The sequence below is a fragment of the Pristis pectinata genome, chromosome 39 (genome assembly GCF_009764475.1).
Source record: "Pristis pectinata isolate sPriPec2 chromosome 39, sPriPec2.1.pri, whole genome shotgun sequence".
Taxonomy (NCBI): domain Eukaryota; kingdom Metazoa; phylum Chordata; class Chondrichthyes; order Rhinopristiformes; family Pristidae; genus Pristis; species Pristis pectinata.
This window is the reverse complement of record NC_067442.1, coordinates 449988-738345: the sequence shown is the minus strand read 5'-3', so window position 1 is coordinate 738345 and position 288358 is coordinate 449988. Positions and strand designations below refer to the sequence as shown.

General features: G+C 46.0%; 6 protein-coding genes and 2 long non-coding RNA genes across 9 annotated transcripts; 3 read left to right on the top strand and 5 right to left on the bottom strand.

The window, feature by feature from the left end:
* Positions 1–35785: 35785 nt before the first annotated feature.
* Positions 35786–49118, bottom strand: LOC127587149 (carcinoembryonic antigen-related cell adhesion molecule 6-like). Its single transcript, XM_052045342.1, has 9 exons — positions 49055–49118; positions 48567–48875; positions 42357–42632; positions 42027–42284; positions 39574–39682; positions 37956–38011; positions 37473–37537; positions 36687–36728; positions 35786–35969 (listed from the first exon to the last, which is right to left on the bottom strand). The coding sequence occupies exons 1-9, from the start codon at positions 49104–49106 to the stop codon at positions 35934–35936; spliced, it is 1203 nt and encodes a 400-aa protein (XP_051901302.1). The 5' UTR covers positions 49107–49118; the 3' UTR covers positions 35786–35933.
* A 22455-nt stretch (positions 49119–71573) lies between these two features.
* On the top strand, positions 71574–125762 carry LOC127587148 (uncharacterized). Its single transcript, XM_052045341.1, has 7 exons — positions 71574–71658; positions 73124–73438; positions 107572–107672; positions 109057–109195; positions 109307–109519; positions 109673–109990; positions 125493–125762. Exons 1-7 carry the CDS (start codon positions 71574–71576, stop codon positions 125759–125761), a joined length of 1440 nt encoding a protein of 479 aa, XP_051901301.1. The 3' UTR covers position 125762.
* Positions 125763–128163: 2401 nt separating this feature from the next.
* On the top strand, positions 128164–147491 carry LOC127587147 (carcinoembryonic antigen-related cell adhesion molecule 5-like). The gene is made up of 5 exons (XM_052045340.1): positions 128164–128255; positions 139414–139688; positions 141219–141482; positions 145858–145971; positions 146983–147491. Exons 1-4 carry the CDS (start codon positions 128164–128166, stop codon positions 145968–145970), a joined length of 744 nt encoding a protein of 247 aa, XP_051901300.1. The 3' UTR covers position 145971; positions 146983–147491.
* A 6971-nt stretch (positions 147492–154462) lies between these two features.
* Positions 154463–169421, bottom strand: LOC127587216 (uncharacterized). Of its 2 annotated transcripts, XM_052045421.1 has the most exons (9): positions 169269–169419; positions 166884–167002; positions 165774–166091; positions 162877–163155; positions 161727–161855; positions 159291–159373; positions 157717–157758; positions 157588–157631; positions 154463–155302 (listed from the first exon to the last, which is right to left on the bottom strand). In XM_052045421.1, the coding sequence occupies exons 2-9, from the start codon at positions 166933–166935 to the stop codon at positions 155281–155283; spliced, it is 969 nt and encodes a 322-aa protein (XP_051901381.1). In that variant the 5' UTR covers positions 166936–167002; positions 169269–169419; the 3' UTR covers positions 154463–155280. The 2 variants fall into 2 exon arrangements, with proteins under 2 accessions (XP_051901381.1, XP_051901382.1); XM_052045422.1 differs by lacking the exon at positions 165774–166091 and having other exon boundaries at positions 169269–169421.
* Positions 169422–175509: 6088 nt separating this feature from the next.
* LOC127587215 (uncharacterized) lies at positions 175510–197552 on the bottom strand. The gene is made up of 4 exons (XR_007958756.1): positions 197406–197552; positions 190867–190938; positions 188015–188109; positions 175510–177288 (listed from the first exon to the last, which is right to left on the bottom strand). It is a non-coding gene; the product is annotated as an uncharacterized LOC127587215 (long non-coding RNA).
* LOC127587214 (uncharacterized) lies at positions 197320–222140 on the top strand. Its single transcript, XR_007958755.1, has 4 exons — positions 197320–197489; positions 199431–199654; positions 201238–201374; positions 221734–222140. It is a non-coding gene; the product is annotated as an uncharacterized LOC127587214 (long non-coding RNA).
* A 38195-nt stretch (positions 222141–260335) lies between these two features.
* LOC127587146 (probable G-protein coupled receptor 139) lies at positions 260336–266386 on the bottom strand. The gene is made up of 3 exons (XM_052045339.1): positions 266250–266386; positions 262459–262556; positions 260336–261237 (listed from the first exon to the last, which is right to left on the bottom strand). The coding sequence occupies exons 1-3, from the start codon at positions 266384–266386 to the stop codon at positions 260336–260338; spliced, it is 1137 nt and encodes a 378-aa protein (XP_051901299.1).
* A 2419-nt stretch (positions 266387–268805) lies between these two features.
* Positions 268806–285899, bottom strand: LOC127587145 (carcinoembryonic antigen-related cell adhesion molecule 1-like). Its single transcript, XM_052045337.1, has 8 exons — positions 285745–285899; positions 278392–278706; positions 276742–277011; positions 274618–274740; positions 274464–274505; positions 270379–270413; positions 269465–269552; positions 268806–268906 (listed from the first exon to the last, which is right to left on the bottom strand). Exons 1-8 carry the CDS (start codon positions 285809–285811, stop codon positions 268806–268808), a joined length of 1041 nt encoding a protein of 346 aa, XP_051901297.1. The 5' UTR covers positions 285812–285899.
* Between the last annotated feature and the right edge of the window lie 2459 nt (positions 285900–288358).

Genomic DNA, 288358 nt, shown 5'->3' with positions numbered 1-288358 from the left:
CTCAATAACGAACTCCAGAATTTCGACACAGAGGAATTCTGATGTCAAGGGTACACACCTGACATGTCAATTCCCTTTGTCTCTCTACGAAGATTTATTTACAGAATTGCATTTCTTTTGTGCAATGAATCAAATGGTTTAACATAGAAAGTAGATCATTGAAGAATACTGCACAGGACAAGCCCTCGACCCACCATGTAGGTGCTGGCCATGATGACAAATTTGCCTGCACATCTTCATTATTCATCCGTTTATGTTCATTGTACCGTTGGAATGTTCCTCTAAAAGGACACTGTCGCATCTGCTCTGCCCCACCATCACCCATGCATCCTCTCCAGTTAACCCCCACCCACTCTCTCTGTGAACAACTTTCCTCGCACATGTCCTTTCAAGTTTCCCCTTCTCACCTGAAATCTCTGTCCTGCAGCATTTGCCATTCCTGGCTGGCTAAGGAAGGATAAGTATCTTATCTATTCCTTTTAGAGATTCGTGCAGCAAAGAGTTGCTGAGAAAGTATCACGTGGACTGTGATACCGTGTGGGAAGACGCGCGACGGGCCTGATGGTCTTATCCTTCTTTCGCGTCTCAAGTCCCTCGTTATTTGCCCTCGCCGCAGGCAGACAGCAGCCGCTTCTGACGACCCACTGCAGTGATTTGTCTGGAGACCAGGAAGCGCGGCTCAGTCTCCGAGTCAAACAGACGCTGGCGCTGCTCTCTCGGAATGGCGGGTCTCTCGCTCACCGCCATCGCTCTCTGGCTCTTCACGTCTGTGGCTGAGCGTCAGTCCCTCGGACAGAAGGTCATTGAGAATCAACACAGCAGCGGATGTTTGTAGAAAAGCAGATAAGCTGGAAAGAATGGGTTTAATTACTGAACAAATTACAGATGCCTCTGTCTATCCGCTTATTTCTCTGTTCCCTCATTCGAATTTCTCTTCTTCAGGTGAGTCTCAGGTATTTTCAATCGAAGTAGAACACAGTCAGATCAATGTGACCGTCGGGGGAAATGCGTTCTTTTCAGTTCGGCCGTCGACCGAGATCACTGGTGGAAGCTGGGCTTTCGCTGCGAAAACAGTCGCACGCTGGATCTCTCAAACCGTGTCTTATGACAATGGGTACAGATCACGGGCTGAGTTATTCACCTCCAACGGCTCGCTCCTGCTGAGTTCGGTGAACATGTCGGACAGCGGGGAGTACCGTGTGACGATGGTTCCAAAGAGCGGATCTCCAGCTTCAGCGACCATCACTCTGCGGGTCCTTGGTGAGTGGGACGTTGGTCCTGTTGAGTGCGTTCTCCCCGGACTATTTTTTTTTATTTTAATCCAGCAGTGATTGAGTACAATTTGTCCTTTGATGCCAAACTCAATTGTTGGCCGACGTATTCTTTCCGAATGGGTATTTATATCTCATGGATAGGGTAGATCCGTTTTCGCTTCAGTTTGGTGTCCCTCCCGGAGAGGCATCGGCCGTCCTGTCAGATTCAGGGAGAGCTTGCATGTGGGTGCAGCAGCCGGAAATTTGGGATCCCAGACGATCCCTCTTCTGATACGGCTCTCTGTGGCTGTGTAAATTACAAGCATCAGAGCAGACACTTATCTCTTCAGGGAGATCTCCTTGATAACGTGGTGGCAGGAGCACCCGCAGGTAGGTCTGGTGGGTCGCTGTAACCACAGCCAGTACCCAATTAACGGAAGAAACCTCGTTTCGCAAATAATCTACTACCGCCTCTTTTGCAGCCGCCGAGGCTCAATAATAAACTCCAGAAATTCCGGCCAGAGCAGTTCTGATGTCAGGTACAACACCTGCAATGTCAATTCAGTTTGTCCTACTCCAAAGATTGATATATAGAATTACATTTTTTTAGGGCAACACACCCGCAATGTCAATGCAGATTATCCTTCAAGGCAGTTACCTTCAGGGAGATCTCCCTGATATTATGCCGTGTTGGAGGACGGGCGAGGGGCCTAATGGTTTTATCCTTCTTCCGCGTTTTCCCTTCCTTGCTTATCTGACCTCGCCGCAGTCGGACAGCCAAGCGTTGAATCAGCGCTGCCGCTTCTGTCGAGTGACTGCAGTGATTTGGCCTGGAAACCAGGAGGACGCGGCTCAGTCTGCGAGTCTAACAGACACAGGCGCTGTCTCACCCAATGGCGGGGCTGCAGTTCACAGCGCTGGCTCTTTGTCTCTTCATAGCTGCGGGTGAGGGTCAGTCTCTCGGACCGAAAGTCATCGGAGAATCAACACAGCAGCGGATGTTTGTAGAAAAAGCAGATTAGCAGTCAGGAATCGGTTAAATTATTCAACTAATTACAGATTCCCGAGTTTATCCGCTTATTTCTCTTTTCCCTCATTCGAATTTCTCTTCCTCAGGTGAGACGCAGGTATTTACCATCGAAGTAGAACACAGTCGGATCAATGTGAACGTCGGGGGAAATGCGTTCTTCGCAGTTCGGCCATCGACCGAGGTCACGGGTGGAAGCTGGACTTTCGGTGGGAAAACAGTCGCCCGTTGGATCGATGATACCGTGTCTTATGGCAATGGGTATAGTTCACGGGCTGAGTTATTCACCTCCAACGGCTCGCTCCTGCTGATGTCAGTGAACACCTTGGACAGCGGGCAGTACAGTGTGACCATGGTTCCAAAGAGCGGATCTGCAGCCTCAGCGACCATCACTCTGCAGGTCCTTGGTGAGTGGGACGTCGGTCCTGTTCAGTTCGTTCTCCGCGGACAATTAATTTTTATTTTATTCTTGCAGTGAATGAGTACAAGTTGTCCTTTGCTGCCAGACTCAGTTGTTGGATGACGTATTCTTTGCGATCAGGAAATTAAATATCACGGGTAGTGTAGATCCATATTCAGTTCAGTTTGGTGTCCATCGCGGACATTCACCGGCCGTCCTGAGAGATTCAGGGAGAGCGTGCGTGTGGGTGCAGCAGCCGGAGGCTTGTGGTCGCCCCCAATCCCTCTTTTCAGACTGCTCACTGTGGCTGTATTAAACACAAGCATCAGAGAAGACAGTTACCTTTCAGGGAGATCTCCTTGATAACATTCCGGCAGGAATGCCCGCAGCGAGGTCTGAATGTTGCCGTTAACCACAGCCAGTACCCAATTAACAGAAGCAACCGCCTTTGGCACCTCATTACCTACCGCCTCTTTTGCAGCCGCCGAGGCTCAATAACGAACTCCAGAATTTCGACACAGAGGAATTCTGATGTCAAGGGTACACACCTGAAATGTCAATTCCCTTTGTCTCTCTACAAAGATTTATTTACAGAATTGCATTTCTTTTGTGCAATGAATCAAATGGTTTAACATAGAAAGTAGATCATTGAAGAATACTGCACAGGACAAGCCCTCGACCCACCATGTAGGTGCTGGCCATGATGACAAATTTGCCTGCACATCTTCATTATTCATCCGTTTATGTTCATTGTACCGTTGGAATGTTCCTCTAAAAGGACACTGTCGCATCTGCTCTGCCCCACCATCACCCATGCATCCTCTCCAGTTAACCCCCACCCACTCTCTCTGTGAACAACTTTCCTCGCACATGTCCTTTCAAGTTTCCCCTTCTCGCCTGAAATCTCTGTCCTGCAGCATTTGCCATTCCCGGCTGGCTAAGGGAGGATAAGTATCTTATCTATTCCTTTTAGAGATTCGTGCAGCAAAGAGTTGCTGAGAAAGTATCACGTGGACTGTGATACCGTGTTGGAAGACGCGCGAGGGGCCTGATGGTCTTATCCCTCTTTCGCGTCTCAAGTCCCTCGTTATTTGCCCTCGCCGCAGGCAGACAGCAGCCGCTTCTGACGACCCACTGCAGTGATTTGTCTGGAGACCAGGAAGCGCGGCTCAGTCTCCGAGTCAAACAGACGCTGGCGCTGCTCTCTCGGAATGGCGGGTCTCTCGCTCACCGCCATCGCTCTCTGGCTCTTCATAGGCTGCGGCTGAGGGTCAGTCCCTCGGACAGACGGTCATTGAGAATCAACACAGCAGCGGATGTTTGTGGAAAAGCAGATAAGCTGGCAAGAATGGGTTTAATTACTGAACAAATTACAGATGCCTCTGTCTATCCGCTTATTTATCTGTTCCCTCATTCGAATTTCTCTTCTTCAGGTGAGTCTCAGGTATTTTCCATCGAAGTAGAACACAGTCAGATCAATGTGACCGTCGGGGGAAATGCCTTCTTTTCAGTTCGGCCGTCGACCGAAATCACTGGTGGAAGCTGGGCTTTCGCTGCGAAAACAGTCGCACGCTGGATCGCTCAAACCGTGTCTTACGCCAATGGGTACAGATCACGGGCTGAGTTAATCACCTCCAACGGTTCGCTCCTGCTGAGTTCGGTGAACATGTCGGACAGCGGGGAGTACAGTGTGACGATGGTTCCAAAGAGCGGATCTCCAGCTTCAGCCACCATCACTCTGCGGGTCCTTGGTGAGTGGGACGTGGGTCCTCTTCAGTTCGTTCTCCCCGGACTATTTTTTTTTATTTTATTCCAGCAGTGATTGAGTACAATTTGTCCTTTGATGCCAAACTCAATTGTTGGCCGACGTATTCTTTCCGAATGGGTATTTATATCTCATGGATAGGGTAGATCCGTATTCGCTTCAGTTTGGTGTCCCTCCCGGAGAGGCATCGGCCGTCCTGTCAGATTCAGGGAGAGCTTGCATGTGGGTGCAGCAGCCGGAAATTTGTGATGCCAGCCGATCCCTCTTCTCATACTGCTCTTTGTGGCTGTGTTAAACACGAGCATCCGAGCAGACACTTATCTCTTCGGGGAGATCTCCTTGATGAAATTCTGGCCGGAACTCCCGCAGGTCGGTCTGGTCTGTCGCCGTTACCACAGCCAGTTCCCAATTAACCGAAGCAACCTCGTGTCGTACATGATCTCCTAACGCTGCTTTTGTAGCCGCCGAGGTCAATAATGAACTCCAGAATATCCGGGCAGAGCAGGTCTGATGTCATGGTACAACACCTGCCATGTCAATTCAGATTATTCTACTCCAAAGATTGATTTATAGAATTAAATTTTTTTAGTCGAATGAACCACATGGTGAAACGTCGAACTTAGAACAATGAAGAATACTGTCCAGGAACAAGACCTTCGGCCCACCATATCGGTGGTTGCCTTGATAAAAATTCTTCATTTCTCATTGGCATGTGCATGGTCTGCATCCGTATATTCGTATGCATCTTCCCGTCGGAATGTGCCTCTTAAAAGATCATGTCGCATCTGCTCCCCCCACCATCACATATATATCGTGCTATAGTTACCTCCCACCCACTCTCTCTCTGAACAAATTTCCCTGCACATGTCCTTTAAAGTTTCCCCTTCTCACCTTAAATATCTCTCCTGCAGCATTTGCCATTCCCGGCTGTGTAAAGGAGGATACGTATCTTATTTATTGCTTTTAAATAATCGTGCAACAAAGTGGTGCTGAGAAAGCGTCACGTGGGATGGTTTACCGTGTTGGAAGACGCGCGAGAGGCCTTATGGTTTGATATTTCTTCCGCATTTTATGTCCTTCGTTATTTACCCTCGTAGCAGGCGGACTGCAGCCGCTCCACTCAATGCTGCTGCATCTGATGACTGAATCCAGTGATTTGGCTGGAAACAATGAAGCACGGATTAGTCTCCGATTGAAACAGACACAGGCGCTGCTCTTTCGGAAGGGCGGGGTTCCTGGTCACGGCGCTCGCTGTTTGTCTCCTCATACCTGCGTGTGAGGGTCAGTCTCTCGGACAGAACGTCATTGGACAATCAACACTGCAGCGGACGGATGTAGAAAAGCAGATTAGCTGACAGCAATCGGTTTAATCATTCAACAAATTACAGATTCCCGAATCTATCCGCTTGATACTCTTTTCCCTCATCCGAATTTCTCTTCCTCAGGTGAGACTCAGATATTTACCATCGAAGTAGAACACTGTCAGATCAATGTGACCGTCGGGGAAAATGCGTTCTTTTCAGTTCGGCCGTCGACCGAGGTCACGGGTGGAAGCTGGACTTTCGGTGGGAAAACAGTCGCTCGTTGGATCGATGATACTGTGTCTTACGGCAATGGGTATAGTTCACGGGCTGAGTTATTCACCTTCAACGGCTCGCTCCTGCTGAGATCGGTGAACACCTTGGACAGCGGGGTGTACCGTGTGACCATGGTTCCAGACAGCGGATCTCCAGCTTCAGCGACCATCACTCTGCGGGTCCTTGGTGAGTGGGACGTTTGTCCTGTTCAGTTCGTTCTCCGCGGACAATTAATTTTTATTTTATACTAATAGTGAATGAGTAAATGTTGTCTTTTGTTGACAAACTCTATTGTTGGACGACGTATTCTTTCCGATCAGGAAATTACATCTCATGGATAGGGTAGATCCGTATTCAGTTCACTATGGTGTCCATCGCGGACAGACACCGGCCGACCGGACAGATTCAGGGAGAGCGTGCGTGTGGGTGCAGCAGCCGGAGGCTTGTGATCCCTGCCAATCCCTATTTTCAGACTGCTCACTGTGGCTGTATTAAACACAAGCATCAGAGACGACACCTCCCTTTCAGGGAGGTCTCCGTGATAACATTCTGGCAGGGGTGCCCGCAGGGATGTCTGGAACGTCTCCGTTAACCACAGCCAGTACCCAATCAATAGAAACAACCTCCGGTCGCACCTCATTTCCTACCACCGCTTTTGCAGCCGCTGAGGCTCAATAATGAACTCCAGAAGTTCGGGGCAGAGCAGCTCTGATATCAGGGGAACACACCTGAACTGTCAATTCAGTTTGTCTCTTTCCAAAGATTTATTTACAGAATTACATTTCTTTTGTGCAATGAATCAAATGGTTTAACATAGAACGTAGATCATTGAAGAATACTGCACAGGACAAGCCCTTCGACCCACCATGTAGGTGCTGGCCATGATGACAAATTGAACAAATCTCATTTGCCTGCACATCGTCTGTAGTCATCCATTCATGTTCATTTTACAGTTAGAATGTTCCTCTGAAAACCCACTGTCGCATCTGCTCGCTCGCACCATCAACAAATGCATCCTATCCAGTTAACCCGCACCCACTCTCTCTGTGAACAACTTTCCTCGCACATGTCCTTTTAAGTTTCCCCTACTCACCTTAAATCTCTGTCCTGCAGCATTTGCCATTCCGGCTGGGTAAAGGAGGATAGTATCTTATCTATTCCTTTTAGAGAATCGTGCAGAAAAGAGTTGCTGAGAAAGTGTCACGTGGGACGTGATGCAGTGTTGGAAGACGTGCGAGTGGCCTCATGGTCTTATCCTTCCTTCGCGTTTTAAGTCCCCTGTTATTTGCCCTCGCCGCAGGCAGACAGCAGCCGCTCCAATCAGCGCTGCTGCTTCTGACGACCGACTGCAGTGATTCGTCTGGAGACCAGGAAGCGCAGTTCAGTCTCCGAGTGAAACAGACACAGGCGCTGCTCTCTCGGAATGGCGGGGCTCCCGCTCACCGCCATTACTCTCTGGCTCTTCATACCTGCGGGTGAGGGTCAGTCTCTCAGACATAAAGTTATCAAAGAATCAACACAGCAGCGGATGTTTGTGGAAAAGCAGATTAGCTGGCAAGAACCGGGTTAATTATTGAACAAATTACAGATTCCCGAGTCTATAGGCTTTTTACTTTTTTTCCCTAATCCGAATGTCTCTTCCTCAGGTGAGACTCAGGTATTTACCATCGAAGTAGAACACAGTCGGATCAATGTGACCGTCGGGGGAAATGCGTTCTTTTCAGTTCGGCCATCGACCGAGGTCACTGGTGGAAGCTGGATTTTCGGTGGAAAAACAGTCGCCCGTTGGATCGATGATACCGTGTCTTATGGCAATGAGTATAGTTCACGGGCAGAGTTATTCACCTCCAACGGCTCGCTCCTGCTGAGTTCGGTGAACAGCTTGGACAGCGGGGAGTACCGTGTGACCATGATTTCAGAGAGCGGATCTCCAGCTTCAGCTACCATCACTCTGCAGGCGTTTGGTGAGTGGGACGTTGGTCCTGTTCAGTTCTTTCTCCGTGGACAATTAATTTTTATTTTCATCCAGCAGTGAATCAGTAGAAGGTGTCCTTTGCTGACAAACTCAATTGTTGGACTATGCATCCTTTCCGATCAGGAAAGTAAAAGAAATGGATAGGGTAGATCCATATTCTGTTCAGTTTGGTGTCCATCCCGGACAGGCACCGGCCGACCTGACAGATTCAGGGATAGCGTGCGTGTGGTTGCAGCAGCGGCAGGCTAGTGTTCCCAGCCAATCCGTCCTTTTAGACTGCTCTCTGTGGCTGTGTTAAACACAACCATCAGAGCAGACACTTCAGGCCGATCTCCGTGTTAACATTCTGGCCGCAGCGACCGCAGGTAGGTCTGGTATGTCGCCTTTACCACAGCCAGTGCCCAATTAACGGAAGCAACCTCGTGTCGCACATATTCACCTACCGCTGCTTTTGCAGCCGCCGACGCTCAAAAATGAACTCCATAATATCCGGGCAGAGCAGTTCTGATGTCAGGGTACAAACACCTGCTATATCAATTCAGTTGTGCTCCTCCAAATATTGATTTATAGGATTAAAATTTTTTAGTGTATGAAACACATGGTGAATCATCGAACGTAGAACAGTGAAGAATACTGCACAGGGACCAAGCCCCTCAGCCCACCATGTCGGCGCTTGCCATGATAACAAACTCAACACATCTAATTGGCATGCACATGGTCTGTATCCATCCATTGATGTTCACCTTCCCGTCGGAATGTGCCTCTTAAAATCTACTGTCGCATCTGCTCCCCCCATCATCAAACATATATCGTGTTGCAGTTAACCCCCACACACTCATTCTGTGAACAAACTCCCTCGCACATGTCCTTCAATGTTTCCCCTTCTCACCTTAAATCTCTGTCCTGCAGAATTTTCCATTCCCGGCTGGGTAAAGGAGGATACGTATCTTATCTATTGCTTTTAGATAATGGTGCAACAAAGTGCTGCTGAGAAAGCGTCACGTGGGATGGTTTACCGTGTTGGAAGACGCGCGAGAGGCCTTACGGTTTGGTACTTCTTCCGCGTTTTATGTCGTTCGTTATTTACCCTCGCAGCAGGCGGACTGCAGCCGCTCCACTCAGTGCTGCTGCATCTGATGACTGAATCCACTGGTTTGGCTGGAGACCAGGAAGCGCGGATTAGTCTCCGATTGAAACAGACACAGGCGCTGCTCTCTCGGAATGGCGGGGTTGCTGGTCACGCGCTCGCTATTTGTCTTCTTATACCTCTGGTTGAGGGTCAGCCTCTCTGACAGACAGTCATTGGACAATCAACACAGCAGCGGACGGATGTAGAAAAGCAGATTGGCTGACAAGAATCGGTTGAATTATTCAACAAATTGCAGATTCCCGAGTCTATCCGCTTGGTACTCTTTTCCCTCATCCGAATTTCTCTTCCTCAGGTGAGTCTCCGGTATTTACCATCGAAGTAGAACACAGTCAGATCAATTTGATCGTCGGGGGAAATGCGTTCTTTTCAGTTCGGCCGTCGAGCGAGGTCATGGGTGGAAGCTGGGCTTTCGGTGCGAAAACAGTCGCCCGTTGGATCGATGATACCGTGTGTTATGCCAATGGGTACAGTTCACGGGCTGAGTTATTCACCTCCAACGGCTCGCTCCTGTTGAGGTCGGTGAACATGTCGGACAGCGGGGAGTACCGTGTGACCATGGTACCAGAGAGCGGATCTCCAGCTTCAGCGACCATCACTCTACGGGTCCTTTGTGAGTGGGACGTCGGTCCTGTTCAGTTCGTTCTTCCCGGACTATTATTTTATATTTCATTCCTGCAGTGATTGATTCCAAGTTGTCCTTTGCGGCCAAACTCTATTTATGGACGACGTTTTCATTCCGATCGGGCACTTACATCTCATGGATAGGGTAGATCCGTATTCGATTCAGTTTGGTGTCCCTCCCAGAGAGGCACCGGCCGGCCTGTCAGATTCAGGGAGAGCTTGCATGTGGGTGCAGCAGCCGGAGCCTTGTGATCCCAGCCGATCCCTCTTCTCATATTGCTCTCTGCGGATGTGTAAAACACAAGCATCAGAGCAGACACTTATCTCTTCAGGGAGATCTCCTTGATAACATTGTGGCGGGAGCACCCGCAGGTAGGTCTGGTGCTCGCTGTTAACCACAGTCAGTACCCAATTTTCGGAAGCAACCTCCTGTCGCACATCATCTCCTACCGCCGCTTTTGCAGTCGCCGAGGCTCAATAATGAACTCCAGAATATCCGGGCAGAGCAGTTCTGATGTCAGGGTACAACACCTGCAATGTCAATTCAGTTTGTCCTACTCCAATATTGATTTATAGAATTAATTTTTTTAAGGGAACACACCTGCAATGCCAATTCATATTGTCCTTCAAGACAGTTACCTTCAGGGAGATATCCCTGATGATATGCCGTGTTGGAGGACGCGCGAGGGGCCTAATGGTTTTATCCTTCTTTCGCGTTTTCCCTTCATGGTTATCTGACCTCGCCGCAGTCGCACAGCCGAGCGTCGAATCAGCGCTGCCGCGGCTGTCGACTGACTGCAGTGATTTGGCCTGGAGACCAGGAAGCGCGGCTCAGTCACCGAGTGAAACAGACACAGGCGCTGCTCTCTCGGAATGGCGGGGTTGCTGGTCACGGCGCTCGCTATTTGTCTTTTCATACCTGTGGCTGAGGGTCGGTCTCTCTGACAGAAAGTCATCGGAGAATCAACACATCAGCGGAAGGATGTAGAAAAGCAGATTAGCTGACAAGAATCGGTTTAATTATTCAACAAATTACTGATTCCCGAGTCTATCCGCTTTTTACTCTTTTCCCTCATTCGAATTTCTCTTCCTCAGGTGAGACTCCGGTATTTTCCATCGAAGTGGAACACAGTGAGATCAATGTGACCGTCGGGGGAAATGCGTTCTTTTCAGTTCGGCCGTCGAGCGAGGTCATTGGTGGAAGCTGGGCTTTTGGTGCGAAAACAGTTGCCCGTTGGATCGATGATACCGTGTGTTATGCCAATGGGTACAGTTCACACGCTGAGTTATTCAGCTCCAACGGCTCTCTCCTGCTGAGGTCAGTGAACATCTTGGACAGCGGGGAGTACCGTGTGACAATGGTTCCAGAGAGCGGATCTCCAGCTTCAGCGACCATTACTCTGCGGGTCCTTGGTGAGTGGGACGTTGGTCCTGTTGAGTTCGTTCTCCCCGGACTATTATTGTTTTATTTTATTCCAGCAGTGATTGAGTACAAGTTGTCTTTTGCTGCTAAACTCAATTATTGGACGACGTTTTTATTCCGATCGGGTATTTATATCTCATGGATAGAGTAGATGCGTATTCGATTCAGCTTGGTGACCCTACCGGAGAGGCACCGGCCGGCATGTCAGATTCAGCGAGCGCTTGCATGTGGGTGCAGCAGCCGGAACCTTGTGATCCCAGACGATCCCTCTTGTCATACTGTTCTCTGTGGCTGTGTAAATTACAAGCATCAGAGCAGACACTTATCTCTTCAGGGAGATCTCCTTGATAACATTCTGGCATGAGCACCCGCAGGTAGGTCTGGTGCTCGCTGTTAACCACAGTCAGTACCCAATTAACGGAAGCAACCTCGTGTCGCACATCATCTCCTACCGCCGCTTTTGCAGTCGCCGAGGCTCAATAATGAACTCCAGAATATCCGGGCTGAGCAGTTCTGATGTCAGGGTACAACATCTGCAATGTCAATTCAGTTTGTCCTATTACAAAATTTGATTTATAGAATTAATTTTTTTAAGGGAACACACCTGCAATGCTAATTCATATTGTCCTTTAAGACAGTTAACTTCAGGGATATCTCCCTGATGATATGCCGTATTGGAGGACGCGCGAGGAGCCTAATGGTTTTGTCCTTCTACCGCGTTTTCCCTTTATTCGTTATCTGTCCTCGCCGCAGTCGGACAGCAGAGGGTCGAATTATCGCTGCCACGTCTGACGACTGACTGCAGTGATTTGGCCTGGAGACCAGGAGGACGCGGCTCAGTCTGCGAGTCTAACAGACACAGGCGCTGCTCTCGCGGAATGGCGGGGTTGCTGGTCACGGCGCTCGCCATTTGTCTCTTTAACCTGTGGGTGAGAGTCGGTCTCTCTGACAGAGAGTCATCGGAGAATCAACACATCAGCGGACGGATGTAGAAAAGCAGATTAGCTGTCAAGAATCGGTTTAATTATTCAACAAATTACAGATTCCCGAGTCTATCCGCTTTTTACTCTTTTCCCTCATTCGAATTTCTCTTCCTCAGTTGAGACTCCGGTATTTTCCATCGAAGTAGAACACAGTCAGATCAATGTGACCGTCGGGGGAAATGCGTTCTTTTCAGTTCGGCCGTCGAGCGAGGTCATGGGTGGAAGCTGGGCGTCCGGTGCGAAAACAGTTGCCCGTTGGATCGATGATACCGTGTGTTATGCCAATGGGTACAGTTCACACGCTGAGTTATTCACCTCGAACGGCTCGCTCCTGCTGAGGTCGGTGAACATCTTGGACAGCGGGGAGTACCGTGTGACAATGGTTCCAGAGAGCGGATCTCCAGCTTTAGCGACCATTACTCTGCGGGTCCTTGGTGAGTGGTACGTTGGTCCTGTTGAGTTCGTTCTTCCCGGACTATTATTTTTTTATTTTAATCTTGCAGTGATTGAGTACGTTGTCCTTTGCTGCTAAACTCAATTATTGGACGACGTTTTTACTCCGATCGGTTATTTATATCTCATGGATAGGGTAGATGCGTATTAGATTCAGCTTGGTGACCCTACCGGAGAGGCACCGGCCGGCATGTCAGATTCAGCGATAGCTTGCATGTGGGTGCAGCAGCCGGAACCTTGTGATCCCAGACAATCCCTCTTCTCATACTGCTCTCTGTGGCTGTGTAAATTACAAGCATCAGAGCAGACACTTATCTCTTCAGGGAGATCTCCTTGATAACGTTGTGGCAGGAGAACCCGCAGGTAGGTCTGTTGGGTCGCTGTAACCACAGCCAGTACCATATTAACGGAAGCAATCTCCTGACGCACATCATCTCCTACCCCTGCTTTTACAGTCGCCGAGGCTCAATAATGAACTCCAGAATATCCGGCCAGAGCAGTTCTGATGTCAGGGTACAACTCCTGCCATGTCAATTCAGTTTCTCCTGCTCCAAAGATTGATTTATAGAATTAATTGTTTTAGGGCAACACACCTGCAATGCCAATTCAGATTATCCTTCAAGACAGTTCCCTGATGATATGCCGTGTTGGAGGACGCGCGAGGGGCCTAATGGATTGATACTTCTTCCGCGTTTTCCCTTCCTTCGTTCTCTGCCTTCACCGGAGGAGACAGCAGAGGGTCGAATCAGCGCTGCCGCTTCTGATGACTGACTGGTGTGATTTGTGTCTGGAAAGCAGGAAGCGCGGCTCAGTCTCCGAGTGTAACAGACACAGGCGCTGCTCTCTTGGAATGGGGTGGGGGTTCCCGGTCACCGGGCTTGCTCTTTGTCTCTTCATATCTGCGGGTGAGTCAGTCTGTCGGACAGAAAGTCATCGGAGAATCAACACAGCAGCGGACGGATGTAGAAAAGCAGATAGGCTGGAGAAGAATCGGTTGTATTATTCAACAAATTACAGATTCCCGAGTCTATCGGCTTTTTGCTCTTTTCCCTCATCCGAATTTCTCTTCCTCAGGTGAAACTCTGGTATTTACCATCGAAGTCGAACACAGTCGTATCAATGTGACCGTCGGGGGAGATGCGTTCTTTTCAGTTCGGCCGTCGACCGAGATCATGGGTGGAAGTTTTTCTTTCGGTGGGAAAACAGTCGCCCGTTGGATCGATGATACCGTATCTTATGGCAATGGGTATAGTTCACGGGCCGAGTTATTCACCTCCAACGGCTCGCTCCTGCTGAGGTCGGTGAACACTTTCGACAGCGGAGAGTACCGTGTGACCATGGTACCAGAGAGCGGATCTCCTGCTTCAGCGACCATCACTCTGCGGGTCCTTGGTGAGTGGGACGTTGGTCCTATTCAGTTCTTTCTCCGCGGACAATTAATTCTTATTTTTATCCTGCAGTGAACCAGTACAAGTTGTCTTTTGCTGACAAACTCAATTGTTGGACGACGTATTCTCTCCGATCGGGAAATTACATCTCATGGAAGGCTTGATCCGTATTTGATTCAGTTTGGCGTCCCTCGCAGACGGGTACCGGCCAGCCGGTCAGATTCAGGGATAGCGTGCATGTGGTTGCAGCAGCCGCAGCCTTGTGACCTCAGCCGATCGCTCTTTTCAGACCGCTGTCTGTGGCTGTGTTAAACACAAGCATCAGAACAGACACTTATCCCTTCAGGGCGATCTCCGTGATAACATGCTGGCAGGAGCGCTCGCAGGTAGGTCTGGTGGGTCTCCGTTAATCACAGCCAGTACCCAATTAACAGAAGCAAACCGCTTCTCACCTCATCTGCTACCGCCGCCTTTGCAGCCGCCGAGGCTCAATAATGACCTCCAGAATATCCGGGCAGAGCAGTTCTGATGTCAGGGTACAACACCTGCATGTCAATTCAGTTTATCCTACTGCAAAGATTTATTTATAGAATCAAATTTTTTTTAGTGCAATGAATCTCATGGTGAAACATCGAACGTAGAACACTGAAGACTACTGCATAGGAACAAGCCCTTCGGCCCACCATGTCGGTGCTTGCCCTGATAACAAATTGAACAAATATCATTGGCATGCACATGGTCTGTATCCATCCATTCATGTTCATCTGTCCGTCGGAATGTGCCTCTTAAAGGCGACTGCCGCATCTACTCCCACTACCATCAGCCATACATCCTATTCCAGATAACCCCCACCCACTCTCTCTGTGAACAACCTTCCTCGCACATGTCCTTTAAAGTTTTCCCCTCTCACATTAAATCTCTGTCCTGCTGCATTTGCCATTCCCGTCTGGGTAAAGGAAGATACGTATCTTATCCATTCCTTTTAGAGATTCATGCAACAAAGTGGTGGTGAGAGAGCGTCACGTGGGATGGAGTACGCGCGAGGGGCCTAATTGTTTTATCCTTTTTTCTGCGTTTTCCGTTCGTTCGTTCTCTGCCCTCGCCGCAGGCGGACAGCAGCCTGTCCAATCAGCGCTGCCGCTTCTGACGACTGACTGCAGTGATTTGGTCTGTAGACCAGGAAGCGCGCTCAGTCTCCGTGTGTAACAGACACAGGCTCTGCTCCCTCGGAATGGCGGAGCTCCCGGTCTCCGCGCTCGCTCTTTGTCTCTTCATACCTGCGGGTGAGGGTCATTCTCTGGCACAGAATGTCATCGGAGAATCAACGCAGCGTCGGAGGGTTGTAGAGAAAACATATTAGCTGACAAGAATCGATTTAATTTTTGAACAAATTGCAGATTCCCGAGTCTATCCGCTTCTTTCTCTTTTCCCTCATCCGAATTTCTCTTCCTCAGGTGAGTCTCATGTATTTACCATCGTAGCAGAACACAGTCGAATCAATATGACCGTCGGGGGAGACACCTTCTTTTCAGTTCGGCCGTCGTCCGAGGTCACGGGTGGATGCTGGTCTTTCGGTGGGAAAACAGTCGCCCGTTGGATCGCTGAAACCGTGTCTTATGGCAATGGGTACAGTTCACGGGCTGAGTTATTCACCTCCAACGGGTCGCTCCTGCTGAGGTCGCTGAACACCTCGGACAGCGGGGAGTACCGTGTGACCATGATTGCAACGAGCGGCCGTCCAGCTTCAGCGACCATCTTTCTGCGGGTCCTTGCTGATTGAGAATTGGTCTGGTTGAGTTCTTTCTTCCCGGACTATTATTTTCATTTTATTCCTGTGATGAATTAGTTATTGTATTTCTTTTCTGGTGAACTCAATTGCTGAATGAAGTTTTCTTTCCGATAAAGTGATGATATCTGAATTATGGTGTCGATTCTTTTTGATTCAGTTTGGGATCCCTCCCGGACAGGCATCGTTCCTCCGATCAGATTCGGGGAGAGTGTGCCTGCCGGTGTGGATCCCGGAGCCGCGTGAACCAGGCCGATCCCGCTTTGAAGACCGCATATCTCTCTGCTCTCTGTGACTGTGCCATTGTTAAAAACATACTGTGGGGAATTGCAGCGGGTGATACCTGGTCCAACGCTCTCCGTTTCCCTCATTTGCGTGTGATTTAGGACGTATTCCCGATGGGATTTAGCGGCCGTCTATACGACGTCGCATTGGTGAATCACCAATGCATATCCGCGGTGAGAATTCAACCTTATTGGGTTGAAAATTGAAAAAGACGGTGAGGTTCTAGGATTTACTGAAACCGTGCAATCTGAGGCCGCTCTCTCAAACTTGGTCCAGAGATCTGTGATCTACTCACCCCGTGCATCATTAGAGACGAGCATTCATAGCTCTTCCGAGTGAGGTCCGGGTCACGGTCCGGATCGTGTCCTGATCTCTGTATCATTCCAGGATGCTGAAGTGTTGTCTGCCACAACTCACAGCGTCTGCTTCACATTGCAGCGTTAGATTATCGAGAGCAGCTGAACCCCACTTTCAAGGTCAGGTGACTTCAACCACTTTTTGAGCAGGGAGAAGTCGACAGTTGTGCACTGGGAGTTGTCCGGCTTCCTCCAATATACCGCCATCATAGAAAACACTCATCACTTTAGGGAGATCTCCCTGGCAGCTCACTAGCAGTAGCGCCCGGTGACCGGCCTGGTGAGTGTCAACCACACCTAATACCCAACAAAACAGGAGAATCCCTCTCTAGTACTGCACCTCCCACCTAGGCTCTTTGCAGCTCACAGACCCCAATAGCAAATTCAATAACGTCATATAAACAACTTGCTTTTTGTGTTAGGACAGGACAGTACTCATGTGAGCCGTACATACCTGCAATATTAATTCATTTTCTCTTTCCCCACAAATTATTTACAGAATTCCTTATTTATTGAGCGCTTCCAGGAACTGCTCTCTCGACATCACATGTTTATGGCCCTCTCTCTGTGCTACCTCATAAATTTTCCTCCCATGACTCTCCCCCAGACAGATCAGTCGTGTTAGAAACCGTTCATCGCCCTCTCTGAGGCGGCACCAAACGTTTTGTGTTACCCAGGCAACCGTGACCTCCGCCCTATCGTTTCCACCCCTCCTCTCTCGACGTGAGGCATGCTTCTGACTTTCTGGTTGTGATGAAGGCGCAGAAACCTGTAACCTCTCCCTGCAGACGCTGCCTGATCGGTTGAGTATTGCCTGCATTTTCTGTTCGTATTTCATATTCCTAGTATATGCCTTATGTTTCCTTTCTCTCTCCTTCTGGGCATTGCTCTTTATCAGCCCGTCCATGTTCCCCGGGACCACCTTCCCACCCGTCTCTGCAGCATCCATTCACTCAATGGCCGCGTTTGCCAGTTACTGCAGTGGTCTGACTGTATTGTGCGGAATCCCGTTCAGAGACGAGCAGTGTCTGTCTTAACCGTAAAACCGTGCAACCCAACTATACTGTCCAGTGAAATAGCTGTTGATGTTTTCGTTCTGTATTCAACCACAGACAATGTCAACTGCACGTTGCTTATCGCCGGAAATAACAGCGTGATACAATTTTTCGATCATCCAGTTCTTTGTTTTCACCGTGACGTCGTCCGTATTACCCAGAACTCATCACTGCTATGTGTTTCCTGTTAACTGGAGAGGAACCGAAGGGAACATAATGGATGTCAATAGATCACTAAAGGCAGGTCGGAAGGTGGATGAACTGGTTGTGTAAGCATACTGGAGATTTGGCCCGAACGTGGCCTTTTTCTGTATAACTTCAGAGCTCTGTAACATGGAATATGTGAGTGGGGAAATCACACTAGACCTGTATAAAACATCACTTCACACACAGGTAGAGCAGAGTGTACTGTTCTGGCCCCCATGGAGCAAGAAGGATGTGACAACACTGGATGTTGCAAAAAAGAATTAGGAGAAAATGCAGAAGTTTCACAGTGAAAAAAGATTGGAAAATTAGTGTTGTTTTCCTTCGAACAGGAAGGGCCGTGGTGGTGGTAGAAACATTTTGTTCTATTTGTGGATAATTCAGGTCGAAGAATAATTAAGGCAGGAGTTTTGCGGAGGCAGACTATTATGAGCCAGAGTCATGGAGGCATACATCATGGCTCTCTGACTCCATGAGTGACCGTGTGCCCCCGCATAGTCAGCCTTTGTCTGTTCCCACCATCAAGCACCAATTTCCATTCATCTCATTTTATTCTCCCTACATTCCCATCAGCACTCTCCGAAGAACCTACCACTCACCTACACATTCGGGTGAATTTACATCGCTAATTAACCTTCCGATCGACACGTCTTTTTGATGAATGTTTGAGGATACTTCACTCAGTTCAGGTGCTGAGACAGGAACTCAGGGCCGACAAGGGCTCGTAGGATGTGAACTGGGAAATGTAACGAGCCTGAGGAGTTCTTCGTCATCTGGAATGGAGATGATTTGATGAATGGATATCCGGTCAGGCTTCTGACTTTTACGTCACAGCGGAACTCACTGCATGGTTGGACCAGAATATCCTTCTATTCGACAGTTCTTCACTTCTGCTTTTCACTTGTCTCAGCTTTGTGATTGAAAGAATATCGGCTCACTAGGTGCACAGGGATGCCTGGATCTGGGTTTAAATTGTCATTTTCCCCCTTTCATGCTCCTGTAGGCCGTGATGGGCCATAGAACTGCCAGAATGTTACCGATGCCATCATAAGTCATTGACAACGGTAGTGTAAAAAGAGAAAGAGAATAAAACAAGCACCATACCTTGGACGTTGAGACCTGATGGAGGCCGGGGTAGTAATCTGTTGATCAAGGAGGTGAATGTAATGTCATATTCTATACATCGCATGTACTGTAACAGCCCCAGGCCACAAATATTTATTAATTGTTTCCAAACCTAAGGACAGGACTGGAAGTGAAGTCGTTCAGTTTCCTTGTTTTCTGATTGAGAAATCTGAACCGAACATTTCAAACCGTGCATGATATCTTGGTTACATTTTAAAATGTACATGTCAAAAGAGTGTCGATTTGATTCAACCCTGGAGAGTTGATGGACAGCGCCATTATCCAGGATCGTTTTTTTTTGGTTTTCTGTCAACCACTGACAGATCATGTGCTTCCTGGATCACCGATTGCTAGAAATGGCTGAGGGAATTTGGACCCGTGGTAAGTCACTATCTCCATGGAATTACCCACAACATTACTTGTTCCCAATTAATTAGCCAATAACAACACCACGTACAATGAAAACCCTGCCATAAATGTATCTGACCAGGAGGCTTCATGTTGGATGGTTTGATTTGCACGCAGTCTGTGGACTTTGGGTTTGCTTGCATGTCTGAGGCTAGTTTCTTGAGCATTCCGAACTGTAGGAACTGTAAACTGTAAAAGTCGGCTGGTGATTTATATTTTCAAAGCTAACAGCAAACCACAATACCGTCTAGTGACAACAATGGTGATGGTCAGATTGCGAGATTTGGGGTTCTTCTGTGTTCACTGTGGAGAACTTTAGTTTTACCAGCGAGATTATTAACTGAGACTGTAAAGTAATTGTGTTACAGTGCCCCGACTTGCACGTCTGCTCACACTTGTCTCTCGAGCATTTAATGGCATCTTATCATAGTCTTCAAGCACACAGTAATAAGCATATTTGCTTTATTTTACACGGAGTTAACTAAAATGGACCGTTCCTACAAGTGGCAGCCTATGTTCAGATTTTAATCGGCCACCTGAAAGTATATCCGTGTTTCTCTCTCCACCGCCGCTGACTGGTTCATTGAATATTTGGAGCATTCTCTGTTTTCAATTCTGATTTCAGGCATCTGCAATGTTTTGTTTATATAGGGTATTCATTCTTTGGGGGATATCCGTCCTGCACATTACGTTACACGTAATTCATGATATGCTCTGTCTTCACAAAGCCGGTTATCACCTCCAATGTCACCAACCCAGGAGAACAGAATGACACAATTAGTTTGACGTGCACCGTTCGAGGGATGGATGTTTTGTATCTGTGGTTTAAGAACAATAAGACAGTTGGCGCTGGCTGGAGGATGACCATGAGTATGAACTGCAGTTGCTTGACTATATCTGGAGTGCTGAGACCAGACGACGAATTCACCTGTTATGCGGGAACATGTTAAATGGAAACACCAGCTGTCCACCACTAAACGTTAGCTGTAAGTGCCACCCCGCTGGCCTGTGTGATCTAACTTAGGTGTAGCATTTCAGTGTGTGAAACATTGAATGACATCTCTGCGATTGTACTGGGTTTCGCTGGCATTAGGTTCGATTGAATAATTTTAAATAATAATTCCATTGGTAGATGGGAAGAGGAAGTAAATTCTGTTGTCCGTTTTTCAAGCTATTTTAAATATAATATGGACCAAATCCAACCTCACAGCCTTAGGGTTAGCCTCTGATTTGAGATGGCAATTATCTGTGAGCCACACTGTTTGGTCTGGAGTCACGGATGGATCCTGATTGGTTCATGCAGCAGATTTGATTTATGTAAGGATATAAGTGAGCTAAACAGGTTTCTAAATAAATCCTGTAGTTTCATAATTGTTGTTGTTGGGCCTAATTTTGTTGGAAAGGATCAAAGATTTTGTCAGACAAGAATTTGCAAACAACTCGACACCAGTAAATATAAACGAATGCAATACAAGTTCGGTGCTAACTTTATATACCTTGCTGGGTCGGGAACCATCCAGGAATGGTGCGAAAACAAGCAAGAGAAAGAACGGCTCTTTATTTTTATTTTTATGCACGACTCACGGGGTAGTTTGTAATCCTGGCTGGCAATCGGAAGCTTCTGTCAAAAGCAAACGTTGCACCACCTTCCTTCCGAGCAGAGCCCCCCCAACAGTTGATTTTTCATCATGATGACAGCTGCCTCCCTGAGGACAAAGTTTGTACCGGCCACTGTCCTCCAGAACTTGCTGACGTCACAGAAAGTCTAATGTCCAGACAACTCTGAACTTGTCTGGCAGAGCAGATTGCATCAGGGTTTGTGCAAGTGGCCATCACCTACTGAAAGTAGATATTCCCATACCGATTTCTTCTGTTCTGAGGTGTGATCAGTTGGAAACGGCTAGCCTTAGTGTGCAATTGCTTCTCTGTGTTCAGGCGGATGTAGTTGCCTGGTGACGGGATGGAGATCTGCTTTAGAGTCCTGGATGAAATTCTGCAAACCGACTGTGCAATTGTTTTGGATGGACCAGAAAATCTAACCATATCAGTCAGCCTAGAACTTGCTGCATACAGTACGGAGTCAAACGCGATTTTTTTCTGTTCGGCTGTTTCGAACCCCGCATCTGAAGTTAAGTGGTATTTCAATGGTTCATCTCTTCAGCAAAGTGGACAGCACCCAATCCTTGTTGACTTATCCCTGAATAACACAGGCAGTTACACTTGTGAGGCATTTAACAATGTCACTAAAACATCGCGTGTAACAGTACTAAACTTTATTGTCCTGGGTATGTACTATATCGAGAGGTGGTGGTAGTGTCGAAGTTGTGTATGCAAAAATAGAGACATTGTATTTGTTGATGCAATATCAGAATGTGGTATGGTATAGTCTGGTGTTGAGTAAGTCATCCTTGAGGTATGCACTGTTGAGCTTGCAATGCACGTTCATAAGATAATACCCAACATGTGTTTGTTTGGTATGTGAGATAACAACTTTAATTGGCCTACTAACATCGAAACTAACACTGTACTTTACTTCATTGTCTGTAAAGAAAGGTTACATTGATTTTTTGAAACTTGTGCGTGCGTCAGCAATTCTCTTCTGTGCTGACCGCTGTTTATCCATCATAATTCACATTGCCAAGTGACCCTTAGCTGAATTGAATTGCTCAGTACTTCCCGTGTTCTGCTGAACTCCATTTCGTTGACATTCCTTCCAGCTTGTTTTTGAAGCGCGGGACTTGAAAGCCCTTGCTTTCCATAATCCACAGCAGCCGGGTCAGTGGCACTTTGGCCGGCTCTGATGCTCAGCGGGGAGAGGTGAAGTTAGGAAGGGCAATAGTGAGAGGAGTTTCGATCGTTAGGGGGACAGACGGAAGATTCTGTGTCAGGAAATGAAGCACCAGGATGGTGTGTTGCCTCTCGTATGCCAGTGTCGATGATGTCTGGCAGTGGGTTAGAACATTCTCAAAGGAGATAGTGATCAGCCAGAGAATGTCGTGCACATTGGCACTAGCAACGTAAGTCGAAATAGGGATGAGGTCCTTTTGCGTGAGTATAAGGAGTTAGGAAAGAAGGTGAAAAGTAGGACCTCTAAGGTAGTAATCTCTGGACTGCTGCCATTGCCAGCTGATAGTCAGGGCAGGAATAAAACAGATGAATGTTTAGCTGAAGTACTGGTGCACGGAGTAGGGTGTCAGGTTCTTGGACATTTGGCACCTCTTTAGGGGCAAGGACTCCGTACAAAATGGATCGTTTGAAGCTTAACTGGAGGGAACCAATATCCTGACGCGGAGTTTTGCTGGTGCTTGGTCGGCATGGACGAGTTTTGCCGAAGGGCCTGCTTGCTTGCTGTAGGAAGCATATTCTACACAGGAGCGTTGATCAACATAAGCTCGCTGCCGAAACTGGTATGAGTTTAGGTTAGGGCTAAGCAGAAATAGTGTCGCCCAGGGCGGTCACAATGAAGTGACACCGTCTGGAGAAATAATCAGGCTAAGGGCGGAGAAAGAGAGTGGGGAAGGGGATGACTGGGTCATTCTACTCGGGACTGACCACAGCATTGTAACTGCTTTGTGACTCTGCACTTTTTCCTGGTACCTTAACATTTGGAACTTGCTGGATGAGTCCATTCACCACTGACAGTCCCGCATCCGACTGCTCAAAATCAGATGCTCACAGCAGAGAGGTTTGTCAGTTTTCGCAGGAGCAGGTGGGGCGATTCGGTGTCAAGCACCACTTCTGGTCCCCGGGGTGCGCCGTCTCTGCCGACGTGCCATAGGCGCCCTGCTCTCCCAACGCCGCTCTCTTTTCCCTCGGGACGATATCTGGGGTCCCTTCCGCCCCCGAGTTCGTGTCCTGTTCATCCCGCCGCAGCGTTTGAGAAAACAAATGCTCGTTCTCATTTGTCACTCGCTGTTGGAACCTCCAAACAAATCCAAAGAATCCCGAGTTTCCTCCTCATCATCTTCCCAATCCAAGACATCGATCCTTATATCCTGGCACTAAACTCCATCCTCCATCACCTGGTAGATTTCTCTCGTGTTCCTATGAGATTACCCCTCATTCTTCTAAACTACCGCGGCTGTCGATCCGTCTTCCTCACTCTCTTCCCATGGGACGCCTCTGATGCCCTGCACTCACTCCAATGGTAAATCCATTGCTCCTAAGGTACAGGTAGCAGAACGGCGCCATGAACTCGGGCTTTTGTCCTCGGGGACACACTTTCCTGCACAAGGTGGGCACTCCCGCCGTATTCGACACAACAGTTTCCTTTCCGCTCCCTCTGCTTCCAAAGGTGATTTCTTCTATTGCGACTTAATGCCCACGTGGGACCGAAGAGACAATTATTTCACAATCCACACTGGTAAAGTCCACAAGAGCGAGTGTGAGGACAGATGAGTATTGTCAGTTGGTGATTATTTAACTGGACAGATGAAGCCTGGGTCGTTGACACAGAGAGTGGAGTCCGAATCCCACACGGTCGTTGATGGATTATAACACAATTAAGTAAACTGATCGGGAAGTAATCCGTCGCCGTGACGGTAACCACGAAATTACCGGATTCACAAGCCGAACAATGAAGAAAATCTTCCATTCTTACCCAGTCTGGGCTACAGCTGACTCCAAACACACTGCTGACCCCTGTCTGCCTACCAGGTTCTGGGGGTAGTTAGGCGTGGGCAATAGACTGTGGGATAGTCAGTGAGGTCAGCAGACGATGAGTGAAGGACGAAGCCTCTTCTCTCCAGCGCGGTACCGAAATCTCAACACTTGCATCAACAGAGATTATCTGGAATATTTTCAATCTTTTATCCGTTCTTATTCTACAGAATACCACATCGCTGCTCTGATGCATCGTTATTGAAACCGAATCTTTTTTATCCTCCAGACTTCCTTTTTAAATTCTTGTGCACTAATCTACACCCTGTGTTTTCAAAAGAACCTGTTTCCGAACCCAATATTACAGCCAATGCAACCAGCCTTATAGAGTACAATGACACCGTGAAACTAACATGCTCCGCAACAGGCACGGCGGTCTCTTATCTGTGGCTTGAAGACAATAGCACGATAATTCCTGGCGGCCGGTTTGAATTGGGTGCCGATAACAGCACACTCACTATTTCTGAAGTGTTACGAATAGATGGACCGTTCACCTGCCTCGCATACAACTGGATTAGTGAAAAGACAAGCAACCCGTTTTATCTTAATGTTTACTGTAATTATCCCGAGGTCAGTGGTTGCACCGTTTATTACCAGTCCTGCTGGGCACCAGGTTCTAGGAGATGGATACTGCACTTGGGGGTGGTAGGACAGTGGTGACCTCATTAGATTAACAGTCAAAGTACTGGACAGTCGGATGGGAGACGTGTTCGACCCTTACAGCGGCAGCTGGGGAATTTAAATTTAAACCTTGAAATCAATATAAAAGACCAGTCTCAGTAACGGTGACCAGTAAACTATCACATTGTGGGAAAAACATCTGGTTCACTCATGTACTTCAGGGAAAGGAGATGTGTCGGATAACCCCGTCTGTTCTCTATGTGACTCCAAGCCCAAACATCAGGCTGACTCCTTGCCGACCCCTCAGTTCAGAGGCAATTGGTTATATACACTAAGTGTTGGCACTGCCGGTGACGGCCACCTCCTGTGAACCAATGAGATAAGAAGTTTCTGGGTGAGATTCCTGAAAAATGAGGTCAGGCGGAGCCCCCGCCCCGTACACCAGGGACAAGTTGTACGGCTAACGAGGACCGAAAGGGCTTCACTTGTAATAAGTCCAGAGCAGGACTTGTAATAACATTCGCATTAACTGGTGTGGGTAAAGCTGTGTCGCGTCTTCCTTTTCATTTTGCTCCCTAAGTTATGAGCTCCTTTCAACGCCATCCAATCAAATACAGATTCATCTCTTCAAATATCTAATTTTGCATTGATTCTGTTTCAACACTAAGAATTGTGACCCTTCTATGGAGCGATAAGTTCACGGATGCTTTTGCAGATGAGCTGTTGGAGGGAGTCATTGAAATTCCTGCCCAGTGCAGAATCAGCCAGTAACTCTGAACATAATTCCACTCCCAGGGAGTTGGAGGACAGTTTCAGGACGAGTGCCAGAGCTAGTGGGGGCCTGTCACCCTCCTAACGGAGGTCTTGCGGAACCAGAAGCGAGAAATAGCCAGAGATCCATCACTTCACTGTGGATATGAGGGGAAAGTTACTACCTCCCCGATCGATGTGGAAACCACAATCCCCAGTGGCTTTAACCTGAGTGGTCTAAATTTACTTCCTAACGTACAAGTTGTTGCACACTGGGTTTGGGACCGGGACTGAGCCCCACCTACGCACTAGGACTGGGATTAAAAAAAATGAAATTTGAAAGCATTTGCACGCCCACATAGCACTGGGTCTAAGGTCGTCCAAGTTTTGATGGGCTGAGTGGCCTCATTCTGATGGGGGAATTTTCCACGATTCTGTCCTCTAACCCACACAGATGCCGCCAACCCCAGGAAGTTACAAGGCGAGATGATTGTCACTGACTTGCGCTGTGGAGCTCTTTATTCCAGGTTGGGGGTGGAGACAGGTTTGGGGATGTGAGGCATCTGTTCAATTTGCAGGGGAATGTGACTTTTAGCATGTGGTTTATAGACCACTCCGCACTCCCGTGTGTAGCAAAGGTGTTGGTGTGCACTCTCTGTAGTGTTTAGCTGCTCTCCCTCTCCCGCTCTGCTTCGCTGCTGTTTTTGCTATTCGTGTAATTTACTGCAATCCGTTTTGTGCGTTTGATTTAGACGGACCGGATCGTCCAAATATCACTACGAACCCTGACTCCCCTCCTTACATTGCTGGAAGCACCGTCACTTTAATATGTTCCGCAGAGTCCAGGCCAGCCGCTAACCTGGATTGGTATCTGAACGGTGCCTTTCTACGAACTGGGTAGCAACTTATCCTTGACAATATTTCTGTGAGCAAAACGGGAAATTACACTTGTCAGGCCTTTAACAATTTCACAGAAAAGTACAGTGCCTCAACCCTAGAAATAACTGAGCTCGGTATGTAATACATTTCTCCTTTTTCTGCCGACGAGAACACAACGGTGATGGTAAGTACTCGCTTGTTGAACTAAGTGGTTGAAATTGATCCTAATATCTATTTATAATATTGATTTTGCATGTTGAGCATAAGGGTATTGGTGAAGGTACATCGGACTGTTTAATTGTGAAATTGGTACAAATGTCGAAAGTTTAATCACAAAACAATGCATCAACCGAGTAAACAGCAGGATTTTATTTTTCAGTTGACTTCTTTGCTGAGAAACACGCTCCCCTTTAAAATAGAATTAGTTATGTAAGCTCACGACACGTTTGCTACTTAACGACTCTGGTACTTGCGTTGATTTCATGTATTTAGTGGCAACTCCAGTACTTGTTCTGTAGCACAAACTGGCCTTCCGAACGTGGCTGTCAGCTGTTTTCTTGAACCACTGAATCTCTTTCTGCTCCTCTAAGAAAGAAATAACAGGTTCCACGCGGTGAATGGTTGTTGAACCCCTGCCACTGACCTAAACACATCCAGTGGAAAACATTTTTCAAGACGTGTACTGTGCTTGTAAGAGCACGTGCGACGCTGGGTGACTCTCCTTCAAACACGCCAAATATCTCCGCAATCTACCAGCCAGAAGTCAGCAATGTGATGGGACACTCTGCGCTTGCCTGGGTGGGTGCGGTTCCAGTAACACACGAAAAACTCCACACCACCCAGGGCCAATAAGCCCTTTCAATCAGAGCCCCACATTCCTCTGGACCTTCAATCCCGCCACCACCGGCACAGAGTGTCTGTAGTGTGCACTATCAACACATTATGCTGCAGTTATCCGCCCAGGCTACACTGAATAGCTCCTGCCCAAAAATGCTAGCTCATCCACCACGAATGACAATGTCAACGAGTACAGGGGTACACCACCACCTGCAGGTTCCCCAAACTTGGAAAAACATTGCTGTCACTGCTACTTCACGGGGTCAAAAACAGATTCCGTAGATTCTCACCAGCACCTTCACAGGATCGTGAGGGGGGGGGGGGGGAGTGGAATGGAGCTGACGCAACCAACAAATCAGTCATGATCTTACGAAAAGGTTTAACAGGTTAGAAGGGCCGAATGGTCGACTCCTGCTCCTGTTACAGAAGTTCTAACGAGGCAATAATTGAAACGAGGTAAAACCTATCATGGAATTTACACCTCCAACAACCATATTTTCTCACTGAACTCTCATTATCTTATCTAAAAGTTGTCATTGCAGTCTGACCTTTGCTTAGAATTAAATATTAACTTCAGATGTTTCTAATATTCACCACTGGTATTTCAAGTGAAATGTAGGTCATCCTTCGTATGTGTTCTCCCTATCAATGGGTAACCAGTGGATTAATATCTAATCTGTGTCACCTTCACTATGGTTTGCAATTTGTTTGTTTTGGTCTTATCACTTAAAACACCACCACCAGTAAATTTTCGGGTTAATCCGTGTCTATAACCAGAGTCCAAAGGTTTAAGGGAAGGACTTGGAGGTATGGAGGGGAATGAGGGGGATATCTCTTCACCCAGAGATGTTCGTGGAGAGGATGGTGTGCACTCTAATTTCACAGCATTTCGCAAATACTTAGCTGAGCATTTGAAATTCCAATGCCCGTGGACATGGGCCTGGAAATTGGGATTACTATCAAGTAATTTGGACTACTAATAAGTAATTGATTTCCAGCCTCTGTGATTCTGCAGCTCTGTGTCTGATCTGATGCAGATTTGTGGTTGTTATCACAATGGACTTCAACGTGTGCGTTATATATGTTTTAATTCCCCCCTCCATGAAAAAAAGCAGACACGGAAGGTCTGCTTTCTTATATATAACAGCAAAGGTGGTGAACAGCAAATTCTCAGTCAGAAACCTTCAACGAAGGTTGTCGCCTTTGGAGAGGGTGTGGAGAAGAGTTAAGAGAGTGAATCCAGAGATGAGGAACTGCAATGATGTGGAAACTCTGGGATTGTTCACTTTGGAGTCAGGAAGTTGTGAGGGGTTTAACATCAGGAAAGGTGTAAACAGATTGTTGAGAGAGAGAGAGAGAGAGATAGGAGGTAGAGAGGAGAGAGAGAGGGGAGAGAGAGGAGAGAGAGGTTGTTTACTCTGACGGAGCGGGAAACGGAGCTACCACACAGACAGGAGCAAAATTAATGTTGTAATTTTAACCAAAGACATCTCTTAAAACCGGATTCTATTGCTGCTTTTGTTCTGTGCATCCACGGCTGTCTTTGCTGTTCTTAGAAATAACTGATCCATCATAAGATTACAAAAGTGTACATTTAACCAATACAATGTTGGCTTTCTTGATCACGGATTTTACCTTTCCCAGAGGTCAAACATTGCTTTGTCAATAAATCGCAAGCACATCAGCAACAGGTGGAGTAGTCTGCCGTTCGGCCCCTCGAGCACCCGCTGCTATTCAATGACGTCATCGCTGCTCCGTGTTCCTCAGAACCCTTGACTCCCCGATCGCCGAATGCCGTCTATGCCGGTTTTGAACACACAGTGTCTCATCCCCTACAGCTATCCCACCTCCGGTTGAAACTGGCCATCCCATAATTCTGAACCTTGGTCCCCTGCTATACAATTTCCCCAGAAGGGGAAATATCGTCTCGACAGCTGTATTACTCTGGTGTGTTTGATGTTAGATCAAACTGAAATTAAAAGTTATAATGCCAACACAAGACCATCAGAAAAATAGGAGAACGTGCAGGCTACTCGGCCTCTCTAAACCGCCCAGCCATCTGAATTATCGTCGCTGATCAATGTTGGCCTCAGCTCCGCTTCTGTGCCACTTCGCCACAACCTCTACTCCTCGATATTTATCAATCTCCACCATAAATATATCCAATGATCCGGCATCCGCCACGCTCGGAGACAGAGCATTCAAGAGCTTCTCCGCACTCTGAGAAAAGGTATTTCCTCTTGCCGACATTTTAAATGACCAGGCCTTTATTTTGTAACTGTGTCGGCTTGTTCATGACACGGAAAAGTATCGTCTGGTATTTTTGAACAATGTTCACAGAACTCAAACCGTTCCTCAGTTTTTAGCTTTCACAAATCTCGTTTCCAAGCGCAAATGTCTCGATAACACGCAAGAAAACAATTAGTATCATGATTGTCAAGTTCAAATTACTTCAACGTTTCCAAATGAATAATAAATATAACTATCAATCGGCTCTAATAATTTGTTTCTCTGCGCATCCAAACTGATAGAACTTGGCATCCGCTGGTGTTGGAATTCAGGCCATTCGACGGGCTCTCAAGTGGATGTGAATCCCTCTTTCCCCCACTCCGCTTGTCAAACGTCATACCACTTCATTTTGAGTTTAAGTCATGTCATAGGACAATGACATGAAAATGCGATTGTCTTTGCCGAAAGATTTGACGGACGACAAACGGTGAGATTGGTGAAGTCCTGTCCAAGTGTCCTGGAGGACCTCTGCTAAGCTTTCGTGTTCCACACCTCGGGATTTCAGTGACTTACAGTTGGTAATTGACACATTAAGTAGCTTTTGACGCAAACATGAACGTGGTTGACTTATATAAACTGATTCGTGAGTGGGGAAAACATCAGCTGAAGAGTCAAGCGCCCTGCAGCCTCTTTAGAAGGAGGATCTAAAGCGGCCCTGAGCTGAAGACTGATTCCATGGAATCTGGTTCCACTTCTCCCTTCAAATCCTTTTCCCAAAGTGACGCATTGCGCTAAATCCCAGTGGAACTGTAGAATATGATGATATAAGAAATAGAATCACGATTTAGCCATGTTGCCCCTTATGGCTGTTCCACTATTTAATGAGCCCGTGACTGATACTTTAACGGTGCTAGTTTCGGTCAGCCCAAGTGTGGACGAGGAGACCACTTTGCCGAGCACCTGCGCTGTATCCGCCGCGACCATCTGGATCTCCCGGTTGCAAGCCATTTCAACACCCCGCCCCACCCTCCCGATTTCCACACCGACTTGTCTGTCCTCTGCCTCCTCCACTTCCAGGATTATTTCAAATGCAACTCGAGGAACAGCACCTCATATGCCGCCTCAGTGGTTTACAGACCGACGGTATGAACATTGAATTCACCAATATCAGGTAACCTCTCTCTCTCTTTCTCTCTTATTCTGATATACCCAGGTCCTCCTACACACACCCAATTCCCCAACACCCAATAACACAGTTCAATTCCCCTCCCTAAGCCTGCTCCATCTGCCTATCACCCACATCCTTCTTTTTCTGGCTTTCCTGCCCTCACCGTCCCTATCTGCCAACCCCACCTCCCTCATTTCGTTCCATACTCCATCCTCCTTTTCTGTGATATCCCATTACCTGCAGCCATTTGTTGCCTCAACATATCACCTCGGAGCCTCTTTCACTATCTCCACCCTTCTCTCTCCTACATGACTCCCATCTACCAATCATACTTTCTTCACTGGATCCACATGTCACTTGCCAGTTCCTGCCTCACCCCTCCTCCTCACCTCATTACCCCTCTACACTTGCAGTCCAGATGGTGTCTCGACCAAAAAAGATCGACTGTTCATTTCCCTCCACAGACGCTGCCTGAGCCGCTGAGTTCTTCCAACAGTCTTTTGTGCCAATATCCTGTTGTAATTTCCTCTGGGTGGCGTTCGGAAATATTCAAGCATGTATCAGTCTATCTGTATTGAATATCCTCAGAGTTTGAATCTCCACTGCTTCTGTAATCTTGAATCCAAGAGATTAATCACTTTCTGGGCAAAGAACTGGATTCTTCTCTCCATCTGGAATAGCCGACACCTTAACTTCTGTCCGTGAATCCTGGTTTTGGCAGAGCAGTGAGCGGCAGTAGTATCCCTGCCCCTAACTTGCGAAGTCGTTGACATGTTTTCCCGGTTGCATTGAGGTCACTAACATTAATTGAGAACAGGAGTGGCCGATCTGCTCCTCACGCCTGCTTCACCATTTACTGATGTCAGTTGTGATCTGAATGCAAGGTCAACTCCGCATCCATGTCTTCACGGTACGCTTGTCCGCAACAGTTCTAGAAGTTACCATAGTCCCTTTCAAAGAATACCCAGGGCATAAAAAAGAGGCAGCGGTCAGTAATATGTCCGCTCGACCCTGTTCCGCTATTCAAAAAATAATGTCTGATATTGTCCCCCGAAATTACTTTCCCGCTCAATCCACAGTTCCCTGCGGATGTGTCACTTGGAAGATGAGCTCTTATAGTAGACTGGGCAATGTTTCCAGGGAAATTTGTGGACGGTCCACTCTACAACCATTATGTGCCGGTGGTGGAATGACGTAGTGTTCAATGTGGCGCACGGGCTACCATGGGTATCAGAGCCGGTGTCACTCTCAGCTTCCCTGCGCCCAGCATCATTCCGATCTGTTGCTGTGATACCAGCCACCTCTAAAACTTTGCTCCTAACTCACAACTGCATTACCTTCTGGCGATCGCTTGCACTTCCTGTGCACGGAGAGCTGGGTACCTCTTCCAAACGCGCCGCTTAAATGTCGCAATGATTTGCCTAATCATAGAATTCTCCAAATGTGTCCGCACTGAGAAGCCTTCACTCCCCAGAGAGAGACTTCCCTGGAAACTTCTTGCACCTGGTGTCGGCCCAGAGCGTCTCCGTGTAAACATGTCCTCCTCTTATGCCGGCAAAGACTTGCGTTTTAGCGGTTGGAGTCTCCTCTCTTTGAACCTGAAGTTCAGCTACTGGTCAGGATGTAGTGGACAGCAAACTGTGAGATGTGGCTGCGGTCAAAGGCAGCAGTATGAAATGGTCTGGGATCAGGAAGTTGACATACACCATGACTCCGATCTCCACGGCAGCCCACCCACCACACTAAATGCCCACTCCCTGCACCACCGGCTGCAGATTGCACCAAGCACAGAATGCACCACACCCATTCTCCAAGGCTCGTCCAGCAGCGCCTCCCAAACGCGCGACCTCCACCATCAAGGACAAGGCTAGTGGGTGCACCGGAACACCACCACATGTGGTTGACACACCAGCCGCGGGAAATTGTGAAATGGGCAGGAAAGTGGTAGCGGCCGATTATCCATCTCCATGTGGAAGAGCGGACAGACTCGAGAGGCCAGATGACCGAATTCCACAAGTATTATTTATGTCCTGTAGCATCTTTGAGAGGGTTCCGGTAGCCTTTTCTGCCACCGATATTTTGAGACCAATATTAACCCACAGTTGCCTATAGTGTCTTACACTGGAGTGAAATCAGCTCATCTTTTTTTTTCACAGCTAAGGGCGGCGGAACAAGATGATAATTTACGAACATAGACGGGGAGGAGGAGTTAATGCTACAATCAGATCGGCCTCGACCTCCTTAAAGCAGGCTCGATGGGCCGATTGTCCGCCTACTCTAGTTCGCATTTCGAATATTCGTACGTTAAGTTAAATAATTCTCCCAATGTTCTTTGTGGATCAAATTACCTTAATGAGGAAAATGCAACCCGGGATTTTTGTTTTGTTGGTCAACTTACAAATGAGTTTTTTTTGTGAGCTGCAGGTATCATTTAGCAACTGAGGCGGTATCTGAATGAAGCCCGTGGGATCCCAATGGGGCCTTGGTTGAGTGGGTGCAGAGATGCTAATTCCCCTGACTGGGCTACAGCAAGGGGTCATGGTCTCAATATGAGGGGTCAGCCAGAGAGAAAGAGCAAGTGTTTTACCCAGAATGTGATCGATCCTTTTGATGCTCAACCAAGAGATTGTAGAAATGAAACTTTGGGAATATTCAAGAGAGAGAGACTGGTATTTGTCTGGATATTGAGGAAACCCAGGCGAAGGGAGTAAGAACATGACATTGGCGCTGCTGGGAGATCAGCCACGACCCTGTTGAATGGTTGAGTAGTCAGGGGGCGGGGACGGAATGACCAGCTGCAGTTTCTATTTCTTACTATCTCACTTTGGTCTCTTCCACCTGGACTAAGCGCATTGTTCCTCTTGGAATAAGCAGCTGACAGTAGATTCCAGAGAATCATTCAGCAGCCCACTGCCGCTTAACATCCACTCAGGTCCCGGGAGAGTGGCTGAACCCACCTGGACTCTTTAGCTGACGCCTTCCCCTCACGGGGATCCGCTGACTGAGAGAGAACCGCCTTAATGTTCGCATTAAAGCTGTAAATGCTTTAGTTACCATCTGACGGTGACTTTGGTCTCCAGTTTTCGAGCAGGACAGCTCATTAGGTGTCCTTCTAGAATCTTTCGTCGAGACATAGAACGTAGAACGGTAGAGCCCAGGAACTGGCCCTTCGGCCCATAATGTCTGTGCCGATAATGATGCCAAATTAAACTAAACCGATCTAAATCTTTAACTTCTTTGGTTTTGCCGGTGGTCCATTTTCCCGTCAAAGAAAATCCCATCTTCTTGTCATTGTCATGTGACTGACTGGAATTCAAAGCGAGGTATTTTGGACTTCCTCGTAAGGAAACGAAGGAATCCATATGAAATGGGAGAAGAGCTGATTGAATGATCTGAATTCCAACACCGACAGGTGCCATTCATTCATTTGGAATATGGTGGAAAACAGGTTATTGCAGCCCACTGATAAACGTTGATGTTTATTATCCAGATAAATCACAATAAAGTAAGAAGAAGCACAGACAGGGTCGACAATCAGTGTCTTCTTCCCAAGGTGGAAGGGTCAAATATTAGAGGGTTCAGATTTAACATCAGTGCAGGGAAAGTTTAAAGTACGTTCAATAGTGGTGAATAGCAACGTTTAAGAGGCATTTAGACAGCAAATAAACAGGCAGGAAATGGAGTGATGTAGGTGTTGCTTTAAGTTGGCATCATGGCACAGAGTTCGTGGGACGAAGGGCCTGTTCCTGTACAGTAATTTCCTACTTTATACTCAGATGATGTGTGTGGAAGCAATAGCACTCGGACAACACGCTGGAACCCGAAACAAGAAAAAAATCATTATTTTACAGTGAAACATTGATGAATGGGAGACGCGCATTTACAAAATATACAAAGTGAACGGAGACATGGGAATTGTCAGCATTCTGCAAAAATAAGTTATATCATATTTTTAGGAAATATGTTGCAGAAGGAACTGTGTCACCTTCTCGGAAAGGAGAACCATTCATTGAGCCAATTACTTGGGCGATCAGGAACCGAAACTGGTGACAAGTGTTGAGTTGGATGTGTTGAAAGGAGTTTGAAATGAAACGGGTAATGCAGAAAATAGTCAAAATATCAGACAGTAACTAGGGAGGGAGAACGAGATAACTATTTGGGTCGATGTGTTTTTATCAAGACCCCGGTGACATGTCCATGTACCAACCACTTACAATCCATAAGAATAACTGAGTTGAAGAGACACATGCACCATAACAAAGGAAGTCGCCTTGTGCAACTCCACCGCCAACAGCCCTCCTGTTTATTCAAACGTCTGTCGATTATTTCACTTCGCCATGCTGCACTGAGCCAACTTTAAATCCAACGTCAGTATTACAGTCTTCTCTGAAACCTGTAACCATAGCATTAATGTTCTATTCCTGTGCATCTTTCGTCCTTATTTTAGTCTAGGGCATGGTTAGATAATGCCATATTGTCCCCTCAGTACATTCTCTTTCTTTCATAGACTCAGAGCATTGACAAATGAAGCATGAATTACCACCGAGAATATTCGGTGTCTTTATCTTTACCAAACCCTAATGCGAACTCTTCACTTCCGGGCCATTGCAAAGTCGCGCTTCTGCCCTCCCGGCCTGTTGACCCGCCACTCCTTCCACATCCGCTTTTGCCTTCCTGCCACAGGCTGAGGGCGGGAAGGAAGGTTGTTAGACAAGCATATGGAGGAATTTAAAATAGAGGGATATGTGGGAGGAAGGAGTTAGATAGTCTTAGGTGCGGTTTGAAGGTCGGCACAACATGGTGGGCTGAAGGTCGTGTATTGTGCGGTATTGTTCTATGGTTCTATAGAGAGTGATAACTCTCACATTTCGAAAGGGGTGGCGGGACGACAGAAGGGAGGCTCCTGGCAGATGCTGGTTCTGTGGTTCAGGTGACAGGCACTGTGGTTGTCATTTGCACCCTAAATGATCCCAAAACCTCTGTCAGCGGGAGATGCGTCTGGATTTCGCCCGGAAAAATCTGCTGACAGGTTGTGCAACAACATTACATCACGCAGTACTCAGTGAGTGAAGACTTCTGCTTTAGCCAAAGGAGGGCAGGGGACGGCAAGGCGAAGATTATTGGGGCATGAAAAGGGGAAGTCAGGGTCACCGGACGGCCTGAACAGATAATCGAATCCAAGCTGACGGTTTGAGAGAGATACTGCAATGGTTCGGGGACTGAGGGTTGGACATAGTCAGAGACGGACCAGTCCATGCTCTGGGTCAGAAGTTACACAGATCACATCGCACATGGCAACGTTGAGAGGTGAAATGAGGGTGATAGCGGGAAGAGTGTGCATCAGTTTTGCATGGGATGGAGGAGAGTGGGCTGAGGTGAGGGAAACAAGGCGAGATGACACCAGCAACTCAATCCTCAGGGATGTCTCCGTTGTGAGGATGTGACACTCGGGAGGCATCTGGGGGGAGGGGACATGGAAAACAGTTGTAAAAGAAATGTGAGAGACGTATTTCACAGTGGCATCTTCCTCGATCGGTTGACTTCTGCCGTCGCCATTCAGGAAACAACCATCTTAGTCACCAGTGACGTCATCTGTGGAAACGACATATAGTTCATGTTGACTCCAGCAGGCAACCGTAAGGAGGTAAAGTTAATAGGGTCACACAGGGGCAATTTTGTTTGAATCTGAGATATCCTGATAATACGTCGTTCCAGACACTATCTGTTTTGAAAGGCCACGGGTTCACGAAAATTGATTCTGTGAAAATCATTGACTCCCTGCCTGTTCCCGCCTGACTGCAGTCCGACACCGTTACATGTCTGACATCTGATAATCAGAAGGCGACATGAGAGACGGCAGAACCCCGGCCCTTCGCCCTTTACACGATTCCCAGACATGGAAAATAATGGATACTTTTCCTTTTTAAGTAACATTTTGGATTGCTTGTCGAATATTTTGTCCATATACCTCTTTAGATCACTGTAAACGGATCGATCTTCCCGCTTCAGTCCCTGTTAAACGTGAAGAAATCGTTATGATTCGCAACATATAGTAACAGAAGTAGTCAGTGTCAAATGAGAATTGGAAGAACATAGACAATGTCTTGTGTGTATTTAACACTTGGACACTGAAAGGAATCGATGAACACGAGGTTCAGGATGGAAAGCGCATCTGAGACACACAGTTGCGACGGTATTGAATGGCGGAGGATGCTCGAGGGGCCGAATGCCTGACTCTTGGTTTTGTTTCTTAGTAGGTGAAATTGAAGAATTTACTTCAAAAAGGAATGTACACAATAATTATCTTACCATATAAATGGAGTTTCCATCTGGCGCACTCGAACTTACATTCTGGATGGAGAAAATAACATGAATTATCTTTACGCAATGGAACATGGAATTCTACTATCTCTCCCCGCACATGAACTCCGGGAAGATTAATGTCCACAGTTATTTCTGCTTGGAAAAAAATTGCACCGTTCGCCCATTGTGCGCACCGCCTGACTTTGATTCAGTGTGAGAATGAAATATTCTCCCTGTCATCAGGAACAATTCTGAATGTCATGACACCATTCGTGAGGTTACAGTAATACAGTGGCGTGGTGGTTGGTACTTGACGAGCAGCTCGCCTTCATAATCGTTCCTCATGTGGCATACGTTTACAGCTGGAAGTGTAAGTGGGGGATTCAATTTTAAGAATCACCTGAGATACGTGTTAAAATCTGTGGTCTCAGTGATGGTAATCAGAAACTGCTGCTTGTCACAAACAGTTACTTGGATCAGAACTGATCACAGACAGAAATCTGCCATCGTTACCCAGCCTTCCCCACCTGTGTGACTCCAGACCCTAAATGCGTGGACATGAAACTGATTCTTCAGATCATGGTCAACCAGAGGCGCACAACAACTACGGGCGTTGTCATCAACGTCCCTATGCCGGGAATTAAGAGGTTTAAGATGTCCGACACTCAGCAAAGAAGTCCGATGCCCCCAATTCACAGTTGCCAAATGCAAAGTTACTATCATGCCTGCAATGTATCATTTTCTCTACTTAAAACAAAATCTGTGATCATGAATACAAGACCAGATACCAACCTGTTCATCACTTGGAAAATTTTCATACGTCTGCAATGCGTTCGCGGCGTTTGCAGCCAAGGCGCCTATGGGAAGAAAACATATTTAGTCACAACAGCAAAAAACATTACGAGAAGTTAGTCACCACAGAGCAAATCTATCCCGTCCCATTCCACAGTACCAGCTATCACATTAGTTACATTCACTCCCCTGGCCATGATCAGATGATTCCATGAATAGGTATGATCAAAATAATTTGAAATTTAGTTTACATAAACTACCGTTCCCTTTCAGCACTCACATTGTAGTCTTGAGTTGAAAAGTTCAACTTACTTAACCAGCAAAATGAGCGGCATTACTGATCTTTCAATAAGATGGAAAAATTCAGCTTCGGTAGCTCTGTGATACACAGGTCATCAAATCAATTCCCAGAGCTACATTAACAGGGACTGTTTAAACTTCCATGAACACAGTAACAGAGTAGTTGAAAAGGAGTTCACTCACTCTTTCCTCCTGAAGTGATGCTCATGTCATATTTCGCCTGTGGTGGACCTTTCACCCTAAATAAACAAATAGGTCAAAAGGTGAATTCTGCAGGAAGTTATTTCCTTGGACTGCTACACTGAGTGACAACTGATTCTGGTCCAATTTCATGGGTGTCCAGTTATTCCATCAGGAACACAAAAAACGAGTCAGGCAGCACCTACGGAGGGAAATGGACAGCGGACGTTTCGAGTCCAGACCCTTTATCGAGACCCTCCATCTGTCGTCTCCACCGGAAACCTCTACTCTCCATTTCCCTCAATAGATGCTTTCTGACCGACTGTGTTCCTCCAGCGTTTTATGCCTTGCTCCAGATTCCAGCAAGTGTCTTGTGTCTCCAGTTATTCTTTGAAACTGTTTCAGTTATCGGGTGTCCTATTTCATTACTGCTCCGTATCAACATCATAGGTTATGGCCGTGAAGCAGTGCAAGATATTTTGGTCTGGCTCTAGCTCCACCCCCTGACATATCTCCGTCCCCTCACAAGTATTTCTCCACCATATATCTATCCAGCTACCTCTGAATGGCGACATTGGGCCTGTATTTAAGGCATCTGCAGGTAGGGCGTTCGATGTTCCAACAATGCTCTGTGCGAAATAAGCCTTTCTTCGTCTCTTTTAAAACCCGCCCCCTTTACTTTGTTCCTGTGATCTTTAATCCTTCACTATATCACCAAGGAAACCAACCTCCCGCTTTCCACATGGTCCACCCTCCACATTAGTTTATGTGCTTCAGTCAAATCTCCACTCAACCATTCTCTTTACCAAAAATAAACAAGTCTCAGTCCGTCCAATGCATCTCTGATCCCAGGACCCACTGTCGTACATCTGTTTTGGAGTACACCTCTCTCTGAAGTCCTGGCCTGCTTCTTATAAAGTGGTGACCAGAAATGACAAAAATAAATTGCTGTTTAGTATGCAAGTTTTTAATGTGTTGCGTAACTCCCTTCCTCTAATATTTCCCGCTTCTATGGATAAAGCCCAGACTTGTCCGTGCCTTATTGACCGTTTTGTCGTCCTGCCTCGCCACTTTCCATGATCAGTGCACAGAAGCACTGTCGTCCCACTGCTTCTGCGTCCCGTTACAACAGTGGCCTTCATTCTGTACCGCTTCTCCTCGTTCTTCCTACCTAACAAACTTCACTCGAGATTTATCCGCAAGAAATTTCATCTGTCAAGCGTCCGCCCGTTCCATCCTCATGTTTAAATGCTGCTTCAATATATCACTGTCCGCTACGCCGATCACAACATTGCCAAGTGTGGTGTCGTCAGAAAATGTAGAAATTATGCCTAGGACCCACAAGTCTTGGTTATGAATAATCACTGAACATTGCAATGCCCACAACACTGACCCCAGTATAATGGTTTCGTTCCTACAATGATAACTTCCTCCATTCACCTTTCTTCGAAAATTTGCTTTTAACGTCCTTTTAAAGCCACGTGTTTCATTTTTCTTCTTTCTGATAAGCCTGTTACGTGGGTGGCACTGGCTTTTGTGCCTGTAACTTAAAGATCAATTGTGCAAAAGTGTTCTCACAAATATCAGATGCAAAAGTGACACTCGCAGAAATCTATTTTACCTGTCTGTGTTTCTTGCAATCAACCAAACACTGATGCCGCAGAACAGACCCAAAAGTAAACGAACCACTATTCCTGCGATGGCGCCAGGGTTTAAGGTATTACTGACATCTGCAAAAGTGTGGAAACAATGTTTCCCGGAAACAAATGCGTTACAGTAGCAATTTGATTAAGATGACGAATACATTTAAAAAAAAATAAAGTGTTGTTATAGAGTGGTTGATGTACCAGATCGAGAGTGACGAACCGCTGGAGAAATGATGACAGACCAAGACGCTAAACTGTTCACATTGCAATGAAAATAATAAGGTATAAAAACTGTGCTCAACGTTCTCTGAACAGACGGATATCACTCGTCCGCATATTAGTCAAAAAAACTTTAGATTCAAACCAGAAAAAAGACACGTTAATAGCCGATTTTCTGAGAACGTTGAACACACAAAGAGCCAGAAAGTATAAAATACTCAAGAATTCCAGTCACATATTGAGAAAATGACGTATTTAGAGGAAGGCAAATATTATGACGTGAAAATCTATAAGGAACAATATGCAGGGTAAAGGTAATAGACAAGATGGGACTGACGTGTTGAAGTATGTTTATTTCAGTGCTCCGATTATTAAGAGTAAGGCAGATGAACTTAGAGCATGGATCAAGTACATGGGACAATGATGTCGTGGCCGTTACAGAGACGTGGTTGAGATAGGGGCAGGACTAGATGCTTAACGTTCCAGGGTTTCGATGGTTCAGAAACGATAGAGGGGGAGGTAGAAGATGGGGTGGTAATTGCACTATTAATCAGAGACAGCGTCACAGCTGCACTCAAGAGGGGACATGATGGAGGGCTCATTCACCGAGTCTATATGGGGAGAACTCAAAAATAAGAAGGGTGCAATCACTCTGATGGTTTTATCAAACTTGCCCCAAATAGAACCCGGGACATGAAGAAAAACAGGGTTGCTGTCCTGAGTACGATGTACCACTATCGACTGGGACGTCCTTATCGCAAGAGGTTTAGACGGGGCAGCATTTGTTACATACATCCAAGAGGGTTTCTTAAATCAGTGTCCGGTTGACCGGCTAGACGACGGGCCATACTGGACCTGAAATTTGGAAAGGAGCTTGGCCATCTTACAGACCTTTCAGTGGGAGAACATTAAGGAAATAGTGATCACAACTCCATAAGTTTTAAGATAGCTTTATGGATAGCATGCACTTTTCAGGAGATTATAAAATTGGAACAGGGAAAATTACGAGAGTGTTTGCAGAAAATGGGGAGAGTTATTTGGGAACAGATGTTTTTTTGAGCAGTCCACATCTGTCAAGTGGAGGGTTTTTAAGGACGAACTGCACAGAGTACAGGGCAGGGATGTTCCAGTAAGAAGAGAGGACAAGGATGGCAAGGTGAGGGAACCTTGGATTACAAGAGAGGTGGTGAATTTAGTCAAGAAGAAAACTGAAGAGTATCCAAGGTTTATGAAGCGAAAATCAAACAGGGCACTTTAGGATTATAAAGAAGCCAGGAAATAGCTCAGGATAGGAACTGGTAGAGCCAGGAGGGGCCATGGATGTCCTTGGTGGAGTCCTGTTAGAGAGAATATCAAGGTATTCGGCACCTAAATTAAGGACAAGAGGAAATCAAGGCAGAGGTTATTAAACTGGAAAGAGTGTAGAAAAAGAATTACAAGAGTGCTTCCAGGATTTGAGGGACTGAGTAATTGGGAGAGGTTGGACAGGCGAGGACCTTTATCCTTGGAGCGTTGGAGACTGAGAGGTGATCTTACAGAGTTGTATAAAATCATGAGGAATATAGATGGGGTAAATGTACTCAATGTTTTTCCCAGGATTGTGGAATCAAGAACTGGAGGGCACAGGTTTAAGATGAGAGCAGAAATATTTAATAGGAACCTGAGCGGCAACTTGTTTTAAACAAAGGATGGTATGTGGTATGTGGAATGGTCTGCCAGAGGAAGTGGTTGAGGCTGGTACAATAACAACATTTAAAAGACAGTTGGACAGATATATGGATATATGGGGTTTAGAGGGATGTGGACCAAACGCTGGCAAAATTGATTATCTTGGATGGGGCATCTTGGTCGCCATGGACCGGCTGAGCTGAAGGGCCTGTTTCCCTGTGGGGTGATAGTTTGACTCTTTGGTAAATAGGCAATTCACTTTGCATTCCCTGTGATGTCGATTCGCGCGAGAAGATTCAATTTTCTGGACAACACAGAGAAGCTTCATGGCGATGTTCTTTTTCCTGATTAGCAGTCGGAACGAAGAGGAGAGAGAGAGAGAGAGAGAGAGAGGAGAGATGAGAGAGAGAGAGAGAGAGAGAGAGAGAGAGAGAGAGAGAGAGAGAGAGAGAGAGAGAGAGAAGGAGTTGTTCGGGAAATGGAAAGGTTTGATCATTATGCAGCTGATTTGACTGGAGCCATGAGAGAACCATTCACTCACCTTGCGTGGTAACATGGACAGTGAGATTACTGCTCCTTTTGGTTACGCTGTTGATAACCTGACATGTATAATTCCCACTGTCAACTGAGCTTACTGACTCGATGGTATACTGCTGCCCAGTTTGTAGCTTATTGCTCCCGTTGTACCATGCATAATCACCTCTTGGAAAGGACAGTGCAAAGCAAGTTAATGTCAGATTCGACCCAGGAATTGCCACAAATGGAGCCTGCGGCAGAATTCTTATCTTCTCTGGTCCATCTATAAACGGAGAAACTATGTCATTTCTGCACTTCAGTGCAAACTAATTTTGTTGTTTACCTGCTTACGTACAGTAAACTTGCACGTAGATCTCTCCAGCGGGGCTGTTGAAATCCTCATTAACGACGCACTTGTATGTCCCTGAGTCATTTCTGTTAAGACTGGTTATAGTCAGTGTGGCTTTGCCTGGAGATGTAAATATTCTACCATTTTCCGGGATTGTCTGGTTATTCTTCAACCATGTCCGTGTCTGCACAGTGCCTCGAGCGTGACAAGTCAGTTCAATGGTATCGCCGTTTTCTACTGGAGTTGAATTGTTGGTCGACACCGTGACTTCGGACGCCCTCTCTGTAAATAAATGTCAAATGAAAATGGTCCATGTATGCAACAAACAGTAAGTGCCCCAGCATCTATTACTGTGACAGACCACTGGTCACAGGCTGCAAATCACAAAGGCAATGTTCTACCAAACCCCATTCCTCATCACTAAGTCATTGTTGTATGTTTTGACAAAAACAAAACACTTGAAACATGTTTCCATGTCCTGTGAGTGCTGCTGGTACTTCTGGAGGTAACGATATATAATGGAAAAACAATTCAGGCAGCAGGCTGGAGTAAGTTTCTACAAACTTCAGTTATATAGGAAAGATAACTAAATTCAAAGCTGGAGGGGGATGAGATCAAGAAAACATTGGTTTAAGTTGCAAAAGAGTTGACTGAATTCACTGAACAACAAGTTGCAGCAACAATGCTGACATCAGATCAGACAGGCCATCCAGAGTAACTACCCGCTGCTTTCGGAAACGTTGACAACAGGGTGGAGTTAATGCTAGTTACAGGGTCAAACCAGGGCAGACCATCTCTTACTTCTAGTCAACGGCATTTGGCTCCTAATTACCACATCACATCCTCATAAAGGCAAGGTTAGGATCCATATCTGCTCTACCAATGTAGCAAACTGCATCACAACCTTTATCTGGCGTCGATGTGAACGCCCGCGCTTCCTCGAAAGTCTCATCAATCCCCGTCCAAATTTCTTTTGCAACGCTGGACTCCAATTTCCTCATCCGCATCTTCAACTACCAATCAAATGCACCAACCTGCGGAAATGTTCTCAATTTCTCACCAGCATTTGGGTGACGGTTACTTTTTCTGAACTCCCCATTGGAATCATGGTGGTTGTGCTGTTGACCGTGTCTAGTTTCCTGTACCAAGAGGGTGAAACATTCATTCTACGTCCACTCCGTCAAAACCTTCTGTTGTGTGAAGTATGACGTTATCTTCCTGGAACACTGAGCGCTTCTCTCTGAACAGACACTCACTGACCCGCTGTGTTTCCTGTTATTGTGCAATAATTTAAATACTAACCTTCAGTCTGATTTTCCCATGAGAAAAGAGACCGAGTGTGCATAAATACGCGAATTGTACTGTCAATGCATTCAACGCAGCAAACCAAACCGAAGAGCTGTATGCATCCTTTCCTTGGAGACGACAGCAGGCTGTTTGATCAAATCTATTCCCTGGATAAAGCAACATGACAGAACTGAAGAGAGTAATGTTTGGCGTTGAAGGCAAAATTACAAACTGGATTAAATGTTTACGTGCCTTCATTGGTGGGATAATCAGAGATTTTCATCTGACGATGATAGTGCAAGAAAAAGAATGACAGTGAGGGCGAAAACTCCCTGATATTTTCATTATGAAACATCAGTTGGAAAATCTTAACTGCAACAAACAAGAAAGTCGTATGCTAAAAGCAAAGGTTTATCAGCAAAATGAAAACATCGCATTTTCTTAATCAATGCTCAAAGTTTTGCATGCAAAATGAATATTTTTAATCGATATCCTGTTAAAGTTGAACCGGTTAGTTCAATTAACAAATGCACTCCACCGCTATTGTACTACACGACGACATTTCACCTTCTTGTGGAAGAGTGGAAAGACCTGACAAGTGTAATATCCCGCGTCCTTCACAGATATATCAGCCAGGATAAATTGCTGTCCAGTTTCAAAAGAAGCACAGTTGAGACGTGTTTCCAGTGAATGGGCTGGACTCTATGGAACATGTCAAAGTGATGTTGCTTCCAGCAGTGTAAGTAGGGGTGTCAGGGTTAGTGGCGATATTTGGACGATCCGGTCCGTCTAAAACAAACGCACCGAATGTATTACAGTAAGGTACACGAAAAGGAAAAGCAGCAGAGAAGTAGAGGGGGAGAGGTATAGCAGCTAAACACCAGAGAAAGTTCACATCAACACGTTCCCTGCACCCCGGTAAATGTATTGGTCTATAAAAGAGACGCGGTAATTTGGAGGACTGACAGAGATCGTCAAGTCATCCACGCTGGAGCCATCTTAATTTAATAACATTTTTCACTGATAGCTAACAACTAGAAACCTGACTCTGCCCCCTGCCTGGAGCACAGAGCTACGCCAGTAAAAATTAGTTCATCTTGGCAGTTGTTGTATAGTTCGCGCGACAGAATCCACGAAAACCTCCAAAACAGAAGGCCAATGTGCGGTTGAAAATTGCAACGAGCAGATGCAATCGATGCCATCGTAAGTTTTCGGGCCCGTGTGCAATATAATGGCAAGTCCCAGTCCCTTCATGTGAACCTCGTCCCAGTCCAAGTTTCAGTGTGCAAGGATGTAGTCCTCCTCGTCCAAGGAAAAGCGACGCGTGTCTGGCAATTTCTGGACTCCATCCTTGCTGTGAGGTTAGTCAACTTTGCGGTACATACTTTATGGACGCAGTTTAAATGTGTACGGACGGGGATGAATCCCAGTTTCATTCTGCAACATACCGGACCAATTTCAGTCTCAGTATTACGGTGGGGCCTAGTCTGAGTTTCAGTGTGCACTCAGTGTCCTCTTAGGATACACCTACTGGAGATTGTGGCTTCCATACCGATCGGGGAAGGAGTCACTGCACCCTCTCATCCACGGAATAGCGACGTATCTCTACCAATTTCTGGATAATAGTTTTGCTGTGATACTGGGGGCGTGTGGTGTGGTCTGTGGGGATGTCTTCATGGTGAAAAGTTAGCTGGTTGCAGAAACACAGTTCGGAATGAAGCAGGGGATTATGTTTTCTTTGTCAAAGCCTAGCAGTCTCCTCTCTTGTTTCCTTCAATATTGTGGGATATGTGCCATCTGGCCTTGGGGACCTATCAACCGAAATGCTTTTCAGAAGATCCACTATTACTTCCTCCTTGATCTCAAAATGTCCCAGCACATCAGCATGCCCCACTCTGGTTTCACTGTCCTCCAAATCCTTCTCCTGGGTAAATACCGACGCAAATTACTCATCCAGTTGCTCTGACTGTAAGCACAAATTCCCTCCTTTATACTTGAGTGAACCTACCCTCTCCTTCTTTATACTCTTTTTCTTACTATAATGCGCCTTGGGATTATCTTTGACCCTGTTCTCCCGAGGTAATTCAATGGCCACTTTTGGCCTTCCAAATCGCCTGCAAGACCTCTTTCCTGTATCTATATATTCCACAAAGGTCCAGTATGAATTTAGCTTCCGAAACCTTATGCATGGTTCCTCTTTTTTGCTCAGTAAATTTAGGAACTCTGCGGTTAACCAAGGTTCCCTAAACTTGCCATCCTTGTCCTTACCCCTTAGCAGAACATACCGATCTTGAACCCTGATCAGCTGATCTTTAAACAACTCCCACATGTCAGACGTGGACTTGTCCGACAGCAGTTGCTGCTGATCAACACCTCGTAGCTCTTGTCTTATCCTGTGGTAATTTCCCCTCCCGCAATTGTATTATGGAATTTCAAATCAATACTGGGGAAGTTAAAGTCCCCCACTCTGACAACCCTGTTGTTTCTGCACCTTTTCATAATCGGTCTACATACTGTATCTGTTCCTGTACCTCTGGTTATCTATTGGGGATCCTGCAGAATAATCCCATCAGCGTAATTGCACCTTTCCTATTTATGAGCTCCACCCAAATTTCATCTGTGGATGAGCCCTTCAGTATGTCCTGTGTGAGCTCTGCTGTGACATTTTCCCTTATCAGTAGTTCGACCCTTCCACCTATTACACTCATTCCCCTCTTGTACCACGTATAAAACCACGAAACCCACGGACGTTAAACTGCCAGTCCTGTCCCTCACGCAACGAGGTTTCTGCTATGGCAACAACGTCGCAATTCCATGTACTGATTCAGGCTCTGCCTTCATCTTCTTTAACCATAATACTCAGAGCGTTGAAATAAACACATTTCAGTCCATCCAGTCCCAGCATGTTTCTTAGCCTGAAACTTGCTCTCCTTCCTTTCAGTATTACTTGTCATACCATCTTTCTTGCCCTCAACCTTACCATCAATTGTTCTGCTGCAGTGGTTCCCATCTCACACTAGTATAAACCCTCCCGAGTAGCACTAGCGAACCCCCCGGCGAGAATACTGGTTCTTCTTCAATTCAAGTGTAAACCGTTTTGTTCGTTCAGGTCCTAACTGCCCTGGAAGAGAGCTCAATGATCTATAAATCTAAAGCTCTCCTTCCTGCACCAGCTCCTTAGCCATTTATTGAACTCCAGTATGTATCGATTTCTCACTTCACTGGCACATAGCACCGGTAGAAATCCTGAGATTACAACGTTGGAAGTCCTGCTTTTTTAACTTTCTACTTAGTCCCTAAAATTCCTTTGCAGGACCTCTTTCCTTCTCCTACTTAATTTATTGATACCGATATGGACAACGACCTCTGGCTGCAAACCCTCCCCTCTCAGCATATTCCGTATCGCTGAGAGACATCTTTGACCCTGGCACCAAGGAGGCAACACACCATCCTGGATTCTCGATTGCGGCCGCAGAAACGCCTATCTGTGCCATTTACTATCGAGTCCCCTATTACTACCGCTCTGCCTAACTTCTTTGACTCAGAGCTGGGCACGATACCACTAACCAGGCTGCTGCTTCTGTCCTCTGAAGGGTCATTCCCCTAGCAGTATACCTGTTAGTGAGGGTAATGACCACAGGGGAAAGCTGCACTGTTTGCCTCCTCCTGGTGGGCATCCATTTATCTGTACCTGCACCTGAGTGTGACCTCCTCACTAAGACTCTCATCTATGACATTCTCAGCCTCCTGGATAATCCTGATTACATCCAACTACACTTACAGTTCCATGACCTGCTCTGTCAGGAGCTGCAGCTGGGTGCACTTCCCACAGATGTATTCGTTAGGGAGGCCATGAAGTTCCCTGACTTCCCACATTTACAGAAGGAGCTTTCCGCTGCCCTGACTGTCTTATTAACACCCCAAACAATTTGACAACCTCGGCTAAACACCATTCCCCGGTATTCAACCCTGTACAGTATTACTGCATCTTTCTTCGTTATTGGATACAAACAGTCCGTGTAATATCCTTTGATTCCCATCGCATGGGATGTCTAAACATTTTTTTCACCCAGAGTTCTGCTGAAATGCTGTTGATCTGGAAGATCAACTTTCCTTGTCTGCTCACATCTGCCGCCTGCCTGGTGAGTATCTCCAATAATATCGTTTTATACATTAACTCCATGTCCTCTATCTATTGCCCTTTCTTAACAGTAAATAGCAGCACTTTCTTTTTAATATTCCAATGTGTTCAACGATAATGTTCAACAATAATGTTTGATCACAGACCTCAGTGAGGATAAAGGTTTGAGTGCGGGTCCCTTCAAAATGCACGGGTTCAGTTGAAGTGAAGTCAGTAAGACCAGTATCCTCGCCTATTCAAGCAGAACTTCAAACTTTCAGCTCACTAAGACTGAAACTCACAGTGGACAAATACTCGGTTTTCACTGCAGTGACGTCATTTGTCCTGACACTAAATTTAGCCGTGATTTCCCTGAATCCTCGCGCCAGAAATCAAATGGAGATGATGAAAACTTGGGACTTTGTACGAAGTATAACTGATTGTAATTCCCTGTAACTTCTGTAACATGGGCGCAACCAGAGGAGAACGGTCGGAAAAGAGGGATCGGCTGGTCACACGGCGCCTAGTTCCACACCCACATATAATCTCTTCCTGTATTTGGCCAGCAGACCCATCCCTGTCGGGGGGGTGGGGAAATTCCAAACTTAATCGAAAATAGATTATTTCCAATGGTCCGTTTTATTTTCCATACCGGAAAATAAAACGTTCTCCAATCAAGATAGTATGTTACATTGTAAACTAGAAGTGAATTAGACAGTGAAGCTCAATTCATATTCATTCTTCACAGGCAGAGAATGACCATAACAGTCTGAAAATAATTCATTGAACAAGATCAATGTCTCACTCACCAGATACCCACAAAGTGATTGTCGTTGTTCTTTGAGAGCCAAAGAGTGGAATCATGGTCACACGGTAAACCCCGCTGTCTGTAACTTGCACAGACTTCAGGCGGAGCGACCCGTTGGGGAGTAACTTAGCCCGTGACCGGTACGCATTATGGAAATCCGTCAATCTACCGATCCACGTGGCGATAGTCTTCCCTCCAAAAGCCCAGTTCCCAGACTTAAGCGCAGCTGACGGCCGCACTGAAAATAAAGCGTCGCCGCCGACGGTGGCATTGATCCGGCTGTGCTCTGTGTGGATGTTAAAATTCTGCCCTGTGAGGAAAAAAAAGCTCATGTTACAGAAAGCGTGGAAGAAGTGGGCATACTTGACAGAATTTGTACTTGGCTCAATTAATTCGATCGTTTCCTGCACTCTGCAACAAACTTTTCTCCAACAATCGGCCGCAGGGTTGATTCTCTGATAACTATCTCTCCAAGAGAGTGATCCTCACCTGTAGATATGAAGAGACAAAGAGCCAGGGCGGTGAGCGGCAGCCCCTCCATCCCAACAGAACAGCTTCTGTCTCTGTTACACTCGGAGACTTAGCCGCTCTTCCTGGTCTCCGGGCCTGATCACTGGAGTCAGTCGTTAGAAGCGGCAGCGCTGATTGGACCGGCTACTGTCTGCCTGACGCGGGGCGGAGGAAATGAGATCGTAAAAAGCAGAAGTATGGAAATGTCCTTCGGGCCGTCACGGCTCTACCAGAATTCAAGTCTTCCTCGTTTGACCTTGTAACTCAACATCACTGTTAAGCAATATTTTCTTATCCCTTGATTCCTCTATATCCGAACAATTGCTATGTTGTTAAATGCACTCCGGGACTCAGTTTAAGTCGCTATCTTGGGGAGTGTTTCAAATATTCTCTGCCCTCCGCACTGTTTACAGTTTCCCAATTCCAAAATTCCTTTTCTGTGATTCGTCTGGACTGTTGCATTCGTTTTCCCAGGCCAGGATGTGACACCCCATTCCAATGCGTTGATTGTGAGCGATAACCTGTGTGGCACCTCATCAAAGAACAGTTATAAATTCAAGTGCTCCCTAAACTCTGCTTCAAATATAAGTATGCTGCCAATTGTAATGTAAAAACCATGCATCATATTTGTCAAGCATGAATTCATTTTGCTTCTGATCAATCCTATCGTTGTTTTCCAAGTGTTCTGTGACCATTTCTTTAATAAGAAAACCTTGCAAGTAGCCTAATATTGACGCCATACCGGACGCTTTTGTTTATCCTTTTCTCTTTCTTCCTCATTTCTGAAGCAGTGGAACTACCTTACCTACGGTCCAGTCCCTGCGAAACCTGTTGAAATAATTTTAGAACAGGACAATCAATGTATCCGCTAATTCCACTGTCAGCTCTTTCCCAACACCCGGCTAAAGGTCAACAGATCCTGGCAATGAACTAACTTTCCGTTCATTTATTGGACTTTTTCACTGTTAATGATTTCTTCCTGATCATGTTGTCACTCTAAAACTGTTCTCCAACACTTCAGCACGGTTTTTTTGTTCCTTCCTCCCCAGAAGATAAGCAAATATATTTTATTACTTCCTCTGCCAGTTCCACATTGCCTGCAAGATTTATCGTGCCTCTGTCTGTAATACGTCGATGGTTAACTCTTGCCCATCTTTTCATTTCCGTCTTCGTATTGACGTATTTGACAGGACTATGGGGTAAGTGCCTATAATGCCATTTGGAAATGTGCAGAACAAAAGTTGGAGGGGAATTTTGTGATTTCAGTGTGATGCCTCTCAAAGCGGGACAGGGGATCACTCGAAATAAATGAGTTCAGGTTCAGCTTCACGTCGACCCTCTCAGGTTTCCGTGACACCTGCCCTTTCACTTCATCATTTCCCGCCATTTCTGAACCTATATTTGGAGAATCGGAAATTTGCTTACACTTCTTTCAGTTCTGCCGACAGAGGGCGTCGCTTCATGAGGTTGCCCCACTGGAATTTGGAGGAGAAAGGTTGATTAAGTGTTTTTTGTTTAGAAGCAGACCTTCAATCCAGAAGATTGACCCTGATCTTCCATCCTCCCTGACTTCTCGACCCTGATATTCCACTCATTTAAAGACAGGGTTCCGGAAGACAGAGCCCGTACGGAGGCAGTTTCCCCACGTCGCTCGTGTGAAGCCGGGAAGGCTGCTTCAGGATAAATTGTCGTTCAGTGAAGACTTCAGAAGAACATAGAACATAAAATATAGAACAGTACAGCACAGGAACAGGTCCATCGGCCAGTCATGTCTGTGCCGAACATTATGCCAAATGGAACTAAACCTACCCGCCTGCACGTGGCCGTATCCATCCATTCCTTCATATTCATGTGTCTCAATGCCTGTTGAATGCCACCACCGTGTCCACTGCCACCACCTCCCCTGGCAGCGCTTTACGGGCACCTGCCACTCTCTGTTTGGACAAAATTGCTTCGCACACCCCCCTTAAATATCAGCCCTCTTCACTTACTGTTCTCCAGTATTTAACATTTCTATCCCAGGAACCAGACTCTAACTCTCTAGTCTGTGCCTTTTATAATTTTATCAACTGCTATCAGGACTCCCCTCAATCTCCGACGCTCCCGTGAAGACAGCCCAAGTCAGGCTAACCTCTCCTGAGAACTAACACTCTCTACTCCAGGCAGCATTCCGGTGAAACTTGTCTAACCGCTCTCCAAACTCTCCACGTCCTTCCAATAGTCTGGCGATCAATACTCTAAATGCGGCGTAATAGAAGTTTTATACCACGGAAGATGAGAATTTGCTTATCAGAGGAATGTGAATCTTGGCCGTTCTCTCTTGGACGGCAGCAGATATTCACTCTCAAGGTAAACTCAAATTCTAGATGGTTTGTTTGTGGACACCACGGAATTCTGGAGATCTCGGGTGACGTATGGAATCAGCCTCACTCCGTATGCAAGTTGGAAACGGCTCGAGGATTCATGTGGTCAGTACTTCCCCTAAAAATCCCACCTTTGCATCCCCCAATCCATCCTCCTGTGAAAACCACGTTTTGCCTGTGTTCTCTCAACCACCATTGCTCATTCAATCTCTCCATTATAACCAACGCTATTATCGGTAATCGACAGTAGTTAACACGTGTCGTTATATCCCTCCGAACAGTGAAGCTGACCGGCATATATAAATATGGAAGTTAATATAGATTTTAAAGGTATGTAAGTGGCTCCGAATCATCATTACCAGATGATCTCAATGACTTTTAATTAAGCTTTGACAGGGAGAACTATTACACACACACACACGAGCCCCGACATCTCCAGATGACCCTGTAATCTCTGAAGCCGATGTTTGGGCATCCTTCAAGAGGGTGAACCAACGAAAGACGTCTGGTCCAGACCACATACCTGGCCGAGTACTAAATATCTGTGTTGACCACCTGGCTGGAGATTTTAAGGACATATTCAGCCTCTCTCTTCTGCGGTCTGAAGTTCCCAGATGCTTCAAAAAATGCATCGATTGTGCCAGTGCCCAAGAAGAGAGTGGTGACCTCAATCAATGCCTTCCTTACGTTAGCGCGTACCGCCACCGAAATGAAGTGCTTCGAGACGTTGGTTTTGGCGCGAATCAACTCCTCCCTCAGAGATTAAATGGATCGCCAAAGTTTGCCTACTGCCACAACAGGTCAACAGCAGATGCAATTTCTTTGGCTCTTCACTTTGCTCTGAACCATATGGACAAAAGAAACACATAATAGAGACCGCTGTTCATCGACTACAGCTCGGCGCTCAACACTATCATCTGAACTAAATTTATTATCAAGCTTCAAGACTTCGGCATCTGAACCTCCTCCTGCAAGTGGATCCTCGACTTTCTCTTAAGCAGACCTCAATCCGTGAAGATTGGTAACAACATCTCCTCCTCGCTGATCAACACCAGTGCACATCAGGGCTGTGCGCTGATCCTTCTGCTCAAATCCCTAAACACTCATGGCTGTGTGGCTAAGCACCGTTCCAATGCCGTGTACAAAGTCGCCGACGACACCACTGTTGTTGGACGAATCAGTGCTGATGAGTCGGCGTATCGGAACCAGATTGGACACCTGGTTGAGCTGTTCCACAACAACAACGTATCCCTCAACGTCAAAACTGAAGTACTGGTTGTTTACTGCAGGACAGAGAAACAGGGATAACATGCACCAGTCTGTATTGGCGGTTGTGGGGCTTTAGATTCCTGGGAATTAACATCTTGGATAACTTGTCCTGGGCCCAGCACAGAGATGCAAGCAAACGGAAGGAGCGCCTATGTTTTTGCTTTCTTCTGAGTTTAAGAAGTTTCGGTTTGTCACCGAACACTCTCACAAACCTCTACAGATGTACTGTTGAAAGTATCCTGACTGAATGCATCATGGTCTGGTGCGTAATTCGATTGCGCACGAATATAAGAATCTGCAGAGAGTTGTGGACTCTGTTCAACATATCACGGGCACATCCCTCCCAACCATCGGTAGTATCAACAGGAGGCGCTGCCTCAAGAAGGGAACATCCATCATCAAAGATCCCCACCACCCAGGCCATGCAATTTTCATGCAGCTACCATACGGCAGGAAGTACAGAAGCCTGAATTCCCACACCACCAGGTTGAAGAACTATTGAACAGTTCCTTAGTACGATAAGATGGACTGTTGACCTCAAAATCTACCTCGTTATGAGCTTGAACATTATTGTCTACCTGCACTGCACTTTCTCTGTAACTGTAACACTTTATTCTGTACTCTGTTTCTCTTTTACCTTCTACGACATCAATGCACTGTTGTATTGAGTTGGTCTGTGTGATCAGTGTGCAAGGCACGTTGTTCGCTGTACCTCTGCACATGTGACAATAGTAAACCAATTTACCAATTTACCCTCTCTATCCATGTACATCTCTCTAGTTTGGCGGTGAGTACATAAAATTCAATGACTCTCGTCCACAGCTCTCTGGGGAAAGATTTCCATAGGTTCCCCACACTCTCTTCAGTACAAACACCTCCTCACCTGCACCTCAAATGCATAATAGCTTACTCTGCCCTGCTTCTAGATACGCTCGCGAGGAGAAATTGTCTCTCAGCACTAATCACGTCAATCCATGCATGGAATCACACAATTCAAATAAATCCAAACCAGCAGTTTGAAACAAGAAGGTTGTCGATCAGGCCGGTTTGAACGTGGAACTCGCAAACGCAAGCGGCAGATGGAGACAGAGATGGAGTTAAGCGAAGGTGGACAAACACCTCGGGGGTGGAAAACCTGAAGTTTGACGTTGATGAGGATGTGTCTATCGTGAGGAGGATCCTGAAGAAACAGCGGCAGGGAGTGAGCTGCTGAAACGACCTTTCACTGCGCTGTAAATCATTTGCAAACGATTTGGTTTGCTGGAAATATTTCGCCATGAGGCAGAGAACAGCCGGTGCAAACAGCTCTACCGTTATTCACAACTGACTCCAGTGATCTGCCCGGAGACAAGGAAGAGCGGCTCAAGTCTTCGAGCGTAAGAAAGACAGGCACTGCTCTCTTGAGATGGTGGGGCTGCCGCTCACAACCCTCGTTCTTTGTCTCTTCATACCTGCGGGTGAGGATACTCTCCCGGATCAGAGCAAAAAAAAAACGGTGGATGGTTATAGAACAGCGTATTGGTGCCTGATTAATTGAGCAAAATATTGTTGTTGTTGGTTTTGTCCGCTTCTTTCACCTTTTTCCTCATGCGTGTTTCTGTTCCACAGCTCAATTGCTGAAGTTTACCATCCACGTGGAACGCAGCCAGATAAATGTAGCCGTCGGGGACGATGCGTTACTTTCTGTGCGGCCGTCGGCGACGGTCAGTAGTGGGAACTGGTACTTCGGGGAACAAACTGTCGTCAGTTGGATTGATAGCAACTATTCTTATGCCAATGAGTACGAGTCACGGTCAAGATTATTCCCGAATGGGTCCCTCCTGCTGAAATCGGTGAAAGTTTCAGACAGCGGGAAGTACTGTGTGGAAATGAATCCAAACGATGGCCCTCAAAGAACGGTGAACGTCAGTCTGGAGGTCTCTGGTGAGTGGGCGTTTGTTCTACTCATTTATTCTCTGACTATTAATGTCATTCTCTTCCTGTGGCGAATGAATACAATTTAATTTTCGCCGCCTAACTCACTTCCAATTTACAGTGTCGTCCACAAACCTGTTTCGAAAACGTATTTCTTTCCGGTTGGGAAAGTAAAAAGAACCAACAGGACTGATCTGCCTTCGATTCAGTTTGGGATTCGGGACAGACAGCCATCGCCGAACTGGACAGATTCAGGCAGAGCGTGCGTGTGAGGACTTAACTTGTCACCGTGTGGCCCGGCCAATGTCCCCTTCCACATTCCTCACCTCCCTCGTCTCTAGTTAGCTTCAAAATATGTGTGTGGCATTGTTTAAAAAGAGGGAACTAATCTCTGGTACAGTATTGAGCTCAACGTTTTCTAATTTTCCAACATTTCCATTCGATTTTTCACCCTAAAACCGGATGAAATTACAAGAATGACGAGGGGATTTACCCGCAGACGCGAGATGTCACAAAAACTAACCATGACTTTCCACCCTATTAGTGCAATTTCCGGCGGATAAACGACAACTTAAAATTTGGGAAAATTTGATGGAAAGAAATTCAAAGGTAGAAGCTAAACCTTGCGGGAAAGTAAAATGCAATGGGAAGTGAATACTGGTAATGGATGCGTCTTGTTTAAGCGAAAACGTGAAAAGTAAATTTTAGCTCATTAATTATTTAAATCGAAAATAGTTTCCGTTGCTTCCCGCAGGGGTAAAGTTAATTTTCTCTTCATTCTACCCGTGAAGGATGCCTATTGGCTGGTAGTTCTATCGAGGTTATGGAGAAATCCCTCAGCTACGTCCGCATTTACTGACAGTTATTCAAACAAATAAAAATCTCAGCTTGCAGCTGCTGATGTGCCGTAAGAGCTGCAACACAGCCAAGTTCTACTCCTCCACTTCCCATAAATAGCGGTGAAAATGACCACATATTGTCCTGTCATTGAAAAGCAAAACTGCTAGAAATCTGAAATATAAAAAAGCAGACTTCTGGAAACATTAGCAGGCCAAGCAGAGGTAAAACGAAATACAATAAGGCCTCAGGTCAATGACATTTCATTATATGATGACTTGAGGGATGTAGTCTCCACCATCAGGCCAGGAGAACTGCTGCTGACTTGGTCAGGTGCTCTCGGATCCTCCTGTACGGGAAGATATAGACTTTGTTACAACATATTATTCAAACAGCTGTACTTCCAGCATTTCGCCACAAAACAATGTAGAATTCCTCTGAAGTCTCTTGTCTGGAAATAGAAGTTATTATTGATCACACAGAGAGTACAGTTTCTGAGTCCCTAGGTGCAGGGGCAGGAACTCTGAAGGCTTACAAGGGTTTGTCAGAAATTCTGTAACCTTTGCCAGTGGCACGTACAGGTGAAATAACTTAGCAGGGGACAATACTTTTAGATTCTTGTCGCCGTAATTCTTAAAGGATATTTCTTTGGACTTGGAACGCCGATGTGAAATTTAGGATTCAGGGACAACAAAATCACTGCTAACCCCAAGGACGACGGTAGTGACTTGGTTTTGCATTTGCTTTGTCGATCTCGCATTCTCTTACGTCTGCTCACTTTATTAATGGTAGATGTTAAGCATGACATGCAGACGACACCATATTTGATAACTCTACAGGAAAGTTATTTGTGTTTCAGCGTCACACCTCATTTCTATTCTCTAATACAGACTGGTGTTCGGAAATTACGTTGCAATTCAGGGTTTATTGTTTTGGGATAAATATTGGTAATCAAGCAAGTCTATCTATTCGGTCCACTTTTCTGAGTTATTTTCTTCTTTACAGTATTTTTCTTTAGAATATTTTTATTAAATCTATGGAAAAAAATACAGAGTACATGCATCAACAAAGAGAATAAAAATACCACTGAATACATTGTCTTAAATCGTATTTAGTATTACAATATCTAAATCAATAATCACATATAGTGGTTAGCTAATAAAGGAAGAAAAAAATTGAAATATTTTATTACAAAAAAAAATCTACCCCACTACTAAAACCCGAAGCTGTTGGATAGAAGAAACAACAAGGAAAAACCTTAAAAAACGTAACCGTGTCAGCCAATATCTGTGTTTTAGTCCCCAAATCTGAGATTTTGAAAATAATTCAAAAAGGGCCCCCACAAGGTTTGAACGTCTAGGTTAGATTCAAAATCTGAACAGCGAATCTTCTCTAGATTCAAATATGACAAAACATCCCGTAACCATTGAACATTGCGAGGCGGAGTAGCTTCCTCAATTTCAGCAATACTGCTCTCCTGGCTATAAGAGAAATAAAAGCCAGAATATGTAGATCAGAAGCCTTCAAAGTTATATCTTTTTCTCCAACAATCCCAAATAGTGCTGTCAAAGGATTAAGTTTAAAATTTATTTTAAGAAGTACAGAAAAAGTATGAATGTCCAATATTTTTTAAGACTCTGGCACGTCCAAAATATGTGAATTAAGGAAGCCACACCGTTATTGTATTTATCACAGTAAGGAGATATATCAGAATAAAAACCGGATAGTTTATCTTTAGACAAGTGAGCTCTATGGACCACTTTAAATGGAAGGCGAGGATGACGAGCACATAATGATGAAGTATTAACCAACTTGAAAATTTCACTCAGGTTTCCTCTGCAAATCTTGTTCCCAAGCGTTTTTAATTTTTATTTTCCAAAAACACGCAATTTCGCATAATACGGATAGAGTCACGCAGAATGGAAAGAGGTCCTTGGGTCCATCCGTTCTGTGCCCACCATCAAGAACAGATTTTTTTAAAAATCCGACCTTAATCCCATTTTATTCTCTCCAGGATCCCGTCGGCCCTCTCCGGATTCTGTTATTCATCTACACCCAAGGAAAAATTGCAATGGCAATTCGCCAACCAATCTTCACTTTGCAGTTATGTCATTTAGTGATAAGGCCGTCCATAACACAGCTGTGAGGAAAATCGTTGATTGACTGGAGAGAGGGAGGCGGGATTCATTCCACCTCTTTCGTCAAAGCAGGTGGAAATCTGGCAACCTCATTTCCTCAATGAGGATGTCTTAGACGAGACGAGAAATCGCGCTGCTGATAGTTCAAACCTTCCAGAAACCCTAAAACAATGAGATACTTTAAAGTAAGTCTTTGTTTGTAGTGTGTTTCCTCACTCTTGAATGAAATAGTGAAAAAATTCAGAGAACTGAAAAGAAATCAGAACGGTATTGACACGACTGTGCACTAAGTTAAGTCCTTGGCATGTTACTTTAATTCATAGTGCATTTTCGTAGTATTTGGAAAGTTTTTCTCAGGATCACAAGAGCAGATGCGTTCACTTCTACCCGGCTGCAATGTTCATGCCGAAGACCAATCAGTTTCTGTGTTACCTGATTCTTTTAATCTGTGGATCGCTGATGAGTGTCCTTGCCCAACCTGTGAGGTACCAGAGGTGTGCAATCATTATGATTATGCAAGTGAATTAGCACGACAGGACTAGATGGTGGATCTAGATCCCACCACAATATCCTCAGAGTTGAATCTGCGAATTCAAAACAAAAGCAAGGATTTGTAACTGCTGGAATGTTGCAAATCTTCCAAACTGACTTCAGACTTCCGGAAAGGATAAGTTTTACTTTTAAGCCCCTCTGGCCTACATGTGACTCTAAAACACATTATCGAGCATGGCACTTTCCCACGCCTGCGCACTAAACTGGGTGGGCACAAATGTTGATCCAGAGCGAGGTGACCATCCGTCTCGGGCGCCCAAAGTCCTAAATGTCCTGATTTGTTTTTGTTAAGAGAACTTGAATTATACACACTAGGACTGTGATACTGCACCCAAGAACTAGCCATCCGTCTCGGGCGCCCAAAGTCCTAGAAGTCCTGATTTTGTTTTGTACGAATTTGAATTACACCCTAGGGGTGGATACTGCACCCGAGAACTAGACATTGTGTAAAATAGGCCTGGAAAAAGAGTAAGAGGATATTTAGAAGGAGTATGAGCCAGTATTGTATTCGAAGGCGGAATGGAAATTTTTATGACCTATTTCTGTATTTCTCCTGTGTTTCACCCAAACAAACACATGACATTCTGCTTGCAGACGGCGAATCTCTGCTGCAGAAAATTGTGTCGTCTGGATCTTCGATTGCGTTTTAAAAAGAAGTAGAAAACGTTTTGTAATGCTGCAGAATGGATGGTTCTGGGGAACTGGCAGTGAAGAAGAGCTGAGGCCTGAGGCATATAGGCAACTATTTTATGAAATGGCGGGATAGGTTCGAGGGACAGAATTACCTCAAGGGAGATTACTGCTCCAGTTCTCTTGTGTTCTTAAATATTGATGCAGAATTATTCAGCGTTTCCGGAAAGGATCTGGACAGCAAGTGTGCTGGTTGAAGGCCTACAAGAAACACTCTATCAGAATGTTGCCCAGGAGAGATTGAGCCAGGTTTTTTCTGCTCTCAATTTGCCGGGCAAAGGGGTAATGACTTTCCACTTTGCAATACATCTGCGTCGTGCCCCAGATATGGCTCGAAAACACTCGAGGCTCCAATATTGCGAAGCTGCGGCTGCAGCTTTCGGAGAATCGAGGGGAAAGGGCAGCTTGTTACAAAAGCAAGAATGGGGCGTTTTTATAACGGTTCAGAGATTGGTGCTGGTGTGCAGCGCGAACATGGTGTCCGTGAGCACGAATCAATGAAAGTCATTGCACATGTTGTCCAAACAGTAGAAAGTCAATTATTAAGCTCGGCGGTAAATCACACAACATACAAATCCCTTGACCTTTATATCATCAGGTTCTGCGTGTCAAAGTGGAGATGCTCCTATTTTATAGAGCCCTGATGAGACTGCACTTGGCATATTGAGACCTAAGAAATGATGCATATGAAATAGATGGGGAATAAGGGGATAATAAAATAGGATTAGTGTAAGGGTTGGACTCGGTGGGCCGAAGGGCCTGTTTGTCTTCAATGTGACTTAACGATAATGAGTGTCTAAGATTGATGGCAATCGAAGTCCACGACTTTCAGTCAGTTGGTGGCGGGCTGATCGCATGTGAAGAAAGTAAGCAAACGAGATCAGTACTCTCCTGCCTTTCGAGGATCTGACCTTGTCATCCTTGTCCTTCCTTCTGACGGGAAGATACCTGTCCTGTACTCTGTGCAGTTGGTTTTTAAGAATCCGGCGCATGTCTGATGTGGAGTTGTCTATAAACTGTTGTTCAGAATTAACTCTTCCTCTTTCCTGCCTAATAAGAAATCTGCCCTCGTCCAATTTAATACTTTCCCACAAGTCCTATTCTTCTCCTTGTTCATAGCTGTATTAATACTTGGGGAATTGTGATCACTCTTTCCCAAATGTTCGCTCACGGACAGGTTGATCACCAGGCCAGCCGCATTTCCAAAGACAGGGTCCACATGCTGTTTTAGAAAACTGCATGGAACTATCAAATTCTACCCCTCAAGAATCTTGCACGAAGGAGGCCCCATTTCCTTGCTTTCCCCAGTCTGCCTGCATATCTGTTGCTTAATGTCCCGGTGGCTACTGGACGCATAATCCTGTCAGAGTGATTGCCCTTTTCTTATTTTTGGGTTCTACCCATATAGATGAAGATGGCATGGAGTAGAAGGATATAGGCATAAGAGGCCGATAGATGGGATTAGTTTAGATTGGAATCATGGTGGGCACGGTCATTGTTGGCCGAAGGGCCTGATCCTCTGCTCCGATCTTCTGTGTCATATGCGAGGCACTTCCCAACATGCAGCATCGTCGGGACTTGAGGACTGAGGTCTAAGTGAAAGCGGCTGACCCACGGCATTGCAGCACTTGGCGAAAGGCAACACCCAGGAAGAAACTAGGGACCAAAGAACTCAAAAAATGAATTTCAGAGACAATGTATCAATTCTGGAATTTCACAGCAGGAGTTGCTTGGAGGCCGAAATGCCCAGCTTTACTCTCTCCTTCCCCGAGATGTCACGGCATTGAGTAAAGCAGTTGGGACATTATGTTGCGGTTGTACAAGGCGTTGGTGAGGCCGCATTTGGAGTACTAGGCACAGTTTTGGTCACTCTGTTGCAGGAAAGTCGTCGCTAAAGTAGAAAGAGTGCATAGAGCATTTACAAGAATATTGCCAGGACGAGAGAGCCTGAGTTGTAGGCAGTGGTTTGCCAGGCTAGGACTTTATTCATTGTAACGGAAGAGAATGAGGGGCGACATTTTACAAGCCCTCAATACTATGAGAGGTATCGATAATGTAGATGGTCAAAATGTTTGGCACCATTAATGAATGACTTTGAAGAAGCACTTTACAATTAAGTTCAATTCAAACGTCTTTTTTAAACATAAGCATTAAAGTTTAGCGATTTACAAGACTTGAAATAATAATAGGAATATAAATTATTCATCTGATTGAAATTAATTCCGATTAAAATTCAGAAAATACTTTCCATTTCTCCTTGACGTGGAGATCTCAGCCCTGTGCCGAAACCGCGGACTCGGATGCCCAGTGAATCCGGCAGAATAGATCTTGTTGATCAGATAATGTCGCTCGATTTGAGCTGGATATAGAGGTCGGATGCGGTTGCCTCTTATCAACGCGTTCCAGACTTCTGTAACCCCAAATGCAAGCAGGCCGAAGTCATAACCGCCTGGAGCTGCAGGAAGTACATCACCAATCCTCTGTTTCAAATCGCCCCTCAAAGGATACATGTTTCCGACCAATGTTTTGACAGGCATGTTAAGAATTTACCGAGCTTTCTGTATTAAATTGCATCAGCTTTGAGCGGTGAAATCTACAATGTCAAGGAAGTTCATATAACGTCAGGTGTATGAACATCCCTGTCTCTGGCCTCTGCAGCTATTGACATGTATCACCAGTGAATGCAACAATTTTTCGGCTACAATGAAAGATTCTCTTCTTTAACATCTGTTGGTCGAACATTGCCAGAGGAGGTGGTTGAGGCAGGTAGAATAGTATTATTTAAGAAGCAATTGGATAGGTACATGGAGAGTCGAGGCTCTGAGGGATATAGGCCAAATGCAGGAAGTTGGGACAAACTGGGCGGGCACCGTGGTCGGCATGGACTGGTTGGGAAGAGGGGCCTGTATCTGTGCTCTATTGTTCTATGGCTTTCAATTACTCTATAACTTCACCTAAACCAGCAAAGAAACAATTTCCATTTCAGCCTCAAGTCTTCGAGCAAACGAAACACGAATTACGCTGCATGGAATCTGTCACCGCACCCCCTCTAAAAAAGCAAAATAAATTACATCGTTAAATTAACCTTTCAAATTCACCAAAATATTGACGTCGCATACTTGGAAATGATTGAAGGGCAAGTACACTGCCGTATCTTCGCTAAAGTAAAGATATGGTAATGGTGTCCACTATTGTTTTTCTGAAGTCCAATTGTTGTAAATGGACAGAGTATTTCCTCGTGTTAATGCCTACCAGAGTAGTCTTCATTGGTAGTAACCAAAAAGGTCCTTGGTTGCTCTGATGAGAAAACAACTTTAATCGCTGAATAACTATTCTTCGTTTTATTGTTGGCAAAGACAGGTTTTTTAATCGGTTGGTAATTCGTGTGTGCGTTAACATTTCTGATCATCCACATTTTCATCCAAGTCATTTATATATATCACAAACAGCAGAGGCCCCAGTGCGGGTTCCTGTGGTACACTACTGGTCACGGATTTCTGGCCAGAATAAGTCGCATGTACCACTACCTTCTGTCATCCATGGGCCAGCCAATTCTGAATCCAAAAGTTCAATTCACCGTAGATCACATCCATCTTAATCTTCTGGATAACCCTCCCACTAAGGACCTTGTCAAACACTACAATCCCTGTAGACAACATCCACAGCTCTTCCCTCTTCAATCACACTCTTCATCTTCTTAACCAACACAGATCAAGTTAGTAAAGATAACCTGCCCCGCACAATTCAATGCTGACTTTGTCTAATTAAGCCATGGTTTTCCAAATACTCATAAATCCTATCATTAAATATCCTTGAATTTTTTGATTCATTCTGATCTTTATTTCCATGTATTACTCGAGAAAATGTCCAAAGTCAGGTCATTTTATGTGAGGCAAAAGCCAAGAAAATACAAGTGCATTGAAGCTAGAAACAACAACAATTCCAGAACATTTCCAGCCCATTAAATCTTGGTAATATTGTAATATATCACCCCTTTTCCTTTGTGTCCTCTTTCTGCTGCATTTTAACCTTCCTGGCCACTGAGTGTGCGTCCCATAAACAAGTGGTGTGAACAGCATGCGCATTCTGGAGTGAATACCAGACTTCTTAAAATTATCAGCAAAGGTAATAGAACATTTGCGTTTTGTCCATTCCCTGAGTTGCATTATTAATTTAAAAGTAGCATTTTTTGTCCAAATAGACAAGCTGTCAATTATTTTCTGTGATTTGTATTTGGAAAATAAAAAGAATCAAACGCCACGTAGCTAAAGTAATCAAATTAGAACGAAAATTGAATCTGTTTCATTCATGTTGTTGTATTTCACTGGATTTCATCTCATTACTTCCTCACCTTCATTTTCAGAAAGTCAACCACCTTCTGGAACTGGTTTTAGTCATGGAGCGAAAGTCGGGATTGCGGTTGGCGCTGTAGCTGGCGTGATGCTTTTTCTTGGCGTTTTAACTGGAGTGGCGATGTAGCTGGAGATGTCTATGCTACTCGGTCAATCAAGGCAAAAGCAAACACGTAAATACACTTCATTCAAACGTTAGCTGCATGTAGGTTATACTCTGCAAGTCCTGATGTCCTAAAGTAATCACGATTATTTGAAGAATAATTTGCGTTTCCCCTGCTTGGTTGGGGCTGTTGGGTCGGAGGTTCTACAGTACCTTTCACATGTTGCTCAATGTACAAGTTATGTTTCAACTCTATTCCGCTTTTTGTCTGCCCGCCATTCATTGTAGCTACTGGCGAGTAGCAATCAATGTGCTTCTCATATTTTATACGGTCATGGATTCAAAAACGCCGAAGCGGGCCCTTCAGCCCAACTAGTCCATGCCAACCAAAATGCCCATCTAAGCTAGTCCATTGGCCCGCGTTTGGGCCAAACCCCTCTGAACCTTCCTTATCCATGTACCTGTCCAAGTATATCTTCAATGTCGTTAACGTACGTCCAGCAACTACTTCCTCTGGCAGCTCATTTCATATATTGAATGCCCTCTGTATGAAAAAGTTGCCCCCGAGGTTCTTAGTAAATTTCTCCTCTTTCACTTAAACCGATGCCTTCCAGTTCCTGATTCCCAAGGCTTGGGAAAAGTGTGCATTTTCACCCTTTTTATGCCTGCCATGATTTTATACACTACTATAGGATCATCCCTCATTCTCCTACGCTCCATTGAAAAAAAGAAGTCTCAACTTGCTCAACCTCTCTCTATAACTCAGTCCCTCGAGTGCAGGCAAACCCCTCGGAAATCTCATTTGCACATTTTCCAGCTAAAGGACATCTTTCCTATGGTGCGGCGACCAAAATTGAACACAATATTCCAAACGTGGCCTCACCAACGTCTTGCAGAACTGCAACATAACATCCAACTTCGATACTCACTGCCTTGACTGATAAAGGCCAGTGTGACACAGGCCATCTTCGCCACCCTTTCTACTTCCGACGCCACTTTTAGGGAACCACGTACTTATACTTCTTGGTCTCTATGTTCGGCAGCAGTCCACAAGACACTACCATTCACTGTAAACATCCTACCCGCAATTGTCTTCCAAAAATGCAACACCTCGCACTTATCCGAAATAAACCCCATTGGCCATTCCTCGGCCCACTCAGCTAATGATGATCCCTCTGTAAATCTTGATAACCACGTTCACTGTCAGCGATACTGCCTATTTTCTTTTATTCTGCAAACTTACTAAACATGCCTTTACATTCTCGTCCATATCATTGATATAGACCACGTTGACCAGGTTGCACTGAAATGGACTTCGTTCTTTCTGTCCTAATTGCGTTTTCTTGTAAAAACAATGTGTATAATTTATGTTTAATATCTGTTTTTCTTGTGAATCATGCTTATATGATGCCATGTGCATATGTTGCTGCTTACTTGTACACTAGGGCACACTTGTACGTGTGCATAAGACCATCACCTCTATTTTGATGGATGACAGATGGCAATGGGCCTAGCATCGAGTCCTGGAGATCGCAACGAGTCACGGGCCTGCAGTCCAATGAACAACCTTCCATCATCACCCTCTGCTAGCGACCACTAAGTCAACAGTGTGTTCAATTAGTCAGCTTCACCTAGATCCCATGTGATCTAACTTTCCATAGCAACCTACTACATGGAACCTTATCAAAGGCCGTACTGCTCAATATAGACCACCTCTGCCGCCTGATTATTTATTCAGAAAACAGAAATCAAATTCGTGTGATTCTTATCTCCCCACGTACAAAGCTGTGCTGATTATCCCAAATCAACCCCTGCCTTAATGCATGAATGTCTTATCCCTCAGAATTCGCTCGAGTAACTTACGTACCACCGATGTTACCCTCAGTGGTCTCTTATTCCCAAGATTTTATTTGCAGCCCTTCTTGAATAAAGGCACAGCATTTGTCACCCTCGAGTCTTCTGGCACTTAACTCGTCGCTAACACGATACATGTACCTCATCCATGGCTCCCACAGTTGATTCTCCAGCTTCCCACTGTGCTCTTTGATATGACTGCTCATGTCAGAGATATTTATCTCCCTTCAAAATTCTTAAGACATCCAATTCCTCCTCTGCTCAACGCGTTGTATCCCACGAATGTCCCCATTAACTTCCCCTAGTTCCGAGGCCTGATGCCTTCTGTACAGTAAAAACAGAGAGGGAGTATTCATTGAGGACTCTCCCATCTCCTGCATCTATGTATTTTCCTTTGCAGGATATCATCACTCACGTGCCTGTTACTACCCACGGAATTTTCCTGCTAACTTCCTGCACTTGGTGAGCTTCAGAGCGGCCGATTGACCCTCCAGCCTCGCGCAAACTTGTGATGTGTGAGGAACTCTGAGCTCGTATCACTGGAGAATGTGCAAAAACCCACACATGCAACATAGGGGAAGAGGGCGTCATCGAGCACAGGTCGAAGGATTTGCGCGTCAGCATTGACTGCTGCTCCTCTGTGCTGCCCGTGTCCTATGGAGAGGCCTGTATTACTATCCTGGCGTCTTTCGTTGAAATCCCTCCATCCGAACGTGAGAAACAGAAGATGGAGAGGGCCGCTCAGTCCCTTCAGCCTATCACGCCCTTCAACAAGATAGTGGATCACCTGATATTGGCCTCAGTTCCACTTTCCTCCCCTGCCCAGTAACCCTTGAAACCCTTCACCAATAATGCACCTATCATCTGTCCAGGTTCAATGACTCCACCCAGTTATCTGTGGAGAGAATTCCAAAGATTCACCACTCTCTGCGAAACGAAAACTGTCCTCATTTCCTTCTGGCCTTATTCTGAAATTATGCCCCTAGGTTCCAGATAACGCTGTCGGGGATACTTCATCACACCTTGTCAATTCCCCCTCAGAAATACGCTTCAGTTTCAGAGCAGGTGAGGGCTAACTTCAGGAAATCAAATCAATCTCTCCTATGACGATGAACCACGAACAACCAGATAAATCTAAACCTGAAACCAATTCATTAATATCCCTCTGGAACAGAAATCCGCTGTACTTGTCCGGTCTTGGCTCCGGATAACCCCAGGAGAAAGAAGCGTTTCAAGCAGAGGTCCTAGCTTCATGCAAATGATGTGTGGCGCTTTGTGCTGGTAATATGATTGATATCACTGTGGATAGGCCAACGTATTAATTCCCTGCTGTCACGGAACAGCAGTTATGAAATGTAGTGACTGTTACTGATATATAACTAGAACATCGATGAATTGTTTTCCGATGAAATTTGCACTCACTGAATCAGTCTACTCAAGTAGCCTTCTTCAGCATTAACATTTCGGCCTATTTCTGTTCACATAGAAATTTCGACTCGTGCGGGAATCTGACACATACAACTGAAGAAAACATTGCGTGAAATCATGTTGCACCGTCGTGTTACTGGTCGCAGAGAAATAGTAACGATTCCTTCAGCTCTTGGAATTGACAAAGTCTATATTCACACGGGTAATTAAGCTGTAATTTGCATATGCATAACGGTTAATTAAAGTCGTTACTTCTTCTTTCGGTTTTGTCAATTAAACAAATGAATTTTTGTGTTCATGCAACCTTTCAACAAAGCAACCTAACGATTAAAGTATTTTCAACGCAAAGAATTGTGAAAGCTGATTATTTCCTACGAAATATGAAACTTGCTTTATTTTTATAACATTAATTTTCGGTTCCTGTTTCAACCTTCATGGAATGGTCTTGTCATCCCTGATCTCTTTGTAAAACCAGTTCATGTCAATAACTTGCATCTGAACAAGTCGAAAAGGCAATATGAACCCTTGTCATAGAAATTGGAGTGATCAATTCGTTTTATATATTTTCTGCTTTATCTGGAGAATAGTAAGCTTTGTTTTCAACATCACCTTTTATTTCTCCTTACCACGCTGTACTTGGAGTATGGTGTACAGTTTCAGTCACCCTGTTACAGGAAATATGCTATTAAACTGGGAAGAGTGCGGATAAAATACCAGGATGTTGCCTGGACTTGGGGGCCCAAGTCACAAGGGGAGGTTGTCTAGACTAGAACGTTGGAGATCGAGCAGTGACCTGAAAGAGGTACATAAGGTCATGGGGGCATAGACAGACTGAAAGCACATAGTATTTTTCCCAGGGAGAGGGTGTTAACAACAAGCGGGCACAAGTTTATGATCAGGACATCAGGGGGCAGCTTCTTCGAGCAGAGGGTTGTGAGCTTTTAGAATAAACTGCCAAAAGTAGTGGTAGAGGCGGCACATTGGCAACGTTGAAATGCCATCTAGATAAGTGTATTGATCGGAGAGGTTTATAGAGCTGTGGATCAAACGCGGGCAGATGGGACAAGCGCGTTGGGCAACACGGTCGGAGTGGACGAGTTGAGCCGAAGGACCGGTCTCCTTGCAGTTAGACTCAATGACTCTATTACATCCCATTTTCCCAGACACTCCCACTGTTGACCCACCTGCTGTCAATATGCCATCTCGCTGTTAAACTGAACTGACGATGACTCCAGATTTAATTTAAAGTAAAGTTAATCTACCCATAACCCTGCATCACAAAAAATGCAAAGACCTGGGGCTAATAAGACCTGCCTTATTAAGACACCAAATAATCTGACAACCTCGGATAAACATCCTTCCTCGGCATTCAACCCTATATTACTGCATCTCTCCTCGTTATTGGATACAAACAGTCCGTGTAATATCCTTTGATTCCTATGGCATGGGACTAATAAACTCCTTTTCACCAAGAGTTCTGCCGAAATGCTGTTGATCTGGAAGATCAACTTTCCTTGTCTGCTCACATCTGCCGCCTGCCTGTTGAGTATCTCCAATAATATCGTTTTATACATTAACTCCATGTCCTCTAGCTTTTGCCCTTACTGTTAAGAAATAATAGTACTTACTTTTTAATCTTCCAATCTGTTCAACAATAATGTTAGATCACAGACCTCAGTGAGGACAAAGGTTTGAGTGCACGTCCCTTAAAAATGCGCGTGTTCAGTTGAAGTGAAGTCAGTAAAACCCGTATCCTTGCCGAGTCAGACAGAACTGTCAACTTTCAGCCCACTCAGACTGAAACCCGCAGTGGACAAAATCTTGGTTTTCACTGCAGTGACGTCATTTATCCTGATACTAAATTCCAACGTGATTTCATCGCGTCCTCCCACATGAAATCAAATGGAGTTGATGCAAACTTGGGGACTTTCTACCAAGTATAACTGATTGTAATTCCCTGTAACTTCTGTAACAATGGCGCAACAGAGGCGAACGGTCGGAAAAGAGGGATCGGCTGGTCACACGGCGCCTGGTTCCACACCCACATACAACCTCTTCCTGTATTTGGCCAGCTGACCCAGCCCTGTCGGGGTGGTGGTGGGAAAATTCCAACGTGAATCGAAAACAGTTCATACCTAATCGTCCGTTTTATTTTCTATACCGGCAAATAAAACGTACTCCAATCAAGTTATTATGTTACATTGTAAACTACAAATGAATTAGGCAGTGAAGCTCAACTTACATTCATCCTTCATATTTGTTAAACGTGAGTTCATTTTGATCCTGACCAATTCTGTTTTCCAAGTGTTTTGTTACCATTTCCTTAATAAGAAAACCTTGCAAGTAGCCTAATATTGACGCCATACCGGACGCTTTTGTTTATCCTTTTCTCTTTCTTCCTCATTTCTGAAGCAGTGGAACTACCTTCCCTACGGTCCAGTCCCTGCGAAACCTGTTGAAATAATTTTAGAACAGGACAATCAATGCATCCGCTAATTCCATTGTCAGCTCTTTCCCAACACCCGGCTAAAGGTCAACAGATCCTGGCAATGAATTAACTTTCCGTTCATTTATTGGACTTTTTCACTGTTAATGATTTCTTCCTGATCATGTTGTCACTCTAAAACTGTTCTTCAACACTTCAGCATGGTTTTTTGTTCCTTCTTCCCAAAAGACAGGCAAATTTATTTGTTTACTTCCTCTGCCAGTTCCACATTGTCTGCAAGATTTATCGTGCCTTTGTCTGTAATACGTCGATGGTTAACTCTTGCTGATCTTTTCACTTTTGTCTTTGTATTGACGTATTTGACAGGACTCAGGGGTAAATGCCTATAATGCCATTTGGAAATGTACAGAACAAAACTTGGAGGAGAATTTTGTGTTTTCAGCGTAGTGCCTCTCAAAGCGGGACAGGGGATCACTCGAAATAAATGAGTTCAGGTTCACTTCTCCAACTTCACTTCGACCTTCTCCAGTTTCCGTGACACCTGGCCTTTCACCTCCTTATTTCACGCCATTTCTGAACCTATATTTGGAGAATCGTAAATTTGCTTTCACTTCTTTCAGTTCTGCCATCATAGGGCGTCCCTTCATGAGGTTGCCCCATTGGAATTGGGAGAAGAAAGGTTGATCAAGTGCTTTTTTGGAAGCATACCTTCAATCTCGAAGATTGATCCTGATTTTCAAACCTCCCTGCCCTCTCGACCCTGACATTCCACTTATTTAGATACGAGATTCCGTAAGAATTTATCAAGAGCCCGTATGGAGGCACTTTCCCCACGTCGCTCGTGTGAATCCAGGAAGGCTGCTTCAGGATAAATTGCCGTTCATTGAAGACTTACTTCAGAAGAACATATAAGACAAAATATAGAACAGTACCGCACAGGAACAGGTGTTTCGGCCAATCATGTGTTTGCCGAACATTATGTCAAATGAAACTAAACCTATCTGCCTGTACGTGATCCGCATCTCTCCATCCCTTCATATTCATGTGTCTGTCTCAATGCCTGTTGAATGCCACCACCGTGTCCACTGCCACCACTTCCCCTGGCAGCGCGTTCCAGGCACCCACTCTCTGTGTGGACAAAATTGCTTCGCACTTCCCCCTTAAATATCAGACCTCTCACTTTCTGTTCTCTAGCTTTTAACATTTCTATACCAGGAAACGGACTCTAATTCTCTAGTCTGTGCCTTTTACAATTTCATCAACTGCTATCAGGAGTCCCCTCAGCCTCCGACGCTCCCGTGAAGACAGCCCAAGTCTGGTAAAACTCTCCTGAGATCTAATACTGTCTACACCTGGCAGCATTCCAGCGAAAATTATCTAGCCCCTCTCTAAACCCTCCACATCCTTCCAATAGTCTGCGATCAGATCTACACATAATAATCAAAATGCGACGGAATCAAAGTCTTATATCGCTGAAGATGAGAATTTGTTTATCAGAGGAATGTGAATCGTGGCCGTTCTCTCTTGGACGGCAGCAGCTGTTCACTCTCAAGGTAAATTCAAATTCAAGGTAGAAAAGTGGCTCCGAAACATCACTCCCAGGTGAAATCAATGACTTTTAATCACGCTTTGACAGGGAGAACTATGACGCACGCACACGCGCCCCGACATCTCCAGATGACTCTGTAAACTCAGTCACTGAAGTCGACGTCTGGGTATCCTTCAAGAGGGTCAACCCATGAAAGGTGTCTGGTACAGACCGCATACCTGACCGGGTAGTAAATATCTGTGTTTACAAATTGGCTGGAGATTTTAAGGACATATTTAGCCTCTCCCTTCTGTGGTCTGAGGTTCCCAACTGTTTCAAATGAGGCATCGATTGTGCACGTGCCCAAGAAGAGTGTGGTGACCTCCTCAACGCCTTCCTTCCGCTAGCGCGTACCGCCACCGAAATGAAGTGCTTCGAGAGGTTGGTTTTGGTGCGAATCAATTCCAGCCTCAGAGATGTAGCAGATCATCTCAATTTGCCTTCCGCCACGACAGTTAATAACAGATGCAATTTCTTTGGCTCTTCACTCTTCCCTGGACCAGCTGGACAACAGGAACACATAGAAAGCCTGCTGTTCATCGACTACAGCTCGGCGGTCTACACTATCATGTGATCTAAATTTATTATCAAGATTCAGGACCTCAGCCTTTGAAACCCCTCTGCAAGTGAATCCTCGACATTCTCTAAAGCAGACTTCAATCAGTGAGGATTGGTAACAACATCTCCTCCTCGCTGATCAACATGAGTACACCTCAGGGATGTGTGCTTATCCTTCTGCTCAAATCCCTAAACACACATGGTTGTGTGGCTAAGCACCGTTCCAATGCCGTGTACAAAGTCTCCGACAACACCACTGTTGTTGGACGAATCACAGGCTCTGATGAGCCAGCGAATCGGAGCTAGATGGGACACCTGGTTGAGCGGTTCCACAACAAAAACCTCTCTCTCTCCGTCAACATCGAAGTACTGGTTGTTGACTTCAGGACAGCAAAGTAGGGCGAACATGCGCCAGTCTGGATTGGCGGTTGAGGAGCTTCAAATCCTGGGAGTTAACATCTTGGATGACCTGCCCTGGGCCCAACACAGAGGTGCAATCAAACGGAAGGCGCTCCGATGTCTTTGCTTTCATAGGAGGTTAAGGAGGTTTGGTTTATCACCGAACACTTTCACAAACTGCCACAAATGTACTGTTGAAAGTATCCTGACTGATTGCATCATGGTCTGGTGCGGAATTCGAATGCGCAGGGATGTAAGAATCTGCAGAGAGTTGTTGACTCTGCCCAGTACATCACGGCAACATCCCTCCCCACAATCAGTAGTATCGACAGGAAGCGTTGCCTCCAGAAAGCGGCATCCATCATCAAAGATCCCCACCATCCAGACGATGCATTTTTCGCGCAGCTACAGTACGGCAGGAGGTACAGAAGCCTGAAGTCCCACACCACTAGGTTAAAAAAACTATTGAACGTTTCCCTAGTACGATGAGATGGACTCTTAACCTCAAAATCTAACTCGTTATGAGTTTGAACCTTATTGTCTGCCTGTGCTGCATTTTCTCTGTAACTGTAACACTTTATTCTGTACTCTGTTTCTTCTTTTACCTTCTACGACAATGCACTTTTGTAGTGAGTTGGTCTGTATGATCAGTGTGCAAGGCACGTTGCTCGCTGTACCTCGGTACATGTCATAATAATAAACCAATTTACCTTCTCTTACCGTGTACATTTCTTTAGTTTGGCGGTTAGTACAGTATATTCAATGAGTCTCATCCACAGCTCTCTGGGGAGAGATTTCCAAAGGTTCTCCACACTGTCTTCAATACCTACTCATCTGCACCTCAAATGCATCATCGCTTCTTCGGCCCTGGTTCCAGAAACGGTCGCTAGAGAAATTGTCTCTCCGTACCAACCACGTGAATCCATGCAGGGAATTACACAATTCAAATAAAACCAAACCAGCAGTTTGAAACATGAAAATTGTCGATCAGGCTGGTTTGAACTTGGAAGTCGCGAACGCAAGCGGCAGATGGAGACAGAGATGCAGTTAAGCATATGTGGACAAACAGCTAGGGGCCGAGTGCATGAGGTTTAATGTTGATGAGGATGTGCAGGATCCTGCAGAAACAGCGCCAGAGGGTGAGCGGCTGAAATGACCTGTCATTGTGCTGTAGATCATTTTCAAACGATTTGTTTTGCTGGAAATATTTCGCCATGAGGCGGACCACAGCCGGTCAAATCAGCTCTACCTCTTTTCACAACTGACTCCAATGATCGGGCCGGGAGACAAGGTAGAACGACTCAAGTCTCCGAGTGTAAGAGACATAAGCGGTGCTCTCCAGGGAAGGTGGGGCTGCCGTTCACAGCTCTTGTCTCTGTCTCTTCCTACCTGCGGGTGAGGGTCACTCTCCCGGTGCATTAGTGATCAGAGCGTCAAAAACAAAGGTCGATGGTAATGGAATAGCCTATTTGTGCCTGACTAATCGAGCAAAATATTGATATTGTTGGTTTTGTCCGCTTCTTTCACCTTTCCCTCATGCGAGTTTCTGTTCCACAGCTCGATTGCCGGAGTTTACCATCCACGTGGAACGCAGCCAGATAAATGTCGCCGTCGGGGATGATGCGTTACTTTCCGTGCGGCCGTCGGCAAAAGTCAGGAGTGGTTACTGGCACTTCGGGGAACAAGCTATTGCCGTTTGGAATGCTGATGGGAATGATTATGTCAATGGGTATCAATCACAGTCAAGATTATTCCCCAACGGGTCCCTCCTGCTGAATTCGGTGAAGGTTTCTGACAGCGGGACGTACCGTGTGCACATGAATCCAAGCGATGGCTCTCAAACAATGGTGAACATCATTCTGGAGGTCTCTGGTGAGTGGGGCGTTGGTTCTGCTCATTTATTTTCTGACCATTATTGTCATACATTTTCTGTGGCGAATGAATACAATTTAATTTTCGCCGTCTATCTCACTTCGAGCCTACGATATCTTCAATTAACTTGTTCGGAGAAAGGATTTCTTTCCAGTTGTGAAATTAAAACGATCCAACAGGACTGATCTGCCTTCGATTCATTTTGGGATTCTGGCCAGACAGACACCGCAGAACTGGACAGGTTCAGGCAGAGCATGCGTGTGAGGGCTTAACTGGACAACGTGTGGTCCGGGCAATGACTCCTTTTGCATTACTCGCCTCCATCGTCTCTGGTTAGCTTCAAAATTATAGTACGCCACTGTTTAAAAAGAGTGAACTAATCTCTGTACTGTATTGAGTTCAACGTTTTCTAATTTTCCAATATTTCCAATTGATTTTCTACCCGAAAGCAGATTGAAATGACAAAAATGAAGGGGGGGGTTTACCCGCAGACGGGAGATGTCACGAAAACGACCCACGACCAACCCCACCCCCGCCCCACGTGCAATTACCGGCGGATAAACAACAATTTAAAATTTGGGAAAATTTGATGGAAAAAAGTTCAAAGGTATAAGCTAAACCTTGCGGGAAAGTAATATGTTAAATAATACAATGGGAAGCGAATACTGGTAATGGATGCATCTTGTTTCAGTGAAAACATGAAAAAGTAAATATTAACATTAATTATTTAAATCGAAAATGGTTTCCGTTGCTTCCCGCAAGAACAAAGTTAATTTTCTCTTCATTCTAACGGTGAAGGATGCCTATTGGCTGGCAGTTCTGTAGAGTTTATGGAGAAACCCCTCAGCCACGTCCGCATTTACCGACAGTGATTCAAACAAATAAAAATCTCGGCTTGCAGCTGCTGATGTGCCGTCCGAACTGCTACACAGCCAAGTTCCCATAAATAGCGGCGAAAATGATTAGATATTGTCCTGTCATTGAAAAGCAAAACTGCTGGAAATCTGAAATATAAAAACAAAGACTACTGGAAACATTAGCAGGCCAAGCAGAGGTAAAACGAAACACATTAAGGCCTCAGGTCAATGATATTTCAGTATATGATTACCTGAGGGATGTGTTCTCCCCCATCAGGCCTGGAGAACTCCTCCTGACTTGGTCAGGTACTCTCTGATCCTCCTGAATGGGAAGATATAGGCTTTGTTACAACATGTCATTCAAACTGCGGTACTTCCAGCATTTCACCACCAAACAATGTAGATTTCCCCTGAAGTCTCTTGTCTGGAAATAGAAGTTATTATTGAGCACAAAGAGAGTGCAGCTTTTGAGTCACCAGGGGCAGGGTCAGGAACCATGGAGACTTACAAGGGTTTGTCAAAAATTCTGTAACCTTTGCTAGTGGCATGTACAGGTGAAATAACTCAGTAGCGGACAATACTTTTATATTCATGTAGCCGTAATTCTTAAAGGATATTTCTTTGGACTTGGAAAAACGATGTGAAATTCAGGATTCAGGTGCTTATCAAAATCATTGCTAACCCCAAGGACGACGGTAGTGACTTGTTTTGGCATTTGCTTTGCCGATCTCGCATTCTCTTACGTCTGCTCAGTTTATTAATGGTAGATGTTAAGCATGACATTGCAGTCGACACTATTTTTGATAACTCTACAGGAAAGTTCTTTGTGCTTCAGCGTCACTGCTCATTTCTATTCTCCAATACAGACTGGTGTTCGGAAATTACCTTACAATTCGTGTTTATTGTTTTGGGATAAATACTGGAAATCAAGCAAGGCTCTCTATTCGGACCACTTTTCTGAGTTATCTTTATTTTCCAAAAACATGCAATTTCGCAGAAGACTGATAGACTCACGCAGCATGGAAGGAGGTCATTCGGTCCATCGATTCCGTGCCCACCATCAAGAACCCACTTTAAAAAATGTTACGTTAATCCCATTTTATTTTCTCCAGAATCCCATCGGCTCTCTCCGGATTATGTTATTCATCTGCACCCAAGGAAAAATTTCATGTGTAATTCACCAACTAATCTTCACTTTGCAGTTATGTCATTTGGTGATAAGGCCGTCTATAACCCAGCAACGAAAAAGGTTTCTGTTTGATTGGGGAGGGTGTGGGGGGATTTATGCCAGCTCTTTCGTCAAAGCAGCTGGAAATATGGCTTCCTAATTATCTCGATGAGGATTTCTCAAGCGAGATGATAAATCGCTCTGCAGACAGTTAAAACCCTCCAGAAACTCTAAAACAATGAGATACGTTAAAGGACGTATTTGTTTATAGTGCGTTTCCTCATTCTTGAATGAAATGGTGAACAAATTAGAACCATAGAACCATAGAACACTACAGCACAGAAAACAGCCATTCGTCCCTTCTAGTCTGTGCCGAATCTTTATTCCACTATTCCCATTTACCTGCACCCAGTCCATATCCCTCCAGACCTCTCCCATCCATGTATCTATAAAATTTATTCTTAGAACTTATGAGTGAGCCCGCATTTACTACATCAGATGGCAGCCGTTCCACACACCCACCACTCTTTGTGAAGAACCTCCCCCTAATGACCCCCTAAACCTTTCCCCTTTCACCCTAAAGCCATTTCCTCTCGTACTTATCTCTCCTAATCTAGGTGGAAAGAGCCTACTCGCATTCTATGTCTATGCCCCTCATAATTTTGTAAACCTCGATCAAGTCTCCCCTCATTCTTCTGCTCTACAAGGAATAAAGTCCTAACCTGTTCAATCTTCCCCTGTAACTCAACTCGTGAAGACCATGCAACATTCTAGTAAATCTCCTCTGCACTCTTTCAATCTTAGTGATATCCTTCCTATAGCTAGGTGACCAGAACTGCACACAGTACTCCAAATTTGGCCTCACCAATGTCTTCTACAACCTCACCATAATTCCCTAACTCCTATACTCAATACTTTGAATTATGAATGCCAGGATGCCAAAGGATTGTTTACAACCCTGTCTGCCTGTGACTCCACTTTCAGAGTATTATGTGTCTGAATTCCTATATCCCTTTTTTTCTCCGGACTCCTTAGTGTCCTACCATTTACTGTGTATGTCCTGCCTTGATTTGTCCTTCCAAAATGCAACACCTCACACTTGTCTGCATTAAATTCCATCTGCTTTTTTCTAGACCATTTTTCCAGTTGGTTCAGATACCTTTGCAAGCTTTGAAAGCCTTCCTCTCTGTCCACTACGCCTCCAATCTTAGTGTCATCAGCAAATTTGCTGATCCAATTGATCACATTATCATCGCGATCATTGATATAGACAACAAGCAACAATGGTTCCAGCGTTGATCACTGAGGCACACCACTAGTCACAGGCCTCCAGTCTGAGAAGCAATCAACCATTACCACTTTCTGTCTTTTCCCACACAACCAATTTCTAATACAGTCTACAAATGTTCCATGGAGAGCTAGTGACTGAACCTTCTGAACTAATCTCCCATGTGGGACCTTGCCAAAGGCCTTACTAAATTCCACGTAGAGAACATCCACAGAATTTCCTTCATCTACTTTCTTGGTAACCTCAAAAAGCTCTACAAGATTCGTTAAACACGAACTACCATGCACAAAGCCATGTTGAAGATCCTTAATCAGCCCTTGGATGTCCAAATACTTGTATATCCGATCTCTCGGAACACCTTCCAATAATTTACCTACAATTGATGTCAGGCTAACCGGCCTGTAATTACCTCGTTTACTTTTAGAGCCTTTTTTAACCAACGGAACAACATGAGCTACCCTCCAGTCCTCCTGCAACGCACCGTGGCTAAGGACATTTTAAATAGATCTGCCAGGGCCCCTGCAATTTCTAACTAGGTCCGAGGAAACATCTTGTCAGGCCCGGGGGATTTATCTACCTCTATTCGCTGTAATGCAGCAAGCATCTCCTCCTGTTTAATCTCTAGATATTCCATGACACTACTGCTTTGATTGCCTTCCTTCCATATACATTGTGCCAGTTTTCTGAGTTAATACCGATGTAAAAAAAGTGTTTAAGATCTCCACCATCTCCTGAGGCTCCAGACATAGACAACCACTCTGATCTTCTAGGGGACGAATTTTGTCCCTTACTATCCTTTTAATATACCTGTAGACACCCTTTGGGTTTACCTTGACATTATCTGCCAAAACAACCTCGTGTCTTCATTTTGCCCTCCTGATTTCCTTCTTTAGTATTTTCTTACATTTTCTATGCTCTTCAAGTACCTCGTTTGTTCCCAGTTGCTTATACCTGCTATGCACCTCTTTCTTAACCAGATCATCAATATCCCTTGAAAACCAAAGTTCCCTATGCTTGTTAAATTTGCCTTTAATCCCGGAAGGAACATGAAAACTCTGCACTCTCAAAATTTCGTCTTTGAAGGCCTTCTACTTACGGAACACATACTTTACAGAAAACAACTTGTCCCAATCCACTCTTCCTAGATCCATTCTCATTTCCACAAAATTGGCCTTTCTCCAATTTAGAACCTCAACCCGAGGACCAGACCTATCCTTATCCATAATTAACCTGAAACTAATGACATTATGGTCACTGGACCCAAAATGCTCACCTACACATACTTCTGTCACCTGACCTGTCTGGTTCCCTAATAGGAGATCAAGTATTGCATTCTCTCTCGTTGGTACCTCTGTATATTGATTTAGAAAACTTTCCTAAACACATTTGACAAATTCCAAGCCATCCAGTCCTTTCACAGTGTGGGCGTCCCAGTCAATATGTGGAAAGTTAAAATCCCCTACTATTACAACTTTCTGTTTCGTACATCGGTCTGCTATCTCACTACAGATTTGCTCCTCCAATTCTCTCTGATTACTGGGTGGTCTATAATACAACCCTATTAGTGTGGCCACACCTTTCCTGTTCCTCAGCTCCACCCATATGGCTTCTGTAGACGAGCCCTCCGGGCTGTCCTGTCTACGCAGAGCTGTGATATTTTCCCTGATTAGTAATGCCACTCAACCCCCTTTCATTACTCCCCCACTATCACGTCTGAAATAACGGAAACCTGGAACATTTAAGCTGCCAGTCCTGCCGCTCCTGCAACCAAGTCTCACTAATAACAGTAATGTCGTAATCCCACATGCCAATATGATCCCTGAACTCACCTGCCTTACCTACAACACTCCTTGCATTGAAATAGATGCAGCTGAGAACATTTATATCACATACAAACCTTTAATTTCTGTCCATACCTGCAGTCCTCGCATGACCTTTTTCCTCCTCCACCTTACTGTCTGCTCTAACACTTTGGTTCTCCTATCCGTGCAAATCTAGTTTAAACCAACCCCCCGGAGCAGTACTTGCAAACCTACGCTCAAGTATGTTAGTCCTCCTCCAGTTCAGGTGCAAAACGTCCCTTCGGAACAGGTCCAACCTTCCCTAGAATAAAGCCCAATTGTCCAGATAACATGAGACGCTCCCTCCTGTATCATCTCCTTAGCCACGTACTTAGCTGCCTGGTCCTCCTATTTCTAGCCTCACTAGCACGTGGCACTGGTAGCAACCCTGAGATTGCAACCTTGGATGCCCTGACTTTCATTTTTTCACCTAAATCTCTAAACTCTTTTTGCAGGATCTCTGATTTAAATTCAGATAACTGAAAATAAATCAGAACAGTATTGACACTACTGTGCACTAAGTTAAGTCCTTGGCATGTTACTTTAATTCAGGGTGCATTTTCATTGTATTTGGGAAGTTTTGCTCATGATCACAAGAGCAGATGCGTTCACTTCTACCCGGCTGCAATGTTGATGCCGAAGACCAATGAGTTTCTGTGTTACCTGGCTTCTGCTAGAATCTGTGGATCACCGATGAGTGTGCTTGCTCAAACTGTGAGATACCAGGGGTGTGCAACATTATGATTATACAAGTGAACTAGTACTACAGGCCTAGATGGTAGATCTAGATCCCACCACAACATCCTCAGAGTTGAAGACGGGAATTTAAAAAAACAAGGATTTGTAAAAATGGTTCTTAAACTGCCGGAATGTTGCAAATCTTCCAACTTATTAAGATTTTCGGAAAGGATATGTTTACTTTTAAGCCCTTCTGGCCTACATGTGACTCTAAAACACATCATCGAGCATGGCGCTTGATCACCTCCCCCACTAAAATGGGTGGGTAACAAATGTTGATTCAGAGCGAGGTGGTCATCCGTCTCGGGCGCCCAATGTCCTAGAAATACAGTTCTTTTTGGTTGTTATAATAACTTGAATCATACACCGTAGAACTGTTTTGTCCGAACTTGAATTATACCCTTGGGGTTGATACTGCACCTGAGAACTAGACATTGCGTAAAATGGGTCTGGAAAAAGAAGAGTAAGATGATATTTAGAAGGAGTATGAGCCAGTATTGTATTCGAAGGCGGAATGGAGTTTTTTTATCACCTAATTCTCTATTTTCTCTCTGTGTTTCATTCAACCTTAAGCAAATGGCATTCTGATCGCAGACGGTGGACCTCTGCTGCAGACGGTTGTGTCGGCTGGATCTTCGATTGCATTTTAAAAGGAAGTTGAAAACGTTTTGAAATGCTGCAAAATGCTGAAGATCTGAAGCCTGAGGCAGATCGGCATTTTATGAAATGTCGGGCCAGCTTCGAGGGACAGAAATACCTCGAGGGAGAGTTACTGCTCCAATTTTCTTGTGTTCTTAAATATTGAGACAGTGTTATTCAGCGTTTCCAGAAATTATATGGACAGCAAGGGTGCTGGTTGAAAGCCCACAAGAAACACTCTATCGGAATGTTGCCCAGGAGATGTTGAGCGAGGTTCTCCCTGCTCTCAATTTGCCGGGAAAATTGATAGTGACTTTCCACTTCACAATACCTCTGCGTCGTGTCCCAGATACGGCTTGAAAACACTAGAGGGGCCGATATTGTGAAGCTGCAGCTGCATATCTCGGGGAATGGAGGGGAAAGGGCACCTTGTTACAAAAACAAGAATGGGGTGTTTTTATAACGGTTCAGAGATTGGTGCTGGTGTGCAGCGCGAATATGGTGTCCGTGAGCACTGATCAGTGAAAGTCATTGCACAGGTTGTCCAAACAGTAGAAAGTCAATTATTAAGCTCGGCGGTAAATTACACAACATACAAATCCCCTGACCTTTATATCAGTAGGTTCTGAGTGTCAAAGTGGAGATGTTCCAATTGAATAGAGCCCTGATGAGACTGCATTTGGAATATTAAGACCCAAGTAATGATGCATCTGGGATAGATAGGGAATAAGAGGATAATAAAATAGGATTACTGTAAGGCGTGGACTCGGAAGCCAGAGCGCCTACTTCTCTTCAATGCGACTTAACGATAATGAGTGTCTATGATCGATGGCAATGGAAGTCCACGACTTTCGGTCAATTGGTGGCGGCTGGTCGTATGTGAAGAAAGTAATCAAACGAGATCTGTACTTTCTAGACTTTAGAGGATCTAACCTTGTCATCTTTGTCCTTACTTCTGACTGGAACATACCTGCCCTGTACTCTGTGCAGTTAGTCTTTAAAAACCCTCCGCATGTCTGATGTGGACTTATCTATAAACAGTTGTTCAGAATTAACTCTTCTCATACGGAATCTGCCCTCGCCCAATTTAATACCTCCCACAAGTCCTATTCTTCTCCTTGTTTATAGCTGTATTAATACTTGGGGAATTGTGATCACTCTTTCCCAAATGTTCGCCCACTGACAGGTTAATCAACAGGCCAGCCTCATTTCCAAAGACAAGGACCAGTACCGCCCCTTCTCTAGTTGGTCTATCCACATACTGTTTTAGAAAACTGGACATACCTAACAAATTCTACCCCTCTAGCATCTTGCACGAAGGAGGTCCCATTCTATATTGCTTTCACCAATCTGCCTGCATATCTGTTGCCTCATGTCCCGGTGGCTACTGGGGACTCTGTGGTATAATCCCATCAGAGTGATTGCCCCTTTCTTATTTCTAGGTTCTAGGCATATAGATCAAGATGGCAGGGAATAAAGGGACACAGGCAGAGATGCCGATAGATGGGATTAGTTTAGATTGGAATCATGGTGGGCAAGGTCATTGTCGGCCGCAGGGCCTGTTCGTCTGCTGCGCTCTTCTGTGTTCTATGCCAGGCACTTCCCAACATGCAGCATCGTCGGGTCTTGAGGACTGAGGTCCAAGTGAGAGCGGCTGACCCACGGCATTGCAGCACTTGGTGAAAGGCAACAACCAGAAAGTCGGGAGAAAGTGGGGACCAAAAAACTCAGAAAAAAATGAATTTCAGCGACAATGTATCAGTTCTGGCATTTCACAGCAGGAGTTCCTTGGAGGCCGAAATGCCCAACTTTACTCTCTCCTTCTCGTAGATGTCACGGCATCGAGTAAAGCAGTTGGGACATTATGTTGCGGTTGTACAAGGCGTTGGTGAGGCCTCATTTAAAGTAATATCACAGTTTTGGTCAATCTGTTGCAGGAAAGTCGTCGCTAAAGTTGAAAGAGTGCATAGAGCATTTGCAAGACTGTTGCCAGGACGAGAGAGCCTGAGTTGTAAGGAGAGGTTCGCCAGGCTATGTCTTTATTCCTTGCAACGGAAGAGAATGAGGGACGACTTTTTAGAATCGCTCAATATTATGAGAGGCATCGATAATGTAGATGGGCAAAGTCTTTCGCACCATGAATGAATGACTTTCCAGAGGCACTTTACAAATAAATACAATTCAAACTTTTTTTAAAAAAACATCAGCTTTAATGTTTAGCAATTTACAAGACCTGAAATAACAATAGTAATATAAATTATTCATCTGATTGAAATTAATTCCCATCAAAATTCAGAAAATACTTTCCATTTTTCATTGACATGGAGATCTCAGCCCTGTGCCGAAACCCCGGACTCGGATTCCAAGTGAATCCGGCAGAACAGTTCTTGTTGATCCTAAAACGTCTCTGGATTTGAGCTGGACCCAGAGATCGGATGCACTCGCCTCCTATCAACGCGTTCCAGACTTCTGTGAACCCCAATGCAAGCAGACCTAAGTCACAACCGCCTGGAGCTGCAGGAAGTACATCACCAATCCTCCGTGGCTAATCGCCCCTCAAGGGATGCATGTTTCCGACCAATGTTTTGACAGGCATGTTAAAAATTTACCGAGCTTTCTGTATTAAATTCATCGGCTTTGAGCGGTGAAATCTACAATGCCGAGGAAATTCATAAAACGTCAGGTGTATGAACATCCCTGTCTCTGGCCTCTGCAGCCATGGACATGTTTCACCAGTGAATGCAACAATTTTGCGGCTACAATGAAAGATTCTCTCACTTTCTTTAACATCCGTTGGTGCAACATTGCCAGAGGAAGTGGTTGAGGCAGGTACAATAATATAATTTAAGAAGCAATTGGATAGGTACATGGAGGGTCGAGGCTCTGAGGGATATAGGCCAAATGCAGGTAGTTGGGACTAGCTGGATTGTCACCGTGGTTGGCATGGACTGGTTGGGCAGATGGGGCCTGTATCGGTGCTCTATTTCTCTATGGCTTTCTATTACTCGTTCACTCACCTAAATCAGTAATGAAACAATTTCGATTTCAGCCTCAAGTCTTCCAGCAACCGAAACACGAATTATGCTGCATGGAATCTGTCACCGCACCCCCTCTAAAAAAACAAAAACAATTATATATTAAAATTAACCTTTCAAATTCATCAAGATATTGACGTCTCATACTTGGAAATGATTGAAGAGCAAGTACACTGTTGTATCCTCGTTAAATTAAAGATATGGGGATGGTGTCCACTATTGTCGCCCTCAAGTCCAATTGTTGTCAAGGGAGAGAGTATTTCCTCGTGTTAATGCCTACCAAAGTAATCTTCATTGGTAGTACCCATAAATGTCCTTGCTTGCTCTAGTGAGAAAAGAACTGTATTCGCTGAATAACTATCCTTTGTTTTATTGTTGACAAAGAAAGGCTATTTTAATCGGTTGGTAATTCGTGTGGCGTTAGCTTTTCTGATCATCCACATTTTCATCCAAGTCATTTATACATACCACAAACAGCAGAGGTCCCAGAGCGGATTCCTGTGGAACACGACTAGTCACGGATTTCCAGCCATAATAAGTCCCATGGACCAGTACCTTCTGCCATCCATGGGCCAGCCAATTCTGAATCCAAAAGATCAATTCACCGTAGATCACATCCATCTTATTCTTCTGGATAACCCTCCCATGAGGGACCTTGTCAAACACTACAACCCCTGTAGAGAAGATCCACAGCTCTGCCCTCTTCAATCACACTCCTCATCTTCTTAACAAACAGAAATCAAGTGAGTAAGGATAACCTGCCCCGCACAATTCAATGCTGACTTTGTCTAATTAAGCCATGGTTTTCCAAATGCTCATAAATCCTATCATTAAATATCCTTGAATTTTTTGATTCATTCTGATGTTTATTTCCTTTAAGTACTCGAGAAAATGTCCAACGTCAGGTCATTTTATGTAACGCACAACCACGAAAATACAAATGCATTGAAGCTGGAGACAGCAACAATTACGGAACATTTCCAGCACATTAATTCATTAACACGCCTTCTCGGTTGTAATATATCACCCCTTTTCATTTGTGTTCTCTTTATGCCCCATTTTAACCTTCCTGGCCACGGAGCCATGCGTCCCACAAACAAGTGGTGTGAACAGCACGCGCATTCTGGAGTGAAAACCTGACCTTCTTAAATCACCGGCTAACACCAATGAAAATATACGTACTTAACGTCCATTCCCTGAGTTTCGTTGTTAATTTAAAAGTAGCAATTTTTGTCCAAATAGACCAGCTGTCATTTATTTTCTGTGATTTGAAATTGGAAAACTAAAATAAAAAGAATAAAAGCCCGGGTAGCAACACCAATCAAATTAGAACGAATATTGTATCAGTTTCATTCATATTGTTGTATTTCACTGGATTTCATCTCATTACTTCCTCACCTTCATTTTCAGAAAGTCAACCAGCTTCTGGAACTGGTTTGAGTGATGGAGCGAAAGCCGGGATTGCGGTTGGCGCTGTAGCTGGAGTGATGCTTGTGCTTGGCGCTTTAGCTGGTGTGGCGATGTAGCTGGAGTTGTCTATGCACTCGGTAAATCAAAGCAAAAGGAAACTCGTAAATATGTTTCATTCAAACGTTCGCTGCATGTAGGTTGTACCCTCCAAGTCCTGATGTTCTAAAGTAATCACGATTAGTTGAAGAATAATTTGCGTTTCCCCTGTTGGGTGGGGCTGTTGGGTCGGAGGTTCTACAGTACATTTCATATATTGCTCAATGTACAAGTTCTGTTTTAACTCTATTCCGCTTTTTGTCTGCCCGCCATTCATTGTAGCTACTGGCGAGTAACAATCAATGTACTTCTCATATTTTATACAGTCATAGATTCAAAACCGCCGAAGTGGGCCTTTCAGCCCAAGTAGTCCATGCCGACCAAGATTCCCATCTAAGCTAGTCCATTCGACCACGTTTGGTCCAAATCCCTCTTAACCTTCCCTATCCATGTACCTGTCAAAGTATATTTTAAATGCGTTAACGTACATCCAGCAACTACTTCCTCTGTCATCTCATTCCATATGTTGAATGCCCTCTGCATGAAAAAGTTGCCCCTGAGTTTCTTATTATATTTCTCCTCTTTCACCTTAAACCGATGCCTTCTAGTTACTGATTCCCCAAGGTGGGAATAAGGCTGTGCATTTTCACTGTGTATCTGCCTCTAAAGATATTATGCAGAGCTATAAAATCATTCCTCATTCCTCTACGCTCCATTGAAAAAAAATGAAGCGTAGGGGAATGAGAGATGATATTCCTCAACCTGCCCAACCTCTCTCTATAACTCAGTCCCTCGAGTCCAGGCAAACTCTTCGGAAATCTCAACTGCACACTTTCCAGCTCAAGGACATCTTTCCTATGGTGCGGAGACCAAAATTGAACACACTATTCCAAACGCAGCCTCACCAACGTCTTGCAGAACTGCAACATAACATCCAACTTCGATACTCACTGCCTTGACTGATAAAGGCCAGCGTGCCAAAGGCCATCTTCGCCACCCTTTCTACTTCCGACGCCACTTTCAGGGAACAAGGTACTTGTACTTCTTGGTCTCTCTGTTCGGCAGCAGTCCACAAGACACTACCATTCACTGTAAACATCCTACCCGCAATTGTCTTCCAAAAATGCAACAATTAGCACTTATCCGAATTAAACTCCATTGGCCATTACTGGGTCTACTTACCCACCTAATAATGATCCCTCTGTAAATCTTGATAACCGTGTTCACTGTCAACGATACTGCCTATTTTCCTTTCATCTGTAAACTTACTAAACATGCCTTTACATTCTCGTCCATATCATTGATATAGACGACTTTGACCACTTTGCACTGAAATGGACTTCGTTCTTTTTGTCCTAATTGCGTTTTCTTGTGAAAAAAGTGTATAATTTATGTTTAATATCTGTTTTTCTTGTGAATGCTGCTTATATGATGCCATATGCATATGTTGCTGCTCACTTGTACACCAGGGCACACTTGTACGTGTGCATAAGACCATCACCTCTATTTTGATGGATGACAAATGGTAATGGGCCTAGCATCGAGTCCTGGGGATCGCAACGAGTCACGGGCCTGCAGTCCAATGAGCAACCTTCCACCATCACCCTCTGCTAGCGACCACCAAGCCAACAGTGTGTCCAATTAGTCAGCTACACCTGGATCCCATGCGATCTAACTCTCCATAGCAACCTACCACATGGAACCTTATCAAAGGCCGTACTGCTCAAAATAGACCACCTCTGCCGCCTGATTATTTATTCAGAAAACGCAAATCAAATTCGTGTGACACTATCTCCCCACGTACAAAGCTGTGCTGATTATCCCAAATCAACCCCCGCCTTAATGCATGAATGTCTTATCCCTCAGAATTCGCTCGAGTAACTTACGTACCACGGACATTACCCTCAGTGGTGTCTTATTCTCAAGATTTTATTTGCAGCCCTTCTTGAATAAAGGAACAGCATTCGTCACCCTCGAGTCTTCTGGCACTTAACTCGTCGCTAACACGATACATGTACCTCATCCATGGCTCCCACAGTTGATTCTCCAGCTTCCCACGGTGCTCTTTGATATGACTGCTCATGTCAGAGATATTTTTCTTCCTTCAAAATTCTTAAGACATCCAATTCCTCCTCTGCTCAACGCGTTGTATCCCACGAATGTCCCCATTAACTTCCCCTAGTTCCGAGGCCTCATGCCTTCTCTACAGTAAAAACAGAGAGGGAGTATTCATTGAGGACCCGCACATCTCCTGCGGCTTCAGGACCTAGAAAGGAGGGGGGAGCTACTGCCTATCACCTGTCTCTTTAATTTCCTTTATATTGTATCATCCCTCACGTGCCCATTAACACCCACGGATTTTTCTTGCCCACCTCCTGCACTCGGTGAGCTTCAGAGTGGCCGATTGACTTTCCAACCCAGCAGGGACTTTGGATGTGGGAGGAGCTCTGAGCTCGTATCACTGGAGAATGTGCAAACCCCACACATACAACATGGAGGAGGGGTGAGGCTTCGACCACAGTTCGAAGGATCTGCGCGTCAGCACTTACCGTTGCTCCTCTGTGCTGCCTTTGTCCTATGGAGAGGCCTGTATTATTATCCTGGCGTCTTTCGTTGAAATCCCTCCGTCCGAACGTGCGAAACAGAAGCTGGATAGGACCGCTCATCCCCTTCAGCCTATCGCGCCCTTCATCAAGGTAGTGGATCACCTGATATTGGCCTCAGTTCCACTTTCCTCCCATGCCCAATAACCCTTGAAACTCTTTACTCTGAATGCACGAATCATCTGTCCAGGTTCAATGATTCGCCCCAGTTATCTGTGGAGAGAATTCCAAAGACGCACCACCCTCTGCGAAACGAAAACTGTCCTAATTTCTTTCTGCCCTTATTCTAAATTTATGCCCCCAAGTTCCAGATACCGCGCTCGGAGATACTGCATCACATGTTGTCAATTCCACCTCAGAAATACGCTTCAGTTTCAGAGCAGGTGAGGGCTAACTTCAGAGATTTGAATCAATCTCTCCTATGACAATCGACAACGAACAAACAGATTATTCTAAAACTGAAACCAATTCACTAATATCCTTCTGGAAAGGAAATCCGCTATCATTGTCTGGTCTTGACCACGCATAAGCTCAGGAACCATTTATGGAGAAAGAAGCATTTCAAGCAGACGTCCTTTCATCAGAAGTTCGGTATTTGTCTATAATAGACAGAGTAATGCAAATGACGTGTGGCGTGTTGTGCTGGTGATCTGATTGATATCGCTGTGGATAGACCAGCTTATTAATTCCCTGCTGTCACGGAACAGAAGTTATGAAATGTGGTGTCTGGTTGCTGATATATAACTAGAATGTCGATAAATTGTTTTTCGATGAAATTTGCACTCACTGAATCAGTCTACTCAAATAACCTTCTTCAGAATTAACATTTCAGCCTATTTCTGTTTATATAGAAAGTTCGACTCGTGCGGGAATCTGACACAGACAACTGGAGAAAACATTGCGTGAAATCATTTTGCACCATCGTGTTACTGGTCCCAGAGAAATCGTAACGATTCCTGCAGCTCTTGGAATTGATCTGACAAAGACTATGTCAAACAGTTAATTAAGCTTTAATTTACATCTGAATAACGAGTAATTAAAGCAGTTACTTCTCTTGGTTTTGTCAATTAAACAACTGAATTATTCATGCAACCTTCCAACAAAGCAACCTAACGATTAAAGCATTTTCAACACAAAAAAGAAATGTGAAAGCAGATTGTTTCCTATGAAATGTGAAATTCGCTTTACTTTTGTGACAGTAATTCTCGGTTCCTGGTTCAACGTTCATGGAATCGTCTTGTCATGCCTGATCTCTTTATCAAACCAGTTAATGTCAATAGCTTCCATACAAACAAGTAGAAAAGGCAATATTAACCCTTGTCATAGAAAATGGGAGGCAGCAATGTGTTTAATATATTTTCGGCTTTATCCGGAGAATCGTAAGATTTGTTTCCAACAACACCTTTCATTTCTCCTTACCGCACTCTCTTTGGAGTATAGCGTACTGTTTCAGTCACCCTGTTCCAGGAAATATGTTATTAAACTGGACAGTGTGCCGACAAGATACCAGGATGTTGCCTGGACTTGAGGGCCCAAGTCACAAGGAGAGGTTGCCTGGACTAGTACTTTATTCCCTGGATCGTTGGAGATTGAGCAGTGACCTGATAGAGGTATATAAGATCATGGGAGGGCGTAGACAAGGTGAAAGCACACAGCCTTTTTCCCAGGGAGGGGGAGTTAACAATAAGTGGGCATAAGTTTATGATCGGGCCATCAGGGGGCAGCTTCTTCTTGCAGAGGGTTGTGCGCTTTTAGAATAAACTGCCAGAAGTCGTGGTCGAGGCAGCATATTAGCAACATTGAAAAGCCTTCTTGATAAGTGCATTGATCGGAGACCTTTAGGGGGCTGTGGCCAAACGCGGGCAGGTGGGGCCAGCTGTCTGGGGAACACGGTTGGAGTGGACGAGTTGGGCCGAAAGGCCTGTCTCCTTGCAGATAGACTCGATGACTCTATGACATCCCATTTTCCCAGACTGTCCCACTGCTGACCCCCCTGCTGCCAATATGCTATCCCCCCGTTAAACTGAACTGATGATGACTCCAGCTTTAATTTAAAGTAAATCTACACAGAACCCTGCACGACAAGGAATGCAAAGACCTGCAGCTATGGTTTAAAATGAAAATCAATTTTAGGTCCGTTATTAGTGGCAACTGAAATGGCTGGAGATTTATAGAATGTCTTGAAGACTGGATAGGTTAGACTGTTTTGCCTGAAACGAAAAAGGCTGACGTGACACTTATCGAGCTATATAGAACCATAAGGGCCACAGATATGGTGAACAGTCAGAACCATTCCCAGTGTAGGCAAGTCTAAAACGAGAGGTAATAATTTTAAGGTGGGGGGGGGGGAGATTTAGAGGGGACCCGAAGTGCAAGATTTTCATCCAGAGGGTGTTGGGTATGAGCTGCCTGAGGAAGTAGTAAAGGACATGTGGACGTGTGTATATATCGGAAGGGACAGAGGGATAAGGGTCAAATACAGTAAACTGGACAAGCATGGATAAGTACCTTGGTCGGCGTGGGTGAGTAGTGCCGAAGGTCTGTTTCCCAGCAGCGTAACACTCTGTGACACTATGATACATCCGCACCCACTTCACTCTTCCCCGCTGAATGTGCGTGAGTTGGAGCACAATCCACACGTAGTGACGTTCCCCTGCGCCTGCTGCCCTTGTCCTTGTTCATGGTGGAGTTCGCTGGTGGAGTAGCCTGGTCGAATAACAGTTGTGCATTACGTGCCTGGCAGGCACTGCAGCCACGATGTGTCGGTGGCTCAGGGAGTGCGCATTTAGGGAGGTAGATGCAATGTCCCGGAGATCAGAGTCATGGTCTCTGCCGGCTTCCTGATGTCAGAACCATTTCATTCTTCTGCATTCCACCACGGTCGCATCTTACTGTATGTTGCTCGCCACTGTATTACATTTCAGTGATCACCTGCAGTCTTTGAGCGGAGAGTTCACCTAGCTTCCGTTTAGTTCACAACATACAAGGAGTTACCTGATTACAGAATTCCCCAAATGTGTTGGCACTGAGAAACAACTTTCACTTCCTACGGGAAAACTATTTCGGCCACGGTCTCCGCCTGAGCAAGCCTGGAGCATCTTCATTCATCAGTCCCCCACCTCCTAATCACCACGAAGAAACCTCCTCCGGGTCTGCTCTTCAGCACATTTTGGTGCCTTATGTGAAACCCCTCCCCAATCCCTCCTGTCATCAGAGCATCCCTTCGTTCATTCTCACACCTCTTAAGCGGCAGGAGGAAATTTGTTTTTATTCTAGCCACTCGTCCATGAGTTGGCAGGAGAGAGATCGCTGTAAAATTCGCAGTTGCTCCATTCCTGTGAGCCAAATGTGAGGAAGTCACACATCTACAGTCAAGTCTGTTCTCAGTGCAGCATCCCACTACACTCTGCAGTTGAGAATTGAAATTTCCGCTCTTTTCGCGACTTTAAGAAGTAGCATTCAGGCTGAACCATAGAAACGTTTTAACACCAACGACAAACAAACGACACAACTGAGATTCTTCTCATTACATCCTTCTCCCAGAGCCCTGTCCACAATAAGCGAGTCTATCTCTGCTCAGTATTGATGAATATATGCCTGTATATACTGTACTGATTCACGGAGACGTTCCAGCAGCAGCAAGTGACCAGGGCAATGTCTTATAGTGAATAAAGGTTGTCGCTCTATGCGAGCACTTTGGAGGTTTTCTGCAATGCAGGAAAATCCTTGCGCTTGGTCAGCTGAACGTCAGGTGGATAAATAAATAAATCCTCTTGATCATAAGGTGCAAGTGATCACCAGAACGTAATGGAGTAGTGAGCAACAAACTATGACAAGGGTTATTGAGTCAGCTGCACCAGTCTGGAATGATTCTGAGACAGGATGCGGACAGCAACCACAACTCTAATCTTCATGGCACCTCATCCACATCGCTGAACATTCTCTCTGTCTACCACAGGCGCACAGTAGTTGCAATGTGTCCCAACTACAAAAAGCACTGCGCTCACTTCTACGGGCTGCTCGAACTCCTTTTCAACTGCTCTGTTACTGTTTAGGCAGTTCCTGTAGATCTAGGAATTGATTTGATGACCCTTATGTCACCCGGTACATGAGCTGGATATTTTCAACTTAAAGAAGGCTCACTATTGTTGCTAATTGTGGTGTTAGTTTTGCCAGGTAAATAAGCTGAACTTTTAAACTCAAGACTACAATGTGAGTGGGCAAAGAGAATGGTAGTTTATGCAAAGTGAACCTCCCTTTATTTTGATCATAAGTTGGTTTCATTTACTGTTCCACTATTCATGGGATGAGCTGATCAAGGACAGGGATAGATTTCCTCTGTGCTGAATAACTTGTCCTGATGCTCTTCGCTGTTAATGACTAGATGGGTTTTATTCCCACGGGCACCTTGGCTAAAACACTATGAACGCATTGGAGACATATGAAAATTCCCCAAGGAATGAACAGGTTGGTATCTGGTATTACATTCATGATCTCAGTGTTGATTTCAAAAAGAGAAAATTTATATTGCAGCCATGAGAGTAATTTTGTATTTGGCTCTGAATCGGGGCGATCAGACTTCCTTGCCTGAGTCCTGCGTCGGACTTCCTAAACTTCTTAATTCCCGGGACAAGGTCGTTGATGACAACGTCCGCAGTTGTTGTCTGCCCCCGATTGACCTTGACCTCAAGAATCTGTTGAATGTCAACAACATTGGTGGGTTTGGAGTCACACAGGGAGGGAAGGTTGGATAAGGACGACAGATTTCCGTCTGTAATCTCCATCTGATTTTTAGTAATTTCCGTCTGAGCCAGGTGAGATGTTACCGTCACTGAGGCCACTATTTCAATGCCTGTTTCAGTTCATTCTTAAAATTGAATCCCCCACGCTCGGATCTGAACTTATGCCTCCGGAGGAATTGTTATTAAGACCAGTACTGTACTGCTGTGGCCTCAGTAATGGTCTAATGGCATTCAGAGATGTTCCTGATGTCAGGGAGAATATTTCCCTTTCATACTGAATCAAAGTCTGGTGTGTGAAGTACGAACGAACGGTGCAACATTACTCCAAGCAGAAGTCAGTGTGAACGCTGATTATCACGGTGTTCATTTGTGGGAAGAGATAGTAATGGAATTCTTTGTGTGATTGCTTAAAGTGTTGTTGTCTTTTCCGTATCCAGAATGTAGGTACGAATGCGCCAGATGGAAACTCGACTTTTAATGTAAGAAAATTATTTTATTCATTGTTTTTTTAAACTAATTCCTTCCAATACATCCACTGAGAAACAGAATCTAGAGACGAATGTCGACCATTCCTTCCCGTTTCAATAACTGTTTGTCTCAGATCCGCCTTCCCTCTGGTCCCCATGTCCCTCCATGTCATTCAGTGCCCAAGTGTCACATACACACAAGACATTTTCCGTGTTACTTCAATTTTCGTTTGTCATTAACTGCTTCTTTTGCTATTTGTTGCGACGTATAACGATGTCTTCATGTTTAACAAGGACTGAAGCTGTATGTTCGATCCGTTCACAGTGATCTGAAGAGGTATGGGGGCCAAACATCATTCCCCATGTCGCTCTCGAGGGGGCAGCCGGACACAAGAAATAGAGCGGCAGTCGGTCATCCGGCCTGTCGACCTTGCTCCGCTGTTCAACAGGATGAGGGCTGATACTGTCTCCAAACACCACTTTTCCTGAAGTGATTTTCGTGACATCTTTAGTCTGGGGTGGACCTTTCACCCTGAATAAACATAAACGGGTCAAAATATGAATTCTGCGTGACGTTATTTCCTTGGACTGATACACTGAGTGAGAACTTCTTCTGAAATCCCAGTTAATTGTTCTCCAGTTATTCCTTGAAGCCGTCTCAACTATCCGATGCCCTATTCCATCACTGCTCCATCTCAGCAGCACTGACTGTGACGGTGAAGCGGGAAAGATTAAGTAATTTGGTCTGGCTATATGGCCGCCAGTACGCTTATTACCAGTTATAAAGCATCACATTTACATCGTTTTCCGCCACACGCTTTTCTCCAAACGCCAGAATTTAGGATAAAAAACGCGTCGACCTGAAAACTTAACTCTGCTTCTATCTGCACAGATGATCCCTGATCTGTAGTCGATTTCCAGCATGTTTAATCCATTCAAGGGTCCTTAGGGAAACGCGAGTTGAAGCTGGTGGAGTCCAGGCGCCCCCTGTCCTACTTGATAACGAGACGGGAGATGCAAATTAAACAACAGCTCCATTGTAACTCGGGTATGGATTAACTAACGCATGATGTGTGGACAGACGTTGGTTGTTATCGTCAGGGTAACAGTGAGTCATTAAACTCCAGGAAAGGGACATCAGTGCTAGCGCCGGATGTCTGCCACTGCACGGCTCTATTTCCAGTCCATTACTTCCACTTGCATATGTCCCCCCTATATATTTATCCAGCTCCCTCTTAATGGGCACATTGGACCCAACTTCAAAGCATCTGCAAGCCATCCGATGCCGTATTTTATCACTACTCCATCACAATAGCAGTGACCATGACAGAGAGGCAGGGAAAATTGAATAATTTTGTACGGCCGTTTGGCCATTAGCTTACCAGTATAAAGCATCACATTTACATCGTTTTCCTCCACCCGGTTTTAGCCAAATGCACAATTTTCAAATAGAAGGGCGTCTCTCTTTTATCAGAAAAACTACAGGTCATGGGTTTAAGGTGAGAGGTGCAAGATTTGAAAGAGACCTGACGGACAACCCGGAGGGTGGTGGGTATTTGGAATGAGCTGGCAGAGGAAGTAGTAGAGGCGGGTACAATATGGACATTTCAAAGGCATTTGGATACGTACATGGATATGGACCAAACACGGCCAAATGGGACGAGTTTAGGTTGGCACCTTGGTCAGCACGGGCGACTTGGGGTGGGGGGGGGGGCAAGGCCTGATGGCATGTTGTATATTGCATACTTTGTGACTATGAGTGAATACATTTTATTCTTAACCGACTCCGTGAGACAGCACAAAGCAGCAACAACTATCACTCTGCGATTAGCTGGGAAGTGAGAGTGTTTGAGGAGACGGGGTTCTCCATTAGCTTCTTTAATTCCGCTTAATACCCAGCTTCAGAACAAAGAGTATATGAAAGGAAACCCGTACGTCATTCATATGCTGGTGAACTTTCCGTTGTTAATCGGTTGATTGGGAGATTATGATGAAAATAATGATGCCACGCAGATTCCTCTTCTGAATTGTCACTGAATCTGGAACGAAATTAAATCCTGGCCGCTGCCGATCCATGAAAACTTTTCAGGAAGAAAATTGGGCCAGACAGAAAGAATAGTCTATGTTAAAAATGGATTCATTAACAGACAATCAGACTCGACAAATCTGATAGACTACTTAAGGGCGAACCAGATGATCTTCAGAATTTGGACGCTGAAACACGTTCTGTCAGATGCTAGCAAGAAGGAATTATGTCATATTTGAGCGTTCGGATGGGTTGTAATATTCTGACGTGTGTGGAACAGTGGAATATATTGGTTAACTGACCAAAAATGCCAGAGACTAAGACATGGAGACACATGTCCTGATGAAGGGTCTCGAGCCGAAACGTCGACTGTCCATTTCCCTCCACAAATGCTGCCTGACCTGCTGTGTTCCTCCAGCTCATGTTCTGTGTTGCTAGAGAGTTAGAATGGTAAGACACTATGATGCTGGGGACCTCGGCATACCTGCTGAATCTCTCCAGTATCATAGTGTTTTTCATCTTGATATTCCAGAATCTGTAGCCCTTTGTTTCTCTTAGAAATAATGATTCCAATTATCACCTTCCTTACAGCAGATTCCAAGACTGGCAACCCGTGTTCTTGCTTATCACCCTCCTAGTTGTCTCCAACTTCACCCTCCCTTTCTTCATCCGTCTCTATCTGCCTTTTGTCTTGTTTCATATATCATCCAACCCTAGCCCTACCTCTCCTCTATCTGGCTCGAACTCCACATCATCCTTCTTCCCTTCCCTTGGTCCACTATTCACATCTGACCCCTGTCTCGTCACTTCCACTCCCTCAGTACCGGCCATTTTCCCTCTCCACTCTTCGTACTGATGCAGAAATTTGACCAGAAACGTCGATAAATTCTCACCACCCCCATAGATACTGCTCGACCTGCTGAGCTCCTCCAGCGGATTGTTTGTCCTTGCAGTCAGACATAAATGTCATTTTCGGATTGTCAGGTTGCAGCTCGTGTGGAGATGGGAAGAAACAGTTGGGATTCTCTACCAAGCGAGGTGCGGACGTCAGTCCCTTAGTGTATTCAAGTGGAGGTAGATTTCTGGGATAAAAGATGAGGGTAGGAAAGTGGCGTTGAGGTGAACGGTCCGATAGAGTATTACTAAATGATGGGTGAGGTCCAAGGGGCCGAAGTGTCGACTGCTTTCATTCTCATTTGTTCCTCCACGCGTGAAGCTGCGGCTAAGGGGGGTGCTTGGGGCATTGAAACCAATCGCTTTAAACAAGGTAACAAATCCGCGTGCGAATTCTTTTCCTTGCACTAATAAAGTTGCCAGCAAAAGTAAGTGGTCTCCAGTTGACTGAAGATGCTCTCATTTCCCATTGCTGAAGTTCAGAACTCCAAGGGAAGGAAGGAAAGTACCGGGGAACTTTAGCGGGGAAATTCAATCCGATTATATTGACTCGAATTGACCAAAAAAAAAATTCAAGCGTTGTTATGTGGTGCATTGTCAACTGAATGGTACAAGACGGAATTGAAAAAAATATTTTATTACCTATGGAGCTTCGTCGAGCAACTTCTTTCCGTCTACCGTACCAGCCGGGATCTTCCGGTGGCCATCCAGTTTAACTCCCTCTCTGTCTCTTTCTGCCTCTCCGTCTCTCTCCCTCCCTCCCTCTCTTTCTCTCCCTCCCTCTCTGTGTCTCTCTCCCTGTCTCCATTTCTGTCTGTCTGTCTCTTTCTTTCTCCTGCATACACAAGCACCCATCTCATCCAATGTCCTCATTCGCAATGTTAAGATCTCATGAGCCTACTCTCCTGTTCCAGGACCCCCAGCCATGTTGATATCCTGATATGAGACCCAGAGAACAGCTGAATACAGGCCCATTCCCATACCCATACGTGCGTGGAGCCAGAATATACAGGTGAGATCCGAAATGAATATTTTCCGTCGATATCCTCAAAGGAAAGGGACTCGGTAATTGGAGAGTTCAGCAAAGAGGAAGATGAATTCCCACTTCAATTCTTCATAAATAAAGAGTAGGCACTAGACACCTTAGCGAGCATTCAGGTGGATTAACCCCCAGGGCGAGATGAGATTTGTTCCTGGCTGCAGTTAGAGGCAAGGGAAGTGATTGCTGCGGTTGTGGATGAGGTTGTTTCATATCTCGCTGGAAACAAATAAGTTACCAGATGATCGACAATTATGGTTCCTATGTTCAAGACATGCAGCAGGGAAAAGCTTGGTAATTACAGAGCGGCGAGTCTAAAATCAGTAGAAGGGATATTAATGGTAAGAAGGCCGAGGGACGAGATAAATGACCATTTGAAAGACAGGGCTTGACAAGAACTAGCCAGCATGACTCTGTCAAGGGCAGATCTTGTCTGACCAATCTGATTGATTTTCTGTGGAGGTAACCTTGTTGCTTCCTGAGCACATGAGATAACCTTTCTATTTATATTACAGCAGTTAGGGTTGATGTTGGGGTTTGATGTAGGTCGTCACCACGACACAGCTCGCTTCAGATCCGCCAAACCACAATGTAAGCAAGGAGGAGGTAAAGACTGAAAGCTGGAAAATCCCAGCAACATGTTGGTCTGTAGCCCGGAGGTTTAAAAGAGTCAGAGGTGGGGATAATGGGTACTCTGGTTGCATCCATTATCTCATGTGGCCTCAGCGGATTCCCTGCTCGCCGCCTTCGCGCGCCCATTTTAACCGGGGTGAATGGAATAGACCAAACAAGTTGATTTCTGTCTCCTAACAGGGTCTCCCCAAAGCGGAACGAGACGTCGGCATTTGAGTGCAATATCCCTGAAGACCTTTTTCCCGTAACTCCTTGGCAGACTTTGAGAAGAGGCTAGATTTCGGGCGAATGCCAAATCCTTCCAACAGGTCTAACAGTTTCTCATAGAGCAATTTATCAAGAGTTAAGGCTGATTTAACTAATTGAAAATGAACCAATATATTCAAAAATAGATGAGAAACAGAAAATAATTAATTACACGTCAAACCCTAAATGTAAAAATAAACAAAACAAAATTAATAAAGTACATATAACATAATTGATTAGTAGGGAAGTTATGTTGCAGCTTTATAAAACTCTATTTGGCCGCATCTGAAGTATTGCGTTCAGCTCTGGTCTCCCCAGTACAGGATGTGGAGACTTTGAAGAGGGTACAGAAGAGGTTTATTAGGAAGCTGCCTGGAATGGAGGGCACGCCCTACAAGGAGAGGTTGGACAAAACCGGGTTGTTTTCTCTGGAGCGGCCGAGGCTATGATTCAGTTTTATAAGATTATGAGAGGCACAGATAGATGAGACAGCCCGTATCTTTTTCCCAGGGTCGAAATAAATTTAAGATGAGAGGGGGTAAGTTCAAAGGAGATGTACGGGGAAAGTTTTATGCCCAACGAGTGGTGGGTGCCAGGAATGCGCTTTCAGGGGTGGTGGTGGAGGTAGATAAGATGGAGGGGTTTAACAGACTCTCAGATAAGCACATGGATGTGCACAGAGTGGAGGTATATTGGCTATTCGGAGACAGAAGGGAGTATTTTAGTTTAATTAGTTCAGCACAGCATCTTTGGCCGAAAGGTCTGTTCCTCTGATATTCCATGTTCCATATATTCGTCTTCGTTTCCCATCTTCATGCAAATCAATGAGCGTTTGATACAGTATCAGATCGGTCTGTAGGTGGATCAGAGAGGCGGATTCCCAGCGAAACGCTGGGAAATTCTTACATCGTCAGGTCCTGTGGTTGGATTCTACGTTTCTCCAGCAATGGGCAAGGACCAATAATGCACCCGAGGCCAACACAGTGAGCATCCTTAGTATTCAATGTTAACATCCTGTTTGTTTTAACTATGTTGACTGCAGCTGTCTGAAGTTTTTGTTTGTGTGCTATTGCGAGATCAAAATGACTGACTCATAATTATTCTGTGAAAGATGGGGGGATAGAGGGCTGTGGGGGATTGGCACAGAAGGGGAGAAGAGGCCTTCGGCAGGTCGGCCCTGATCAAATACGGATGGCGCCCGCTGGTCGGTGTAGACGGTGTTTCCATGCGTCTGATTCTGTGACCCTGTGACTCCATATTGAATGGCAGAACAGATTTGGGGAGATGAGTGGCCTAGCCCTGGTTCTATTCTGTGTGTTCTTGTGTCTTCGACTGAAAGCAGGAGGTATAAATGTGGGGAACATAATTAGTATTCTCCTGGTAGAATGTCTGATCTCTGGTGTTAAAGGAGAGTCGAATATTGTGGTTGTTGTTTGTTGAATGTTCAAAGGCAAATCCGCAGTAAACTCACCGACTAGTGAGACCAAAAAGGGAAAACATGTTTTTTTTGTGTGGCGTCGTCTGGGTTGCATTAACTTTCACAACAACAAAAAACAACTCCAGAAAAGAGTATAGACAACTCGGAGGGATACAAGTCTCTTCCGGCAATCGAGAAGACGCTCATAATTCCTATTTAACTGCTTTATCTTGTATCCCATCCTCAACTCCTTTCGTACATGGAGATCAATGTCCCAAGGAATCAATGAATTATTTGAAATAAGAGTGCCAAGAACATATTTAAATTCATGCACCTGAAAACATTTGCTTTGAGCGCAGTGAAACTGATTCTTTAAACGTGTGTCTTGAGTTTTGTTATCACACTTTTCTTCGCTATATTTACCTGGAACGTGACTGTCAAACCTGTCGATCAATGATTGCAAACTCCAAGCATCTCCAGCAGGATAACGTTGCTTTTTCTGGCACTATTTATTTATGGTACTTTTATGTCTTTGCACTGTGTTGCTGCCACAAAACAACGAATTTCATGTCATTTAAGTTAGTGATAATAAATCTGATTCTGAACCCTTCGCACAGCAAGTTCGTCACTTCTGACGTAACTCATTTACCTTCAGAGTACAGAAAAGTGTAACATATTTCTCTATTCAGGGAGATAATTTATGATATAGCGTGGGGAAAATATTGCAAGAGCAATTAAGTAATCCATTTACTTACGATTTGGTGTGCACTCGAAAATATTTTCAAGTGCATTGATAGTAACCTCAACTATTCCTCGACCACTTTTGCGATATTGAATTCCTCCAGTTTTCACAGGGGAGCAGATCAAAGCCTTTCGTTTCCTTTCATGTCATTTTGAGGAGAAGTATTCCGAGGTATCTGGGATGATAGACGCGGTGCTGTTGCTTTTCTCTGTCTGTGGACTCTCGATGTAGGGGACACAGTCTGACGGTAAGGGATTAGCCATTTACGACTGGGAGGAGGAGGGAAATACTCGAGTGTTGTAGATGCTCCCTTGGTTAAGACCAATGGGAGACTGAGTAATATAAGGACTGTGAAGGAAAGTGGTCGAGGTGGAGGTCATGTTCTCATTGAAAGGCGGAATAGGTTCGATGTCAAATCTTGCACCATTTTAAACCGTGACCATTAGATATAGGAGCAGAATTTGGCTATTCGCCCCTTCGAGTCTGCTCCATCATTAAATTATGGCTGATATTTTTTTCAACCCCATTCTCCTGCCTTCTACCCGTAACCCTTAACGCCCTTTACCGATCAAGAACCTATCAACCTCTTTCTTAAGCACACCCAATGACGTGGCCTCCATCGCCCTCTGTGGTAACGGATTCTGCAGATTCACCACACTCTCGCTGAAGAAATTCGTCCTCATCTGAGTTCTAAAGGGACTTGTCTTTATTGTGAGGTTGTGCCCTCGGATCCCGGACTCTCCCACAGATGGAATCATCCTCTCGACGTCCACTCTAACCAAGCCTTTCAGTATCCGTGGGTTTCAATGAGATCCCCCCCCCTCATCCTTCTGAACTCCATTGAGTACAGGTCCGGAGCCATCAAACGTTCTTCATCTGTTGAGATTTTAATTCCCGATACCATTCTTGTGAAGCCCCTCTGGACCCTCTCCTTTCCTTAGATACGGAGCACAAAATTGCAAGAGATATTCTAAACGCGGTCTGACCAACGCGCAATACAGCCTTAGCTTGTGCATCCTTTGTCATGTTCTTCCACAGCCTCTGCGCCATCGTTGACACGTGGACCGACACAGTGTAGAACCCGGTTCCTCGGCCCACTCCAGCCACCGACCGCCCACTTACACTAATTCTTGTTCTCCCCACATTCCACCACCTTCCCACACACTAGGGGCGATTTGCAGTGGCCAACTAACCTATCAATTCACACATTTTTCGACATGCAGGAGCACCCTGGGTAAACCCACGCGGTGACAGGGAGAAGGGGCAAACAACACACACCCGACACCGGAGGTCAGGGCTCCAGACGGTCTCTGGTACAATGAGGTAGCAGATCTACGTATTCCCCCATGCGTTCTAGCATATTTCTTCGCACCGTAGATGCAGTCCTTTGTTTACTCTAATTATCACTTCACGGCCTCCGTTGCTATTTCCACCCTTCCCTCCCCAACCTGACTCCATCTGCCAATCAACCCCTCCACACCTGGATCCACCCATCGCTTGCCAGCTCTTGATCCACCGTCCTCCTCACATCTTGATGTCGCCTGTCTCCCCACCCAACTTTCAGTCCAGAGGAACGGTCTCAACCAGAAACTTCAACTGTCAATTTCCCTTCACAGATGGTGCCTGGCCCATTGAGTTACTCCAGATTCTAGCATCTACAAGCTCTTGTGTCTACGTTCAAAGTATCCCAACGCTTGGTAATTGGTTTATTACTTTCACATGTACCAAGGTACAGTGACGAACTTTACATACAGAACATCTCATCACATCAGTACATCGATGGAGTACAAGGAAAAGTAATAACAGAAAGCGGAATATAGTGTTACAGTTACAGAGAAAGTGCAGTGCAGGCAGACAATAAGGTGCAAGGGCAATAACGAGGTAGATTCCGAGGTCCATCTTATCACACAAGAGGTCCTTTAAATATTCTAATAACAGCGGGATAAAAACTGTCTAGTTTGGTGATACGTACTTCCAGGCTTTTGTATTTTTTGTCCGATGGGAGGTGGGAGAGGAGAGAACGTCCGTGGTAGGAGGGCTGTTTGATTATGCTGGCCGCTTTACTGAGGCAGCGAGAAGTGTGGACAGAATTCATGGAGGGGAGACTGGTTTCGGGGTGTCCTTAGTTGTGTCCACAACTCTCTGCAATTTATTGCGGTATCGGGCAGAGCAGTTGCTGCACCAAGCCGTGATGCATCCGGATAGGATGCTTTCTGTGGTGCATCGATAAAAGATGATGAGGGACAAAGGGAACGTGCCGAATTTATTTCGTCTCCTAAGGAAGTAGAGGCTCTGTTGAGCTTCCTTGGCCATGGCGTCTACGTAGTTGAACCCGGACAGGTGATTGGTGATGTTCCCTTCCAGGAAATTGAAGCTTTCAACCCTCTCGACCTCAGCACCGTTGACGTTAACAGGAGCGTGTGCATTGTCCTACTTCCTGAAATCAAGGACCAGCTCTTTTGTTTGAACTTTAATACGATCCTTCACATGCCCCCACGGTCCATAATTGTAGACAACCAGCTATCCCGTTAACACGCTGTGGTATTTTTTGTCCAGATTATTCAACTTTTTAATGAAACCTTTGCTAAGTCTGAAAGACGACACTACTTGGCCCAATGTTTTCCACATCGCCACGAACCTTGTACCAATATTCAATCTGTTATAGCTGTTTTAGAACATAGAACATAGAAAGTTACAGTACAGGAGCAGGTCTTTCGGCATTTTAAGAGACTTTTGGATAGGTCCATAGAGCTTAGAAAATAGAGTACTATGGGTAAGCCTAGTAATCTCTAAGGTAGGGACATGTTCGGCACAGTTTTGTGGGCCGAAGGGCCTAAATTGTGCTGTAGGTTTTCTATGTTTCTATGAAATAATTAAATTAGTGATCATTTGCCCCACTAAACTAATCCTCCCTGCCTATACAATGTCAATATCCTGACATTTTTTGCACAATCACGTGCCTACGAGCCTCTTCAACGCCTGTATCGTATTTGCCTCCACCATCACTCAGCGCATTCCAGGCACACACCGGTCTCTGAGTAAAAAACTTGCCCAGGACATGTCCTTTGAACTTACCCCTTATCGCTTTAAGTGCATGCCCTCTAGTATGCCCCGTGTCCCACGTTCGTTGTCCCGAATCCCAGAAGAACCTCTAAAACAATTTTCCAGTGCAGATGTCCACCACCAACAACAAAAGTAAATGATCGCTTTGATGTTCTGGTATAAAGGCCCTCAAGAATACAGGGCACTTCTCATCCCTTACGCCATGGTCCTTAAAGTGTGTGAACAGATGAGTGGAAATCAAATAATATTGGTGAAATTTCTAAAGTAGAGCATGGAGACTGACAAAATATTATTTATATCCACAGTCGGGTAAAAGCTCAAGAGTCGACTTTGCAAGAATACTGGCAAATACGGTCAGAGAGATAAGAACATCTATTCCTCAAAATACCTGGTTGTAATAAAGTGAAGGGGAGGTACAGCAGAAAATGTGTGCAACACACACAGAATGCTGGACGAACTCAGCAGGTCAGGCAGCGTCTATGGAGGGAAATAAACAGTCGACGTTTCGGGTTGATGACCTTCATCAGGACAGGAAAGGAAGAGGGCAGAAGCCAGAATAAGAAGGCCGGGGAGCGGAGGAGCACAACTGGCTGGTGATAGGTGAATCAAGGTGAAAAGGGGAGGGTAGGTAGGTGGGAGAGGGGGTATGTTCCATGTTCCAAGTCCATCTTCCTAGCCTACATCTGTTACGCTCCCCAACATTGACGACTGCATTGGGGCCGCTTCCTGCACCCACGCTGAGCTCCTGAGTTTCATCAACTTGCCTGCAACTTCCACCCTGCCCTAAATTTACGGTCCATCGCTGACGCCTCTCTCCCTTTTCTTTCTCTCTCTCTCGCTCTCTTTCTCTCTCTCTCTTCATCTCCGTAGACGGATAAACCACAGACATCTTTTTCAAACCTATTTACTCCCACAGTTACCTTGACTACACCTCTTCCCACCCTGTCACTTACAAGGATGCTATTCCTTTACTCAGTTGCTCTGTCTCAGCCGCATCTGTTCCAATGATGGGGCTTTCCTTTCCAGGACATCTGAGATGTCCTCTGTTTTCAATAAACGGGGTTTCCCTTCGACATCAATGCAGCCCTCACCCGCATCTTCTCCATTTCACGTACGTCTGCCCTCACTCCACCACCCCCCCCCCACCCACAACATAAGAGGGAAAGGGTTGCCCTTGTCCTCACCTACCACCCCACGAGCCTCCGCATCCAACGATTCATTCTCCGCAACTTCCGCCATTACATCTCCTCCCTCATCATCATTCAGGGCCCTAGACAATCTTTCCAAGTGAAGCAGCGCCTCACTTGTTAATCTGAGCGTGTCATGTATTGCATCCGGTGCTCCCGTGTGGCCTCCTCTACATCGGTGAGACCCGATACAGATTATGTGACCGCTTGGTCAAGCACCTTCGATCCGTCCGTCGCAACAGCCAGGACCTCCCGGTTGCCACTCACTTCAACTACACATCGCACTCCCATACTGACATGTCTACCCATGGCCTCCTCTACTGCCACGTTGAGGCCAGATTGGAGGAACTATACCTCATATTCCGCCTTTGTCGTCTCCAACCTGGCAGCCTCAACATCGATTTCTCTAAGTTCGGGTAACCCCTCCCTTCTTCCCTCCACCTTCCCCTCTGTCTTCCTTCATTCCTGCGGCCCCTCATCCCTTCCCTTTCCCATCCCCCGCCCTCACGGCATGTCCATCTATTCCCCACCTTTCTCCAACCGGATTATTTCTAATTCTGCCTTTTCCACCTGTCTACTTCTTCCATTTCTCCCTTTCATCATCCCCTCCCACACACCTACTTTGCCCCTCTCACCTGGACTCACCAGCCTGTGCTCCTCCAGCCTTCTTATTCTGTCTTCTGCCTTCTTTCCTTCCAGTCCTGATAAAGGGTATCGACCCGAAACGTCGACTGTTTATTTCCCTCCAAAGATCTTGCCTGACCTGCAGAGTTCCTCCAACATTTTGTGTGTGTTGCTCCATATTCTAGCATCTAGAGATTATCTTTTGTCTCATCTTCACGTTACTACTATCGGGGAGGAGGTATAGGAGCCTGAAACCCCGCTCTCAACGTTTCAGGAACAGCTTCTTCCCCTCCACCATTAAATTTCTGAACACTCCATGAACCCATGAACACCACCTCGTTATTCCACTTTTGCACCGTTTATTTTTGTAACTTATGGTACTTTTTATGTCTTTATGCCTTGCACTGTACTTCTGCCAAAAAAAAACCCAACAAATTTCTTGACTTCTGTCAGTGATAATTAACTGGATTCTGATTCTGAACATGCATGCAGCTGATCTCAGAGCCAGTTATACATTGCCGGAACAGACCAGCAGAGGTCCCCATCCTAGATGGTCTCGGTAAGTCAATCCTGGGATGTTTCTAGTACCGGATCCTTCGACTTTAACTATTTTATGCGTTAATTGTTTGTCTAAGGGAATAAATTGCGATCTTCTATCGAATAGGTTTTTGAAACGCATTTCTACTCCATTATCTTGAAAAAAAAATATTGAAGAAATTACTGGGAAGGTAATGGACAAGGCAAACTCTTGGCCCTGCCTTGAACACTTTGTTTTATCTAAAAAAAAGTGGATGTCATCTGTATTCCACGCGCCACAGTTATCTTCTGAGGTCAAGGGTGAAATTCCAGGAAAAATATAACAAGCAAAAGACATATCAACATTTTTGCAATCCGAGGCAGGATAGCAAATACCCACAGCAGATCCTGTCTCCACTAGACTTCTTGATCCTGTCTGTCTAATATTTACAAAATGATCATGTTGGGAAAGATAAACAGATGATGTAGCGATCACAAGTTTGCACTGGCCTGGTTGTATTTCGGATTATCTACGTGAATACAGAGCATCGGACAAGATTAGGCAAATAAGCATCCTTCAAATTAAACATGCAAATGTATTCATGGAGAAGACTCGATGCGCCGAAGAGCCTACTTCTGCTCCTTTGTCTTGTGATCTTGTGATATCATTCCAATTGGTATGGGAATTCGATTTTCAGACAGGACAGGCACATTTTTTTTCTTCCACGCACCAGATCCCAGAATTGTGTTGAAGGGATAGAGACGCTGAAGAGTGGTGTCTTTATCACGTTATTTTTTTTTTGTTGCAGTTGGGAGCGAAACTTCATGGAGCATTGAAGAGTCCAGCACAGGAACAGGTCCTTCGGCCCGCGATGTCTGTTCCGGCCATGATGCCAATCTAACTAATCCCATCTGCCTGCACATTGTCCGCATCCGTCCATTCCCTGCCTGCTCACGTATCTCTCTAAGAGCCTCTTAAAACATCTCTCAGTTAGTCAGTTGAGACAGGTTAACACTATCACGTCACACCTTCGATCGTCAACAGTACCTGTGAAGTAGTCCGGGCAAGCTTTTGAGGAATATCCTGTTGACCCATCGCATCACTCGGAATCTCGTCTCGGTAACGACGGCCGCATAGGTCATTTTGAACGGGCAGGTTATTTTATGAGGAGAGATTCAGCAGTCTGGGCTTGTGTGCAGACGGATGTATATCGAGATGGAAATGTGTAATATCCTGAGGGATCCTGAGAAGGTAGATATTTTCTCTGTCGAGCAAGTTGAGAATTTACATTGAAGGAGTCGCTCAGGGATTACACAGATCTTTCTTATTTTCTCTCAGAGGGCGGAGACTATTTGTAATTCAGTTCCTCGTAGGGCGGTGGAAGCAGAGACTTTGAGCAATGTTAAGACAGAGGTAGAAAGCCCGTTGAGAAGTGAGGAGGTGTCATATTGGGGCAGGTAATCGCGAATGCGGGAGTTGAGGGTATCTTCTCATTGAATGGGGTTGATGGACTACTCCTGCTTCGAATTTGCACATTCATGTGATTGGTTCACTACTGTAATTGAGGAGAAGACATCTGGCGTCTGTACCTGGTCTGGATTTTATGTGACTCCTGATCCATTCTATGGGAATTGACTCTTCGAAGAAGCCCAGCAAGCGATGTAGATTTTCTCGCCGTCTCAGGGGCTAATTAAGAATAGGGAATAACTGCTGACCTTGGCAGTGATACTGCAATAAGGAGAGCATTTAAATTCGTGCACGGTAAATTCAAAGCAGACAGAGAGAAACCTGGCGTCGGTGGAGTGGTCAAGATCTGGGAGACAGGACGAAGCTGATTGCAAACGAACCGAAAGTAATATGATTTTTTTTCTTTAATGAGCTGTGTGGTTGGAAAGCACTTCAGGGGTAATAATGGAGGCAGATTTGATTACGACATTCAAAATGCAATCGGATACGATTTGAAAGGAAATAACCTGCAGGGGTGCTGGTGGGCAGGGAGGGTTGGGGCGGGTTGTATTGCATTTACTTCGAGCTAGTATGTACACAATACCTCCCTCCTCTGACCTTAACCTGATTTTCTCTGATATTTGCCATTGCGGCCCTGGGCAAAATGTGCTGGCTGTCCACTCTGTCCACTTTATATGTGCCCCTCATATTCAAATCGCCTCTCATTCTACGTCGCTCCAGGAAAGCCATAGCTCGCTCAACCTTTCCTCGTAAGACATTTTCTCTAATCTAGGCAGGGTCTTGGTAAATCTCCTCTGCACCGTCTCTGAAGCTTCCACATCCTTCCTATAATGAGGCGACCAGAACTGAACACAATAGTCCCAAGTGTGGTCTAACCAGAGTTTTAGAGAACTGCATCTTTACCTCGCGGCTCTTGATCTCAATCCCCGGACTAATGAAGACCGGCACACCATCCGCCTTCTTACCCACCCTATCAACGCGTGGCTTTGAGGGATCTGTGAACTTGGACTCCAAGAATCCTCTGTTCCTCCACACTGCTAAGAATCCTTCCATTGATCCTGCATTCCGCCTTCAAGTTTATTCTTCCAAAGTGTATCACTCACACTTCACAGATTGAACTCCATCGGCAACTTCTCCACCCAACTCCATCTTGTCTATATCCCGTTGTAACCTGCGACAACCTGCTACACGATCCACTACACCTCTAATTTTCGTGTCCTCTGCAAACTTACTAACCTGTTCCTCGACTTCTGAAGAAGGTCCTGAAGAAGGTTCCTGACCCGAAACGTTGACCACTTTTCTCCATGGATGCTGCCTGGCCGCTGAGTTCCTCCAGCATCATCGTGTTTTCATCCAGATTCTGTCATCTGCATTTCTTTGTTTCTCCATTCCAGCTACCAGCACAACAACGCTCCGAACTGTTGTGACGCAGATAGTAGAGCTGCATCGCTTGACCTCGGGGTACCGGGTTCGATCCCGACCCCCGATGCTGTTGGTGTGGGGTTTGCACGTTTCCCTGCGACCGCCCCTGGGGGCTTCTGTTTCCTTCTTCATACCACAGAAGTGCGTGGTCGGTGGTTTAATCGACCGCTTTACATTGCCCCACCACTGTGTGGGCGAGGGGTAGAATCTGGGGGTATTTGATCAGAAAGTGGGGAGGGTGGGTTAAATGTAAAATAATTTGGGGAATATTGTACTGTTTTATGTGCCGAGATTGACTCGATGGGCCGAATGGAAATGTGGAAAACTTCTTTGTATCCCTGTAGCGTATTCGCCTCACATGCTCACCATATCTCTTTTGATTCTTCCGCCTTACTTACTTACATACTGGGGGTGGGGGGGGGGTGTGAAATTTACTGAGGCAAATTAACCCACCGACCTCCCTCCTCCACGTCGTTGTTGGGAAGTAGGAGGAAACCGGAGCACCCGGGGGAAGCTCGCGTGGTCACAGGAGGATCATGGAAATTACACAGACACACATACACACACACACATACACACACACACGCACACGCACATACGCACGCACGCACACACACACACACACAGAGAAGATGCAAACTCTACACACACACACACAGAGAAGATGCAAACTCTACACACACACACAAACACATTCACACACACACACACACACACACACACACACACACACACACACACACACACACATACACACAGAGCGCGCTGGGGCTCGGGATCGAACCGGGGTCTCTTGGACTGGAAGGAAGCAACCTGCCGTTAAACCACGAAGTCCTTGGCAAGTTTCCTGAAACGCAGTTCTCAGAACTGGGGGCATTGCTCTGTTTAAACATTAACCCTGCACTGAACGTTAACAGTTTGAATGCACCCAGATATAAACTGAAAAGGCCGAGGTGGCACATGTTCCTTGCATAAATAAAGATTATTTCGGACATTTATATGAAAGCACTGAAAGTATGAGTTTCATCTGAGAACAGTCAGATTTAGATCCCAACCGTCACGATGTAAACACAGGGGTGGAGGATATTTGGGATGGGGAGAGTTGGTTATTGGTGGGGGATGAGCGGAATGGTAACAGAGCCGTGGTCTGAGCGGTCTTCTGTTCCCAGTGGGCGCTGAATTTAGCAACAGGTCGAGGGGAGTAACCGCCCTTTGATATCCTCTCTTGCTTTCAATTAACTGTGGGACAGCCAAATAAAAAAAAATGTCTCATGGACAGGGCAGCCTGCGGACTGCCAAAACAAACTGGAAACACTTATGACAGAAACTTTCCATGAACGGCTGCCGCCAAATATTTTCTGTGCTTTTTTCTTAACTATTTGAAATGTCTGGCCGACTCTGATTGTGAAATATCTCGGCAGAGCTTTTCTTTCTTTAAATGTTTTCATGTATCTCAGGGAAGAACTGCCATTTGTGCATTTCGGTTTGAGTCATTGCGATTGTGTTTACGGGACAATCCCTTCCCTCTTCGCCGGCTGCAGATTGAGGTGGCGGAGGAAGGGGTGCGATGTGGGGCGGCGTGCGAGTGGGAGAGAGGTTTAGTCACACAGCGCTGTTTCTATGTCACGGCCAGAGCAAACAATTGAAGCTTGTGAAAGGAAGTTCCGAAGGAGTGTAATTGCTCAGAGCTTCCTGCCTTTTTGGGAGTTGTTTTGACTGTTTCGGGGGGGTGTTTCAGCGCAGATAAGAGCGAGCGTTGGAAGCGGGCCACCGGCGCATTCCGGCGATGTGACTCACTCGCTGAGCTCTGTAGAGAGGCGGCTGCAGCGAAGAGGCCGGCAGCAAAGGACGAATGCTGCTACGCTGAAATGCAAAAGCACGGGTTCCCTCTGCTCCTCTGCACTTTGTGCATCGCCGCTGGTGAGATAATCCCCTTATGTCTCAAAAACCCGTGGATCCGCGACGAGAGCTGCAGCTGAAAACCTGAGATGGGGGTTGGGGGGGGGGAATCGTGGGGAGTTCGTTTTCCAAGTTACTCTCGCGTTGCTAATTCGGGGCCATTTCTGTTTGCAGTCAAGCCGGAGCCGTCCGAGTTGGAGGTCGAAAGGCACTTGATCTACGCGGCGGTGGGGGCACCTATAGCCCTTCAGGCAAACATATCCTCCGGCTCCAGGAGCGGCACATGGCGGTTCAGTTGCAGGGACATAGCCGTGTGGATAGGCAACATGACAGATATCAACAACGACTACTCGGACCGAGCCGAGTTGCTGAGTAACGGATCCCTGACACTCAGATCCCTGGCAGTGAATGACAGCGGAGAATATGTTGTTACAGCGAACCCGCCGTTCTCCAACTTCTCATTCACATCCCGCATCGAACTGAATGTAGTGGGTAAGCAGCGAGAGGTCGTGCATTGTCCGAGTTGATTGTCAGGGAAATTGCTGTAAAACAGCGTAACTCAGTGGAAGGGAGTCAGGGGAGATGGAAGTTCACGAGGAGGAGAGAAACAGAATGCGGTTAGTGTAGATGGCTGCTTGATGGTCGGCACGGGTGCAATGGACTGAAGGGCCTGTCTCAGTATAGGTCGCTCTGTCGGATAAATCATTGCTGCCGTCTCATTTTATCATAGCTATGTGCCTTTAAATCTTCACGCGGCGGTGGTCAGAAGGCTTCAATTAAACTGAGCGCCAGGGAATTGATATCAGGTTACAATTAGACAAACGCGGCCAGTTTTCGATGTAATTACTGCACCGCTATGTAAGTGGCTCAGTAAACGACTTTGGCGATGGTGTCTGCAGCTTGTGGGTCCCCAATCACCCCTTGTCTCTCCCACCTGCACCATTTCTCTCTCTCTCTCTCTCTCACTCACTCACTCACTCACTCACACACACACACACACACACACACACACACACACAGAGCATATATCTCCCTGTCTCCATGTCTGTTTCTCTGCCTTTCTCTCTGTCTGTATATCTATCGCTGCCTGACTGTCTGTCTGCTTCCCTATCTCTCTCTCTCTCTCTCTCTTTCTGCTTCTCTGTCTGTCTTTCTCTTCATCGCTCTGTCAGTCGGTCGGTCTGCTTGTCTGTCTGTCTTTTGTCTGTCTCTCTCTTCCTAGCCCCTGTCTCTCTGTGGTCTCTCTATCTCTCCCTCTCCCTCCATCCCCCCTCTCTCTTGTATCGCCCTCTCTCCCTCCCTCTTTTTCACAGAGCATATGACTGTCTTCTGATGCTCTGTCTTTTGTCTCTGTGTCAAGTTTTTGCTGAATCGCTTCAGGGCAACTTTTCAACCATAGAACCATAGAACCATACAGCACAAAACAGGCCCTTCGGCCCACCATGTTGTGCCGTCCATCAAACCACCCTCACACTACCTAACCCCTTCCTCCCGCATATCCCCCCATCCCACACTCCTCCATATGCCTATCCAACAAGCTCTTGAACCTGTCCAATGTATTTGCCTCCACCACCACCCCAGGCAGTGCATTCCATGCACCAACCACTCTCTGGGTGAAAAACCTCCCCCTGACATCTCCCCTGAACCTCCCACTCATAACCTTAAAGCCATGCCCTCTCGTCTTGAGCATTGGTGCCCTGGGAAGGAGGCGCTGACTGTCTACTCCCAACAGTTTAATATTTAACTCTGCGTGGAAAGGAATTTTTGGAGGAGATAAGGGGACATCATGTCCAGGCCGGCTCCTCCCTACCCCTTCCCATCTTTTCTCTCACACTCTCTCTTTCGGTCTCTCTCTCTCTCCTCTCTCTCCCTGTCCCTCTATCTTTCTCTCCCTTCCCCCTTCTCTTTTGAACTTCTGTTTCTATTTTTAAAAGTTCAACAAATCAACTTCACAGCCCTCCGCACTGAAGGTACACGCCCTGCTATGGAAACCAGTAACAGAAGACGCTGTGATGTTCAGCAGGTCAGACAGCATCCGAGGGAAGATAAGGTCGATGTCTCGGGTCACGGCCTCTTCTTTGGAAAGGGAGAAAAGAGTAATGTTTTGAACTGGAAATAAGGGGATAAGTTGACAGAATGCAGGCAAAAGTTCTGAACATATCTGGGGCATCGTCGTTGTCCTTTTAATAACATGGAATTTAACTATTTCAGCTGACCAGGCTCCTCTTCCCCTCTCATTATACTATTCTCCCTATTTCCCTTTCTCTTCCTCTCCCCCCCCCCCTCTGTCCCTTCTCTGCCACTCTCTCTTAATGCATGGACTTGTCAACCTGTCTGTTACAAATTGTTTCCTTCCCCTCTTTCTTTTCTGTCCCAACTGATGTTTTTATTTAAACATATGAGTCACCTTGACAACATTGGTCTGCACCCTATCACAGACGTTCCTCTGTTCTCGTCACCACTGCTCATCCCCCGAGGAATTAAATCACTTCTTCTCAATGTTCCAGTGCCTTTGAAGCTCCTTGAGCTGAAATGTTGATTTATTTTCCCTTCCACTGATCCGCCTGCCTCGCTGAGTGTTTTTTGTATCTTTTTTTTTATCTCATTACGGCATTCTGACTAAAAATCAACGTTGATGAGGGTTACTTCATACACTGTCTTGCAGGCAGTAAGTTCAAATCACCACCACCTTTTGTTACTCAAACTCCCTGTAGTCCTTAATGCAATTACTTAACTGTATGCATTCCGATTTCGACCGCATTGTGAAGGAATGTGTATTCTTCCAAGTTACCCTATCTGGGCCACTCAGGTTCTACATCCTGTGATTAAGTTTAGTCAGCCTCCGCAACTGGAAGGTAAACGATCTAGCCTCGACAATCTTACATTGTTGTTTTCTTTTGTTCTAGCCCTGACCACATCCTGTGCATCTCCTCTGCACCGTCTCTAACATTACCTCGTATTTTCTGTAATACAGACAAAACAGAATTGGAGAAGGTACTCTTTCCTCTGGCCGAACTAATGTTTGTAATGTGTGAAGGACCTCCCCTCCCTTAAGATCTATGTCGTTGACAAGGAAACAATCTGAAAAACTTCATACGATGTGATGTTGTATAGCCTGATGAAGCTGCCACAAAAGAGCCCAAAGATATACATGCTTTGCATTGTCTATTTATCCGCTACTCTCAATTCCACCTATTTTCCTTTATCTTCTATGGATAACATCCATTGAACGGTTGTGCATGGTAGGGATGGCCTGCCAATGAGAGTGGAGTATGCAGCACTAAGACTGACGTTGTTTGTTGCGACAGTAATGTGGTAACGGTATTCGAGTTTAGATCCCTGATTGGCAAATCACTAACAGAGCACAGAAGCTGTCGGTTACTTTGAAGTGGAACAAAGGCTGCCAAATAGGGCCAGATAAAATTAGTCCCCACGGTGCACAGTAGATCATAAGGGAAAGTAAAATAATATTTTCAGACAGTTATTGAACCATATCGAAAGGATACAGGAACGCAAGAGCAACAAACAGTCCTGATGCAGGGTTTCGGCCTAAAACGTCAACAATTCCTTTCGTCCCACAGATGCTGCTCGACCCGCGAAGGTCCTCCAGCAGATTGTTTGTTGCTCCATATTCCAGCTTCTGTCGTCTCTTCAGTATTCATGCAGGAATGAAGGAAAGGGAGAAAGTTTTGAATTGCAAAGTGCAGGATAGTAAGTCTTATCGCCAATAACAATCACACACAGTGTAACGTCTTGTCTGATGGAAGTAAAAGAGAGAGGCATAACAGAACTGAATTCAGTTCATGATGGTCAAAGTTAAATTTCTGTTGATGGAAGGGGTGAATTAGTAAAACTCGCCATAAGTTCAGAATAAAATAACACCTTCTGATGGGTCATCTGACAGAAAGGAAGTTATGATAACATTAATTCGATGAAAACGTCATCTTTGTTTACAAATAACTGAAGAAGTTAAGGATAATATTAGATTTCATGCTTATGTGTTTGTCAAGACAAGTATGTGTGGGGATTGGATGAAGTTTAGGGGCGGGCAAACCTTGACCAATCTATTGACAAAGAAGGAAAATACAAAGTTTATAATATATGGGCAACGTATCATATGAACGAGGAAAATGAGACAGACGCGGTAAATATATACTATAAATATCACCACGTATAAAACTCTTGGTGCGCTGCTTCCCGAAAGAAGACAGTAGGAATATTGGAGATAGGAGCAGCAGTTGGCCTCGTGATCAGACCTTTGACTTAGTTCCATGTTCTTACCTTTTCCCCAGATTCACTATCACCCCCCTTAAATTGAACCAAGTTTAAAGTACTAGAGATTTGGATATACTCAATCACTCGTTCTCCATTGAACTTTGGAAGACAGCCTGGCCAAGATTCAGGACACCTTGGGACAATGAATTCCTCCCCAACTCCGTGTTAAACGGACAACCCCCTGTTTCTGAAATTATCCTTCTTATTCCTGATTTCGTCCAGTGCATGAAAAGCATCCTCTGGTTCCCACCCGGTCAAGGCCGTTCAAAATACTTTCTGTTTCAATTAGATTATACTTCTGAACTTCATCAACATAGAAATAGAACCTGCAGGCAGAGTAAGAAATCACAAAAACAACTGGTATATGTTGAACAGAGAACAGTACAGCACTGGAACAGGCCCTTCGGCCCACCATGTTTGTGCCGACCATGATGCCCAATTAAGATAATACCATCTGCACGCACATGATCATATCCCTTCATTCTCTGTATGTTCATGTGACTGTCGGAATGCCATTTAAAAGCCGCTATCATGTTTTATTCTACCACTACCCTTGGCGATCCTGTCCGGACACCTACTACTCCGGTTAAAAAAAAACTGCCTCGTAAATCTCCTTTAAACTTCCCCCTACACCTGAATGCTGTGTATTTGATATTTCTACCCTGGGTAAAAGATTCTGACTACCTATACTATCTATGTCTTTCATAGTTTCACATATTTCTGTCAGATCTCCCCTGAGCCTCTGTCGCTGAGAAAAAAATACCTTGTGTGTCCAACCTGTCCCTATATTTCATACTCTCTAATCCAGGAATCGTCCTGGTAAACCTCTTCTGCACCGTCTCCAAAGCCTACACACTCTTCCTGCAATGGGGTGACCAGAACTGGACACAATACTCCAAGTGCGGCTTAAACAAAGTTTTAAACAGATGCAACTTGACGTCCAGACTCTTAGAACCCGACTGATGAAGGCAAGCATGCCTTTCGCCTTCTTCACCACCTTATCTGCTTGTGTTGCCACTTTCAGGAAGCTTTGCATATCAATGTTCCCAAGGGTCCTGCCAGTCACTGTATATTTTCCCCTTACATTGGACCTTCTAAACTGCAAAACCTCACACTTACCAGGTTTGATCTCCATCTGACATTTCTCCACCCATATTTCGAACAGGTCTATTTCTTGCTGTATATATTGCTGACAACCTTCTTCACTGTCCAGATCTCGACCAATGTTTTGTGTTATCTGCAAACGTACTAACGTATTTATATCATCCATTAAAAATCTATCTATCTATCTATCTATCTATCTATCTATCTATCTATCTATCTATCTATCTATCTATCTATCTATCTATCTATCTATCTATCTATCTATCTATCTATCTATCTATCTATCTATCTATCTATCTATCTATCTATCTATCTATCTATCTATCTATCTATCTATCTATCTATCTATCTATCTATCTATCTATCTATCTATCTATCTATCTGTCTGTCTGTCTGTCTGTCTGTCTGTCTGTCTGTCTGTCTGTCTGTCTGTCTGTCTGTCTGTCTGTCTGTCTGTCTGTCTGTCTGTCTGTCTGTCTATCTATCTATCTATCTATCTATCTATCTATCTATCTATCTCTGCGTGTGTCTTCTCTATCTAACTTTATTTTGAATCCAATCTACCAAGTCAACATGGATCCCATGCATCTTAATCTTGGGGATCAGACTATGATGAGAAACCTTTTCAAATGTCTTCCTAAAGTCCACGTAGAAAACATCAACTGCTCCACCCCATCTATCTTTTTTGTCATCTCCTCAAAATCTCAGTCATGTTTATTATGCATGATCTGCCCCACACCAAGCAGTGCTGACAATCTCGAATGAGACCTTTTCCAAGTGTGAATATATCATATCCATATGAATCCTTTCCAATAACTTCCATGTCACTGATGTGGGGCTCACCGGTCTAAATTTCCTGTATTTTTCCAAGTGCCCTTCTTAAACAAAAGAACAACATTGACTGTCCTCTTGCTAGAGAGGATACAAAGATCCTGACAGGCTCCAGAAAACTCCTCTCCTGCCTCTGTCAATAACTTGGGATAGATCGCATCGGGACCTGGGGACATCCACCTTAATTTCTTCAATAAACCCAATACCATCTCCTTCTTGACCTCAATGTCCTCTAGATTATGACCACACTTCTCTCTGATCTCATTATCCTCCATGTCCTTCTCCTCGTTGAACACGGATGCGAAGTACTCACTTAGTACCTCGCCCATTTCCTCTGGATCCAGGTATAATTTTCCCCCTTTTTCCTTGAGTGGTCCTACTTTCTCCCTTGCTACCTTCTTGTTTTAATGTACGTACAAAACCCCTTTGTATTTTCCATAATTCTACTTGCCAAGGATCTGTCCTGCCTAATCCCCTCCTTGAGTTCTTTCCCCCTTTCCTTTATTCTGTAAGGGTCCTATCTGAATAGGTATATCGCCTTGATAGCATGGAATGATAATTCAGGTGTAAGGATGTACTGTTTCAGTTGATAAAGGCTTTGGTAAGACCACGGTAGAAATATTTTTTGCCGATTTGATTTCTGTACATAAGGATAGATTACGTACTTCGGAATGAGTACAATGTAAATGTGCTAGACTCCAGGGTTGAGCGTCTTGCCTTATGAGAAGTGACTGAAAAGGATTAGTCTGTACTTACTGAGGTTGACAACAATGATCTCATTAAGACGTGTAAGATTCTAACACCGGGAGTCTGTTTCCTCAGACTGGAGGATCAAGATTTAGTGGCCGCTGTTACAGGACAAAATGTTGGTTATGTGATATTTGCATGAGGGGAAATTCCTTCATCCAAATGCTTGTAAATCTGCAATTCATCGTCATAGTCTGCCGTGGAATCCCGGGATCAAAAGATTTTACATAGAAGATTGAACAGTACATCATAAGAATAAGCCCTTCTGCCCACCATGGCTCTGCCGACCATGCTGTCAAGTTGTAGTGCACCTGCACTTGGTCTCTCCATTCACCGCCTGTTCATCTGCCTGTTTATCACCTCCGAAACGCTGCTATTGTGTCTGCTTCCACCACTTCCGCTGGCAGTGCGTTCTCGCAACCCACCACTTGTTGTATCGAAAACGTGCCTCGCACATCTTCTCTGGGGATTTCCCCCTGTCACCATCAAGCTACGTCCTCTAGCATTTGACATTTCTACCTTGGGAAAAAGATGCTGACTGTCTACCCATCTCTGCCTCTCAGAATTTTTATATACTTCCATCAATTCGCCCCTCAACCCCTGAGTCCCCAGAGAAAACAAGCCATGTTTGTCCAACCTCTCATTGTAGCTCATACTCGATAATCCAAGCAACATCATAGTGAACCAATTATGCACCCTCTCCAAGGCCTCCACATCCTTCCTGTCATGGACCGACAAGAACTGCTCACAATACTCCAAATATGCCCTAACCAAAGTTTTATACAGCTGAAGAATTATTTCCAGGCCTTTGTACGGAGCGTTCTGACCAATGAAGGCAAGGATACTGTACGCCTGCTTTACAACTCTATCCACTTGTGTTGCCACTTTCGTGGAGTTATGTATTTGCACCCAAGATCCCTCTGTACATCAATTATTCTAAGGGCCCCGCCATTACTATGTACTTTCCTCTTGCATTGAAGGTTGAGGAAAACCTGATAGAAGTGTTTGACATTATGAGAGGTTTAGATAAGGTAGGCAGTCAGAGTCTTTTCCCCAGGTTGTAAATCTCAAATGTCAGAGGGCGTAGCTTTACGGTGAGTGGGGGGGAAAGGTAAAGGAGATTTAGGAGGCAAGTTTTTACACAGAAATTGGGAGGTATCTGGAACACGAGGCCAGGGATAGTGGTGGAATCAGATACGATAGCAACATTTGAGATACATGGACAGGCATGGAATGGCGAAATATAGACCACATGCTGGCAGATGGGATTAGTTTAAATTGGCAGCATGGCCGGTGCAGAAGTCCTGGGCCGAAAAGCCTGTCCCTGTGCTGTTACATGTCCGATCTTCCATTTTCTTGGAATAGGGGAGGTTGAGAGAAGATCTAATATCATGATGGGTATAGACAAAGAGAATCTATTTCCATTGCTGGATGCGCCGAGTACTTCTGGAGGTAGATTTAATCACTGTTGTCACGATGATCTCGTTAACGCAGCGATAGGTTCTGGACCGAAATGCCAGACCATGGCTGGTAAAGGCAGATTCAATTGTTGCGTTGAACGGGGACCTGTTTAATTTCCACAAAGGAAAGAATCTGCATGGTTCTGGAGAGACCAAGCGAGAGATCAGGTCTGCGTGTGTCTTGCTTCACAGACACAGCAAGGAATGGAAGGCCCGAATGGCGTCCTTCCATGCGGTCGCCATTCTGTAAATCTGTGGTGCTGTACGTGGAGACTTGAGCATGACGAATGACGAACCAGCAGCGTCAACCCCTTAAATTCTATTCCATCAGATATTTCACCATCCTATTTTGGAGAGACAACTGTGTCTCCAAGCAATGGCTTCAAAATAAGCCGCTTACATCTCCTATTTATAGACATTTCCGTGATTCCCACTCCCTCGGAGGCGCCTTCTCTGATCCCCGTAACTTTTTAGCCTCTTCCCTAAAATAGATTGTATTTGTATAGCGGCCACACTGTTCTTTTTGTCCCAATAAACATTTCCCATGTTTTGAATGGGTGTGTTTAAAGCTATTGTGAATAGAATGAAATAGCCTATACAAATTGCAAACGCAGGCTAAGATCGCAAAAACAATGAACTTCACAATAAATAAAAAGACATACAAACTCAAAGGAAATGTCGGATAGGAAATATTGGAAGTCCTACAACGGGTAATCGGGGACTGTTAAAGAAATTAAGAGGAAACGTGACATGGAAATGTGTTTTATAGAACAATAAAAATAGAACAGCGGACGTTTAACCACCCTATTTGCAGTAAAAAGGCTCACCATGACATGAGGGCTTCACTCAGCCGATCGGTTCGATCAGTAACTTTCTGGAAGAACTCAGATGGTCGATCAGCATCTGTGGGGAGAGAGGAATTACCGAAATTTAGGCTCAATCCTGCAACAGGACTGAGAGCAGAGGGCGAGATTACCGGCATGAAAAGGAGAAGGGATGTGGCGAGAAAAGTTTCCCAGGTGATTTGGCGGACTGAGGAGGGGTGTACGATAACAGGCGAGTAGTGCCAGGGAGGGGAGGGGTGTAGCGGTGGAGCTGGGAGGCAGTTGCTGGTGAATGACAGATGGGGGTGGACAAAGAGAGAGGAAAAAGGGATAGAAACGGTGGAGCAAAGTGGGAGGGGTGGGTGTGTGAATATATGAGACAGCTGCTGGAGGGATATAAGCAGGAACATAAAGCTACCAGTGCGGGACTCTGATAAGTAAAAGAGGTGAGAATGGGAGCCATTAGGGGAGAAGTGAAGGACATTTGGAAGGGGAACCTGTGTGTGAGGTGGATGGATAGAACCAGGAGTCGGAGACGGCCGAATATGGGTGAAGGGGGAGGGGGTGAGGGGTGTGTGGAAACAGGAACAAAAATAAGAGGAGGAGATAAGTTAATCGAAATAATGATCAGATCAACAAGCTGTAGCTCCACAGATTTTATTGTCTATTCACAAGTAGAACACTACACGGAAATAAGTATGGGTTGTGATTTGCAGCAATGAATGACTTCACATTTTACCCATCAAATGGGAAGTATGATACTTCATTCCAATCATCAATTTTCCTTGTTCCTGTTACAATGAACACAAAAGATTTGAAGATAACCCATCAATATTCCAAAAACGTACGCAGATACAAACCCGGCCCGTTGGCCTTATGTGATCGTGCACCAATAAATGTTTAAAATCTGCTCTCAGATGCCACTGACGCGCAATTGATGAACAAGTGCAATAATGTTCGGAGTTCATGCCGTGGCACCATTTCTATTTTTTGTCGGGATGTTTTTATCACATAGGAGAAAGGGAAGCTTCATTGAGACAAATGGCCTTCTTTATGTATGGAATAAGCAGACTGTTATGCCCAACGGCATAGACATTAAATCCTCTAACTTCCGATTACCTGCTACCCCTCCGCGCCTGTTCTCTTTGCTCTTAATCTACCCAGTGAATTAGACACTCATCCCAGCACCCATCACCCTGTTTCTTTCCCCTGCTTCACCCATTACATCTGCCCACCGCCCACACTCTCGTGCCATTGGTTATTCCCCATTAGGCCCATCTTCCCTCCCTACCTCTAACCCTTGATTCCATGCTCCACCCTCCTCTCCAATCAGATTCCCTTTTGTCACCTTCACTTATCACCTTCCATCCTCTATCTCAATTTCCGCTCTCCCTTCCCCCATCTGCCTGTCACCGCCTTCTCACCTACATCTACTTGACTATTTCTAGCACTTACTCCTCCCCTTCCCTGTATTGGTATTGGTATTGGTTTATTATTGTCACTTGTACCAAGATACAGTGAAAAGCTTGTCTGCATACGGATCGTACAGGACAGTTCATTACACAGTGCAGCTAATTGAGATAGTACAGAGTGCATTGAGGTAGTACAGGGAAAAACTAGAATTACAGAGTAAAGCGTCACAGCCACAGACGAACAATAACAGTACAGAGTAAAGTGTCACAGCTACAGAGGAAATGCCGTGCAGGTAGACAATACGGTTCAAGGTCACAAAGTAGATTTTGAGGTCAGAGTCCATCTCATCTTATCAGGGAACCGCTAAATAGTCTTATCACAGTGGGGTAGAAGCTGTCCTTGAGCCTGGTGGTACGTGCCCTCAGGCCCCTGCCTAATGGGAGAGGAGAGGAGAGAGAGCCTTTTTATTCTGGCTAACTCCCCTCTATCTTTCAGTACAGATGAATGGTCATGACCAGAAACGTCGTCTGTCCATTTCCCTCCGTAGATGCTACCTGACCCATTGAATTCCTCCAGCTTTTTGTGTGTTTATAACCTCACATCAAGCTGATGTGACGCAATATGGTTATGACAGCTCATACATGCGACAAGGTTTGGCTTGTTTGGGAAACAAGAAACCCAACCAGTGTGAAACCAAAGGAATGTCTCTGTTAATTATAATAAATACTAGTGATGTGGCTCAGGACGATCGGTAGCATTAATGATGTTGATGATCATGACAGCATGAATGTCTTCAGTTTGAGTCGGTCTAATAGTACAGATGATTGGTGGAGAGGCCAGAGGAATTGGAATACTGAAGAATATGGGACAATGGTAAAAGTAACTGGCATCTCAAACAACTGTTCATTTTCTAGTCTCGTGGGTCAGCACGTCTACCTCATGAGTGAGTAAGTGCGTTGGTTCTAATACATTAGATTGCGTCATACATGTGGCCTTTGAAGGCAACACTTGTGGAGGTCCAGTGATGTGAAAGAACGAACAGGAAAACATCTGGAGCCATTCAATACAAACTAGAGTGAGATGCTATTGGTCATTGAAATCATGTGCTTCGGAATTAGTTGGGAACCTATTTGAAGAAGGCAGTCCAAAGAAGATTTATCCGGCTAGTTTCTGGGTGAGAATGTTGTCCTGTCAACAGAGGATGGACAATTTGAATATGTATTTCTTGGAGAGTGCAATAATGAGAGGTTATCTTATTAAAATACAGAAGATCCTTATGGGGCTTGACAGGTCAGATGTTCAGATGTTTTCACTCGTGGAAGAATCACGAACATGGCGACATGGTCACAACGTAAAGACTCAGTCAGTTCAAACTGTATGTAGAAAGTTCTTCTTTCAGAGAGAAGTGAATCTCTGGAATTTCCGCTACCGAGGGTGGTGGGGTCCGGATTATTAGAGACAGATAAATCTTTGGACGGTGGAGGAATTGAAGGTTATGCAGAACAGGCACAGAAGGGGAATTGAGGCTGGCGCAGATTATAGTGAATGACAGGGCGGCTTGAGGGACTCGGCTGCCAATTCCTGCTCCCCTTTTCGTGAGTTTTTCTTCATTATATAAATATTCTATGATGTATATTGTGAAAAGCTGCCAGGACCAAAATGCTATTTCGCCGGATTAATTTATCCAACCCACTGCAACGTATATTGCTCTCTTGACGTATATTGCTCTCTTGTATAGGAAATAATTGTCATTGTTGAAAAAGAAGTAAATTAAGCTGCTGTCCAAATGAGAGATATGTTGTGCCAAATACTGGATTTATTGCCCGTATATTACATCTGTCCCGGCCTTTCTCTGCGATTCCTATGGTTAACGCTTCGGAGTGCAGTCTCAAACATGGATCAAAGGCGCGAGTTTCACCGCAAAATGAATATTAGTTAAATTGGTCTCAAATCCTAAAACTGTAGACAATTGCACTCAACTTGCAGGAAGCAAATCTACCGTCGACCTCACTGGAGGTTTTAGCAGTTCAGAGCGATACCAGCAGTTGGTAGTAATTGCAGGGAACTGTGGTTGTATTGTGAAGCAAAGGCGAGAGGTGACAATCTGAATATATTTTAGATTTCTTTCTTTATCAGAGATCCTTATCGCTCATATGAATCCATAATATCCGCGTTTGACATGAAGCAGGCGCTTGAACTGGTATAACCTGGTTAAACTCAACTTTTCTGTTACACACCGCGGTCCACACGGACTGGACCGTTAGTCCATGGGCAGGGAGATAACATTCCAGTTTAAAAATAAACACAGAAACTGCAGCTACGTCGATTTTTTTTTCGGCGCTCTGGGGGTCAGAGGCCACTGTGGTTTTTAAACCGCTGAGTAGAATTCTTCCCATGTAGTTGGGTAAATATTGGTGTATTTTCAATTACTTAAATATTTTCTTTTATCAACCACTTCACCTCTCTTGGACCTCAGAGACTAAACGTCAGCCGGTTTAAGTGACGCACAATAAAAACAGGGAAAGGTGGACATACTCAGCAGGTCGGGCAGCGTCTGGGACGGAGCAACAGAGTTGACGTTTCAGAATGGTGACCTTTGCTCAGAGATAAGAACGATGTAATGTTTTTGCTGTGCTTCAAGGTTCATCTGACTATGAAGAATCCACCACAGTTTATGGATGTATTGCCTTGGTGTTTATTGTTTAAGGATGGCTGAAGATACACAGGAGGAAGACATTTGCTGTATCTTGGCATCAAGATCGGTACGGCATGATGGGCAGAATGGCCTGCCCAGTGCTGTACTGTTTGATGTTCAGCTTAATATTTCATCGGAACGACGTTAGTGCGACCACAAGAGACCGTCCTTGATATCAAGGTCGAACTATCAGCCTGGATTTTGTGATCTGGATTCATGAACATTTATCAACCGTGATACATGGCGGAGATCAGAGAGCAGTTTTCACAGAGCCCGTCATTTTCATCAAAAGCACCATGAAACTCACATTTATGCTTTAAACTTTCCAATTCACACGTTATTAAATCTAAGTAAGTGTATTAGGTCAGGGTCAATGCACAGAGTGCCGTTTCATTGTGACTGCGCGGAGGGAAGCATTGTACAGTAACTCGTGAATATCTGTGTGCATCCGAACTTACATTGAAAAATACATCGAAATGCTTCACAAATAATGTATTTCAAATGCGCTATATATGGAAGTATAATCGCCCATATTGTTGAAGTATAAATGAAGAAATAAGTTATATGCAGCCTTTTATAATGCCAGGCTATCCTTTGGCATTTTTGCAGAATTCCCACTATAACAATGCAGCTATTGGGACAAGGCAGTTACTGTTGTTCAACATAGATTTCTTGAACATCTTTGACATCAAAGTTGATTTAAATTTCAATTTCTTGTTTGGTTGATGGTAATAAGTTGGAGAGTTCGCAAGGTTGGCTGGGGTGGGGGTTGGATATAAGGCTAATTGAAATATTCCTGCGTGACTCAAGACAGACGCTGGAATCTGAAGCAACAACCAATCTGCTGGAGGAACTCAACCAGTCCAGCGGAATCTGTGGGAGGAAAGAAATTGTCGACGTTGATGCAGGGTTTCAGTCCGAAAGATCGATCATCCCTTTCCCCCCACAGATGCTGCTCGACCGCTGAGTTCCTGCAGCTGAGTATTTGTTGAAATGTTTCTTGTTATATAAACATATGAAGCACATTTAGATTGTATTATTTTATGTTGCCGGAGGATCAATTAAGTTCGATGGCCCGAATGGTCTCTATCACTTTCTGTTGCACTGGGTGAAGCTAAAAGTTAAAACATGCAGGAGAGACGGCGTCCCAAGCAGTCCAACACTGTACTGCCAACCTGGGCAAGACTGAAATGGGGGCTAAAACTTCGTGGGCAGCACCAACTGCCTAAAACGGAATGAGGGATGTTGCGGAGGAATTGCGAAAACTGGAGGTGCAGTCCGTTCAGCAGTAGTTACAGCAGTGCCATACCCTGTGGCGATTGGTGGGTCGAGCTATGCTTTCCAAACTTGTAAGAATCCTGCAGCTTTTTAGAGTTATAGAGTCATCTCTTGAGTCACAGAACCAGAGTCAGAACAATACAGCATGGAAACGGGCCCTTCGGCCCAACACGTCCATGCCGACCATTGTGCCCACCAAGCTCATCCCATTTGCTCGCGTTTGGCCCATTTCACTCTAAATCCCTCCGATCCATGGACTCATCCAAATGTCTTTCAAATGATATTATGGTACCTGCCTCAACCATTTGCGCTGGCAGACAATTCCACATACGGACCACCCTCTGCGTGAAGAAGTGCCCCTCAAGTCCCTTTTTAAATCTTTCACCTCTCACCTGAACCTATGCCCTCTGTATTTTAGTTTCCCTTCCCTTGGGAAAAATACTATGTGCATTCACATTATCTGTGCCCTTCATGATTTTATAAAGTCCCTTCATCTCCTAACTTCCTCAGAATAAAGTACTAGCCAGCCCAACCTCTCCCTGTATAGCCAGGCCCTCGAGTCCTGACAGCATCCTCGTAAATTTCCTCTGAACTCTTTCCAGTTTAATGATGTCTTTCCTCTAACGGCGACCAAAACTGTACACAATACTCCAGGTGCGAACTCTCCGACGTCTTGTACATCTGCAACATAACGTCCCAACTTCTACACTCAATGGCCTAACAGATGAAGGCCAGAGTGTCAAACGCCTTCTTCACCACCCGGTCTACCTGTGACTCCACTTTCAGGGAATCATGTGCTTGGGCTCCTAGGTCCCTCTGTTCCACAGCACTCCTCTACCTCGGCTGCTCCGGTTGGAATAACGGAAGCAGAAAGTCACTTATTACCCTTCTCCCCAGCGAATTCTGGCATGTTCAGAGCAGCACAATGAATTGTGTTGAGACAATATTTGAACAATGAGACAACTTGTTATTTCCCTTCGAATATCCCTGCTAAGTAGTCAGTGTTATCTTAATCTGCGACCTGCGACAATAAACGTAACAATAGCCTATTTTCCCACATGATCTAATTATATTACTGGAAATAGTTCTGGTGTTGGCCAGGTTCAGTCGTTGACCCTCTCAGTGGTTGGTAGGAATAAATGTTTAACATTGGCACGCAGGTCTCCGCCCTCGATTGTTGCACATGTCGAAAAAAAATGCTTTTGAAATAACGATGAGAATGATCCCAGCAATCTAAGTAACCCCAAAGAAGTTTGCATATCCTCCATAGGCAAACATTAACATGTGGTTTGCTGATGGTAATTAAAAATATTTTATGAAACAATTGCAACTTTGAAACGTTGCGAAATTATGCTTGTGTCTTGCAGTTCCTGTTTCGAAGCCTACAGTTGTAGCCAACCTTTCAGAGGTCTTGGAGGGCAATGGGACAGTCACACTAAGCTGCGAACTCACTGGTGATTTACCTGTTATTCTTTGGATGAAAGACGGCAAATGGCTCCAATATCACGACAGGATGAACATTACAGCAGACAACCAGACAGTGACGATTACAGCAGTCAATAGGTCTGATTCCGGAAGTTATCAGTGCGAGGGGCACAACTCGTTAGTAGAGAAACAAGCGATGAACTACGGCTAACCGTTTTTCTTGTGAGTATAAATATCCCTTCATCCAATGGATATACTGGTCTGTCTGTCTCGTCCTTCTTTTTCTTTCTTTCTTCTCTTCTCTATTTCCTTAATTCTTTCTCTTTCACCCTCTCCTTTCTTTCTCTCTCCTCTCAGTTTCTCTCTCTTCTTTCTGGCTTTCTGTCTCTTCTTTTCTCTCATTCCTTCTTCTTTCTCCGTTTTCTCTCTCTCTCTATCTTCCTCTCTTTTCATTATTCCTTCTCACTAGACATAGCAGGAAAGAGCTCACATGGGGGATTGGTATGGCCGAAATGGGCCATGAAATGTCCTTGACAAGATTTAAAGAGAACCCCAAGGCTAAAATGCATTAAAGAACGGGAGGATAATTAGGGAGAGGGAAGTACCACTCAAGGATAAAAGAAGGAATTTATGTTTGGAGTCAAGAGGATGTGGGCCAGGTACTAAACGAGTATATTGAGTCGGTATTCACCAAGGATAAGAACAGGGAGAATGGCGAGAGTATTGTGGGGCATGCTAAAATGCAAGGAGACTTTGAGACAACGAAGGAGGTGATACTGTACCTTTTGAAGAGCATTAAGGCGGAGAAGTCCCCAGCGACTGATGGAATGTATCCCAGCTGAGAAAGGCAAGCGAGGAGAATGCTGCTCCCCGACGAAGATTTTTATTTCCTCACTAGCAACTCGAGAGGTCCTGGAGGACAGGATAGTTGGCAATGTTGCTCTTTTGTTCAAGAAAGGCAATAGGAATAATCCAGGAAAGTATGGGCCAGTGAGCTTCACATGAATGGTAACGAAACTACTGGAGATAATTTTAGGGATATGATTTACGCGCGTCTGGACATATGGCCTGATTAGGAACAGTCAGCGTGGGTTTATTCAGGGCTGGTCAGGTCGTACAAACTTGGTTGAGTTTTTTGAGGAAGTGACGAAAATAATTGAGGAGGATAGTGGGTGGATGTTGTTTACGTGGACTTCATCGAGGCATAATTCCCTGATGATAGGTTTATCAACAGATTAAGATGCATTGGATCTTAAATCTGGCAGTTTGGCTTCAGAATTGACAGAAGGCAGAGGGCAGTGGTGGAAAGGTGTTACTCTGGTGAAACATAGAACTATAGAACCATAGAACAATACAGCGCAATACAGGCCCTTCGCCCACCATGTTATGCAGACCTTCTAACCACGCCTATGACTATCTAACCCTTCCTTCCACATACCCCCTCTACTTAAAATTCCTCCATGTGCTTACCTAACAATCTCTTGAACTTGACCAACGTTTCAGCCTCCACCACCACCCCAGGCAGCGCTTCATGCACCTACCACTCTCTGGTGAAAACCTCCGTCTGACATCTCCCTTGAACTTCCCACCCATTACCTTAAAGCCATGCCCTCTTGTATGAGCATTGGTGCCCTGAAGAACGGTGACCAGTGGTGTCCCACACAGATCAGTGCTGGGGTTTCTTGTTGTGACGTATATGACTTGGATGACTTGGATGAAAATGCTGATGGGTGGGTTAGTACGTTTGCAGACGACACAAAGATTGATGGAGCCGTGGACAGTGCAGAGTGCTGCCCAAATATACAGCAGAGTATAAATCTGCTGCAGGATATGGGCGGAGAAATGGCAGATGGAGATCAATCCAAGCAAATCTGAGGTGTTTGCACTTTGGGTGGTCTAATATAAGGAGAAAGTATACAGGTAATGCGAGGACCCTAACAGCCCAAACAACATCAATGTACAGAGGGATCTCGGGATCGAAATCTATAGCTCACTGAAAGGAGATAGCATGATAAGATCAGAAGCAGATGGTATTCTTGCCTTCATTGGTTGGGGCTTTAGCATAAGAGGCAGGAATTCATGTTATGGCTATATAAAACTTCCGTTCAGCTATACTTGGAGTATCGTGTGCGGTTCTGATCGCCCCGTTACAGGAAGGATGTGGATTCTTTGGAAAGGATGCAGAAGAGGTTGCCGAGGATGCTGCCCGGATTAGTGGGTGTCAGCGCTAAGGAGAATTTGGATTAACTTGGTGTTGCTTTCTCTGGAGCGTTGGAGACTGAGGGGAGTGAAGTTTGTGAGATTATGTGAGGGCAGATGGAGTAAATCCTCGGAGTCTTTTTCATAATTTAGGAATATCTAACACTGGAGGACATGCATTGAAGATGGCGGGGCGGATTTAATGAATACAGAGAATAGTGGGTGCCGGGAAGGGGCTGCCAGATGAAGCAGATATTGTAATGGTGTTTAAGTGGCTGGTAGTCACATTAATATGCGGAATGGAGGGATATGGGTCATGTACAGGCAGAAGAGATTTAGTTAAATCGACATCGTGTTCGGCGCGGGCATTGTGGGCCGAAGGTCCTATTCCTGTTGCTGTACTGTTCGACGTTCATGTATTTCACGTTGGAATCGTCTGATATGAACTGCCCCCATTCCAATCGCTTAGAGATGCGACAACAAGGTGATATCTCGGTGGAAGTGGGGTAAGGCAGTGTATATTGTTTTCACGTCTTGGCTCAAGGGTACCTTTTTTCAACCTTTAAGAGCCTAGCACTCATAGTATCTTGAAAGAAGCTGGAACTTATCTAAGTGGCACAGCTGGTGTTGAATATTACAAAGCGCAGGAAATTCCCAAGACGGAATAACCACAAACCACAGTGTACACTAAAAACGAAACAAATACCCATCAGAAATTCCAAGTATTCTGCCAAATTGCATTATAACGTTAAGAGCATCAAACAAATGAAAGTTCTTCATACCTTGTAATTAGTTTCATTGAGGAATGTATAAGTAATTTTTTGCCTAACTGAATAAAGGATTCCAATGTTGTCAATGTGAGCTTACCGTTTTCACTTATTATAGATGGACCAGAAGAGATAGAATTGTCCGTTAAACCATCGGATGAAGACATTATACTGGGAACAAATGTCACTTTCGAGTGCTCTGCGCAGTCCGTCCCGCTTCCGAGTTTGAGTGGTTTTTCAACGATGCACCGCTGGATCAGAGGGGACCAACACTCGACATTGTAGACGTTCGTCGAAATCACAGTGGCAATTACACGTGTCAGGCCTACAATAATATGACCGGCATAAAGTCACATCAACGAAGAAACTTGGTGGTGATAGGTAAGGGTACATACCAGTTCGGTTGTAAATCGAAAACAAATTATAACATGTCGAGAACAAGGGATCTGTGGATGGTAACAGTGTTTTTTTCCAGGGTAGGGAAGTCCAAAACTAGGGGGCCATAGGTTTAGCGTGTGAGAGGGGAAAGACTTAAAAGGACCAAAAGGGGAATTTCTTTTCACCTAGATGATGGTGAGCACATGGAAAAGAGCTGCCAGAGGGAGTGGTTGACGCACGTACAATAGTATAATTAAGAAGCCATTTAGATAGGTACATGAAGGGCGGGGCTTGAAGGGATATGGGGGCCGAACCAGGATATTGGGACTCTCTGGGTGGTCGGCATGGGACTGGTTGGGCTGGAGGGCCTATGTCCGGGCTGTATTGTTCTCTGGCTCTAACTCCAAAATGCCTGCAACGTGTGGAGAGGAGTAGGATTGAAATATAGCAGGTTCCGTTGTACTTAAGTTCCTTATAGGGGTCGTAGAATTCCAACAACACAGAAATTGGCCCTTCGGCCCTCCATATCCATGCAGACCATTAAGTGCCCAGCTATACTAATCCAATGGACCAGCACACTGGCGATTCAAATGCTTGTCCAGATATGTAATGAATGTTGTGAGAGCACTTACCTCCACCATATTCTCAGACTCTCCCGTCCCGTCTCGTCAAATCTGTTTGTCATCCCACCTTCCAAATAAAATCAATGTTAATTCCTCCCCGATCCTCGCAAAGTGCCAGACTCTTCTCCAGTTCTCGTCCCAATCTGAAGTACTGGAACGTGCTGTTACATCCATTCTACGTTCTCCTTCACCCTCAATGAACCTCATCCAAGTGACTGTTGTCCTTCTATGTGATTCGAACAGAAGGGAATCCACCTCTGATCCTCTTCCTCACCTATCATTCCCTCATTCTGGCCCACCGGTAATCATTGTTGGTGGCCTGAGCTGCACCGCAGCCTCGCCACATCTTTCACTGAGGCGCTTCTGGAAGCCTACACGCTTGCGGAGGCTGCTGTCATCTGCCCCAGCACTTACTCTGGACCCAATGTTAACTCGACTGCAGAGCTCATCGACACTTTTCACATCGTTCATCTGTGAAGTTATGGTGACTGTCCAATCCCCCCACCGTTTCCAGATTGTTGCAATTATTTTCCCCAAATGCCGGATTAAATTCATTATTATTAATTGTATAATTAGTATGCTTAAAATGTCTTGAGCTATTCAATGTTATGCAAACTTATCGTCTCAATGTGTTGCACAAAAACTATATAAAGCAGAAAATATCACGTATATTTCATCTTCCAGAGCCAGTTTCGAAGCCATAGTTACCACAGACGTTCCTTACCCTGTCGAACGCAATGACACAGTGGACGCTGGACTTGCACAGTTACCGGCGATGTAAAGCACATGACTGGGTTCGGCCCGACGCCGTTACATGAATACGAATTATCCACCGGACAATGTGACTTTGACTCTATCGCCAGTCGAAAGATCTTTTGTCGGCGTTTACTGGTTGCCAGGCATGGAGCATTATTAACAATGAAACAAGCCGACCCCTTTTCTCTAAACGTGTCTTGTAAGTACAAATCAATGATAATGGAATTTGTTATTCTGAAATATTGATGTGCTTACAGATTAAGTAAGAGCGTTCTGCTACCATTATTCGACCGCGAGGATTTAAGATGTGATTTGAAAGAACGATGTTGCCATTTCAGTACTGTATAGCAATAAGAACGGAGTAACGATGTGCAAGTTTATGAGACATCAAGATAATTTACGAAGGTCTTATTTCCTTAAACAGAGTGATCACTGACTCCAGGGGATGGAAATGTTAGTTAAGTGGTTGGAGGGTTAGCGGAGTAGAGGTGAAGGAATCAACAGGGGACGGGAGGGGGTCGTCTGGAAGTCAGTTCCTGAAAGCGTTCTGAAGACAGAAATCCATGGAAGAACCAAAAGCTGTTGGGCTCTGGGTCAGGACCTGGGATGTGAATTAACATAGCCATATTTGGCAAGCATGGACACGATGGGTAAACAGCCGCCTTCTGTCTCAGAAAGATGAAAAACACGATGATGCTGGCGGAGCTCAGCAGGCCAGGCAGCATCCGTGGAGAACAGCAGGCAGTCAACGATTCGAGTCAGGACCCTTCTTCAAGACTGAAGATAGGAAAAGGAAAATCCAGATCGGGTTCTGTGTCGTAACCCCATTTGACTTGGTTATAGAAACAGAAAATAACATTGATTTTTAACAGTAGACCCTAGTGACAGTGTGTTAGGCTAAATTTATAACATTTGGTCTTCAGTATTATTTCCAATAAAACATAAATTCATTGACGATTCATCAAAAAGGTAACCTTATTCCTTAATTCTTCACACTCCTTGGGGATTGGTACCTCAAAAGCAAATCACGAACACTCAGCATTACTGCCCCACCCAAAAACCATGTCCATTCATTGCTGCGTTAATATTAACATTCAGTGGATGAAATGTCAACGCTCCAACCGAATGGGAGTCTACTTGCTGGAGAGATGTTGACTTCAAGGAGCGTGTCCGTGCATTGGTAGAAACTTATATTGTTCTGAACTTAGGATGTGGAGTGAGGGATAGGGTCACCCCCTTCGATTTAGCCACGTGCCCACATCAGCACTAACCTGCTCATCTATCTTACATGCAAGCTATCGGTGGATGACAAAGCAATGAGAACATGAAGACACCTTGAGAAACAACGAAAGTAAAAATGAATTAATTGGAAGTTTTCTTGCCCAAAAGGGCACTGATGCTAAACTCCCTAAGGCAATATTTGCCGGGATGAATGCCCACGAATAGCCTGCAGTTATGTTGCCATGGAGAAGTGCGCACCTCGTGCACGTTTTGGGTTGACACAAAAACTTTGTATTGAGGTAGTCTCTTGCATATCCAGCAACTCGTAAGTGTGACCAAATTGCTTTGCATTAATTTGCTCTTTTGTTTAATGCCACTAATATCATGATTAGCAATAGCTGGATGCATTTAAGTGGTAATGGGTTGCTTTAAGTGGAATGTTTATTGGACGCAGTTCTAACTGATTAGACAATTAATTACAGTAGTAATGTCGAATGAGGGTGCAGAAGAGATTTATCAGGACGCTGCCTGGATTAGAGGGCATGTGCTATGAGGAGAGGTTGGAGAAACTTGGACTTTTTCTCTGGAGCGACGGAGGCTGAGGGGAGACCTGATAGAGGGTCTATAAAATTATGAGAGACACAGATAGAGTAGACAGACAGTTTCCTTTTCCCAGTGTCTAAATGTCTAAGGTGAGAGGGGGAAGTTTAGAGATGTGTTGAGAACAAGTTTTTATACGGAGAGTGATGGGTGCCCTGGAATACTCTGCCAGGAGTGGTGGTGGATGTAGATGCGATAGAGGCGTTTAAGAGGTCTTAGATACTCACATGAATATGCAGAGAATGGAGGGATATGGCCAATGTGCCGGGAGAAGAAATTTTGTTTTAATTAGGCAATCATGGCTAGTTATTTCGGCATAACATAGTGAACTAACAGACCTGTTCCTGCGCTGCAATGTTTCTTTCTCTGTCTCTTAAACTGTAACTGCGCATTACGTCACTTTAGATGGGACCGTATGCACTGAAGATTACTAGCGAAGACAAGAAAGAAACATATACTGTCAATCGAATCTTATACTCAATGCACTGCGGATTCGTTTCCACCTGCTGAACTTTGAATGGCTACTAAATGGAGACAGTCTTGGAATGAAAGTCAACAGCTTTGTTTGTTATCCAATATGACTAAAATTACTGACTTTGGGAATTACACCTGTCGTGCTTATAACAACCGCACCAAAATATCCGCCGAGACAACAAAGCTAATTGTTGCAAACGGTAAGAATTTAACTCTTCATCTATTAAGAATCAATGGGGATTTTTTCACTTGTCAGAGTTCACAAAATGCAGAAAGTATATGTTTTAACTTTAACAATAACAGTTTGACAAAAATGCACTTCAGAGAATGCAATGAAAATGGCATAGTGCGTTAACACCTCCACAGATGAGAGTAAGAACAACCAAAACAGGGGCAGGAACAGGCCACTCAGGCCTTCCTGCCTCCTCTCTCATTGTAATATCCTTTCAATTCAACTCTACTTTCCTGAACTAAACACACGTCCCTTGTTTACGATGGTAACTGACAATCAGTTATTACCTTCTTATCTGGACTCTTCAGAAGTATTATATCCTGCCATTGTTATAGTTATTTCTTCAGAATAAACATCTGGTTTGTGTATTAAGGTTGGTCGGATGGGGAAAGAAAACCATTAGGGAGAGAGAGAGGAGAGAGACATAAATAGATAGATAGATAGATAGACAGATAGATAGACACAGGAGAGAGAGAAGATGGGAGAGGAGGGAGAAGAGGGAGAGAGGGTAGGGGGAAAGAGGAGAGGCTGTTAGATGGTCAGGTTTATTTAAACAGCCAATCAGTGTGGTCCATTGTTATGTAATTGAGGGTATGGGACTTCTTAAAGGCTGGAGTCGTCTTGTTATTGTTTCAACGTAGAAAGTACATAAGAATGAGTGTGACATGGTTCCGTACCTAAAGACAAGTCGAAGCCAAAGTCGAGTTTATGGTCAAAACAACAGGTACAGTCTGCACAGGTTGCAATGGAAATCTTACTTGCAGCAGCATCACAGGCTCATAGCATCATGTAGGTGGCATTCACAAGAAAGCCATAAATTAAATATTAATTATACACATTTTTTACAAAAACACAATTTAGAACAAAAACAGTACATTTAAGGAGCAAAGTGTTCAAGGTGGTCGCTGTGTTGCTAAATTGCTAGTGATTAGAGTTTGCCGGTTGGTTCAAACCCGAATGCTTGAAGGGTGGTATCTGTTCTGAACCCGGTCGTTGTGAGACTTCAGGCTTCTGGACCCTCCTGCCTGCCATTAGAATATTACTCTGTTCTTTCATGGGCATGTGCTATGTCCAAGCATATCGGTGAGTTAGATCAGTCTGCGAAATGTCATGTTTCAGCGTGGCCTGTGGCTCAACACTGACAGGAGTGGATCACCAGACTCTCGCCCATTCCAGGCGCCATTGCAAAACGATGGTTTCGCTCACCGTCTCTGGAAAACTATCGTGCTTGCTGGTCTGGCGCATAACTGATTCCAGGCCTGTGGCAGTGCAAATGATCTCTGAAATGGCCCAACATGCTTTAGCTGCATCATAACTCACTTTGTAAGGGCGGCAGCTAATCAGTTCTGATCTCTATAAAGATGTTATTACACTGGAGAAAGGGCAGTGAATGATGCAGGAACTGGACAACTGAAGATGCGAAGGAAGATTCGATAAGCTAGGAATGTTTCCTTTGTAGTAGGGAAGGCTGAGAGGAGGTTTTCATATTTTCTAAAATCGTCAGAGGTCAGGATAAATATGTAGGACACAGAAGAAAGGTCAAAAACAGTGGGTATTGTCAAAGGACACAAGGAAAGATGTTTTACTCGCCCAGAAGGTGGCAGAGGTCTGGGGGTAGTGATAGAGGCAGAAACTTTCGTCACATTTAAGAAAGGTCTGGACGTGTACTTAAAAGAGTTCTGAACTTGCGGGCTGCTATTTCAGTGTGGACACAGGATGGGGTTAGTGTTCTCTTCTTCGACGAGCGCAGAGATGACGTGCCAAATGTCTTCCTTCTATGCCTTGATTCCATGATTCCTGCACTGGCCAGATCTTCAACATTGTCGTGTATCCCAACGTACATACAGTGGTGAAGCTGGTGGACCAGCTGCCTCGATGCTTCAGAGACTCAGTTTCGGTCCTCCGTCTGTGTGTGTGTGTGTGTGTGTGTGTGTGTGTGTGTGTGTGTGTGTGTGTGTGTGTGTGTGTGTGTGTGTGTGTGTGTGTGTGTGTGTGGAGTTTGCAAGTTCTCCCTGTAACTACGGGTGCACCGGTTTCCTCCCACATCCAAAAAACTGTGCGGATATTGGTGGGTTAATCGGCCGCTGTAAATCGCTCCTAGTTGTGTGGATCAGGGTAAATCCAGGGTGGGGGGGGGGGGGCTGTCGATTGATGAGAATGTGGGAAGAATTAAGTAGGTGCCGCTTGGTAGGTTAATTGGCCGCCGTGAATTCCTCCAAGTACATGGGAGGTGGTAAAATTGATTGGAAAGTGGGGAGAAAATTAGTGAGGAAATATACTTTCACCGTGAGTCAGCACGGACTTGATAGTCCGAATGGTCTCTTTCATGCCCAAAGGAGTCCATAAAAATGGAACAATGGGAGCTGAAGCAATTATTTTCAGTTATTGTTACTTCAGTCCAGTTACATTAAAGTTGTCGGAGCAGCGATGATTTTCGGAAGCAACCGAGCGGTTTGTCCAACAATATCATTGGTTCTACCGTATTCCTCAGGGAAGGACCTTTACTGTTCGTGACCAGTGTTGCTGATGTGCGACACCAGACCCTCAGAATGTGACTGGCACTTCAATGAAGTGGCGAGAAGGGCAGGTCAGTTCAACTGCAATCAGGGAAGGATACTAATTAAGAGCTGACAGTTATTTTGTTTACAAATGTGAGGGACAAAGCTAATGAAACGTATGTGTGACAGTAAAAAATAACTGCAGATGGCAGAAATCTAAAATAAAAGCGTAAAATGCTGGGAATGCTCAGGGATCAGGGCGAGTCTCTGGGAAGAGATGCAGAACTAACGTTTCAGGTCATAGAATTGTTCTAACCTGCCTGAGTATTTCCAGCTTTTTTTGTGTGTTTTATTGAATTCAGTTCCGGTCGACTCATTAAAGGAAAGGTGTGGAGGCTTTGGAGAGGGTGCAGAAGATGTTTAACAGGATGCTCCCCAGATTAAAGGGTATGAGCAATAAGGAAAAGTTGATTTCTCTGGAGAGTCAGAGGCTGTGGCGAGACCTTATAGAGGTTTATAAGATTATAAGGGACATATATAGAGGAGACAGTTGGTATCTTTTTCTAGGGTCGAATGCTCTAATACTGGAGGGCATTATTTAACGTGAGAGTTGTAAGTTCAAAGGAGATATGCGGGGCAAGTATTTTGCACAGAGTAGTGGCGGGTGCCTGGAATGCGCTGCCGGGGTTGGGGTTGGCGGCGGATACAATAGAGTTGAAGAGGTTCTTAGATAGGCACATGCATCTCCAGAGAATGGAGGGATATGAACATTGTGTAGGCAGGATAGATAAGCTCAGTTCAGAATTTAATTACTAGTTGAATTAGTTCAGCACAACATATGGGACGGAGGGCTTGTCCCTGTGCTGTACGTTTCTCTGTTTCTATTATAATTGAAACTATACCCTTGTTGAAAATGGAAACAAAATGTGTCCAAAGATAAACTGTGCCGGAATTACCTCCTTGGATTTGTGATCCATTTCACTGGCTGTTCCCAGAGCAAGATTTGCCCTCATTACTGTGGGTTTTCTGATGGTTTATCAGCATTCTCAAATCTCCGGATTCCGTGCATTGCTCACTGCCATTCATCATCTTTCCCTATTTCCATTGTTTTGCATGTGTTCGCGTGAATCATTTCATCCAAATCTCTGCAATTTTTCCTTGTGGGTTCCCATCATTTTGCTCTTTGAACTTATGAGTAAGTCTCTGCCCCTCAGACTTAGATTTCATGTCTCGTTCCAAGTTTAGGATCAGTTGCATTCCAAGCAGTTAAATTCCCAGGACAGCTTCATAGCTAAGATTGGTACAGAGATGTCGTCCAATATTCACTCATGCTCTTCACTGATTTTTCAGTTCCAACATCTGCACCTTATTTTTGAACCTGAGCATTAAGTTCCCGGCACTTTGCCAAAATCTTTGCTAAAACCTAAATTAGGAAATCAGCCTCTCTGTCCAATGTAGTGTTGCCTGTCAGACATTTACGGCTGCGGTGAACAATTCCAGCTGTTTGTTTGGTTTTGTTTAGCTAAAGAGTTCCATGACGAAGTATCCAGCTGGCAGGGGAGTGTTGCTTTGCAAAATTAAGAGGATCTTATAAAGTTGAATTCCCAGCCATTTCAGGTAGTCGTCCGTAAATAGTTATAAACAGAGCAACAGGTCTCTTCTAATTTAAGTAAAGTTAGCAATTAGCTCATACTTTTGCATATAAGACTCTGCTTAACAGAAATGTCTGATCCAATCCGTTAGAGGAATTTAAACTTAAATTCACTCAACTAAAGGCATTACATACCCACGTTAGACATGGTCATATTTTCCGTGCTCATGTTTCCTTGTGACACAGAAGGAGCATATTCGACCCACCAAATTTATGCTCTCAGAGCAGTCCAATCAGTCACATTTAACCTATCATTTCTTAACATCCTGCCCCGCCACCAACCTACACAGAATGGTCATAGAGTCCATACAGTTACACAACACGGAAACAGGCCCTTCTGCCCACCTCGTCCACGTTGACCAAGATGACTTACTGAGATGTCCCCATCTACCTGCATTTGGCCCTATTCGCTCCAAATCTTTTCCGTCCGTGCACCTCTCCAGATGTCTTTTAAAAATTGTAACTGCGTTGTTATTGTACCCGCCCCTACCGCTTACTGTGGCTGGACGTGCTATATACCCACCAACCTCTGTGTGAAAAAGTTGCCGTTTTAAATCTTTTCCTCTCATCTTAAACACCTGCCCTCTAGTTTTAGACTTCCTTTCCCCGGGAAAACAAATCTGTGACCATTAATTTTATCAATGTACATTTGGCAATTAACCTCCCAACCGGCAGATCTTTGGGATGTGGGAGAAAACAGGAGAACCCGGGGGAAACCCACGCTGTTACTGTGATAACGTGCAAACTCCACATCGACAGCGTCAGAGGTCGGGATCGAACCCGAGTCGCTGGAGCTGTGGGTCAGCTGCTCTACTTGCTGCGCCACTGTGTTGCCCCTAATGGTGACTGCTTTGTGCTGTAATCTAATGTGGGATTCAAAGCAATAATGTCCTAAATTCCAATGTAATTTATCAACAAAAGCGTTTGCCATCCGTGCCAAACTGAAGGACAGTTTAAAGTAACTACGGACCAAACTGACGGAGATATTGTGCAATACTGCTCTGCTACAAATAGCAAGGTTGAGCTAAAATCAATCTGTCGCTCTGAAGGCTGTGGAATGGCCTTAAAATAGAATGGCTGATTTGGCAAGCGGTCTGCTTTTAAATGGGCTGTTACCGTTATATGTAAACATAACCCAAGACAGGGACGCGAAGGCGGCATCTATGGATAAAGAGGAAATAATCTAGCATTCGTTTTCATTTGATTATAAATTTTATACGATCATCTCTACTTAATTTGGAGTCTCGGTTTTCCACGCAGTTATAGATCTAAGTTTCGGCTTTTTAGTTCTTGAACTGGATTTGCACTCAGTGAGCCTAAACATCATGCATTGACATCACTGCGTTTCGCTTTGAAAATTGGTTCATTATTCATGGTGCTTATTGGGAGGGGGGGTCCAACTCGCACTCTCACGTCCACCCCCACTTCCCGTCACCGGCTCTACATCATGATATTCAATATTATGAAACAGAATTGCAATAAGCATGGAGATGACAGGGCGCCCTGTTACAGGAAAGACGTGGTTCAACTGGAAAGAGTGCAGGAAAGATTGTTGCCAGGACTAGAGGGCCTGGGTTATAGGAAGAGATTGGTTAAGGTCAGTCTTCATTCCTTGGAACTAGGATAACGAGGGGCGAACTTATGGAAGTGTTTAAAGTTATGAGAGGCACAGATAAGGTGGAATGTAACTGTCTTTTCCACAGAGTAGGGGAGTCCAAAACTAGGGGACATAAGTTTAGGGTGAGAGGGGAAAGATTTAAAAGGGACCTGAGGGGCAACCTTTTCACTCAGAGCGTGGTGAAAATATGGAATGAGCTCTCAGAGGAAGTGGTTAAGGCAGGTAAAGTGTCCATTTATAAAGCCATTGGGTAGGTTCATGGAGGGGCGGGGCTTGGAGGGATATGGGCCGAACGCAGGAAATGGGAACTGGCTGGGTGTGTACAGTGGATGGCATGGGCTCTTTGGGCCGAAGGGCCTGTATCTGTGCTGTATTGCTATGTGACTCTATGAGGGGGGCATTTGTGTTGCTGAATCGTTGCCGTTCTCACCTCCAGAAAGCGAGTGAAGGTGTTGGGGCAGAGGAGAGGCAAGGATTATGAGGATCGGACAAGGAAGTCTAATCAGCTGAGATCTAATTGGACACGAAGCGGGCTATTCCTTCTCTTATGTCTTATGTTTTGTGGAAATTCATTTTCGTTTGGATTGTAATTTATGAAGTGATGAAAATACCAGCACTTTGCTGATTCCCGAATCAAATCGTGGACAATTCCTTCCTCCCACAGTTGCTGCTCGTCCCGCTGAGTTCCTCCGGTAGCTTGTGTGTTGCTCCAGATTCCAGCAGCTGCAATTTCTTGTGTCTCCAACACTTCGCCGTACGTCACTCCATACACTTGGAGCAGAATTAACCCGATCATTGCGTGAAATGAACTGAAGTTCTGATTTGTTTTCATTTCTCCATCCGAAGGCATTTCCGTACCCAAAATTACATCGAGTTCCCGGGAACCGATAGAGCACAACGAAACGTGACCCTCACCTGTGACGTGTCTGGTCGGTTGGTTTCCATCCTGTGGAAAAAGGACTACCGCCCACTCCGGCACAGCGAGAACGCAAATCTGTCGGATGGAAATAAAACGTTAACGATCACGGAAGTGAATAGAAACGACACCGGGAACTACTCCTGTGAGGCGGAAGGTCTCCTCGGCAGGAAAGTGAGCAAACTGTTCCAGCTAACAGTTTACTGTAAGTCCCGAATAGTGCTCCATCCGAGCTGCGTGTTGTGTTTTTATTGTGCTTCACTCTGATCCGAGATTAAGCAGGCAGTCAGTGTTAGACAATGGGTGGGCTTATTGGGCGCGCTGTTCATTTCTGTTGAAGCCAGTTTCAGGGAACATTCTGGGGCGCGGGACAAGCATTTTGAGGGTCCTCCAAAGGCGCATACGGCGTATTGGCTGCCGAGTGACGCCCACTCCATAAACCCATGTCCCCCACCAATAAAAATCAAATATCAATCGTCTACAGAGCGTCCCGGGATGCAACATGGTCTTGTGGTCAGATCGTCGCACGTCCTGCAACCGCAATCTGCCCCACCCCTACTCCGAAACCCCTCCCACTCTTCCTTGTTCGACAGCCGCACTCAATTTCATCTGGGCGTTAACTGATTCTCCGCCCTTCAACATAATCGTGGCTGTGTTTTTGTTTCTTCTTAGCGTGATGTCCCTGTCCTCACCTCGGGTTCGCTAAATCTCTGAAAATCTATCGAATCCTGCTGTTAGTTCACTCTCTCAAAAAACTGCCACGTGCATTTTTTTTTTGCGTGGAGAAATCATTTTGCATTCATGCTGACCACCTTTGACACCATGAACTATATCGATATTATCAAAACAATACAATTCCACTTGGTCTCTGTTTATTGTGGTCAGTGTTGGCAATATTCCAGTTTACCAAATGTGTGGCAGGTAAACAGCGTAGATAATAGCTGATCGATTGATTTCAGAAATGACAGCGTACCATCGAATTAATTGTTAACTGATTAATTCGTCAATTCTTAAACTGAGTTTGCTGCATTGATTGGTTTAATATTTGATTTGATTGAATAGTCCAGGGTGTCTACTTAGAGCAAAGGACACTGAGGGAAAATATAACCTAGTTGTGCAAAATGATAGGAGGCCTGGAATTGGAATTGGTTATTACTGTGACATGTACCGAGGTACAGTGAAAAGCTTGTCATGCATGCCATCCATAGAGATAATTTCATTACACAGTGCATTGAGGTAGTAGTAGGCAATAACAGAATGCAATAACAGAATGTTATTCTGCAATAACAGAATGCTGAATAAAGTGCAACAAAAACAGAGAAAGTGCAGTGCAGGTAAACAAGCTGCAAGTTCGTAACGAGGTAGATTGTGAGGACAAGAGTCCATCTTATCTTATTAGGGAACTGCTTAGTAGTCTTATAACAGCGGGATAAAAGTTGTTCTTGAGCCTGGTGTTACATGCTTTCAGAATTTAGTATCTTTTCCTCGATGGGAAGGGGGAAAGGGAGAAGGTCCGGGGTGGGTGGGGTCTTTGATTATGCTGGCTGCTTTACTGAGGCAGAGAGAATTATAGACAGAATCCATGGAGGGGAGGCAGGCTTTTGTGATGTGCTGAGCTGGCACAATGTCCAACCAATGATTCTATAAGGCATCACCTAAAAATTCTCAGTTCCGTGCATACTGGACAAATTTGCCTTTGAGTCTGTTAATTTGTTAATGCCTTGACGTGTTGCAGATGGTCCAGACGAACCCCAGATAGTAATGAGTCCCAAAGAATCAACATTTCATCGTGGATCAAATATTACACTCACGTGTAAAGCATCGTCATTTCCAGCTTCAAAAGTTCATTGGTTTTTCAACGGAAACTCGCTGAAGGATAACGAGGAGCAGCTGATTATCGTCAACCTCCACCGGAATAACACAGGAAATTATACTTGCGAGACCTCTAACAGCAAAACCAATCTCATCAAACAGAAATCAGTACAAGTATTCCTGTCAGGTAAATGGCTAAATGTTCTGAAAATCATGAAATTATATTAAATGTCTGGAGAGCATGTATAGACATGCCATGGTACGTGGGGATAAAGGAAGACTGGATTGCATATATTGTAACACAAGGAATCGATCAAGTCAGGTAGATGAACGAAAGGTGTCAAATCCGAGTTTAATACCATATGCTCTTCCATGTGTGCACAGCTGCAACGAAAAAACCCGCAGCAGCATCACAGGCACATAACATCAGATAAGCAGTGTTCACAAGAAAAACATGAAGTAAGCATCAAATATACACAATCTTTACAAGAACGAACACAATTACAACAAAAAAAGTCCATTTTCGTGCAAAGTAAACAAAGTCGTCAGAGAATTGCTACTGTCGTGATTAGGGGTTTGCCGGTTGTTTCAAGAACCGAATAGTTGGAGGGAACCAACTGTTCTTGAACCTGGTGGTGTGGGGACTTCAGGCTTCTGTACCTCCTGTCCGATCGTAGCTGCGAGGAGATGGCATAGCCCGGATGGTGGGGAACTCTGATGATGGATGTAGCCTTCTTGAGGCAGCGCCTCCTGTAGATACTACCGATGGTGGGGAGGGACGTGCCCGCGATGTATTGGGCAGATTAACACCTGAGATTATGAAATTGTTGCTGTCTCGGCGATGCGGTTGAAATATGGGCACGATGCATTTTGTGAGGACTATTAAGGCTTAATGAAATACAATGAATAATAGGAACTTCAGGGAATACCGAGGAATAGATGAACACTCGTGTACATTTCCAAGGCAATTTCATAGATAGGCAAGGTGGTTCAGAAGGCATTTGATATACTGTACATGCCTTCGTTTACCTGGGTCATGGAATATAAGAGCATGAAATATATTATCTGGGCCACATCCAGAACATTGTGTAGAGTTCTGGTTACCACACTATGGGAAGGATTGCACTGGAGAGGTTACAGCGGATGTCTTTCAGAGTGTTGCCTGGAATGGAGAGTTTCAGCTTCCGAGGACTGACTGGATCTGCTAGGTTTGTGTTCCTTGGGTGGAGAAGACTGATGGGGGACCTAACTGACGTAAACAAAATCATAAAGGGCATAGATAGGATAGAGATATGCAACCGTTACCTTTAACAAAGATGTCGAGAAGCAGGGGGTTGGGTTAAGGTAAGGGGTGAGAGAAGTAGAGGGGATTTGAAGATTTTTTTCACGCAGGGTTTGATTAAAATCTGGGTCTCACTGCCTTAGTAGATGATGGAGACCGGTCCTCCAACCACGTTCAAGAGTATTCGCGCGAGTACTTGGGACGCCATTCGTTAGAAGTCTGTAGACCGAGTGCTCCAGAATGGAATAGTATGGATTGGTCCTTGATATCGGCATGGACACAGGGGGCCAGAATATGTTTCCATTCTGTACAACTCTATCTCTAAATTGTGCAAATATACATTTTACTCGCTGTGGTCGAATGCTTTGGGTTTAATTTTGGGTTAGAATATGTGGAATCCCTGCCTCACTTTCTTTTGTAATTTGACGCATTATTTGTGGCATGTCTCCCGATATCCAAATAAGGACTCAGGGAACATCAGACCAGGGATTCATTGGAAAATCCTTGTCGTTGAGTGGAAGACTCTCACGCATGGGAAAAGAGACCTTTGGCGTACCTCGTGCCCTCCCACCATCAAGCACCCATTTCAACTTATCTTACACTAAATCCATTTCACTCTCCCGACAGTGGCCTCAATTTGTACTTCTCATCTAGACACTAAGGGTAATTCTGAGTGGCGAATAAACCCTCCAACCAGCACATCTTTAGCGAGCTGAGAGGAAACTACAGAACCCGGGGAATGTCTCGGGGAGAGCGTGCAAGCTTTTCCTCTGTTGCCCTGAAATCCATAGTCAACTCCGTTAACCTCTACCACCGTAGTGGAGAAATAAGTTTGTATATTCCATGCAGGTCCGTAGGTCATTGAATCTTTTGAAGCACGAGCATGGCGATTTGTCGCCGTCTCGGAAGTTGCTCCTTATTGGTTGACACTGAATTCTCTGTGCGTGCAATGTTCGCTCAATGCCAAATAACAGTTGACAATTTAGAGCTCGACCGAGATGAGTATTAATGACTTTTTGAGCCAACATAAACTGGGTTATATCTTTGCGAAGCTATCTTGCCTTCCTCTGTGTAACACGAAGCAAAACCGACGTAATTTTACGAGCAATCGGCAGCTGGAGCCGGCACCTCCACAAGTACGTGGATCAAGACCTCGGGAATATCTTTATGAAGTTTGCACGTTCTCTCCATGACTTTGTGGGTTTCCGCCAAGTTTTCTAGTTTCCGGAGACCTGCTGCTAGCTGAATTGGCGCCTGTAGATTGCAACCCAATATAGGCAAGTCTCATATCCAAATGGGCGTTGAAGGGCCAGTGTAAGAGAATAATTCGTTTTGTGTCATCGGTTGGTGGGGTTACTCTGTCGAGAGCCGGAAGGTATCAGATGGGCTGAGTGGTCTTCATGCTGTATGAATTGACATTACCTCCAGCCTCGCTAAAACACTCACCCCTCCTCAAGCAATTACCTTCTGTGGTTGAATCCAAAGGTAAATGGGATCACGAACACCACCATTTTTGTGTTTTTACTCATAAACCTATTCATTTTAATTATAAGAGGCTCAGATTTCCCTTCGTTCAAAAACTATGAGACAACAGTTTAAAATAAGAACATAAGAACTAGGAGCAGGAGGAGGTCATCTGGCCTGTCGAGCCTGCTCCGCCATTCAATAGGATCATGGCTGATCTGGCGGTGGACTCAGCTCCACCGACCTGCCTTTTCCCCACAACCCTTAATTTCCCAACTATGAAAAATATATTTGATGAAGTAGCTTCTACTGCTTCCCTGGGCGGAGAATTCCACAGATTCACTACTCTCTGGGGAAAGCAGTTTCTCCTCATCTCCTTCCTGAATCTACTCCCAGGATTCTTGAGGCTATGCTCCATAGTTCTAGTCTCACCTACCAGTGGAAACAACCTCCTTGCCTCTATCTTTTCGATCCCTTTCATCATTTTATTTATCCATAAGATCCCCTCTCATTCTTCTGAATTCCAGTGAGTGTAGTCCCAGGCGACACCATCTCTCCTCAGAAGCTAAGCTCTTCATCTCCGGAATCAACGTTGTGAACCTCCTCTGACCTGCCTCCGACTAAATAATGAGACCAAAGATTGGGGAATTTCTTTTATTCAGTGTGTGTGGTGTCCGGAATTTAGTGCCGGTAAGCGTGATAGAAGGAGAAACCTAATCAAATTTTAAAAAGAAGTCGGATGGAAAACGTCCAGAACAGTGATTTTCCCCTAAGTAGTTATATTTCCCAAAGGCACGTATATGGTGACTGGTTTGGCCTCCTCATGCATTTTTGGCAGGGCACTACGGAGAGTTTAAAGTGAGGGAGGGGATTAGTACATTGCGTGGATAGGGTGGTTTCACGTGCATTTAACGACGCTAAACTAATTAAATTATTTTTTAAAAGTGAGCATTTCCATCCTATCGATTGCAAGGCAAATTCCTTGCTACAAAGGCCTGCGAAGGTCCAGTTATCGGGTATTTTTGAGGCAGAGATTGATCGGTTCTTGAATGGTAAGGGGTTAATGGTGACGAGAAAGAGTAAGAATTGGGTTTAAGTAATCAGCCATGATTGAATGGCCGAGCAGCCTCGATGATCCGAATGGTTTCACTCTGTTCCTATATCTTATGGTCTTGTGGTATTTCATTCAATTGCTTCACACTCTTTGGGAGACATGGGACCCGGGGTTGTAACCCTGTAACATGAAAACTAAGGAACCCAAACTTTTCATGGTGAACTATGAAGGGGTCTTCTTTATTGTTCAGTTATCTTACTCTGTGCACCACGAATGAACTAGGAAGAGAGGATGTCTTGTGATGAGAGATTGAGGTAGAAATGGTGATACCCTTGGCGTTTGAAGAAACGAGGAGTGATCTCACAGAGAACATATAAGTCGCCCAGATGGACTGAAATGACAGACTGACATGTTTAACGTTCGCACCATAATACAGAGACTTCGCAGTGAGGGGGGTCAATGTCAGGGAATACGATACTGGGCGCTGTGTAATGAGAAAAGGATCGATTTCTTAACACTGTGATTTAACTCTTTTGAATTCATTACGAAGGAGTGATACTGACAGATGTAAGAGAGAGATCAGAGAGTTGAAGCATTGGATCAGCCATTGTTTTATAGTGTCAGCTTCCTTCTATCTCTGCTTATGATACGAAATCTCAATTTTCTTAACTAATGCATGGGGAAATATATTTGGATTAACGTTGTCTCATACGTAGTGGTTGTTCAAATTGTGACAATTGTCATTTATTTTCTTTCATGAAGAAATAGATGATCTAGAAGACTATGGAAATAAGTCCTGGATCGCTGCCGCTGTAGTTGGTGTACTGGTCATCATTGCCCTCGGCGCCTGCGCATTCTTCAGAAACCGAAACTAAAGTACGTCTCAAACTATTCACTCTTTCCCGTCAACACGTTGAACAGAACCATGTCCTGACGTGGTGTGGGACCACCAGAGTAATTGAAGTTTGCAGATGTATATCGTTAACATAAAAATACTGAGGCGGCAATGGGCATTTCTGTTGCGTGTGGGGAGATTGGACAAGTATTGTGGGTCGCTTTCATAAAGTAAGATCAGGAGAGTCAGGTGAATCATTGACTGAAGATTGGAGGTCGACATGGGCTAGTTGGGCTGAATGGGCATTGTATGTCCAATATAGGTCTATGTGATCGTTAGAGTCACACAGCACTTGTCCAGAACGACCAAGTTGCCTAATTGAGTCAGTCCCATTTGTCTGCATTTGCCCATTTCCCACTAAACCTTTCCTACCCATGTACCTGTCCAAATGTATTTTAAACTCTGTAACTGTACCAGCCTCTCCTACCTATTCTGCCAGCCCGTTCCATTTTCTCACCACCTTCTGTGTGAAAAGTTGCCCCTCAGGTTCCCATTTAGATATTTCCCTTCTCACTTCATACGCATGCCTTCTACTTCTGGGCTGTCCTACCTTGGGGAAAAGACTGCCTGTTCACCTTATCGATGGCTGTCATGACTTTGTAAGGTCAACCCTGAGCCTCCTCCGCTCCAGGGGAAAAAGCTCCAGCCTACCCAGTCTCTCCTTTTAACTCAAACATTCCAATCCCGGCAATATCCTTGTGAATCTTTTGTGTACCTTTTAGAGTTTGATGACGTCCTCCCTCTAGGAGGGCGACCAGAACCGCACAGAGTACTCTAAATGTGGCCTTACCAATGCCTTGTCTCAATATCCAGAACGATAAAGGCCAGCGTCCCAAAGCCTTCTTTGCCACCCTGACTACCTGTCTCGCCACTATCAAAAAACTGCACCTCTCTGTCCAATCTGCAAGAACGGATTCGCCAGTTAACATCATAAGTTGCTTACGATATTTGGGCTGCCTCTGAGCTAACGTTCTTTTCTTTATGTCCGACAGGCGGGGAGGGTGTGGACGTAATTTTACTGCGTCCCCAATCTATCCACAAAACCCCAGAAAAACAAACATGCTGGAAATTCCTCCCCGGACGTCTGTCTCCTGCTGAAATTGTACTGTCATAAGTCGCTTTCGATTTGAGAAATTCGTGTTGATACCATCTGACAGGGGCTGGTACAATATGGATTCGGTCCTGCCGTTATTAACCTGACCATGCAACATTTGCGGTGAAAGGTTATTTGTATACGGGCAGGTTTGTGTAATGACAGGCTTTGTAATAAATTTTTATTAAAGTTATATTTTTCTTTGTACCAGCTAAAGGCATTGACCATCTCCCTTCCTACTTCATCAAAGCAAACACGTTGGGACACTATTGAATTCAGAAGGTTTACGGGTATCCTCTGGTTGGCACTCCTGACATTGCTACTAATTATTCCGGATCACACGGACGTACTTGCTTATACATCAACCTAAAGTATTGCATTCTGATATTAAAATGTTCTATTTGTAAATGATCGAGTCCATCATTTCGTCTGAACGTAGAAGCAAAAGTTGAACACAAATTTGCTCAGGGAGGTACACAATTTTGTTAATGCTTCCCTGTGGTAACTGCCTCAGTGAGCTGTCGGTTCCTTCGATATATGACACCATTGGCATGACAATGCTGATGGCTTATCCATCTTATTCTGCACCTAACAATGATGTAGGGGTAGGGATTGGTGTTGAGTAACACCGTATAGCCCAACTGATCCGCTTCTCTTGATTTTGAGTCCAATTGATGTAAAAGTCTGTGGCCAGATGCATAAAACTTGGTGGATATTTTGGTACAATTTCGTCAAGTAATGACAAACGATGGTTTATCAATCCCAACAGTAGAATTCTTCCGCTTCGTGTACATGTTCCTTCTTTAAAGATCACGTTCCTCGTTAACCTTCCCACCATTTTCACAGTCTGTTCTGCCTTACATTTTCCCGGAGGACTAGAGCAGGGCAGGGTCAGTTTCTGAATGGGTGCTGTTGGCCAAAGGGATTCGGTTTTTTTTCCCCTGGGAAATGTGACTGCTTACTTATGAAGAATATCTTACTTCCAGTTGGATGGGTTATTGGACCAATTGGAGGGTGACTGTACAGTCAAAGGAGTATTAAAGTGTTGGAAACAGCGGGACTGTGGGACATGACCAGCTAGTAGACTGTGCCCCTGGAGAAAGAAAATCTGAGCCAATATTACAGCTAAAGACGCAAGAGACTGCAGATGCTGGAATCTGGAGCGAAAGCAAAGTGCTGGAGGCATTCAGCTGGTCGGGCAGCATCTGTGGGAGAAAGGAATTATTTAGGGGGCAGATGCTGCATCCGGATCACCACTTCCACCCCACCCCTCTCACACATTATGGTGCTCGACCTGCTGAGTTTCTCCAGCAGTTTGTTTTTTTTTTGCTCCAATATCATAGATGTTGAATAAAGTGTAGTTTCGTCAACGTGGTTGGAAGACGCAAAAAATCTAAATGCAGAGGAGATGCAACAGGATTCTGCCTCGATTAGAGGACATGAGCTATTGGGAAACATTGAACAAAATTGGATTGTTCTCCCCAGAGCGTCGGAGGCTGAGGGGAGACCTGATTTTAAAACTATTAGAGGCATAGACAGGGCAGATAGTCAGAATCTGTTCCCTGGGGTAGAAGTGTCAAATACCAGAGGACGCGATTTTAAGGTGAGAGAGGCAAAGTTTAAAGGCGACGTGAGGGGGAAGTTTTTACTCAGAGAGTGGTAAGTGCCTGGAGTGGGTTACCGGGGTGGTCGTGGAAGCAGACAGTTTGGTGGAATTTAAGAGGCGTTTAGTTAGACGCATGAATATGAAGGGAATGGGGGGACATGGATGATACACAGGAGAAGGACATTTAGTATAAATTAGCATCAAGATCGGCCCAACATCGTGAGTCAAAAGGCCTGCACAGTGCTGTACTGTTCTATGTTCTATATTAAATTTCTACAGAGCATCGAGGCCAGCTCCATGTATGTTTTATACGTATCTCTTTAAATCTATTTAACCAAATAGTCCACTGGTCCATGGAGAGATACAGCACAGAAATAGTCCTTTCGGCCTACCGAGCCTGCTCCGACGATCGCGCACGCATTTACACTAACGCTATCCTGATCCAGTTTGTCGCCACACACTCCCATCAAATACGCCGTCACCCAGATTCTACCATTCCCCTGCACACCGAATGCTTTTGACGGTGACCAATTCATCCACTACGCCATACCTTTTGGGTTCTTCCCCCTGTATTCACGGCCACTATCAGAACTAACTGGCTGACTTTATTCTCAATTTCGATGCTGATCTGGATTTACATTCGACTGCGGCTACCCTGGTGGGACTTGAAATGCACCTCTGCACGACCATCTTTCTCAGAGGTAATTTGTCTGTCTGATTTGCAATCGTTATTTATTGGAACTTGGAAGCAACTTAACATTGCAAAGGCATATTTAGTCATGACTTTCCTTCTTAACTTCGGCCACTAATAATCAATAATCAATAAACCAGCAGAGCAGAGGAAATATGTCAGTTGTCCTATACATCCGCAAGATTAGCGCATCCTTGCGGATGTATAGGACAACTGACATATTACCTCTGCTTTGTTGTGGCTCCTGAACAGTTACGACTTTGGGCACGTTGAATATATTGTCATATTTAACCATTTCCCCCAGTTCAACATTGCTGCTCCATTGCGCCGCCTGGTGATAAAACCTGGCCCAACAGCAGTACCTCGAGGCGTCATTGTCGACAGATTCTTTGCAATTTTAATCTCATATCTCGAAGAACATTCCATAGAATATAAAGCTTTGACAAAATAGAACATTTTTCTTTATCACTTTGGAGTTCAAGTAGAATGATTTTGATAAATACCTTCCAGTGGCAAAAAAGGCATTTCAGGGTGCTTGCGTGTGTTGAGAAGGAGCAAGCGAGCTTCAAGTGTGAATGAGGTTGACTTAGCTTATTACTTTGATAATATAACTGCAAAAGTACAGAACGTGACCTTATCACAGGGAGGATGGTGATGATTTAAATGTGTAAATCTGTTTTCCTTCATATTCAATCTGGAGCAGATAGAAACATCAAAACAGAAGGAATAAGAAGACGGTGGATAACTTTGTTTCTGGGGTCTTCTCCATCATGACGTTCTGCCTCAGCGTCATTTTCCAGCACTGTCCCCAGATCCCAGTATCGCGATCTCCACCAATCTCTTTCTAGAACGAGCTCAGTGGCTGAGCCGCAGTCCTCTGCGTTAGAAAATTCCAAAGATTCGCCCCCTTCTGCATGAAGAAATGTCTCCTCACATATGGCCAACCTCTTCAAAGTTTCACCTTGCAGAGTCGGGAGTTGGAGCGAAGTTTGGAGCGGGAACTTTGAAAAAAAAGTGAGTCCCTGTTCGTGTGTTTGTGATTTTCATCTTGCAAGAGTCTAAAACAGGCACATTTGCAAATTGTTATCAGTTGATTGGCTAATTAACAGCAGCGAATAAAAGGAAGGTAGGTATAAGTAGAGTGGCCATTGTTGGAGTGGGTCCGCGTTAGAGTGGAGCACCGGAGGCGGAGGCGGAGGCGGAGGCGGAGGCGGAGGCGGAGGCGGAGGCGGAGGCGGAGGCAAGTAAGTAAGTTTGTTAGTTTCTTTGTTTCTTTGACTTTTTCCCCTTTAGTGCCAGGCTAGAGTAGTTAGAATGGCTCTGGGGTCAGTGTGTGTTCATCTTGTAAGATGTGGGAGTTCTGGGAGACCTCCAGTCTCCCTGATAACTACATCTGCACTAGGTGCATCCAGCTGCAGCTCCTTACAGACCGTGTTGGCGTACTGGAGCTGCAGCTGGATGACCTTCGACTCCACAGGAAGAAGGGAATAAGAGCTACAAGGAGACATTCATCCGTAAGCTGCAGTAGGCAGGTAGCTAGGTGACTGCCAGGGGAAGGAAGGAGAATAGGCAGGTGGTGCAGTCTACCCTGTTGCCGCTTCGCTGAATAACAGGTCTACCGCTTTGGATACTGTTGGTGGTAGACCAGGGGAAAGCTGCAGTGACGGGGTTTCTGGCACTGAGCCTGGTTGTGTGGAAGAGGAGGGCGGTAGTGTCAGGGGGTTCAATAGTAAGGGGAGCAGACAGGAGATTATGTGAACGTGAAAAAGACTCCCAGATAGTCTTTTCCCGGGTGCCAGGGTCAGGGGACGTCTTGGATCGGGTCCACAGCATTCTAAAGGGGTGGGAGAACAACCTGATGTCGTGGTGCATATTGGTACCAATGACATAAGTAGGGAAAGGGATGAGGTCTTGTAGAAGGAATATGGGAGATATGTTGGAAGCTGAAAAGCAGGACCTCAAGGGTAGTAATATCTGGATTGCTGCCTGCGCCACACGCCAGTGAAGGTAAGAATAGGATGATTTGGCAGATGAATGCGTGGCTGAAGATTTGGGGCAGGGTTTCCGATTTGTTGATCATTGGTATCTCTTCTGGGGAAGGTAGGACCTGTACAAAAGGGACGGATTCCACCTGAACTGGAGGGGGACCAATATTCTTGCGGGCAGTTTGTTCGAGCTGTTGGGGAGGGTTGAAACGAGTTCAGCAGGGGGATGGTCAGAGATTAGTGCATTTGTGTACAAATAGATTCAGCGTGCAGTAAGACTGAGGAAGGATAGGCAGTTGAAAGGGCAAAATTGCAGTCAGTTGGATGGGCTGAAGTGTGTCAACTTTAGTTCAAGAAGTATTAGGAACAAGGGTGATGAACTTAGAGCATGGGTACATGGAAATACGACGGGGTGGCCATTTCAGAGACTTGGCTGTCACAAGGGCAGGAATGGCTGCTGGATATTCCAGGGTGTAATTGTTTCAAAAGGGACAGGGAGGTAAAAGGTGGGGGAGTGGCTTTGCTGATCAGGGACAGTATCCCAGCTGTAGAAAGAAAAGTCCTGGAGGGATCGTCTACTGAGACAGTGTGGGTGACACCTCCTTATTGTAAAGTGGATACATGTGGCACGGTTTATGTGCGTCCAAGAGGGATTCCTAACACAGTATGTGGCCAGGCCGACCAGAGGAGAGGCCATACTAGATCTAGTACTGGGCACTGAGTCTGATCAGGTTTCAGATCTCTCGGTGGGAGAGCATTTTTGAGACAGTGACCATAACTCCTTGACCTTTACCATAGCCTTGGATAGGGATAGGAGCAGACGATATGGGAAAGTATTTAATTGGGGGAGGTGGAATTATGATGCTATTAGGCAGGAAGTTCGGAGCGTAAATGGGAACAGATGTTCTGGGGAAGTGCACAACGGAAATGTGGAGGTTGTTAGGGAGTACTTGCATGGTGTTCTGGATAGGTTTGTTCCATTAAGGCAGGGTAAGGATGGCAGAATTATGGGACTATGATTGGCAAGAAAAGTAGAATATCCTGTCAAGAGGAAGAAGGAAGCTGACCTAAGGTTTAGAAACCCAGAGAAGGCTCTGGAGGGGTACAAGGAGCTAGGAGGATGCTTATGAATGGGCTTAGCGAGCTAGAAGGGGGCATGAGAAGGCCCTGGCGAGTAGGATTAAGGAAAACTCCAATGCGTTCTACTCGTATGTGAAGAATGGGAGGATGACTCGCGCGAGGGTAGAACCGATCAATAATAAGAGGAAACGTGTCTGGGGTCGGAAGAGGAAGGGAACTTCCTTAATGACTACTTTGCTTCAGTATTCACCAGTGAGAGACCGTGACTTTTGATGGGATGGCGTACGACAGGCTGATACGCTAGGACATGTCAACGTGAAGAAAGAGGATGTGCTAGAACTTTTGAAAATCATTAGGATAGACAAGTCACCGGGGCCGGACAGGATATATCCAAGGTTATTACGGGAAGTAAGGGTAGATGATCTTTGTGTCCTCATTGGCCACAGGAGTAGGAACAATGATTGGAGGGTGGCAAATGTTATTTTGTTCAAGAAAGGGAGTAGGGATAACCCTGGGAATTACAGGCCAGTGAGTCTTTCTTCAGTGGTGGGCAAATTACTGGAGGAGATTCTTAGACAGGGTTTATGGGCATTTGGAGAAGCATAGTGTGATTAGGGACAGTCAGCATGGCTTTGTGAGGGGCAGTTCGTGCCTCACGAGCCTGATTGCATTCTTTGAGGATGTGACAAAGTATATTGATGAAGGTAGAGCAGTGGATGTAGTGTACATGGATTTTCTTGAGGCGCTTGATAAGGTTCCTCATGTAAGGCTCTCTCAGAAGGTCAAGAGGCATGAGAACCAGGGAAACTTGGCTATGTGGATTCAGAATTGGCTCGCCCATAGAAGGCAGAGGGTGGTGGTAGATGGAGCGTATTCTGCCTGGAGGTCGGTGATCAGTGGTGTTCCGCAGGGATCTGTTCTGGGACACCTGCTCCTTGAATTCTATAAATGACTTGGATGAGGATGTGGAAGGGTGGGTTAGTAAGCTTGCAGATGACACGAAGGTTGGTTGTGTGGACAGTGTAGAAGGTTGCTGCAGGTTACAACAGGACATTGATAGGATGCACAGCCGGATTGAAGTGGCAGATGGAGTTCAACCCGGAAAAATGTGAAGTGATACACTTTGGAAGCTAGAATTTGAAGGCAGAATAAGATGTTAATGGCAGGACTCTTAGCAGTGTGTAGGAACAGAGGGATCTTGGGACCCATGTTCAAAGATCCCTCAAGGTTCCCTCGCAGGTTGATAGGATTGTTAAGAATGTTTATGGTGTGTTGGCCTTTAGTGAGGTTATTGAGTTTAAGAGCCTCGAGGTAATGTTGCAGCTCCTTAAAACTCTTGTCAGACCGCACTGGTCGCCTCATTATAGGAAGGATGTGAAGCTTTAGAGGGTGCAGAGGAGATCTACCAAGATGCTGCTTTGGAGAACATGAGGATGGGTTGGGCGAGCTAGGAGTTTTCTCTTTGGAGCGAAGGAGGATGAAAGATAACTTGACAGACGTGTGCAAGATGACAAGAAGCATAGATCGAGTGGACAGTCAGAGACTTTTTTCCCAGGGCGAAAATGGCTAATACAAGGGGCATAAGAGTAAGGTAATTGGAGGAAAGAATGGGGGGGGGGGGGGGTGGATGTCAGAGGTAAGTTTGACACAGTCTTGAGTGCGTGGAACACACTGCTGGCAGAGGTCGTGGAGGCAGATATATCATGGATATTTCAGAGATTCTTGGATAGGCACATGAATGAGAGAAAAAATGGAGGGCTATGTGGGAAAGAAGGGTTAGGTGGATCTTAAAGCAGGATAAATATCAACATAACATCGTGGCCGAAGGTCCTGTACTGTGCTGTAATGTTCAATGTTCTTATTCTGATACTGACGCCTCAGCCGGGGGGAAATAGCTTCCCTGCATTTAATTAAGTTGTTTGTCTCTGAAGAACGTGGAACAAATTATCTGTGGGCGAAGGCACAATATCCGAGAGTTTATTGATTTTTTTAAAATTTTATTTTCCCAACATAATTCACGGATCTTCAGTTCATCTTCACGGTGCGCTGCTTTAGGAAGATGAAGTGTGGTCAAGGATGCCTGGCCCCCGGCCATTCCCTTTTCTCTCTTCTACCTTCCGGGAGAAGATGCAAGAGCTTGAAAGCCCGGACGACCAGACTCAAGAACAGCTTCTTCCCCACTGCTGTCAGACTTCTGAACCAAGCCCCTCTTTTACTCCCCCTTCTCAGTGGTGCTGCCACGTTCTCGAACACCTAACCCTACCGCTCTGTTGGTTGTCCCGTTATTGTCACGTTAGCATTACTTTTTGCACCACTTCAGATCGCACTGTTGTACTTTGCACCATCTATTGTTTTGCTCTCGTCGATGCATTTATTGCATTTATTACTAACATGGATACTGTTTACTCTGTGAGCTTCAGGCAAGCAAGGAATTTTCATTGCAACTTGTTTATAACAAACGAATTTGAATCGAATCTTGAGAATACATAAGAAAGGAAATCTGAAGCAAGCAGACGTTCAAACAGACAATGTTCAGTTGCACTGATTTCAATGAAACTGCGTCCTCGATGGGAGGGTTTACATTATGCCTGATTCGTATCGCTAAACCTGCTCCTAAATTAAATTTGCGTGAATATGCATCGAAACAGCGCAGGGGACAAGCACTCCTTCCGTGAGACCAACAGATGGGGTGGGATCTCTGCTAGAATCGTGTTGAATGGATTGGAGTCGCTGCAAATACCCCGCCTCGCCCGGCTATTGTGGAAGAACGTCGGTGAAGTAAGACTTCAATCTTCCTCTCATATCCTCCAGCGGAATGTTTAATCAGAGAGGGAATCATACACGATTCGTTGACTGTCTGGAATAAAAGACAGTTTACTTATTTTGAGTAAATATAAAAGGTATCTGTTTATTATTCAATGACATTAAATGTACAATGACCATGTCTGCATCTCTATAAAGGGGAGAGATAAGGGTTGGCTACATTGGGTCCGATAGAGGTCAGCTGTGGTAAGGATGACATGTTTTATTTCCTGTGTAAGATTAGGGAACAACTGATTGCCAATGCTAATCTGACCAAATGGAGATTTAATTACAAATTTAACTTTTGTTGTAATTAAACAGCTGCCAAAGACCAATTCGGACTCGTGCTCCTGACTTCACGGACTGATACTCTACTCACCAACTAAACAACTTATCTTCCAACACTGTGTAGTAACTTTGTAGTGTAGCTTGGGGAGAAACAGGTGCAGCGCCTTTTGTAAGTGGACCTTGAAACATCTCAGCGCCGTTGCAATGAAAGGGAGGGCTTTCAATGTCATCCCGACCCTGTCAGCTGGGGGAACCGTGGCAGAAATCATCCTACCTCAGACAGCCCGGTATCATCCAAGATTAGGAGCCAGTGCAGTCCATAACCTTGAGCTAAACTTATTTCGATGAAGTGAGAATGTCGAGAATTCTGCCCATATTCTCTCTGGGTTAAAAGCCTGCTGACCCAAGATGTTTTGTTTTGCCATTATAGGGCAGTTAACTGTCATTAAGTGAGAGGTATGGTAGAAATAAAGACAGTTTTTTGAGCATTATTACAGAGTATTGAGTGTTGTGAGATGTCACAGGGCTGCAACAAGTTGAGCTGGTGCCTTACAGTCCCAGAGACCCGGGTTCGATCCTAACTACGGCGCCGTCTGTCTGTGTGTGGAGCTTACACTTTCTCCCTGTGACCGCGTGGGGTTCCTCCCTGCGCTCCGCCATCCCAAAGACGTGCGGGGTCGTGCGTTAATTAGCGGGAGATTTATTGGTTGAGTTAAATTACCGCAAGTGTAGGTGTGAGGTCGAAGCTTCGGCAATAGATGGGTACAGGTTGCGGGACTTTTCTTTGGGTTGTGGTAGGATGGGATTGTTCTGCAAATACGATGTGCCGAATGGATTCCTTCTCCGTCAGTGGCGGGAAATATCGTACAGCAAGATCCCACAGGTGTGTCAAATGTAACAGTGATGCTGCCTGCACGGCAAATACTCGTGCAGAGCTTGTGGGACAAATTTAAAAAAAAATACTTTTGGTGTAACCTCCCCACTGAACAGTATCACCTAGGACAGTTCACTGAGCTGGTTCACGGCGTTGCAAGCTACTGAAAATGAATCTGGTTTGGACAGTGGCTCAAAACAGTGACCACGGTCAATGGGCTACAGCCCATGTGGCAGCATTGTCCAGGATCGACGTCACCATCCGGTAGTTGACAAAGCATCCCCAATGCAACGGGTAAATCCCTGAAATAATATATACATCGCTGATGGTTTCGGGGAAATGCGCTGAAATCAGGGCACAGCGAGAAGAAGGAACTTAGATATCTCGGACACGTGTCGGAATAGAAGGTGGACCATATTATACCCGCACATATTATACAAACGTAATTCAAAGGACATGCATGCATTCGCTTATTTCCTTAGATTTACTTCACAATTTTGTTTGGAGTAGGAGGGACGCTGTGTACGCGCGAGGCTGGTATGTTCACGGTCTGTGTGTGTGAGAGTGTGTGGCATGTACGTGGTGTGTTTGTAGATGTGTATGTGTGTGCATGGTTGTGTATGTGCATGTGGGGTGTGTGGGAGGTATGTGCATGGTGTGTTTATGTATGTTTGTGTGTTCTAATGTGTGCATGTGTAAATGTGTGTATGGGTTTGCGTCAGGATGTTTGTGCGTGTTCGTATGTGTTCGTGGTATGTGCGTGGTGTGTTCGTGTGTGTATGTGTGTGCTTGAGCGGGCGTGTCGTGTATGTGTGTATGTCTGCGTGTGGAGTGAGTGTGTTTCTGTGGTATGTGTGTGTATACCTTTATCTATCTGTCTTCGAGGGAAGGGGATGATTTTTCTCTGCTGCCCACCCCCACCTTTTCTCCCCACCCCACCTCGGCTCCTTGGTGATTAATTGGACCCTGAAGGCCAATGTGGACGATGGAAGTCTGCGGTCAACTTCATGGAATGTTTCCCATTCCCGCAGAAAAAAAATACCATCAAACTTCTTGGAAAGAACCTCAGAGTTCTTAATTTGGTTGTTGCCTGCTCAATTTTAAACCCGGTGACAATCGTCCAGAATATTTCCCCGGGAGTTTATCTCCATGGTCGAACGCGCCGTGGTTCGAAGTACCTCTTAAGCTGATCATACACGGACTCCCGTCTGAATTGAAGACCCTGTAAAGACATAACGAAGGAAGTTCGTTTCTGTCGGTTGCAACAATGGAAGAGTCTGCAATTTTTCAAATCAACAGAAACCTACCATGTACTGAGAATCTGGCTGATCATTGTTTCCACGTTCTTTCTGCAAAGATACGGAAGAGTCAATAAGAACGTTGTTTTTATACAGAGAGTGACAGGTGCCTGGACTGCGCCGCCAGGGGAGGTGTTGCAGGCAGGTCCGATAGCAAAGCTTAAGAGGTATTTCGACAGACACATGAACAGGCAGGGAGCGGAGGGATACAGACCATGTGCAAGCAGAAGTGCAGTTTAAATGGCTTCATGGTCGGCACAGACACCAAGGGCCGAAGGGCCTGTTTCTGTGTGGACTGTTCAATCCACTATAACTCAGGTCAGATTGTCCGGCACATCTCTGGAGGGCCTTGATTCCAGGAGACTGCAAATTCCGTTTCAAGCAAAACTTCAATGTATCAAACTGGACTGGAAAACGGCTGCGTTCAAATGGTGCCAAAGCGATTTTTCTTTCCAAGGGAAAAGCAACTGAGACCGGTCCTGCACCCCGGATAACCGGTGTGGCTGCATTAATTATTTCCCCCGTTTACTTCCGCGGAGGTCACTTGATTTTGATCAAATAACCAAAAAGTTCAAGATTTCATTGGGTTTACGACAGGGAGAAAAAGAAAAATGCAACCATCAATGCCATTCATGCGGTACTCCGTCGCCTCCCGTCTTACCTCATGTTATATTATCACGCAACCTACTTCTGCCCTCTCCTTCTGCAACACACAAAGGAGCAGCAGGAACTCAGCAGGTCAGGCAGCAGTCATGGAGGGAAATGAGGTCGAGATCTGAAAGGTTGACCGTCAATTTTTCCCCTCCTCTCACCTCTCACCTTAAATCTATGCCCTCTAGTTCTTGATTCTCAAACCCTGGGGAAAAGATTGCGTGCATTCAGCATATCTGTACCCCTCATGACTTTATACACCTCTGTAAGACCACCCCTCATTCGGCCACGCTCCAGTGATAAAAGTCCTAGCCTGCTCAACCTCTCTCGATAACTCAGCCCCACTCGTCCCGGAAGCATCCTCGTAAATCTCGTCGGCACTCTTTCCAGCGAAGAGGCATCTTTCCCACATCAGGGTGATCAAAACTGAACACAATATTCCAATGCGGCCTCACCAATGTCTTGTACAACTGCAACATAACATCCCAACTTCTGTACGCAGTGCCTTGACTGATAAAGGCCAGCGTGCCAAAAACCTTCTTCACCCACCCTGTCCCACCTGTGGACGCCACTTTCATTGAGCCACGTACTTGTACTCCTGGGTCCCTCTGTCCTCCAACATGCCCCAGGGCCCTGCAGTTAACTATGAAAGTCCTACCCTGATTTGTCTTCCCAAAGTGCAACACCTCGCGCTAATCTGAATTAAACTCCATCTGACTTTCCTCGACCCACTTACCCAGCTGATCAAGATCCCTCTGTAATTACCAATAAACGTCCTTCACTGTTAACCAACAACCACCTATGATGGTGTCCACCTGCAAACCTACTAAGTATTTCTTTGAGGAACTGTTATTATTTCTAATGCCAGAACTACAATTAGCACATTCACCGTGGAATATATGCAGGTCACACTATGAGCACGCAATACTTACTCTGTCATCAATTGATGGAATGTAGTTATCGTACACGGGCAGCGTGGACAACCTCTCACTTATGGTAGCTAGTGTATAGGTTTCTGAAATCACAACAAACGCTAGCATTACTGTTCCTATTTTTTAATTCGGATACCTTCAACAAACAGTGAACGCATCAGAGCATTATTGTTACGTGACACTTCTTCAACATCCATTTGTGACATGAACTATCAGTCCATGCTCCTCAATCAACACTTGCAACGCAGCTTCCAGCTCTGGCCACTAGATAAGGTGCAGACATCTTTTTTTAGACAAGAGAAGACAAGATATGTTTATTGGTCCCCATGTACATAGAAACACACAATGAAATGCATCTTTTGCATGGCGTGTTCTGGGGCAGTCCGCAAGTGTTGCCACTCTTCCGGCGCCAACATAGCATGCCCACAGCTCCTAACCCATACGTTTTTGGAATGTGGGAGGAAATCGGAGCACCGGAGGAAACCCACGCAGACACACGGGGAGAACGTACAAACTCCTTCCAGACAGCGGCCGGAATTGAAGCCGGGTCGCTGGCGCTGTAATAGTGTTATGCTAACCACTACACTAACGTGTCTGCCCTTAGGAATAGTAAAGGGAAAAAAAAATAACGGTGAGGGTTGTCTATAGGCCACCAAATAATAACATTAGGGAGGCACAGGCAATAAACCAAGAATAGATGTTCTTTCCAAAGCAGGGCCCCAATCATCACCAGCCTTGGATCCTTTACGTCCGAACCGTGCAATTCACCAGAGTTGGATAAATCTGGCGGTAGCCAAAGTCGGAATGAGAGCAGACAGCAACCGGAACTTAAAACTAATTTGTTTTCTCACTTTCCCCAGTACTGATGAAGAGCCTACGACCAGAAACTTTAACTCTGTTTCTGATTTCCACAGGTACAGCCTCAGCTCCGGGATGTCTCCACCATTTCGTGCTTTGACTTCAGACTTCCAGCGCTTGCAGTTTGCTTTTGTTTTGAAGTTACAAACGTAAATACTCAGTCTTTATAATAAACATCGGTTTGTAATAATGTCATAAGGAACCGATTTCCTCCGCCTTTTCAACCTCAGAGTTGCGTTTTGAGTCATGAACTGCCACTTGGGTGTGATTTCGTTCAACATTTCTTTATGTGAATTCTATGGTTCAACCGGATGCCTGACTTTCAGAAATAAGTCCTGTAGTTAAAGAATGCTTCTCATTGCTCATGCGGTGAGATGTTTTCATCACCAGCAGAATCTCTTTTTCCAAGTTTGTTCTGCTACTTTATTCTGCCTTTCTGTGACAAATTATGGGTTATTTATTTGTCAATCTTTTTAAATATAAAGATGGAAGAAGCATTTTCTCTTGAGAGAGAAACAAAACAGGCTGTGGGTGTCCTAATTGTGAGAGATTTTTGTGCCGCAGACCCTGCATCAATAAAAAAACAAACAGGAATTGCTGGAAAACTCAGCAGATTAACTGTTAACTGTTTCTGTTTCCACAGATACTGCCTGACCTGTTGAGATGTTCTAACATCTTCAAGATTAATTTCCTATATTTCCACTATTTTTGTTCCAATTTTCAACCCTTCATTAGAGCTTGGAAAGCGAGAAAACGTTAGTTTTAAGTCTAAGTTGCTGTTTTTCACTTCAGTCAGACTTTGCATCAAATTTCACCAGCGTCGGGTTTATTTAATATTAGTAAATTGCCCTGATGATCTCAAGAAAAAAAAAACGAGGAGTTGGTTGATGAGGTGGTTAAAGATTACCTTGGAAGGAAAGTTTCAAAGATTTTTTTATAAAATCTCACCTGGTGGCCAGAGCCCGGAACTGCGTTGAGAGAGTTGACCAATGAGCCTTGAGAATTTCCTTATGATGGTGATTAGAGATGGGGTATTTTTGAAGGAATTCAGTTATAACTTGAGGGAAAAATGTTAATACCCCAATACCGATGAGGAGAATATTACCGAGTTCGGATAAGCTTGCGAGGAAGAAAAAAATAGAGGATACGCTAATATGTTCAGATCAGGAATCCGGGAGGGAGTTCGAGTGGAGCGTGGACTGCTTTGGCCCAGTAGCCCCTTTCCTGGGACATAAGTTCTGCAATGATACGTGAGTCGCTAAGCCATCGGCGAACCGAGACTCCGCACGCTACGTAAACTTAGAAGGCAATAACTAAACCCAGGCGCGTCAGCCGGGTAACAGCGGTGAACGGCACAACAGATGGCTGGGCGAGAAATTACAGACGGAAAGTCGTTCAGAATTGCCCCCATGATGAGGGTTTCAGGTTGGAAATGGAAAAGAAATAGAAAAGAAATTCCCTCACAAGGTCAGAACTTCACAGAGAAGGGAGCAGCTCCCTCCGTTCTTGACACCAATCTATCTGACAGAAGCAGCTGTATTCGCTGACCACGCCCAATACGTTTGGTAACTTGCTTACCGGACTTTTTCCGCCCCAGTTGCCTTATCCTGTGGACCAGAACTCCCACCGTGATCAGAGCCAGGAGCGCAATCATGCCCATAACCGCCGCGATGCTGACGAGTGCTTCAGCTTCCAACTGCGTGGACCCTACGGAGGTATCAAAGGCGATTGAAAAACAATGTCTGGTACAACTCCCTTTCTTTAGTTGAACTTGATTGACAGGGGAGTTACATCTGAATGTCTGGCATGTTTACTGGAAGTATGTCATTCAACACCTCTCCTCCGCGACTGGATTTGTTTGTTTACGATGCAGAGTCCGCTGCACAAAAATCTTTAAAAGTTCGATAGACTCCCATCAGGACACCATCGACCTTCAAGTGGAGCGTTTCTGAAATGCGTCTCGACTTCAGACCCTCCTACTTGTCCCGAATTTTATGTCGCCCTTGATCTATCGGAAGTAAAATGACGTCAGCCTTGAAACGCCACTCGACTCCCTCGCCTTTTGAAGGTCAAGGTTTAGATCTCGACGTAATGGGCCGAACGACCTCGTTCTGCCTTGTTGCTGCGTCATTGACTGCGGGCTCCCGGGATCCTGCACTCTCGTGCTATCAAGAAATTACGAGCCGCTTGTCACGTGGCTCATTCTACCTTTTGTTACTCGATAAATCTATCCCTCTACCGTGTCTGTGCCTCTCATAATTTTATGAACTCCTATCACGTCTCCCCTGAACCTCCGACGTTTCAGAGAAAACAACCCAAGTTTGTCCAACCTCTCCTTATAGCTCATGCCCTGGAATCCAAATAGCATCCCGGTGAACCTCATCTGTACTCTTCCAAAGCCCCCACACCCTTCCTGTAATTTGGCGACAAGACTTTCACGCAATACTCCAAGTCCGGCCTAACCAAAGTTTTATACAGCTGCAACGCGTCTTCTTTAATCTTGTACTCAATGCCCGGACCAATAAAGGCAAGGATGCCAGGCTTTCTTTACCACCCTACGTGCTTGGGAAGCCTCTTTCAGAGATCTAGCGATTTGGACCCCAAGATCCCTCGGTACATCCGAATTAAATGAAATTCAGAATGCGTTCTTGCTTAAGTAAGGTCGAACTGAATAATTATCAATGGACTTGAAATCGTTCAACACAAAGGTGTCATCGATTGTACTCACCGCTAACATTCAAAATGTAGACCTCGCTTGCCCCTTGACTAATGGGGCTGCTTGCATTGCACCGGTATTCGCCAGCATCGGCCGTTGTAACGCCAAGTATTATCACTGTGACATTTTCCGAGGCTAAAATTGTTCTTGCGTTACTCTGAAGAGCCGCGTCGCCGACAGTCCAAAGAATGCGGGTAAAATTGCCAGTAACCTCGCAGGTCAGAAAGGTCCAGCAATTTATTTTCACCGGATTTTCAACAGTGGTCGAAATGCGCACGAAGGAAATCGGTTCTGTGAATAGATTCGGAAACGAGGATTTTCCAAATAATTGAAATGGTCGAAATACATAAATCGGTGCAATATTTTAACCTGCTTGGTTGAATCACACGGTTACATGCGAACACGACCTGATTACTATGTTTATTACGAGAAAGATAAGTGTGTAAATTAATGACTGCAGATCAGGTCTTATTTTCTCAGAAGGGTTGTGGTCACTGAAAGAAGGTCATTGCAAGGTGCACGGACTTTCCAGGGAATGAAAAAAAAGTGCAGATGCTGGAATCAGGCGCAACGAAAAACCTGCTGGAAGAGCTCAGCGAGTCGAGCAGCATCTGTCGGGGGAAAGGGATTGTCGACGTTTCGGGCCGAAACCCCGCATCAGGACTAGGAGTGGCGAGGCGAGATGACCAGTGTAAAGGAGGGCAGTGGCGAGGAAGGATTCTGCGGCGATTGGTGGACTGAGGAGCGGTGTGGCCGATCGGGGAGAGGAGCTGGGAACGGAGTTGGCAGACAGTGGCAGGTGAATGATAGATGGAGAGAGACAGAGAGAGACAGAGGAAAAAGAGGAAAAGGGAGTTTCTATAGACCCTCTATGAATTGATTTCCAACTTCCAGTTATGTATAGAGTGAATGTTGTTTTACACTTCTCAGATCAGGCACGAGAACGGTTCGAGACATTATCTTTACACACCCTGAATCAGCTATCGACTATATGTCTTCCCGCTCCCAATCTACGAATCATCCTCAATTCGGATATAATTTCGATGGGGCAAAATATATGTCGGCACTGTGGCACACAAACTTTGAACCCTTCGAAACTGCAAAGGGCTGGTTGTAGAAATGTACAATCAGGGTCAATGCGCATAGCAACAAAATAACCTGCCAAAGCCAAATAAAATGCTCAAAAAATAGGAGCAGGAAGAGGTTATCAGCCCCCTTGAGCCTTTCCCGCTGTTCAATCTGATCACAGCCACTCTGTGCTGGTCTCAACAACCCCTCTTGTGCCAGCTCCCCGTTATCCTTAATTCCTTGATCATTAGGCATCTCCACCTTAAATGGATCTTTTGATCTGTCTCCGGAGTAAAGAACTCCAGAGATTCGCCAGCGTCTGAGAGATTAAAAAAATCTCTGCACCTCAGTTTTAAAGACCCCTCTTTTGTCGTGATGTCCCTTCGTTCGTGACTCTCCCACCAATGAAAATAACCCAATATCTTCCCTGTCAAGCCCAGTTAGGATCATAAACATTTGAACGAGGTCGCCGCTCGTTCTGCTAAAGTCCAAGGCACAAGACCCAGCCTCTCCAGCCTCTCTTGACGGGACAACCCTTTCATCCCTTTGTGCAGTTCCAAACAGCCTGAATTCTAATATATTTAACGGCCACTGAATTTTCCTTTGATCCAACCGAGGTGAAGCTGTGTTTGGGATTGCTGTTATATTTTGCATTTTCTCTTGGCAAGGTCCGCACTTGTAAGCGAGTCAGTTGTAACAGTTGCTGTCTGTGGAGTGGATGAACTCCCAGACCGCACTGAAGTAACGAGACCTCATAACGGGCAGTTCGTGCTGCTGCCTCACAGCTCTGCGGACCCGAGTTTGTTCCTTAACTCGGATATTCTCTGTATGGAGACTGCACATTCTCCTATCGCTATTGTTTACTCCAGTTTCCTCCCACAGATGTACCGATAGATTAATTGGCCACTGCAAATTATTCAGTGTAGCTAAGTGGCAAAAGCACCGGAGGTGAATTGGTGGGCATGCGTCAGAGACAAGGGGCGAGGCGGGTGGACTTGGATGACTTTGGCAGGATCCAGCGCGGACAGAGTGGGCTCAATGCTCCGTATTTGCCTCCGTAAGCAAATCAGACAGTTAAGGGTCAACGTCATTGATACGGGACTGGAGGTGCATATAGTCCAGAATAAGTAATATGGGCGATTTCAGTCCTTGAACAGCAAATATTATCCGGCAGTGTTTTTTTCACGTATTCCACATAATTTGATTAACTGCATTTCAATCCCTCTGTTATCCTGGGGGGCACGAACACACGACATGGATCTTAAGTTGCGATCGCTCCCCTGGAATAATAGATCTGTAACCGTCCCCATTATAAAGTTAGGTCAGTTTGCGGGTGTCGGGTGATTGTCCCTCCGGTATGTGTTCCTCTTATCACCTGAGATCATTGGCCTCACCTCTAACTGTCACTTTGCTTCAGTATTCATTACTTTAGTCAAATTCTCCGGAGTGTTCGTGTTATCACCCACCTGGTTATTTATTGAAGGGAAGTTGTCCTTTTACCAAAAATGTTTCCAACCAGTTCAGTGTCTATTTTATCGTTAGTATCATCTAACTAACCGTTCTTCCTGAGACGTCATTGCAATTAACGCTTAGTTACTCTTCATTTTAGATTTTCAACAGTTACTGCTGCCTTGATATAATACGATATAAACATATTGTTGGCTGTACACACACACACACACACACACACACAAATACACACACACACACACATATCCGAAATCCGCCCCCCCCAAAAAAAAGGCGTGAAATCCTGATCTAGTTCAGAGTTTGCATACACTGCTGCGATTATCATTGCATATTGCATTGGTATCCAAATGTTTAACGATCAAATAACATACCAAATACTTGCAGATTCATTTTCGCATCTGCGGAACTTCCTCTGCTGGGAGTCATGGTGACAACGTACTCTCCCCTGTCTGCTAGACTCACTGACTTTAACCAGAGGGATCCACTCGGGAGCGATAACTCAACGCCACCCTTGTAATTATTATTAACATCTGTAATCTTCTGCCTCCAAGTTACAATGGGCGCTCCGTTATGCTTCCAGACAACTCTCTTCACAGACTGAGACTGCGTCACATTCAGCATCACCGTGTCCCCGACTGCCGCATTGATCAGCGTCCTTTCGACCGAAATGGTAAGTTGTTTGCAGTCAACTGAAGGAGCAGAGTCAGTGTTAACGGAATCCTCGCTATTATCCAAAAACGGACACCGAGCGGCGCCTATTCCACTATCAATCTTATGTTTGCTTTTGGTTACAGTTGGTAACTCACAGAAAATCCCGCCAAATCTGTATCATCTCTGAGGGAGCAGTCAGTTCGGAGGAAGTCATTGTCTGCAAACCGCTTCTCTTTCCACAGATGCTGCCTGACATGCTGTGTATCTCCAGTATGCTCTACTTTCTGTCCCGTTGACCCCTCATCTCTGTCTGTCTGTCTGTCTCTCTCTCTCTCTCTCTCTCACACACACACACACACACACATATCCAAATTGCCTCATTCTCTTCTCTCTCCCTCCATCTCTCTTTCTCTCCCCCCCCCCCCCTCACTTTCCCCACCCCATTTCTCTCCCATCTCTATCCCCGCCCTGCAAACCTCTCATCTCCTCGTAACCGCAACAATTGAATCTGACCCCGCTGCTCCCCCGGACAGCGTCTTCCGTACCCCAACCACTCCATGCTAAGTATTTTGTTTGCCATTCAACATTTACTCCACGTCACCTGCTCCTTTACCCCTCCACCAATGGGAACGATCTCCCTCCATCGATCCCGCCTCCGCCCTCTCGATCACCTTTCGCAACCTTCTTGTTCAGAGAAGAACCCCAGCTTCTCCAGTTCAAACACATAACTAAAGCACCTCATCCCCGAACTAACTTCATCAAAACTTTCGCAATTAACTTTCCCCGGTTGCTGTTCAGTGAACCAACAACGACGTGGAAAAGGCGCTCACCGACGGACAGAAGCAGCCAAACGGCAACGGCGCCGAGTCGGTGTCGCTGCATCCCGCTCAGTCCTGCTGGAAACGGCGAACGACTCGCAGCTCCTCTAAACAACCGGATTACCTATTAACTAAAACAAACACGGCCATTAGTCCTCTTCAGACTTAACCCATTTAAAGCTGACAATAACTCAACAAAAAAAGAATGAGACGCAATATAAAGACAGAAATAGGCGAAGGCGGCTATGAAAACATAAATAATGTCTTGAAACGGCCTCGGAAAGGGAGCCATCTAGAGACAGAGAAAGGAGAGAGAGAGAGAGAGGGAGGGAGAGGGAGAGGGAGAGGGAGAGAGAGAGGGAGAGCGACTCAACAATGGATGCAGACAGAATTGCGCAGTGTATAGTCGCTGCTCGCAGGGGGTTTGCTGACCATCTCAGGAACGGGATAGACTCAAAATACAAGACACTGCAAACTGAGTCATACCACATAGAAACAGGCCCTTCGGGGCAACTAGTCCATGGCGGCCAAGATGCCCCATGCAAGTTAGTCCCATTTACCCGCGTTTGGCCCATCACCTTCCATCCGATCCATGTACCTGTCCAACTGTCTTTTAAAAGCTGTTACTTTACCTGTCTCATCCATTCCATCTGGAAGCTCATTCAGCATATATACCACCCTCTGTGCAAAGAAAATTAGACCATAATACCATAAGATATAGGAGCATAATTAGGCCATCCGTCCCACAGAGTCTGCTCCGCCATTCAGTCATGAATAATTTTTAAACCCATTCCCCCACCTTCTCCCTGTAACCCTTAACCCCCTCAAGAATCCGTCTATTATAAGACCATAAAATACAGGAGCAGAATTAGACCATTCAGCCCATCGAGTCTACTCTGCCATTCAATCATGGCTGATTTTTTTCTCAACCCCATTCTCCCGCCTTCTCCCCGCAACTCTTAATCCCCCTCACCAGTCAGGAACCTGTCAATCTCTGCCTTAAAGTACACCCAATGACTTGGCCTCCACCACCCTCTGCAGCAACGAATCCCACAGATTCACCGCCCTCTGGATAGAGAAATTCCTCCGTTTTCAGATTCCAGACGCTGGAATCCCGAGCAACAAACGATGTGGAGGGACTCGGCGGCTGAGTGGGGCAAGGGAATCGGTCCTGATGCAGGTTTCGACCCGAAATGTCGACAATTCCTACACCCCCACCCCCCTCCACACCCACAACAGATGGTGCTCCACCCGCGGAGCTCCGGCAGTTTGTTTGTTTCATGCTGATGGTTGAGAGGGGAGAGAAAGGTCGCTCGTTACTTCTTCTACTGATTATGGGACGGCAAATTGAGCATCTAAGATTAGCATCAGAGAAGGCCATTATCTCAGGACCCTAAAGCATCGTCGTCGATTCTTTTCGCACGATTCCTTGCAACATACAGTGTCTGCCGGCTCTGAGGGAATCCAATCAATCCCACCCACTACTTATTTCCCTTCAACCTCTTCCCTCCCTCAGATTCAGAATCAGGTTTATTATCACTGACATGTGAAATTTGTTGTTTTGCGGCAACAGTGCAGTGCAGTACATAAAGACATACAAATTACTATGAGTTGTAAAAATAAGCAAATAGTGCAGAAGGAGGTAGTGTTCGTGGGTTCATGGGCCTTTCAGAAATCTGACGGCGGAGGGGAAGAAGCTGTTCCTGGATCGTTGAGTGTGGGTGTAGGGATGGACGACGTTCCGGATCAAGACCCTGCAACTCCCCTCCCCATTTCCACACTGACCTGTCTGTCCTCGGCCTCCTCCACTGCCGGCGCAAGACCAAACTCAAACTGGAGGAACAGCGCCTCACATTCCGCCTGGGCAGTCTCCACCCCGACGAATTCTCCAAATTCAAGGAACCCACACCCATTCTGTTCCTTCCCCTCCTTCTGGTCCACCTGTGTTCTCTCACACACCCTTCTTTCCAAACCATCCTCGCAACCCCCTCCCCGTCCCGTTCTTTCTCCACTCACCTGGCTCCATTTCGCCACCAAATTTGAGCCACGAGGTCGGCTATATCCTTCCCCGCTGGTTCCGTCTGCCCATCGCCCCTCCCTTATCTCTGGTTCCACATCATCTTCTTCCTTTATCAGATTCCAGAATCTGCAGCCCGTTGTTTTCTCCACGTCGCCGTCCAGCCTCTAAGTCCACCTCCATCCCTCCACCCAATGGACTCCCTCTGACCATTACCCACCTTCTCAGCTGGTATCGCCTACCACCTCCTGCTTCGCCCCTCCCGCTCATCGCCTCCTTCTGTCTGCGCCCCCCCCCACCCCCTTGACGTCCTCAGTCACTCTGCAGGGTCTCGACCGGAAATGCCGACCATCGCTCTGGCTCTACAGACGTTGCCTCACCTGCTGAGTTCCTCCAGCAGTTTTTTTTTGATTACTGTTTGCTGACCATCAGAAGGGAAAACGTGCAAACTCCAAGCAAGCGGCAGAGGAACCTTGGTCAACGAAGGCGCACGTCTATCTTGGAGGCGAGTGCCCGATCTCTGCTACTGTCAGCAAGTGATGGACGTTCTTCTTTGAGTCGGGTGGCAGCCAACTCACACAAGGTGTCTATTTACTTTGCTGACGGCGCGATTGGCCCGGAATTCAGGAAAAATTTTATTATCCAGGGAATTTCCCCGTTCAAGGTCTGGGGAGAGTTGCCGATCACCAACTGAATTATGTTGGAGATTGTTTGCCTTCAGACCTGCTTGTTTCATGTGAGACTGTAGTGGAAGAACATGTGCACGTCTGAAATTCCGTCCCACTTTTAATTTATGTTCGGAGCGTTCCCCCAAGTCAAGAAACAGATGATGCTGGACATGCTCAGCAGGTCAGGCAGCATCGGTGGACAGCGTGGAGAACTTTTGTTAATTGTTGCTCTGTCTGTGGAAAATGTAAATGTTGGCAGAGGAATTAAAGAGAAGGGGAGGACGCGAGAGGGGAGGGGGAGCGGGGAGAGGAGAAGGACAGAAGGGGACGAGAGAGAGACGAAGGAGAGAACGGGGAGACAGTGGGATGGGGAGAGAGGGAGAGAAAGAGGGAGAGAGCGGTGTGTGTGTTGGTGGGGGGTGGGGGGGGGGAGACAGGGAGACAGAGGGAGAGAAATCTTGCTCTCTAGAACAGATGGATACACAGCATTTCCCGTATTTCTGAAATAAGAAAATGTCGTCCCATGGAGAACGAAAAATAAACACATCAACTTTACAATGTGATCTCCTCTAGGTTGTGTAACCCAAACGCAGGCTGGGTCATTACTTTGCAGAACATCCCCGTTTGGTCCACAAGGGAGAGCAGAACCTTGCAGTTTCTGTGATGGTCATCCGTTGTCCCACAGTGTGGCGTGGGAAGAAGCCGTTAACGTTGAAGGTGATGGATGGGATACTGATCAAATGGGCTGCTTTCTCCTCCATAGAACCATAGAACAATACAACACAATACAGGCCCTTCGGCCCACCATGTTGTGCCGACCTTTAAACCACGCCTAAGACTATCTAACCCCTTCCTCCCACATATCCCCCATTTTAAATTCCTCCATATGCTTATCTAACAATGTCTTGAACTTGACCAACATATCTGCCTCCACCACCACCCCAGGCAGCGCATTCCATGCACCGACCACTCTCTGGGTGAAAAACCTCCCTTTGGTATCTCCCTTGAACTTCTCACCCATTACTTTAAAGTCATGCCCTCTTGTATTGAGCATTGGCGCCCTGGGAAAGAGGCGCTGGCTGTCTATATCTATTCCTCTTAATATTTTGGATACCTCTATCATGTCTCCCCTCACCCTCCTTCTCTCCAAAGAGTAAAGCCCTAGCTCCCATAGTCTCTCCTCATAATCCATAATCTCCAATCCAGGCAGCATCCTGGTAAATCTCCTCTGCACCCTTTCCAACGCTTCCACATCCTTCCTATAATGAGGCGACCAGAACTGGACACAATACTCCAAGTGTGGTCTAACCAGAGTTTTGTAAAGCTGCATCATCACTTTGCGGCTCTTAAACTCTATCCCAAGATTTATGAAAGCTAACATCCCGTAAGCTTTCTTAACTATCCTATCCACCTGAGAGGCAACATTCAGTGATCTGTGGATATGAACCCCCAGATCCCTCTGCTCCTCCACACTACCCAGAATCCTGCCATTAACCTAGTACTCCGCCTTGGAGTTTGTCCTTCCAAAGTGTACCACCTCACACTTCTCTGGATTGAGCTCCATCTGCCACTTCTCAGCCCTCAAAGCCTCTCTACATGTTAGATCTGACTTTTCCCCATCCACTTCTTCCTCTGACCTACCCCTCTGGTTCCCATCCCCCTCGCAAACTCGCAAACCCATGGCATCGAGCTCTTGGGTGGTCCAGGCTACACTCAACCTGCCAAGTGGAGCTCTGACTTGTGGATCGTGAAAAGGCCCTGGAGTGTTGGGGGATGAATCACACACCATGGGATAACCATCTCTGATCTGCCCTCGTAGCTAACAATTTATGTCACTGAGCCAGTGGAGAATCTGATCATTGGTGACCCCTAAGGTATTGATGTTATTGCTGCTGCATGTCCAGAGTAGGTGGTTCGATTCTCTCATGTCAGGGGGTGTTGCATAGCATTTTGGTGGTATATCATATGCTACCAAAATCCTCTGGCAGCTCATTTCAGACACCAGCTCTCTTCCTGTGTAAAAACAGCCCTCCGACTACCTTTAAACTTCCTTCCTCTTGCCTTAAACCTTTGCCCTCTAGTTTTAGACAACCCTACCAAGGGAAACAGACACTATCTCCTCTATGTCTGCCCTTCATAATTTTATTTACCATTATCATGTCACCTCTCAGCCTCCTTTCTTCAGGCCCCGGGGATTTTCCACCTTTATGAGTTTAGGATATCCAACAGCTCCACCCTTTTCTAACACAGATAAGTTTCAGGACACCACTGTTCTCTTCCCTGGATTCCCTCAGCTTCCACATCCTTCTGGGTAAATGCAGATGAGAAATATTCATTTACGACCTTGCTCATTTCCTGTGGGTTACCACATTGATTGTCAAGGGGACTTACTCCCTGGAGACACAAGATGCTGGAATCTGGAGCAACAAACAATCTGCTGGAAGAACTCAAGCGGGTCGGGCAGCATCTATCGGAGGAAAGGAATTGTCGATGTTTCTGGTCGAAACCCTGTATCGGGACAGTCCTCTCTCCCTTTAAAGACACAGAAAGAATCTTTAAGGATTCTCCTTTGTCATATCTGCTGGGTAGATCCAATGGCTGCTTTTTGCCCTCCTAATTCCTTTCTGAACTGTACATCCATTCTATCCTTCAAAGACTCCACCTCCATCCATTGTCTGCCCCTCTTTATTCTGTGTACCTCAGTCTGGTTCTCCCATCAGACTCCCCTGTTCCAAAGGGAAATGATCCCAACTTATCCAGTCTCTCCCCATAACTGAACCGCTCCATCCCAGGCAACATTCTGGTGAATCCCTTCTGCACCCTTCCCAGTGAATTCACATCATCCCCACAGGACCGGCCCAGAGCTGCATCCAATATCCCAGCTGCAACATAACCCATGTGTTACAAAGTTGTATACGTTGTAATTCGTTTTACCACATGAATCAACCGTGCCCTCAGCAATGTATGTCTGATAATGGGCACTCATTGCTTCAAGTTTTTGTTTCTTGTTCAGACAGCTTCTGATTGTTCTTCATATCTTCAGTATCTGAAGTGATTTGACTTTCAGCAGACTCTTACATCACTGGTTTTTCTCCTGGATTTGAATGCATCTGCTTGGTGCGGGGAAGGGCTACATGTAGGATGCTGAAGATTTCTCGAGCAAACATTTGGTGCTACTTATGGTGGGCGATGCAGAAATGCAATTGATCATTCCCTTGTAGGGACACAGAGGAAATTAGGAGAATGAACCTGTTGCATGTTATTAACAAGAATAACTGCTAAAAGTGGTTTCAACTTAATTGAAATGACATTTTATTGCATCAGATTGGTTGCCAGTCAAGTAAAGGTTAGCGACTTAGCTGCTGGAGGAACTCAGCAGGTCGGGCAACATCTATGGAGGCAAAGGAATAGCCAACGTTTCGGGTGAGACCCTGCATCAGGACTGAGAGTGTCGAGGGCTGGTACAGAGAGGTGAGAGGGACGGGTGAGGCAAAAACTGGCAAGTGATAGGTGGAGCCAGGTGAGCAGGGGTTAATGGGTGGATGGAGCCAGGTGGTGGAGGGAGGGGTGGGTTAGTTCCCTGTTCGGGGTAAAACTCCGGTGCTAGAAACTGTGTGGTGAAGCCTTGTGCTTTAGTCCTGGATTAGGCACAGTCCTGATCAACAACAGAATGAACTGTTCTGTCAAATGTTGAATATTACCCAATGAAAGTGACATACTCCAATTGGCACTCACACCAGAATGATTGATTTATCCAACTCAATCTTTACATACCAGGTTAGTGATTAATATTGCATATCTATTTTACCACCAGCATGTCTCGTGTGAAACTTGGTGCCAGACCCACTGGATGGGTATCCTCGGCGGGATGAATGGAATTTGTCCTGGGATATCTCACCCAGTTTGGGCTGCCGTTCCAGACGATTTTGCTTCAAGCGTGAACAATTCCACTGTGAACACTACTGAACCACACACCCGTGGGGGAACCCCAGAGACCAGAGTGGAGAGTAGGCAAGAGAAGCCGAAGATGAGAAGAGTTAGGAATTGGATTCAAAGCATGGAGGAGTTGTTGGTGGAAGGCAGGGAGGAGAGGAGGGGAAAATCAGGTGAAGGGAGATCAGGGAAAGCTTGTGCAGATGGGGATGTGGTGGGTGTAAGACGATAGTGGGGCTGAGTTCAGGGCGAAGGTCTTCTATTTGATGAGCAAAGACTGCATTGGAATCATTGTGCAGTTACGGAAAGTAAATGACAATGTGTTGCTGAATGCTCGCTTGAATATAAGGTTTCTATATAATAGTGTGAACTCTGAAACTAGGCTTAACTACAGGACAGGACGAATGAAGAAACATGCTCTGGAGAGTATCATCGGGAAGGCCAGCATCTATGAAGTGTATGATCTTCGAATCAATTTACTTTCTGGAACAACACAGAAATTCAACAATTAGTTGGATTGTTACTAAATAAATAACCCCATGGTTTGGCTGGTTCAGGCATGAGAGGGCTGTCCTTGTGACGAAGGAGTGTTACTGGCTGAAATATCACTGCTCCTGTATAACTCTAGGGCACAGTACCAGCGGGGACTTGTCTGTTGCTGTATAACACCGGGGTACGGTACTGGTTGGGATGGGTCTGCCACTGTATAACACCGGGGTACAGTACCAGTGGGGACAGGCCTGTCCCTGTATAACACAGGGGTACAGTACCAGTGGGGATGGTTCTGTTGCTGTATAACACTGGGATATAGTACTGGTGGGGACGGGCCAGTCTCTGCATAATACCAGACTACAGTACTGGTGGGGATGGGTCTGTCGCTGTATAACACTGGGGTACAGTACTGATGTGGATGAATGTGTCACTGTATTACACTAGGGTACAGTACTGATGCGGACGAGTCTGTCACTGTATAACACTGGGGTACAATACCGGTGGGGACAGGTCCTCTGTAAGACTGCAGTACATTACTCATGTTCTCTGCATGCATCTGTTCTGTCGCCTCAGACAGTAGGGAGCAGGCCATCCAAGCTCTGAACACGCCAGGATTAGCGCCGTACAGCCCCGATGAGCCGAGGAACAGGGTAATCAGACAATACTCGGGCTACCGGGTCGCGGCCAAGGCGCAGTGGAATCACGATTCAGCACTTCGGAAGATCAACATCCCTCCTCCGCACTGATGATTTTTGAACAAGGCTTATGGTGAACATCAGGAAGATCTGCTCCGACCTCAGTGTGAGATTTAAGCATCAGCAGCGAGTCAGAGAGTCACCCCCAACCTTCCATGCTGGATGTAAATCCGAGCACGCTTTGCAAACGGTAACTTACCTCTGAATGTTCATAAACCAATTGGTTCATGAACTGTGGAGCCTTTGGAAATAAAACAGGAAATGTATTTAAAGGGGTTCCAGAACAGGGAATCTGGAATGAATGAAGCAAGCAGACACCTACCATGTAGGTTAAATCAGACGGATCCTCAACTTTCTGCAAAGAAGCACAACATTACGGTAAGGTGTAATGTACCCGAACACTGGCGCAGCAGTAGATTTTCTGCCTCCCAGCTCCAGAGACGGGAGGTCGGGATCAAACTCAGGTCACTGAAGCTGGGAGGCAGTGGAGACTGTCTGTGTGCGAAATTTGCATGTTCTCCCTGTGATTGCCAGGGTCCCCCCCAGGGCTCCGGTTTCCTCCCACATTCCAGCGATGCTTGTGTTGATAGGTTATTTTAAATTATGCCTTCGGTGGGTGAAAGGGGAATTGGGGGCTGTGAGGATGAAAGAGGAATAGGTTCCAGGGAAGTGAATGCAGTTGATGGCATAGACTCGATGGGCCAATTGGCTAGCCTTTACGTAATATCGACACAGGTAGAGGGGGTGGTGAAGAAGGCGCTTGGCAGGCTGGTCTTCATCAGTCAGGGCATTGAGTATCGGCATTGGAACGTGATATCACAACTGTACAAGACATTGGTGAGACCGTACTTGGGAATGTTGTGTGCAGTTCTGGTTGCGCAGCTACAGTAAGGGTATCATTAAGCTGGAAAGGGTGCAGGGAAAAGGTGCTGTAAAAAGGTTTGAGGATGCTACGGGGAGTGGAGGGCTTGAGTTGTAAGGAGAGCCTGGATAGGCTGGGACTATTTTCCCTTGAGTTGAGGAGGCTGAGGGGTGACCTTATGGAGGTTTACAAAATCATTAGGGGCATAGATAAGGTGGGTGGTCACAGACATTTTCCCAGGGTAGGGGAGTACAAAACTGGAGGGCACAGGTTTAAGGTGAGAGGGGAAAGATTCAAAGGGGACCTGAGGGGCAAGTTTTTCACACAGAGGGTGGTGGGTGTGTGGAATGAGCTGCCAGGGGAAGCTGCAGAGGCAGGTAGAATGACAATGTTTAGAACGATTTTGGACAGGTACACGGATAGGAAAGGTTTCGAGGGATATGGGCCAAACGCGGGCAAATGGGAGTAGCTCAGATAGACCTCTTGGTCAGCATGGATGAGTTGGACTGAAGGGCCTGTTTCTGTGTGTATGACTGTATCTTCGAGGATGGGCAATACTACAACCAACATTCCCCCGAGAGCTAACAATGTGAAATAAAGAAAATAGAACATAGAACAGTACAGCACAATACAGGCCATTCGGCCCACAATGTTGTGCTGACCTTTAAACCTCGCCGAAGACTATCTCACCACTTCCTCCCACATATCCCTCATTTTAAATTCCTCCATATGCTTATCCAGTAATCTCTTGAATTTGACCAACGTACCTGCCTCCACCACTGCCCCAGGCAGCGCATTCCATGCACCAACCACCCTCTGGGTAAAAAAACCTTCCTCTGATATCACCTTGAACTTTCCACCCATTACTTTAAAGCCACGCCCTCTTGTATTGAGCATTGGTGCCCTTGGAAAGAGGCGCTAGCTGTCTACTCTATCTATTCCTCTCAATATTTTGTACACCTCCATCATGTCTCCTCTCATCCTCCAAAGAGTAAAGCCCTAGCTCCCTTAGTCTCTCCTCATAATCCATACTCTCTAAACCAGGCAGCATCCTGGTAAATCTCCTCTGCACCCTTTCCAACGCTTCCACATCCTTCCTATAATGAGGCGACCAAGTGTGGTCTAACCAGAGTTTTATAGAACTACTTTTATTACCTTCTCCATCATAGGGCCGGGAATCGCAGAGGCCTCTCTCCACGCTTGTAGTTTGAACGGAACCAGACTGAACACCCAAGAGAGGTGACTTAAATAAAGGAACAACATTAGCTTCCCGGTCCACGACTCGGAGCTGTTTCAGCGATGTTAGGAGAGCTTCAGGAGGAAGCCACGGGGAGGTGGGCAAGGATTTGGGAAGGGCCAGAGAAGGGAAGCTTCCTTGACATGTTCTGCGGGCTGAGCGTTGGCAGGAGATGTGGAAGGCAGGGGAGGATGCACCAAGGAACCATTGATGGGTGGGAGATGGTAAGTTCTCTGGGGATGGGGACAAAAGAGGCAGCTTCAGGGCTAGTATGAGGACATGCTAGACAGGGCCGAATGAACACTGGGGAAATTGGCCCCCCAGAGATAAAACACATTTATCAGATGAGGTGTGCAGATTCCTACCTGGGAACCGCTGACAGAGGGAAGAGATGGACCACAGTCGGCGGTTGAAGTTGAACGACTTTCCTTGGCTTTCAGTAACAGTGACATCACGGGAGTTGGGACCAGTTGGAATCTACAGCTCTGCAAACACATGGGTCTGGTCAGTTGGCTGTAAAGCAAAGCAATTAACAACATTTTAGGTAATAATTAAATCTGAAGCTTGACTGATGATGCTCTTTCCCCGAAGAAAATCCACAGCACATTCTGGTCACGGACCAACCCTGTGGTGTGAAAGGCCCAGGTACCTGCAAAACATCAACAATTCTCAACACCTCGCTTATTGCTGGTGGGAACTGCACCAGACATTGGAATAAAACTCTGTTAAGCTGAAACACTTGTGACACTCACTGGTGGTATCGGACAAACCGATTTCTGGATTATTGGAAGGTATTTTACAAAACACATTTTTAAGATACTATTTTTTCAGATGTTACTTGGCAGAATAATAGATTTTTCAGTGAACCAGCTTAGTTTACAGGGAGCAGAACCAGGTCAGTTTCAAGGGATTAAGGCCAACAGAACTGTGAGTTTAAGAGCAACCCGGGAATTGGGGTCCCAGTGAGTGGGAGGAAGGGAACCGGGGTCCCAGTGAGTGGGAGGGAGGGAGGGAATCGGGTTCCCAGTGAGTGGGACGGAGGGAGGGAACCGGGTGGTCTGGCGCATGGGAGGGAGGGAGGGAGGGAATCAGGTCCCAGTGAGTGGGAGGGAGGGAGGGAACCAGTTCCCAGGTAAGTAGACGAGTGCTCGTGAACCAGAGCCAAAACAACTGACAGAAGTTTATAAAATTATTAGAGGCATAGATAGGGTAGACAGTCCGAATCAATTTCTCAGGGTTGAAATGTCGATTACCAGAGGTCATGCATTTAAGGTGAGAGGGGAAAGTTTAAAGGAGATGTGTGGGGGCAAGTTTTTTTCCCACAGAGAGTGGTGGGTGCCTGGAATGAGCTGCCAGGGGTGGGGGTGGAGGCAGATATGAAAGAGGGGTTTAAGCAGCTGCTAGACAGACACATCAATGTGCTGGGACTGGAGGGATGTGGATCGTGTGCAGGCAGAAAGGATTTAATTTAATTCGGCATCGTGTTTGGCACAGACATCGTGGGCCGAAGGGCCTGTTCCTGTGCTGTACGGTTCTCTGCTCTACAACTAGACAGGGAGTACGGCAAACACCACCCCGGGCACTCAAATTGTTGGACAGCAGATTATCGCACTTCTGCTGCAGTAAGATCCAATACATTCCCAAGATAAGGACAAGAAGCTGCAGGAAATGGAGGAACATCGACCTTGTGTAGGTGGAAGGGATTAGTTTAGCTGGGCACTTGATGACTAATTTAGTTGTTTTGGCACAACATGGTGAGCCAGAGGGCCTGTTCCTGTGCTGCACTGTTCCATGTTCTATCTCCTGTTTTCAAAAGAACACAGCTCTTAATGCAGTGAAATTCCAACAGAATTAACATTATGCACTGTTCCAGCATGGCTCACACTATAAACACAGACTGATCGAAGCCAGATGGTCAGAGCTTTGTTGAACTGAACCTTGCCAACAAACTGCAGGGCATTTGACACTGGAGGGGAGGGGAGGGGTGGTGTTTGAGCCCGGCTCATATTTCTCGTTTAAATAGCTCTCTGTTCAAATCCAGCTGCAACACTGTAGGGTAATTTAAGAGTGCGGAGGATTCTTATTTAGTGGCCACTGTCAATATGTACAGTCAAGAATCAGAAGGGTTACATCTGTGCTTGGATTTCTCATCTTATAAGGATGCTGGTGAAGCCGCACTCGGAGTATTGTGCTCAGTTTTGGTCGCCCTGTGATAGGAATGATGTTATTAAACTGGAAAGAGTGCAGAAAAGTTTTGCAAGGATGTTGCCAGGACTTGGGTTATAGGGAGAGGTTGGACAGGCTGGGACTTTGTTCCTAGGAGCGCGGGAGACTGAGGGGTGATCTTATGGAGGTGTATAAAACCATGAGGGGCACAGATAGGGTGAACGCACTCAGTATTTTTCCCAGGGTTGGGGAATCAAGAACTGGAGGGCATAGGTTTAAGGTGAGAGGGGAAAAATTTAATAGGAACTTGAGGGTGAGGGTCAACTTTTTCACCCAGAAGTTGGACCTCGTTTAGTTTGGCACTCACTTATCAGTTGATTTAGTTAGGCACAACACTGTGGGCCGAAGGGCCTGTTCCTGTGCTCTGTGTTCTCAGTCTCAGGACATAACCCTCTGTTATCGACCGTCACTGAAAGATCCACAGCCGGTTTACCACCACCCCCACCCCCCCAGCCTTGCTCACCAACTGCTAGTGATTTCTGCATTTCTTCTGCCAACTGAAAGGTCTGCTTGTTGCCAAATAATCAACGCCAGACGTTCCGGGAGAACACCCGCATGGAGAAGGGAGGGACATCACAGCCAAGGGCACTGCCCTGGAGTGGGAAACATTCCACGCCAGCCATGGATTTATCTATTAATACAGCAACCCACATTCTATTTTTAAACCTTCTCCACTGCAAATTCATGAGGCTGGCAGGTTGTTTTACCAGGTGGTGCGGCAGAGTGTTACCCAGCAGGGGAACAGGCCCTTCGGCCCAGCGAGTCCGTGCTGACCCTCATCCACCCCTTCACGTCGATCCCCTTCCATCCTCCTCACACCCCTCCACAGATAAAATCTGTGCCCTTCATGATTTTATACACCTCTATAAGATCACATTGGGGGCTGATTAACCCACCGACCCCGCAAGTCGCTGGGATGTGGGAGGGAACCAGAGCACCTGGGGGAAACCCACGTGGTCATAGGGAAAACATGCGAACTCCACACACACACACACACACACACACACACACACACACACACACACACACACACACACACACACACACACACACACACACACACACACACACACAGCGGTGGAGGATGGGATCAAACCCGGGTCTCTGGGGCCAGGAACCCTGCACCACCATGCCCAGGGGTTGTTGGGACTGTGATGAAGAACGACACATGGACGCTCCATCCAACCAGTCGCTATCAAGAGGAATTGTTAGGGTGGCTCAGGGTTTGCCTGAGCCAATATTTGCTCACTCTGTCTCAAGGGTAAATATTGCCTGATTTCCAAAGGTAACATAGACGGAATTCCTTGCTGCCACAAAGGGGATGGTCTGATGCATTCAATCCAGCTACTGCCTCTGTCGAAAGAGATCCAAAGCAGAACATCTGCTCCTAACCTTTGTGGGAGTGACAAAGACCAGGGACTCTGGAGCGAAGGAGGCTGAGGGGCGACCACATGGAGGTTTATAAAATCATGAGGGGCACAGATCGTCTTTTCCCCAGGGCAGGGGAGTCTAAAACTGAAGGGCAGAGGTTTAAGATGGGAGGGGAAAGATTTAAAGGTGACCTGAGGGGCAAGTTTTTCATGCAGAGGGTGGTGGCAAGTGGAACGAGCTGCCAGAGGAGGTGGTAGAGGCGGGTACAACTACAGCGTTTAAGGGGCATTTGGAAAGGTAGGTGGACCGGAACAGAGTGAAGGGATAGGGGCCTGAGGCAGACAAGATGGGGTTCGAGGAGACAGGAACCACGGTCGGCATGGATGAGGTGGTAGGTAGATCTCTGATGTTGACCCCCACCCCCCGGGTGGTAGGTGGACCTCTGATGTTGACCCCCACCCCCCCACCCCCCGGGTGGTAGGTGGACCTCTGATGTTGACCCCCACCCCCCCACCCTCCGGGTGGTAGGTGGACCTCTGATGCTCACCCCCACCCCCCCACCCCCCGGGTGGTAGGTGGACCTCTGATGTTAACCCCCCCCCACCCCCCCGGTGGTAGGTGGACCTCTGATGTTGACCCCCCCCCCCCCCACCCGTACCTCCCACAGATGCTGGCCGACCACTCCAGCAGGTTGTATGTTGCTCCAGTTTCCAGCATCTGCCGTCTCTGTTGTCTCCACCCTCTCTAACCAATGTTCCTCATCATCTTATAAACCCTGATAGTCACTCAGTGTCCTACGTTCCAGTGGGAACAAACCCAGCCGATCCAATCTCTCCTTATAACCACAGCCCTCCATTCCAGGCAAGATCCTGGTGAATCTCTTCTGCACTCTCTCAATTGCTACCACATCCTTCCCGCAGTGTGGTGACCAGAACTGCGCACGATACTCCCAGTGCAGTCTGACCAATGTTTTGTTCAGCTGTAACATGACGCCCCAAGTCTCAGACTCAGCTTCTCAGCCTATGAAAGCAAGTGCACCAAGTGCCTCCTTCACTACCCTATCCACCTGTGCTGCTATTTTCATGGAACTGTGACCTTGCACCCCCAGGTCTCTCTGTATTTCAACACTCCCGAGGTCCCTGCCATTTACTCTGTAGATCCTGCCAGCATTAGACATTCCAAAGTGCATCATTTTACCCTTGTCTTGATAAAACTCCATCTGCCACCGCTGTACCCAACTCTCCAGCTGAGTGATGCCCCAATTCATCCTTGGAAAACCTTCTTCACGATCTACAACTCCTCCAATTTTCATGCCGTCTGCTAGCTCACTGATCAGACCACCACTCACGGGGGAATGCAGAACGAGGGGGATCACTTTTGAAACATAAAGGGTTGCTCACTAAAAGAGACGGGGCAAAACTTGTTTCTCTCAAAGGGCAGTGAGCCTTTGGAGCTCTGTCCTGCAAAGGGCGTTGGAAGCAGAGTCTTCTCAGAATAGCAGGGATGTACTGCTGAGGCTCTGTGTTGGTCAGACCACATTTGGAATATCATGAGCAATTTTGGGCACTGTATCTGAGGAAGGATGTGCTGGTCTGAGAGGGGGTCCAGAGGAGGTTCACAAGAACAATCCCAGGAATCAAAGGCTTGACATTCGAGGGGCGTTTGATGACTCTGGGCCTGTACTCGATGGAGTTCAGAAGGATGAGGGAGGTTCTCATCAAAACCTCCCGGATACTGAAAGGCCTGGATAGAGCAGACGTGGAAAGGATGTGTCCATCAGTGGGAGTGTCCAGGATCCGAGGGCACAGCCTCAGAATAAAGGGACGTCCCTTTAGAACAGTAATGAGGAGGAATTTCTTCAGCCAGAGGGTGGTGAATCTGTGGAACTCGTTGTCACAGAGTGCTGTGGAGGCCATCATTGGGTGTATTTAAGGCAGAGATAGACAGGTTCCTGATTGGTGAGGGGAATTAAGGGTTGTGGGGAGAAGGCAGCAGAATGGGGTTGAGAAAAAAATCAGCCATGATTGAATGGCAGAGTAGACTCGATGGGCTGAATGGCCTAATTCTGCTCCTACATCTTATGGTCTTAATACAAGAAGGCATGGCTTTAAGGTAACGGGGGGGCAGGGAAGTTCAAGGGAGATGTCAGAGGGAGGTTTTTCACCCAGAGAGTGGTTGGTGCATGGAATGCGCTGCCTGGGGTGGTGGTGGAGGCTGATACATTGGTCAAGTTCGAGAGATTGTTAGATAGGCATATGGAGGAATTTAAAATAGAGGGATATGTGGGAAGAAGGGGTTAGATAGTCTTGGGTGTGGTTAGAAGGTCGGCACAACATGATGGGCCGAAGGGCCTGCATTGCGCTGTATTTTTCTATGGTTCTGTAATAGACAAATTCTTGAGAGGCAAAGGGGTGAAAGGTCACTGGGGGGATCATGGTGTTGAAGTTACGTCAGGTAAGCCTTGGGTAGAGCAGGCTTTGGGGGGCAAGTTTGCTGGATTTTGCCCGACTTAGATGTTTAATTTTATATCTGGTCAGATCGCGAACCTGTGTACGTTTCCTCGAAAATCTTAACCCAGTATAATGGGATGATAAGGCATTTAATTTAAAAGGGATCATTGAAATTCAAGTTGGCACCATGGGGAGAACTGCTGCCTCCCAGCCCCAGAGATCAGGGTTCGATCCTGACCTCCAGCGACGTTCTCCCTGTTACCCCCCGGTGGGGGGGGGGGGGGGGGGTTCCGGTTCTCTCCTACTTCCTGGGGTTGGTGGGTTAATTAGCCACTGTAAATTGTCACCCCCGGTATGTGGGTAAGGGGCAGAATCTGGGGGGAGTTGGTGGGGAGAATGGTATGGGATCGGTGCAGATGGGTGGTTGATGGTTAGCACAGACTCAGTGGGCCGAAGGGCCTGCTTTCGTGCTGTATCTCTCTGTGACTGCACTGTGGAGCAGCTGTCAGTACTTCTCCTGTCAGTACTATCACCTTTCTCCCCTCCGACTTCCCCGGGACAGCCATTGGAAGATATGGGGCTATGGGTGAAAGTGCACAAGCTCCAAAGGAGTTTGGTGCAGTAATTTACAACGTCAATAAATTCAAGTCCTGCTGTTGACACGCAGCACGCTTGAAGCCTGATCAGGAGAAGGGGAGGGAAGGGGGAGCCTCACCTGACCTCATTGCCTTCCTCTGACTGTGCTAATTGCTGTCAGCAAGCAAAGAAAGCTCACCGAACACTCTGACAAACTTCTGCAGATGTCCCGTTGGAAGTGTCCTGACTGGTTGCATCACGGTCTGGGATGGCAATTCGAATGGTGCAGGAATGCAAGAAGCTGCAGAGAGTCATGGACTGAGCTCAATACCACAGGCACTTCCCTCCCCACCATCGGGAGTATCTACAGGAGGCGCGGCCTCAGGAAGGCTACGTCCGTCATCAAAGATCCCCACCATCCAGGACGTGCCCTCTTCTCTCGCAGCTCCCACCGGGCAGGAGGTACAGAAGCCTGAAGTCCCCACACCACCAGGTTCAGGAACAGCGACTTCCCTTCAACCATTCGGTTCTTGAACCGACCGGCACAACCCTGATCACTGCCTCAGTACAGCAACACCTTGATCACCTTGCACGAAAATGGACTTTGTTATTTTTTGTTCTAATGTGTTCTTTCCCGTAAAAATTGTGTATAATTTATGCTTAATTTATGGTTTTCTTGTGAATGCTGCTTATCTGATGCTGTGTGCCTGTGATGCTGCTGCAAGTAAGTTTTTCATTGCACCTGTGCACACATGTACAATAACCAGGGCGCAGTTAAAGGGGCCCCTCTTGCTCCTCCACCTGCCCCTTTCTGCAGGATGGACTGCCGCTTGCAGGGCCATTTCACAAGGATTGGCAACCCTCTTCCTGTTTTTACCCCTGCCGATAAAAACATCCGCAGTTTGGTGCAGCTGTTACTGAAACCTCACGCTGACAGGACAAATCATCTTCTGTGACCCAACGTACAAATGGAAATTTAAACAACACTGAGTCACGGGCTAATACACTGCCAAGGACAATGTTCCCCTCTGTAGACACAGCACAGAAACAGGTCCTTTATCAACATCAACCACCCATTTACACTGATCCTGCTTCATTTTCAAATGCCTTGAATACACTCAGTGTCCGATCCTCCTCAGCTGGCTTGGGCAGAGGATTCCACAGACTCCACCCCCTCTGGGAGAAGAAGTCTCTCCCCATCTCTGTCCCAAATGCCCATCCGCAGGGCAAACACCTTTCCCACATCTACACTGGGTAACCCCTGAAGAATTTTGTAACTCTCAATTAGATCACCTCTCACTGTACATGCCAGACAGTAACAGCCTCGCTTGTTTAATCTCTCCTCAGCTGACAAACCCGTCATCCTGGATTCAATCTGGTAAATCAGAAACACACAGCAGAACAGCCCAGAAACAGGCCATTCGGCCCACCATGTCTGTGGTGACCATGAAGCCAATCTAACTGATCCAATCTGTCTGCACATGGTCCATATCCTGCCAGGACTGGGACACAAATGCAAGGATGTAAAGCTGAGGCTTTATAAGGTGTTGGTCAGACTGCATTTGGAATATTGAGAGCAGTTTTGGGCCCCGTATCTAAGGAAGGATGTCCTGGTCCTGGAGAGGGCTCACAGGAGGTTCACAACTATGATCCTGGGAATGAAAGGCTTAATGTATGAGGAGCATTTGATGGCTCTGGGCCTGTACTCAATGGAGCTTAGAAGGATGACGGGGGATCTCATTGAAACCTCCCAGATACTGAAAGACTTGGATAGAGCGGATGTGGAGAGGATGTTTCCATCAGTGGGAGAGTCCAGGATCTGAGGGCACAGTGTCAGAATAGAGGGACGTCCCTTTACAACTGAGATGAGGAGGAATTTCTTCAGCCAGAAGGCAGTGAATCTATGGGATTCGTTGCCACAGACGGCTGTGGAGGCCAAGTCATTGAGTGTGTGTAAGGCAGAGATTGATAGGCTCCTGATTGGTGAGGGGGCAGGGTTAAGGGTCACAGGAGAAGGGGGTTGGAAAAAAAATCAGCCATGACTGAATGACGGAGCTGACTCGATGGGCCGAGTGGCCTAATTCTGCTGCTGTATCTTCTTCCTGTTCATGTGACAGTCTAAACGCCTCTTAAGTGTTGCTATCCTCCCTGCCTCCACCACCTCCTCTGGCAGCCCGCTCCAGGCACCCACCACTGTCTGAAAACAAAAACTTGCCTGGAACATACCCTTTAAGCTTTTCCGCCTCTCACCTGATGAGGATGTTGCCAGGACTCGAGGGCCTGTGTTATATGGGGTGTTTGGGCAGGCTAGGACTTTATTCCTTGGAATGTAGGAAACTGAGGGGTGACCTTACAGAGGTGCACACAATCATGGGGTGCACAGATTGGGTGAATGTACACAGTCTTTTTCCCAGGGAAGGGGAACCAAGAACCCGAGGGCAAAGGGTTTAAGGTGAGAGGGGAAGGATTTAAAAGGGATCTGAGGGGCAAATTTTTCACGCAGAAGGTGGTTGGTGTATGCAACAAGCTGCCACAGGGAGTGGTACAGGCGGGTATGATAATGACATTGAAAAGACAGTGGATAAGAATAGGGATTGGATAGATGGATATGGGCCACACATGGGCAAATGGGAGTGGCTGAGGTGGGAACCTTGTCTGGCATGGACGAGTTGGGCTGCTTCATGCTCTATGACGATGACTATGCCCCCTTGTATCCCCCCGGGAAAAAGATTCTTAACGTCTGTCCTATCTATGCCTCTCATACTCTCAAACCTCTATCAGGTCTCCCCTCAGCCTCCTCCGCTTCAGAGAAAACAACCCACGTTTGTCTGACCTCTCCATATAGCTCATGTCCTCCAATCTAGGCAGCGTCCTGGTGAACCTCTTCTGCGCCCTTTCCAAAGCCTCCACACCCTTCCTGTAACGGGGCGACCAGAACTGCACACAATACTCCAAGTGCAGTCTGACCAAAGTTTTATCCAGCTGCAGCATGACTTATGCAGCTGCAACAGGGCCTCCTGACTTTAATACTCAATGTCCCGACTGATGAAGGCAAGCATGCCGTATACCTTCTTTGCCACCCTATCAACCTGTGCAGCCACTTTCAGAGAGCTGTGGACTTGGAACCCAATGTTGAACTTTGTCCTAAAATTGAACAGGAAGAAAATACTGCAGAACTGCAAAGAAGTTTGGCACAGCCAAGGAATCTCCATGTTCCGACACGGCAGAGAAGGAGTCCATTTCGGCCCCTTGGGTCTCTGCTGGTCAACCCCACAGCCCGATTAAACTACCAGCTGGATGTGGGAGGAAACGGGGGTGTGTTGGGGGTAAGCGGGAGAACGTGCAAACTCCACGCAGACAGTAGTGGGGATCCGGAGTGAACCCAGGTCTCAGGAACTGCGAGGAAGCAGCTCCGCCGACTGCGCCTCTGTGCTGCGGGAAAGGAGCACGTCACAGTCCAGGACAGGAACAGGCCCTTCATCCCACCGTGTCTGTGCCGAACATGATGCCGAGTTGAACTACATCCCTTCTGCCTGCACACGGTCCGTCTCCCTCCCTTCTCTGCACATTCATGTGTCTAAAAGCCTCTTGAACCCCTCTATTGTATCTGCCTCCACCCCCACCCCTGGCAGCACATTCCAGGTACCCACTACTCCCTGTGTAAAAAACTTGCCCCACACATCTCCCCCTCTCACCTTAAATACGCGCCCTCCGGTATTTGACATTTCGACCCCGGGTAAAAAGATTCTGACTGTCTACTCTATCTCTGCCTCTCATAATTTTATAAACCTCCATCAGGTCTCCCCTCAGCCTCCGCCGCTCTAGAGAAAACAACCCAAGTCTATATAACCTCTCAAAGCATATGCCCTCGAATCCAGGCAGCATCCAGGTGAACCTCTTCTGCACTTTCTCCAAAGCCTCTACACAAGGTGGAATTTCAAAGAGCATTTTTAACCAGTTGACCAGGCTACCCTGTGTGATAACAGAATATTGTATGCAGTTCTGGTCACCACACTGTGGGAAGGATGTGAAAGCTGCCCAGGGGGCAGAAAAGGCAGAGGACGTTCACGGGACTGGAGGGCTTGGGTTATAAGGAGAGGCTGGACAGGCCGGGACTCATTTCCCTGGAGTGAAGGAGGCTGAGGGGTGACCATATAGAGGTTTATAAAATTATGAGGGGCATGGATAAGGTGGATGGTGACAGTCTTTTCCCCAGGGTACAGGGAAAGACTGTGACCTCACCTTGGAGTTCACCTCGAACCTATGCCCTCTAAAGCTAGAGGGCAGAGGTTTAAGGTGTGGTTTAAAGGGAACTTGAGGGGCAATTTTTCACCCAGAGGGTGGCGGGTATATAGAATGAGCCGTCAGAGGAAGTGCTGGAGGTGGGTACATTACAACATTTAAAAGACCTTTGGACAGGTCCATGGATAGGAAAGTTTTAGGCGGATATGGGCCAAATGGGACTACCTTACATAGGCACCTTGGTCAGCATGGATGATTTGGGCCGAAGGGCCTGTGGTCTGTGCTGTGCAGGTCTGTGACTGCAATTTTAAAAAGTTAGACAACAATGAAGAAACAAACGGGCCTCATCCCCAGAACTAAACGTGAACCTTTACCTCGTGCAGCCAGATCCAGGCGGTGAGCTTCCTCTGCACCGGGAATGCACAATCCCACAGTGGTTTCTGTGAACCGGGTCATCCCCTGGTCACTCCTGAAACAGGAAACCGGTGATAATCATCAGGTTTGTGCTGCAGGACTCAAACAAACAGAACACACAGAGCGCAGAAAAAATCCCCAAGGAAGGAAATACCAGGAAACAAATGGAAAGGGACCATTGAAGGCTTTTTTTAAACACACAGGCAGAAGGAATGAGATGGAGGGTCAACAGGGAAGTCAGCAGGAGGAGGATGAGGCACGGCTGAGGACTCCAGAATCAGATCCTGACTTGGATGTCGTGAAATTTGTTGTCTTGAGGCAGCAGTACAGTGCAAAGACAGGAAATTACGATAAATTACAAAACAAATAATTAGTTCAAAACGAAAAGGAATAACTAGGTAGTGTTCATTGACCGTTCAGAAGTCTGATGGCGGAGGGGAAGAAGCTGTTCCTCAATCGCTGAGTGTGGGTCTTCAGGCTCCTGTACCTCCTCCCCGATGGCATTAATGAGAAGGGGGCATGTTCCGGGAGGTGAGGGTCCTCAGTGATGGATCCCGCCTTCTTGAGGCATCGCCTCAGTTTGTAGCTACACTGCAGAGGCTGAGCTTGTTTCGAGAGAACAGAGGGGGGATGTGGGACACTAAATCAGGGAGCATAAATTTAAGAGGGTCTGGATAGTATAAATGGAGAGGACAGAGGGGTCAAAAATTAGGGCACAATCATTGCATTAAGGATGAGAGGAGAAATGAGTAAAGTAAATCACTGAAGAGGGTGATGACAGCCCAGAACCCACTAACGTAAGGAGTTGAGGAGGACGCAAATGCTTTACCCTTTTGCTGTAATTTCTCTTCAATAAGTTCCTCGTTCAACACACAAGATGCTGGAGGAACTCAGTGGGTCGGGCAGCATCTGTGGAGGGGAGTGGACAGTCGAGGTTTCGGACCGAGACCCTTCATCCGGACGGGAAGAGGAGAAGGGAGATGGTCAGTGTGAAGGGGGTGAGGATGAAGGGGTGGGGAGGTGACAGGTGGGTCCAGGTGAGGAGGGGTGAGGGGCAGATGGGGGAGGGAAGGGTGGGAATAGCGACAGAGGCTCGGGGGGGGGTGGGAGGGGGAGGTGACAAGGGGCTGCAGATGGTCGGGTCGGTGGAGTGTGGAATCAGGGGAGGGAGGTAGGGAGGGCAGATGGGAACAGTGGGGGGAGGACACCCAGTGGGAAGGGTGTGTGGGTGATGGGCAGATGGGAGTCAGTGGAAGAGGGGAAAGAGACAGGTTGATGGGGGGCTCGGGTGGGTGTAGGAGGAACTGGGTAGATCAGGAGGAGAGAGAAGGGACAGAGGGGGAGCAGGTGACCAGAAGCTGGAGAATTCAATGTTAGTGCCATCGGGTTGTAGACGGCCCAGGGGGACATGAGGGGCTGTCCCACTATCTGCAGCCCTTTGTCACCTCCACCTATCACATCCCCACCACCCCCAACCCCCCAACAGCCTCTGTCACAATTCCCACTCCCTGCTCTTCCAGCTGCCCATCACTCCCTCCTCACCTGGATCCACCTATCACCTGCCAGCCCTTGCCCCACCCCCTCCCTCCACCCCTTTACACTATCTCCCCTCTGTCTTCCAGTCCAGGTGAAGGGTCTCGGCCTCGACTGTCCACTTCCCTCCACAGATGCTGCCCGACCCACTGAGTTCCTCCAGCATCTCGTGTGTTGCTTCACACTCCAGCATCTGCAGTCTCTTGTGTCTGAAATCCTTGCTGCCCCCCACCTACCGATTTCTGCACAGAAGGTCCCACATTAACTTGCCTTTCGGTGTGTGGAAAGGTTGTGTTTTCTCTGCACCCTGATCTTTCACGTTTTGGCCAATTAATTAAATCCAGTAACAGTGAACTTGTGGGACTTAGAAGGAGCTCCTGATTGTGTGTGTCTGTGTCTATGTGTGTCCGTGTCTGTGTTTCTATGTGTGTGTGTGTGTGTGTGTGTGTGTGTGTGTCTGTGTGTACACGTGTGTCTGTATGTGTGTGTCTGTGTGTATGTCTATGTGTCTGTGTCTGCGTGTCTGTGTGTGTGTGTATGTGTTTGTGCGCGCGTGTGTGTGTGTGTGTGTGTGTGTGTGTGTGTGTGTCTGTGTGTACACGTGTGTCTGTATGTGTGTGTCTGTGTGTATGTCTATGTGTCTGTGTCTGCGTGTCTGTGTGTGTGTGTATGTGTTTGTGCGCGCGTGTGTGTGTGTGTGTGTGCACGTGTGTGTGTGTCTCTGTGTATGTCTGTGTTGCACGTTCTCCCTGCGAACATCTGGGTTTCCCCCGGGTGCTCCGGTTTCCTCCCCTCCCACATCCCAACGACGTGCAGGTTAACTGACCTCCGCAAATCGCCGCAGTGTGTAGGTGACGGGTCGAATCTGGGTGGAGTTGTTGTGGATGTGGGGAGAATGAAACAGGATTGGTGTCAATGAGTGGCCGAGGGTCGGCATGGACTCAGTGGGCCAAAGGGTCTGTGTTCATGCTGCATCTCTCTGTGATTCACAAACTTAACAACGTCTCCCACTTCCAAGGTCAACTCTTACAGAAACTGGTCAATCGTCCCACAGGCTAGATTATTCCTCAGTGTTGTTGGGTATACGTAAGAGAGATGGTTGGAGGGTTATAAGTGGGATGGGACTGGAGGGATTACTCTGCTGCCATGAACATGATGGGCCGAATGGCCTTGGTCATAACAAGAAGTAAGCACTTCTCTTTCAGGGAAATACACCGGGTGCCAATTGCAACAGCTTTACCTGCCGGTGATGATGCTACAAACTGTGGCGTTAACAAACCTTGTGACGAAGGAGCAGGAGCACTGACAGTCACAGCGGTGTAGATGGACCCTGGAGAGGATCATACGGCATCTGCAAACAAACAGAGCGACCCACTTCAAATGAAAATTGAAAAGAAAATGGCAGATGCTCAAAATCCGAAGCAGAAACAGAAAGTGCTTTAAAAATCTCAGCAGGTCAGGCAGCATCTGGGAAGAGAGGAACAGTCAACATTTTGAGTCTGCGATCCTGACAAAACATTGAGTTCAGAATCAGATTTACTATCACTGATGCAGATGACGTGAAATTTGTTGTTCTGTGGCAGCAGTACAGTGCAAAGATGTAAAGTCACTATAAGTTGCAAAGATAAATAAATAATGCAAAACAGAAGGAATAACAAGGGAGAGTTCATGGGTTCACGGACCGTTCAGAAATCTGATGGTGGAGGGGGAGAAGCTATTCCTGAATTGTTGAGTGTGGGTCTTCAGGCTCCTGTACCTCTTCCCCGATGGTAGTAACGGGAAGAGGGCATGTCCCGGGTGGTGAGGGTCCTTAGTGATGAATGCCGCCTTCTTGAGGTACTGCCTCAAGATCCCTCACCACCAGGCTGAAGAACAGCTGCTTCCCTTCAACCATGTGGTTCTTGAACCTACCAGCACAACCCGAATCACTACTTCAGTTCAGCAACACTGGGACCACTTTGGACTTTGTTCTTCTTCATTCTAATTGTGTTCCTTCTTGTAAAAATTGTGTATAATTTATGTTTTTTTCTGTGAATGCTGCTTATCTGATGCTGTGTGCCTGTGATGCTGCTGCAAGGAAGTTTTTCATTGCACCTGTGCACACATCTACTTGTGTGTGTGACAATTGACTTTAAAGATGTCCTCAACGGCGGGGAGCGTTTCTCTTTCCTCAGACGCTGACCAATCTGCTTTAAAGTTAGATGGGAGAATTTGCGTAAAGTCAGATTTCCATAAGTCAGGTTTTCCGTAACCCAGCAAGCCCCTGTACCCACATAGTTGGGTGTGAATGCAGCAAAATTCGGAATTGGGAAACGTGCATAAAATACTTTGAAACAGCAACAGAAAATGCCAAATACCAGAGGGCATAGCCTTAAGGTGAGGGGGGCAAGCTTAATGGAGATTGACGAGATGTTATTTCTTTTACACAGAGAGCAGTTGATGCCCAGCACAGCTGCTAGGGGTAGTGGTGGAAGCAGGTGTTTCAGAGCATTTAGACAGACACATGAACAGGCCAGGACTGGAGGGGCACAGACCATGTCTGGGCAGATAGGATGAGTTAGATCGGCATTATGGTCGGCACAGACATGGTGGGCCGAAGGGCCTGTTCCTGTGCCGTACTGTTCTGTGTTCCAGTCCGCAATTCCAAGGCCAGTGTTACACAGTACTGCGGAGTAGGGAGAGAACAAAATAAAAGCTCCTGGAATTAACAGGGCTGTGGCAACGCAGTGATGGGGCAGGTTAAGGTGCAGAAAGGAGACAGCAAAGACGGCCCAGTTGATCTGGTGTCAGTGAAGAAGATGAGGTGGTGTGCATGGCCATGGTTAGTCCCACTTCAAGGTGTGGTAGAGAGGCTCCCCCAGGAGGCCAGGATTGGGATCCCACTTATTAACGACCTTGACTGAACAAACGTCAGCAACAAGAAGCATTTTCAGTGTGCTGCCATTCACTGTGTACTTTCCCCCGACATCTGACCTCGCATAGTGCAACACCTCACACTTGCTCAGATTACACTCCATCTGCCACTTCTCTGCCCATATCTGCAACTGGACTGCATCCAGCTGTGTCCTTTCACAGCCCTCGGCGTTGTCCACAACTCGACTGATCTTTGCAGACTTGCTAATCCACCCATCTACATTTTCACCCAAGTCATTGATATATATATATCACAAACATGTCACTCTAACTACCTGCCTGGGCCAGCCTGTCAGCTGGGAGAGGAATGAGATCTGATCACTTACTGGACAAACAAGGTGATAGAATCACTAAAAACGCTCGGGAGTTAATGTCTGCCTGTTCAATAAACCCTCAGGGCACTGACAGCTTTTTGAGGAATCTGATGTAAGACGAGAAACACTGTTTGCTCAGTTATGTTTGGTTCTGCCTTTCACTTATAACGTGCCCCCACTTTAGATCATGTGGTGCTCAAACAGCCTTTTGTTCAACCACTCTGCTCGGACAAGTCACATGGAAAAACGAGCCAAAGTGCTCCAGGGAGGCCAGATGGGAAAGAAAACCAAAGGCAGGCAGAGTGAGGCGGGGAGGCAGAGGAGCCAGAGCTGGGGATGATTCCAGAGTAGGGGACTGGGGCGGTCAGGAAACCAGAGGGGCCAGAGCTGGGGATGATTCCAGAGTAGGGGACTGGGGCGGTCAGGAAACCAGAGGGGCCAGAGCTGGGGATGATTCCAGAGTAGGGGACTGGGGCGGTCAGGAAACCAGAGGCGCCAGAGCTGGGGATGATTCCAGAGTAGGGGACTGGGGCGGTCAGGAAACCAGAGGGGCCAGAGCTGGGGATGATTCCAGAGTAGGGGACTGGGGCAGTCAGGAAACCAGAGGCGCCAGCCGCGAATTTAATCGTGAAGTGATATTTTAGTCATGTAAGAGTTATACAGTAGGGAAACAGGCCCTTGGGCCCAACTGGTCCATGCTGACCAAGGTGCCTATCTAACCTAGTCCCACCTGCCTGCATCTGGCCCATATCACTCTGAACCTTTCCTATCCGTGGACCTGTCCAAATGTCCTTCAAACATTATAATTGTCCCCGCCTCTACCACTTCCTCTGGCAGCTCGTTCCACACACCCACCACCCTCTGGGTGAAAACCCTGCCCCTCAGGACCCCTTTAAATCTTTCCCCTCTCACCTTAAACCTGTGCCCTCTGGTTTTAGACTCCCCCACCCTGGGGAAAGGACTGAGACCATTCACCTCATCTACACCCCTCATGGTTTTATAAACCTCCATGAGGTCACCCTTCAGCCTCCTTCACTCCAGGCAAAACAGTCCCAAACTATCCAGCTCCTTCTCGCTCCAGCCCTGCAGTCCCGGTAACATCCTGGTGAATCTTTTCTGCCCCTCCTCCAGTTCAATCACATCCTGCCTGCAGTGTGGTGACCAGACCTGCACACAGTAAGTGCGGGTGTTTTGGGACAGATGCAGCCAATGCCGTCAGGGTCAGACCCCATCGACGGAGGGGTGGAACTTGCCCAGCAGGTACGAACCAAGCAGCAAGCAGACTTTTAAGCTGCTGTTTAGTCGTCCACTCGGGTCAGGAACGGCCCCAGTGGCGCAGCGGGTAGAGCTGCTGTCTCCCGGCCCCAGAGACCCGGGTTCGATCCCGACCTCCGGCGCTGCCTGTGTGGAGTTTGCACCTTCTCCCTGTGACCCCATGGGTTTCCCCCGGGGGCTCCAGTTCCCTCCCATGTCCCAACGACGTGAGGGGTTGGTGGGTTACGGCTGCTGTAAATCCACACATCCCCCTCCCGGTATGTGGGTGAGGGGGAATCTGTGAATATAACAAGATGGGACTCCTGCAGGATCGGAGTAGATGGCTGGTTGATGGCCAGAATGTGTAGGATGGGCTGAAGGGCCTGTTTCTGTGCTGTATCCTCTCTCTGTGACCCCATTCCTCCCCTAGTATCTCGGCCTGTTCGTCAGGTCATCAGACTCAGGGAAAGACTCAGCGTGGAAACAGGCCCTTCGGCCCACTGAGTCTGTGCTAACCCTCCACCACCCATTCACACAAACCAGAAACAGGCTCTTCGGCCCACTGTATCCATACTGACCCTCAAGTACCATCTGCATTAAGTCGCGGTTACCACAGCTTGGTCCATAACCTTCTACACCTCTGGCCAAGCTTTTGACCACGCACTCAATTCTTTTTCTCTCTCGCCTACCCTTTCTTCGTTCAGGGGGTTCAGACAAGGTTGGCAATGCTGGGGTTTCTTCCCATCCCAAACCGTCCGAGAACGGAGGAGTTAAGGGTCACGCACATCGGGATCTGGAGTCAGACACTGACAAGAGCAAGTAGGAACACCACAGCTCTCTCCCCGAACAACTGGGTCAACTGATACAAAAGCAGGTTTGGCCACTTGGTCCCCAGACGGTGATCTGCCTGACAGCCTCAGCACCACATTCTGACACCTCTACCCATCTCCTTCTCATATATATTCAGCAACTTGGCCTCGACAGCTCACTGGCTCACTGTGTTCTGCATTTCTTACCCTGTAGCCTGAGGAGTTCCAGGTGAAGGGGCCTAGGGAAAAACCCTCCCTCATTGAGCCTGCCTCGACCTGTCAGACCTCTATGAGTTTCACTGGGATCCTCTCCATTTTCCCTGAGGCTCCAGTGAATGAAAGCATGTTCGATCCAATCTCATCAGAGGGGATGGGGGAGGCCGGAGCAAGAGCCAGGTGTGGGGCTGGGGTTTCACCCATAGGAGGTCAGGATCAGCAAAGGTTTGGTTTGCAGCCAAGGCTAAGGTCAGATTGCTGGAATGTTTCAGCTGCTTTTGACAAAATGGGACATGCAAGTTGGATCTCACTGGATTCTGTTTCCTGCTCCCTTCAAACTCAATGACCTGCAGCTTTTAAACGCACCCATGTTACTGAAAAATTCATTGTCCTGCTGCGTAACAGGGAGATAAAGGGAAATAAACGAAGTGTGTCGGCTATTGACCAGGATTAACAGCCCAGAAAATCTGCCACACCGCCACCAACAAAGTGCCGAGGATGGAAGGTTTTTGGATGTTTACTGTATGTCCTTTCTGAAGTAAGAAGACTAAAACCTCACACACAAAAGCTGGCTTGGTGGTAGCAGGCAGAGGGTGGGAGTGGAGGGTTGTTATTCAGACTGGAGGCCTGTGACCAGTGATGTGTCGCAGGGATTGATGCCTGGTCCCCTGCTGTTTCTGATCTGCATTAATGGTTTGCAAGGGAATGCAGGTGACGTGATTAGTAACTTCGCAGGTGACAACAAAATTGGTGGTGTGATGGACAGTGAAAAAGGTTCAGGTTACCACAGGGTCCAGATCATCTGGGAAAGTGGGCAAGGAAATGGCCGATGGAATTTAACTCAGACAAGTGTGAAATGATGCATTTTGAGAGGTTAAACCAGGTCAGGACATACACCGTGAGTGGCAGGGCCCTAGGGAGTGTTAATCAACAGCAGGGCTTTGGGATACAAGTACCTAGTTGCCTGAAAATGGTGACAGGGTGCTGAAGGAGGTACATAGCATGCTTGCCTTCATCAGTCAGGGCAGTGAGTACGAGAGTTGGGATGTCACAGTACAGCACAGGAACAGGCCCTTTGGCCCACGATGTTGTGCCAAACTGATTAAACTGGTAAGTAAATGCCCAACTAAACTAATCCCTTCTGCCTGCACAATATCCCTATCCCTCAATTCCCTGCACATCCATGTGTCTGTCTCACATCCTCTGAAACATCTCTATCGTATCTGCCTCCAGCACCACCCCTGGCAGCACATTCCAGGCACCCACCCCTCACTGTGGAAAAAGACCTGCCCGCCCATCTCCTTTGAACTAATCCCCTCTCACCTTAGATGCATGCCATCTGGTATTAGACATTTCGACTTTACAGTAAATTTATGTCTTTGTGCTGTACTGCTGCTACAGAACAACAAATTTCATGACACATAAGTCAGTGATAATTAACCTGATTCTGACTCTTGTTGAAGTTGTACAAATTGTTGGGTAGGCCACATATGGAGTGTCGTGCGCGATTCTGGTCACCCAGCTCCAGGAAGGGTGTCATTGAGCTGGAGAGGGGGCAGGCAAGATTCACGAGGATGTTAATGCGACAGGAGGGCTTGAGTTATGAGGAGAGACCGGATAGTCTGGGACTGTTTTCCCCGGAGCGAAGGGGGCTGAGGGGTGACCTGACTGAGGTTTATAAAACCATGAGGGGCGTAGATAAGGTGGATGTTCATAGTCTTTTCCCCAGGGTGGGGGAGTCTAAAACTAGAGGGCACAGGTGTAAGGTGAGAGAGGAAGATTTAAAGGGGACGTGAGATGCAACTTCTTTACCCAGAGAGGGGTGAGTATTTAGAACAAGCTGCCAGCGTAAGTGGTAGAGACGGGTACAATTACAGCGTTTAAGACACTTGGACAGGTACATGGATGGGAAAGGTTCAGAGGGATGTGGCCGATGGGATCAGCTCAGGCGGGCACCCTGGTTAGCATGGACGTGTTGGGCCGAACGGTCTCTTTCCGTGCTGTACGACTCCATGTGTGCTCTCGCCAAGGATCTGTCCCTGGTTCACCCAGTCATCCCGGACACCGGGGGGCGCTGCGGGAGGACCTCCCAGAGGTGGGGGACACCCGACCAGTCCGCCCGGACACCGGGGGGCGCTGCGGGAGGACCTCCCAGAGGGGAGACACCCGACCAGTCCGCCCGGACACCGGGGGGCGCTGCGGGAGGACCTCCCAGAGGGGAGACACCCGACCAGTCCGCCCGGACACCGGGGGGCGCTGCGGGAGGACCTCCAAGCCCCGGCGCGGCCGCCCGCTGCCCCGCTGCCCCGCACCTCGCCGCCGCCGCCTTCGCCTCGCCGCCTGCCCGGAGGGTGGGGCCGAACCTCCCCCCGTCCGCCCGGGGGACCGGGTCTGAGGTAACACAAAACCACCGGTTCGGTCGCCAGCGGCGCCTCGGTTCTCCCCTCCGGCCCCGACATGGCCGGCGTCCATCTCCCTCCGACGGCCTGACGTCATCACGTCGGTCACGTGGGACAGCGGGAGGACATTCGGCCCTTCGGGCCGCTGCTACCCCATTCCCCAGTATCCTGGCCGATCCACTGCCTCGGCGCCACTTTCCTGCTCGGAATCAGATGCGGGTTTATTATCAGTGACTGAAGCTGCGTGAAGTTTGTTGTTTGCGCTGGAAGCAGAGCAGCGCAAAGGATTAAAGTTGGTTTAAATTACAAAAATAGTGGAAAACAGAGGAATAAGGAGGTGGTGTCCGGGGACGGTCCGAAATCTGATGGAAAATTGGGAAATTGGTTTATCGTTGTCACATGTTCCGAGGTACAGTGAGAAACTTTGTTCTACATGCCATCCAGACAAGCCATTTCATCACTAAAGTGGACTTTGTTTTTTTGTTCTAATTGTGATTTTTTTGTAATGTAAAATGTGTATAATTTATGTTTAATTTATGTTTTTTCTTGTGAATGTTGTGTCTCTGATGCTGTGTGCTTGTGATGCTGCTGCAAGTAAATTTTTCACTGCACCTGTGCACACATGGATTTGTGCATCTGACAATAAACTCTGATATCAGTGCATTGAGGTAGTAACAGAATGCAGAATAAAATGTCACAGTTGCAGAGAAAGAGCAGTGCAGGCAGACAATAAGGTACAAGGCTATAATGAGGTAGATTGTGAGGTCAAGAGTCCACCTTATTGTACTGGGGAACCATTCAATAGTCTTATAACAGCAGGATAGAAGCTGTGCCTGAGCCTGGTGGTCCGTGCTCTCAGGCTTTTGTATCTTTTACCCGATGGGAGAGAGGAGAAGAGAGAATGACTGGGCTGGGAGGGGTATTTGATTATGCTGGTTGTTTTATCGAGGCAGCAGGAACTGTAGACAGAGTCCATGGAGGGGAGGCTGGATTCTGTGACGTGCTGAGTCAGATGGCTGAGGGGAAAAAGCTGTTTCTGAATCATTGAATCCATCCCCAAATCCCTGGATTCCCTCCATTTGCAGAAGTCCATCCAGCTCTTATATTGCCTTCAACTTGCACTTGAATATAGAACACAGAACAGTACAGCACAGGGTCAGGCTCTTCAGCCCACAATGTTGCTCTGTTAATTAAACACCTAACTAAACTAATCTTTTCTGCCTGCACATAGTCCATCTCCCTCCATTCTCTGCACATCCATATGCCAATCTAAGAGCCCCTTAAACCCCTCGATCATATCTGCCTCCACCACCACCCCTGGCAGCACATTCCAGGCACCCACCACTCTTTGTGTAAAAAAAATATGCCCGCACATCTCCTTTGAATTTTCCCCCTCTCACCTTCAATGCATGCCCTCTAGTATGAGACATTCCGACCCTGGGGAAGAGATACAGTAATGTCGTTCTGTTTATTTTGTTGTGTAAGTTATGCACAGTTTATGTTAATTGATGCTTCACTGTGCTGCTGCAGTAAGCTGATGTTCATGTCATTTCTGCTCTGGGTATGTTTGCCCATGACAATACATTTGAAGTTGAACTCTATTTTCTCCAAGTCAGAGAGTAATAATTACAGAAACAGGCCCTTTGGCCCAACTCGTCCATTCTGCCTACCTGAGCTAGTCCCACGCCTGCGTTTGGCCCATATCCCTCTAAACCTTTCCCATCCATGGACCTTTCCAAGTGTCTCTTAAACATTGTTAATGTACCTGCCTTACCCACTTCCTCTGGCAGCTCGTTCCATGTATGGACCACCCTCTGGTTCCCTTTAAATCCTTCACTGAAACAGCCCCTTCAGCCCACTGAGTTCATGCTGACCTCCAAGCCCATTGATACTCATTCCACCTTTATTCTTCCTGTATATCCATCTATTTCCCCCCAGATTCTGCCTCTCACCCACACACCGGGGGCAATTCACAGTGGCCGATTAACCCACCAACCCCGCACGTCGTTGGAACGTGGGAGCGAACCGGAGCACCCGGGGGAAACCCACACCGTCACAGAGAGAATATGCAGACTCCACGCACACAGACAGTGCTGGACGTTGGGATCAAACCTGGGTTTCCAAGGCTGGAGGCTCAATGACTGACCCACCACACTCTCCGGGTAAGAGATTCACCCTCTGTTTGAAGGAATTTCTCTTCTCTCAGTTTAGTTTAGACCAGGTGGGAGTTAAGCAGTCTCATTTCTGACAGACCACCCTGAGAACATGGAACAGTCCAGCACAGGAACAGGCCCTTCGGCCCACAATACCTGTGCTGACCAGGATGAGAAGTTAATTGAAACTTGACCCTGTGAATGTGTCCGTGGGAGTGACTGACCCAGTGAATATGTCCCTGGTGTCCTCGCCTGGGTTAACGTTTCCCTGGGTGTGCCTGACCCGTGTGACACTGGTGAAACCGGTTTAATAAAATTATTGTCCTGTAATTTGAAATGTCAGTATTTTTGCATCCTAGTTCTGCTTTGAAGTTTTGTACTGCAAAGAACTTGAAGAATATTACCTTCCTTCTCCAGCTAATACCTTCATACTGTTGTGACCCAAGGCACTCTGTGGCTAAAGAGGAGTGGAAGTTTACGGGGAACAGGATAGCTGTTGAAATGGAGGCCAGGATTAGATATTATCGAATGGGAGAGCAGGATGGAGCACCTTCTCTTGTGGAGAGTGTTGTAGAATGGAGAGACCTAAGGGTACAGGTGCACAGTTCCCTGGAGGTGGTGACACAGGGAGACAGGGCGGTGAAGGAGGTGTTTGGTTTGCCTGCATCAGTCAGAATATTGAGTACAGGAGTTGGGATGTCCCGTTACAGCTGTACAAGTCATCGGTGAGTCCGCACCTGGAGTACTGTGTGCAGTTCCGGTCGCCCAGCTATAGGAAGGGTGTAATTGAGCTGGAGGGGGGGCAGAAAAGGTTCACGGGGACGTTCCCGGGACTGGAGAGCTGGAGTTATAAGGAGAGGCTGGACAGGCCGGGACTGTTTTCCCTGGAGCGAAGGAGGTTGAGGGGTGACCTTATGGAGGTTTATAAAACCACGAGGGGCATAGATAAGGTGGGTGGTCACAGTCTTTTCCCCAGGGTGGGGGAGTCTAAATCTAGAGGGCACAGGTTTAAGGTGAGAGGGGAAAGATTTAAAGGGGATCTGAGGGGCAGGTTTTTCACCCAGAGGGTGGTGAGTGTGTGGAACGAGCTGCCAGAGGAAGTGGTAGAGGCAGGTACAATTAAATTTAAAATATATTCAGACAGGTCCATAGATGGGAAAGGTTTAGAGAGATATGGGCCAAATGGGACTAGTTCAGGCAGACACCCTGGTCAGCATGGACGAGTTGGGCCGAAGGGCCTGGTTCTGTGCTGTCTGACTCTGTGATTGTCTGTTCCATGAAAGTTAATCTCTTTCATGTTTTGCCCTCCTGAATCAGCTGCGTCTTCCTGGGCTGCAGCTGCCTCATGAGGTGATATTTGATGGAGCAGCCGGTACTTTCAGACCCTGGGTCAACCTGCCGCTGGTTCTGCAGGGGGAGAGGTCGCCTCACATCCAGCTAGCAAGACTCGGGTGAGGAGGCGGCCCGGTGGTGTCAGAGCGGTGGGTGTCAGAGGCAGGTGACGGGGGTCACTCTGCAGAGAGCCACGCTCATCACATTCTCTGAGCTGGGGAGTGGCTGTATCCTATTCACGTGGGAACATTTCTCCACAGAGCGGTGGGGAAGGAGTTAAATCTGGACTGGCCCCTGTTTGACCGTGAGGACCAGCCCTGCTCACGTGCCTGGCGACGGGGAAGCAGAGGGCGTCACGGGTTGGGAATATCGGGAAAACAACTCAGTCAGCAGCACAGTAAGTCAACACATTGGGTGCTGTCGATGACAGCTCCTCTCAAAGTGCTGTAGCTGGTTTTGAACCTCGGGTTAACAGCGCCCAGCATCTGTCTGCAGTTGCGTTCACTGGTCAGGTGAGGTCTTGGGACGCAGGAGAATGAGGGGCGTTTAAAATTGTGAGGGGCATGGATAAGGTGGATGGTAACAGTCCTTTCCCCAGGGTGGGGGAGTCCAAAACTAGGGGGCATAGGTTTAGGGTGAGAGGGGAAAGATCGAAAAGGGACCTGAGGGGCAACTTTTTCACCCAGAGGGTGGTGAGTGTACAGAACGATCTGCCAGAGGAAGTGGTTAAGGCAAGTACAATAGTATTTAAGAAGCACTTGGATAGGTACATGGAGAGGTGGGGCCTGGAGGGATATGGGCCAAATGCAGGAAATTGGCGGAGGGCACCATGGTTGGCAGGGACTGGTTGGGCCGAAGGGCCTGCATCTGTGCTGGATTGCTCCATGGCTCCACTGGGAAGGAAGCAGAGGTGCTGGAGAGGGGAAAGATAATATTCTCGATGTGGACCTGGGACAAACAGGTTGTGAGTGTCAGGGGAGAGTTAACAGATTGGGACATTTGTTCAGAGGAAGCTGAGGAGTGAACCTTCAGCGAGGTGGATCACAGAGACCAGCAGCATGGTCACAGACCCTTCAGCCCACTGAGTCCGTGCCAACCCCTCAAACTTCCATTGACACTAATCCCATATTTTACTCCTCCCACACATCCCCACCAACTCCACCCCTCCCCCCTCCGCCCCCCAGATTCTACCCCTCACCCACACAGTAGGGGGGCATGTCATTGGGAAGTGGGCGGGAACCGGAGTCCCCGGGACAACCCATGGGGTCAAAGGGAGAATGAGCAGACTCCACACACGCACACACACACACTTGTAGACACATGCAGACGCACACACACACACACACACACACACACAAACACACACACACTCTCTCACTCACACACATTCACACACACAGACACTCATACACACAGACACACACACAGACACACTCTCACACTCACTCGCGCACGCACGCACACACACACACACACTCTCTCTCTCACTCACACACATTCAGACACACAGACACTCATACAGATACACACACACACACACACACACACACACAGAGGTTGGGATCGAACCTATGTCACTGGGGAGACCGGCTCCACTGGCAGACGTTTCCACCTGTGGGGAAGGGCAGAAGCAGAGGCTGTCAGTGTCGGAGTCACCAGGAAATCCAGTGGGGAATTCGGAAGAAACTTCCTTACCCAGGAGCCCTGAGGATCCGGAGCCCCTGCCTCCAACCGGGAGAGGGTGAGGGTGAACAATACGGGTACAGATGAAGCAAACTGCTGGAGGAACTCAGCAGGTCAGGCAGCATCTGTGGAGGCAGAGAGATGGCCTCTGGAACTGAGACCCGGTGGGTTTCGGGGAATCCCAGGAACTGGGGTCTCTGTGGGTTTCTAGGGAACATGGCAAATATCAGCCGTGGGCCAGATACCAAATGATCGGGACTTTTGAATAGTCCCAGGGTGAATTATCGGAGTTTTACTGCACTGCCAAAATAACAAGAGGTGCAGTACTGCATTCTTGGGTTAATTGTCTCAGTACACTGATCCTGAACCCTGGTCAAAAGTGCTTCACAACTTTGCTTTCTGAGGTGACACATGTTTCAGTGAAGTCAGGAAGAGGTTTTTTTTAAAGCACAACTTGGAAAACTGCCAGGTGTATTGGTGGCTTCAGCACTTTCATGATGCTGACATTGTAACAATGCAGAAATCAGTGCCAGACGCACAGCTAATGCTTTTGTTATCTGGTCAGTAAGAACGCAAGGCACAGGCTTATCAGTTGGAGCCAGCCTGCTGCAGGAGATTGGGTGAGTGTGTGACAGGGTGGGGGGGGGACAAAGTTAACCCTGTCGTAACGGGGCACGTTCCAAGGGAATGAAAATGCGTCTCGAACTGTATTTGGAATGGCTGGCATTCATTTTCAGAGGACTAGAACATAAAAGTGACGATGTACGGCTGAGGAGTTGGTCAGACCACATTTGGAATATTGTGAGCAGTTTTGGGCCCCTTATCTAAGGAACGATGTCGTGGGACCCTGGAGGGTCCAGAGGAGGTTCACAAGAATGATCCGGGCAATGAAAGAGCTTAACATGTGAGGAGCATTTGATGTCTCTGGGCCTGTACTTGATGGGGTTCAGCATTGAACCCTCCCAGACTCTGAGTGGCCTGGACAGAGCGGACGTGGAGAGGATGTTTTCATCAGTGGGAGAGTCCAGAATCCGAGGGCACAGCCTCAGAATAAAGGGACGTCCCTTTAGAGATGAGATGAGGAGGAATTTCTTCAGCCAGAGGGCGGTGAACCTGTGGGATTCGTTGCCACAGAGGGCTGTGGAGGCCAAGTCATTGGGTGTATTTAAGGCAGAGATAGATGTTCCTTATTGGTATTGGTTATTATTGTCACCTGTACCGAGGTACAGTGAAAAGCTTGTCTTGCATACCGATCGTACAGGTCAATTCATTACACAGTGCAGTTACATTGAGTTAGTACAGAGTGCATTGAGGTAGTACAGGTAAAAACAATAACAGTACAGAGTAAAGTGTCACAGCTACAGATAAAGTGCAGTGCAATAAGGTGCAAGGTCACAACAAGGTAGATTGTGAGGTCAGAGTCCATCTTATCGTATAAGGGAACCGTTCAATAGTCCTATCACAGTGGGGTAGAAGCTGTCCTTGTCTAGTGGTACGTGCCCTCAGGCTCCTGTATCTATTGGTGAGGGGGTGTTAAGTATTACGGGGAGAAGGCAGGAGAATGGGGTGGAAAAATAAAATCAGCCATGATTGAAAGGGAGAGCAGACTTGATGGGCCAAATGGCCTAATTCTGCTCTTATATCTTCTGGTCTTGCGGTGATCTTAAAATTTAAGGCAAGTTCCCTCAGCCTTTCCCTGATGGAAACTCTCATACAATGAAAACAGAAAATGATGGAAATACTCAGTAGGTGAGGCCACATCTGTGCAGTGAGAGAAGGAGAGAGGGAGAGAGAAAAGGGGAGAGAGAGAGAGAGTGTTTCATCAGGACTGGTAAGGAGATAGAAGAGGCTCATTAAGATGCAGGGAGGGAGGAATGTATCTAAAGGGGTGAAACTGGGGTGAGCATGGGGAAAAGCTGTAAACAAGGTTATCTGGTCAACGAGTGGAGGGGAGCAGTTAGAGAGTGAGAACCCACACTGGTCTGACTGAGGGGTCAGCGGTGGAAAGGGTGAGCAGCTTCCTGGGACTCAATGTCTCGGAGGATCTATCCTGATGCAATTGTGAAGAAGGCACGCCAGTGGCTCTACTTCGTTAAGAGTTTGAGGAGATTCAAAAATTTGATGCATCATCAAAGACTTTTGCAGATTTCTATAGTACGGTGGAGAGCATTCTGACTGGTTGCATCGCCGCCTGGAATGGAGGCTCCAATGTGCAGGATCGAAAGAGGCTGCAGAGGGTTGTAGACTCAGCCAGCTCCATTACGGGCACAACCCTCCCCACCATCAAGGACATCTTCAAGGAGTGGGTGCATCCGTCAGAGAGAACACAGACAGAGGGAGCTGCAAAACACAGAGCAGGAGGACATGCCCGGCAGGTCAGGCAGGGCACATCCTCCTCTCCCGGGGAGAAAAACCACAAGCTAATACCACATAGGAATGACTGACACGGACAGAGAAATCAAGTTACCTGAAGCTGTAGAATTCAGCATTGAATCCAGAAGGCTGCAACCGGCCCAGACAGAAGATGAAGCTGTTCCTCACCTTGTGTTGGCCCTCGCTGTGACAGTGCAAGAAGTCACAGACAGGGAGGTAACAGGGAGTGGGATGGGGAATTAAGGTGGCAGGGGACGGGAAGTTTGGGGTCGCCCTTTGCGGACTGAACCAGTTGGTCTGCAAAGCTGTACTCCGATCTGTGTGTGGTTTCTCCGATGTGGAGGATCATTCGGTTCAACTCTCCCACCTTGATTGGAAGATGAGGGGTGTATAGGGGTGGGCATCTCAGGGGAGCCCTGAACGTGGCTGCACAGGTCCATAGGGGAGGTAAAAAAAGGCGTGCAGCATGCTTGCCTTCATTAGTCGGGGTGATGAGTTCAAGAGTCGGGACGTTATGTTGCAGCTTTATAGAACTCTGGTCAGGCTGCATTTGGAGCATTGTATTCAGTTCTGGTTGCCCCATTACAGGAAGGGTGTGGAGGCTTTGCAGATGGTGCAGAAGATGATCACCAGGATGCTGCCTGGATTACAGGGCATGAGCTTTAAGGAGAGGTTGGACAAACTTGGGTTGTTTTCTCTAGAGCAGCAGAGGCTGAAGGGAGACCTGATAGAAGTTTATAAAATTATGAGAGGCACAGACAGAGTAGACAGCCAAGATCTTTTTCCTATGGTCGAAATGTCTAATACTAGATGGCATGTACATAAGGTGAGAGGGGGTAAGTTCAAAGCAGATCTGAGGGGCAAGTTTTTTTTTACACAAAGCATGGTGGGTGCCTGGAATGTGCTGCCAGGGGTGGGGGTGGAGGCAGATACGATCGAGGGGTTTAAGAGGCTCTTAGGACAAGCACATGGATGTACAAAGAATGGAGGGAGATGGACATTGTGTGGGCAGAAGGGATTAGTTTAGTTGGGCATAAAATGACTCATTTAATTAGTTCGGCAACACATTGTGGGCTGAAGGGCCTGTTCCTGTGCTGTACTCTTCTGTGATCTGTACTCTGTGTTCTCTGGGTGTGATTGGATACCAACAGAAAAATAGCCAGTGGATTTATTCTGGGGCTCTTTCATTAAGATACTCAGCATTGACCCACCAGTGGTCCCAAAGACCATACGGTTCCCCAGGGATGAGTGTTGTGTGTCCCAGAGTAAAGGCACAACAGAAGGGTGGCTGTGTTCATTCATCGTTCATGCCCCAACAAGCCACACTGCCCTCCCAGAAGATCCCACCTTTGACAGGTGCGTCCCACCACGACGGCACTTTGTAACCCTGACTCCAACACAGGAGTTAGCAGCCTCCACGCCCTCCGCGGAGGTCGAAATGATCTCTGGAACAGGCAGCTGGGTGAGTGATGTAGAGCAATTCCAAAAGTTGAGCAATTTCCTGGCATCCATTCGGGAAGAGGTTCCTTCAGTCGTACGGGATAATCCCATTCAGCCACACTCCGCAGGTTAATTTGTGCAGGAGCATTGCTTCCCTCTGCACTGCCTCTCAGGGATAAGTTTGCTCCCTTCAGGGTGATAACACTCTCAGGGTCGTACAGCACAGAAACAGGCCCTTCGGCCTAGCTGGTCCATGGTGCCACCTGAGCCAGTCCCATTTGCCCGCGTTTGGCCCTTATCCCTCTTCATGTTTCCCATCCACGTACCTGTCCAAGTGTCTTTGAAATATTGCTGTTGTGCCTGCCTCACCCACTTCTCACCCATGTGTTGATCCTACTTTGACCATCCCGTACTGAATGAGACTATTTGGCCCTTCATTCCTCTGCTGACTCATTGGCAACACTGTGACCACTTTGCACTATAATGGACTTTTATTTGTTCTAATTGTGTTCTTTCTTGAAAAAGTTGTGTCTAATTTATGTTTAATTTGTGTTTTTCTTGTGAATGTTACTTATCTGCTGCTGTGTGCCTCTGATGCTGCTTTAGGTAAGTTTTTCACTGCACCTGTGCACACGTGGACTCGTGCACATGACAATAAACTCGATTTTGACTTTGAAAGACCACTTCATTTTGTCCCACTTCCTTACACTTTCTCTCAGCCTTACAAATACCACCCAGAAATATCTGCCCAATTTCCTTGCGAGATGTAACACTACATCATCTCCAAGCACTTGCACCACAAAAAAAGATTTCTTTTTGGTTCCTTCTGGTTGAAAGAAATTAGAGGGCACAACAGCAGGTAACAGTTAGAGGAACTTTTACTTCCATGTGAGTGAACACTTAATGTCCACAGCTACTCTGGTGCATTGACTTTGCTCAGACAGATGGACTCAAAAATCAAGCGGTTTATTTTGTGCTAAGCCATTTATTTGCAGGATGTGTCTTGTGAATTACTCGATTATGTTTTGTACACGCGCATCAGAGTGCCCCAATCCCCTCGCAAAATTACAAGCCTCGGGACCCTGTATCATTGCAGCGAGATGACTTGCACAGTGATGCAACCCCGGAGATCCCCACCTCTGCCGCTGTCTGTGTGGAGTTTGCACGTTCTCCCTGTGACCATGTGGGTTTCCCCCGGGATCCCCAGTTTCCTCCCACATCCCAAAAGCGTGCAGGTTGGTACCGAGACAGGCCCATGAACAGGCAGGGAATGGAGGGATATGGACCACGTGGTCGGCAGGGACATGGTGGGCCGAATGGCCTGTTCCTGTGCTGTACTGTTCAGTGGTCCACACAGGGGCCACTGCAAATCCCCGGTGCGTAGGTGAGTGAAGCAAGCAGCGGCAGGACCTGAGCGGACATGTAAATGAGCGTGTGAGGGGTGGCAGGGAGGGGCCGAAGGGCCTGTTCCCACGTTGGGTCACTCTGAGGTTCTCTGTGTCTGTTCCTTGAATGCGGCGCAGATGCCCTTGAGTTTTGACGGCTGAGTGTTGAGACTGATGAAGCAGAGTGCTCGATTACGGCATTGAAGGTACAAGCACAGACCTAAAGCTAAACACAGCGCACTTCCCCAAACAGTAAACAGGACTTACAGTAGTGAAAATGAAAGTTGGAAACAGATACCAAATCAGTTTGTACAAAGTAAGGTTAAGGTAGAATTATTGTTGATGCATTTCTACTGCACAGTAATATTAATATTATTAATAATACTGCAAAATAACAATAAGAAAATCATATAACACACCCAGGAGTGTGTACTTCCACGCTTTCTGCCTGCAGATTCTGGTCCAGTTGCTTTGTGACTCCCAGCGGCAGCATCCCCTCGTTCTCCTCCTGAGTGGAAAATTGGAAATGGAATGAGGGTCTGGCGTGAGGTGGGAATGAAATGACTTGTGCTATCACGGAGAACTCTTCTGGCCGAGGGACAGATCAGTCACCGAAGTAGCTGCCCAACTGGCACAAGGAAACAGGGAAGTGTTGTTGCAATTATCCAAGGTGTGGGTGAGGCCGCTTCTGGCTCACCGAAGTTAGGGAAGGTATCAACTGCCATTGGAGGTGATCCACAAGGGGTTCACCGGGCATATGCCTGGGGTGAGAGGGTTGTCCTATCACGAGAGGGCTGGACAGGTTGTGCCTGTCAGCTGCAGGGTGCAGCAGATCGAGGGGTGACCTCACTGAAACATCTCAGACCCTGACGGGACAGGACAGGGGAGATGTGGAGATGTTTCCCCCAGTGGGAGAATGTCGATCCAGGGTAAATTGTAAATTGGTTTATTATTGTCACTTGTACCGAGGTACAGTGAAAAACTGGTTTTGCATACTGTTCAACAGATCATCTCATTACATCAGTGCATTGAGGTAGTACAAGGGAAAACAATAACAGAATGCAGAATAAAGTGTTACAGTTACTGAGGAAGTGCAGTGCAGGCAGACAATAAGGTGCAAGGTCATACTGAGCTAGACTGTGAGGTCAAGAGTCGATCTTATTGTATAAGGGGACCGTTTTCAATAGTCTTATAACAGTGGGATAGAAGCTGTCCTTGAGCTGGAGGTACCTGCTTTCAGGCTTTTGTATTTTCTGCCCGATGGGGGGGAGAAGAAGAGAGAATGTCCAGGGTGGGTGGGTCTTTGATTACATTGGCTGCTTTACCGAGGCAGCAGGAAGTGTAGACAGAGTCCGAGGAGGGGAGGCTGGTTTCCGTGATGTGCTGAGCTGTGTCCACAACTTTCTTCCGGTCACAGGCAGAGCAGTTGCCGTACCAAGCCATGATGCATCTGGATAGGATGCTTTCTATGGTACATTGATAAAAATTGGTGAGGGACAAAGGGGACATGCCGAATTTCTTTAGCCTCCTGAGGATGTAGAGGTGGTGTGGCACTTTCTTGGCCATGGGGTCTACGTGGTTGGACCAGGACAGGCTACAAGGTTGGACAGAGTTACAGGATCAGGGGAGCAGTCATTTAACACTGAGATGGGTGGAGACTTCCGGTGGGGGGTGGTGGGGGTGGAATCTCAGGAATTCTCTGCCCTGGAGGGAAGTGGAGGATGGATCTGGGGGGGATTAAAAAGGAGGGAGATAAATGTTTCAAAGACTGGGGTGGGGGGGCGGTATTAAGGGTGAGGGGGATCTGGGGCAGAAGAGGAGCTGTGGTGTAGGGAGAAACTGCTCCCCACATACACCCTGCCAAGCCCAGTAATAGTCATGTCTTTTAAACTGAGCTCACCACTCATTCTTCTGAACTCAAGAAGGTGCAGGCCTAGTGCTTAATACGACAAACCCAACATGCCAGGAATCGACTAGGTGAAATTTTGCTGCATCCTCTTTCACAAGAGTCATCTCGTCTGTGCATTGTTATTGCACTTGGCCACACTTGGACTATTGCGCACAGTTTTGGTCATCCTGTTATAGGAAAGATGTTACTGAACGAGAAAGATCTACCAGGATGTTGCCTGGATTTGGGGGCCTGAGTTACAAGGAGAGGTTGTGTGGACTTTATTCCCTGGAACATAGGAGACTGAGCAGGTGACCTGATAGAGGTTTACAAGATCACGAGAGGCATGGACAGGGTGAAAGCACGTAGTCTTTTCCCTAGGAAGGGGGGGGCTAAAAACAAGAGGGCAGAGGTTTAAGGTCAGAGGCGAGAGACTTAACAGGGACATCAGGGGCAGCTTCTTCATGCAAAGGGTGGTGTATATTTGGAACGAGCTGCCAGAAACAGCGGCTGAGGCGGGCACGTTAGCAACGTTTAAAAGCCATCAAATAAGTCCTGGATAGGAGAGGGCTGTAGCTCAAATGCAGGCAGATGGGACTAGCTCGCTAGGCGACACAGTCGACGTGGATGAGATGGGCCGAAGGGCCTATTTCCGTGCTGTGTGACTGTGACTTCACAGAGACCTGACACAGTATTCCAGGGCCCTGTGTAATTGCTGCAGACGGCTGTAGAAGCCAAGTCAATGGGTGTATTTAAGGCAGAAGTTGACAGGTTCTTGATTGGTAAGGGGGTTAAGGGGAGAATGGGGTTGAACAAATCAGCCATAATTCAATGATGAGCAGACTCGATGGGCGGAATGGCCTAATTCTACATCTGTATCTTATGGTCTAAGAATCAGCAGTTTCTCACATGCTCCTTTGCTGTCCAAATCAAACTTAACATCAGCTTTGAAGATCCCTTCCATTTTGTACATACTTCTCTTCTGCTTAAAACCTGCTTCACCTGCTCTTAGTCATGAATGTTACGTACATGACTGTGGTGGATCAGGTACAAGAAAGCATGGTTTATAATGAGGGTTGAATTCTGCTGAGCTTAGAAGAATGAGAGGTGATCTCATTGACATAATTTATTTTCAGTAGTCAATTTTAAATCGTGCACAGTTTTGGTCGCCCTGTTGTAGGAAAGACATCATTAAACTGGAAAGAGTGCAGAGAAGATTTCCAAGGGCTTTGGGAGAGGTCGGGCAGGCTCGGACTTTGTTCCTTGATTCGTAGGAGACTGAGGGGTGACCTTCTAGAGGTGTATAAAATCATGAGGGGCATCGATAGGGTGAATGCGCACAGTTGTTCCCAGGGAAGGGGAACTAAAAACTGGAGGGCACAGAGGGGAAAGATGCAACTTTTTCACACGGAGAGCAGCAGGTATATGGAACAAGCTTCTGGGGAAAGTGGTGGGTACAATTACAGGGTTTAAAAGACGCTTGGATAAGTGCATGGATAGGAGTGGTTCAGAGGGATATGGGCCAAACACAGGCAAATGGGACTGGCTCAGGAAGGCACATTGGTCAGCATGGACCTTTTGGGCCGAAGGGCCTGTTTCCGTGCTGTGTGAGTCTATGACTCTAAAAGATTCTTGCCTAATCTTATACCTCCTGGAAATAATGTGTGAGAAGGGAACGGGAGAATAATGCAGAGAAATTATCAGATGGGTATCAGGCACAGTTTTATTCTCATATTGTCAAGTTATCTTATGGCACAGAAAGAGTCCATTTTGGCTGTGAGGTGTGTGCCAGCTCTCAGAGTAATGTGTCACCTCATGTTGTTCCTGCCATAGTATTTTCCAACCACTGTACCACAGGGTATTTCATTTCATTAGGTTAGGATGTCATTTAAGGCTTTGCAGATAAAGGTCTGAGATTTGACCATCAAGACCGCGTTGTGCTGACTCACCTGTTTGTGTTGAAATTTAAACTTCGATTCAGTCTGCCACAAAGTTTAAATCTGCAATGACACAAACAGAAAAAAAAGTATTTCAGTTGAAGTGACAAGGTTTGAACAGTTGGCATCACTGAGAAATCGCACAGACTTCCACATGAATTTGGAACATGCACATTAACTGTGGTGTTAAAATCCTTTCCCGTCAAGCACCTGTTATTTCTAATGTGTTACTTTTTCATGTTTAGTGATATATTTGAAACAGCCTTAGCTTTAATAAATACCACTTTGCATATTTCTAATGCTGCTTTTCCCTGGTTTAACAACACCCTCACCTCATGAACAGGGATCATGTCTCTTGAACCTCTGCTGCTATTTAATGGGGTCATGGATCAATACCTCTTGGCCAGGGGTGGTTTCACATCTGAATGCCCTTGGCCAGAAAAAAGTCTCTCCATTGCACATAAAATTAAGCCAGGCTGCTTCTTGTCAGGCTGAAATAATTCCCTATCTTTTCTTTTGTTCTGAAGTATCATTGACTCAATTTCCCAGCGAGAAATGTCCCCCTCAAACCTCCACTCTCAATCACCATCAAATTGTTCCTTAACTATCTGCATTCTGGGGAGTACAGGACTGTTTCTGAGATCTGACCTTGTGATAGAGTCGAACAGCTTGCGAACGAGTCCCTCAGCTGACTGACGCCCCACTGACATGAAGCACTCATTTGCACAAAGCCCTTTTTAATTCTCCCCACATACCCAACAACACCCCCACCAGGTCCTACCACTAACCTATGCACCAGAGGCAATTAACAGCGGCAAATTAACCCGCTGACCCTGCACGTCGTTGGGATGTGGGAGGCAGCCGGAGCCCCCGGGGGAAACCCACGCGGTCACAGGATGGACGTGCAAACTCCACAGTGCCCGAGGTCAGGATTGAACCTGGGTCAGTGAAGTTGTGAGAAGCAGCTCGACCAGGTGCACTAGTGTGCCACACCGTCAATTTAACCCTTTATGTTCTGGTGACAGTCAGTGCTTCAATGCTTACAGGGTTTTTACATCCTAATTAATTTTCATAATCATTGTATCAGTGGCACAGGGTCATAACTGTGCTCTGTGCCACTGATGTAAAGGTTATGCTCCATATAACCGTGAAGCAAAAGTGCTTTCGCTCTAGATTCTAGCTTCTGTAAATGATAGGGCCCTGGGGAGTGTTGTGGAACAGAGACACCTTGGAGTACAGGTGCATTTTTCCCTGAAAGTGTCGATGCAGGCAGACAACGTTTGGTGTGCTGGCTTCCATCGGTCAGGGCACTGAGTACAGGGGTTGGGACGTCACGTTACAGCTGTACAAATCGTTGGTGAGACCGCACTTGGAGTACTGTGTGCAGTTCTGGTCACCCAGCTATAGGAAGGGTGTCATTGAGCTGGAGAGGGGGCAGAAAAGGTTCACGGGGATGTTACCGGGACTGGAGGGCTGGAGTTATAAGGAGAGGCTGGACAGGCCGGGACTGTTTTCCCTGGAGCGAAGGAGGCTGAGGGGTGACCTTATAGAGGTTTATGAAAGCATGGGGGGCATCGATAAGGTGAATAACCAAATTCTTTTCCCCAGGGTAGGGGAGTTTAAAACTAGGGAACATAGGTACAAGGTGAGAGGGGAGAGATTTAAAGGGGACCTGAAGGGTAAGTTTTTCACCCAGAGGGTGGTAGGTGTGTGGAGCGAGCTGCCAGAGGACGTGGTACAGGTGGGTACAATTACAATGTTTAAAAGACACGAGCAGGTCCATGGATAGGAAAGGTTTAGAGGGATATGTGCCAAACACGGGCAATGGGTAGGCACCTTGGTCAGCATGGAAGAGCTTGGCTGAAGGGCCTGTTTCCGTGTTGGATAAGTTCTGTGATTCTTATCCTCAACATACAAAGGGCAAGCTTCCATCTCCCTTTTGCTGACTCCATTTTATGATGTGGAGACACAGAGCCCAAAGTCCATTTGTTCCTTTGTGCTTCCGAACTTCTCACGATCGGGGGCGTGGTGGGACATCTGTATGCATCTCCCAGTCTGCCCTATCTCTGGTCAACAGGCCTCAACCTTTGCTGCTTCCCTGCACTGTTGTATGCCGTTGCCAGCTTATTGTGATGCAACAGGCCGCTCGGCCCTTTGGGTCAATGACAGCTCCCTGCAGAGCAATCCCATTGGTGCCCCCTCCTTATTTCCCTGGAGCATTGCAATTTCACCTGCATCTCACACACACACACTCTTGAACTTCACTTTAATTCTTACAGTCACGGAGTGATACAGGCCCTTCGGCCCACTGAGTCTACCCTGACCATTAAGCACCCATTTACATGAATCCTACCCTCACATATTTTTTACTCTCCATGCATTCAGACAGGCATGGGAACAGGCCGGGAATGGAGGGATGTGGATTATGTGCAGGCCGCTGGGATTGGTTTCATTCGGCATCCTACCCTCACATATTTTTTACTCTCCCCACTTTCCCAGCAACTCCGCCCCACCAGATTCTACTCCTCACCAACACACTGGGGGCAATTGACAGCAGCCAGTTAACCCACCACGCAGAGAGCTGTAAGGAGAGATCGGACGGAACTGGGTTGTTCTCTCTGGAGCATCGGAGGCTGAGGGGAGACCTGATGGAAATTTATAAAATTACGATTGGGTAGACAGAGTCTTTTGCTCAAGGTGGAAATGTCAGATACCAGAGGGCAAGACATAATAACTGCTGGAGGAACTCAGCAGGCCAGGCAGCATCTGTGGAGCAAAGCAATCTAGAAGCCACAGCTTCTAGGTGAGAGGGGGAGAGTTTAAGAGAAACATGCAGGGTGAGTTCTTTTTTACATAGAGAGTGGTGGGTGCCTGGAACGTGCTGCCAGGGGAGGTGGTGGAGGCAGATACGACAGTGGTGTTTCAGGGGCATTCAGACAGGCATGGGAACAGGCCGGGAATGGAGGGATGTGGACTATGTGCAGGCCGCTGGGATTGGTTTCATTCGGCATCATGGTCGGCACGGACATGATGGGTAGAAGGGCCTGGTCCTGTGCTGTACTGTTCTACATTCTGTGTTTTTGGGATGTGGGAGGGAACCGGAGACCCTGGCAGGGGGGACCCACGGGGTCACAGGAGAATGTGCAAACTCCACACATGTGCACTCAGACAGGGGCGGAGGTCGGGATCGAAACCAGGCTTCGGTGTAACGGGGCAGCTCACTGCTCTTTATTCTGCTGCTTACCTAACTGAGAGGTAATTAACAGCAGTGGATGAACAGAACAGCATGTCTTTGTTGTTGCTGCTTATCTGTAAACAATACGGGGAAACCAATATCTTAAATTGGGAGCAGTTTATCTTTTTTTGACACCCTGCACAAACTAGCCCTCACCTTTAGTGCTCCTTCCTCTGCAGATTGCTCTGAATCATTAATGTCTCTACATGTTGCTTTGACAGATTGAGGATGAGATAAAGCATGAAATAAATTTTTGGAAGTGTGCATCAGAGGGGAACTTTGGACGTGAATGCAGAGAAGTTCCCATGGTGGGGCGATCCAAAATCAGAAGCAGATTTATCTTATATGACGTGAAATTTGTTGTTCTGCGGCAGCAGTACAGTTTAAAGACAAAGTTACTGTAAATCACAAAAAGAAAAAGGAATAATGAGGTAGTGATCATGGGTTCCTGAGCCATTCGCAAATCTGATGGCAGAGGGGAAGAAGCTGTTCCTGAATTGTTGCGTGTGGGTCTTCAAGCTCCTGTACCTCCTCCCCGATGGTAGTAACGAGAAGAGGGCAGTTCTGGGTGGGGAGGGAGGGAGCAGGTTTAAGGTGAGAGGAAGGAGGTTCAAAGGGGGCCTGAGGGGTAATTTTCTTTACACGGAGAGAGGTTGATATCTGGAAGAGGCAGCAGCCAGAGGAAGCGATGTACAGTCACTGTGAGAGACATTCGGACAGGCACTTGAAGAGGCATGGATTAGATTATTACACCAGCATGCAATAAACTTCTTTGCTCACATGAAGCCCACAAAGTTAACAGTAGACGTGGTAATAATAGGTTATGGCCCTTCTGTGCTACAAGTGAGGGTTGTAGATGGGCAGAAAGGTCAGTATGGATGTAATGGGCCGAAAGGCCTGTGTCTGTGCCATACAACTCCACGTCTCTGAGTCAGGAGAACGGGAATAAGTGAACGCATTCACAGTCACACCACACTCGCTATCTTACCTGGCTGTTCTCCCAACACACACCAGTTCTTGTTAACCGTGACGGCAATGAGTATGACAAAGATGAAAGTCAGGATTGTTAGCAAGGAGAGGCACGCCCGGTAGCCTTTGCAGAATATAACCAGGAGATCTGTAAAATGGAGGTCAGCGGGGAGAGGAGGTGCAAAACAGAGCAGAATTAGTTCTTTGAGGCCACGTGGAATCCAGTGAACGATCAAATTCAGTCATGGTTACGTTTCCGGAGGTGTGTGCTGCTCTCTGCTAGAATGAGCCGTGTTCCCTCACTCAACACGTGCCTTGTACTGAGCCCTGACTCACTGGGGATTGTTCAGTGAATTTTCATCAGTGGACAACGTGGTCAGCATGCACTGGTTGGGCCTGTATCTGTGCTGTATTGCTCTATGGAGTTAGAGCATCATATAGCACAGAAACGGGCCGTTCGGCCCAACTGGTCCCTGCCGACCAAGGTGCCCATCTAAGCCAGTCCCATTTGCCCACGTTTGGCCCATATCCCTCTCAACCTTTCCTATCCGCGTACCTGTCCAAGTGTCTTTTAAATTTGTAACTGTACCCGCCTCAACCAGTTCCTCTGGCAGCTGGTTCCACACACCCACCACCCTCTCTGTGAAGAAGTTGCTCCTCAGGTCCCCTTGAAATCTTTCCCCTCTCACCTTAAACCTGTGCCCCCGAGTTTGTGATTCCCCAACCCTGGGAAACAGACTGTGCGCATTCACCCTGTCCATGCTGCTCATGATTTTATACACCTCAATGAGGTCACCCCTTCACTCCAAGGAACGAAGTCCCAGCCTGCCCAAAGTCAGGCTCTTGAGTCCCGGCAACATTCTGGTAAATCTCCTCTGCACTCCTTCCAGCTTAATGCTGTCTTTCCTGTAACAGGGGTGACCAAAACTGCCCACAGGACTCTAGGTGCAGCCTCAACAATGTCACGTACAACTGCAACGTGACGTCCCGACTCCTGTACTCATTGCCCTGACTGAAGAAGGCCAACGTGCCAGACGCCTGCTTCACCACCCTGTCTACCCGTGATGCCGCGCGAGTTCCCTGCAGCTTGTGTGACAAGCCCTCACGTCACCTTCTGCACACTCTCCACATTTGGTATTGACGCCCCACTCTCTGCTGCCCCCATTCGCATTCTCTACTATTCACTCTCATCATCCTCCATTCCACCCACAGCCTCCTGAAGCGCAGATTGGTTCAAGGTCATCCAGATTTTTGGAAACCTACATACTTGTGTATGAATCTGGCATAATAACTTTAAACAGAGTGCGGTTCCTTGTGACAAACAGCATTTAATACTTACCAAAGGTTTCAAGCTTATCCTTTTGATGATTTCTGTGGATGTAAAAAGCAAAGACGAGTATGTAACTCAGCAATAGGAGAGTCAACAGGGCAAGAAAGGAGTTGTAGATTTGACATGTCCTCCTGGGATCTGGATATGGTAAAAAGCAGTGTTTGGAGATTAGTTTTACGCGTAAAGATATGTAATCTTGAAGTCAGCTGTTTTGGCAATTGGTTTATTGTTGTCACATGTACCGAGGTACAGTAAAAAACTGTGTTTTGTATGCCATCCATACAGATCATTCCAAATCTTAAGTACATTGAGGTTGTACAAAGGGAAAAGCAATAACAGAATGCACAATATAGTTGCAGTTGCAGAGAAAGTGCAGTGCAGGCAGACAAATAAGGTGCAAGGGCCACAGTGAGGTAGATTGAGAGGTCAAGAGTTCATCTTTTATCGTACAAGAGGCCTGTTCAAGAGTCTGATAACAGCAGGATAGAAGCTGTCCTTAAGCCTGGTGGTATGTGTTTTAAAGCTTTTGTATCTTCTGCCCAGTGGGAGGGGTAGAAGAGAGGATGACTGGGGTGGGAGGGGTCCTTGATTATGTTGGCTGCTTTCCTGAGGCAGTGGAAAGTGTAGACGGAGTCAGTGACGGAGAGGCTAGTATTCGTGATGAACTGAGCTGTGTCCACAACTCTCTATCATTATTTTTGGGTAATGTAACCCAGTGCTCTGTTTGCAAGGATCACCATTGACAGCATCTGCAGGAGGTGCTGCCTCAAGAAGGCAGCATCTATCATCAGGAATCTCCACCATCCAGGCTATGCCACCTTCTCGCAGCTACCATTGGGCAGGTGGTACAGAAGCCTGAAGTCCCACACCACCAGGTTCAGGAACAGCTACTTCCCTTCAATCATCAGGTTCTTGAACCAACCTGCGCAACCCTAATCACCACCTCAGCAATGAAACACTATGGACCAGCTCCTGTACCACCGTGGGCTTATGCACTTTTACCACTACTGTGCTTCAAGTCCCTGGGAGTGAACATCACCAACAGCCTTGTCTTGGTCCAACATGTAGATGCCATGGCCAAGAAAGTTCACCAGCACCTCTACTTCCTCAGGAGGATAAAGAAATTTGGTATGTCCCCTTTGACCTTCACCAATTTTATCGATGCACCACAGATAAAGGAGGGAACATGTGCTTGGAAGTGGAGGATGTGGGTGAGGTCCCCGATGAGTACTTTGCATCAGTATTCACCAAGGAGGACGTGGAGGATAGGGAGATCGATGCCGAGCGTACTAATATGCTGGGGCATTTCGAGATAAAGGAGGAGGTAGTGTTGGGTCTCATGAAGAGCATTAAGATGGATAAGTCCCCAGGGCCTGATGGGATATATCCCAGGTTATTGAGAGAGACAAGAAGTGAGATTGCTGGGACCTTGACCAATATCTTTGTATCCTCTCTAGCCACAGGTGAGGTCCCGGAGGATTAGCACTTAGCTAATGTTGTTCCGTTATCCAAGAAGGGAAACTATGGACTGGTGAGTCTCACATCAGTGGTAGGGAAGGTACTTGAGAGGATTCTTAGGGATAGGATTCATAAGCATTTGGAAAACTATAGCCTAATTAGGGAGAGTCAGCATGGCTTTATGCCGGGCAAGTTGTGCCTTACTAACTTGATTGAGTTTTTTTCTCGAGGTGACGAGGGTGATTGATGAAGGTAGAGCTGTGGATGTTCTCTACATGGGTTTCAGTAAGGCGTTTGACAAGGTCCCTCATGGGAGGCTCATCCAAAAAATTATGATGCACGGGATCCATGGTGAATTGGCCATTTGGATTCAGAACTGGCTTGCCCGTGGAAGACAAAGCGTAGTGGTTGATGGGATTTTTCTAGCTGGGCTAGTGGTGTTCCTCAGGGATCTGTACTGGGACCCCTGCTGTTTGTGATGCATATAAATGACTTGGATGAAAATGTACAAAGATGGGTTAGTAAATTTGCAGATGATATGAAGATTGGCGGTATTGTGAATAGTGTAGAAAACTGGCAAAGGACACAGTGGGATACAGATCAGTTGCAGATATGGGTGGAGAAATGGCAGATGGCAAGTTCCTTAACAGTGTTGGTGAGCAGAGGGATCTTGGGGTCCAAGTTCGTGGCTCTATGAATGTGGCTACACAGGTTGATAGGGCAGTAAGGAAGGCATACGGCATGTTTGCCTTCATTAGTCAAGGTATTGAGTTCAAGCATCAGGAAGTAATGCTGCAGCTTTATTAAAACTCTGGTTTGGCCACATCTGGAGTATTGCTTTCAGTTCTGGTCACACCATCATAGGAAGGATGTGGAATCTTTGGAGAGGGCACAGATGATGTTTACCAGGATGCTGCCTGGATTAGAGGCCATGTGCAATGTGGATAGGTTGGACAAACTTTCTTTAGATTATGAGAGGCATAGAGTAGACCCAGGGTTGAAATGTGTAATACCAGAGGGCATGCATATAAGGTGAGAGGGGATAAGTTCAAAGGAGATGTGCAGGGCAGGTTTTTAACATGGAGAGTGGTGGGTGCCTAGAATGTGCTGGTTGGGGTGGTGTTGGAAGCAAGTACGATAGGGGCGTTCAGGAAGCTCTTGGACAGGCACACGAATATGGGGGAAATGGAAGGATATGCACATTGTGTAGACAGGAGGGATGAGTTTAGTTGGGCATTTGATTACTAATTTAATTGGCTTAGTACAACATTGTGGGCTGAAGGGCCTGTTCCTGTGCTATACTGTTTTGTGTTCTATAGAAAGTATCCTATCCGGATGCATCATGGCTTGGTACGGCAACTGCTCTGCCTGTGACCGTAAGAAACTGCATAGAGTTGTGGACACAGCTCAGCACATCACAGAAACCAGCCTCCCCTCCATGGACTATGTCTGTACCTCTCACTGCCTTGGTAAAGCAGCCAGCATAATCAAAGACCCCACCCACCCCGGACATTCTCTCTTCTCCCCCCTCCCATCAGGCAGAAGATACAAAAGCCTGAAAGCACGTACCAGCAGGCTCAAGGACAGCTTCTAGCCCGCTGTTATAAGACTGTTGAACTAGTATGATAAAATGGACTCTTAACCTCACAATCTACCTCATTATGGCCTTGCACCTTATTGTCTGCCTGCACTGGACTTTCTCTGTAGCTGTAACACTATATTCTGCATTCTGCTATTGTTTTCCCTTGTGCTACCTCAATGCACTTCTGTAGTGAAATGATCTGTATGGATGGTGTGCAAAACAAAGTTTTTCACTGTACTTTGGTACATGTGACAACAATAAACCAATTTACCAATTTATTGTGTATTTTTGCACGAATGTCGTTTTGCAGTCTTTCCTCTTCATTGTCTTGTATAATTTACATTCTGTGTGTTGTCTGTACCTACGTGCCTGTTATGCTGCTGCAAGTAAGTTTTTCCACTGTACCTCACTGTACTAGTGCACATGCCAGTAAACTGGACCTGACTTCAGTTGACCCATCACCCTCTGTGTCGAACCCTCTGTGTGGACATTCAATCTCACTTCAGCATATACCTTGTATTTCTATCCATGGGACTGCCTTTACTCACGGTGTTACAGAAGGCTATTCAGCCCATCAGTTGCAGACTAGCTCACAGCAGAGCAATCCCATCCACCCCATTACCTGTTGTACAGTATTCCCTCTCACATGCCATCAGCTCCCCTTGTGCCTAGCTGGTGATCTACAGAGGTCAACGAGCCTCCCCACTGGCTCCAGCGATTCACTGAGAGAAGACATTTCGACCCATCTCAGTTTTAAACAACTGGCCCCTTGATTTTGTAGCTGTGTCCCCTGGTTTGTGACTCTCGCAACCTCTTCTCCCTTCCTGCTCTCTTTCACTCCCTGTCTCTCTCCCTCCCTATCACATTCCCTCCATCTCTCTCCCCTTGTTCATGACTCTCCCATTGGTGCAAACGTCTCAACGTCCACCCTGTCCAGCCCCCTCAGGATCATGTACATTTGAATAAGGTCACCCCTCATTCTTCTAAGTTCCAACGAATACAGACCCAAAGTATCCAGCCTCTCCTCCCAGGAATGAGCCTCTTTCCACTGCTACTGTATCCTTTATTAAGGTAAGGGGACCAAAACTGTGCACAGTACTCCGAGTATGGCTACACCAACACACTGTACAACTGTAACAATACTTGTGTATCCGTGAACTCCAGTCCCTTCGGAACAAATGCTTTACAGCGCCAGCGACCTGGTTCAATTCTGGCCACTGTTCTCCCCGTGTCTGTGTGAGTTTCCTCCGCGTGCTCAGGTTTCCTCCCACATTTCAAAGACGTACAGGTTAGGAAGTTGTGGGCATGCTATGTTGGCGCTGGAAGCATGGTGACACTTGCGGGCTACCCCCCAGAACATTACGCAAAAGATGCATATCACTGTGTGTTTCAATGTACATAGACTAATAAAGATCTTATCAAAGGCCAATGCATCAGTCATGGGACCTGCTCACAAACCTCTTGTGGTTTATGCAGTAGAACATCGAGATCCTCAGGAAACTGGAGCACCCGAGGGAAACGCACACAGTCACAGGGAGAATATGGAAACTCCACACACGCACAGAGCCTGAGGTCAGCATCAAAGCTGAGTCCATGTCGGTGTGTTACACCAGCACTAACTGTGACACCAGCTGCACGTCCAGGAACAGAAACAGGCTTTGTTCCTGTAAGTACTTGCTGCGTTGATCACTTTGCACTAAAGTGGACCTTTATTCGTTCTAATTGTGCTCTTTGTAAAAACTGTGTATAATTTATGTTTTAATTTATGTTTTTCTTGTGAATGCTGCTAAGGTGATGCTATGTGCCTGTGATGCTGCTGCAAGTTTTATATTGCACCTCTGCACACATGGACGTGCACATGACAATAAACTCGACCTTGACTTTACCAGACCTTACTTGATATTGAACTCATTTGTTCTTCATTCAGGAAACTTTAATTTCCCCATTCCATTGGAAGCCGAGGGAAACTGAAGATATCCAAATGTTCCAAGATCAGACTAAACCTGAACTTGGGGGTTGCCTCTGAATTTGAGCATCGTGCATCTGGATGTCAGATGCTTCAGAAAGTTTCCCGAGAGGTCTCGGGGCTACAGATTACAAAGGAGGGAGTAGAGAAAGAAAGGAAAGAATGAGAGGTTTTGATGCAATAAACGTTTGCAGTCGCAGAAGTAGCAGATTACAGAGATTAGGTCTGTGTTCAGTGGCATTTAGAATAAAGAGGAATGATTTTAACACAGAACAGTGCAGCACAGGAACAAGCCGAGGATGTCTGTTCCGAACACAATGGCATGATAACTAAATCTCTTCGACTTCTACATGATCCATATCCCTCCATTCCCTGCACGTTCATGTGTCTGCCCAAGAGCCTCTTAAAACCCCTCTATCGTATCTGCCTCCACACCCACCCCTAGCAGCATATTCCAGGCACCCACTGCTTTGTGTAAAACAATGCTTGCCCCGCACATCTCCTTTGAACTTTTCCCTCCTTTCGCCTTAAATTCATGTCCTCTATCACTTGACATCTCTACCCTCAGAAGAAGATTGACTGTCCACCCTACCTATGCCTCTTATAAACTTCCGTCAGGTCTCCCCTCAGCCTCTGCCACTCCAGAGAAAACAACCCATCCTCTTCAACCCTGTCACTTCCACTGAACATCTTCTGGCTTCTGACGTCATTCCCACTCCCCCCCCCCCCACCCCCCCCCCTTCACGGATCCACCGATCTCCTGCCATCTATTGCTCCATATTGGCTCTCTCCCCTCTGTCTTTACGTCCAGATGAAGGGTCTCAACCCAAAATGTCGACTGTCCATTTCCATCCACAGATGCTGCCTGTCCCGCTGAGTTCCTCCAGCACTTTGTGTGTTGTTCCAGGTTTCAGAGGTCCCTTCAGCGTCTGCCGCCCCAGAGAAAACAACCTAAGTTTGTCTAACTTGTCCTTGTCGATCATGGCCTCTAATCCAAGCAGCGTCCTGGTGAACCTCTCCTGCACCCTCTACATCCTTCCATAATGGGGGCAACCAGAACTGCAGATCAGAATGATGGCTCTGATGACAACAAGTACATTATTATATTTTCTTAGAGATTGTTTCCCAAGTATGAAGGAAGAATGTGGAAAAAGTAAGCAGGCCACAAAATGCCCCCAAATAATTCTGCAACACACTCTGCAGAGCAGCTACTTACTGAAGATGTTGAGAGTGATGTTTGCTGTTGCTTCCATACCGGTTGGTGACGTCAGAGAAATGACAAATACACTATCCAGTTCGCTGTACAGACACGTGAAGAGAAGTGACGCGTTTGGCAGGAGGGCTATGTCTAAGTCAGCGTGGTGGGTTATGTTCTCGATCGTGTCGTTCCACTGAAAGATCACCCAGCTGTAATACATCCAGCTGCCATTCTTCACTTCACCACTGACTCTCACCGAGAGCAGGGCGTGGGCTCCAACCTCCGCGTTGATCCGGCTAAGTTCTGCTGAGACACTCAGCGGCTGGGGTTCCTCTGGGTGAGGGAAGAGCAGCTGGGTTAGCAACTCCCAACACGTCAGAACATCGCACAGCACAGGAACAGATGGGCAACGTGGTCAGCATGGATGAGTTGGGCTGAAGGGCCTTGTGCTGTATGACTCCAGAGGGATCTTACTGTACATTGCAAGGTTCCCTGAAGGCAGCAGCACAGGTAGATAACATGGGAAATTGTTTTATTATTGCCACATATACTGAGGTACAGTGAAAAACTTTTTTGCATGCCGTCCATACAGATAATTTTATCACATTAGTGCATTGAGGTAGTACAAGCGAAATGCAAAACAAAATGCAGAATAGTGTTACAGTTACAAAGAAACAAGTGCAGACAGAGAATAAGATGCAAGGGCCACGACGAGGTAGATTGCGAGGTCAAGAGTCCATCTTATCGTACTAGGGGACCATGCAGGTGTCTCAGATTTAAAAGAGTGTAATGATTGTAATAGAAATAATGAGTGGATGTGAAGGGCGGTAGTGTCGTGGTTGGCGTAACTCGATTACAGCAGCAGCGACCCGGATTCAATTCCCACCGCTCTCTGTAAGGAGCTTGTACGTTCTTCCCGTGTCTGCGTGGGTCTTCTCTGGGTGCTCCGGTTTCCTCCCGTATTTCAAAGACCTACAGGTTAGGAAATTGAGTGCTGGAAATGTGGTGACACTTGTGGGCTCCCTCCAGCACATTCTCAGTGACGCAAAAAGATGGATTTCACTGTGTTTCGATGTACATGTGACAAGCAAATATCTCGTTATCACATATCTGAGAGAGCAGCTTGCAACGAGTCACCACACTGAGGTGCCATCTGCAAGAGCCATGAAACATTCTAGCCTTTATAAGCTGGAGTATAGAATATGACAGCAGGAATGTTATGATACAACAATATAAGATAGTAGTTAAGCCACATGTGAAGCACTGCGTGCAGCTCTGGTCACCACACTATAGGAAGGAGGGGATTGTGGAAGAAGGCGCAGAGGAGATTTACCAGGATGTTGCCTGCGATGGACGGTCTCAGTTACCAAGAGAAACTGAAGAGGCTGAGCCTGTTTTTGTTTGGAGCGGATGAAGCTTTTTTTTGTATTTGGTATTGGTTTATTATTGTAACTTGTACCAAGGTACAGTAAAAAAAAAGAACTTGTCTTGCATACCTTTGACTCTAACCAACTTTTACAGATGCACCATAGAAAGCATCCTATCAGGATGTATCACAGCTTGGCACGGCAACTGCTCTGCCCAGGACCGCAAGAAACTGCAGAGTGTTGTGGGCACAGCCCAGCATATCACAGACACCAGCCTCCCCTCCTTGGACTCTGTCTTTACTTCTCATTGTCTTGGTGAAGCAGCCAGCATAATCAAAGACCCCACCCGGGACATTCTCTCTTTTCCATCGGGTAGAAGACACGGGAGCCTGAAGGCACGTACCACCAGACTTAAGGACAGCTTCTACCCCACTGTCATAAGACTATTGAACGGTTCCCTTATACGATGAGATGGACTCTGACCTCACGATCTAGCTTGTTGTGACCTCACACCTTATTGCACTGCACTTTCTCTGTAGCTGTGACACTTTACTCTGTACTGTTATTGTTTTCACCTGTATTACATCAATGCACTCTGTACTGACTCAATGTATTTACACTGTGTAATGAATTGACCTGTCTGATCGGTTTGTACGACAAGCTTTTCACTGTACCTCGGTACAAGTGACAATAATAAACCAATACCAATCGTACAGGTCAGTTCATTACAGTGAAGTTTCATTGAGTTAGTAGAGAGTGCATTGAAGTAGTACAGTTAAAAACAATAAGAGTACAGAGTAAGGTGTCACAGCTACAGAGAAAGTGCAGTGTAGGTGCAATAGTCAGTGGTAAACCTGACTGAACCGTTAAATATTACGAGGGTAGATGGTGAGAAACTCTTCCCCTCACCAGAGGTGTCTGTCACTCCAGCGCACAGGTTTAAGGTAAGGGCTCGGAGATTTGAAGGGGTGGTGAGGAAAATGTTCTTTCGCTCGGGATGGTTGGAATCTGGTACACACTGCCCGAGGGCTTAGTGGAGACAGCTACTCTCACAACATTGAAAAAGTAAATTCTGTAAACACTGGAAAAAGCCCACAAGCTTGGAAGACTATGGACCAAGTGCTGGGAAACGAGATTGGCATGAGACCAGAAGACCATAAGATGTAGGGGCAGAATTAGGCCATTCGGCCCATCGAGTCTGCACCGCCATTCAATCATGGCTGATTTTTTTCAACCCCATTCTCTCACATTCTCCCTATTAACCCCCTTACCAATCAGGAACCTATCAATCTCTGCCTTAAATATACCCGATGACTTGGCCTCCACAGCCGTCAGGGGCAACGAATTCCACAGATTCACCACCCTCTGGCTGAAGAAATTCCTCCTCATCTCAGTTCTAAAGGGAGACGTCCCTTATTCCCTCGGATCCTAGACTCTCCACTGAATGGAAACATCCTCTGCACCGTCACAGCCCAGCACATCACGAAAACCAGCTTCCCCTCCATGCACTTTGTCTACACTTCTCACTGCCCGGGTAAGGCAGTTGGCATCATCATAGACCCCATCCATCCTGGGCATTCTGTCTTCTTCCCCTTCCCACCGGGAAGAAGAAACAAAAGCCTGAAAGCACGTATCACCAGGCTCTCTCCCGCTGTTATAAAACGATTGAATGGTTCCCTAGTATGATAAGATGGACTCTTGATCTCACAATCTACCTGGTTATGACTTTGCACCTTATTGTCTGCCTGAACTGTACTTTATCTGTACCTGTGACACTTTATTCTGCATTGTTATTGTTTTCCTTCGTACTACCCCAATACACTGATGTAATGAACTGATCTGTATGGATGGCATTCAAAACAAAGTTTTCCACTGTTCCTCGGTACACGTGACAATAATAAACCAATTTCTATCCAGGCTTTTCAGTATCCGGAAGAAATCCCCCCCCCCCCCCCACATCCTCTGAACTCCATCGAGTACAGGCCGAGAGACAAATATTTTGGAGGTTAGGATAATTAACCACCGTAAATTGCCTCAGTGTGGGAGGTTGGTTGGAGAATCAGGGCGTACTAATGTCAGAGGGTAAGTAATGAGTAAATAAGTGGGTGGATGGGCTTGGTGTTAATCTAGACTCAATGGGCTGATTAGCCTTCTCTGTCTTAAAATAATATGAGATGGCATTCATATCCACCATGTTCAAGGACAGCTTCATGGGACTATGGAACAGTTCCCCAGTCCGATAATGTGGACTCCGGACCTGACAATCTACTTTGTCATAGCCCGTGCACCTTATTGTCAGCCTGCACTGCACTTTCTCTGTAACTATGACACTTGACTCTGCATTCTGTATTGTTTTACCTTGTACTAACTCAATGCACTGTGTAATGAATTGATCTGTATGAACAGTGTGCAAGACAAGTTTTTCACTGTACCTCGGTACATGTGACATTAATAAATCAATACCAGATCCAATATTTATTGAGTTAGTAGTTAGCTTGACGAATAAAGTCATGGGAAATTTCCAAAGAAATGTTATTTTGGAAGTAGGATCCACTTACTGAAGACGTTGAGTTGGATGCTTGCTGTCTCCGTGTCCCCGGAATCCGTGGTCATGGTGACACTGTACTCCCCAGTGTCTGAAACGTTGGCTGACTTCAGCTGCAGGCAAGTTTTGTTGAATAACGTTGCTCGCCTCTGGTAGTCAGCGTTGATCTCCGCCACTCCATCCTCCCACTGAGCGACGACCTTCCGACCCACCTGCCAGCTACCGTTCTTCACCTTCTCCGACGGGGTCACCTTCAGCTGGACGGTGTCCCCTGCGGTCGCGTTGATCTCGATGCTTTCGGTGGCGATGGTGAAAGGTACGGGCTTGGCTAGGAGGGAACCGTTCGGTGCAAGATTTAGTCAACTGAACTGGGCTAGGAGCAACACGCAAAAAGAGGCTGGAGAAACGCAAGCGGGTCAAGCCCGGAAATGGATAGTCGACGCCCCAGGTCGAGGCCCGTCCTCTAGACTGGAACAGGTACCATTGGGTCACCCACTGGGTGCCAAGTCTGGTTCCGTGGGCTGCACCCTTGGCTCCAATTAGGGTGTGGGTTTAATTATCAGTTCAGAGGGGACTGTTGGAAGTGCCATCTTTCAGGTGAACTGTTTTACTGAAGCTCCACATGGAAAGGATTTCATGGTACCGTATTAAGGAAGGAGTTAGGAGTTCCTCGCGGTGCCTGGACCACTATCAGTGGGGAGAACCCATTTGCCTGAGGAGCTGGGGGAGGCAGACACTCTCAAGGCACTTAAGAAGTAGCTGAGCTAGCAACAAACGGTGTGCTGGAGGAAATCAGCGCGTCGAGCATCATCAGTGGGAGGAAAGAAATTGTCGACAAGATCTTGATGCAGGGGTTTCGACCCGAAACGTCGACAATTTAGAGACGCTGCTCGACCCGCTGAGATCCTCCAGCAGATTATTTGCGGCTCCAGGTTCCAACAGCTGCGGTCTCGGAACAATCACTTGAATTACGAGGCTGCGGGCCAGGGGTTGGTTAATGGAACTAGTGTAGGTGGGCAGTTGAGGATTGGCATGGACATGACGGGCCGAAGGTCCCTTTTCTGTGTTGTATGGACTCTTTATGGATCTGCCCGGATAGTCAGCCAGCAAGGAAACAAACCCTTCGGCCAACTCGTCCGTGTCGACTGTGTTGCCCAGCGAGTTAGTCCCATCTGCCCGCGTTTGGCCCATAGCCCTCCTCTCCATGTGCATATCTAGATGGCTTTTAAACGTTGCTAATGTTCCCGCCTTAACCCCAGTCTCTGGCTGATCGTTCCAAATACGCACCATCCTCTGCGTGAGGAAGCTGCTCCTGATGTCCCTTTTAAATCTCTCGCCCTTGATCTTAAAACTCTGCCCTCTTGTTTTCAGCACCCCCTCCCTGGGGAAAAGACTGTGCTTTCACCCTGACTATGCCCCTCATGAATTTACCTCCATCTATCAGGTCATCCCTCAATCTCTTACACATTCCAGGGAATAAAATCCCAGTCTACGCAACCCGTCTGTAACTCCAGGCCCCCAAGTCCAGGCAACATCCTCGGAAATTGCCCGTTGAAGCTTGGCACTCGCTTTAGTTGGACTTGGATTTGACTAATTCCTTCTGTGGGAAATTTGCTCTGTCGTGCTTCCTACAGTACAACGGTAACTTCACTGGAAAAGCACATCACGATCTTTAAATCTCATGGATTAACGGGAAAGGGTATCAATGTACGAAAGACAAATCTGAATGCTGAAGCCAGGACACGCTGTCCAATTTTTTTTATGTTTTAAGGTTTCTCTCAACCCGGCACTGAGCATGCTTGAGTGTAAAATCCATGTAAACAGGGTAAGAGGCCTGGGGCACTCAATAGAACTATGCATCTTGGTGTAGAACAGAAGAGTACAGCGCAGGAACAGGCCCTTCGGCCCACGCTGCCTACGCCGAGCATGAAGCCAATCCACAACTACTTTACCTTCTACAAGACTCGAGTCCACACTAAGGCTAAGACCTATCCAATCACGCCATTTTCTTAGCCGTATTATGGTGAGGGTGTATAAATTTGTGGCAATTTACCTGTGCAATGGTGAACAGCAGATTTTAAATCGGTGAATGCGGGTTACAAAGAATTTGGGGGCTTATTGGAATTCTGTCTGGTTTGGAAGACTTCAACTACACAACAAAACTGAGGACACTTAGACAGGTACCTGATAGGAAAGGGCCAACATTCGGGAAAATGTGACGAGTTTAGCTGGGCATCCTGGTCCGCATGGACGTGTTGGGCCGAAGGGCCTTTTTGCACACTGTATGACTTGATGAGTTCCGGATTCAGCTCCATATGTCAAGAGTGAAAGGATCTCGATTCCGCAAAGAGGGGTGGTCGGAGAGGGGGTTTCTTTGCGCACAGGAGGACGTTACATTTACTTTTGGGGGGCAGAGGGGTCGGTTTCCTTGCCACATTACTCTGTAACGCTGACTCTTCTGCCTGACCCGCGGAGTGTTTCCTGACGTCCTTCCTCACCACTCCACTATTCAAAGGTGCCAGTGGAAAGTTCAGTCAACCTCCACCCCGAAATAAAAGACCACAAGACGGTGAACGGTTAATTCCACAGTCCCCGGTCCTGAAACAGAGGCGCAGTTTGAATCAGGGGTCTATCACCTGTTACACACCCCGGGACTGCTCTCACACTTCCACCCCTTTTGCCCCTATTACAGATCTCCCACACACCCCTTCCCCTCCTCTTTGCGCCTCTTACCTTTCCCACACCCGGCCCCTCCTTTTCCACCGGTGCTGTCCGACGCGCTGAGCATTTTTGAGCAGCTGCCGCTCTATTTGGCAAGAACGGGCAGCGACAACGCCAGGGAGTAGGAGTCATCCACTCAGCCCGTCTAACCAGCCCCCGCTCATTCAATATGACCATGGTTGATCTGCCCTAGACCTTGCCGTTGCCCATCGTCCTCAATTCCGAGGGAGTCATGCAGTTGTACAGCGCGGCGACGGTGGGCCGAACGATCTACGTACAGGCTGACCATTGCAACTCTGCCGGACCCGGGGAGTTCCTCCAGCACTTTGTTTTGTTGCTCCATTTTCCAGCATCTGCAATTTCTTGTGTATCCCCTGCAACTGCCTTGACTAATCCCATTTACCCGCATTCAATCCATAGCCTTCTCTGCCTTGGCTATTCAAACGCGTTTCTAGTTTGTGGGAGTCTCCCCCCGACCTTCGACGCTGTAAGAGTCTCTGCCTCCAGCACCCCCTCTGGTTCCAGGTTCCAGCCACCTTCCGGGGGCCAATGCATTGCAGGTGAGAAGGGGAATGTTTGAAGGAAATATGCGGGGCAGTTTTGTTTTACACAAAGAGCGGTAGGTGCCTGGAACGTGCTACCAGGGAGATAGTGGAGGAAGTGAGATAATGGCGTTCAAGAGGCTTTTAGACGGCCACATGAATATGCAGGGAATGGAGGGATAGAATTTAGAACATTACAGCACAGGAACAGGCCCTTCGGCCCACGATGTTGTGCTGATCTAATTAAACGAGTAACTAAATGCAACCTAAACTAATCCCTTCCGCCTGCACATGGTCCATACCCCTCCATTCCCTGTACATTCATCTGCCTATACAAGATCCTCTTAAACGCCTCGATCGTATCTGCCTCCACCACCACCCCTAGCAGCGTATTCCAGGCACCCACCGTTCTCTGTAAAAAAAAACTTGCCCCGTACATCTCCTCTGAATTTACCCTCTCACCTTAAACACATGCCCTCTGGTTTTGGCCATTTCGACCCTGGGAAAAATATAGGGACTGCCTCCCATAGTACATAGAACACAGATTACGTGCTGGCAGAAGGGATTTGGTTTAGTTTGTCATCATGGTTGGTACAGACATCGTGGGCCGAAGGGCCTCTTCTTGTACTGTTCTATAAAAAGCTCCCTTTAAACCTTCTACCTCTCAGTTTACCCCTATGGTACGTCAGCCACACCCACCCCAGGGTGGTGGTGGGGGGTGGGGCGGAGGAATATCTTTACCCCGCACTTTCCATAATGTTATCCCTTGAAATCCACCCCCTCCCCCAATGCTCCAGCGCTCATCACCCTCCGGGACAGAATTCCAGAGGTTCACCACCCTTTGAAAGACAGAAGTTCCCAAGCATCTAAATTTTAAATAACCGACTCCTAATCTCGGAAGCGTACCCCCTCGTTCGAGACCGTCGGGCCACTCTACTTACGCCATACATTCAAGGTGATGCTGGCTGTGGCCTCCTTGCCGGTGGAAGAATCGAGGGTGACCCGGTACACCCCACTGTCCGCCAGCGCCACTGAGAGCATGAGGAGCGAGGTGTTGGACAGGAGCACCACGTTCCGCTTGGTGTAGGCCACGTTGAGGTAAGGGGCTTCCACAGTCCAAGTGACGATCGAGGAGGAGCGAAACTTCCAGAAGCCGCTGACCACCGGCGAGGAGGGTCTCACCGACAGGGTAACGGCATCCCCCTCCACCGCATTCACCTCGCTTTTACCCACAAGGACCCTGAAAGTCTGCGGCTGGGCTGTGGAAACAAATGGCTTCAGTTAAACGTTTGAAAGCAGCATCGATTCCCAAATGTGTTAAAGTCGGAGGGTGAGCGGAGACCTCACAGAAGATTATCAGAGGCATAGATAGGATAGACTGCCGGTATCTTTATCCCCAGGGTCGAATTATCTAAGATCAGAGGCCACATTTATGGTAAGGGGGGAAGTTTTAAAGATGTACCGGTCACTTTGTTTACACAGAGCGGTGGGTGCCTGGAATGTGCTGCCAGGGGTGCAGGTGGAGGCAGATACGATCGAGAGGTTTAAGCAGCTCTTAGAGAGGCACATGGATGCGCAGTGAATGGAGGGAGATGGACCGTGTGCAGGCAGAAGGGATTTGGTAACATGAGCTAAATTAGTTCATGGGTCGAAGGCCCTGTTCCCGTGCTGCCCTGTGCGCGATACATATCCCTCGTTGTGAACGCTAACTCGTTACTTTTTTTGCACTATTTCTAATGATAATTTTGTGTTTACACTGTACTGTTGCCGCGAAACAAATTTCATGTCATATATCAGCGATAATAAACCCGATTCTGATCCTATTCCCTGCACACTCATGCGCCTGTCTAAAAGCCTCCTGAACGCCACCATGGTATCTGCCTCCACCCCCACATTTCAGGCACCCACCGCTCTGTAAAACAAAAATTGACCGGTACATCTCCTTTAAACTTTCCCCCTCAGTTTAAAAGAATTTGTGGTAACTGTGCAGATTTAAAATCCCAGTTCCCTGAATCGGAAGCAGATTTATTATCACTGACTTAGATGACGTGAAATTTGTTTATTTAAGCGGTAACAGTCTCGTGCAATATAAATTACAAAATGTGGGGAAAAAGCGAAGAGCGAGGTAGTGCTCATGGGTTCATGGACCGTTCAGGACTGATGGCGGAGGGGAAGCAGCTATTCCTGAATAGTTGAATTTCGGCTGCAGTAATCTGCTGTGTCGCACTATCCCATGTCTCTCGCAGCCTCGGGGTTCAGGGATTCTTACCAGCAGATACGAGCAAGGAAACGACGAAGACGGACAGCCGACACCCCTGCATCTTCCTCCAGCTGCAGTCTCAATCTCAGTGTTTGCGCCGCTCGCCTTTGGCTCTTTAGAGCAAAGATCGCTGACTCGGCTACTAGACACATTAGCCGATAAACAACCCAAGCTCTAATCGCCTCTCCCTGTCTCGCTGTTCTTCCGTTTCCCGCCAAAGCATTCAGTATGATCAATCTGACCTGCCCTTCTCTCCGAGTTATGGTCCCGAGTGGTTGCTGCCCAGTTGTGGGGCGGACACCAGTACACAACAAGTGGGCGCAGCCTTCTACCGAACACAGGATGTTAGCGTGCATCAAGTGAACGAGGAGACGAATTACACGCTGGCCTTCTCTTTAAACCTGGGGGGGGGGGGGGGGGGGGAAGAAGATGTTTGCAAATGGAGAAGTATTATCACAAGGATGCAAGTTGTTGGGACGCCACGCCCGGAGTACCACGCCTGTAGCGACCATCTTACAATCCCTTCGTGTTCCTCCTCCTGTCCCCAGAGCTCTCTCCAACCTTCACTTGTCTCCCCGCCGCTCCATCTGCCTCTATCTACCTCCATCCAGCAACCCCTCCCCATCTGGCACAACCTCCCTATTAGCCTTCACCCACCCCCTCATTCACCTCAGGCTCCTGCCCCAACCCTCCCCCGATCCTCTTTTACACCGATCATCTCACCTCTTCACTATCAGCCCTGATGGGGGGTCTCGACCCGAAACATCAACAACCCCTACCCCCCTCCCTACAGATGCTGCTCGACCCGCTGTGGTCCTCCAGCAGATTGTCTGTTGCTCCAGATTCCAGCATCTTCCATCTCTGGTGTCGCCAAGCTGGCATCGCGTTGGAGGATTGAGAACGAAGAATTACTGCTTAACACGGAGGTGTTACCCATTGAAGGCAGAAATGAATCTATGTTTTAGTTCCTCTCAGAGAGTCGACAAATCCTCAAAGAGCGGTAGAAGCGGCGTCATAACACATTTTCAAGGCAGGTGGAGGTACATTCTAGACAAGGGAGAGAGGAATAAGTCACTGAGTGCGGACAGGAATGTAGAGTCAATCAACCCAGCCATTGGCTGTCGGATGTACCGGAGAGGCCGAGAGGTCTATTTCTGCTTCCAGTTGGTGTACTCGTGTACAATACTGTCACACGAAGAGCGAGGTCGCGGAGAACCAAAATGCGGAACACCAGAACGAAACTAGAGTCAGGATGCTTCCTCGCTACCGAACGCAGAACGACGAACAGAAGGAGTCTTACCTCAGGACTCTGAGATGAGTCCAGACACAGAAACGGGGTGTTCTCGGAGAAACCGGGACTGCGCTAGCGTTAATGGCTATGAGCAGCCACGAGACGAAGTATACTCAGAGATAGACCAATAATCTGGTAACCAGCGTTTGTGAAACCAGGGTTCTTATACGAGTCTCCTGATGGAACTCAGGTGTGTGTCATTAGGCAAATAGTAGTGCATGAAAACCATGTGCTGCACAACAAGGCCCCATCAATGGGGGTAAGGGGCAGAACCGAGAACCGGCACTCGGAACCATGACAAATACATCGACTGCGGAACAAAGAAACTCTGTTTGAAAGACCACTTGGGTGTCCTACAGCTCCAGATACACGGGATTGATTCTGACCTCCGGCGCCCTGTGTGTGTGTGTGTGGAGTTTGCACGTTCTCTCTGTCACCCCGTGGCTTTCCCCCGGGTGCTCCGGTTTCCTCCGACGTCCCAACAACGTGCCGGATCGGTGGGTTAATCGGGCGCTGTAAATCGCCCCCCCCACCCCCACCATGTATGGGAGAGGGGTAGAATCTGGGGGCGAGGTGTAGTTCATGGGAATGTGGGTGAATGAAAGGGGTTCAGTGTGAGTGGGTGCTCGATGGTCGGCACCGACCTTTGTTGGACGGAATTGCCTGTTTCCATGCCCCACCTCTCGATGACTCATTGACATCTCCACTCCAGCGGGGAACAGCCTGTACCCAGTTCAGCTGATGAAGTTTCCGGTAGATAATGAAGCAGAGAAGTGAAATGAGCCTGATTCAGCAACTTATTAGTGCAGAGTCATCGAGCTGCACAGCATGTGAACAGGCCCTTCGGCCCGACTCGTCCATGCCGACCCAAGGCGTTCACCTGAGTTTGTCCCATTTGCCCATGTTTGGCCCATATCCCTCCAAACTTTCCTATCCATTTACCTCTCCAAACGTCTTTTAAACTTCGTAATTGCACCCGCCTCTACCACTTCCTCGAGCAGCCCTTTCCACACTCCCAACACCCTATGGGTGAAAATCTTGCCCCCTGGGCCCCGTTTAAATCTTTCTTTAAACCTGTGCCCTCTAGTTTTAGACTTTCCTACCCTGGGATAAGGCTGTGACCGTCCACCTTATCTACGCCCCTCGGGATTCTATAAACTTCTGTAAGGTCACCCCTCAGCCCTCAACGCTCCAGGTAAAACAACTCCAGCCTAACAGTACTGTCCTTGTCATCTAATCTCAGCAACATCTTTGCGAATGTTCTCTGCACCCTCTCTCGCTTCATCACATCGCTCCAATAGTATGGCGACCAGAACTGCACACAATACTCGAAGTGCGGTCTCACCAATGACTTGTACAGCTGTAACATGACGTCCTGACTGATGAAGGCAAGTATGCTCTACGCCTTCCTCACCACCCTGTCTGCCTGTGTCCTCATTTTCAGGGAACGATGTACTTGTACCCCAGGGGCCCTCTTCTACAACACGCTCCAGGTCCCTGTCATTTCACTGTGTACCCCCTTCCCTGGATTGACGTTTGGTACAAACTGAACCCGTGCCAAACGACTAAAAGCAGAAACATGCTATAAAATCACAAGTGCATATTTATTGTTTAATTTTGATTTTTAAAAAAGCAAGCCTGGGTCTTAGATTCTCAGAAATTTCCATGTAGAAATACACTTTTGTTTGAGTTACGAAGCGTCAGCAACAGATTTGAGTATTCACATTGCAGCTTATATTCGTGAAAGGACCGCGATCAATAGTTTACACCAAGAGTACGAAATAGTCTTTCACATTCCTTTTTTTTTCATTTATCGTCACCTAAGCGTCACTGGCAAGGCTACGCATGTATTACCCATCGCCGATTCTCCTTAAATATCAGTGGGGAATCATCGGTATGTTTTCACCGATAGTTTATCCAGAGGTTTGGTTTACTTCACCAGTTCTTCGCTGAGGCAGCGCCCTCGAGCAGTGGAACAAATAATTAATTAAGGAACATTGTGGATCACTCATCAGTGCAAGGAAGGCAGAGAAGAAGGCCGATATTATCAGGTCATAATATCCATAGGATTGATTTGTTCCTCCTACCATGCAGTCTCGTACCCAGCCCCCTTATCCAATGAGTTTGAAAGACTCTCTGCTTGTTAGACCAGTTCAGAGGGCACTTAAAGGTGACCTGTCCTGAGTCAGACATAGGTTATGCTGAGCACAGATGGCCGATTTCCTTTGCTGACGGACGAGAGAGAAGTTGGTGGGTTTTCACCTGCATCGTTGCCGAGCTAAGGATGAAATAGGCTGAATGATGTGGATAGATAAAACACAGAAGGTGATTAAACACCCGATGACATCGCAAGCGTGGGTGGAAGGGAATCCTTATCCAATATGAAATGGAGTTCTGGCGTCAGTTCCATAAAAGGTTTCCCAGTTCCAGTCAGAGGCACGGTGGAAGAGGGAGAGACAGTGAGCTCCAATATGCATTAAGCAGCATAATTTGTCTTGTAAGTTTCAGTCAGTGTTGGATGGGAGGTTTTTAACGAGCCAGCCCGATCAACGCTGGTAAATGCAAGTTCATCAGTTTATCTTTTTCTTTACAAATTAAAATCTGGGAAGTCAGTGCTATCTACATGATTGTTAACTTATCTGACAACGTGAATGTTGGTTTGTGTGTGTGTGTGTGGCTGTGTCCGTGTGCATGCGTGTATATGTGCGTCAGTGTGTGTATGTGTATGCTTGTGCATGCGTGCTTGTGTGTGTATGTGTATGTTTGTGTATGTCTGTGTGTGTATGTGTGTATGTTTGTGTGTGCGTGTTTGTGTGTGTGTCCTGTGTGTGTGTTAGTGTGTGTTGTGTGTGTGTGTGTGTGTGTGTGTGTGTGTGTGTGCGTGTGTGTGTGTGTGTGTGTGTGTCCATATGTTTGTTTGTGTGCGAAAGTGTGTGTGTATAAAACCCTGTCGAAAAAGACCAAATGAATAAATAGCATCAAGTGCTACATTTAGGGGATACGTTTTTGAATCGCCCAGTGGGGCCGTGATTTGTTAATAAATACACTGAACGCCACCCACTGGCCTCGGAGGAGACCAGTAAACCCGCTCCGATCAGGCGTCGTTCTAGAACAGAGACCCTTTCACTCCGAGATATTCAGCTGAATCTGGAACTCGGAAAGTCACAGAGTTTTTCAGCACGGAAACAGGCCATTCGGCCCAGCTCGTCCATGCCGACCAAGGTGCCTACCTGAGCTAGTCCCGATTCCCTGCATTTGGCCCAAATCCCTCTAAACCTTCCCTGTCCATGTACTTGCCCAAATGTCTTTTAACCTCATTCGATACAGGAGTCAGGTCACAGGCTGTTTGCGTGGAAGATGCAATGAAACAAATCGATGTTGTGGATATTATGCCCTGATTCTATCGGCCTTCGCTTTTCCCTTGGGCTGATCGGTGATCCGCAATATCCCTAAATTAGTTATTCACTCTCCGACACGAGGGCGCTGCCTTGGTGAAGAACACTTGGTTAAGTAAACTAAACCTCCAGACAGGAAACGCACCGGATAATGAGCACGACCTGAAGTAGTTCCCTAATTATCCTGCAGTTGGGACATTCCCACGATGAATGGGCGTCCGTGTGACATATCATCTCGTCTTTGCCACATATCGACGTCCCTTCGCTGGGCCGAGGAACCTAAAAGCACCAGCTGCGCTGCAACGGGGCGGGGGGTGGGGGGAGGGCATCGTTACGATTTTAGGACTCCCAGGCACAGGGAATACATCAAAGATAGAAGATAGAACAGTACAGCACAAGAGCAGGCCATTTGGCCCACAATGTCTGTGCCGACCGTGATGCTAATCGAACTGACCTCATCTGCCTGCACATGGGATCCCTTCATTTCTTTCATCTTCCCTATTCCTGTCAAGTTTCTCTTAAACGCCACTATCACATCTGCTTCCACCACGTCCCCCGGCAACGCGTTCCTGGCACCCACCGTTCTCTGTGTAACTAAAATGTGCCTCTTAAATCTCCTCTGAAGTTTCACCGTCTCACCCTGAAGAACAAGAGGAGGACTGATATTTGGATTTTGATATTGAATCTCAGCGCCACCTTTATCTTGCCACCCCATGACGCTATGAACATAGAACACTACAGCACTGCACAGGCCCTTCGGTCCACAATGTTTTGCCGACATTTTATCCTGCTCTAAGATCTATGTAACCCTTCCCTCCCACATAGCCCCCTATTTTTCTCTCATTCATGTGTCTATCTAAGAGTCTCTTATATGTCCCTAATGTATCTGCCCCCACAACCTCTGCTGGCAGTGCGTTACACACACCCACCACTCTGTGTAAAAAACTTACCCCTGACATCCCCTCTATACCTTCCCCCAATCACCTTAAAATTATGTCCCTTCATGTTAGCCATCGTCGCCTTGGGAAAAAGTATCTGACTGTCCACTTGATCTATGCCTTTTATCACCTCTACTCTTCTATCGAGTCCCTTCACACCAGAAAGCCCAATTTTCCGAACGACACTCGCATGGTGAACGCACAAAATAAACTACTTGCTCTTTTCGCCAGCGCTGTGTCCTTGGCTTGAAGGAGATCACGCACTTTGGTGGGTCAGTTGATCTATGCTGCATAAAATGGAAGTATAACTTTTTTAAAAAATCGAATGAAAACTAACCAAAGAAATCAAACGAAGCTAAATATCTACTTGGAGTGAATCGCCAACCAGAACCGTCCGAATTTTCTTATCATTTGGAATTCTGTAGCAACTAAAACCTTGGCAACACGATGAAGGAAGCAAGCTCATGTCGAATAAGGCCAAATGTTATCGCACAGCGCAGTGACCCATTAATGGAAAACTCAGGAAGGAAATGTATCAAATCCAGAGAAAGAAGAAGCGGGAAAGTTGGGCTGGGGGTGGGTGAGAGAGGGGAGGAGAGAGGTAAAAGCGGGGTCTGTGAAAGTGTGCGAGATTAAAGAACAAGAATGGATAATTGAGACACACCAGACCGCAGAGCAACACAAAAGGCTGGAGGAACTCAGCAGGTCAGGCAGCATCTGTGGGGGGCAATTAACAGTCGACGTTTCGGATCGGGACCCTTCATCTGGAATCTTGAAGGGTCTCGAAGCCACGTCCTGACGAAGGGTGTCGACCCGAACCGCCGACTGTCCGGTTCCCTCCACAGATGCTGCCTGACCCACTGAGAATGGATGATTGTTCTGTGGGAGGTAAAATTTACCAAAGGGAATACACGCGAATGCTGGGAACTGAGGCGATGTCGGAAATGCTGGTTTGGGGGAAGTACTGAACTCACCGAGGGTGCGAGTCGATCCGGTTTGAGGAGTTGAAGGAAAGCCTCCTCCGCCGACTGACGGCAGCGGACTGAAACCTCAACCCTGCTGAGAGCTCAGAGACACGGAGCCGTACAGCACAGAAACAGGCTTTTCGGCCCACCGTGGCCATGCCGCCCATTGGATTAATCTCTACTCGCCCCGTTTGTCCGCATTTGGTCGCTAACTGTCTATGCCTTGGCCAGTCAAGTGCAGGACTGGACGCTTTTCAAATGTTGTGGGAACTTTTGCTTCCAAAACATTCTCTGGAAGAGTTTTCCAGGTTCCACTCACTCTCTGTGTGAAAAAACTCCCTCTGCCCACCTCCTACCATGCACGTTATACCTCTGTCCTCTTGTATTCGACATACCCACCTCGGGATTGTGAGACTCTCACTATCTACCGATTCTATCCCTCAAATACTAACTGTCCCTTCCAGCATTTCCAGCATCACCCCGGACTTTAGTTGGTCTTGCATTTGCAATGTTGCGCTTTGTAACATCTGGCCGAATGTCTTTGAGTGCCGATTATCTGAACGTTGGTTGGTCATTCACTCCATTTCTGAACTTGCTGAGCCCTCCTTTCCGCTGTTAAACACTTTTCATTCCGCTGTCTTCCCCTCTTGCCCCGGATCGTGCTCGTAGGTTGGATTATTGTGGCCCGCAAATGCAGTGGAAGGTGAGTTCATATTTTTGGCTTGCTGTCTTGCAAACTCTTCAGACACTTCCAAGAAAAAAAAACGACTTTAAGATTGGTTACCTGCACGTATTCGTCATACTCACAGATAGGAGAACCGATAGGCTGTCAGCTAATTCGGGAAGGTGGGAACTGTTACCCCTAAACATTTAAGGGGACAATTACTGAGGCCTTTACAACATTTCTAGCCGCGTCAGAAGATCATCCATGTGCATTACATCTTTGGGAAATGGTCCGAATGAACTCCGTGACTGGACGAATAACGGTCGCTATCAAAACGGCAGTTTGAAATATTTTATTCTGTCAATGGAATTTCGACTCGCTGATTGGGTCAGGAATATATTTTTTCATTTCCCAATTTACCTCCAGATTGAATGACTTCTGTGAGTCCTTCAGAGAGGGAATGAAAGGGGGAGAGAGAGAGGGAGAAAGAAAGGGTTTGTGTGTTTGTGTGTTTGTGTGTGTCTGTGTGTGAGACAGTAGGTGTGTGTGTTATTTTCCTGTGTGAGAGAGAATGTGTATGTATATTTACAGTATGTGAGTGAGAGTACGTGTCTGTGAGAGAGAACGTGTGTGTGTGAGACAGGTTGTGTGTGTGTGAGAGAGAGAGAAAATGTGTGTGAGAGAGTATGTGTGTGTGTTTGTGTGTGTGTGAGAGAGAGAGAGAGAGAAAGAGAAGAGGGAGAGAGGAAGGAGAGGTAGAACATGAAGCTAAACTTAAGAAGTACTGTGTAATTCACGCCTGGCCTGGAGATGGTTTCCAACCATCTCTGTTTGATGGAGTTGATGGTTTGTAAGCCATGGCCCAGGAGGCCACCTTCTCTGTTTCAGGACTAGATGGGAGTATACTGAGGACAAGTTATGGGCGCGATGACGAAGGAATAACGACGTTTAAAACTTACACTTTTGGCACGCCTTGTACATGCACACGAGGAAGATGCACAGCAGAATGAGCAGACCCAGAACTCCAAACGCTATTCCGACATAAGTTCCTATTCCTGCACATTAACGGTAATCATTTCACTTTCAGATTATCATCAAATATGAACTTCAGGAGAACTACAATGTCAGTTGTACAATTATCTGAATAAAGTTAAAAATGTATTTTTTTAAAAAAAGACTTCCAACTTGATGGAAATGTGAACGTTAAAAATAACATAATGCAGCTACAAGAGTCGGTGAGAAGTGAGGTACCCTGCCACGAGTGACGTGACCCTGACACCCCATGGTCTTTGCTCAAGTCAGGAGAGAGATGGGGTACTGAGTGCTTGACTGAGTGCAGTTCCTCCAGCACTCCAGAAGCTTGGCACCATCTAAGATGAAACAACCTCTTACTGGCGCAGTGTCTGACCATTGAGGCATTACTTCCCAAACACACGGACCCTGCCAACTTGAAGGGCATGTGCAGTAAGGACACAGAGGATCTGTAACTAACAAGTTCCCCTCCAAGGCGTGGGACACGCAGGCTTGGAAAAGATCACCATTGGTTTATCGTTGATCGGTCAAAATGTTGAACATTTCAGCTTAACGCAACCGGTGGATCTCTTGGTTTCCCGAGAAGCAACAATCTGTCAATCACTGTCTTAGAGTCAGAGAGTGACAGCACGGAAACAGGACTTTCTGTCCAACTTGTCCATACCGACCACGTTGCCCACCAAGCTAGTCCCAATTTCCTGTATTTAGCCCATATCCCTCCAGGCCCCGCCCCAGTATGTACCAATCAAAGTGCTTCTTAAATGGTGCTCTTGTACCTGCCTAAGCCTCTTCCTCTGACAGCTCGTTCCATATACTCACCACCCTCTGCGTGAAAACTTTCCCTCTCACACTAACTCTATGTCCCTTAGTTTTGGATCCCCCTATCCTGAGGAACAGACTGTTTCTATCCACCTTACCTATGCCTCTCAGAATTTTAAACACTTCTCACTCTCCTAGGTTCCGAGGAATAAAGACCTACCCTGGCCAATCCCTCCCTATAACTCAGGTCTTCTAGTCCTGGAAACATCCCTTTTGCTGATATCTTTTCTGCACTTTCCAGTTCAACCACATTTTTCCTATATCAGGGTGACCAAAACTGTACACAGTACTCCAAGTGCTGCCTCACTAATGACTTGTACAACTGCAGCATGATGTCCCAACTCCTATACTCAATGCCCTGACGGATTTTAGTTATGTTAATTGGCATTATGTCCTAACCTTCGCCAGGGAGACGGGGCGAGCCCTCAAAGCCTGCTGTCTAGCTCGATTCATTATAACGTATTATCGAAAGGGAAGGGTGGTAACTACATCCGTGCCGGACGATAATCATTCCTGGCATTCCCATAGTTTGGCAAAAGACGTCCAACAATGGTGAAAACACAAATAAATAGAGATAATTGGAAAATAGGAACAAGAACATGATTGATCCGCCACAGAATACGACCACGGCTAATTCTTTACCTCAGTTCCGACTCTCCGCCCATACTTACCACGTCCAACATAGCATTTGGAAGACGAGTACCAGTGCTTGGCTTTGCACGTATAAATCGTATCCCAGTGGTTGACAAATCTCTCGCTCGTTATGTTTACAATGAGGCGCTGCGTGTTTTTCTTTACTACGTGTAGCCCTCCTGGTCCCGTCCAGCTGAGAGTGGGGAAGGGAAGTCCTCCGTTATAGTAGCAATCCAAAATTACGAAATCGCCCGAGTAAGAGGAGGTGCAGGACAAGTACGCCGTTAGTCTGGCCGCCGCGAATGACCTAGCTGAAACAAAGAGGTGGACGCAGTTTAATAATTGTCCCAATTGTCTTTGAGCCAAAAAAACACACTCTGCCAGCTGTCCCTAACCACACGGGAAAGTCCAGTCAGTGTCTTGTTGTTATTCTACATTAGGGAGCCTGGGCCTCACCTGGCAAAGCAGTGACCCTCCTTCGTGCATCTAACCGAAGAATCCTGACTCAGGCGGTGCAGTGGCAGAACCGGAGAGTGAAGGTTGGACACTTCACTCAAGCTGGTTCAGAAGGCGAAATAAAAAGTGTGAAAGCTGATTGCCATACGAGGAGAGAAAGGGATGAAGACCAACGAGAGAGGAAAAAAAATGTTAAATCTCCGAGGAGAGAGCGAAACAATGTCAAATCTACAAACGAGAGAGTGAAAGAAACGTTGAATCTCCAACAAGCCGAGGTTGAAAAGAAGTATTTTTCAGTGTAAAGGTTGTGAGTGAAGATTTTAAAGACACTTACACAGAAATGGACAATCAGAAGTATAGAGAAAACTTATTCGGTAAGCTTGACATGGTGACCGTTGAGTACTTGAATGAAACACTTCTTGCGAGATGTCATTGTATCAGAGCGGATGGGACATGGGGATAACTAAGAGTTCGCCCTAACATTTTGCTGGATAAAGGTACGTGTTCTTGTGTCCGGTTTACATCAAAAGGACAATGGATGCTGTTACTTTCAATTTTGTTGGTCTTGAGGACTCCATACCAACACATCACAAAGCTGGTTTCTACCGCGAGTGTCATCTGCAAAATACACTGCAATTGCTCGCTCAGAATACACCAGTGATATCTGCTAAACCCACTGACCTCGACACCAAAAAGGCCAAGCGAAGCAGGCGCAGGGGAAGGAACAGCACCTTCTGCGTATTTCCCCCATACTATCCGCATGCCATCCCGATCTGGAAGTATATCCCCAGTCCGGATTGGATCCATACTGTCGAAGTCCTCCCCCAAGAATACATCACCTGGCCCACTGCAACGTTCAAGGAGGCGGCCCCCACCTCCATGTTCTCAATGGACGGTAAAGACACAGATGATGGGGCTTTGAGCAAAAACTAAACTGCTGGAAGAATTCATCGGATCAAGCAGCATCTGCGGAGACAAAACGATGATCGACGTTTCAAAACGTTGGCCTTCCCTTTCCCTCCACATATGCTGCTCGACCCGCCGAGTTCTGGAAGCAGTTTAGTTTCGTATGCTGGCCATGGATGGACAATAATTGATGACAGTGTCATCGACGCCCAGATGCCGAAAGTGAATTTAAATCGAAATGTGAATTTTAATATTGTGTGCATTTCTGGTCACCACACTGCGGGAAGGATGTGGCAGCAACAGAAAGAGAATGCAGAAGAGATTCACCAGGATGTTAACTGGAATGGAGGGCTGAGGTTATAAGGAGAGATTGGATCAGTTGGAACGCAGAAGGCTAAGAGTTGACCCGATAGAGCGTTTCAAAATTTTGACCGGCACAGACAGGGCAAATAGTCAGAGTCCTTTTATTCAAGCGCAGTGGAGGCTACGACCGGAGGGCACAGGTTTAAGGTGGGGGGGGGCAGGTGGAATTTAAAGGGAACCTGAGGGATACGTTTTTCACTCAGAGAGTGATGGGTGTGTGAAATGAGCCGCCAGAAGACGTGGCAGAGGTGGGTACAATTGCAAGCTCTACAAGACATTTAGAGAGGTATGTGGATGGGAAACGTTTAGAGGCATAGGGGCCTAAATTGGTAAATAAGATGAGCGTCGACAGACATCGCGGTTAGCATGGGCGAGGTGGGCCGAAAGGACCCCTTTCTCTGCTGTACGAATTTATGACTTTGATTCCAAATCACGGAGAGTCACGAATTGTTATTTGGCTCAGTGCTGGACATTTCAGCTCGTTCCTTCTCTCTATTTCTTTACAACTTTTCAAATTCATGTTTGCAAATCAAAATCTCGTTCCCCTTGAAACATTGCCATTGAATCTCCTCCAGTGAATTTGACAACATAACCATATATTGCGTAGAAAAGCATCTCCGCTCCCCGCCAGGTCTTTCCTCAATCCCCTTAAATACCTTCCCTCAGCTAACCGGGTCTCACATAAGTAAAATCTCATTCCTTGCAATTCCACGCAGACTCCCCGTAATTCAGTCATCGCCTTCCCATTTCGTTCGAATCTTCTTTGCAAGAAAAGGATCCAGTAAATGTTCAGAATTTCTAACAAAACTGCAGTAAGAACCTTGAACTGGAAGAGAGACGGTTAGGAATTTTACCGCAGTTTCACTGGAGTAAATCCTGAGATCTTTCAAAATGCAAACATTGGAACGCAAACAAGAAGGGTGGCATTGAGCCTCCGAACACTCACTGACATCCAGTGAAATCGTCTCTGATTTGTGACTTCATTTCTCCCATCAATATCCACTAATCCGTTTGGTTAACTGATATCACTCAATCTTAGAATTTAAATAGGCCTTTCGCTCAACATCGACAGCTTCTGGTGGAAGAGGATTTAATTCTTCTCAATTTCTTTCCCCGTGAAAGGATTTACAAACTCTTCTCCCCTGTTTAGCTCAAGGTTTGCAACTGTACCCCAAGTACCAGGCTCACAAACAATAAATTCGATGTATTTTCCACTTCAGCTAAACACGACGCAAATTTCCACCGAATCTACCCTAACCGATATATCCCACACGGCACAGGCCGGTTTTTGTAATTCCTATTTATGTTTTAAAACATTGCTCTGGTGCCTCGACGTCAGTTTGTATGAAGGTTGAACTGTCAAATTGGCTGCTCTCTGCTGCATGCTTGCATGGACGCTACAGTATCCAAGGCGCTGCTGGGATGGGAATTCTGGGATTTGAGCCAACAACGATCAAACTCCAAGTTGGTGTGTGTCCTGGCCGTGAGCTGAGTCACTGGGGTGACACAGAGGTTGGTAGATACGAAGGTATTTATTCGTCACGGTAAGCAGTTAGTCTCCTGGAGACTCTCACTTTAAAAGACACTTGGATAAGTACATGGATAAAGAGGGAAACACAGGACAGCAGATGCTGGAATCCAGATGATAAACACCATGGTGCTGGAGGAACTCAGCAGGCCAGGTTCCTCCGGAATCATATTGGACAAGGAGGGATATGGACCAAACTCGGGAAAATAAGACAAGCATGGACGAGTTGGACCGAAGGGCCTGCATCCATGCTGTACTAATCTATGACTCTATTTGGCCACATTATAGATTCCACAACAACACAGCTATCAGACAACCTACAATGAACATTCTCGGAAGTCTTCAGTTTTTTTCCTCTGTGTTGTTTTAACGTCTGCTCATCAATCCTCCACTGCCAGCTTCACTCTGCTTATATAATCCTCATCCTTCATCAGCCAGGTTGCTCCCCTCAACCACCCCCCCACCCCGCCACCCCTCCGTCCACTTGGTTCTCTCCTTATCCGTTGGCTGATTTCGCCTACGTCATCACTCTCTGCCGTCAGCATTCACGGAACGTTAACGGATACCTTGCCATGTCTCCAGGTTGAATCCACTTTATTCCTCGTATTTCCTGCACTGCAGAAGGGAAGCTACTTACAACACACACGCTAAATGCAATCACTATTTTTTTCTCACTCAGAAAATACACAACCATGTCGGAATTAACTCTCTGTCACCTCTATTACTGGTCTGGGAAATGGCGAGACAAATACAAGCTCTACCGGAGGTAGAGACGTCGCTTTTCGATTTTACTACCATAGAACAAATACTTGGCCACTGCAAAGCTTCGGGAAACCACACAAATTCACAGACATATATCTACAAACTTCCATCGTTCCTCCAAAGAACCTTGAGTTATCTGGAACTGACCATTCCACCGCGTTTTATTTGCATTATCTTGGGTAAAAAAGATAAAGTACACCCTGGTTTTACCAAGCGAGACAACAATGAACCACATTTCACGAAAGTAAAAAAGAAAAATTAATTTGTCTTCATCCGAATTCAATTCTGTTCTGTAAACCTCCGACCTATAGCTCCCACTTGCCAGCGATATTAAGCTCTCACCTACGGGTGAAAGCTCATCAACTTCAGGACAATATAAGTGTGATAATTCTGTGTATATATATTTGTGGGTAAGTTGTGAGGAGCGTGGGGGAGGGGTGCCTTCTGGTGATTCCTGTGGGTACAGTGCAAAAGAGGAATGATCTTCGCCACGAAGTTGCCGCCCTTCCCTTTTCCTTTCTGCAAGGTGGTGAATTTGCCAATAGTTTTGAAAGCAGTCAGACTCCGCGAGCTTTTGTAGATGAAACTTCTGTCAGTTTAATTAACCAGCACCATGTTAACTACTCTTGTCGCTTCTGCCTTACAAACACCATAGATATTTTTGCTTCGCCACTATTCTTTCTTAAGAAAGAGAACCAGAAGGATTTCTGGGACGTTAAGCATCCTCCACTATACAGGAAGTCCATGACTGGTTCTCTGGATCAATTCAATCCCACCACCGACCGCCCCCATCCCACAAACACCTCTTTTCTAGAAATCTGTCTCATTCTCAAGCAAAATCAGCGATTTCCCCTCCATGGTCCATGTCGTGGGTGATTCTACAGGGTCACCAGCCTCCACATCGAAAGCTGTGGATACAGCACAGTAATATCGTACTGAGGTATAGGATCAGTCGGGATATTATTGAATTAGAACAAAGCCGCAGGAACTATACCAGGTGTGGCCTCACCAACGCCTTGTACTGTTGGATCCAGACTTCCCTCCTTTCTTGTTCTATCCCAATTGCAACAATGGACGGCATTCTATTTGGTCCCCCATAACTTGCTACATCTGTATGTTGCTTCCTGTGTTTTATGTAGAGGATCCCAGTTACTCTGTTCTGCGGTATCTCTCTGACAGACTTCTGTATTTATTTTCTACCTAACACCCGGCTCACGGGTTCTGAATTTTGCTGCTCGAGTGAATCTGTCTCCAAAACATGCACTCTCTCATTTTTTTTGTCTCAGAATATCTCTCCTCTCTGTGAAAACACCCTTCATCCTTCTGAAGCCTGCAATATATAATTTAACCCAGTGTCTCCTCGGATAACATCCAGGGATGCAAGGAGTAAGGCAGCTGTACAAAATAAAAACAAAACTGGCCATTCGGCCAGCCACGTGCATTCTGACGCCTTTCCGCATCTACACCTATGCTATTTGACAGCATTAGGTCCATATCCTTCTGTGCCTTGCCTATGAGTACTTGTCTAAATGCCTCTTGAATGTAGTGATTGCATCTGATTTCGTCATCTCCTCTGATATTAACCACCCTCTGCAAAAAAATAACTTACCCTTCAAGTCGCCTTTAAAACACCTTTCTCTGACCTTAAAACTATGCGTTTTTGTTTTTGGTACCGCTAACATGGCAAAACAAGATTCCCACTCTCTACCATACCTATGCCTCTCATAATCTTATATATTTCTTAGGTCACCCCTCTGCCCCCTTCATTTCAGAGAAAACAAGACCACCCTCTCAAGTCTCTCCCCAGAACTAAAGTTCCCAATCCATGCAACACTCTGGTGAATCTCCTCTGCACCCTCTACAGCGCAACCACTTCCTTGAGACGGAGTGACACAAACTCACGCTGAGCTCCAGCAGGGTTGCACCAAAATCCCTCACTGTTGCAATAAAACTTTCCTGTGTCCATCCTCCAGCCCCCACCATGACTTATTGAAATTTGCTGTTTCAGAACATAGAACAGTACAGCAGAGAAACAGGCCCTTAGCCCCACGATGTCATCTGCCTTAATCTTCTGGATCAGCCTGCCATGAGGAACCTTGTCGAAAGCTTTACTAAAGTCCGTGTGTACAGCATCCACTGCCCTAATCTCATCAGTCATCTTTGTCGCCTCCTCAACGAACTAGAAGACTGTAAAACATGACCTTGCCCGCACAAGGCCATGTTAACCATCCCTAATAAGTATTTGCTTTTCCAGATGCGAGTAGGTCCTATACTTAAACATCCTCTTCAATGATTTCCCCACCACTGACGTACGGCTCACCGGCCTAGAACTTCCTTGTTTGTCTCCATTGCCATTCTTAAACCGAAGAAACTATTGGCTATGCTCCGGTCCTCTTGGACTCGCCTGTGGATAAAGAGGATGCAAAGAATCCTTGAATCCTTACAGTTCAGATAAAGCTTCTGAGATGAAGCTATGGGAATTGTTATGCCTCAAGGAAGGCTGAACATTTGTTTATTTAATTCCGAGTTTTGTCGAGCCGAAGGATATTTCATTCTGGGCCAGAGTAAAACATGATTTAGCTTATCAACAAAGCAGTACACAAAGAACAGCAGGCATGGCCCCACAGCCGCCCATACTTACTCTTTCCAATAATCTTTCACTTGCTTGCCGCTCTCCTGGAAACTAATTCATCCTCCTCTATTCCCTGACCAGCTCGACAAATCTATCAATATCTCTCTCGTGTAACCTCAGGGATTGAGTCTCCAATAACTCTCTTGGGAAGAAAGTTCCAAAGATTCGCCAACCTTAAATTCTCCCTCATTAGTTATACGAAGAGCCCCAGTTGTCAGCAAGGCACTGGGGGGAAATATCAACCCCATCAAGACACGTGAAACGAACGCGTGACTCATTAACATCACCTCTCATTCTTCTAAGCTCCAGAGCGCACAGACAAAAGGTGTCAAATCTCTCTTCACAGCACACTCTTTATCCCAGGAAGTAATCACTCAATAGTTGTTTGCCGCAGGGATTTGTGGTGGGTCCTCTCTTGTTTGTTAAATATACTGACAATTTGTATGAGAATGTCTGTGACATGATTTGTCCGTTTGCAGATGACACCAAATCTGGTGGTACAGTGAAGAAGGTTGCTTCAGGTTACAACAGGATCCAGATCAACTGGAAAGTAGGCAAAGGAATAGCAGACGGAATTTAACTCAGACAAGTGCGAAGTGACGCACCTTGGGAAGTTAAACCAGGACAGGACATACACAGTGAATGTCAGGGCCATGGGGAGCGCTGATGAACAGAGAGGCCGAGGGGTACAGGTACATAGTTCCCTGAAGGTAACAACATGGTTCTTCAGGGTGGTGAAGAATGCGTAATTTTCGGCCGTGGCATTGTTCAAGAGTTGGGACGTCATTTACAGTTGTACAAGACGTTGGTTAGGCCGAATTTGGAGTATGATCTGCAGTTCTGGACGCCGCACAACAGGGAAGATGGCTGGATTCCTGGGTTTGAGTTATGAGGAGATTTTGAATAGGCTGGGTCTGCTTTCCCTGGGGCAGAGGAGACATAAAGGTGACATGTCAGAGGGATAAAACAACCATGAGAGGCACAGATAGGGTAGAGATATAAAGTCATGTTTCCCATGTGGGGGTCCACAAAAATAGACAGCATAGGTTTAATGGGAGAGGGTGAAGGTTTATAGGGGATCTGAGGGGTAATTTTTCACACAAAGCTTAGTAGTATCTGGAATGTGCTTTCAGAGGAGATGGTGGAGGCAGGAACAGTAACAACATTTCAAAAGCATCGGTACAGGTACTTGAATGGGCAGCACGCAGAAGGATGTGGAATTAATACAGACAAGTTGGATTAGTATAGATAGGCATGATGGTCGGCATAGATGTGGTGGGCCGAAGGTCCTATTTCTGTGCTGTACAACTCTATGACTTTCTGACTCAATGACACTAATCTCGTGAACCTTCGTTCACTCCTTCCATTACAACTTGCCAATCTATCGGAAGGGAGCCACTCTTATACATAGTGATATTGGTGCAGTTTCACGGTAGGCCTATATAAGTAACGTCAGATGTCTTTGCTCTTGGACTCACATCCGTCACAATAAAGATCAAAATAACGATTACATTCCTAATTGCTCGCTATACTTGCACGGTATTTGTCAGCGATACATGTACAACGAGAGACAGGTCGGTCTGAACACCTGAACCTTTCAGTCTCCCACCTGTGAAAAATGCTTTGCTTTTCGAGTTTTGTTCTATGAAAGTGGATGAATTCACATTCTTTCACAGTGAGTTCCATTCACCTTTCTCGCCCTTCTCCCCGTGAAGTCTCTCTGCGGCCTCTTCACATCTCTTTCTTCCATCCAGCAAACGCCCCCTCCATCTGTGGTTTAACTCCTCTTTCGAAACGAAACCATTAAATTGACGACTCGCCCCAGAGGGTGAAGCGTCATCTAGCTCCACCTACTCTCCATCTGTGAGTAGCTGGGACCCCTTTCTGGATTCCTGCAGCACTCCATCAATTGCAGCCGCAACCAGAAAGTGGCCGATTTATCCTCCTCCCTCCTGTTGTGCGTAAACCAATCTCGGGTACATGCCATTATAATACACCCAATCCTAAATGTGTTAGTTGCGTTCAATAATCTCTTCTTTGGCGCATTTATCCAAAGCCTTCTGAAAGTCCATATGCAGCGCATCCACTGTTTCCGTCTTGTCTATCTTGCGTGCTATAGCCTCTAAAATCTCTTTTGGGACTATTTGGGATAAATTGCATAAATACGTTTTGACTTCCAAGTCCTCATTAGTATTTTCTCAGAGCCTTGTTTCTGCTTCCTCAATAAATTCTGTCATCAGCTCTACTTCCAGCTGGTCTGCCTTTCTTTATTAACTCTATCCACTCTTTCTTAAATACTGGGGATACATTTTCTACCTTCTGATCTCATCCTCACAGAACCATAGTCACAAAATCAATGCCGCTCAATCAGACATCCTCTGGCCCGCCAGGTATAGGTCGACCATCAAATATTCATCCCTGTAATTTTGGAAAATGACATCAGCACACCCATTATCTCCCAATTCACTGTAAAAACTATCGGATACAAGTCATTCTGCCCTGGATATGTATCGCCTTTCATCTCATTAATGTTTACAATGTCTCTTCTTACTAAGGCCAATATCTTTTAGCTCATCATTTTATTTAGAGTTCTTGTCATCCGTAATTTCCCCAAGGTTTCATCCTCCTTCCACAAAGACAGAGATGAAATATTTGTTTGATATCTGCCGTTTCCCTGTCCCAAATTTAATTTCTTATCTATTGGCTTCACGTTTTCTTTGCCAATGTTTTTCTTTTTACGTACTGACGGAGCTTTAACAGCTGATTTCTGTTTAAATGTTTTCTTTTGGTTGCACTCACAATCTACATTCCATTATCAATTTATTGCTTCTGTTTTGTTGAATCCTGAAATCTTTTCTAATCCTGAAGTTTATTGCACTTTTTGGCAACATTTTAAACCTTGCAGTCAGTAACTTCCTCTTTCCTTTAGTACAATGCAAGAAGGACAACTCTGATCTCGTTTGGACCGACATGTAGACACGGGATTATCAGTTTGTTCCAACCATATGCTTTCTGACTACTCAGACATCAACCTCACCGATAATTATCAGAGAAACTTCTTCCCCCATAAGAGCCGGTTCTTACGTGTAATAAATGTGAAGTACAGGACGCCAATCAAAATAAAGACTCCTCTCGCCATGGCTTCACTCTTCAAACAGATCCAAAGAACCCCCTGAGATTCTTTTCCTTTCTCGCTCCCCTCAGATGTCGTTCACCGACGGGTTAAACAGGACACCAACAGATGATTACGTCTTCCCAAAATGGATGGAATTGTAGATGTACTGCTGGTTAACTGGTTCCTCCGCCCTACCCCCCTCCATCCTCCACAGATGCTTCCTTCATTGCGAAAGCCACCTTGCCTAAGTGTGGACATCGCCTGTGACCATTGACGATGGCTGTCGTCATCTGGTGTCATAAAAAAAAAATTGTTCAGTCATTTACTATTTGGTGTCACGCTGAAGAACTAAAGATAATAACATGGCAAATAGTTCTCACTTAGAAATCCTCCCATTGCTCACTTCACTATACCAGTCCCAACATTCGCCTCACCTTCCTTCCGCTGCTAGGCAACTCACAGAAAAAATGCGGGCAACATCTGAGGAATATTGTGCTTTTTCTTGTTTCATATTCAGTGTTGAGAAGGTAACTCGGTTTGCGGTTGAGTAAGAGGAAGTTCTGTTCTATAGGCCTCTTGCCTGCAGATTGCCGTTCTCTGTTAGATTCCGGTTTTATTGCACCAGTTCTGTAGATGTGTTAACTCAAAGGCAAATTCTAGTTCACTGTCATATGCACAAGTAGATGGGTGCACAGATGCAATGAAAAACTTACTTGCAACAACATCACAGGCACATCGCATAAGATAAGTGCATGCACAAGGAAAAAACATAAATTAAACACATGCAGAATTTTTACAAAGTACTCAATTAGAACAAAAAATGAACATATTAGTGCAAAGTGGTCAAAGTATTACAAAACTGTAGTGATTGGAGTTTTATCTGTTGGTTCAAGAACTGAATGGTTGAAGGAAGTAGCCGTTCTTGAGTCTGGAGGTCTTCAGGCCTAAGGTCCTTCCTTGCAAGGGACAAAACTTGCGCTTTTATCATTGCGCCTACACTGATATTTTAAATCCAATAGCAGTTTGTGGAAGGTGAACATTTCCTTTCAAATTCCAATTTTCCAGTCAAGATCAATTGAGAATCAACTAGTTTGCTTTGGCTCTGGTCACGTGCAACTCCAGACCGGGTAAAATGGTGGATACCGTCTTCTCTCAAAACAACATCCTTTCTTAAATACTTTAGTAAACCGCACAATGTTCCTTGAGGACAATATTATGGTAGCCATTAATGGTATTTTTAAACATTTGTAGCTTTATTGAAATTCAATTCGATTTATACTCCGGTCTCCCTACGATTGAGGTCTGGGCCTCTGTTTAACAGTCCAGTAACATAAAGGTCATAGTGCACCCATAGTGGGTGAAGTGGTGATGTGAAACATTGCGAAAGCTGTTTGCCTGGAAATGGTGCATCGAAGCTTCCAAATTGGAGCCACGAATTCACGAGTGCTCCTCTCCGAGGTTCTGTGTTGGCAGTTGGTTCAGAGAGGTAGCTGTACAGGCAAACTGCCCACTTTGACCGTGGCAGGGAAGATGTGTGAGGGCAAGTGGTAGGCTCGCTGACAGCTGAAGCCACTTATAAATGCTGAGTGCAGAACATTTACTCTGCAGGGTAAGTGTGGCCGGGAGGATCCACGATTGGGCATACGTGGCAGCATGGATTGCGAGTTCTGCCAGGATATACGGCCCGTAAACTAATTCTCTCTGAAGTTCTCTGGTGATAACTGGGATCAAATTACATCTCTCTAGAGCTCCTCCAAACGTTCAGGGACAATAATGTTGTCCGAAACATCATTGGATTCATTCAGAAACAACAAGGCATTCCTTTCCCAGTACTGACAACTTCTGATAAATTATCTCCTCCAATGTAGCAGAGCACTTGAAACTCTTCATCCTCTGACCTCAAAAAGAAAGGACAGCAGGAGATTTAAGGCAGTTATCCAAAAGAGTTGGTTAGTTTTAGGGAATGCCTAAAAAGGGGAAAGTATGATAAGAGACGTGGAGGTTTGGGGGTGGCAATTCTGGAGTTATTGACCCAATTACCTGAGCGCACAACCAGTAATGGTGAAACGATTAAATTCGGGAATGAACGAGAGGCCTGAACTGGAATAACGCAGGGATCTCGGAGGTTTATGGCCGATTACAAATGCGGGGAGGGCTGAATTCTTGAATTTGAAAATGTGCATGCGAATTTTTAATTGAGCTTTTGCTTAACTGGGAGGGACTCATCTGAAACAGTTGATGTTTTTAAACCAGAAAATACTGGAAGCATTCAGCAGGTCAGACAACATCTGCGGAAAGAGAAAAAGAGATAATAATTCAAGTCCATTCAACATCAGAATCCCAAATTCATCTGAAATGATCTGCTCATTAAATATTAAAGCTGATGTGATGAACCGATTGAGCTCTAGTTCCAAGCTGGACTGATAAGGAAATGGGATCGGCAAGCGGTGGATATGGTGCGGCTGGAGTGAAAGCAGGAAATTATCAAAAATGGATTCTATATTTGTGCTAGTGTTGTTAGGAGACGCGAGGACACGAAGGGGTTAACGTGGATATTGGTCACCCTTAACTGCTCACGATGAAATTCAGTTGCAGGAAGTCACAATGAACTTGTAGAATATAACATCTTAATATTATTGGAGATGGAGTCGAATAATATAGTTTCATAGACAACACTACAAAAATAGAATTGTAAGTCTGAATCGAAAACTTTTAGTTCTGATCCATATGATTGCATAGTTAAATCAGGAAAGCCAGTAACAGACACTAATATGCGATTTCCTGTTTAAAAAGAGAAGGTCAATTTTCACAGTACAAACATGGAATTTTTTTTAAATGCCAGATCTGTGAAATTTTAAAAGCATATTGGTCCAGACTTTGCTGGTAAATACTTTTAGTTCCGCACAGTGTTACCGGATAGACCTGCCACCAAACTCATTGGTTTCAACGCAGGTTTAATAACGGTGGTAAAGGAAGGAAAATGGACGTTAAGGTCCCTTTTTAAAGCATTTGTGGTTTGTTGTTTGTTCTTCTCTATTGTGTGAGAAGTGCTGGCTTGTTTTCAAATTGGTTTTATTTTTTATAAGTGTTCCATGTTTTTAGATGTCAGAGACACACAACCCCCGGGAAGACGAAAAAAAAACTTGACAGCAGGCAAAGCTGATAAATTCATTTTGTGTTTTCTTTCATTTGTTTTCCTGGATGTGTGTGGCCTTGCCAATACGACCACTTATTGCCATCACTCTGACGAATGGTGAGCCGCCTTCCACTCTCAGGGTATGTCAAAGGGAATTTCAGACTCAAATCCAAGGGGCAAATCCAGCCTCAGTTACAGACCAAACCGGGCATAGATGGCAGACTTCATCTCCTGAAGGGAATTACTGAACCGGGGGCTGGGTGGGGGGGGGGGGGAGTGAGTGGTGTGGTTCACATCAACAGAGGGCAAAGCAATTTGCGATCACCATCACAAGATATGAGTTGATGTTGTGTTTTCCCACAGAATTATGCACAGAACTCCACCTCTAAGGCTAAGATGCTGTGGCTGGAGTAACAAAAAATCTGCTGGAGGAGCTCAGCGGGCCGAGCAGCGTCTGTGGGGGGAGAGGAACTGTCGATGTTTCCGGCCCTGATTTTGACTTAATTGTTTTTGCTGGATTGGCAGCATGGTAAATTAACCGCTGTCCCAAGACCCCACCCTGCAAAAACTATCAACCAACCTAAATCAAAGCAAACAACCAAATATGAAACAATAGCTGCCGGTAATCTGACATCAGATTATAAAATGTGGAAATAATCCGAAGGTCAAGCAACATCTGTGGAGGGAAAATGTTATTTCCGACTGATGATCTTTCATGACGAAAGTTTCATAACGCAGAGTCAGGGGACAGAGTGCAGAAGAGACCAATCGGCCCCCGATCCTGCTCGCCTATCAATAGGATGGCAACATTCAGCTCTCATAGTTGACCAGTTTGCGGCCATGTTTTCGAACTGACAATTCAATCACACCCAGCTACCTGAAAATCAAAAATGAAATATGGACGCTGAAAATCTAAAGTACAAACAGAAAATGCTGGAAATGCTCAACAGGTGACAGGACGGGTGTGAAGGTTTTAAGGAGGGTGCAGAACAAATTCACCGGGATGTTGCCTGGTTTGGAGAGTATTAGCTATAAGGAGAGGCTGGATACGTTTTGCGGAGGAGGCTGAGCGGATACCTGATAGAAATTTATAATATTATGAGATGCACAGATAAGGGAGACAGTGAGAGTCTTTCTCCCAGGGTAGAGATGTCAAATACGAAAGGGAACAGGTTTAAAGTGAAGAGGTGGGTAAGGAGATTTACAAGGCAAGTTTTTGTTTTGCACAGAGAGTGGTGGGTGCCTGGAATGTGCTGCCAGGGGTGGAAGTGGAAGCAAACACAGTAACAACCTTTACGAGGCACTTGGGCAGATACTTGAGCAGGTAGGGAATGGAGAGAAACAGGCTGTGTGCAGGCAGGTGTGCAGCTGAAATTGGCGTCATGGTGGACACAGACATGGTGGGCCGAAGGACCTGTTCCTAACGCTGTACTCTTTGTTCTGTGTTAGGCCCCATCTGAGAAGCAGAGACAACGTGTCAGGTCGAAGACCCTTCGTCAGAACTGGGAGAGAGACCGAAGGAGTGTGTTGAGCTGAAGAGGTGGTGGGGCAGGGGGTTGTCTCTGACAGGGCAAAACTGAGGTGACCATGGGGATCAGCTGTAGACAAGGTTAATTCTGGTCAACAAGTGAGTGGGTGCAGTTAGGGAGTGAGACTTTGTCAAAAGAACATAGAACAGTACAGCACGGGACAGGCCATTCAGCCCGTGATGTTGTACCGAACTTCATTCCAATTTACACTCTGACCTCCTCCTGTGTAGCATCCATATCCCTCCATTACCTTCATATTCACTTGTCTATCTAAAAGCCTCTTCAACTCCACCAGACTGCCTGCTTCCACTGCTACCCCTGGTGACCCACTCCAGGCGCCCGACACTCTCTGCATAAACATTTTGCCCCTCACATCACCTTTAAACTTCCCACCTCTAACCTTAAAAGCATGTCCTTTGGTGTTTGACGTTTCTACGCTGGAGAAAGGACTCTTGACTGTCTATCCTATCAATGCCTCCCATAATTTTATAAACCTCCATCAGTTATCCCCTCTGCCTCCGACGCCCTAGGGAGAACAACACAGGAAAAGACAAAGGAGTTGCGAAATTCAAAGAGGGAAGAGGTGTCTGGCTGGGTATGTACCCCGCTCCCTGAGAGAAAAGGAAACAAACAAGCCGACATTACTCTAACCTGCGGGTATTACAAGCACCTTATGTTTTTATTTCAAATATTTACTTCTCTACCTGCCGTTAATTCATCTCCCTTATAACGATACTGCGAGCGTTCAGATATACCACTATTATTTTTTTCTTCAACATTTTTTAGTGGTTGACCCCATTTGCTGCTTGTCTCTGTTCTGCTTTTTTAAACGTACGCTTCCTGCTATTGTTTCGCTTCTTCCCAAATTTCCTTTGAGGTTCCCAAAGCTATTTTTCATCCTCGAACACGCTCAACCTTCGAAGACATTTCGCCCCGACACTACTGAGGTGTATCCCCTCCGATTTCCCCGGGTTCCGCCTGCCCTGAAACAGTCTCGCTGACTCAGTAATCCGCAGCCCTCCCTCTCACCCCCTCTGTCCCACCACTCGTTTCCTTGCGAGCTCCACTTATCCTCTTCTTATCACGTGGCTGGACTAATCTCCCCCAAATATGCCCAGAAAACCTCGCCCGCTCCCTTCGCCACTGTGGTTAATGAATCCCACACCCGCATTTCCTTCATTTCCCGCACGTCTGCTCCCACCCCACCTCCTCCAAACAGAACAGAGATGGGAGTTTCCATGGTCCTCACCTTCCACCCCACCAGCCCCTACATCATTAGTGGGCACTTCCGCCAGCTGCAACGCAATCTCACCACCAGTCGCATCTTACCCCACCCACTCCTTTCTGCTTCCCACAGGGTCAACTGTTTCTGTGATCCCCTGGTTTCCACAGCACTCCCCACCCATCTGTTCCTGACCACTGGCACTTTCCCCTGCAACCGTCGTAGGTGTAACACCTGTCCCTGCATCTCCTTCCTCACCACCATCCAGGGACCTAAGCAGCCCTTCCAGGTGAAGCAGGGATTCACATACGCCTGCTACAACCTTGTTCATTGCTTTCGGTTTCTCCAGCATGGCCACCACCAATTCCTTGCTCTTCAATTCGAGATTTCCCTTGATGAAACTCGGGATCCGCCATACCATCAAACCACTTTCTCAACCCTCTTCGTCGTTGTCAAAGTAATTCGGATATGTTATCACCGCGTGATCGCATTGTCGTGCCCCTGCCCAACTTATGGATTCATGTTTGTACAGCTCCTTCTCACCTGTCAGTATCTTTGAGCTGGTACATTGGTAATTAGCTTTGCTTTTTGACCTTCAGTTACCAGCAGTGGACTCAATAAAGGGAAAAGCTGCATATAATATCGTTCATGTTTCAGTTGAAGTTTATTGGCACAGGCATCCGTATACAAGGTATAAATGCCATGAACATTAGCTGTTTGCAGCAGCACAATATATTACAAGGATGACAAGCGTAAGCTAACAAACTATACGTGCGCAAAAATAACCAACGCCACGAACATAACAACACTAAAGCAAGTTGAGAGATAGAAAAAGAAATGAGGCCGAGGTAGCGTCAGGTCGGCTCGAGAACCTGCTGGCAGTGAGGAAGAAGCTGTTGTTTAACCATGGATGTCAAATGCACAAATTATGTTTCTTTTTTTCTGTGCTCTCGAATTTCTACCAGGGATTTATCATAGAGTATGTAGAAGCCCGTGGATCCAGTATTATGCACAATTAACTGTATATCAGAAGATTTATTTACATCCACACATAAGACACGGATTATTTGAGGCATTTTAAATAGAGCACAATGGAAATATCGAGCGATTCATATTCACATGGCGTCACTTCTCTCCTTGGTAAAACTCAATTTGAAATTGGAGTACAGGAAGATCACATTCCGTATTTCAGTGGCAAATGCTTTTGTGCGAACAAGCCCAGCTCTTCGAACCTGCTTCGAGATGTGACAAGACCAAGGCTGCTCTGATTGAAAACTCAACTCCGCCTTCTTGTCTATCCGTGGCAAGATTTCACCTACTTGCCTACTAGGCAACTATCTACATCTGCCATAGACATCATCTTTCACCGTCCACTGAGGAAGAGAGAGTTCCAAATTGGCACGAGACTCTGAAAGAAGTAAGAAGTACCCCATCTTTGTTTTAACTGCGAGATCCCTTATTTTTAAACAGTGACCTTAAATCGAGATTTTCCAGCAAGAGGATACAACATCCATCATGCAAAAGTCCCTCATAATCTGATGTGTTTCTATCAGATCCACTCTCATACTCTCAAGAAATAAATGTGTTAATTGCCTTGCACCTTATTATCTGCCTGCGCTGCACTCTGTAACCATAACACTATATTCTAAATTATGTTATTGTTTTCCTCTGTACTACCTCGATGCACTGATGTAATGAAATTATCAGTATGTACAGCATGCAAAACAAAGTTTTTTTCCACTGTACCTCGATACACGTGACAATAATAAACCAATTTACCAATGTAATGGAGGAAGGTGGGATAAAAGGTCAGCTTTGACTTTACTGAATGGTGTATCAGAAACGACAGGACGAATGGCCTCTTCCTGTTCTATTTATATCCTGATCTCCAAACGCTCTAAGGCTTCGGGAGGTGCCGCCACTGCTGTTCTCCAACCTTCAGTCCACTTTGAACCACTGACTGCTACTACTTAAACTGCTGTGTAAGGAGACAATTTGAACGTTAATGTTTAGTTTCTGAGAAGATGCGCCCGACCTTCCTCTCAGCAGGGAAGTGTTCAGGCGTGTCTGTGGAATTTGTCCGGGCTTCTTCCCTACTTTAGAAATCTAGCAATCCGTGTTAATGGATATTTCAGTGATTTCTTCAACTCCTCCCTGAACTTCTGCTGAGTCGCTGCATAAATGCAGGTGTTCGTGCAGCAGCTCAGGAGCAGGAGCATGTAGCCGACCTCCTGCAGGATAAACACGGGATCATCGTAACCAGAGTATGTCAGGGTGTTTGTGATTCTATAGTAGAGGAAATGGATGATAAACGTCATCCACAGGAGCACAAAACTGCCGGAGATGGCGAAAAGTAAAACGATGGACCTTTTTCTGTTCTCCATTTCAGGGTCCTTGTGATCTGCCGGATGATTGTGGCGGCGGAGAGCTTTGCGCCCTCTGCTTGCCACTATGATGAACCTGACAGTCAGGACATTGAGCAACACGATGAGAAAGAACGGGAGGAAGGGAGTTGCGATACATTTAAAAGCGGAAAATATTATCCACAATGGGGCAGTGTAGAAGTTGGGTTTTGTGTGGCAGTACCACGGCATCCCGTTGATTATCTGCATGGGTTCAAACTTAAAGTACCAGGGGATATTTTGCAAGCCGCCCAGCGTGAAAATCATCCCAACCACGGCGGCCGCCACCTTTTGCCTGCAGTACCGGGTCTTCAGTTTGTCGCAACAAATGGCTACAAAACGATCAAACGTGAATGCGACCGTTAACCAGACAGAAATGTCCCTGGTTGCGTAAATGAGGACGATTTTGAGACTGCATATTGGCGTGAGCGACATGTAGCTGGCTGGGAGGTAAATGCCAACAATCCTGTTCAGTATAACCCCGGTGATGACGACGAGTAGGTCAGCTGCTGCCATGCCAACAAGATAGTGAGTGATGCATTTAGAAAGGCCGCATTTTCCCCGGGAGAGGATCACAATAGCAATTATATTAGCTAAAATAAAACAAGAAAAAATAAGATTAAACTTCCAGCATTTTCATCCTGTAAAAGAAATTACTTCGACGTATGTAATTCGATATTACGCGGAACAATATTGAAAGCAGAGGTACGTTTGACGGTGGCGAACTTGTAATTAAGTTGTCAGAACTTAAGTTGTGAGAAATTGTTGACTGGACTCAAGCGAGGTTGCATGTGTAATGGGAGTGATGCAGTCAAAACATCGGGTGAAGGACAATTCGGATGAATTGGGTTTTTAACGGCGATTCTCCCCCCGCAGATGGTGTCTAGTTTGTTGAACATTTTCATAACGTTCCGTTTCTATTTCAGACTTGCACCACCTGCAGTGTTATATTATCGAAGGTAATACCCCAGGTAAATGCAATTCAAAACAGTAAACTTTCGGCAAAAGCTTCAGCCGGTAGTCACGCAACCCACGTGGATTTAACTACCATACAGGGTTTATGAGTTGTCCACAGTTCTCATAGATATGATCGCGACGAATGGATTGCTCATCTTTTAGTTGGAACCGGTTGTTACCCGACTGAATAGCAAGAGGACAATTATTTTCTTCAACAGTCAATCCGGTTCCATTCAAATCCAAACCTGGACAGAAGGTGTTGGGTAGGGAAAGAAAAACTGCACCGTCTCTCGAAGAAAAAAAAAGCGATTCCACGCAAAGAAGTAAATCATCGAAGCTGATATAAATACAAGCTTTTTTGTAAAGAGAATAATTCTCAAGCAAAAATTGGTTTTCTTGTCTTTTTAGATCAGCTGTTTAAGAACGTTACAGAGGTAGAAAATGGAGGGCGGGAGGTGAGCTGAGTTATTTAGATCCTTAGATGGACATTCACATCGGATGCTGCAAGGTGTCACAGGGAGGGTCTTCCTCCCTCCAACTCGCGGAGGGAGAAGAGGCTGAAGCAATGCATCTACGTAACCTGCCTATCAGTGTTGAGTGACGATTATTATTTGCAACGTGTTTAGTTTCACAGACTGTTCATTGGCAAGGCTGGAGTTGATAAAGTGACCTTGCATCATATGGAGATATTTACTTGAGGCCATAAATGTTACTTGTTTGTGGATTATCCTGCACGAGCAAAAAAGCATAGATCCGAAAAACGCGATCGGGTAGAAGCAATCGCACATGATATAGAGCATGTGCAAAAAAAAAAATAACCGGAGACGCATCATTCAAATGTGATGTTAATCTCTTACCAGGAATACCGGCAGCTGCAAGGACAGGGTAGTAAATGGCGTATACGAGACCATTCGCCGGTTCATGCATCGTTTTACTGTCAGAGATCTTGATGCGACTGGTCACGAGAACAATGCTGCCCAGTTCCAAGAGAAACCTTTATGTATATCTCAACAAAATCCCCAGCGAGGCAATTAAACAGCGTCTCGCTGTTGACAGTTTATATTTATTTGAACAAGGATAAAAATAAAGCGTTGTTTCAGTAAATGGCGCAATTGTGAACGTGTCTGCTTGCTATGCTCGACATGACGGGAGTTCTACCTGCAATCAGTGAACATAAAGGGAACGCACGAGTGGCAGTGGTAAAGGGACGATGTACGGGCCCTTCAGCCGGCGCCATTCAATCAGGTCATGGCTGATGTAATCTGGTTCTCAAGTACAACCAGATCAGACGCGTTCTGCCCTGTGTTTCCTCACTGGAGAATCCTATCATTCTAGGAATGAATCAAAAAAATCTGTTTTACAATCTTCACTGTTATAACCACCCTAAATAATATCTACATATACGCAGAACCCCAGGCATGGTCTCGTCGAAACTCTGCACATCAGTTGAATAACCTCCTACTCTTCTTCTCCAGCCCTTAGCAACACTCCGCTTGCCATTTTATATAATTTTGGAAAGAGAATAACATCTGGACTTCATGTACAAGGACACACGCATCTCTCTGAATACACATCTGTTGTTAACCCACACAACTGACTCTGATTTTCTGCACCTCCTTCCGAAGTGGATAATGTCACAATTCCCCATATTATCATCCATTTGCACCATTTTGCTCACTCGTATGATATGACCGTAAGTTTGTATGGTCTCTTGTTTCCTCTATACCTTTGCCGTTTTGTGTATGGACGTGAACTGGATCCAAGGTGTAGTCCACAAGAGCAAAGTGACGTGCATGGTCTGGCAGTCGGTAACTTGAAAAGATATCGTTAACTTTATTAGTCACGTGTACATCGAAACACACAGTGAAATGCATCTTTTGCGTCCAGTGTTCTGGGGGCAGCCCACAAGTATCGCCACGCTTCCGGCGCCAACATAGCATGCCCCCAACTTCCTAACCCGTACGTCTTTGGAGTGTGGGAGGAAACCGGTGCACCCGGAGGAAATCCATGCAGTCACGGGGAGAACATACAACGGCAGACGGAATTCAGCCAGAGTCGCTGGCTCTGTAATAGCATTACGCTAACCGCTAAACTATCAACCTCCACTGGCCGTTGGTGCTCGGCAATAGTTTCAGATCATCAACGAATAAACGAACAAGTCGCAGGAGGAGGCCACTCTGCCCATGAAACCTGCTACCTCATTCAACAAGTTCACGGCTGATCTGATTGGTACCTCGAACCCTATTTCGCTCTTATCTTCGGTAGCTCCCTCCCCCACATCTCCAATCAAGCATCCATCTATCTCTGTCTTAACAAAAATGAAAGGTTCTACTCTACTGTCCTTCAATGCGGGGAGTTCCAGAGCCTGGCGACCTTTTCAGGGAAAAAGGACTCATTTATAAGTAAGCGATCCCTTGTTTTAAAACGACAACACTAATTCTAGATTCTCCCATAAGTTGCACATTATCTCCCATTCACGCTTTGAAGATTCCTTCGGATCTTAAATGTTTCAGTCGTTCCCTCTTACTGCAAGAAACGTCAGCTGACTTGTTCAACTTTTATTCATACAAGCGATCGTCTGCTGAACCCTCCCCTTTGGATTGCCTCCAATGCAATATCAGCCTTCCTGAAGTTAAGAAGCAAATACGATACTTCCAGTAATGTAAACATAGCGTCGAATATCCTCCCCTCTTTCAACAATTTTGATTCCTGCTGTAGGACATTTACCTTCGGGATAGTGCAGTCTAAGTTCAAAACCAGATGAAACACAATTTGAAGCTTTCGGACTATTTCCACAGTGCACAATTAACGGTTCGTATCCACAGCGCCCACACTTGCCCCAAAGGTGAATTTACCCTCAGCAGAACACTTACCAAGAGAGTTTAGCAAAACCACCTCGATCACTTTGCACGAAAATGGACTTCTTTTAGTTCTAATTGCGTTCTTTCTTGTAACAATTGCATTTAATGTATGCTTAATTCATGTTTTGCTTGTGAATGTCGCATCTGTGACGATGTGTGACTGCGATGCTGCTGCAGGTAAGTTTTTCATACATGTGCGTACATGTACTTGTGGAGATGACAATAAGCTCGATTTTAATTTTGACTTTTCTTGTCCTTGCGTCTTCTCCTTCTCATATTCAGGTGGTATTTTTCAACCTGCTTTCATCTGGGTTGCGCGATACAAACCGACGGACATTATATGGATACCACAGATGAGGACTTGTAAACGAGACCCTGACAGGTTCCGTGTTTGCGTACATGAAATGCATTCAGGTTACGATGAGTTAAGAGTTTTAAAACTTGCATATAGTGCACATCAAATACGTATTCATCGAGGCGCGTTTAAAAGCATGAGAGTCCTGCGTCTTCATAACCGACCAAGTATTGCTGATTCACACAACTGTCTGTCCCTCCCAGAGGCTCTCTAACAAAGCCATAGATTCATAGAGTTATAAGAACGGACACAGGCCCTTCGGCCCAACTCTTCCATGCCGACCAAGATGCCGACCAGGTCTAATCCCATTTGCCCGCGTTTGGCTCATAACCCTCTGAAGCTTTCCTATCCATGTACCCGGCGAAATGTTCTTCTTTAAACATCGGAAATGCACCTGTCTCTACCACTTTCTCCGGCAGCTCGTTCCATCCACCCACCACCCTTTGTGGGAAAAGGTCCCCCACCCCCGGGTCCCTTTTAAGTGCTTCCACTCTCACCTTGAACCTGTGCCCTCTAGTTTTAGACTTCTCTACCCTGGTAAAAAGACTGTCTATTCACTTTACCTGTGCCCTTCGTGATTTTATAAACATCCATAAGTCACCCTCAGTCTACTACGCTCCAAGGGAAAGGAAGTCCCAGACTATCCAGCCTTTCCTTTTAGAGGAAATGCTTCTACCAATTAAATTAAATACACAATCTTCAATTATTTTCCTCATGGCAAATGGGTAAAAGAGAGATTGTTCTTATTCATCCTATCAAACAAGCTTAATATTATTTGTTGTTACCGCAGCTCTGCGATGAAGCCAATTCCCTTCTTAACGTGCAGATCTCATTACACATTTGACGTTGACATTGGAAACTCACTGACGTTGTATTGAATCAAATTACATAGAAAGTACCAAGCCACACAGTGTTTAGGCTGAGGGACTGATTAACAAGCGTATTGTTGTTACCAAACCCATTCTCTGGGGAACTCTGTCAAGTATATATCAAGAATATCCTATTTGTTTTACACAGAAACTGAGAGTGATTGTTTTCTTCACCAGAATAATGCATGAACCAGTAACGTATCAACTATATTTCATTTTCTACCCCATTCTTGCTGCTGTCGGAATCCCAGGTAAGACATGATATTGCAAGATTATTTATTATTGAAGCCAAACATTTATTTCTTTTTCCAGTTACGACAGAGCCACCAATGACAGAGCCTCGTGACAGCCATTGATTCTGACATATAACCATCGCTCTTCAGGTGCTCAATCAACAGCAGGGACTTTGATGACGCAACCTACCATCTTGCACTTTTGGCCGCAGCATAGGACATAGACCGTCAGTGTTTACTGTGGTCAACCAGAGTGTATGAGTTATTGCAGGGATTACAGAGAATGTGACGGCAGTTACAGGGGGTCACAGGCAGTGTGTCAGAAGTTACCTGAACTTGACATAGACAATCAACTCGATACGCATTATTTCCTCTGCCCACTTAATCATAAATTGTATCAGCGCACCTTCCAAATCCAGGTTTGCTTCCCTTCTCCAGATGCTGCTCGACTTGCCGTGTTCATTCATCGTTTGTTTTTCTTCAGATTCCAGCATCTACAATCCCTCATATCCTTCCTTTTGAAGTCATCTTAATGCTGTCCGTTCAGGCGACGATTTTTACCGTTAACTTTTCTATCTTCAGTTAACGTGGTGGCGATGGTGATCCTGTCGGGAGGAAAGTGCGGTCTCTCCGGATGGATCACCCGCTACCTGGTGTCCATGGCACTGGCGGATTTGCTCGTTATCCTCACGAGCGTAGTCCTCAGCCGAATAATCAGTGTTTATTTTCTAGCCAGCTTCATCTCCATTACGCCCCTGTGTCGACTCAAAACTTTCCTCATTTATGCTTCTAAGGACAGCTCGGTTTGGTTAACTGTCGCTTTCACTTTCGATCGTTTTGTGGCAATCCGCTGCCGGGGAATGAGAAACAAATTCTTCAGGAAGGAGACGGCAGGAGTGGTTATTGGGATTGTGTTTGTTCTGAGTTGTTTAAGAAACGTCCCTTGGTACTTTGCATTTAAACCTCTGTACTTTGTTGACAACATACCGTGGTACTGCGTCTTCAAGTCGAATTTCTATTCTACAGAACCGTGGCTCGTCTTTTCCTTTCTTAACCATATTCTGATCCCGTTTGTTCCATTAATTTTGATTTTACTGTTCAACGTGATGACAGCGAAGCATATTTTCGTGGCCAACAGTGTACGCAAGGCTCTCCGTTGCAAGAAAAGCAGCGAAGCATAAAATGATCCCGAGGTGGAGAATCGGAAAAAAATCAGTCGTTTTACTTCTAACCATATCGGGCAGTTTCATCCTCTTGTGGATGACCTTTGTTGTGCATTATTTGTATCATCGAATTACCAACACTTACATTTACACGGGTACCAATGACCCTGTATACATCCTCCAAGAAGCCGGGTACATGTTACTTCTCCTGAGCTGCTAAACACGTTTATTTATACAATAACCCAGGCTAAGTTCAGAAAGGAGCTGAAGAACTTGGTGAAATACGCTTTGGTGGCAATTGCTCCATTGATCTAGTAGTGCGAAAGGATGAGACTTGAATCGATTTAACCTTATTGACATGGTGCGTGTTCTTGCAACTTAAAGATGATAAATAAATAAAAATACGTTCACTTCCACTTCGCTTCTTCGGTTGGCATTATCTGGCCAATCTGAGGTTATCCAATTTGAATTTAATTTAAGTTTGGAGACTCGTCCCTCGCCAGAACAAACAACGATGGGAACAGATATATTATTAATAAGTACAACAGGCTTAATAGTTAGCATTAAGTAGTACCTAAGGAAGATGATAGTCAGATTGTGTTAGTCGTCAGTATTTACAGGACGCCTCCGGGAGTGTATGAGTATTTACAGAGGAACACCGGGAGTTTGTCAGTATTTGCGAGGGGTCCCGTGGAGTGTGTCAGTATTGACAGGCTGTCCCCTGGATTGTGTCAGTACTTACAGGGGGCCCTCGGGAGTATGTCAGTATTTACAGGGGGTCCCGGGGTGTTTGTCAGTATTTCCCGGAGGTCTCGAGGAGTGTGTCTGTGTTTACAAGGGGTCCCCAGGGAGTGTGTCAGCATTTACCGGGGGTCCCGGGGAGTTTTTTGGCATTAACGGGGGGGGGGGGAGTCGGTGTGTGTATCAATATTTCCAAAGGGTCCCGGGAGCGGGTTGTCATTATTTACTGGGAGTCATCTAGAATATTTTGCTGTTTACATGGGGTCCCCGGGACTTTGTTCGTCGGGAACGTTGCAGCCTTCTGGACTCTGCAACTTTAGGTAACTTGATTGCTCTGTCTGTATCAGATGTCCACGTCTGATATTGCTTGTTTGTTTGATTTCGTTTCTTTCTCGTTTTTTGTTCCCCCGGGAGTAAAGGACATGCCTGGCCTGACCTGCCCGGCAGATCATTCCGTTCTGCATTTCGCATCTCCTTGCCACGACGCTTGTATTTATGCAGGGTTGTAAACCACGTTCAAGGGGGCATTGAACCAGTGAACTGTCCGTCTATACTTCTGTCTCAACTTGTCAAAAGGTAATATTGTTTTCATGATGCATCGCAGTGTCTAATTTGTCAAATTGTGATCGGAATTTCCTGCGGTTTCAGACATTTAGTGCAGACGCAGTCACCAGGAATTGCATCGGTTTCTATGTGTCCAGATAATGCAGATTCAACACCTCACGTCTTGCTTTGCATCCTTCGATAAATCGAATTAATTCATCAATTGTTAAAGATTAATATAAAATATCTCGATATTGAATTGCAAATAAACGGTTAAACGGAAGACATTCAATGTCCACCCAGTATACAAGAGGTCGGATACGTAGCGTATTGTAACCAATGCCACTGTATGGTGCGGTGAAGGAGAGGCGATAGTAGGAGGAGGTAACGTGTATTGAGGAACGCCGTAATTCTCATCGATTTGTGCTGGTGCCCAGGATCATTTCCTGTCGCGATGTTTTGCCTTCTCGGCGAATATTCTCTCCCTGAGTCGCGCGTAAAGTGGGAAAGACTGAGGTCGAGAAGAGAAATCGACAAGGCCTGAGGGGGGAAAATAAAGCGGGAGGATTTGATGTCTTTCAAGAAAACCTCAAGGACACAGCGTTTCAAGAAGGCAGCTCAACATAGCCTTCTCAGGGGCAACAAGGGCCGGGTAATTAAACGCTGGCTTGAATGAATCAAAGAAGGTTACAAGGATGAATCATTTTCTTTGTCGTAGCGAAGGTAAGGGTTTAATTATTGCATTAAATTAAATCTCTCCGATATTTCATTCATGAAAGAACACATCGTGCAAATGATAGAATATTTCGATTTTTACGCCATACGTATATTATTTGCAGTTCCCGCTTACGTCCTACATGTTAGTGTGCATTGTCGCTGGATTAATCCCAGGGCACAAACGTAGTATTCAAACTTCCCATGTGTTTCGTAGCCAGGAAACTGAGGCATATTATCAGCCAGGTTCCACATCTAAAAGATACCATAAACGCCTGGGAATCGATTCATGCAGATTTCTTTCGTCGTTGCCGAGTAGCCGAGTTCACTCTTTAATTAATCAATTTGGGGCAATGGTTGAATAGACAATATCTTTCTGCTCACCATTCTGTGGTTGAATTCTCTCCGTCCGTTGCACACTTTCAGGAAAACAGATGAAAATGTATTGGCCACCTCCGTCCTCCTTACTCACCTGCGAAATGAACAAGAGAGTTTTCAGACTCCCGCTGACGTCATATGAACTATTTTCTATCCCGGATGAACATAATATTATAATATTAGTTTCTCTTCCACCCTCTGAACCAATAATGGGAACGCATTATGCCAACTAAGCTTTTCAGAAAGATATACTGTACACGTACAACCATATATAACGTCTGAAGTTATTAAGGTAATGAAGGCGATCTTGCCCATGCATTTCCCGTATCGATGCCGTTACAGTGGACTAATAACTCATAGATAAATCCGAGATCAGTTAGTAGGGTCGTGGGAGTGGGGTTAGGCAGAAATTACCATAATACTCTGAGAGATAAAACACCCTCAGTATGCCTCACTTTAAGTGGAGATAACGTTATAATGCACCATTACTTCCATTAAACTATGAATTAAATCCAGCTTCGTAAAAGTTCTGTGGAATTCTAAACTATTGTGTTATGCCGTTAAATGTTTCATTTACAAAGTGCACACATTTCATGACCGCTTCGCTGCAACCATTTTGGACAAAAAGACCTGGATTATCCAATGCTCTCATATTCATTCTCCAAGAAAGATTGATCCTTCTCGAACGCTCTCTGTCACTGGGTAATTTGCAATAATTGCCATAGTACATGGGGAAGTAAATGATCAAAACAATTCTTTTTGATGCAAAAGTGTTTTCATTTACATTCTGTCAAATATTGTAGACTATTTGAATTATATTTTGAGAGCTATGTATTGCGACGTCTATATCCGTGCTCAGAAAGGGAGAAGAGAGAATAAAATATTTATTTATACTTTGCAAGGTGGTACAGAGAAGATACGTCAAAACACGTTCTTTCGTTGACAATTTGCTGTTCTGTTAGGACATGCCAAAAAAGTAAATAATTAATCAATGTTTGGTATCGTGGAAAATACTTTTGGCGTCGCTGATCGAGCGAAGCTTAAATGCTGCTCATCCACCCAAGGGTAACATTTAACCAATTGTCACATATCTTCAAAAATACTTCCAACTGATATGGACAGCGCTTGTAGTAAATGGTATTTTAAATACGCAACAGATGCAAAACGTAAGGAAACACGACACAAAATTCACTGCTCAGAGCCCGCTGTTGACATTTTCCGTGCACTGTCCAATATTGCTGATGCTAATAATGTTTGACGACTTCATCCAAAATCTTAGGAGTTGGGATGTCATGGTGAGGTTGTATAAGTCACTGGTGAGGCCAAATTTAGAGTATTGTGTGCAGTTCTGGTCACCTAACTATGGAAAGATATCAGTAAGATTGAAAGAGTGCAGAGGAGATTTACTAGAATGTTGTCGGGTCTTCAGGAATTGAGTTACAGGGAAAGATTGAACAGGTTAGGACTTTATTCCTTGGAGCGCAGAAGAATGAGGGGAGATTTGATAGAGGTTTACAAAACTATTAAGGGCATAGACAGAGTTAATGCGAGTAGGCTCTTTCCACCTAGATTAGGAGAGATAAGTACGAGAAGACATGGTTTTAGGGTGAAAGCGGAAAGGTTTAGGGGCAATATTAGTGGAACTTCACTCAGAGAGTGGTGGGAGTGTGGAACGGGCTGCCATCTGATGTAGTAAATTAGGGCTCACACTTAAGCTTTAAGAATACATTGGATAGATATATGGACGGGAGAGGTCTGGAGGGTTATAGATTGGGTGCAGGGAAGTGGGACTAGCGGAATAACGTTTCGGCACAGACTAGAAGGGTCGAATGGCCTGTTTTCTGTGCTGTATTGTTCTATGGTTCTATGGTTCTTGGAACGTTTCATTGGAGTCTGTTATATCCCGGCCCTAACTACGCCTTCTCGTCCATAACTCCCAGACGATTCACGTTTGTTGCTTTCAGTTTGTTTCGATTGAACAGACATGTGATAACAACGTTCAGTTTCTTATCTATCAGTTTCCAGAGATAAAACTAATCTGCCGAAGAAAATTGGTCAAGGCTGGTAGGGGTAGGAAATACTAGATGATGAGAGCTATCGAGGCCCTGAAGGAGGCATAGGTCACGTACAGGCAGTTCGGATCAGGCGAATTCAGGAGGAATATATGGTATGCAGGAGTTCACTGAAGAAGGAAATAATGATGGCAAGAAGAGAGCATGAGATGGATTTGGCAGGAAAGATTAAGAAGAATCCAAAGAGATTTTATATGAAGGGAAACAGAGTAACTAGAAGGGAAACAGAATAACTAGAGAGAGTGAGTAGGGCCTCTCAATGGTCAAAGGGGACATCTTTGTTTGGAGGTGCAGGAGATGGGCAAGGTCCTCAATGAGTATTTCTCATCTGTTCCAACGGTGGAGAAAGACATTAAGAATTCGGAACTAGGAAAAGTAAATGCAGAGGTCTTGGGGGATAGTCCGCATTTCAGTAGAGGAGGTGCTGGACGTCTTCAAATGTACGAAGGGGAACAAATCTCTAGAGCCTGACCAAGTACATACAAGAACACTATGGGAGGCTAGAGAAGACATTGCGAGAGTCCTGCCTGAGGTATTTGTATCATCGTTTGCCACGGCTGAGGTGCCGGTAGGCTGGAGAGTAGTGAATGTTGTGCCTTTATTATAGAACGGCAGCAAATAAATACCTGGAAACTATAGAGTAGTAAGTCTAACATATGACGGAGGTAAGTTACTGAAGAAGATTCTGAGGGATAAGATATATGTTCATCTGGAAAGACATTGATTAGGGGTAGTCAGCAGGGCTTTGAGCATGCGAGATCATCTCTTTCACACGTTTGGGTTTTTTGATGAGGTGACCAAGAAATTTGATGAGGGCAGGGTGGTAGATATGGTTTATATGGATTTCAATAAGGCTTTTGATAAATTTCCACATGGCAGGCCACTCAGAAAGGTAAGATCACATGGAATCCAGGAAGAGCTAGCAAACTGAATACACAATTGACTTGACGGTAGGAAGCAGAGGGTGATGCTGGAAGGTTGTTTGTCGGACTGGAGGCCCGTGATTAGTGGTGTGTCTCGGGGGTCAATGCTGGGACCATTGTTATTTGTCATCTGTTTCAACAATTTGGATAATATTGTACAAGGCATGGTTCGTAAGTTTGCAGATGGCACTAAAATAGGTGGTATAGTGGACAATGATAAAGGTTATCAACAATTACAAGGGGATTTTGATCAGCTGATCAATGGGTTGAGGAATGAAAAATGGAGTTTAAGTTCGAGATGTTACTCTTTGGAAAGTCAAATCCAGGTAGGACTTTCACAGTGACCGCAGGGCCCTGGAGAGTGTTGAAGAATACAGGGATCTTAGAGTAGAAACATATGATTTCCTGAAAGTACGGTAATAAGGAGACAGCATGGCGAAAAGGCTTCCGGAACGCTAGACTTAAAAGTCGGGGCATTGAGTATAAATTTGCGAGGTCATGACATGGTTGTACAGGACACTAGTGAGGCCTGATTTGGAGTATTGTGTTCAGTTTTGGTCACCCTGCTATAGGAAAGACGTTATTAAATTGGAAAGAGTGCAGAAACGATTTACAAGAATGTTGCCAGGACTTGAGGGACAAAGATATAAGGTTGGACAGCCTTGGACTTCATTCCTTGGAGCGTAGGAGACTGAGAGATGATCAGAAAGAAGTGTATAAAGTCATCAGGCGATATAAATAGGGTGAACGTACTCAGTCGTTTTCCCAGTATTGGGAAATCAAGAATTCCAGGGCATAGCTTCAATGTGAAAGGGGAAAGATTTAACAGGAGCTTGTGGAGCAACCTTTTACACAAAGGGTGGTGGGTAGATGAATGAGCTGCCAGAGGAACAGGTTGAGGCATGTACAATAAGTAAAGACAGTTGTACAGGATTTGGAAGGTTGAGAAGTTTACGGGTCAAACGCTGGCAAATGGGACCAGCTTGGGTGGGGCATATTGGTCGGCATAGACCAGTTGGGCAGAAGGGTCTGTTTTCGTGCTGTATCTCTCTATAACTCTATGACTCTGAAATAATCTCACACTATTTCGTTGAAAGGTTGTAGTATCACTGAGGTCTGCCAGAAATGTGACAGACATGAGGAACAAGAACATTAAGTAAAATAATTGTTCGGTTTGGAAGCAATAGAAAAATAGTCGAGAAATTTGGAGGTTGTGTTTCATTGTTACACGTCGTGTGCAACATTTTCTTCGCTGAAATAGCGAGCCGGGTTCAAGTGCCATCTATCAGGAAGATCCACAGCTCATTCCCAAATAAGCTTTATATGCGGTGCTGGCTTATATGAGGAAGGAATGTTTCTGATAGTCAAATATATTCCTGCACTTTATTTTTTGTTGTCATGCTCCTTTAGCGTTGACTCGGTTAATAACTCAGTTACACAGCTGTATACATGAGTATAATAAAATGGCAAAAATAAACCAATGGAAAGCACAAATTGCAATTTACCTCTCGGTAGTTCCATTTTAGTGGGCTCAAGCATTTTCTTTTTCTCACTGTTACTTGGTGGTGGGGGTGGGGGCAACTTTACAAGAAACTCAATTATCAGCATTGGAAAATTTTAACCCAATATTTCCGCCGAGCGACTCATAAGATCAAGTGCAAAGTGAAGGCTGTCGGGAAATGATTATTTTGGAACTAGCACTGGATCGTCCTGTCTGACGTGCCCGCATATAAATTGGGCCTCGCTCATCTGAGGAAGTTAGAATGGAGGGAGCAAGGTGCAGAAAAAGAATCTCAAAAATCAAGAACCACCGCTGCTACAGGACCCCTACACCTCTGTTAACTGCGTGAAAGGAAATTTCGAGCCCAAGTTGATCTAATCACCACTCTCCGTACATATCGCAACATTAGAGATGTCATGGTCTTACTTAAGAACGAGTGTCGGAAACTACAACAGCATTTTGGAACCAACGCAAGCGTCACGCACAATGCTGTATCGTTCGTGCCTCACCTTCCTTCTTGCCTGATATCCGTGAGAGCCAAATTCGGATGCCTATCTTGGAGAATGAGAACATAAGTATCAATGTGAAGCAATCATTCGTCAATCGAGATTGAATTGTGACATACATTGCATTTCCATAAATGTTGTTCAATGTTTATTTTACCTGTCTTGCAGGCCGTTCTCTTATTGAAGAGGAGAATGATTAGAACAAGCCCTACCAAACAAGTAGCTGCGGCGATTATTGTAAGTAGATAACCTGATGTCGCACATTCCAAGCTATCCTCACCTAAAGGGCGAATAAAGGAAGTTAACAATTGTGAGCTTGAATTATTCCTTAATATTTGAACATGAGCATCCAACATAGCTTAATTTCTTATTTCATGACAAAAAGTAGCTGAATCAGTATTCTGATAACAGAATTGGACGTCCGTTGAAATCCAATATTTTCTCAGTCATACATTTAAAATAAGAACATAAACATAGAACAGTACAGCAGAGAAATAGGCCCTTCGGCCCATCATGTCTGCGCTGAAGCAATAGAAAAATATTCGAGAAATTTGGAGGTTGTGTTTCATTGTTACACGTCGTGTGCAACATTTTCTTCGCTGAAATAGCGAGCCGACTTAAAATAAATCTTTTCTGCCTGTACATGATCCATATCCCTCCATTTCCTGCATATCCATGTGCCTATCTAACAGCCTCTTAAACACCACTATCATATCTGCTTCCATCTCCTCCCCTGACGGCCTGTCCCACGCACCCACCACTCGCTGTGTAAAGAAGTTGTCCCGCACATCTCCTTTAAACTTTTCCCCTCTCACGTTGAATGCATGCCCTGTAGTTCTTGACATTTCTACCTTCGGATTCTATCTACCCCATCCATGCCTCTCGTCATTTTAAAAATCTCTTTAAAGTCTGCCCTCAGCCTCCGAAACTCCTGAGAAAACAACACAATTTTGTCCAGCCTCTCGTTATAGCTCATATCCTCTAGTCCATAGACAACATCCTAGTAAACCTCTTCAAAGCCTTCATATACTTCCTGTAATGGGGCGATCAGAAATGTAAACAGTACTCCAAGTGCGGCCCAACCAAAGTTTTATACAACTGTAACATGACTTACTGCCTCTTATTCTCAGTGCCCCGAACAACAAAGGAAGGCATTGAGGACAGAAAAGGAATTGGAAAGAGACTTGTCACTTATGATTCAGAACCACTGGCGACACGGTGGCGCAGCTGGTAACACTGGCGTGTTATTGTTCCTGATAACCAGGCTTAATCCTGACTTCCTGTGCCGTCCGTGTGCAGGGTTTGCACGTTATGTCTGTGTGCGCATGGATTTCCCAAATCCCAAGAATTGTTTGGTTGGGTAATTAGCCATAGTAAGTTACCTCAAGTATTCAGACGAAGGGTAGAAACGGCGTAGTTGATGGGATGTTGTGTGTGTGTGGGGGGGGGGGGGGGGGGTGGGGGGGAATGAGATAGGGTGGAATGAGTAAAGAACAGGTTGATAATCGGCACGGACTCGGTGGGCCGAAGTGTTCTGTTGCATGCTGTGTCTCCTGAGCATGCCGGTCATGAGGGAAACACATGCCTTTACCTCTTGAGGTGACATCAATACTGATCAAATGTTGTCTCAATGTTGCCAAGTGTTATTTGAATCCACCGATTAATCGGGAACAATGAGAGGTAATTTAGCGCTTTGTTTAGGCCACGTTTGCACAAATGATTACTTCACAATGAAGAGTAATAATAGTTCTCCTATATTTAGTAAGTACATAAAGAATTAAAAATAGTACCAAACGTATTATTTTATGATTAAATAGCAAAGTCTTCACAAGAACATGGTAGATCTGATTCTGCACAGAGAGGACCTGCACTGTTCCTTCCTTTCCGAATTCTTCCTCGTGCTACGGACACCAACTGTCCACCCTGCATAGGTTGAGAAACCCGCGAAAGGAGGGGTTCCCGTCCCGCCGCATTGCAGCGTTTTCACCCGAGCGCATAATCAACTTAGAAGTTGACAAAGGTAAAATAATACCCGTGAGAGACAGTGGTTTGCCTTTGGTAATGGGCATCAGTGGTCCAGTCAATGTTACAATATTAAGGTTTAGTTTAAATATATATTCATATTGAAACCAAGGAATATTTCAGCTGAACTCACTTTACCAAACAGTGTTCAGAAGCACTGTAATAATGGATCTGTAACCTGATCAAAATGATACAGCAGGGAATTAAACATGGCATGTTCTATCTGTTCATGTGTTCTGATGTCATGCACCATACTCACCAAAGAGAGTCCGTTGAGATCTGTGTTTGCTGATGCTATTGCGGACTGTGCAGGTGTAGGTCCCACAGTCAGCGTTGGTGAAGTTGTGAATCGATATGCTGCTGTTGCCGTTAATCAAGGTATGGCGAGGGCTTCCTGGCAATTGCTGCGCGTCTTTCTCCCAGAAATACTGAGGCAAACTTCCTCCCGTTATGTTGCAAGTTAAGGTCAAACTGTGATGGATGCTCGAGTTATCCCTGCGGACCGTGATGGTCGGAAGCGAAACTGGAACTAGAAATAAACAGTCATCTTTACTCGTCGACCCTTCAGCTCAAACAGGAAACTATCTTCCTTTTCTTTCCTGGGGTCTTATATGAACTTCTGGACTTTGAAAATCTGATTAAAACACCTTGTTTTATTCGAAAATTGGACATCTTTCTCCTCTCTACTCACAACAATGGCCAGTACAGGACAAAGAACGGTAGAGTTCTTCTGCATGGCGAACTTGTGTACGTGACCGATCAGCTTCTCTGGTTGTTACTGCTGGCTCCCGGCCAATCCACCGACTCGCTCATAGATTGGCTCTGCAACCTCGGCTGAGTCACAGTTCAGCCAATTTTCTACCAATTTGGCATTGAATGAAATAAAGCGGATGGGTTGTAAAGAGGGTCTCAGCGAATCGTCTCAGTGCAAAGAGAAATTGTTTGGTAATAGAATTACTCAACAAAGCCTTTAACAGTGAATATAGAACAGTGCAGAACATGAACAGGCCCTTCGGCTTACCATGTCTGTGCCGACCATGATACCGAATGAAACTGATCCCAATTGTTTGCACAGCATCCGCATCCCATTCCCCTCATGTCTACATCGATCTGTCCACATGATTCAAACACCTCTATGGTTTCTGCCTCCACCACCACCCCTGGCAGCGTATTCCAGGCACCTACCACCCTCTGTGTAAAAAACAACATTGCACTGTACATCTCCTTTAAACTTTCTCCTGTCACGTAAAATGGATGTCCTCCAGTATTCGACATTTCAACCTGGGGAAGAGTCTTTCACAATCGACCCTACCTTTGGTCCAGAGGGATATGGTCCAAACGCGGGCGAATGGGACAAGCTGAGGTGGGCACCTTGTTTGGCATGAGCGACTTCAGCCGAAAAGCTTGTTTCCGTTCTGTATTACTCTATGGCTCGATGTCCCCAATATTTGACATTTTCACCCTGGGAAAAAGGCACTGACTATCTACGATATCTATGCATCTCATAATTTAAAAGCTTCTTCCATGTCTCCAATCAGTCTCTGATGCTCCAGAGAAAACATTTGTCCAACCACTTCATAGAGCGAATACTCTCTAATCCAGGCAACATCCTGGTAAACCTGCACCTTCTCCAAATCATCTACATCCTTCTTACAATGGGATGACCAGAACTGCACACAATATTCAAACTGTGACCGAACTAAAGTTTGATATAGCTGAAAAACTACTTCCTGACTTTTATACTCAATGCTCGACCCATGCTTTACGCCTTCTCAACAACCTTATCTACTTGTGTTTGAAAAGAATGCGGCATATAGTGAGTGAAATGAAGCAGTGATGAAATAAGACCTGATTGGAGTTTCCATATTTGACACACATAAACCAACTGACAAGAAGCAACATTACTTACCAAGAACATCGAGGTAGATGATTTGGGTTTCAACCCCCCCGTTTGCCGAAATGAGTTTAGCCTCATACATCCCGCTGTCGTCGCCCAACAGGCCCGATAGTTTCAAGGAACAATCAGGGAAACACTGCACTCGTGTTTTCTGCCTGGTGTACACTTTACACCGATTCATCTCGCAGGTTAGAAATGCACGACTCCCCTTTTCCCAGGTTATTTTACGTACGGGTGTTCCTGAGGTTTGCTCAATGCGCAATAAAACCGATTCACCCAGTATTCCGTTCACACGATCTTCTCTTGCTCCGATTACAACTCGGTTTACTGTTGGACGAACAAGGAGCGACAGTGAGACAGATGGAGATCGAGTAAGAGAGCTTCCTAGATATCAACCCATACCACAAAGAGCAGAACCTAGAAAGCAAGTTTAGTTGCGTTGATTTGATATAATTATTAATTTTTTGAATCACAAGCTTGCATCCGAATACCTTCATGCAACACTTCCACAACATACTTCCGGAAGAAAGTAAAACAGCATGTCAACATTGAATGGTCCTCTAGTACCATAAAATGGACACCTGACCTCACAATCTACCTCGCCATTGCCTTGCCTGCACTTATTGTCCGCCTGCACTGCGTTTTCTCTGTAACTGTAACACTTTACTCCTCATTCTTTATTGTTTTCCCTTGTACTACCTCAATGCACTGTTATGATGAAATGATCTGTCTGGATGGCATGCGAAACAAAGTTTTTCACTGTATCTCGGTAGATGTGACAAGAATAAACCAATTACCAATTACCAGATGTGGGAAGATAAGTCGGACATCAGGCTTTGTCATCTGCTCTACCATTCAGTTAGATTATGATAGATCTTATCTTGGCCTCGTCTCCACTCTCTAACTGTTCCCCAATGCCTTTGACTCCAAAGCATCCTTCCGACCTTGAACATACTCAGTGATCGGACCATCTTAGCTCTTTGCGGTAGAGAGTTCCAGACTCGTGTCATTCTGAGAGATAGAACCACTAATTGAACCTTTATTGTGAATCTATATTCCCCCAGTTCTAGATTCTCCCACGAGGAAACAACTCCCCAGAATTTCCTTTGTCGAGTCCCTTCAGAATGTTAAATATGTCAGTAAAGTCTTATATGTAAAAGGTCTCCTAAAAGCATTGACACAACCTGCTCAAACTTTCCTCCTGTCAACCTCTTCAGCCCAGGAACAATTCACCGAATATTCTTAGGACTTCCCCTAATGACAATATACACTTCTATAGATAGGGAGACCTAAACTCTCCCTGCACCCTGTTCTCCACGGACAGTTATCACAAGAACACACTGCTTTTATCCACAATCACGCTTGCAACACAGACTAACATTCTATTTATTTTCAGACTGACGTTATATGTTACATGCGCAAAGAACCTAGAGCCAGCGAAGCATTAACGTCTGTGAAGAAAATCGGTGGTTCTCGAATGGACTTCCGGGGAAAATCCACACAATATCTCCTAATGTGAAAAAAAAACATTTCACTGCAACTCCCTGTTTATCATGTCTTGCCCATTTCTTAATCCTTGCTGCTACAGTCTACGTTCATTCATGAGCTTTCATCTTCATGACGAGCTGTCAATTGTCACGTTATTCGATTCCTTTTGGAAGTGCATTTGTCCCACATCAGCTTCTCCGTTACGTTATACACATATCACAAACTCCATCAAGCGAGTTGGACATGATTTCTTTTGAGCAATTATTTGCAAACGCGCTAGGGAAAGAAACATTTGTCTAATTGATTCTCACTTGCCCAGGTGACCGCTTGTTCTGACCTTGAATTTTAGATATTTAGGGAATAAAGGTTTGTGAGCCTGATGCAAATTGATAGGGATTAAAAAATATATAATTGATCTTGTTTAATGGTCGAGCGGTCACGAGGGGCCGAAAGGCCGACTAGTTCCAATTATGATTGTGCTTTTCCCACAACCGAGTTTCCACTAATTGTCTATAATTCCTAGTTTAACTACAGTACGTTAATGCCAATGATTTTTAATTGTAGATGGAATTGCTATTCAAAATTCTGCACGTATTCGTCATATTTTCCACTGACTGTGATCTTTCTCTATCCTGTGGTTAGTATAATAAACCTCAGAAGGCCACGTGTCTGTCCTCTTGCAGAGTCCGCAGCATTTGCAGCAGGAGTTACCATTTTTCCCATGTCAAATCAAGCAAGCATAATGTGTCCCAAACCAGACCCTGCTGATGACAGAAACCTATCTATGAATTATGGTCTTCCTTCACTCTCACTCATGCCTTTCCTTGGATGTTGCTTTCTCCTCGGTCTTCCTTGAGATATCGACTGCAACATTCATCATAACACTTTTAGTGAATTGGTAACAACGTAGTTTAAAGATCGAATGAAAGTTAGGGAGTGGGTGACCAACACGCAGAGCAGTATCTTGACGGCAGTGCAGGACCCCCCTGCGGTCATCTCCCTCCAAAACAGATATACAGATTTGGATACTGTTGGGGGAGATGGCTCATGAGGGGAAGGCAGCAGCAGCCAAGATCACCGCACAGTGAGCGGCTCTGCTGCACAGGAGGCTAGGAGAAAGAGTGGCAGGGCTATAGTGGTAGGGGATTCCATGGTAAGAGGAATAGACAGGCTCTTCTGTGGCAGCAAACGGGACTCCAGGTTGGTGTGTTGCCTCCAGATTGTTGTTTTGCCTCCCGTGGGCGAGGGTCAGGGATGTCTCGGAACAGCTGCAGAGAATTCTAGAAGGGGAGGGTGAACAACCAGTTATGGTGCATGTAGGTACCAAAGATACAGGAAACAAGCGGGATGACGTCCTACAAGCCAAATTTAGGGATCTAGGAGAAAAATTAAAAAGTAGGACTTCAAATAACCTCAGGATTGCTACCTATGCCACGTGCTGGTCAGAGTAGGAATAACAGAACAGTTTGGATGAATATGTGGCTTGTGCAATGGAGGAGGAGGAAGGGTTTCAGTTTCCTGAGGCATTGGAACCGGTTCTGCGGGAGGTGGGACCAGTACAGATAAGAGAGTTTGTACCTGGGCAGGACCGGGATCAATGTCAGAGGGGATTGTTTGTAGTGCTGTTGGGGAGAGTTTAATATAATATGGCAGGGGGATTGGAATCTATGCAGAAAGATAAGACGGAATCAATGCAGACACCAAAGCAAAAGTTGGGAAAAAAAGAGTGGAATACAGAAAAGCCAAATGCCAAAATACACAAAGATTATTAGGTACTAAAAGGACAACGAGTATCAGGTACTTTATGTCAATGGCGGTAGTATTCGAAACAAGGCTAGTGAACTTGTGGCACAAATCAGTACAAAGCGGTATGATTTAATGACCATTACAGAAACGAGGTTGCAAGGTGGAGATGATTGGGAATTAAATATCCAAGGATATCAGGTAATACGGAAGGAGAAGCAGAAAGGTAAGGGATATGGTGTAGCGCTCTTAATTAAGGATGAGATCAGGGCGATAGTGAGAGACGACATAAGATATAAGGAGCAGAATGTTGAATCCATCTGGGTGGAGATTAGGAATAAAAAAAGTAAAAAAAAAAATCACTGGTGGGAGTCTGTAGGCCACCGAATAATAACATTACATTTGGACAGGAGATAAACCAATAAATATCTGGTGCATGTAATAATGGAACGGCATTTGTCACGGGGCACTTCAACTTTCACATAGAATATGCAAATCAAGTCGATCGAGGCCGTCATGAGCAGGACTTCATTGGATGCATGCGTGATAGCTTTATTGAACAACATGTCAGTGAACCTATTCGGGGACATGTTATCTCAGGTGTGGTCCTGTGCAACGAGAAGGAATAATTAACGATCTTGTTGTTAGGGATCCTCTTGGAAAGGTGGTGGGCGGGACAGTTGAGGAACAGTGCAATAATTTCAAACAGATTTTTCACAGTGCTCAACAATAACATATTCCGGCTAAAAGCAAGGACAGTAAGGGTGAGGAGAGCCAGCCCTGGATAACTAAGGAAATAAAGGAAGGCATCATATTAAAAGCTCAAAATAGGAAGTCGCCAAGAATAGTGGGAAACTGGAATACTGGGAATTTTTTAAAATGCAACAAAGGACCACAAAGCAAGCAATAAGGAAAGAGAAGATAGATTATGAAAGTAGACCAGCACAAAATATAAAAACACAGTAGAAGATTTTTATAATTATATAAAGCGGAAAAGTGGGTCTCAATTGAACCTAGATCTCTTGGAAGACGAAAAGGGGGAATTAATATTGGGTAATGTGAAAATGGGCGAGGCTTTTAACTATCATTTTGTGTCGGTATTCCCTGTGGAGGACACATCCAACATGCCGAAGAGAGATGTTATGCTTGCGATGGGAGGTGAGGACCTCGATGCAACCAGTATCGTTAAAGAGGTAGTGCTGAGCAAACTAGCGGGCCTAAAGGTGGACAAGTTCCCTGGTCCTGATGGGGTGCATTCCAGGGCACTGAAAGAAATGGGTGGCGGTTATAATAGACGCACTTGTGATAATTTACCAAAATCCTCTGGATTTTGGGCAGGTCCCGGCAGATTGGAAGACAGAAAATGTCACACCATTGTACAAAAAAGGATATAGTCAAAAGGCAGATAACTATAGACCAGTTAGCTCAACGCATTTAGGCGGGAAAATGCTTGAAGCTATCATTAAGGAAGAAATAGCGAGACATTTGGATAGAAATAGTTCCATCAGGCAGACGCAGCATAGATTCAAGAAGGGCAGATCCAGTTTGACAAACTTACTGAGTTCTTTGAGGATATGACGAGCGCACTGGATAGAGGGAAACAGGAGGATATTGTATACTTGGATTTCTAGGCGTTTGATACGGTGCTGTATAAAAACGTATCCATAAGATAGGGAGTTGAGGTTAATATATTAACACGGATAGAGGATTGGTTAACTAATAGAAGGCAGAGAGCAGGGATAAATGGATGTTTCTCTGGTTGGCAATCAGTGGTGATTGGGGTGCCAGAGCGGTCGCTGCCTGGCCCGCAACTGTTTACGATATACATTGACGATTTGTAGGAGGGGATAGAGTGTTGCTTATCTAAGTTTGCTGATGAAACGAAATTGAGTGGAAAATCAAATTGTGTAGAGGATGCTAAAATTGTGCAGAGAGATGTACATAGCTAAGTGAATGGGCCGGGGTCTGACAGATGGAGTACAACGCTGGTAAATTGCGAAGTCATCCACTTTGGAAGGAATAATAGAAGATCATATTATTATTTAAATGATGGAATATTGCAGCATTCTGTTCTGCAGAGGAGTTGGGCGTGCTGGTGCGTGAATCACAAAAGCTTAGTTTGCAGGTGCAACAGGTTAACAAGAAAGCAAATTGAACATTGGTCTTCATTGCAAGAGGGATTGAATTTAAGAGCAGGGAGGTTATGCTGCAACTGGGCAGGGTACTGGTGAGGCCGTAACTGGAGTACTGCATACAGTTCTGGCCTCCTTACTTGAGGAAAGATATACTGGATTTGGAAGTGGTGCAGATGAAGTTCACCAGGTTGATTCCGGGGATGAGCTGGTTAGCCAATGAGGAGAGACTGTGTTGTCTGGGACTATACTCGCAGGAATTCAGACGAACGAGAGGGCATCTTATAGAAACATATGGAATTATGCAAGGAATAAATAAGATAAAGGCAGGAAAGTTGTTTCAACTGGTAGGTGAGACGAGAATTAGGGGATATAGCCTGAAGATTCGGGGACTATATTCAGGAGGGAGATGAGGAGGAGCCGATTTTCTCAGAGAGTGGTGAATCTCTGGAAGTATCTGCCCAAGGATGCAGTAGAGGCTACCTAATTAAATATATTTAAGGCACATTTAGATAGATTTTTTGCATAGACGGAGAATTAACAGTTAAGTGGTAAAGGCAGGGAGGTGGAGCTGAGTCCACGGCCAGATCAGCCATGATCATATTTAATAGCGGAGCAGGCTCGACGGGCCAGACGGCCGACTATGTTCTTACCAGGTAATTTACACATTGACTGAGAGTGTATCTTTTAAATCAATTCTTTGTTTTTACATAGTGACGTCGGTTGCTTGGCCAACATTTCGTGCCCATTGCTCGTTGTATTAGAGGAAGTGGTGAGACTCCTCATGGGACTGCTGCAGTCCGTCTGGAGGACGCGAGGCCTCAGTGCTTCTTCGTAGCAAATTCGTGGATTTAGACCCAGTGGAAAAAATAGATTAGGATTTATTAACAAGTCAGGATGGCGTGCCGTTTGGTGGGAATTGTGTTCCCTTGTCCAGCGCAGGATGAGAGTGGAAGGTCAGAAACGTCGGATTAGAATCAGAATCAGAATCAGATTTATTATCACTGACTTATAGCACGTAAAATTTGTTGTTTTGCGACAATAGTACAGTGCACGGTTACGAAAGGAACCCAAGAAGTGGACACAGGCAAACGACATTTGGATTATCTTTCGCTGTTCAATAGAACGTTGGCTGATCTAACGTCCAAGAGCGATACGGGTAAAGTTTGGCGAGTTACGTAGGGATTCCATGATCAGCCGATATTGACAAGTCAGTAAAACTGACCAGTGATATCTACTCCTCTCTTGGGCTGAACATATACCTTTGTAAACTTCCTAATTCAGTGCAGGAATTCACCTGATAGGATTATGTCACAGCATAAGCATAGGAAGGAAACAGGCCCTTTGGCCCAACAGGTTCATTCTGTTTTGCCCAGCGAGCTTCGTCCCATCTGTCCGCCTCTGGTGCATAGCTTTCTAAACCTCTCCTGTCCATGTATTTATCTAGATGGCTTTTCAATGCTGCGAATGTACCCATCCTCATCCACTACTTCTGGCAGCTCATTCTAAATACGCACCATCCCTTGCGTAAGAAGCTGTCCCTGATGTCCCTTTTAAATCTTTCTCCCCTGATCTTAAACTCATGCATTCTTGTCATTAGCACCCACTTCCTTGGAAAAAAGTCGATGTGCTTTCACCCTGTCTAAGCCCCTCATGATCTTATATACCGCTACCATGTCGGCATTCAATCTCCTACGTTCCAGGGAATAAAGTCCTCCTGTACGCAACCGCTCCTTTTAACTCAGGCCCCCAAGTCCAAGCAACATCCTGGTCAATCTTATTATTTTAGTCAGGTAAACCAAAATATTCTGAAAACGGCTCTGTGGGATAACATGTCTCTTGAATTTCCATCAGTCCATTCCATGTTAGTGTTCAGAATCATTTAATTTCGATTTTGCATTGCTCGCCCCGACCCTGCCAAACATTACTGCCCGCCACGTCAGCCCTGCCAAACCGCCATCGTTTCGTCCTGAGACGAGTCAGCTGTCAGAGCATCTCTTACCATTGAGGGCCGTTTGAAACAGCAGCACCTTCAAAACCTGCGTAAGTTGCCAGCTCCCGCGCATCATCGAAGACTTTATCTGCCCATATGCAATTAGCAAGTAGTTTACAAGTCGACAGTCTTAACCCAAGGGGCAGCCGGACTGTGTCAACCCGTTGGAGAAATCTAAACCACCATTTGCTTACGTCAGCGTCGTTTCTGTGGAAACGTCGACCACAAGCGAGCACCGGATGAGCGACTTGCAACTGCTTGTCGGTTGAACATTCTCACTGGCACTATTTTCCGTTGCGGTTGTCAGGAAATTCTAAGAATCGTTCGCTTCAAGGCCACATGTATTGACAGAGTGAGTTTGCCTCGCAGATGTTGAGAGGAGCAAAATGCTAATTAGCTGCTGAAAGGAAAATTTCTACTTTTTCTTGCGTATATTTTAGCCATAGAATCATTGAGATAAACAGAGCGAAAACAGGTCGTTCGGTCCATCGAGTCCGCACCGACCATCAACGACTCATTTGACACTCGCCCTCCTTCCAGGTAACCTGCTAAGCCTCTGTCCGTTTTCCTGATCTGCTCCAGTTACTCCTACACTCACCCCACCCACTAACATTCCATTTCTTTCCCTTCCTCCGCCCAGTCCATCTGCCCATCACCCGCACACCCCTGCCACTGGGTACCCTCCCCTCAGCACTGTTCCCATTTGCCGTACCCACCTCTTCTTGGTTCCATTGTCCGCCTTCCTCTCCTATCATATTCCATCAGATGCAGCCGTATGTTGCCTCCACCTCTCAACTACTAACCTCTGTCACTACTCCTACCCTCCCCCCTCCATATGACTTTCATCCCTCCTCACTTGGATCCGCCTATCGTTTGCCATCACTTGATCCAGCCCTTCCCCTCACCTCTTTACACTGGGTATCTCCCCTTATCGTTCAGTCCAGATGAATGGTTTCCACCCGAAACGTTGTCTATTTCCCTCCGCAGATGCTGCCTGACATGCTGAGTTCCTCCAGCAGTTTGTTGTTATTTTGCTCTATTCATCCCATTTTTCATTCTCCCTCCACTCTCCTTAACTCCCCAACCCCAGATTCTACCACTCAGCAACACACTTGGGGAAAGTTACAGTGGACAGTTAATCTACCCAACCACGCCCCTTTGGGTGAGGAAACCGGAGCAGTCGGAGGAATCATGGAAAACGTGCAAACTCCACACAGACAGTACCAGACATCAGGATTGAACCCGGACTTCTGGCGCTGAGAGGCAGTTGCTCTACTCGCTGCACCACTGTACCGCTCCCAAAAATGCCTGAAAAGTTAATTTTCATAAATTACACGTAAATCAAACTGTAAATGTCATACAATGGCCAGGACAGTAAGGAAGTGTGATTAAAACATAAATGTGGACGAATTAAGAGCATAAGTGTGTCATTCACTCCTCGAACATGGTGTTATATTCAACATAAATACGGCTGATTTGATCCCAACTTTCATCAGTCAGGGCATTAGGTGTGGATATTGGCAGGTTAGATTGGAGTTGTACTAGACGTTTGTGAGGCCTCAGATGGAGTATTGTGTTCAGTTATGGTCACCTTGCTATTGGAAAGATGTTATTAAACTCGAATGAGTGCCGAACATATTTACAACGATGTTGCCAGTACTTGGGGGCTGAAATATAGGGAGAGGCTGGCCAGTGTAGGATTTTATTCCTTAGAGCGTTGGAGGCTAATGGATGATCCTGTTAAGGTATCTAAAATCATCAAGGGCAGAAATTGAGTGAATGCACGCAGTCTTTTTTCCCCAGGGTTGTCGAATCAAGAACCAGCGGACGTAGGTTTAAGGTGAAGGCCGGAAGATTTAATGAGAAACTGAGGGACAACTTTCTTACACAGAGGGTGTATCGACGTGGAAGTATTTGAGGCAGATACAACAACAACTTTAAAAGACATTTGGATTGGTATTATGGATAGGAAGGGTTTAGAAGGATATGGGCCAAATATGGACAATAGGGACCAACTTGGATGGGCCTCTTGGTCGGCAGAGCCTGTTTCCGTGCTGTATTGTTCTAAGACTTCCTGATTCTAAACACTCGACGTAGAACTCCATGTGTCTTTACCAATACCGTGTACAGTGGTGGCAAACCTTCCCTATTTTATACTCCATTGTCTTTGCAATAAAAGTCGACATTCCATTTAGCTTCCGACTTCAGGTACCGGCAGACTTAATAATTATATTTTATGTAAGAAGCCACCCAGATTCTTCTATTCATATGCATTTTGCAGTCTTTCTCTGTGTAAACAATATTCGACTTTTCGATTCTTATTATCAAAATGTATAACTCACATTTACCCTCCTAACTTTCTGCCACATGTTTTGCCCACACGACTTATCCATAATCCTTTTACAGATTTTGCCTCCTCTCACTGTCTGGTCTTCCACCCGTCATTGCATAATCAGGATATCTCACCAGAGGGCGCTCAGACGATTCAATGGTACAACTAGCTGAATAGTTAAAGTGCCAACACGAATCACTTTGGTGCCGATTCATCACTGCGAGCAGTAAGTGACTGTCAGGTGGTACTCCTGTTTAATTGCGGCAGATATTAGTCATCAGAGTGTCATCT

Excerpts from the sequence above, each read along its gene's own strand:
- LOC127587149 (XM_052045342.1), bottom strand. The coding sequence starts at position 49,106 with ATGGAGGGGCTGCCGCTCACCGCCCTGGCTCTTTGTCTCTTCATATCT. Across the intron at positions 37,538-37,955 it reads CATCACTTCAGGAGGAAAGA|GCGCCTTGGCTGCAAACGCC; the intron begins GTGAGTGAACTC and ends TTCTTCCCATAG. Across the intron at positions 35,970-36,686 it reads ATGGAAACTCCATTTATATG|ATGACGTCACTGGTGACTAA; the intron begins GTAAGATAATTA and ends TCGTTTCCACAG.
- LOC127587148 (XM_052045341.1), top strand. The coding sequence starts at position 71,574 with ATGCGCCAGTCTGGATTGGCGGTTGAGGAGCTTCAAATCCTGGGAGTT. Across the intron at positions 109,196-109,306 it reads GGCGTGCGAGTGGGAGAGAG|TTGTTTTGACTGTTTCGGGG; the intron begins GTTTAGTCACAC and ends CCTTTTTGGGAG. Across the intron at positions 109,991-125,492 it reads CATCGAACTGAATGTAGTGG|TTCCTGTTTCGAAGCCTACA; the intron begins GTAAGCAGCGAG and ends TGTGTCTTGCAG.
- LOC127587147 (XM_052045340.1), top strand. The coding sequence starts at position 128,164 with ATGTATTTCACGTTGGAATCGTCTGATATGAACTGCCCCCATTCCAAT. Across the intron at positions 128,256-139,413 it reads GATATCTCGGTGGAAGTGGG|GCATTTCCGTACCCAAAATT; the intron begins GTAAGGCAGTGT and ends CTCCATCCGAAG. Across the intron at positions 141,483-145,857 it reads AGTACAAGTATTCCTGTCAG|AAATAGATGATCTAGAAGAC; the intron begins GTAAATGGCTAA and ends TCTTTCATGAAG.
- LOC127587216 (XM_052045421.1), bottom strand. The coding sequence starts at position 166,935 with ATGCAGCGACACCGACTCGGCGCCGTTGCCGTTTGGCTGCTTCTGTCC. Across the intron at positions 161,856-162,876 it reads CTACATTTTGAATGTTAGCG|GGTCCACGCAGTTGGAAGCT; the intron begins GTGAGTACAATC and ends ATACCTCCGTAG. Across the intron at positions 155,303-157,587 it reads GTGTATGATCAGCTTAAGAG|ACAGTCAACGAATCGTGTAT; the intron begins GTACTTCGAACC and ends CTTTTATTCCAG.
- LOC127587146 (XM_052045339.1), bottom strand. The coding sequence starts at position 266,386 with ATGAATGAACACGGCAAGTCGAGCAGCATCTGGAGAAGGGAAGCAAAC. Across the intron at positions 262,557-266,249 it reads ATTGTCTATGTCAAGTTCAG|TCGCATCAAGATCTCTGACA; the intron begins GTAACTTCTGAC and ends TCTCGTGACCAG. Across the intron at positions 261,238-262,458 it reads TGCAGCTGCCGGTATTCCTG|CTAATATAATTGCTATTGTG; the intron begins GTAAGAGATTAA and ends GTTTTATTTTAG.
- LOC127587145 (XM_052045337.1), bottom strand. The coding sequence starts at position 285,811 with ATGATGCGCGGGAGCTGGCAACTTACGCAGGTTTTGAAGGTGCTGCTG. Across the intron at positions 270,414-274,463 it reads GATATCAGGCAAGAAGGAAG|AACAGCAAATTGTCAACGAA; the intron begins GTGAGGCACGAA and ends ATGTCCTAACAG. Across the intron at positions 269,553-270,378 it reads ACGAAAGAACGTGTTTTGAC|GTGAGTAAGGAGGACGGAGG; the intron begins GTATCTTCTCTG and ends TTCATTTCGCAG.